This window comes from Scomber japonicus, chromosome 23 (genome assembly GCF_027409825.1).
Source record: "Scomber japonicus isolate fScoJap1 chromosome 23, fScoJap1.pri, whole genome shotgun sequence".
Lineage (NCBI taxonomy): Eukaryota > Metazoa > Chordata > Actinopteri > Scombriformes > Scombridae > Scomber > Scomber japonicus.
In genome coordinates, this window is record NC_070600.1 from 4,500,816 (window position 1) to 4,789,173 (window position 288,358).

Below are 288,358 nucleotides of genomic sequence, written 5' to 3' on the forward strand. Positions count from 1 at the left end.
CGTGTGCGTGTGTCTGTGTGTGTGTGTGTGTGTGTGTGTGTGTGTGTGTGTGTGTGTGTGTGTGTGTGTGTGTGTGTGTGTGTGTGTGTGTGTGTGTGTGTGTGTGTGTGTGTGTGTGTGTGTGTGTGTGTGTGTGTGTGTGTGTTTGTGTTTGTGACTCAGTTGTCAGACAGCAGCATAGCAGAGAGAAACTGTGTCAAATGTCGGACAACCACACTGGTGGTCACATGTCCAACAGCTGCTCGGGACACAACAGCTGGGATATAATATCTACTTTCTCCCTGAATTCTTTCCTTCCAGTGTAAATGACTCCATCACACTTTCTCCCCCCCTGCTTCCTGTGTGAACTACAGTCACACTATCGCTCTCAGTGAGTCAGAAATTGCTGCTTGTCGTGGAGCCGGGTTCATTCTAAATGGTTTTGAATGCCAGCGTCAGCACAATGCTTTACATGCAGAAATGGAAAAAATACCTCCTGAGAAATTGTTTAGAAAATTTAAATAGTGTTTCCCTTGGATATGTGATGACAGGAGCAATTTGTAAAGGGGGAATATGTAAGAGGGAGTAATAATAATTTAGGTGGAGTAACCCTTTAAAGCATTACACATATAATATAGTGATTTTTCTTAGCTTGCCTCCTTTGATAGTCAACTACAAATCAAGAAGAAGAAGAAGAAGAAGAAGAAGAAGAAGAAGAAGAAGAAGAAGAAGAAGAAGAAGAAGAAGAAGAAGAAGAAGAAGAAGAAGAAGAAGAAGAAGAAGAAGAAGAAGAAGAAGAAGAAGAAGAAGAAGAAGAAGAAGAAGAAGAAGAAGAAGAAGAAGAAGAAGAAGAAGAAGAAGAAGAAGAAGAAGAAGAAGAAGAAGAAGAAGAAGAAGAAGAAGAAGAAGAAGAAGAAGAAGAAGAAGAAGAAGAAGAAGAAGAAGAAGAAGAAGAATCTTGCTTAAGAGCTCCTTTAAAACTTGCTGACTCAGGACTCTCAGTGATGATCTGTGCTGATGGAGCTGTGGTACTGGGGGTCAAACCTGCACCTCTGTAATGACTCTCTGTGGACTATTAAATCTCACTGCTGATCCTCAAAACATTCGATTTCCCTCTCAGACACCAGACCAGCAACAGTTCTGCTGCTCATTTCTAGATAAGTGAAAGAGCTGAGGGATGCCACGCAGTTTTTTAATGACTGGAGCGAGGTCAGAGGGTTACTGGAGATAGGCGCTGAATAAAAGGGGGAGGGGCAGAGGGATCATTTTGAAAATGTAATCAATGATCACTCAGCGGTGGGTCCGGTCACATGATCAATAAAGGTTTTGTGTGAATAGAAAAGACACAATGTAATTCTCAATAATCTTCTAATTCTTTATTGAGCTGAACAGCAGAGTCTTTTTTTTTTTAAACAGGCTTATATTTGAAGCTGGATTTCTGTTTTTAATTGGATCATTTGGTCAGATGTTCTGAGTGACTGGGATGCTTCTGCTGGTTGTCTGGTTTCTGTTTGGAGTCCGTTTGTAAGTTCGAGTAGTGTTGACCAATCATATCTGAGCGGGCTTTGGTGTTGCATGCAGGTGAACAGTCCATGTGGTGATAAGCTGAAATACAATCTCTTCTGACCTGCTTCTGGTCAGGTGGGAGGTTCTCATCATGTACTGTATGTAAGTGAATCCTAGACCTGCTGCACCTTCCTCTTTCTATCATCTTCCTCCTCTTCACTGGCCTATCAGCAAGGTCTGAAAGTTGGAACCTCTGAATTTTTTGTCATTTAAAAACAACACAAGTGGGGGTGTATTTTTTTCCAGTTGAGAAGCTTAAACCAGAAATGTTTTCCTTATAAACTTACTCAAAACAGTAAATCAATATTATAATAATTGCTTAATTCATGAATCAATTTTCTGTTGACTCGTTTAATCAACTAATTGTTTCAGCTCTAACTGAGATATTGGTTTGTAAGTGTTTACCTGTCTCATCTTGTTCCAGGAAGGCTGAGCAAATTGTATGCATTGATATAGACTGTCAGATGTCTTTTAAAGCTCTGGAAAAAGCCAGTAAGTGGACCCTAACCCTAACCCATTCATCAAACTACTGTTTCAAAGGCAAAGAACGACCAAAAACCAGTGTTGGCAATACTGTTCTCAATTATAGTCTTGCCAGTAAAACAAAGAAAGAGAGAGGGAGGGAGAGAGAGAGAGAGAGAGAGAGAGAGAGGGAGAGAGAGAGAGGGAGAGAGAGAGAGAGAGAGAGAGAGAGAGGGAGGGAGAGAGGGAGAGAGAGAGAGAGAGAGAGAGAGAGAGAGAGAGAGAGAGAGAGAGAGAGAGAGAGAGAGAGAGAGAGAGAGAGAGAGAGAGAGAAAAAAAATCTTGAGAGGCACCAGATGAATAATGAAAAAGCCAGCTGACATTTCAGGAGGTTCAGAGAACAAGAGAAAGCAAAACAATGTTTCATAGACCAGCTGAACTAGCTGAACCCCCTCCGAGCTTCTCCTCTGCACCTGCACACATCACATCTTACTGTACATGAGGGACCAGAGAGTATCTGTGTTTCAGTGACATTTACATGATCTGATAAAGCTCTTTCTGATTTTGTTTAAGCAGTTGCTATTACAGTGTGAAAATAACAGCAGGCTTCAAGAGGACTTCCTGTGAGCATTTACTGGAACTGTGTGTGTGTGTGTGTGTGTGTGTGTGTGTGTGTGTGTGTGTATCTGTTTCTTTGTCTCTTGCTCACACACACACACACATAATGTATTCTTGGCTATGTGTCTCAGGAGGTCCACGACTTTGCGTCTACTGTCCAGGTATGATAAGGATGACTGAAACCTCCCCTGAGTGCCTTTACCATGACAAACAAAAGATGACAGGTAAAGGATAAAAGAGCAAAGAAAAAGGAGAGAGGAGGCTTGCTTTGTTTAAGCCATCCGTCCCCTACTTTTATTAACTCCACGAGCAAACATGGACAAAACAAACAACAAGCATGGAGGCAGAGAAACAGGACAGCTGGACGTCTTTCATCAGTCGAGGAGAGGGGTGAAGGTAAAAATAGTCGGCTATGGCCGGGGAGCAAGAGGGGGGACTGATTTGGATAACAAGCTCAGAGAAAGTTGACCTAAATACTGTACAGTGGCTGGACAGGAGAGAGAGGGGCTAAGGAAATGAAATGGATTGAAGGGTATAATCCAGGTGGAGGTGGTGAAGGTGGAGTAATACAGGGGGATCTATAGAGCATAAAAGTGCACATACATAGGATGAAATGACTTCTCTATGGGTTCACTGTAAGCTTAGCAAGATATGAAATGGAATTAGTACGAGTTTAATCCCATCAGGCACACTAGCATTTTTATCTAGTATATCAAGTTTATATAGAACATGAACCTTAAACTGTGAAAACACTATCAGCTGGCTGTAGTAAGCTGCTTCTGTGAGGTTGGTTTTTGTGTTAACTCAGTTACAAAAACAGTTTTAGGGTTGGGTTCTGACCTAAAATTGCTGAGCTCCATGGTAATGAACATTTAACAAGGCTTTTGTTTCTTCTCCATCTTCTTTATGAGAATAGAACAATGTAAAAGAAAGGTTGGTGGTGTACCACAAGGGTCTATACTTGGGCCACTTTTGTTCTGTATAAACACGCTGCTTCTTGGTCACATCTTCAAATATTCAACATAGCTACGCTGACGATATACACATCTATCTTCATGTAACAGCCAATAAATCCTCCCAGTTTTTAAAACAGGAGAAATGCTTGTTGGATGTACATGTTGGATGAGTAAAAACGTTCTATATTTGAATGCCAAAACTAAAATGATATGTGGTCTCTCTTGTTTTCGTGTTTACAACAAGACTAACAGAGTACTGAGTCTTCTCTAGTGAAATGATTTTGCTAATCAATCATAAGGCACCAGAATCTCCTAGGATAACTTTCACTCATATCAATAATGTTAGATTATTGGCTGATTCGGCAGTATTTCAAGTAACTCGTGAAAAATCAGACGTGTATACAAGCTACACATTTTATTGACCTATTGTATTACATACTGCACATCTCATTTTCAAACTGTAGCTTAATGTGGACATTAATTAAGCTACCACTAATCCGTCGGATTTGAGTGACCAAGCCTTTTCTGTCAAGGCCCAGATCACTCCAGACACTGGAGTGATCTGCTTAGCTCAGTAAGTGACCTGGCCTGTCCTTAAATCACACGTTTACTGTAAAGTTTACCCCAATTTTAGGTCATTGGACTCCCTGTTTTATCCAATTTTGCCTGCTCATTTATATTCATTTATGCTGCTTCCTTAAAACCTTCTGTCTTGTGTCTTGTTTGAGAGTTCTGTTTTTGCTTCTCAGCTTTTATGTTGTAAAGCACTAAATAACTTTTTTGCTTAAGTTTGCTTTTATGTTATAAAAACACTTGCATAGCATTTGCTTGGAAAAGGTGCAGGATTCAGATGTAATCAGTGGATTCCATGCTAAGATCAAATCCTATCCCAACCCAACTGTTTTCATGGTAATAAATGCAGTGTGTGTGTATGGAATTGTTAATTATGTCAAATCACATTAATGTTCTCCATAGGGAATTCACATTCAATCCATACAGGCTGACATGTATTTGATCATGCAGTTAATGAGGTACGTCTGGAGAAGGGAGCAGCTGACTGTGGACAGAGCAGGCGGGCATGGCAGACAGTGTGAGGGGGGTAGAGATGATGATGGTGTTTTTACCTGTGGCTGCAGTATCTGGATCTCTGCCTTGGCGGTCTGCTTCTAGCCACTGGTACAAAGCTACGGACGAGCCACATGCAGAAAAACATGGAGCGAAAAAACAAAGAAAAAAAACAGCGCAATGTCAAAAGAAATGCACACAGAAAAGCAAATTAATGAATGCATGAGAATGAGTACAGCATGAACATGACACATACAGTATCAATATCAGAACACAGCATGGCATGGCATTAAGACATAGTACACATGGGCTTTAAATGGGAGGATTAGCATTTGGAAACAGCACTTTTGACTCTTAACCGGTGTTTTCATTGGAACCACCAACAGCCAATAAAGTTATGGAGGGCAAATGTCCAATAAGAATGAAAAAGCACAATGCAGACACATGCAGTGCGTTAAATACATTCATTTCTGTCTCTTTCTGAGACTTTTCAGTAAATATTTGTTTTTTTGGGGAGTAAAAAGTGCCATTTCAGAGTTGCAAGACTGGATGAAAATGTTTTGATGCTTTCAGCGTTTTTGTGATGGAGGCGGTGGGTGCAGTAGTAGCTTGTGGTTTAGTGTTAGTGAGCAGCCGGCTCTTTGGAGTAAACCAAGCAGCAGAATTTGCACAGCAGCAAACACATGCTGACACATTACAGATGGTCTCCAACCAAATAGAGACCACAGAGAGAACAGCTTGTGTATTTAATGTGAAAGTGAAGGTGGGCATTGTTATTAGTGTGTACTGTGTGTCTGAGCTTCATCTCTTTAACCCCACGGGCCCACAGTTAGTACAAACTCATGTTGTGTAGCCAAATACTATGTATCAGGCTGAATTGTGGGTAAATGTGTAGGTTATTTCCACTGAATAGAATAAAACAGCATTAAAAAAGCTATGAAACTTGATTTTGAATATTTCACTCAGTGTAACCATACATTTTCAATATAGAACTTGAACAAGATGATACACAATAAATATGTAACTGTCAGAAAATATTTCCAACCTATAAGGTGCTTAAAATAAAATGGAACAATCTGGTCTTGAAGAGGTTAAAGTTGGTGGACTTATACTAGACATACCGATAAACTGACTTTTAATTCATAATATGGGTCTACACTGAATCCTACATTTCCCATGATGCAACTGGATCTGCATCTTCTCATTAAAGCCTCCTTGCCTGGTGACAGCCCATTTCTGTCATACTAACACACAGGCTCTCTATAAAATACACTAGTGATCTCCAAACCCAAGCTTAGCCATAATGACATCACTATGACATCATTAGGGTTATTGTCTCACACTTGGAAAACTCCTGCAGAGCCAAAGAGGATATTACACAACTGCTTTTCCAGGGTAAACACTACTTAGACATTATATTGGTTGTACTCATGTGTGTCAAACTGGTGGCATTCCCCTTGAAGACACTGTCACCATATTTAGAGTAAATAGACTTAAATTGTGTACTGTACTGTCTACATCAGAATGCAAACAAGTTAATCTATGTGTTGATGGAGGGAGAAGGGGGGGGGGGTGCTACAGATAGTAGGCTAATCCCTGAGGCAGTGCCCCGGCTGTTGTGATCAGAGTCACCAGGCCGAAGATTAGAAGTCTTAATCAGCTCTCTCCTACCACAGTCTCCACAGGGAGGCAGGCCGCAGCACCACTCTGAACACTGCCTGGTATATTTTTATCCAGAGTGCTTGGATTGAGCTTTGAGAACATTTTTAAACACAGCCCAGAACTTCTATCTTTCCATTTCACTGTGATGAGAATGATGAGGAGACGTTAAACTAATACCGTTAAAATTAATGTAGTATGCCACAATGATACTGCAGATACTGACAGAAAAATGGATAGTGTAATATATATGTGTGTGTGTGTGTGTGTGTGTGTGTGTGTGTGTGTGTGTGTGAGTGAGAGCGCTCCTCAGCAGGGGGTTGAATTTCAATGCCATTACAATGACAAATATTCTCTGTGGCTGCTTAAAATTCCTAAAATAGATTCAGAAGTGCACACTCTGTCCATGTGTGTGTGAACATAAACACAACACAGGGACAGTCCTCTTAGGTTTTTTGCTGATCTTTATGACACACACACACACACACACACACACACACACACACACACACACACACACACACACACACACACACACACACACACACACACACACACACACACACACACACACACACACACACACACACACACACACACACACACACACCTTCCTATCAGTATTATGTAACAATACAACATTTATCAAGTGCTATCTCTGCAGTTTCCTAGTGTCTCTTGCTGCGCTGCTCTTCCTGTCAGTTTCTCCTCTATTACTCTATAACACCTCACTCTGCACACACACACACACACACACACACACACACACACACACACACACACACACACACACCTACATCTACAGAGAGTAGAGACGTGACCTGGCTCATCAATGCACACTGAGAGGTCCAAATGAGGTGATATGTTCGTGTGATGTCCATCCTTTTCATTTCTGTTCCGCTTGCAGAGGTTTCAAGCTTGAAATCTGTTGTATCAGCAAATATTAGTCTAGTACAAATGATCAGCGTTGGCGTATATGGAGGCCTGAAAGTGACAAGAAATGTCAGTGCAGAAATGTTCTTTTTTGAGGTGGTTTTGAAACGGAATGTTTGTGACATAGTCTGTCCACCACACGCTTATCTTTAAACTGTAAAACGTTGCACTCACTACATATCTTGTGTGCAGCTACTTTGAGGAATCTTTATCAATAATGTTTACGTGTCTGTATACATTTTTTTTAAAAGAACAACATTTCAAATATGGATATCAGTATCAGCTTATGGATATCAGGTCAGTTTAAACTGCAATGCAATACTTCACAAATGTTTAATGTTGCCTTAACACCAGCAGCTGTAAAACTAAATACTGTCCAAGACTGAATTCTGGTTTAAATCAGTGAGTATCTCATGAAAAAATAAAAAACAGTTAACGAAACTATAAATCTAAAGTTGGTTATTCAGCCTCTAAAAAACAACTAAAAAAGTCTTCAAGATCACATAAGATGTTGCCACCAAGTGTTTGTAGAGATATTGATATTGAATCTATGTTATAAAATAGGAAGTCTATGAATGTTTTATGTGATGGACTATTAGATGTAAATCCAGGTATATTCTTCTTTCATATTTGGGCTGCTAATAAAATGCCCTGAGCTCTAAAGAGGTAAATATTGACATGGATAATCTCCATCAGGGTCATGGTTCTCTAAAGGATCTAACGGTTATTTGTCTCTCTCTGGTGTGCTGACGCCACAGAGCCTGAACTGAAAGTCCCAGCAGTCATTCTGTGAAATGAGGTGTCGGCTCGGTTCAATCGGTGGATAAGTCAGAAGGGAGAGAAACTGTTCCGCTGCTTTGTGACAGGAAAACCACATACACAGACACACACACACACACAGAGCTGCTGGCATTATCTATTTCTTACATCACTGCACCTCTGCCGCTCTGTTTGCCCTGGCTCTGCTCACACTATTTTATAATCGTGCATTTCTACAACGTCCACTGATAAAACTCACTGCCAACACACTCACACACACGTGGTAGCATGAAAGATTACACTTTGGACATACAATATTCTAAACAACCTTTCTTCTTTAAATGAGATCTCTCTCACACACACACACACACACACACACACACACCTATTGATCGTTGCTTACATGGATTGCACACTGGCTAGTGAAGCAGTTTTGTGTAATAATGATGGGGAATGGCCTGAGATCAATAAGTTGCAGTATTAAGCTGATTAGTTATTGGTCTGTGTGATTTACTGCTACTTAAGATGATAGATTCATTATAAATGCTGCTTAAATGTTACAGATGTTCTATCTACACAGAGACTAAAGCTATTCTTATAATAAAATATTGGCACATTTATACTTCAGTACATACGTGCATATGTATATTTCATTATCGATGATATATTGATAATATTGATTATTTTCTTGATTAATAAAGTAGTTTTGTCTATAAAATGTCAGAAAATAGTCACTCAATGTTTCCTAGAGCCTAACGTCTATAACATATTCAGTTTACTGTCATACAACGCTAAAGAATCCAGAAAATACTGGAGATGCATCGATATATCAGCTAGATAACGGTACTGACCGATATTCCCCTTGTTGACTAACATCGGCCTATTGGTAATAATTTGCTGATGTCAATGGCCGACGTTGCTGATGTTGGTTATATTTGGTTGGACAGTCAGGCTCAGACAGTAGTAGCAACAAGAGCTATGGAAGTACAGAAAAATCTTGTTATTAAGGAGGTAATTGTAGAGCAGGCTAAAGGGATTTTGAAGCAGTTGATTTTTGGAAAAAGAAAAAAACAAAGTTATTAAAGATTGTTTCATGAATTTGTGCTCATTTAAAGATAGTGTAATCAAAAAAAGCATATCAACAAAAATCTTTTTTCTTTTTTTTTTTAAATCGGTATCAGGAGAATAAGGTTTTTTTCTGTCTTAAAAAGATGAATGAATGAATAGATTATCAAAATAGTTGGTAATTAATTGAATAGTTGGCAACAAATCCATTAACTGACTAATCGTTGTAGCTCTAATACAATTATAAGCCAAACAAAACTAAATTCAAAAGAGTAATACACAAATCCTATTCTTCAACACACTAATTCTTGTTATTGTGGTTTAAGCAGACATAACTTTATGACCTGGAGTCAGAGTGACTTTGACATTGACATCGTGACCTTTTATCTCAGCCTGTTGGTTAACTTTATTTAAATACAGTGGACATGTTATGATGAACAGCAGCTCATCTGTTTATGAGTATCAGTTTGAAATGTATTTTATGTTTGGTTGGTTTTTGTTATGTGAGGCATTGGAAGTAACTTCTTTCTGTTTTTGTATTGTTTCAAACTGCTTCCAGACCGTATGCTAAGCTAGGCTAACTGCCCCCTAGCGTGGTGTCAATCTTCTCATTAAACTCTCAGCAAAACAGCAAATAATGACTAGAGTGGAGTTTTGTGAAGTTTGGACATATTAAATCTCATTGCTGCTTCGACACAACTAGCTGGTCTCAGTTAAATCTGAAATGAATCAACAACAGTATATTTTTTTTAGTTTTTTATGCCTCAGATTTAAAATCAGTGTCATACTTCATTCAACTATACTCCAAACTTAAGTGGTAAATGCTACAAGGTTTTAAGTACAGCGGGTATGGGTGGGTGCTGGTTTTCAAAATGGGACCCGTGCTGGACTTTGGGTCACTTAACGATATTTTTAAAAAAGCATGAAGATGACATGAGAAACAATAAAGATGTAATTCTCTACTGCAGAGGGAAAAGCTGCTGTATCAGAGCTCAGTGAGCAGAGCAGTTACAGTATATTGTTGAACCAGTGTTGAGTCATCAAGGACTCTGCACTGATGGAGAGGATTGACTGTTTCCAGCACAGCTTTCATATTTATGAACAGACATTAACACACTCAATACCCAGTATGATTGCCCCCACCCCCCCACCCCTCCACGAGCTGGAGCCCACTCAATTGAAATATGACTTACTAGTTTCATTTTGAAGGGTTCTGTTTATAATCTCATTCATTAGCTTTAGCTCTGTGCTTGTTGAGGGTCTTTGTCTGTTGGAGTGTTGTTGAGAAAATCTACCTGCACACATTCTGCACGTCATAAATAATAATCATAAACCACACTGGACTGAAATAAATACGGTCAGGCTTCATATCATTAATATAATGAGGTTGACTGTGAATAAAAATGTAGTACACATTAAATGCTGCTCATAATGAATGATGATGATGATATGAGCATTTGTTGGATGTGTAATACTCGTATACATGTTTATTTACATACGTATGCGTGTGTGTGATACATTTCCCCCGTGAGGTCTCGATTTGTGACCTGTGAAACAACCCTATATCTCCATAGCTAAATTAGTGACACAAACAATATTTACATTGATAATAAAATACAATAGGAAGGGACAAAAAAATGATGGAGAAAAAAAGAGGGAAAATAGGAATATATCAGAAATGAGAAAAGTGATAGATGTAATGTTGTGACTATTACTTTCTAATGAGATTATGGCACAGCCACATCCACCAGGCAACATCTGCAACACATATACACACACACCCTATATAAATTCATAGATGTTACCAAAAAAAGAAAAAAGCCCTGCAACACGAACAGATATTCTTCACCAAAACCCCAAACTTGACTTAATTTGAAGTAAGAGCAGATTGTTCCCTTGTTCCTCTCGTCTCCTTTCATCAAGGTGCAATTGTCTGGTTTCCATGGGATACCCTGGGCCTAAGGAAGCAGCCACCAAGAGCAGAGCCCCCCCCCCCCTTATTAAAAGTGGATGAGAGTGTGTTGAATACAAGGGTCGATCAGCCCCTCTGGATAGCCCTCTCTACTGCCTCCCAACTTGAATTGCAAAGCAGCAGCCACGCAACAGTTCAGCAACTAACCAAATCAATATAGGTTGAGTGTGTGTGTGTGTGTGTGTGTATGTCTCTACCTGACTGGTTCTCTGCTTTTCTCTCACACTCTCCTTATAAAGCGTCACAAATCTGTTCTCAGCACATTTTGTGGTTCCACGGCAAACCACTTCAGACAATGATTACACTGCTGTGAACACATTCACAGAAGGTTTGACATCAGCACTCACTGAACACCAAAACTGGCTAAAGAGGCAACAGCAGCACTAATCTGGAATACAAAGAAACAATGATGTTGTTTATGTTGTACTTAATTGGACATCTCAAAGAACATCTTTTTTTCATAAGAGGCAAACAAAAACAGCTATGAAATATAAAAAAATATATATGAACATTCTTTGTATACAGGTCTATATTTGAGTTGAGTTTTAAGATTCTTTAGATTCTTTAGATTCACAGAAGCAGATTCATAATCAAGAGGAAGAATTACAAACAGAGATCTATTTGAATAAATAACTTATACTAAAATAAACAGGATGTTTGTAGCTGGGAAGTCATCTCATGACCAGTCTCAGTCCTTTCATTTACAGCTGTATCATCCAGCGCTTCAACTTAATTAACATGTGATACACTTCATCTGTGGTGTTTGTGGTCTTTAATGTCAGGTTTTGGCACAGTTAACAATATAAACAGAGTAGTTCATCTGTTTCCTGTCCAGAGCCCGACCGATATATATCGGTCAATCGATATTGGCCTATCACTGATTTATCTGTATCATATCTGTTTATACTAGGCATGGGCCGTTACCGGTTTCAAGGTATACCCCGGTCTGAAAAAGTCACGGTTTCAAAACCACTAAAATTTTCCGTCACACCGTTCTTGCGGTATGAGCAGGGTTTTTTTTTAATGTGATGTCAAACAGGGTTTTAAGTAGCTAAAGTATCACCACACCACCAATGTATTGTTAGCTACTGTATGATTGGTTAAAAATGGCTTTGCTTTTGTGATGTGATTGGATGTTAGAATGCTACATTCTTTTTCTTATCAACACTGTATGAAAGTTTAACGTTTTCTTGTCAAAAAAATATCTTTACTGCAATAAATGTTGTCTGCATATGATGCTAAGCTAATGCTCGTTGTTTGTTGCTCCCACGTGGCACAAATGTTTAAACTGATGATTACACCTGCTGCACATTGAGTTCCATTCCTTATCGACAGTCAATACTGAGTATGTTTAAACACACACACGCACCCACACACACCCTGAGAAGAACTTGACCTTTGCATCAGAATGAAAGGGAATAATACAAGTCTGATTAATCAAGCACCAGACCCTCTCTTCTGGGGGTTAAAGTCTCCATTCTCTATAAAACCACTTTTTAAAAACAGTGAATTCATGAATTTCACCATGTTTTTTATGTGTTTTAATGCAGCAGTCAGTGCTATACTCTCTCAGGCTGAAGCTGACGGTTCACTGCAAAAAATCTAAGCTTTCTTCACCTCTCTTCCTCAGTGTTTCTGGTGCCAATCAACACAATAATGGGGTCATTTCCATCAATAGACAGCGACATACTGAGCTCAGCTTTACAGGAGGGCCCCCCTCCAACCGCCCCAATGAATGTCAGGGGTGGGGGTATTATATGACACACGCTGCATCATTAGAGACACAAATCACTTAATGCACCTCTAATTACATGCAATAGGCCCCAGGAGGATGTCCCCACAATGCATCTATATACTAGAGTGTGAATGCACACACACACACACACATTTGTACACAAAGAGGAGAATGTGAGGCAGTCTCCCATTAGACGGGACACGTTTAAGAACACACTGGAGGAAAAATGCCCAATTATTAGAGCAGTTAATAAGTGCAGTGAAGCTCACACACATGCATATAAATGTAAGAAACAGAGAAACTAATCACATGTTGGCTCCAGACTGATGCATAATGCATGTGGAGCCTGTTGACCGGGTGATCAGACGCTTTGCTCTAGGAGTGTGTGTGAGGATCAATGTGTGTGTGTGTGTGTGTGTGGACTCCAGAGTCAGGGAGCATGACTGACTGACTGACTGACAGACAGACAGGCTTTGTTGTCTCAGCAGTTTCAGGAGGGTTGTAACTGTCCTCTACAAGCAACTGGAGCAGACAGACTCTGTCAGTCTTTCACCTGCAGCATAAAGAGGTAGAGACGTGTTTGAAAAAGCGGGGCTGCGGTCGTCGTTATTCACGGTCCCTGGGGCTCGCGTGTCTTGTGCTGCTTCAAAAGCATGTGTCTGTGCATATCCCCGAATATCTGCTGAATACATTAAATCTTCCCCTTCGACGCGCAGTCAGTCGTGTGTGAAAGCAAGGACGCATCCTGCAGCCTGCAGAGTACACACAACAACTACTAGAGCTGACACGGCTCAAACAAGCTCGCTCCAACAAACAAACAAACAAACAACAGCTTCATAAAGCACTCAGCTCTGGTGTTGAATCAGCAGGCAACCTGCATCTTTACAGCCTCACAAGGAGTGCATGTGATTTATGAGCGTTTGGTTTTCTCTTCCTTCTTCTGGCTGGAGTCTGAACAAAAGAGATGAAGTCAGTGACACACAATGCAGGGAATTTATAACTGGGTCTTTATTGATCCATTTATCATCAATATTTGGTGTTCCTTAATCATCTGAGCAAAGGCAATTTTACACCAGCGTGAACAAGAAGTCTTGAAAGTGCTTGGAAAAATGGAAAATGGAATGCCTCCAACTGCAGATGAAGACTGTAATTTGATGAGTATTGAAATTCAATACATGTGGGGGAACAACAGAATGGACAAAGTTCCAGCAGGGCATTAGATCCTACATTTCTCATAATGCAAGGTGATAGCTAGATCAATCTTTTAGAAATATGGGCGTGTATGAAGGGATTAGGGCGTTTACGCTTTCAAACTTCACACCCAGCAATTTATAACCCATCGGTTGTAAATGTGACCTCAGAGATAAATCTGATGACATCATTATGACATCACCAGGGGGATATTTTCTCAGACCTCTCCTCCAGAGACAAAGACTGTGTTCAACAGCTGAAGAGTATACTCTTCATAACAACAAAAACAATAAAGACAACATAAAATTAATAAATTACCATTATTTACAACTATGAAGATATATTAATATATTACATTAAAGACAATAAAAATTACATAAGAATATACCCACTAAATATTATGTTAGTCATAGCATTCATTCAATGTGAAGCATCTGAAAAAAGTGTTGAGTTTAACTGACAGTAGCTGAACAATGAATACAAAAAAAACAAAACAACAACAAGCCATTATAACACACAGACACACACACAAGCACACAGGCACACACACACACAGTGCCCATTCAGCAGCACTTATGAAAAGAAAAAATCTTCTTCATGGCCACTGCCTCAGTACAAGTCAACAGGAGTTGATCTACTACTCTCATAATGCTTATCCATTTGGCCTCATCGCACATTCCACCACACAGTGCTCCACCAGCAGCACCTGCTACAACCGGGCACCCGGCCTGACCACACACACACACACACACACACACACACACACACACACACACACACACACACACACACACACACACACACACACACAAAGCATCCAGACAGCTCCTATGTGCACAAAACACACACTCAACCTTCTCCTGCTCATAAACGGAGCCAGCGCCCACTGCGCTGAGCTCGGCTGCCAATGCCTGGCACTGGCTGTGTGAGAGCAGTGCCCATCTGTCTCCTTGGCGACGGGACAACTAGAGATGGGGGGGTTGTCATTGATGGAGCGCTGGGGAGGCGGGGGTTAACACCTTCTAATCTCTTAATCATTATGAATTATCCTTACATGATGGGTATCAGAGCTGCAGGGGGGCCAGGCTGAGTCAGAATGACAATACGGGGCAAGTGTGTAGGTGTGGGTGTGTGGGTGTGTGTGTTTTTGTTACCTCATCAGGACCCTGGTATAAACACCAAACTTATGGGGAACCAAGCCTGGTCATAATGAGGCAAAACCTCATTTCTGAGGTTTGGCATGAGTGTTTATAGTTATGGTTAGGCTGTCCACACTGAAAGGAAATCAATGCAATGTCCTAATAAGGATAGCAGTACAAACTGGTGTGTGTGTTACAATGGTCCAGTGTCTCAGTGCCTGGGTTAAGCTGGCTCCACCGGCCCTATTCAGTCCTCTATTGGCCGGCCGCAGGACGCTACCGTGGTGATGTCATCACTCTGTCATGCTGTCAAACTCCTCTTTGTTCTTTTATTCACTTTAAGACAGAAAGGAGAGAGAGAAGAAGGGAGAAGAAAGAAAGGGGAGGGAGAAGGAGGCTGGGCCAGGAGGTGTTGGGGGTGACTGACTCATTTTCATTCAGGCACATGCTGTAGTTGCTCCCTAGGGTCCTTCCATCACCACAGGCCTTTTGTGTCCTTGCTTCATGACTCGTTGTCACTGCAGTGTATTAGCAGATTAGCAGCTGCTCATTATCTACACCTTTGCTATGAGCTGGCTGATGAAAGGAGAGAACAGCCAGACAGGAGCGCAGGTAACCTTCACTTTACCAGTCATGAAGATTGAATCGCATTGTCATGTCCGTGCGCAAAGGGGATTTGGAGGGGAAAACGCGTCCCCCAAAAGTTCTTTTATCCCTGCTAAGCTGTGGTCACCACAGTGGCACGAGTCCAGCATTCTTTACTCATGACACAACGGTGTTGGGAGCTGCCAGCCGCTTGCCTGCTACATGAGAAAGAGACAAGCTTTGCTGCAATTTCACACAACAACCAAAACAGTGAATGTAAAACACTCCTTTGACCTGTTGCAGCCTGATTTTTCCTTTAAATACCTCCTTACATACTATATACCTGACACTTATGAGTTAAATATACCATGTTTGTATCCAATGAGTGAAAATATTCCAGGTGCATCTGAGCATCATCTTCTTAATTGTCTTTGGAAATACATTTTTGGATCTTAACTGTAATTGTAACTCCATTTGTCGGTTTCTCATGCCTTAGGACAAACACATGCTTTGCTCATAATGTACAGTACCCAATGGTGGTGGGGGGGGGCAAAGACACTTCTTCAATCAATATAATTCAGTGAGAAAAGAAAAGGGACTTCATTTAAAATCATCCAACAGTAGATAAATAAGAGTGAACAGCACCTCTTTAACTGGTGACAATAATCATATGATAGAAAAAAGCATGACATTATATAAGCAATACGAAACCCAACAAAGTTTACGTTAAAACCATTTGCATCAAAAATGTTAGTAGAAATAGATTGATATGTATTCTGACTTTAATGTTTTTTCTGTACTTGATACATCATCTATTCATTTCTATTACCTACACTTACCTATTCCTACACTTCCCATGGTGCAACTAGACAGCATCTTTTGTTTTGAGTCTCTGCCTGGAGTCTTTCAATGTCAAGTCCTCCAAAGTGGAACTCTGGCTTTCTTTTTTTAATCTGATGTCTTCCAACCCAAACTGAGTTAACCCTGATTATATCATCAGGACACTACTAATACTACATACACTAATTTTCTGTCTTGTTTCTGACATTCTAATCAGCTGTTGCCGTAAAATCTAACCTATCCTGTATGAATAAAAGTTAAGCAAATAAACTAAAAGACAATCCTTTAGAAACACATATTTATCTTATTATGAAGAATAAGTTAGTTAAACAGGGAGGATGTAGTTGTCTGACTTGTTGGTTGAATTTGCGTCAGCTGATGGCAGCTGTTCTCACAGCAGCTGTGTGGCAGTAACCAGCTGGTGTTGGTGATGTGCCCTGATGTGAATGACTCACGCTTTACAAAGAGAAAAGGTTTAAGTTGTGCATTGAGGCAGTCAGGTGTGTGTCAGGCCTCATCTGCCTAGAGTGCCTTGATGATGGTTTCTAAAAGTTCATATTGGTTCATCCAGGTGCTCACTAAGGAGGGCAGGCTAATATGCTACTACTTTTTTTAAAGCTGCAGCCTCTTTTTTGGGTTATGACCATTCAAACAAAGTCAAGCTCTTTATTGGAAACAGGCTCATATTGAAACAGAAGAACCTAAAATTGCATCCCGAAGTTGTTCCTCTTTATTTCTACATGGTCGTATTACTGTTCCCCAGCAACTGTAAAACATGTATGTGCATGTGCCTTCTGGTAATTGCCTTATATTAAATACAGGCTGTTTTGTGATCTACTTCCATTCTACTTTACCATTCTTTTGTTCTTTTTGCTCATGATAATGAAATGTCATATTAAAGAAACGCCCAACAGGAATAACCTTAATTCTTTACTTTAGAGGCTTTTACTGCATTTGATCAACAAGACAGCAAAGCAAAAGCAATAGAAATTAATTTAAAAAGATGACAACAGTATTTCAGCAGTTGAATTATTGAAGAATTTATGGTAAAAGAAGTTCCCAGTCAATGTTGCATTATAGCTAAAGTACAATTTAAATGATCTGTAAATTGTGGACGTCCTGCTAACAAAGACAGGCAGCCAGGAGTGAAAACAACAACTTTTTTGGCAGTTGCAAGAAAAGCAGCATCGACCAAGCAGAGAAGATGAAGAGAGAGCGTAAACAGGAAAAAAAGATGCAACAATGCGCAGCAAAGGAAGACAAGCGGAGACAGATAGACAGATCCTGTGAAAGATTGCGAAACGGCCTCGAGGCGATGCTGAGAAACAAGGAGACGTGACAGAGAGGTGTGGGAGGTGAACGCTGAGAAGAGGGCACGAGAGAGATGTGGAGAATACAAACGAGACTGTCAGGAAAGTGCAGGAGAGTGGAGAGTGGACGGAGGCGGAAACAACACTGCTCCCTTACAGCTGACGTGATGACACAGTAACCAAATCCAGCTGGGAAAGAACCCTACAGTCTGGATGTCTTCACCTTCACCTTTAGTCTAGATAGAATAAAAGCTATCATATTTTAAGGCTTTCCTTTTTTTATGGGCCTTTTAAGTTAATGACAGCTAGCTTGTTAAAAGCCTTAATGTCTGTTGTACAAAGTTGAGCAGACATCATCATGACATGGTAGAATATAGCTGCTGCTCAGAGTTTCTGTTTTTATGCTTCTAGGAATGAAACTAAACAGTGGAAACTTACATTTATATCTTAATTAGACCTGTCATGATAACTACTATTGTTGGACGATATATTGTCTCAGAAATAATCGCGATAAATGATATTATTGTCAATTGACAGTGAGGTAGATTTCTCACTGAGGATAATGTCACTCATCATGTGATCACATGGGCATTATTCCTACACTTGATCAATTCTCTACTTCAAGCAACATTTTTCCCTCCTAAACTAGCTCTCTGTAGCATAATTAGAGGGTCCCGGTCTGGTGTAAAAGTCTAGGTGCTTCCACTCCCTTTGCAGCCCAACAATTACACAACCTCAAACCAACTCAAATCCTAACATTCTACCACACTCTAAAACATATATCCATTTTTAGTGCAAAATGCTTTCCGGGTTTCTCAGGGCAATGCTACTGAAGATCCTCTTAGAAAGTTCACTATTCACTGTGATGTGGTTATTTTGATGTACTTGAGAGAGAGAGAGAGAGAGAGAGAGAGAGAGAGAGAGAGAGAGAGAGAGAGAGAGAGAGAGAGAGAGAGAGAGAGAGAGAGAGAGAGAGAGAGAGAGAGAGAGAGAGAGAGAGAGAGAGAGAGAGAGAGAGAGAGAGGTGAGGTTTGACTCAGCTTCCTCTTATATGTATCATCAAAGCTGAAGAGGTAGAGAGGGCTTTCCCAGCTCTGCTCGGCAAGGTGCACACACAGATTTGACTCAAATATATTCAGTTGGATATACAAATCAGGCTCGACACGCACAGACATATTTGTCATTCACAGTCAGACTTGTAGAAGCCTGAAGGGCCTGTTCAAATGCTGCAAAGAAGAACGATTGCTCCTGCTGGGCAGTCTCCAAGAGGCCTGCAGTGGACATGTTTGATCTTTAGGGAACATGACTTTACAGGGCAGTTTCAGGAGGCAACAGGGAAACCAAGTAGTTGCCTATGACTAGAAAAGGATTTCTTCCCATTTAGTTAATGGCAGTAGACTTATCACAGGTTAGATCTTGATGTTAGGACTGTACCTAACAATGGTTTTCATTATCTGATGATTCAATGGATCAGTCCAAAACCCAAACACATTCATTCTACCATGACCTAAAAACACCTTTCTCACAATTTTTGCTGAATAAACAACTTTCAGTATCAGTCTATCAGTCTTTCATATTTTCCTTATTGACTAATCTCTTGTGAAGACCCAAACCAACAATGAACTGATCTACTAATAAGTATTGTATATGTGTGTGTGTGTGTGTGTGTGTGTGTGTGTGTGTGTGTGTGTGTGTAGCAAAGTCCCAAATGTGGATTCATCCCCCATCTGAAAATAGATGGTAAGACTGCATGACAGTAAAAATGTAATTTTCTGACCTTAACTGATTCTGTTATATTATCTGCCTTTATCCACTTAGTCATTACATCCACATTACTGATGATTATTTATCAAAAATCTCATTGCATAAATATTGTGTGAAAGCATTGATAGTCATCCCTACAATATTTTTCGCGATATCGATACAGGTGTTTAGTCAAAAATAACATGATATTTGATTCTGCCCTTGTAACATTTGATAAAAATCACAGTGACTAGCTGATTTAGGGAATTAGTGAGCCTTTTAAAAGAATAAACTATATACTTATGAGTTCCTTTTAAAGATTTGCATCTTAAGTAGGAATCAATGGTCTTGGGACTGAACACCACAGAGAGAGAAGGAAAACCAGAAAGTACTGACAGACAATAACATATTATTGGTTTGGATTGGTTTATTTTTAATCAATGAATACATTTATAAAATTGACCTTTCTGTCAATCATCTAATCAATTGAGATTAGCTGAAAGGATGCCAACAATGACCATCCTGGCTTGTTAAAGGATTATCCAATCATCTCTGAACTAAATTAGAGCTGCAACTTGTCAATGAATCTATTAGTAGCTAACTATTCAATTAATCACCATCTATGTGTTAATCAGAGCTGTAATATCTGATATCTGTTGTCAAACTGTCCACTGAACAAAGAGAAAATATGATAAACATGATGTTATGCTTGTATGATTCATGTGCGCAGATCATTTTTAAGTGTGTGTGTGTGTGTGCGCGCGTGTGTGTGTGTAAGGAGAGATGCTGGAATACATAATAAAGCTATATCCTTTCAAGCCCTGCCAGCTGACAGCCAACATAAATTACAGCATATAATCAGAATGAGAAAAGATGAGGGGAAGTCAGAGAGGGAGGGGGTGGGGGTGGGGTGGGGGTGCAGAATTGTTGGGTGTTCTCTTTAGCCCATCAACCCCCCTTCAGATAAATAATTTGTCTTGTTTAAATGCGCTCTTGTTGCCATGGCAACCCCATTACATCCTGTAGCGCGCAGGAAAAAAAAAGGCTAAAGGGTTCTTGTTAATGGAGGTTGCGTCATCCCGTTTGAACTCAGGCGCATGTTAATTGCATTGCCTCTGAGCAGGCCTCACCACTGCTCGTCACCTGAGTGGAGGGGGGGGGGGGGGCAGACCACACTAGTGATGTTTTATAATCATAATAATATTAATAGGTACAACCCCTGTGGCTCCTGCAAAGACCCAGAGAACAGCAAATGGGTCTGATGTTGAGGCTGAGTAAAAAAAGAGTAAAAAAAAAAAAAAAAACATAGAGAGAGACTGACAGAGGCATGTTTCTTAAAAATGACCCTTAGGATGAACAGGACAATGAGCACAGTTGCATAAGCTACTTCAGCCGTACATCCCATACTGCAGCCTTCAAGCAGGAGGCTTGAATGTAATGTGATTGAACAAGATGAAAAGAAAAAAAAAGAAGACACTGGGAGGAGAGGATGTCCTTTTCTTTTAGAGACTCACAGGAGAAGTAAGTCAAGTAAAAGTTGAAAATGACATTAAGTTCTGGACAGATTAGAGTGAAAAGTTTGAGGATTTGACATGTTTTACCCCTTTAGTACAAACTGTGTGCTTTACATTACGACAATGTATTGGTGCTGATCATATTGACTGCTGATGATTGGAGAGCTCTTCCACAGGCTGTGATGTCATATGGTTACATTGTTCTTATTGCATCTTGTATAAACATGTATAGTGAGTGTGCTGAGACTACAGGTGAGCTCTATCACCACCACTGTGATCATATCAGGTATCTGGACAATCTGAAAATACAGATGATTGTGCAAGTTTAGTGGGAGGCACCAACACCCAAGATCAGACTTTGATGCAGCTTTGATTGACAATAAATGATCACAGTCTACTGAAAATGTAGATAAATACACTCATGTATTGAAAAAAAAAACGATGGTGTGATTTGAAAATGGTTGGCAGTGATGCAAAACATACATGCAAAACGTGGAACAACTTCTCTGTGTTCCTTTCATGATGCGCTGATGCACTTCATGCAAATATTCAATGTGTGTGAATCTCATCTGTGAGCGATCTCTCTGTTTTACATTAGAGCAGATCACAGTTATGATAGCAGCAGCTGGGAGCACTGGACCAGCACAGAGGCAATAGTTTCTATCTAAAATTAGACCAGAGACTACTGTTAGAAAACGTCAAAGCACAGATAGTTTCATTTCGTTTCTGTTTCAGTTCAACTATAAATACCAATTCTCAACTTTAAAGAGGATAACATATAAATCATAAGAAAAAGAAGAGGATGAATGAAAATAGATGTTGCTGCTTTTTTTAAAATTATGATACAATACGATGTGCTATGATACGTTATGAAATGTTACGTAACGGTACGATACAGTACGATGGGATACAGTAATACTTTATTTTTCCCATATAGAAATTTGTCTAAAAAAGCCTCCACAGTTTCAGTAAAACAAACTGCATATGAATAAAACACCAGCCGTTTCAATCACAATAATATATTGCACATAACAAAACATTCATTCACCCCATGATAGTGAGATGAAGAGTTCAACACAGGACTATATGATCTGACAGGGTTCTAAAACCTTAACAAGGCAACCTCACAAAAATCAGTGTTTCAGTGGATCTAGTCTAGTCTCCTACTGTGAGTCAATGACATGAGGAGATGTTCAAAGTTATACTGATGGAGACACTGAGTGCAATCTTAAAGGACAATGACTGTTTGCTTTGTTAGACTGTGGCAACACTTTCTTGACTATATCCCTCTTTATATCTTAGATATTACACAAAGAGGAAGTCATATCCTAGTCTGGAGCCCTCCATGTAACCCTCAGGGTGGAGAAGACTGCTGAAGTCTGTTTTCTTTTGTCTTTACTTTGCTCTTTTCCCCCCTACCCCCCCATGTCATATATTCTTTAATAGTGCTGCTCTGCTATTTGTGTTTTGTATCTATGTAAAACTCAATTAAATATTCAATTAAACAGCTGCTGAATGAAGAACAATAAGAGAAAAAAGGAGAGGAAACAACTGCTGCAGCAGTTTGAAGACCTTCAAACCAAAACAATGAGTTACATATAAAGAGTGTAAAAGAACAGCTCCCATCACATAACACATGGGTGAATCTGGATCACTTATATCTTTACATGTATATACTTCCATTTCTAGCAATCAACATGAGGTATTTTTTAAAATACCCCAAAAATTTTGGGATTCGGTGAACTGGGTGTGTTTGAAGAAGAGTCATCTATCCTGTGTTTAATATGTGTCTTTTTTCTTAAACTATTTAGAATAGTATCACATGAGGGGCTACGGTGTTAAAATTTAATTTAAAAAGATGCAGAATATTCATCCTTGTTATTTGATCCAAACACACCAGCTTTTCCTGTCTAATTCTACACCGATCAAGTCCATCATAACAGATCACTCCTTCCTCCACCACTCCACTCTTCCCATCAGTCTTCTTCTCCTCTCACATTTCTGATTTCTGCTGTCCTGTTACGTTTGACCCCTCACTCCGCGGGGATAAACGATCCGAGCCGCTGCTACTGATCTGCTTTGACGAGTCCACCGATGGCCCACTACATAACCTGATGATGTTTTTTGGGAGTAAGGGGGAAGAGGTATTCTCCTGTGCAAATGTGACCGGAGCTTGATCACACTCACAGAAACAGAGCCATCTAATTGGTGGTGACGGTGTGTTGGAGGAGATTTCAGCCATTTGTCAAACACATTCTGCGGAATTCGAGCTGAGCTCCCGTCAATAACGCTAATTGACTTCATCTGGAGCTCATTACTTCGTCATTTCAATTTGATGCAACATGTCAGTGGGAAAACTGGATGTGGATTGTATCGAGATATAAGCTGCTATCTTCTTAGCTGTTCTGGGGTTGCTGGCAGCAGCCTCTCCAGACTCTAACTGTCAACAGACACCATCTGTCAGGTTTGCAGGTTATTAAGCCCATGAGTTGTTCCGTGGGTCAACTTCAGGTTCAGCTGCAGTCTGGACTAATAACATGAGTGCTGCACAACCTGCTGCCAGGGTCCATATGATACTGATGATGCAGGATGACATCACTGACACTGTCCAATCAATGAGTTTCCTATTAGTCCATGTGACTTCAGGTTTACAGCTCTTGCTTTGTTTCTACCAATATTAGCCTTCATCATTTGTATACCTTTTCTTTACATTGTTTGTATTCTGTCTTATTATCAGCTGGTCAATCAGCTGTGAAGCACTTTGAACTACATGAACCTGTATGAAAGCTGCTATATAAATACAGTTTGATTGATTGATTGATGAGCTTCAGCAGACTATGATGAGCCTTTTTTTCAGACATTTTGTGGACTAAAACTTTAATCCAAAAGTACTGGTCACATTAAACAACAGTCAATCTACAGGTATTAAATGAATGAAGTGTAGCAGCATGTACTGACAGGCTGCTGCTCTGTGAGAGGTACAGGTTGTGTATTTAGTTGTTCTCAGGTCTTATTCTTGTTCCATTTCGCTCACCCAGAATGCACCAGTCACCCAATCAAAGACTCCTTTGGATTTTGCAGAAGCTCATGAATGAATGTTCTATGAGATGAAGGTGAAAAGCAGAAACTGGGGTTGAGGCTATAGTCCTCGTTGCAGGTGACCCCGGTTCGAATCCCGAGCCGAGCGGTCTTATCCTGCCTGTCATTCCCCCTCTCTCTCTGCCTCCTGTCTATCTCTACTGTCCTGTACATTAAAGGCAAAAAAGCCCAAAAAAATATTAAAAAGAAAAGCAGAAACTGCACTTCAAAACTGAATAAAGGTGATTTTTTTTACTTCATATTTTGGATTTCTAGACGTTTCAGGATCGTGTCGACTGTTTGTTTTTCAGAAATGAACCGATCACATGGAGACTATGTCGCCTGTACATCAGTTCCCCTCACATTATTACACTCTGGACAGATATGTCTGTGAGTGCTGCCTCTCATCTCTGCTGAGTGAGTGTGTGTGTGTGTGTGTGTGTGTGACTGACATCCTGCAGGGCCGCTCCATCCTCTACTGCAGCAGAGAGAGAGAGAGAGAGAGAGAGAGAGAGAGAGAGAGAGAGAGAGAGAGAGAGAGAGAGAGAGAGAGAGAGAGAGAGAGAGAGAGAGAGAGAGAGAGAGAGATCACGACTAGATGGCTTCATTACACACCACACTGGTTAGATTGTCTACATTCAGAGCTTTAATGCTGTGTAGTGCCGGAGGGGCGGAGAACGTGACGGAGGACGAGAGAATGAGTTGAGACATTAAGAGGCTGAAACAAAAGCAGAAAGGAGATTGTTCCATTTGTTCGCTGCTTTAAAATCTCCAGGATCAGTTTTTATAATGTGTGCTCCCTTTTCTGATAGCGGCCACGCTTTGTTTGCGCAGCCTTATCACACACGGGGGGGGGGGGGGGGGGGGGGGGCGGAGGTCAGTGGATGAGTTGGAGCTCAATCAGTGGGAGATCAAAGTCGATTTAACTTGCAGACAAAAGCACATAACAGAGATACACTATTCTAGAACAAAGAAAACAGCCAATCAAATGTCTTGTTACATACGAGCACACCCCTCACTTATTTTCTAGTACAGAAACACACAGCGACAATACATGTGCACTGTTTGTCTGTCTGTTATGTATATTAATGAATCAAAACCTGCTGACCTGTCAAAGTATTTATGAGTAAAAAGACAGGATAAAAAGCTTCTTATGTGAATTGAGGACTACAGAAAAAGATAGATATGTGTTAAATGTTTGAATTCATTATCACTTTACAGCCGAGCTCACTACTGACATCCTCACAAATCAGCTGTTTGTTACGACTTCACAAAATGATTCAAATGAGTGTTTTCTGAGCCCCCCACCTCTGTGTTTAAAACTGTTATAATCAATTTATCAATAAAAAACAGGGTCAGTATGTTATATTGTGACCTGCAGAGAATTATCACTGACTCAGCAGTTCCTCTCACTCTGCAAAGCGTTTGGGCCTCTTTCAGCTCATTTGGTTTCACAGCATTGTGAGTCAGTGCCTTCATCAGGAGCAGCTAAATCAGCTGACACTCATAGATGTCATGTCATATACAGATGTATAAACTAATATCCTCCTCACAAACACATGCACACACTCTCACACATTTTGTTTTATTTTGTTATTGTTGTATATTGTTAACCCTTCCATACTGTTCATATTCTGACTCATAATTCATCTCTACACCTATTCACATCTATAAATTCCCCATTAATAAAAATAACAACATGTTTGAATGGTGATTTAAGGTCAAATCTGTACATTTTGTCCAAAATGTGTATCAGCTGCACAAAAATCATGCATTTTATTCACACATTGGGAAAAGTCTGGCTAAAAGAAATGTTTTATAGTGTTTTTACCTGTACAGCCTGTAAGGGTTAATATTTAGTCTGCTGTTTCTGTAACGGTGTGAGATTGGAATTTGAATATATATATATATTTTACGTGGAGGCCATTCAGGTTTTCTACCTCTCCCTGCACTCTATTTTATTTGTTTTTGTAGTTTTTCTGTGTCATTTTCAGTTCGTGCAAAATAAACTAAAATAAGTTAATAATAAAGAGCTGATTGATTGTGTTTGAGTTTAAAGTTGATCATGCTTGTTTCCGCTGGCCCAAAGTAGATAAATAAATGTGTTCATGTAGGTTTAGGACTTAGTTAAGGTCAAAGAAATGGTTAAAAGAAACCTGTGGAAACAATTGGTTAGAAACTGAATGTAAAATATAATGACCAGTGTGAGATATCCTACTAATGAAGCAGTTTCAGTAACACTATGAAAGCTCATCTGACAGAAAGCAGTTATTATTTGCACAGTCTCAACAGGTCACTGGTCAGGGACAAGTAAACAGAAGTCGTTTAAAGGAGACAACAGTGCTAACATATATTTGTTGCTGTGTACAATGAGTCTGGTAACTCCATGTGCCATAACTGAGCCTCTGAATGCTTATATAAAGCACACGTGCATGAGAGGAGGCGGCTCAGACGTCCCAAACACACAGTTACATGACTGTGATAAATGACGACGCCTATTATCAGCCTGCAGAGCAATTATATAATAAATAAATGCATATCCGCTGTGCTATTCTCAACCTGTGTTTATGAATCCTAATCCAGTGTGTGCATGTGTGCGTGTGTCTGTGTGTGTGTGGTCTCAGTGGAGGTGACGGACTGTCAGCAGGGAGCGGGGCTACTGTAATCTCTCATAAGTTGCCTTAGTTACCGCTGTGCAGCCTATCAGGGTTATGTAAGGAGATTTACGGCATGCCTGACATAACTCTCCACGCTGTTAGGATGATGAGGTTTGTTCACTGTGATGTCACACTGTGTGTCACCAGAGAATCGGGGGGTATTATATTGTGGCTTAGGTTAGGTTGTTACATTGAGAGATCAATGAAGAATAAATGCAGACTGTTTGTGTGGAGGTTAGAATTTGTCTCTCTGGTTCTCTCCAACCTTCTTGTTCTTGATCAGTTTCATATAAACACACAGCACGGCGTGTCCCGTCACTCTCACACACACATACACACTATCTATTGATTTCTCAGAGTAAACAAAGCAGCTGAAACATCAGTCGATCTTTGCACTGAGGGCAGGATCCAGCTTTCGAAACATTCCAAAAACATCCTAGTCTTATCTGAGAATACAGAGAAATGCATCAGGATAATATAACATGGAAGCACTGCGAATAAAACACATATTGAGAACTAGTAAAATCTGACTTTTTTCACAACAAATGAAGTTAAGTAAGGCTGGGTGTCAAACATTTGTGGTCTTTAGCACCAGCTGAAATATGCCTTTACTATATCTTTAAGTATCAAACCCCTGCTCCAATATTAAGTCTTGAGTTCCAGGTAAAATTTAGGAGGCAGGAACATGACAGGAACGTCCTCCTACTTGGTCCTCTCAGCCGTTGTGTCTCCATTGCAGAGTAGGACCTTGATAAGACCCACTGGACTCTGGAGGTGACCTAATCATTCTACAACAGTTTCAATCGTCGCGTAATCCTTTTATTTTGGCCCTTTCTGTCGACCTCACATCCCGCTTTGGGGGATGTTCCTGCTATGGACACGCGCCAACGGTTACGGGCTCGTAAAATTACCCCGAAGTCAGTGAAGGAGGTTAGAGACACAGGATTATTTGTTAGTCTGTCCACGGCAGCAGACAACACGCATGTATTATTGTTGTTTCTGGTGATGATGTCAGAGAAGAAGGACCACCTTGCATTTCTCAGTCTGACCGTTGTATTTCTTACCAGAGACATCCTTCAACTTACTGGGTGTATAACATCTGTGACTTTAGAATTGAAACATGACGCACAGCTGCACTGAGAACTACACTAGTGAAAAAAACGGACTGTTCTGATAATGATACTGAAACTCCCACATCCTACTGGCACCTACTGAAAAAAGTCAAATCACATCTAGCCATATACAAAAGAGTCAGAGAGGTTATTATCAGTAACATAATGCACTGCAACCATGACATTTTCTGGATATAACCCGGAGGTGCTGAACAAATGTCAGTCAGAGTGGACATTAACCAGACTATACCCTGCCAGCTCTCACAATACAAAGTAATGTCATGTCCCATTGAGCTCATGTGTGAATACAACAGTGAATTCTGCGAGCAAGTGGGTGTGTTGATGACGTTTCTATCACGCTGCTGTTAAGTTAATCGTTTTGACTGGACCTGTACTCTCCGTTTTGAAGCTAGCATTAATGTAAGAGAGGATATACTGTGATTCCTGGTAAAATATAAGCTGTTTTATTCCTGGTGAAAAAAAAAGTCATAAAATCATAGAGGTGTGTCCACTCTGCAGAGACTGAGCGCTGGTCTTTTGTTCAGCATAGAGGAGGAAGCAAGACAGCCAACACTCCGAGACTCCACAGGTAGTCGACCGTGGTACAAAGAAGCCCTGATGAAGGGGAACCATTATGTTTCATGTACGGCTGCCTTTCAATACATCGCCAAGGTAACTGGGCGAGCTGCAAATGATAAGCGACACACATGAGCTCTGAGCTGAACGCTGTGGAAGCCCCCCCCGAACAATCCTGGAGAGCAAGGACGTAGTACATGAGCAGCTTTTAGAAGGGAACATGATGGAGTGTCAGAGATGGACTTGCAGGTGCACCAAGAAACACCAAGACGCAATTCAAAGGTTTTCCTAGTGTTATAAGCTGCATTACAGAAACATCATTATGAGCTTATTACACTGTTTTAAGCTGAGAAACGCTGAACAAAACAAGCCACAAGCTACAAGCCAAAGTCAGTGACATTTCCATATAAAGCATAAAGTGTCTGGAGGACAGGATGTGACATTCTGCAGCAGCACCAGAGGCCTGGTTCACACAGTGGCCATGTGTCAACATCGTGACTGCCAATAGCACTGCCAGAAACGGACTTTCTATCCACTTCTAAGCCACATTTTTATGAATCACTTTTTAGACCTTGGTTGCTTTTAAATGTTTTAAACTGGATGATTTTAGTTGTTGTATGTGTTAAATTTTAAGATTTCAGAGAGACGAACTGAGCAATAGAATGAGCAAAACACTTGATTTTTATGAGAAATGTAGTGTTTTTACTGGTTTTAATCACTGGGTTGGTTCGGTTTGGTATTGCACACTTGAGTGACACATTCTGTGTTGTATGGAGCATCTGTGGGAAGTGTGGGAAGAGAAAAATACTTGTGATTGTACTTTTGGGATCATTACACCAAATACAATTGAATTATCTCTGTCAACTGTTTTAGTCAGAAAATCACCAAACTAAAACAAAGAATATCCACCTTTTATCAGATTTTCACATTTACTTTTACTTTTCACATTTACTGTTTTTATGTCTGTAAACTCATTCTAGAAAAGTGCTGTACATATGAAGTGAACTATTAAGTTTTATCATGATGTCAGATGTGTCCAATCTGCAGATAGCGACAGACACAGACTTGTAGCTTCTGATTTGGACTTGTGCAGAGGTGAGACAGCAGGCAGGAGCTCTCTCTTTTCATTCCTCCATCACATTTCTGTCCTTTTCCTTTGAGCAGACAGAAAAGAGACAGAGCAGATAATTCCAATTTGAAGGATTATCAGGTCTGACCCGTCTCTGTGACAGCAGATTTTAAAGTGTGACTGTTCAGTACAGATATAAACACTTGTGTCTTTAGACATAGTCAGATGACATGTCAAACCCGACCTTCAGCAGCTTCCAATATACACAGTGAAGGAGAGCCTGAACCTCTTTAAATAGAAGAAAGAAAAAAACAAGCTAAAGACGAGTGAAGTTGAGTTTCCATGGTCATGGTCCTCTAAGAATCCACAACAACAAACCTACCCCCCAATCTTGCCCCTGCTTCCTTTTGTCCCTCTCACTCTCCCACACATACAGAGAGAGAGAACATATGGAGCTCAGGGTCAGGGGTCGCTCTGAGGGAGGAGCTGCGAAACGGCATCTCACGCCTCCCGGCATCCACCGCTCACTTTGCCGTTACAGACAGGGGGGGAAAACGACGTCAGCAGCGCCGGGATGCGATCGCTCGGTAACAGCCGGCAGCGCCATCTGAGGTCGTCGGGTTCCCGTTGACTCCCAGGGGCAGATCATCCATCATCGCCCGCCATCACTGCTCCCTCTTTGACCTTTGACTTAGCAGCACATGGCAACTTCAGCTAAACTGTATAGATCTAAGGATGAGGCTGCACCTATTTGACACTTGAAATGTTGTCAGGCAGGCAGACGGTGGGCAGCTTCGGGGCTCTGTCAAGAACTTCAACTTAAACCTACAATGTGCACTTGAAGCAACAAAAGGTCTTTTGTTAGTTCTGAATTCTTCTCTCACAGTTGATGCTCCCTAACTACAACGCATAGCTTCAAACTGCTTCTAGCCTGTAGCTCAGTTCACCAGAGCGCACAGAGCTACCACACGCGTTTCAGAGGCTGTTTTTCCTCTTGTCTCCTGTTCTTTCCTCCATTGTTTCTGCAGCAATGGCCTGTGTTCACTGCTGGTCACACCCACATTATTTAAATGCCAATTATAGTCCAATGAGGATGGACTTACGACCTCAGACACTCCTTCCCTTCACAACTCTGAATCCAGCTATTTTATAACTTTCTGAAACAGACATTGGACCTCATGGAGCTACATTTTTCTTCAATTTCTGTTAAATAAATTACATTTCACATTGTTTGTTATTAACATAGGTAATGCCCCCTAAACACCATATAAGGTAACGGGAATAATAATGTGAATGATTTCTGGTAAGTGTGCAATGGCTGTGTTCGATTCGAGACAACATTAACCTGTCGAAATCTGCGTGTACATCTTGACTCATCCAGTGAGGACGAAAAGCTTTACAAGAAAGTGAAGAGGAGAGTGGAGTCATGGTTATCAACTTGCGTGTGCGTGTGTGTGTGTAGACAGTGTGCGAGGCCCCGGCCGTGTGTTACATTACAGCGATGCATTCAGTGTAGCCTGGAGGAACTGTCCGAATGGATTACTCTAACAGGCTTAACAGCAGCCCGGCTGGACTAACAGAGCGCAGGGAGACGAAGAACCACGGAGATGGACAGAATGACTGCGGGGAGGAGGAGGGGGAGGAGAGGAGGAAGGAAGGAACTGATGAGCCATAAAAGAAAAGGAAGAGTAAGAGAGAAAGATGCTGGAGTGTGCGGAGGCGACTGAATCCATTGTGCGTAAAAATAAGAAAAAGAAAAATATATTTTGACCATGAATGCAGAATGAGGCAACAATAAACAGTACATTGTTTTATTGAGCTAACATTACACTGCCATATATTATTATTATGTGACCACTGCTCAGACATAGCAGGCATAAGTCAACGGGGGCATGCGTCAGTGATGTTATCCCCTGTCATCATTAGCATACATCAGTGGGCAGTGTTAGCGTGCAGCCTTTGTGCTGACTGACTCCCAGGCTGGTGTGTGTATATATATGCGTGTGTGCGTGTGTGCGTGTGTGTGTGTGTGTGGACAGATGGCCCGGGCCAGAAGGGAGCTTTAGCGGCTCAAATCTCTTTGTGTCCTGCCGTGGCTCGAGGACACTCCCACCTCTGCCTCAGCCCGTCCTGCAAGCACACACACACACACACGCACACCTCTGTAGTCCCGACGTGTTCAAAGCTGCGAGTAAAGGAGGCGGCGAGGGAGCTCTTTGAGGAGACCGGTGGATTAATCAGGCAGGAACGGGGCTTAGAATGGCCCAGTGGAGTGGTGAGTTCACCCAGAGGATCCTGCTTGGTGTACATTGAGCCGGCCTGCCAGCTGCATACAGGTGTGCTCTATGAGGTCATCACAGTGGGTCAAGAGTGGTCACAATTATTTATGCTTCTTTACATGTCCCACATTTCAACTATATGCTGTCACTGGCATCAGGCTGCCTTCAGTTACCTCATAAATATAAAAAAAACTGAGCACCTAGAGTGGAGTCTGATTGAATCTTTTAAGAGGTGAGTTTTAGTTTGGAAGTTTTGTCTGGAGACTTGGCGACTGCCTTGAAACGGCCGTGTTGCAACCTGTAGACGGAGAGGAAAACCTTCACTGTTCTAATGAGGTTGATTGCACCTGGCTGGGAGACAGGAGGTGGTTGTTAAATACAGGTGGTGTTAATGTGCTCACACACACACACACACACACACACACACACCAGGCTGTCTGATGCAGTGTGTGAGATCGCCACTGTGGTGACACTCGGGTGTGAGGAGAGGGTACGTGTGAAGGATGGAGACACGGGAGAGGACATGAAAGGAGAGGGAGTATGTAGGAGAGGAGAGGGAGTATGAAAAAAGGAGGGAGAGGAGGAGGAGGTGTGGTGCTGTGGGAGCCAAAAGCGCTCTCAGTCTTGATTTCTTGAGCAAGTTTTACAGAGAGAGTCAAACACCTGAGAACAGAAACTGAACATCTGCAGGTCATCACCACAGCCTCTATTGTGTGTGTGCACTCGTGTGTATGTCAGTAACGACACATGCAAAAGAACAAGCATCAGCTCTCTCACTTGGCCCCGCCCTATCACAGTCACTGCCACACATCTGCAGGGATTTCAGTGTCTGTGCGTGTGTGTGTGTGTGTGTGTAGATAAATCTACACTATTATATAATCTTCAAGAGATTTAGGATTGTACTTCCATAAAGTTGTGGGAGTTACGAGAGATTTTTTCAATGGATGCAGGGGAAGGCAGGGATCTTAAGAGAGCCACATCTCCACAGCCACAGAAGATATTATACAACTGTATACAAGAGCTTGTGATGGACCGTGTGTAAAATTGGTGAAGTGTCCCTTTAAGCATGACATTTTTTTACCAGGAATAAAGTCCACAATTACAAGAATGGAAACTAAATCATCTTAAAGAGCTATAGCTGATGCTGCGTTCCATTTAGATTGGAAGTTGTTTGAAAACCACATATGAGAGATCATTATGAATAAATGTGAGTTTATGTATGTCTACTGTATATTACTGGCCAATACCGATATCACAATCTTTTTTACTCCATAATATTGGTGTCAGTATCAGCCCCAAAAGTCCAGTATCTGTCAGGCTCTACAAATAAGACAAAACTGCTAATAACCAGGATATTACTAACTTTCACACTGCCTTTTTTGAGGACAGGGGCTGGTGAGGTTCTTCTGGAACACACCATAACTTAGTGATGTAATGTAATATAAAGATACCTACAATACATAAGTCATACAGTATGATGTGAAAATGTCAATCATCTCCGGCTATGTATTAAACTGACATTTATAGTGAGCTCCTTCTTCAGCTGATGACTGTGAACATCTAACAGAAGCAACAAGAAGACAAACACATTTTTAGGTGTGTGTGTGGGGGGGGGGGGGGGCTTTAATCACAGCTTTGTCATACATATAATAATAAAGCCTGGCTGAAGCTACATTTGACACCATGCTGAAGCAACAGCCGGCGTAGAAAGATGGAGAAGCTCCACACATGTCACGCCAAGGCAGCTCTGACCTCACAAGATTGGCACGCCTCACCGCCCCCCCACCCAAAATTAGCTCTTCTCTCCTCTTACCTTTCAACTCCACAATACTGCCGACCCAAAACGCATCTGGTGATAGAATGCGGTGAGGGTGGGTGGGGGGGGGGGGGGCTATTTCAGGCTGTGTCTGCCAGCCAGGGTGTATTTATACCTCCTGACACTCACTGGCATGATACGGGACGGCTGTCTTGACTGGAATTAAACTAACTAATTAGCATTCCGACCCAGACCGAAGAGTTCAGAATTGAAATAAAGGATGATCTTATAGGGAGTACAGTAAACATACACACGCACGCACACACACACACACACACACACACACACACACATATAGAAGATGTTGTAAACTATGACGGAGCCTGAGGCAGGTCTACAGGAAGTCTGGCCCTCAGACTAGAACAATGGGCTGAAGGGAAATAAGGCCAGTGCCACACAAAGACTAGGGAGGAGGGGAATCACAAACCTAAAATAAGCAAAGGCATGGAACACTGCCTAATGTGGGTCACTGCAATTAAAGCTGCTTCCAACTCAGGGTACAAGATCATGAGGAAGGGTAGGGAGGGAATGCTTGACAAAAAAGAAGGGAGGTTTACGGAGTGCCAAAGGCAACATGTTGACATCAATCATGGCTGCGTTAGTGTCGTCCGGATGATGGCACGTCAAGGGAGGGAGGGAGGGAGGCAACAGGCCTGATCAGAATTGTAAATGATCTCCGGTGAAGTGAAGGGTGGAGGAGAATGGGACGGGGATGGGTGGTTTTGGGGATGAATGAAAGCAGAGGGGGATGCAATGCTCTGTTAATGCTTAATTTATGAGGCACATTTGAGGCTAAAACTTCTAGAGGTGTAAGTATCCAAACTTCACCTTTTAGTACACTTGTGATATATACTGTTATGTTCTGTAGTGTTGCTGCTGGAGTGTAACACACACACACACACACCAGCATCATTCTATTGCATCAGCTGACCTCCATAACAAACACATACAGGCCTCTTTAATGCCATAGAAGCAGGAACGGGAGAGAGGCGTCTTCACACAGCTGTCCATTGGTAGACTTGCATAGAAAAACAATGGAACAGTCTTCTCCAGACTGCAACCAAAGTGTAAAAAGAAAGCAAGAAAGCAAATAAACATATTTCCAGAATCCACATTAACCCTTACATACTGTTCAGGATCAATTAGATTATTTAAGCCTGAAATTTTATGATTTTCTTTCCTACAATGGCCTAAAATGTCCAAAAATGGAAATATTTTTAAAATGATTACAGGTATATATTTTCTGCACATAGAGGGTGTTAAAGGTTATCATGAAGGCTGCCATCCTTATCTTTCAATAAATGAACAGAAATAATTATAGTTGTTATGTTCTCTTTTTTGACAACAGGAGATAGAATAGAATAGAATAGAATAGACTAGAATAAAATAAAGTATAAAATAATATAGTGTATTCTCACAAAAATAGTGTCATATTTAAAGAAATCATGAACACAATACATTTATGGTTCAAGCTGTGCTAGCCCTTGTTATAAAGGAATACTTAAGCCGGGTGAGAATGTGAACAGTATGTAAGGGTTAATCAAATCTCACCTTCCAGTTGAACCTCATCCAGTGGATGGATTTGAAACAAACAACTCAGGATGGACGACTCAGGTTAACGATTCTGAGTTTGTGTCCAACCATCAAAAGACAAACAGGATGGAAGCTTTGCAGTATGAAACAATATGAACAGCTAATCACATCTGGGGAAACGAGACGAGTTGCCAACCCTCTAGAAGATATGATGTCATTAGTTATAAACGTAATGACATCATTAACCCCAGCTCCCTCATCATTTACTTGATGGTTACTGAATGTTATTTGGATGTTTCAATCACCAGCAGTACTATCTGATGCTGAATTATAAAAGAAAAGATGTTGGTTCAACCCTGTTAACCTGACTGGTAAACTACGTGCACACACACACACACACACACACACACACACACACACACACACACACACCAGATGCTACAAGATTTGGGCTGAGTGGTGTTAGCAGACCAGACAGCAGGGCATATGGACTCAGTATGGTGGAGGCTTATCAGTGTAACCACAGACTTGCTGTAGCCTGAGGGCAACAGACACACACACACCACACACACCACACACACCTACATTTCCCATCACACCACCAGGATACCAATAAAGTCTCACACACAAAATGACCAACTCAAAAACTTTTTTTAAAAACAAGTCACTATTTGTGGGTTCCAGTGAGTTTTCTTTTGTCTTCTGTGATGGTTAACTCAATATATTTGAGTTCTGGATTGATGGTCCAAAGATCTCATGGCATTTTTCACGATTTTCGTACATTTTACAGCCAAAGCAATTCATCAGCAAATCATCCAGCAGATATAATCAACAATGAATATGATAGTTAGTTGCACACAGAGTCTCATGATATTGCAGCTGGCACATTTTGGAACAAAAGTCCACCTGATTATCAGTCAGGAGCTCTGACAGGGACAAGAAATGTGCTCACCTCACACACACACACACACACACACACACACACACACACACACACACTTTACAGTTCTGAACTTTGGTCCAGAGACTCCACTAGACACACACACATTACCAATGTGACTGTGATGCAATAACTCCACAACACGCTGATTTAACCACAGCCAGAAGCTCCCCTCCAACAAGAATGACTGCGCTCTGTGATAATATGTGAACATGTGTTACTGGATGTGAACACAGAGTCCAAGCAAGTAGCTGAGGAACCAATGAAACATCACACTGCTTCACCCTTAAACCACTCGTATTAACAAGACTACAACTAACCACAACATACATAGTAAATGTGTGACATACGCATGCATGGTTGATATAATAAAATACTGCTCAATGTGAAATACACACATAGAAAACTGTCTACTAATATAACTCATGACTGTTTAATCTGCTCTCAAAATCTATGATAAGTGATTGTGAAACAGTTGAATTTTTCCACAGAAGGCTGTTATGTGACACATTGACTGCGTGTTTGGAAAACACAGTGAGTAAAAATCTATAGTGCAGTGATGAATTACAGTTTGAGTTTGATGAGTAGAGCACAGCAAAGGAAGCGTCAACCTGATAATACCTTGTGGAAATGATGCTGGTGATGTTCCAACACACAAGAGGCTCTTCTACCTTAAATGACTGCAGCTTCTGGGTAGAAGTGCAGCCCAGACTCCACTAATGTCAACAAACGGGCTGACACTGAGCTGCATCCCGTTATTACACTCCATATGGTCTGTACACTGGTTATTTACTGTAGCTGAAGGAAACCACAAGCCATTTTGAAGCTGTAAGGGGGTTTATCCTGTGTATGCGCCACTTATAGTTGAAATAAAATGACTAGAAGCTGTCAGTTTATGTACTGTACTCAATGTGTTATGTGTATCACTATAACGCCCTATATCGCTCAATAGAACTAGTGAGAAAGAGGATGTTTTCAGTATACAGTAGCTACTCTTAAAAGTGTGAACTAAGTGAGTGTTATGATGCATTTTACTTTAAATAACGCGAAGAGTCCAACAAAATACAACAAAATAGGCAAAAAAAAGCTCTTACCTGCTAACTCGTCTGGTTCCAGTCCAGTTTCTGTGTCTATCCCACAAATAACAAAGTAGTGAGCGAAGCGGCACGGCGCCGCGCCGGACACCGAGGAGCTGCCACTCATCCCGGCGTCGGTGTGCAACGCTGTTCGCTCCTAGTTCTCCAAGCGACACATCTCCAGGGGGAAAAAGAAGGGGAAAACGCGGGATAAAATACTCGAATCCGGTGGGGAAAACTGTGTTTCTTGCTCTGCGTCGGTTCTAAATATACGTAAAAAGCGTCGTGATTTTACAGAAGTTGTTTTTAGTAGAAGCTCCTGTCGTAGTTCGCGCTCCGTGGACTGTGTGTGTGTGCGAGGAGCTTCCCAACACACTGCTGACTGCTGGAGGGAGAGCTGTGTGTGTGTGTGTGTGTGTGTGTGTGTGTGTGTGTGTGTGTGTGTGTGTGTGTGTGTGTGTGTGTGTGCCTACGCCTCGGCGCAGCTCGGCAGGGCGGGACATTCAAAATGTAGTTCTTCATTCACTCCATTCAGTGTGTTCACTAACAAAAGAGAAGGACAACAACCGCTGCCCATTCTCTTCATAAAGTAACCGGATCTAGTTTCACGTAAATCAAAGCGCTTCAATGTTTTACGTGGTTGCAAATAGAACTTTATAGTTTTTTTCAATGGGGTTCTGTATTTTTTTTAAACAAAACTTCATATAAGATTTGTATTTCAAAATAACAATATGTAGCCCTGCAAATCGCTTTATTTTGTTAGGTACATTTTATATCCACAAGGCAAAAATATATTTTAAAACACACAAAAAAACATAATTTAAATTATTTTGAATCTTTATATTGTAGAAAAAATAAGACACGTTGATCTATTTTCTAATAGAAGAAGTATGTCTTTACTTTTATTTATTCATATTTCTTTCTATTGGAATGACTATGTTGTCTTTATATCTTCTTTCACTTATTTTTTACTCATAAATTGGAATGACTGGTTGTTTGTATATTCTTTATTTATACTGCTATATAGGGGAGACTGGGGACAGTTGCAACAGGGGACGGTTGCAACAAGTCAGAAGCATGCAAGAGTGATGACACACTGCACATGCTCAGTTAGAACATCTGCCCACCAAGAAGAAAGAGGTCATATTGAGCATCTGGTCCTGCTTTTATCAAGAAAAGTTGTTTTGGAGGTATGAAAGTAGCTTTTTTCATGAGCTGAATTTTTGTCATACTGTCCTGACCTTTTGTATGAGTGAATCCAAACTTACCTCATTTGAATCATTGTTTTGTAGAGTATTCAGTGACATGGTTAGCATGTGTCAATGTCAGTGTGGCTAGCTAGCACATGATGTTTTGTCATGACTGATACCATGAACAAAAACCAAAAACAGTATTTCTTAAGATTTTAATTTCAAAATAGGCACAATTCATGTATTTTATTGTGAAAACAGGAGAAAAGTCCATTTATTTGTTGTCCTATAGTGAATAAATCATCTAAAAGTAGAAATTGTATTCTGTTTGTTTTCAGTACGCCAAGAGTGAGGAAGAGAGTCAGATCTCAGAGTCAGAGCCTCAGATATTGTAAGTGATTAGGGCAAATCAGTCAGGGCAGTAGCCAAGGCCTTTGACATATGCCACACCACATTATTAAGGTTCCACAAAAAAGACTTGTAAGCGGGACATCAAATAAGATACCGCCTGCAGGGTACTGGACCAGCAAAACAGTATTCTCAGAGGACCAAGCAAATTATTCAAATTTTCTTGTCTCACACTGAAATATTGAGTTTTAACGGCTTCAGTAACATTTGCACATTGACACGAGGTAGGCCTATGATAGATATTACTAAATGAATTATAATTAATTAGTTAAATTGAATGTGTTTTTAAAATGTTGCAACCGTCCCTGATCCATGTTGCAACTGTCCCCATGCTTGGGGTCAGTTGCAACATCTCAATTTTTCTATTCAAATCAATATTGTGATTGTTATGTTATATGTAACCATCTTTAAATGGTATGGGTAATAAGCAGTAATAATACCATGGAGTCTCAGGTCACATAATAAGGTCAGTGGCAGTGGAGTGTATCATGAGGAGCAAATGTAAGTGCAATGTCTCCCTCTAGTGGTGAAATAGAAGTTAATACGTTTCTTATGTTTCTTATTGACACCAAAATATTCAGTATTCATATAGAGTATACATATGTACACAGAAACAGTTGAAATACAGACTGTTCAGATTTACATATAAACTTCTATGAAATTGAGGAAGACAGTATCGTGTATCAGATAATGTGTTCCACACTTCCTAATGTCCAAAGCTGTGTTTATGTGCCTTAAGGAAAATGATGTGGATGTTGTCTGCTACATTGCTACATCAGTCTTCCTTCAAACCGAAGCTGTTTAGCTCCAGCTCAGAAAAAGATGTGGACGCGGGAGTCTTTGAGATCTTCTGCTGTTGTCTTTTGAGAGGGACACTCCCAACTGACCATAATGGGGTCATTAACATTTAGAAAGTCATGGCTGAAAGAATTCTCCATTTATTTCAATGAACCCACTTCTTGCTACCTTGACAGGTCAACTAATCAGTCAAATAATTCTCAAAATCATAATAGTTCCAAGATATTATCCATTCCTTGTTTGCAAAATAAATGTTTAAATAGAGAGGTGTTGCTTTCCTCATATTCTAAACACACATATTCTAAACATGAACCATTGTTCTCTGCTGAGAACAATGGTTCCCCCCCCCCCCACACACACACACACACACTGCAACTACTGCATTCCTTCATCTATTGATTATAACCTAATAAGGGGTGTAGCAAGTCCTTATTGATTAAAATCTTAATTATATTTATCTTATCAATATTAATATATGAATCCACTATATAATAAAAGAAAAATATGCGGTTGATGGGGATGTTACAACTTAAAACAGAAATATATGGATTAAATTTAGAAAATATATACATTAATCCTAATCCTAATGAGTCTCAGATAATTGAATTATTCTTTAATATTCTCTAACACCTAAAAATACTGATTGACCATATGCACAGAGATGTTACTGAAAGTTATATTCCTGGCCACCTAATAAGTAGGGAACATAACAAGCAGCCAAAATATTCTATTGAAGATACAGACGGCAAAAGATCTAAATATCTAACAGTATTCCAAGAATAGGTGGCTTTTCACTCTGATCATAAAAGAGAAAGTGCCATCAATCCATTCTCTCTTTACAGGTCAGTAAACGGACCATTTGGCAGCAGGCAAATTAGCATTTCTGTCAGCTCTCACAGCCAACCAGAACAGTGTCTATTTGCAACTACAGTACAATAAATCTCAGATATAAACTCAACTGGGTCATGAGTATAGTTGATTACAGGATATTCTGGCCTCAAGGCTGACTGTTCTGCACACAGTTCTTAATGTGCTGATGAATTAGCAATTTTATTAACTGTAGAATGTATTTGGGTTGATGTTATAATGTTTACAGAGACAGACTCATGTCCTACAAGCTGAAGAGTAAATGTTATCTGCTGCCCATCATCCACACAGCTGAAATACTCCACACCACCAACCAGCTTCAGACTACCCATGACCTTTGAGCTCTCCGACAAGGGACATTCCCTCAGACTAATGTACAAGGCATACTGAAAACAAACAGAATACAATTTCTACTTTTAGATGATTTATTCACTATAGGACAACACATAAATTGACATTTCATAAATTTCCAGATACTCTACCTTTTTGGTAGAAACCATGGGATGTCTTGCTCTCCAAGATGCATCTGGACGGCTTCAGCTCCCCCAAACTCTGTTGACCCTCCAAGGAACACTTTATTTATAAACTTCATAAAAGGTGAATTTGTCCCTAGATGCTTAACCATGTTGTATTGTCATCTTAATTGTCCTGTTATCCTTTTCACTATGTAGAGGCAGATATGTGTGCATCATAAGTGAAATGTGAAAACAGCAAGAAAAGGCAAAAGGTCAATAATTGTTTTTGCTGTGTTGTTTTTACCAACTCCTTGTAGGGAGTTGGGTGGGGACAGCGTGGTGGACGCGGCTCCTTGTAAGGAGTTGTTTTTACCATGTTGATATTCCCAAGGGAGTTCAGGACGCCAACACTTACGAGTAGAATTCCAGGAAACCGAATCTTGGCTGGAACCAAAGTGCACCCGATTGTCCAAATATTGTCAAATGACGTGTTACAGCTCCACTGACAAGACACTAGTATCTGATATCACAGCTATTAAAATGTATCACTGGGTCAATACCGTGGAGTCACAACTTTAGAAGCTGCCAATTTAATTACATGTAACTTTGACTGAAGTGGTAATATACTGTCACTGCCCCAGACGAAAACAGGTCACAAAAGTGGTTCATCACATGCAGTAGCGTGTATCATAAGGAGCAAATGTAAGTGCAATGTATCACTCTAGTGGTGAAATAGAAGTACATACAAGTCACACAGGAATTTATCAATTTAAGAGATTTTATAGTTTTATATGAACATTTTTTAAAAGGAATGCAACCTCAGACTGCACCTTAGGAAACATGTAATCAGAGCTGAGTTTTCAAAGCACAAAATTATTCAACTTAAAGCATATGATGATGCTTCAAATTTAGACAGCATTCTGAGGAAAAAAAAAAAAAAAGAATTTTTGCTGGATTTATACATTCTGAGGTAGCTGGTAAAAAGAACATTTGTTTCTTATGGACACCAAAATATTCAAACTTCTAGATATTATCATAAACACCGTATGAATATACAGTACACACTAAATACAAAAAAAAAGTTAAAATCCATAATATACAGATTTACAACATTTATCAACTAGACTGTTGTGTTATACACATATGCTTTGAAAAATCAAAGATAGAATTAGTTACAACAGGTATGATTGCATTGACCAACCGACAATTTGTCCCTTTGGTGCTGAAACAAACTGGATACAGAGACACTGGCATCCTTTTCTCACTAATGAGGTCTTGGAGAATATCTGCACTGCTGCCTTCTAGCAGAACCTATAAAACACAAGTGGAAAAAAAGAGGATTACATCAGTGTCTTAGTACCAGACAACACTGAGAAGTTAGTGTACTGGTAACCCACCACGTTAGAGTCAATTATCACCTTTTGTTGGCTTCTCTGACCACTTGTAACCTTCATGGACTCTTCCTATGGTAAAAATGAGGATTAGCGGGAGGGTTATTCAATTGAAATGCATTTAAAAATCCCTTTTTGATAGTGATATAAATTTATTAAAAGATTATTGAAAATACATTTCAAACATTTCAAAAGTACACACTTGGTTCCATTGGTGCTTTCCGATGTATGTGATTTGTCCACTCTGTGGCCTCACAAATAGACTTCTTCATCAGGGCTTTTTGAGGGTTGTGGTATCTGTGCCCCTGTCTGGGTGTCCTTTCATATCGACTAGGTCCTGGTCTAGCTTCCCTCTGAAAATCATTATTTGCGGTTCTGGAGTTATCCTCTATCCTCATGCTATGCTTTCGGTCTCTCCTGGTTGGGAAAAAGCCATTGTTCCAGTCTTCAGTCACTTGTTGCCTTGCCTTCTTTGCTGAGGAGTATGTACTTGCAGAGGACGGGGGGCTTTTAGTAGATGTTGAGGGGCAGCTATAAGAGTGAGACCGCTTTATTTTGGATGAAGGTAGATGTCTGGGAATAGGCTGACTCTGCTTAGATTTAGGAGAAGCGGAGGAGGCGGACATTACTTCAGACTGAGACGAACCTCTTGAGACTGAGCTTCTTCTGGCCTCAGAAAAGTTTCCACTTGTGGATGACAATCTACTGGTGGAGGTGGATGGGCCTTGGTTAGGTAATGAGAGTTGCCTTGAAACTAACTTGGGTTTTGTTACGATTCCTTGACCCTGATTTTCATGGTGTCTCTGATTTTCTTTTCTATTTCTATATAAACCTTGTGTATTTGTGTCACAGGAGTCATTCTTCTTGCTGGTTTCAGTGGGGGTCTTTGAAACCTGAGCTTCATATTTCTTCTTGTGGTGGCCTCTTGATTCTTTTACCAGTTTCAAGCGCTTACTGGCTGGAGAAGATGGCCGAACAATAAGGCGAACAAGCCCAGGATTAGGAACCAATCTAGAGTCCTCCTCCTTGTCTACTGACCAGGGCTGCTTCTCTGGTGACGATGCATATGACTGTTGGTCCACAGTTTCAGGTCCACTTTGTGTAGCAGACAAGTCCTTAACATTGTTCTTCTTTACCTTCTTTTTGCAGAAATCGTCATTTTTAGCCATTCTCTCAGAACCATGGAAAACCTTGGTCTCTTTTGAGTTTTTTTGTCTGATGGTCTCTGCAGGTGACAGTCTAGGTTCTTGAAGTGGCTCACTTGCAGTTCCACACTGAGTGTCCACAGGTTCATGTGCGTGGCTGTTTTGTTGAAGACAAGTGGCATCACCACTATCAGCTGACCCTGGCAAATGTAATCTTTTCCTCTTTGCCTTTTTATTGTTATGTTCATTTTCACTGTCCTCTGTGTCAGAGCTCAGGGTTATTGCAGAATTGGCCTCAATCAGCTGTCCACTCTTTTCTGTGCTGGGTGACTGTCCAGGGCATGCATCCTCTATCACATCTTTAACATGTGATTTATTAATTTTAGACCGGTGTTGTGGTGCTGGTGAGTCTGCAGATGATCTGTATTTATTTAAACTTTCTTTAACAGCTTCACATTCCTCAATTTCAGGTGAATCTCTTTGTTGACTGCATATTGTGTCTCCACTGTTCACTAATCTTGATCCTGAAAACAATCTCTTCCTTTTTGTCTTCTCGTCATAGTTTTGGTCACAATCATCTTCTGTGTCAGAATCAAGAGATATTATATATTCCTTTTTAGACCTCCTTTTGGTGTTTGTTGTGGGTTGAACATGCTTAGAGTAAACCTTGGCTGTTACCAGCTGTTTAAGTTTTTCCATACAGTCTGACTTGACAGAGTTGCTAGTCTGACTTTTTTGCTCAATTTTAACTTTATCACTGTTGCTCTCTTTTTCAGACACAGAATGAGATCTCTTTGGGGGAAGACGGGCTGACCTCTCCAACAAGTGCCTGGACACAGTCATATAGTTCTGTTCTGATCCAGATGAGTAATCACAACTGTCTTCAGTTGTACTGCTGTCTTCAGATTCAGAATAGGATTCTCTCCTCCTCCGAGATGCATGTGGTTCTCCCTCAGTGTCCTTTTCATACTCTGCTGTGCACCCGCCTGGTGACACTTCAAAACAATTCCTAACCCGTACAGCTTTTGCTAGTTGAAAGCTCTCAATTGTGTCAAAGACCTCTAACTGGGAAAAAGTAGAAACTGGTACTGGTTTTGGAGGTGGGCAAGGTAAGACAGTGTGTGTTGGACTTGTGCCACCCTGTCTTCCATTGTCTCCATTTTTACCATTTAGCACAACTTCTTCAGAGCCATTCTGGTCTTCATCTTTTGGTCCAAATGTAATGTCTGACATGCTTATTGGTATGACTAGCCAGTCGTCATCATCATCCTCATCCTCAGTCTGATCTTCATCCTGATCCTCAGTTGGATCTTCACATGTTGAAGCATTGGAAAGACTATATGAAACTGAGTGCTTTGGTTGCCTTGCCAGAAGTCCCTCACTGTCACATTTAGGACATAATAGACCTTCAAAACCATCAACAGTCTCACCAAAATATGGATAACAGCAATACTGGGCGGCATCAGCAAGTACTGCTGTCTTGGGTGAAACTTGTTTCTTTGGAATTGCTGTCTCAGCTGAAATTATGTCTGTCTTCATGTGAGCCTGACTCTGTTTGTAGCCTTCATTTTCAAATAGTGACTGTTTATCATTAGGTTCAGGTACTTGTGCAAGTGAAGGATTCTCAACTTGTGATCTTTCATCTTCACTTACATCTTCATAGTGTGGGTGTTCAAAACATGTTTGAAAGTTTAATTCCTCATGCTCCTCATTTTTTGGAAGTTCTATGGACAACTGTGGCACATCATCATCTGAAATGTCTTCATATTGTGGATTGGATTGGGGCGAAATTTTCCGACCCAGTACTTCTTCACCCTCACTTTCAGATGGAATTACCTGTTTTTTGGCTTTGTTTTCAGAAAGAGTTGTGCTTAAATCCTTTGTTGAACACACAGAACCTGCTTTCTCTCTTGCACCTTTACAAATGTGTTCACTTTGTTGTGTAGGATGAATCTGATCAATTAATGAATTTGGATTGGAAAGTTCAATTATGTCCTTAGAAGTAACACTGCAATGTTGTGAATCTTCAATGCTTTTCAGTTTTTTTGTATTTGCATCGTGATTGTCATTGGGTGATGTGAGTTCCAATGTTTTGTTTTCACATACCACTGAACCTGACACTAGTGTAGGATCCTCTGAGACACCTTGCACACTGTCCAACCATACTGTCTCCATTGGTTTCTGGCCTATAAATCCTCTATCCTTCACGGTCATGCATTTGAGAGCCCCAAAAACATCAGGTTCTTGGTCTAGGTCATCCACGTTCTTGTTAATATTTAAACAAGCAGGCTTCCACTCTTTTTGTGATGAGCTGCAGTTGACCCTTGAACTGGGGTACCTTTCAGTCAGTTCATTCAAGGGAATTCCAGACAATGCGGTAAGAACCACTGGACTCTCAACTTCATTCTTCGTGCAATTGGCAGCAACATTCATCATAATATGAGGATATTCTGTGGATGCAAAGAGACGAATGTTATCTTTATCCCCATTCCAATACTGTTGTAGTATGACTTCAGAAAAGTTGTCCATTTCTGCAATAGTCTCTACATTTGCCAGACTAGTAACCAGCTCATTCAGTGCAGTTAACGTATAATGAATAGTGGTCACTTTCTGTAAGGACTTATCACACCACCACTTACTATAGAAACTGTCATCATTGCTACTGACAAAAGTTTTATCTTCACAGCAGCCACCTGAATAAACAAGTCTGACATTACCATATGCTGTCGAAGTTACATCCAAGTGTTTCTTTACCGGTAAATCACAAGTTACAGATGCACTCTTCTCAACAAAATCACTTTTAGGAGCATTTTTTGAGCTTTTTATGGCAGAGAGTAGAGTACCTGTTGAATTGTTCTCTGATGTCAATGTTGTACAATCACCCATCTCTTTAGACTTGGGAGAACAGTCAGCCATTGCTTTGTTGTCCTTTGAGCGATCCTCTTCAAGTTCTTGTCCAACTGCAGCAGCACTCTGCTCTTCCACAACACAGTTAGGACTTTGCTTCTCCACATTTTTGTCAGAGACTGTGGAGAGAAGGGCAGCACTGTTTGAGCCAGACTGGAGTCTGGAGTCCTGCTCATTGGTGCTAAAAGTCCCCCTCTTATTTGAGAGTGGGAGTCTCTTACTAACCCCTACAGTCGTATAATACTTCACCTTTTCTAAAATATATTCTATTATTTGGTCATCAGTAGGTGGTTCAGTTTGTCCAATTGGCAAGAACTTGCATCTTGGTGGGCCACTCAGAGGAGGTGAGCAGCCTTGCTGCTGATGGAGCGTAGGAGAAGTTTCTTTTAATTGATCTGGGTTTTGTGTTCTAGCCTGCACGCAATTTAGAGCATCTGGTGAACTTCTTATGTGCTGACTCTTGCAGTGCTTTTCTTTTGATAAACGAGCAGCACTGAGTTCAGTGTTGGAATTACTTTTCTCTGATGAGAGGGTGGTGAAAAAGGAGTTGGAATCTATAGGCTTTGCTCCTAGTAAGGCTCGCAGCATTGGGCAGTTCTGCTTTTTTCTTTGAGGCACCAAAGAACACTGTTGTGAAGGAGATGCTGGGACTCTAAGACTGTATCCCTGGGGTACTGCAGAACTTCTGCTGGCCAAGAAGGCACCATTTCTCTGCTGCAGTTCATTATTTTTGCTCAAATTTGACTCTTTCAGGGAATGTCTACTAAAATTGTGATTGGAACGTTCATTTCCTTGTCCACTATTATGAATGGATTGTCTTGCATTGTTTGCATTAGCAGATGTTCCAAAATAACTGTTGTGCTGCGCAGAGACATGCGCTGATGAATGAAAGTCTTTAACTTTTCTGTTTATTTGGCCATCACGGACTTGAGTACATGCATTCTTCCTGGGTACTAGTTGCTGGAATCCCATGTATTCTATATTTGCATGTGATCCTTGATGAAGTGATGGTGCATAGCCTTGCTTCCGCCGAGGTGGACTGTAAGCCACTCCAGGCTCCGTAGAATCTGGAACGGCCACCATTATGTTTAGTTTTTCATTTGATAGGCGAGTTGATTTAAGAGCACCAGTGTTACTCCACTTCTGGAACTCGGGATGGGCCCCTCCTTGGCTGTGTGGACATCCGGATTGCATTGCATGGGGAGCAATCATTCAAGTGATGACTTCAGTTAAATGCTTTTTATGTCTAGGAAACAAAAAAAGAGAACAATTAGTGGGTGGCCGGTTTCACATTTGATTAAATATAGTTGCTTGGGGATGGACGCACATTATTGTCTCCTCTAGTCCACACACACACACAAGCTCGCCAGCAGAGAGCATAAGAGAGGAGAAACTGCAACCAAGCTGAGAAATAAGGCAGCCACCAGTGGGGATACAGGACTCCTCCCCTAACCCAACTAGGTTATATTTGGGGTTCAGGTCTGATGATACAGGTGAAAGGTGAAGTGAAAGAGCTAATTCTAAAATTAGTTTGGGCTGATGAGTATTGGAGTGAAATCAGTTCTTACAGTATCCCCCTGTTTTTTTATGTATACTGTCAAGTCATGAAGGTTTCAAGGTAAGAAAAAAATAGATACTGTTCAAGTCTCTGGATCACTGCAAAGGTGAGCCAATGGGAACATTAAAAGTAGCTCTATGTAACAAATATATTCCAAGTAATCATAAAATGGCCCTAAATATCCCCAGACATTAAGGAATCATGTTAATTTCAAACACTGATATGACTGACAGTAGTAGTCCAGCCAGAATATTCATATTTGAAAAGCTCAGTTGCAGCCCTCAAGTAATGTTTATGTTGTCATTCTGTGTTTTGGCCTGATGCTCCACCCACCACCTAGCTACCAATCATCAAGTCAGTACTGATGCTCCACCCACCACCTAGCTACCAATCACAAAGTCAGTAGTGTTTCAGCATCCAGGTTGCCAGGTGCCACTGAGCTGCAGCTAGGAACACTGCAGATGTCTGATGTTACAAAACCTTAACAGCCTCGTTATGACTCAAATATGTCGTGACAATTTGAGAAACAAAACAAGGGTATGTATAGGAGATGCCTTTGAAACATGGAGACGGTTACAGCGTCATACAGCACTCAGCTGCACCCGCTGATACGGAGGAGGATATGCAGGATCACGTCCAACAACTAGCAACCCGCGTGAAGTAGACTCTGGCAGGGAGGGGGCGAGGAGTAACAGCTCTCTCCAGTGTTTTGAACATGGGCCACAGTACCATTTCTAAACGCTTGGTGTCAGAGTTACATACTTCAACTATAAGACTTTCAATTAATTATTTATAAAAATCACATTTTAAAAAAACAGTATCACAGACATGAAAAGTCTTAAAGTCCGTGTAAAGTAAGAATACATGTGTTCTGAGTTTGACATACCACAGAAAAGTGTGTTGTTTAACCACCCTGCCAAATTTGAATGATTAAATTTTTTTTTTTTTAAATCGCCAAATATATGAAATTAGGTTTCAAAGTTGTGTAAAAATCAACCTCTTTCTCTGCTCCCAAACGCTGTGGGCGTGGCCGCCAATATCACTGAAACCCCACCCCCTACCAAGGGTCACCTGTCAATCAAAGTCACCACCTCTACCAGAAACATGGACGCTACTTCTGAGAGCTTTCTGCTACTAACTTAGCTGCTAGCTCGGCGGCTAACTCAGCGACTAACTCAGCTAACTGGCTAACTGTAGACTGTAGTAGTAGTGTGTGCTGAATGTATTTATACAGCTACAGCAGCAGGGGCGGGTTTATGCCAATCATCGCCGCGTTACGTAACACACTAGACCACTAAATCCTGAACACAGTTTGTGAAGCCTAGCTCCACAATTCACATCTAAATGGTTGAAATGCTTTTTACATCTCTTTTAGAAATACATTTATGACCTATTTAATGTGTTTAGAAGAAAATGTCTGAATTCACTTTACACAGTCTTTAAGCATTAAGTGAATGATTTGCCATCCATGCATGACAACTGTCAGAACTGAGTTAAGAGTTAAATAGTGTTCCTACTGTAACTGAGACCCCCCCCCGAATGTAGACCTGCTCAGCCATCCAATGGAAAAGATTAGCCTCCCCTAGAGCATTAAAGCAGAGAAGACTAGTCTCTTATTCCTTTCCCTAAACCATTCCCATGAGATCTTTGGTCCTCACTTAGTCAGTGGCACTTTTATGAAAATGAATACACTAGAAGAGACAAAAAAAAAATAATCTAGGAAACTTCTTCAAATGCAGATAATCGAATTTAAGATTTGCCAACAGCAATCACAATTTCAGCATACACATTATTCTGTCACAATTTTCTCTATCTTGCTGTTCTTGGAGTTGGGGTGATACAGCAGAAGCGCAGACTAGTGTCGTAGTCAAGACCACCTAACCCAAGACCGAGTCAAGACCAAGACCAGAGCATACCAAGACCAAGACAGAGGGGGCGCTAGACAAGAGTCAAGACCGAGACCAAACCAATGCAAGACAATTTTCGATTTTTTCACTATTGCTGTAATCATAAGCATGTGGCTCAAAATTTGCATTATTCCTCAGCTAAAAAGAAAAGCTTTATGTAGGAATGTTAGTAAAATACAAATGGAACCACCTCATCTGGCTCCTCTCGACGCGGAGTAGCAGCGGGTCTACTCCGAGCTCCCTCCGGATGACTGAGCTTCTCACCCTATCTCTAAGGGAGAGCCCAGCCACCCTACGGAGGAAGCTCATTTCGCCCGCTTGTACCCGCGATCTTGTTCTTTCGGTCACTACCCAAAGCTCATGACCATAGGTGAAGGTAGGAACGAAGATCGACTGGTAAATCGAGAGCTTCGCCTTTCGGCTCAGCTCCCTCTTCACCACGACGGATCTGTGCAGAGTCCGCATTACTGCAGACGCCGCACTGACCCGCCTGTCGATCTCCCGTTCCATCCTTCCCTCACTCGTGAACAAGACCCCGAGGTACTTGAACTCCTCCACTTGAGGCAGAATCTCATCCCCGACCCGAAGAGTGCACTCCACCCTTTTCCGGTTTAGGACCATGGCCTCGGATTTGGAGGTGCTGATTCTCATCCCGGCCGCTTCGCACTCGGCTGCGAACCGATCCAGTGAGAGTTGGAGGTCACGGTCTGATGAAGCCAACAGGACCACATCATCTGCAAAAAGCAGTGACCCAATCCTGAGGTCACCAAACCGGACCCCCTCCACACCCTGGCTGCGCCTAGAAATCCCGTCCATAAAAATTATGAACAGGATCGGTGACAAAGGGCAGCCCTGGTGGAGTCCAACCCTCACTGGAAACAAGTCCGACTTACTACCGGCGATGCGGACCAAGCTCTGACACCGGTCGTACAGGGAACGGACGGCCCTTATCAGGGGGTCCGATACCCCGTACTCCCGGAGAACCCCCCACAGGATCCCCCGAGGGACACGGTCGAATGCCTTCTCCAAGTCCACAAAACACATGTGGACTGGTTGGGCAAACTCCCATGCACCCTCAAAGATCCTGCAGAGGGTGTAGAGCTGGTCCACTGTTCCACGGCCCGGACGAAAACCACACTGCTCCTCCTGAATCCGAGGTTCAACTACCCGACGGACCCTCCTCTCCAGCACCCCCGAATAGACCTTACCAGGGAGGCTGAGGAGTGTGATTCCCCTGTAATTGGAACACACCCTCCGGTCCCCTTTCTTAAAAAGGGGGACCACCACCCCAGTCTGCCAATCCAGAGGCACTGCCCCCGATGTCCACGCGATGCTGCAGAGTCGTGTCAACCATGACAGCCCCACAACATCCAGGGCCTTGAGGAACTCGGGCCGGATCTCATCCACCCCCGGGGCCCTGCCACCGAGGAGCTTTTTAACCACCTCGGCAACCTCAGCCCCAGAGATAGGAGAGCCCACACCCGAGTCCCCCGGCCCTGCTTCCTTACCGGAAGGCGTGTTGGTGGGAGTCGAGGTCAGCAGCGCACCGTCCCCACTGTACACAGTGTTTACGGCGCACTGCTTCCCCCTCCTGAGACGCCGGATGGTGGTCCAGAATCTCTTCGAAGCCGTCCGGAAGTCTTTTTCCATGGCCTCACCGAACTCCTCCCATGTCCAGGTTTTTGCCTCAGCGACCGCCCTAGCTGCGCTCCGCTTGGTCTGCCGGTACCTGTCTGCTGCCTCCGGAGTCCTACAGGCCAAAAAGGACCCATAGGACTCCTTCTTCAGCTTGACGGCGTCCCTCACCGCCGGTGTCCACCAGCGGGTTCGGGGATTGCCGCCCCGACAGGCACCGACCTCCAGGGGGTACATGAGATTTGTAAAAATAGACACAAAACAATTCAAAAAGTCTTTTAACATGAAATGAACAATTGAGTTCATGTATTCAGTTTAAAAACATATCTTCATTATTAAAAAAATATATCTTTTTTAAATGCACAAAACTTTATAACTAAGTTAATTTTTTTTCTTCTTTAGTTATTTATTTATTTATATTTCCAAATAGTTCAAGAGAATGCAATGTTTTAACCCTAACCCACAAAGATGGAATATGTAAATAAATATGTCACACTATCAGTGCAGTTGGTTAACAACTTGACCCTTGTGACTTATTTTTCCATCTTCACAAAGATGTACATCATTTATGCATTTGGTCTCCGATTCAAGAATTAACAGGATATCTGCCTGTCAGTCAAACAATTTTCACCACAAGGGAACATCAAATGAGATGCCAGTGCACACCTCACAGGGGTGCTACTGCATGTTCAGTACTTATTCATAGATTACAGTGTATACTGAAATAGGACTGTGAAAATTTGCCAAAAAAAATGACCGTAAATTCCGGACTACAGAGCGCACCTGATTAAAAGCTGCGTGCTCTAATTTTAGAAAGAAAATCAATTTTGTACTTGTACAAGCCGCACCAGATTTTAAGCCGCAAGTGTCCCACGTTGTGAGATATTAGCCTAGATATTAGCTAGGGTTGGTCCCCGATGTGGGGAGAAACGAGGGCGGCGGAGCAGCTGTTAGATATGTGCCAAACAGGATATGCGGGTCTTCAGCATAAGCAGTTGAATAAGGTAAGAGTTGAAACAGCAAAATAACTCCTAATAAAGGAAAGGGAAGTATAGAAATTGGAACCAATTCAGGATAGTACAAAAGGGGGAGCAAAAGAGGAAGAGACCAGATCTCTCTGGGTGAAGGGCTTGAATACATGTATTCGATGTAAGAGTGATCTCCGCTTTTTGCAAACAGCGTTAAATAAAAAGGTGGTTGGACCAACTCTTGTCTTCTAAGTGCTCTCTTCTGCATCAACCAACTCGGGGAGGCAAAACCAGTTTGCTTCAACAATAAACTAGCGAGGACTTCCGGGTTGATGGCTGGCTGAGCGGACGCATGGAGGAGAGCTCCCGCATGGAGGAGAGCTCCCGAGTAAAGTTTGTTTCAACTTCTTAAAATACGCCATAAAGACGCTATAACCGAACGTCAGCGACCTTCTCAGGTTGAACTCTCGCCAAAATGTCAGAAGGAGGCAAAAAAGACCGGCCGGTGACTAGAAGTACCGAGGCAGCAGCGGCGGCGGAGCAACAGCAGCTAACGCTAGCCACATTGGTAACTGAACTCGAGAAAGCCCGGAGTGATATAACGGCCGCACTACAAACAGCGCTCCTGCCGATTCAGACAACATTGGATGCCGTTAAACTCCAGGTGGAATCGTTTGAGGCTCGCTTTACCGGCACGGAGGGCGTACTCTCTGACCACAGTGACCGGATCACCACGGTGGAAACAACTGTTGAGGAGCTACAAGCCACGGTGCTGGACCTTGCTAAGGAAAACGAAGAGTTAAAAGATACGCTGGATGGATATGAAAACAGGCAGAGACGGTCGAACCTGAGGGTCCTTGGCATCCCCGAGGACAGCGAGCGAGGTCAGTGCCCCCTGAAATTCATGTCCGAGCTCTTGGTGAAAGTGCTGAACGACAGCAGCTTCACAAAACCACCGGAGCTGGAGAGATGCCACAGAGCTGGGGCCAAGCCGGGCGCCGACGCACGTCCCCGACCATTTGTCATGTGTTTTCACCGATACCCAGAGAAAGAACAGGTGCTCCAGCTGGCGATACAGAAACGCCAACTTTCCTACGAGGGTAAGAAAATCCTCATTTTCCCTGACTATAGTACCCGGCTGGCGACCAAGCGCGGCGCCTACAAGAAGGTGAAAACACGGCTGTACGAGAGGGGCATTAAGTTCAGCCTGCGATACCCGGCGACGCTCGTGGTGTACTTTAAGGGGACCCGCCACTCATTCAGCACCGCTGAGGCTGCGGAGGCATTTTTCAACCAACACCTCGGCCAAGATGATGGAGCCCAGTCCAGCTCTGACCATTAAAGGCATGGTCTGATCTTGGATGGATAGACTTTCAACCAGGCCAGCGAGCTACTGTCTATCAGTCAACATGTTTTTCCCGTTACTGAACGAACGGTTACCATGGCAACTGAACACTAAAAGTCTCTTTGATCTGACCATTGTACTGTACGGCACGGTATGGTACTGTAATGCACAGGACAATTTAAGGTTAAGCATTGGCAGCTCTTAGTTAATTACACTTTTAAATTTATTTACTGTTATTATTATTATTTTTTTTTAAATTATTTTATTATTATTATTATTATTATTATTATTATTACTACTATTATTTATTTATTTATTTATTTATTTTTTCACATGAACAATATAATAAGTGCCTTATTTTCAGAAGTTACAGTATTTAAAAGAAACTCAATCAGTGGGGATATTTTCTGCAGAAGTGTTCTTACTTTATTTTTGTATTATTTATTTCCCCCTCTTGGAAAGGCACCTTAATACGCAATATTAATTTGATTTAATCTTGACGACTCAGCTTTTCATCTCATTATGCTTTATGGCTGGGTATTTTTGGTTCATTCAGTGCATGTTGATTTTGGCGTTATATATGTTTGAAATTAATACTCGGGAGCTCTACCAGGTTGGGTAGGTAGGTAGCTCAAGATGGTTACAAGGAAGTTATGTGTTTATCACAGAAAAGAGGGGGGGGTGGGAGAACACACAGGGTTGTTACATTAATCATATGTCAGGATTACATTCCATTCTGATCAGAAAACACCTGGATGGCTAATTACACTATACTATCCCTTAATGTTAGGGGATTAAATTCCGCATTTAAGCGTTCAAAAGTTCTGGAGTTATTAAAAAGAAAGAATGTTGATGTGGCACTTCTGTCCGAGACTCATCTAAAACCGACCGATGTCCGTCGTATGCAGAACAAACATTACAGATTAGTAGCTTCTTCTGGGGACGGATCCAAGACCAAGGGGGTAATGATCCTAATGAAACGCAGACTAAATCTGGCAATTGAGAAAATTAGCTCTAATAATTCAGGGAGGTTGGCCTATTGTGGGGTTTCTATCCAGGGGAAAAAAGTAGCATTTGCAAGTATATACGCGCCCACATCCTTTGACCCATCTTATTTCCCTTGGTTAACTAAAGAGTTACTTTGTCTATCGAATTACTCACTTATTGTAGGTTCAGACATGAATACATTTTTCGATCATAATCTAGACAGATCTAATCCATCCGTTACACATTCACAAGCTTTATCCTCCAATGCTTTAAAAAACTTTGCGAAGGATATCAATTTGGTGGATATTTGGAGGGTTCAGAACCCTACGGCTAGAGATTACACATACTTCTCCCCTTATCATAAAATGTTTTCAAAGGATAGACTATATCCTAGCCACACCTAACCTGATACCAACTGTAGACGAAGTTGTGTTCCTACCTCGTATCATTTCTTATCACAACCCAATAATAACCTCATTTAATCTGGATTTCCTACAGGGTACTTCGTCCAGGTGGAGATTTAACACAACCCTTCTCAAAAATGAAAAATACCTCTCACAACTTAAAACCAGATTAGTAGAATTTATTAACATTAACAAAGATTCAGTCTCAGATAATGCAATGGTATGGTCAGCGATCAAAGGCTTTCTACGTCACAATGCGATTGGTTTCTCATTGTATCTTAAAAAATGTAGATTGCAAAAGATTTCCCAATTAGAACAGACTTGCAGTAACTTAGAGAGAGAACTTAAGGACAAATATAGTAATGAGGTGGAGACAAAACTTAAGTCAGTAAAAACAGAACTAGATGATATACTCAGGCAGCGGGTTGAATTTTTGATGCATACTACCAAACATAGATATTACACTGACAGCAGTAAACCAAGCCGTCTCCTAGCTTTAACATTGAAACGGCAGGAAAACCAGTTCAATATTCCATCTATTAACTGCCCGGTAAAGGGTCTGGTTACGAAAACAGCTGATATTAACAGTGCATTTAAGTCATTTTTTGAAAATCTGTACTCTTCAGAGGATAGACTTTCACCAGAATTATTCGATTCTTTCTTTGATAAGCTGAACCTGCCCGCATTATCTGACAATGAATCTGAGGAACTGGATGCCCCATTAACGTTACATGAACTACATACAGCAGTTAAATTAACCAACAGGGGGCGCTCCCCAGGAATTGACGGAATTCCTGCTGAACTCTATCTAGAACTATGGAATATTATTGGTCCGATTTGGTTAGACACTATTAACGCTGCTATAGGTAAAGGCTGTTTTCATAAAGACCTTAACACAGCACTTATTTCAGTACTTCCTAAGCCCGGCAAGGATCCCCAGAATTGTGCAAGTTACCGCCCTATTTCACTAATAAACGCAGATATCAAAATTTATTCTAAAGTTATTGCTATGCGGCTGGACAAAGTTATGGGAAAGTTAATCAACCCAGACCAAACTGGTTTCCTTAAAGGACGGTTTGCATCAGACAATGTACGTCGGCTTTTGCATGTCATTGCTGATGCCAAAAAGATAGGCTTGCCAGGTGGACTCCTATTTCTGGATGCAGAAAAAGCGTTTGATCGCTTGGAGTGGGGATACCTGTGGAGAGTCTTAGAAAAATTCAATTTTGGTCCAAATTTTATTAAAATGATTCAAGTTCTATACTCTAATCCTTCTGCCAGGGTTGTTACGGCTGGACAACTTTCTGCTCTTTTTAATATAGGTCGCGGTTCTAGACAGGGGTGCCCAGCATCTCCTGCCATTTTTAACCTATCAATAGAACCGTTAGCCCAATATATACGACAAAGCACGCTGGTTACTCCAATTAAAATAGGGTCCACATCACATTCTATTTCAATGTATGCGGACGACACACTTGTTTACCTCTCCAACATACAACAGTCCCTCCCGAATGTACTGAAAATTATTGAACACTTTGGTGCACTTTCTGGTTATAAGCTTAACTACTCCAAATCGATCCTACTACTGTTGAACACTGATCTGAAGAAGTTGAACATCCAACCCCGAATACCGGTGGCACAAAAGGCAGTATATTTAGGTATAGAAATCAGCCCATGTACCCAGTCAATTGCAAAAAATAATTACTCGTCCATTTTGAAGAAACTTGAGGATGACATTAATAGATGGGCAGCTCTCCCTTCGTCATTGCCTGCCCGGGTAGCTACAATCAAAATGAATGTACTTCCGCGCATAAACTTTGTAAGCTCTATGCTCCCTCTGCCAACCCCTGCGGGGTTCTGGCAGAAACTTGACACAAAGCTTAGAAAGTTTATCTGGAATGGAAAAAAGTCTCGCATTAAATGGTCAACTTTACAACGAGACAAACCCCAGGGTGGATGGGCCTGCCCGAACTTTAAACTATATCATTGGGCCTTCGTGCTGCGTTCCTTGAAACAATGGTTTGATGCAGAACCTGCTTCACCCTGGAAGACAATAGAACAAGAGCTGGTCCATCCTTTAAGACTTAAAGATGTAGCTTTCGCTGGACTCAAACATAAAAAATTTTATTCCCAATTTGGCCCAATAATATCATATGTAATACAGACCATGGCAAATGTAGAAAAATATATGGGTTTTAAATCAAAATGGCACAAACAATCCCCTATTTGGCATAACGCCAACTTATTGACGGGTGGCGAACCATTTATCTCTCAATCCTGGGCCGAACATGGCATTTTGACATTGGGGGATATCTCGGGTCAAAACGCAATTTTGGACCTTCCCAACCTAATATCCCACTTTGGTATTTCAAAAATCTCACAATTCCTCTATTTTAGAGTAAGGTCAGCCCTTAATTCACTCAAGATCCCATGGGGGGTTGAATTGAGGATTCACCCCTTAGTATCACTGATAGAAAAATCTCCCCGAAAGAAAACAGTCTCTTATATTTATAACAATCTGCTTTCATACATCCCTACAGAATCACCTGAGTGCAGATCTTGGGAGGCAGATATACACCTAGGAACTGAGTCAATTAATTGGGATACTGTGTGGGAAAATGTATTTCAATCATCTAAAAACCCAAACCACCAATTAATCCATTATAAAATCTGTCACAGGATTTACTTAACACCACGTAAAAGACATATGATGGGTCTGGCTCCCAATCCTGACTGTACGTTCTGTAGTCAAGGTGTTATGGGTACATTAATGCATGTCTTGTGGGAATGCCCAGAGGTACAAAGTTTCTGGGTTCAAGTAGTGGATAAGGTATCTGGTCTGATAGGAAGAAAACTCCCGCTAGAACCAGCTTTTCTACTTTTAAACGATGACTCCAGATTTAAGATCGCTGAGGTGGAGCGTAAACTCTGGCTAGCTGGCATGACCGCAGCCAAGAAAATTATAGTTTTAAGGTGGCTTCCACCATACCAGTTATCAATTACACACTGGCTACATGCCCTACTGGAGGTGATCTATCTGGAGTGGTCGTCAGCTCGCATTAATAATTCCAAGCTACAAACGTTGGATATGTGGAAAAAAGCTGCAGAGGACGTTAAAACTTTTTTACTGTGACCTTTGATATTCTCTTGTCCGAACTGATGCGGTTTGTAATCCTGTATTCGGTGTCATCCTAGTCGATTTTCCTGACTCTGATTTTGTATTATATATACAACTGTGTGTCCAGTAAAAGGGGGGGGGTATTTGTTTTGTGGGGAAGGGGTTGTAGAGGGGAGGGATGGGTGGGGGTGTTCTGTGCGTTGTGTGTGTATTTGACTCTTGTATGTGTCAATATTTAATGTTAAATTCAATAAAAAAGTTGATTGCAAAAAAAAGTAAGTCATTTGGCGACTTCTAAGTCATTAAACTAAGTCTTACTTTTACTGGAGTAATCTACCTCGTTCGCACCTGTCATTGTACATCTTGTATTGGAAAACTTTGAATTAAAACTTACCCACTGAGCAAACTCTCCTATGAACGACTCGGACAACAACGTGTATCAAACATGAAGCAAAGTGAAAAAATAAGTACGTAACAACAACACCCACGAAAAAAAACATGCATTAGCCGCACCGTAGTAAAAGCCGCAGTGTTCAAAGTGTGGGAAAAAAGTAGCGGCTTGTAGTCCGGAATTTACGGTACATTAAAAAAAAATTAAACCCAGAACAAACAAAACAAAAATAATCTTTGTGCATCATGTCCACAAGAGGGCAAACCGACATGAGACATAACTACTTGTATGTAACTTTTTTACTTTTATTTTATTTTTTTTAATTGGAAATTGATTGTTTATCAATAGCCTAATTTTTATACAGCTTTGGCAATAGTCATACTGGCTACCAGACTCCAAAATATTGGAGGGATTGATTTACCAACAGGATTCAGTGTGTTTGTTCCATGGAACAGCCCTCGGTTTGCTTGTTTTACATTTTTGATGCACCTTAAATACTATCACATTAACCTCTGCTTGACTCAGTGCTTTTTTGAAGTTTTTTTTTCCTCCATCAATTGAAAATACATGTTGTGGTGAACTATAAGTTTGAGCTAGCCTAGCTCAAGGATTTTCCTGCAACAACGCCCCCATGAGTAATTTTGATTTTAGGTAATAATGCATATTATCTCATCAATATGTTTAAGGGCGCTTTCACACCACTAGTTTGATTATTGGTCCGCACCAGGCAGTAAAATTGTTACTATGTAGCATACAGTCTGCGGAGTGGTCCGCGTTCACACCTGCAAACAAATCAAAATTGGTCTGATTGACATTCCCTCATCTTCTGGTAGGTCGGCATTTGGTGTGGAGTCAAGCGGAGCGAGACTTCCAAAAACAGGTGGTCTCGCTCTGCTTGAGCGCCCTCAGTCCACTTGATTTAGTGCGCACCCAAGTGCTTTCACCCCAACGAAAACAAACCGAACTAGGAGCTTTTGGTCTAAACAGATGGTTCCTGAAGAAAGCCATCTTTGTTTACATTAATGGTAAACAAAGAGAGTAATTGCTCACTAGGCTCCAGGCATGCATCCAAATAAAGACTTGGAATAGGCAGGGGCACATTAACATCACTGGAGGCCCCTGGGCTACAGGACTTTATGAGGCCCCCCATTCCTAAGTGGTTGACACACTATATTTTGCCTATAAAAACTCAATACAAGGTTATCTTTGGCTCTGTGCCATTTAGTTGTACCATTGTATGTACCATTAACTATTTGCAATTCACAAATGAGCCAACATATAATCACCGACACACACAATTACATCAGCATAATACTTCACTTAGGCTAATAATAATTGTTCCATAGGCTGGGCTATTGTTACGCAGATGATACTCAATTATATCTCTCAATAAAGCCAAATGAAACTAACCAATTATCTAAACTACAAACATGCATTAAGGACATAAAGGCCTGGATGACCTGCAACTTCCTGTTACTAAACTCAGAAAAAACTGAAGTTATTGTGCTTGGCCCTAAACACCTTAGAAATTCATTGACATAATTCAAATGACATAATTACTCTGGATGGCATTACTCTGGCCTCCAGCTCCACTGTAAGGAACCTAGCAGTTATATTTGATCAGGACCTGTCCTTTAATTCCCACATAAAACAAATTTCAAGGACTGCCTTCTTTCATCTGCGTAATATTGTAAGAATTAGACATATCCTGTCTCAAAATGATGCTGAAAAACTAGTCCATGCATTTGTTACTTCTAGGCTGGACTACTGTAGTTCATTATTATCAGGCAGTTGTCTGTGCTTTCTCGTCTCACAGGTAATCTGGGCCTGTAGACGTCCGGATGACGGATTCCAGTCTCGGACCTCCTAGCTTCATTGTCGATTTTCATTGTGCTTCTCTCCTCTATCCTTCCTTTCTCTCCTCTCAACCCCAACCAGTCGAGGCAGATGTCCGCCCACTCTGAGTCTGGTTCTGAGGTTTCTTCCTGTTAAAAGGGAGTTTTTTTTTCTCGCCACTGTTGCTCATGTGGGAATGTTGGGTCTCTTTAAAGTTAAAACCTGAAGAGTTCGGTTTATAACCTGCTCTATGTGTAAAGTGCCTTGAGATAACTGTTGTGATTTGGCGCTATACAAATAAAAATTGATTGATGCAACAAATCAAACATATTGAAAGCAAATAACTGATTCGCCTTTGTGCCATTTATTTATTTATTTAATGTATATAAGCCTAACATTAACTATGTGCATTTCATTTTTGCAAATCAGCCAACATGCACTCACACACAATTACAACGCCCCTTGAGTGCAAAGGCTTCATTTCTGTTAACTATTAGGCTATGTGTCATCTTGCATGTTGTCTACGAAGCTGCGTGTTGGATATATATGGTGTGATTTTGTTACCATGTATCAATATGAAAGACATGGGAGGGGGGCCTCTCGATGTCGCACCATCCCCATTACTTTTACCACCAGATGTCACTGTAGTGCAGTGTCATGTGCCTTATGGTCAAGTGTTCATTAGCCTATATAATTATTCTCAATTTGTAGAGGCCCCCTCCATGGTGGAGGCCCTGGGGCTGTAGCCCAGGTTAGCCTGTTCATTAATGTGCCCCTGGGAATGGGCATGGGGAAGCGTCATAAAAAAAATGTATGGCCAAGGTCCCAAATTCTTGTGTCCTGGTTATAAATATATGAATGTTAATGTCTGTCTTGTGGCAGGATGATATGTTTCACCAATCACTAATAGTTTCTTTCCTGTGCCCAGTGTTTTCAGACAATTTCCACACGCATTGGTTTATATGAATTTCTTTTATATTGAGTAAAACATCTAGTGCTGAAACTATTACAAAAAATTATCTAGACAATTTTTCTTGAATCAAAGCTTTGTTTAATTCATTTCATTCGCATTATATGATATGCTCTGCTTGTGCTTACCATAGACGGTTATTACTGACGCACATGGTGTCACTCGCTATGTCGCAGAGCAGTTTACTAGATAGCGAAAACTAAAAAACAATTGGTTTTCTATCCCTTATTTGCAGGTCAGGTCTTCTCTTTATAACGTCACTGTGTGGATCATTAACCTTGTTGTTCTAGTTTGTGAACGAACAGCTTCTACCTGCTGAGGACATTTCACAGTCAGAAGTAGGAGATAAGGAGAGGAGGAGGTTGACCTCAGGTCTCTACACTGAAAGCCTGAGGTAGGAGGAGCGGGGGAAACTCATGCACCTAATTTGTACTGTAGCCTAATGATGCAAATATTAAAAAGCGATTCATTGATGAAATACATCGATAGAATAATCCATTTCAAAAATAATTGATCGTTTCAGCCCTAAAAACATCTTTGAAAGTAGGGCTGGGCAAAACGATTATTTTTTAAACGATTAATCTAGCAATTATTTTTTCAATTACTCAATTCATCTAACGAGTAATTTTTTGATTAGATTATTTTCCCATTATTTGATTACTATAGCAATTTACACACTATGAATATCAAAAAACATTGATTTCATATAACATTTCAATATTTATTTAACATTTCTTTAATACATCCCTTCAGAGTATTGCTCCCAAAATCTCTCCAGATAGATGAGACAAACCGAACTAAGAGCTTTTGGTCTAAACAGGCGTTTCCTGAAGAAAGCCTTCTTCGTTTACATTAATGGTAAACAAAGAGAGTAATGCTCACCAGGCTCCAGGCATGCATCCAAATAAAGACTTGGAATGGGCAGCATGGGGAAATGGGAAGCATTTCCATCATTGCTTAAGCCTGATTTATGCTTCTGCATCGGACCGACGGCGTAGTTACGTGTAGCCCTCGGCGTCGACGCGGACCCCCACGCCGTAGCCTGACGTGCATACAGACAGAGACTCCTCTGAAACTGCACACACACACACACACACGCACACGCACACACACACGCACACACACACACGCACGCAACAAGTCCCCTTGACGTAGAACTTCGCGGTCGCTCCGATGCAGAAGCATAAATCAGGCTTAAGATACAGTCATTGTGTTTTGGGCTCTGAGCACTTCCAAAACGTGGGTGGACCTACACTTAACCATGTACCTGAACGCCTCCTTTGTAGACACTCACTGTTAATCTCAGGGCCTGAAATTCATTTTTTAAAATAGGGAGGAATTCCCCCCTTAAATGCTTCATATAGGGGGATTTTACTTTGTAGCCACACACATTGGTGGCTCAAATATCAGGGAATTGGAATTAATTTGCCGTTGTACTAGGGCTGGGCGATATAAAAAAATATATCGATATATTTTTTAATGAGATATGGAATTGGACCATATCGCATATATCGATATACGTATATATTTCAAATTTGCGCTGTGATCCTTGCTCCAAACAAGCTGCTGACCCGGAGCTCTCTGCACTGCACTGCTCCCCGCGCCCCCGCCCCTCCTCTTTCACCCACAGAGGGGGAGGGGCTGGAGCACACACTCCGGCACTTTTCAACAAACTAGGAGGAAGCAACACCGTCTGTGGAGCGTACGAAGGACGAATTGGTTGTTAAAAGAAAAAGTAGTGGCTCAGTAATATGGAGATGGTTCGGATTTCAAGTATCAGATGAGCAACAAAATCACGTTATATGTAGGCAGTGCCATAAACAAGTTACAGCCAGGGGTGGAAGCACTGCAAATCTTTTTCACCACCTAAAACAGTGGCACAAACTGCAGTACGAAGGGTGTGTGAAACTGCGCGCTGCAGAAGCCCCAGCTGCAAGCCATCCACAACCTGCAAAAGCTCCATCCCCGAAACAAAGCTCACTGCAAGCTTCATTTTCCCGCAGTGTACCATATGAAAAGAAAAGTGACAAGTGGTGTACTATAACTAAAGCGGTCACTTATCACATTGCTAAAGATGTGGTCCCTGTTGCAACTGTGGAACAAGTCAGATTTAAAAAGTCGCAACTACTTTTAATAAAATACAATTTTAATAAGCCATTTATAGTTGTCAAAATGTTGATGCTTTTCTCATATAAATATTTATTTTATTTTATGGGCTATTTTTATTTAAGATGGGCTATATTTTTCATTTAAATGTGCACCTTATGGAGCTTTGATTTCAAAGAACGTACTCCTGTGGTAATACAGTATTTATGTTTACATTTTATTGTTCTTTGAACAGCTGAGCATTATTTCATCCTGCTGGTTTCAATCAAATTAATTGTGACATGTCATATTTGGCTTTGACTGCAGGGATTAAAGCAAAAAAAAAACCTGAGCCTGAACTTTTTTTAGACTTGTGCACTTGACTCTATACGCCACTACGTTGGTTGATCGATTGGAAACCGGTTTACTTTTTGGAGTGTTTGCACACGACACAGGCCTTGTTTTTGATGTTGGTGGTAATCTGTGGCGTGTACACATTCGCAAGGTCAAAATGATTGCAGACTAAGGTTTGACTAAACTGCAACACCAAGAAAGGCCAATAGGTGGCAATAGTAGTCCAACACACTACAATATGCTACATGTAGCATTTAGGATTTCTTTTGATATCAAGTTTCGCTGCTAATCTTTGTCTTTGACAGGTTACAAAATGGCCTACAATCACAAGGTGACATGTTATAAGGATATGTGAAATTGGAAGGCAGGCATTTGAAGAATAAGATTTATTTGCAACCATTTAATTTAAGGTATTCAAAAAAGGACAATGATTCTCTTTTAAAGAGTTTTAATTCAACAGTTTCAACATATTTGAACTTTCTTTAAAATAAATAGTTGCAAATTAAGAAATTATAGACGTTTGAAAATCAAGTCTATAAATAACATAAAAAATATCAACTTCTACATGAAGTAGTAACAAATCAGGTACAATTTCCGTAAATTCCGGACTACAGAGCGCACCTGATTAAAAGCCGCATGCTCTAATTTTAGAAAGAAAATCAATTTTGTACTTGTACAAGCCGCACCGGATTTTAAGCCGCAGGTGTCCCACGTTGTAACATGAGATATTAGCGAGGGTTGGTCCGATCGGCGATGCCTGACAGCCATCACGGAACCCCCCCCCCCCCCATACCATGCCCAAGCACGTTTGCCCCCTAAAATCCGGATTATTTGGCTTGTGTGTTGTGAGTGCAAGTGTACCCTGCTTGAGGGAGGCAATTTTCCCGGGAATCCCGGGAAATCAACGATGTTTCAAAAGGCAACATTAGCTGAGCCCTGGTCATTTCAAGCAACACTAAATGCAATGTGGAGACATTATGCATATGGGTTCCCAATCCGACCATTTATTGTGTATTATTTTGTCATTATATGTCCATGGACATTATAATGAATAGGCTATAGGCTTAATATTAGTTTGCATCCAGCGTGCTGCGTGGACTTCATTACATCTGCTGCACCGCTGCTACCACAATGATCAAACGCTAAGTTTATTGTCTGTGACTGTGATCCTCATAAAAGTAATATTTTACTAATCTGCATTATATAAACTAACGAAATTCGTTAAAGTAAGTCATTTGACGACTTCTAAGTCATAAAACTTACTTTTACTATCTTACTTTTACTGGAGTAATCTACCTCGTTCTGTCATTGTACAGTTTATAGTCCGGAATTTACGGTAGTTAAATCAGATAGTTAGATTTAAAACGGTTTCACCATTTCAACAACTTTGAACTTTCTTTAAAATAAATAGTAATAATAAAACAATGTTGCCGCTGGATGCGTTTAATCTTTCTGGAGCACAGCGTGCAGAAACAGGCACCTGGCTCTCATCTTTTTGCACCAACTACTAAACGGCTTGCCGTGCTTCCCTAGCTCATCTAGCCATGCCCAACGCCATTTATTTTTCAACCCTTGGTCGATTATCAGGGCATTTTCCCCTGGAGTCATGAACTGAGCCATCTTTCCACTCCATGCAACGTCTCTCTCTCTCTCTACTCTGGCGATTAGGCTTCATACGTAACTTAGTGGAGGCACGTTTCCTCAAGACCCGCCTTATCTCACCTCTGATTGGATAATAATGTTAGTTTCAGAGCGGGAGAGTTGTGCTTCTCTCATATCATTGGCAGACGAACGATTACGCTCTCTTTCACATTTGAAAAATATATTATTTTATTTATTTTGTTCGCCCGCAGTCAAGCGCCGCACGCCGGAATTCCGGCACGGGGCCGGAAAACTTTAATCCCTGTGACTGTGACTAAACATTTGCTCTCACTTTGCGATAAAAATATCGGGATATATATCGTATATCGATATTCAGCCTAAATATATCGGGATATGACTTTTGGTCCATATCGCCCAGCCCTACGTTGTACCCATGTTGTGCCCTGCATTCTGGTGGTTTGTAGGGCCCAAAGCCATTGATAGGGCGGCATACTGGAGATGGACAACATTGGAAATTTTGAATAAAGTAGATGTGATTTCCTGCATTCAAGTGGATTTTTGGGTGGTATAATAAAGATGTGCAATACCTGAACTAACTGTGATTCATGTTCATCTGATCACTTGTAGGGCCTTCTAGACTTGAAATGTTTTAACAATCATCTTGTAATGAATCACTTTAGTTCTACTGGATCATTTTGGTATTTATGGAAATAACAACCATAAATACGAAAGTTAGATACAATCATTAATACTAAAAAGTAACTTACAGGGTAGAAACAATTCTAATATATAAATGTAAAGTAAATAAAGAATCTAATCACAAATTATAACAAAATAAAATATAAAATAAATAAAAAAACAAATAAAAGTAAATTGCACAAATCCTGTATCACATAAATACACAAGTAGAACAAAATATAAATAGTTATAATTTTGTAGTGCGACTCATTTTACTTTTGGCATCATTAGGCTTCCATAGCTGCGCTAGATGATCTGCTCCTCCTATCTCAGCCTCTCAGTGTAGAGACCATACAGTCTATGGAGACCTGAGGCCCCCCCCAGAGACCTGAAGGTAACCTGCTGCTCTCCTCATCTCATACTTCAGACTGAGATCTCCTCAGCAGGTAGAAACTGCTGACGTGACATTATAAAAAAGAAGACATGACGTGCAAATGAGCGATAGAAAGCCGATCATCTTTTGTTTTGCGTGAGAAAATGGATGTATGGCGTGAGTGCGTGTAAAAACAGGCAAAATCGTGTGTCACACGCCGAAAGCGTGAGAGTTGGCAGCTCTGTATTTAACTGACAGTTTGTGTTTTGCTTGCGTTTTCTGTTTTAGATGCCCTGACACTACAAATGGGGACTGCAAACGAATTAGACTTTTCTCAGGTAGATCAGAAAAGGCTGCATTACACCCCAGACCAGTCAGGAGGGATTGGACCCTCTTAGAAGCTTTGCAATTTGGTGACATTTATTGATTAAATAAATGACTGTTTAAAAAAAAAAAAACATTGTGTGGATTTGTCATTTGCTATTAGATAAAAACCTGTTTTTCATTAGTTTTGCGGGCTCTGCTGTTTTTTTCTGAGTAGGCTATAGGTTCTGCCTCAGATGATGTAGATTTATGTTTTAACCAGCGGCCTATGTTTGTTTCCTTAAACTTAATATCACTGTTAGCTTGTCTGTGTTTGTTTCCTTAAACTTAATATCACTGTTAGCTTGTCTGTGTTTGTTTCCTTAAACTTAATATCACTGTTAGCGTGTCTGTGTTATGCTAGCGGGAGGTACAGAGTTACAGGTGTGTTCAGGGTCGAAGTCAGACAGTCCTGCAGTAAGCACTGCTGCAGACGTTGGTTGAACATTAATATACATCGCTGTAAATGTGTGCGGGAATTTCCCGCATTATAAAAGTGTGGATTTGCGGGAATCAATTAAATTGTGCGCAATACCCGCAATCCCGTACTGAAATTCAGGCCCTGAATCTTCTAAACATGTTACTAACGCTACGCTTTCTGTCTAAACACAGGCTCAGAGTGTCCATTCTTGATTAAAAGCTCTGTTTTTGCTGTCTACTTTTCTCTCTGTAGAGCACTTTTCTCAGACGGTCTACTATTGTAGATTTGTGGTTATCTTTAGTTTTTGTTTGAAAACTAATTTTAGTTACACTAGGTTTTGCTCAAAGCAAATCAGTGTTGTTTCATTAATTTTCACACGGCAAAAAGAAAAAAAAGAAAAAAAAAGAGCCTGCACCAAAAATAAAAGGGTGAGTGAAAACGATTCCAAGGACATCCACTAAGGGGTATCTTGCTCTAAGTGATTTACTTTTCCAAAATCAATTTTACATTTCCTGTTTGTGTGCCAATTTATTTAGGTACATATAAAAGCTGTAAAATGTCAGGCTTGGGGATCACAGACTTTGGCAAAATAACAAAGCCTGCAGTGACCCAAGTCTTACTGTTTGACATCTTTTATACATTCATTTTACAAAACCAATATTGAAAGTGAGAGTACTTGGCAGGCAACAGGTACACATTTATCAGTGAGTAAGAGTCCATCTGTCCAATGCAAACAAACAATGATAGGAAGTTCAAAGTTCACCTTCACTCTTTAGTTAATACAACACATTTAGTGAATATAAGAGTATTTCTATTATCACTACACACACAATTATGGGGTCATTTCATATGTTGTTTTGACAAAAGATGTTGATGGCAACCAAAAAATAAAAATAAATAAAATTAAAATTAAATTAAAATAGTCATTCATATGTGATATCCTTCCTCCTCTCTTCCTCACTCCTTATGTCTTGTTTCCTCTTCTCCTCCTTCGTCATTGCCTCCACACGCCCATCTTGTCTCCTGCGTTTGTTTTTAATTTCCTTTCCTTCCTTCCTTCCTCATCAAGGACTTAAAGACGCCACCAGAGCCATTTCCTTCAGGCTGAAGAGTGTGTCGCAGAAAAAGACACAGGATGGCCAATATGTCTACAGATCTCCCTCAACATATTTCTCAAAAAATAAATAACTAAACTTAAAAAGTTGACAGTGATTTGATTTTGAAGAAAAAAAAAGGGTTTTCTTTCACTTATTTGCAAATCACATCTTCTTATTATAATGTCACCATGTGGATCAATTAACCTTGTTGCAGTGGTTGCCCTTCTTCTAGTTTGAGATAAGGAAGATCTCACAGTCAGAAGTAGGAGATGGGGAGTGGGGCAGGGGTAGGAGCAGGTCTGTCTCAGGTCAACTGTATATAATTTTGGTATTTATTAGGGCTGAACGATTTTAGGAAAAGATCTAATTGCGATTTTTCTGGCAGATATTGCGATTTCGATTTGATTCACGATTTCCTTCAAATCAAGCTTCAGTGCAATATTCACAATGTACAGTAACATTAAAACATTAAATGCTATTACTCCAATGCAAGGATAAAAACTAAAGACCAATGGCAGTTATTACAAATGAAGAACTAAAAGAGTACTTAAAAAAAGTATGGCAAAAAATCCTTAATTGTATTAATTTAAAAAAAAAAGAAAAGCTAAATAGAATACAAAACAATTCCAAAAAAACTAAACAATGTTAAATAAGTAATAAGAAAAACTAAATTCAACAACTCTTTACTTTATTCAACCCTACTGTATATTAAGAAACCTGGACTATCTTTTTAAGTGAATTTGACAAGTAATGGTAATAAAATAAAACTCAAATATCTTTTTTTAAACAAAGGCTGACACCACACGTCAGGGTGAAGTGCAGAACAAATAAAATCCCAAAAATACTTAAATCAACAATAATACTCTCTTCCCTGACATCTTTACATCACTCAGCATTTACACTCTGCGTACAGCTGTGGGATGGCAACCTGGTTGAAGTAGGTGCGGGAGGGAATCATATATCTTCTGTCCAGCGTGCGGAGGAGGTTTTTAAATCTCTCGGTGTCTCCGCTGCTCTTATCATACGGAGTTACACTGGCAGAACATGCTGTAATTGTAGTCTGTTTGCTACAGTGGGCCTGAGTATCATTTTCACCGGACTTTTCACCGGACTTTTTCGTCATGCAAATGCTTGTGTTGATTTTTCAAGTGCCGGTACAAATTGGTTGTATTTCCGCTGGATGTTGCAACTTTAGCGCGACAGATTTTGCACAGTACCTGTTTTAGGTGCACGTCTGCAGCCTCAAACCCGAAACACTCCCAACTGACCGACGTGCTGGTTTTCTTGGGGGTTATATCCCCTAACTCCACTTCAGGTCCAGCTGAAGCTATTTCTGAATAATTATAATTAAGGAGCCGGTTAATACTGATTGGTTAGCGTGACCTGTCCACGAGTAGCATGCCGCTTCTGATTGGTGAGCTTGGCAGGATGGTAGGGAGACGGCATGTATGTGTAAAATAGTTGACACAACAGATCCTGAGTCAGTCAGGAGCGCTGCAAAAACCGCAGCTTTGGCGATCACATGATCGCGCTGTCTGAAATCGCAATTTCGATCAGAAAACGATAAATCGTTCAGCCCTAGTATTTATGATTGTTATTTTATTGTTTATATGGAGAGGATGGGGGGCACCGAAAGGAGGTTCATCCAGGACGCCATACAAACTAGAACCCCCACTGAGAGTGGATAAATGTATTTCAAAAGAAAAGCTCAGACACACGCTTAGTCCAGCAGATAATGTGCAGTACAATAATAGATTTACAGTAAGATACAAGTAAACCGAGGCTGATCCATGGATGCAAACACTGAAACTCAACTCAGCTAAACTCACTTTTATACCCCACTCAGCACCACCACCAATTGTGGAGCTTATTTCTGGGGTGGCATCCTCATTTTCAAAAAGCCAGGCATATTCCACCATGAGTTACAATGTCTTCATATAACTGGCAATGCACCCGTGATTGTCATTAATACTGCTTTTCCCTCAGGGTTCATTAACCATCTCATGGTCCTCTCTGTAGAAATATGTGATTGTTTATTCTGAACTATTGTTGTTGTTGTTGTTGTTGTTGTTATTATTAAAAAAACTCTACTATGTATTAATAATCATTGTAATTTCCGTTATTTAGTGAAATGATTAATTGCAGGTTTGTGAAATTGTCATTAGGAGCTGAGCCCAGCTGAGCCCAGCTAGTCTAGCGCCCCAAATCCATGTAGGGACCGGGAAAGGAAGATGAAGTCGGGTTTAAACACTCACGGCATGCGGGAAAAAAACGCCTAAGAACTACTTCACAAATTAAACTTAATCTGCGTCATAGGCTACTGTAAACTATTGCAACGTTATGCAACACTTAATAATATTTTAACATGCTCACTGTTTGTTACAAATACTACCTAACTGGCGGGAAAGAAAACAGACGCGGAAGTTCCTCTAACGCCCAATATTACTCACCAAATATTAGTATATCCATTTATTTAACGCTTCGCTCATGACTCCCAGCTTCCTCCACACCGCTGTGTGCCACGATGCTGTTTTCAACTTGAAGGTGAGTAATTTCCTCCTCATCTGACAGTTTTCTCACAGCAAAGGTTGTTGTTATCCTTAATATCTCTGAAGCAGAAGAGCCGTACTTGAAATGCGTCGAGGTTATTCCTGCTGAAGCCGTATGCCCAGGCCACTGAGCTCCTCTTGTAGTAGCCGCCTGTCTGGATGTTCCAATGTGCTGTGAGGACCGTAGACAAAGTCTGCCGACTACCGTGGACCTCGGATCCTCTATATACTGTCCAGCGAGCGCTCTGATTGGTGGGGTTTTTTTTTAGAGTGGGTGGGGTGTGTCTCATTGGATGGAGCGTAGTATAGCAACAAGTGATGTGTCTCAACATGATTAGAACTTTGTTGTTTTGTTTGTTGTTCAAAAATGTCTCCAGAGTCTTAAAAATCACCAGGAGTCTTCTGTGTTAAGTGAAGTAGTATATAATATCATGCAAAATACCAATCTCAATTCAACTGTGCACTATATATATACATATATATATATATATATATATATATATATATATATATATATATATATTGTTAAGGTTTTTTATGCTATAAGCTTGCACTAAGGCCAGTATAAAAGGCAATTCTTAAATAACAAGCAAGTAAAGACACACGTGGAAGACATGTGCATCCTGACTCAACAGATAAACGCAGTTTCAGCAAACGCAGTTTCAGCAAACGCAGTTTCAGCAAAATATATGTCAAAAACAGGATATGGCAGGGTGTTATTGAAGCTGCAAATAGCTGGACTTGCATAGATTAGGCAATAGCAAAGGTCACAGGAGAATCAACAGGACAAGGGAAAGGATAAGTGTATAAAAAGGGAAATAAGGAACTGCTCAGCAGATCACTTGGGGTATAGGGAAGTGCTGCTTCACTGTATGAGTGTTCTCCGCTTTTTGCAAACAGCGTTATTAAAAGGGCACGTCATGCTTCAATATATATATATATATACTTTTTTTCTTATTCTCTTCACTTTAATCTGTGCAATAACAATATAATCTCTGGTACATTATCACTAAATACTAATATGACTGTAAATAATGTGCATTATATCACAATTACTATTGTTTTTTTATTATATACTCTTCTATTATTGTTATTGTACTTTATTTTTTCTTATTGATGCTCTTCTATTTTTAATGTCCATTTGCTGCTGTAATAATGCAAATTTCTCCATTGTGGGACTAATAAAGGAATATCTTTTATTGCTGGCAGCAGAACCCGAGATCCACACTCAGACAAGGTTCATGACTTATGATCTAACTTTCAGTATTAGGTGCCCTTTTTATACCTACAAACTTGTTGATGTTTGCTGGAAAGTACATAGATCTCCTCCCATGATATTATCCCCACCTACTAACTTTTTGATGACACAACTATTTCACTAACATGCCCATCCTGGTTTTTATTTTTTTACACATACAAGTTTTCTGCTGACCCACAAATTTATACATTTTCCCAAGAGCACTCTGCTTTTCATCCTTAAAAGGACACAATCTATACTTGTTTATATTCCAAATTCCAATGCCTTTACTGTTTGACAACCTCCAAAGATAAATGGCCATAACATAGGATGAGACCAGTTTCCATAGGAAGACTCTGGCTGTTGTGAACAAAGGTTCATACTAACGTATTAGAAATACATAAATCTGTAGCAGAAAATACACTACAAACCCCTCAGCATTGGTTTAAAAACAAGCAAACAAAAACAATGTTCCTTTCTCAGAATACACTATTATGTTCGGGCTTTCTCTAACTGCATTTTTTTATGATGTAAATTGATCCATGTTGTAAATATATGCTATGAATGAATATGATAAATGCTAAAGTATCAGCTAATGGGATGAAGTATCTTATTATTTGCTTCATATGACAATGTGGTGCTGTGTGTGATATTATGAGAACAATAAGGGTGTTGTTGAGTGGAAAAGCATAGAAGATAGTTGAACTTTTGCAAAGACATGTGAAAGACATGTGATTATCAGTATGTATTAACGATGACAAAGAACTACTTGTCTCTGAATGCAAAGAATATATGAAAGCAACAAAGGGGGGCTATCGCTCTGAAGGCATAGATACAGGATGCTTTGTGTTCTATAATAAGAAAGTAATAATAAATATTACTTTCTTAATCAGTTCAGTGTTTGGAAGCAACAAATGCTCACTTTTTGTCACAGGATCATCTATTAAGGACTGTTTTTGTTTATTCTCTGTTCATCAGCTTTTTTTTTACTGACTCTCCTTTCATTGCAGATCTTGTGACCCCTTGTCCTGACCAGAGCTTCACCCCTCTCCCCCACAACTGGCTCTCATCATCCTCATTAGCCCCCCATTGAGTCTCCCTTTCCCATAAAACCCCCCTCAACTCTTTGTCAGATTGTAAAACCACATTTCTGCTCTCATCCTGCCTGCTCAGCTCTGCCTGAAACTCTTTTAGTTTAGTTAGCTACTTTAGTTTGAAACGTGGTTTAGTTCTTTTTGTGATTTAAATACATTTGTTTGTGTAAGATTACTTAACTTCAGTAAACCTAGAAGTAAGAGACTGAGAACAGAAACAGTCAACAGCCCACTAGGACTTTATTGATGATACAGCAAACACTGCAGACACCAATGAACCGGTGACAACAGCACCCTGACCCTGACCCTAACCCTAACCCTGTTTGTTATTGTGTGTGTGCCAGGTCCACTTGACCTGATGTGTTCAGCGAACATTCGATTTCCAGGAGGTCTAAACAACTTTTCTCGTAAGTGCTGGCTCCGTGATCTCCTTTTTGGGATATCGCTATGGTAAAAACAACTCCTTAAAAAACTTGTTGGGGTAGATCATAGCTGAGTGGATAGAGCTGCCCCATGTGTTAAGGCTATAGTCCTCGCTGCAGGCAACCCTGGTTCAAATCCCGCACCCAGCGGCCCTATCCTGCATGTCACCCCCCACTGCCTCCAGTTTCCTGTCTCTCTCTACGAACCTGTACATTAAAGGCAAAAAACCCCCAAAAATATACTAAAAAAAAAAAAAGACTTGTTGTGACATCTCCATCTGGTCTTGAGTAAGTTTTTGAAAAAAATATACTTCTAGGAGTAGTTTTAAATAACTATACTTTTTACTTTTACTTTAGTAGATTTGTGAAGAAGAAACTGTATCCTTACTCCGCTACATTAGGCTACATTGAGCTTGTTACTTTTCTTTTGACCTCTTTGGTATTCTACGCGTCATTACTTTTATCTTCCCCGCGTACGCCTTATTTTAATGTTTTATTTTGTCAGAGAGAGAGACTTCTGCCAAAGACTCTACCACTTGTGTTTCACCAATCAAACATAGCCGTGCAGTCTCGTCCCGTGACCATACTCAATCTCAGCAGTGGGACAGGTTAGCAAACAAAAAAGAGAAACGGATGAAAAATGTCAGAATCAACGCTCGGCAATGCAAACACAGACGAGGAGGAACTGAGGGGTATTGCACAAAAGTAGAATAAAGAAATCCAGGATAACTGAGCAAGTGCAGCTTGATCTAGTCTGACCGGCGCATCTTGGCTTATTCGGTTGCATGTTTGCTAAGCCAGGATGAAAAGGCAGGTCATGTCAAGCCAGGTGTAGATAGTTGGGATAAATGCGTGTTCACGGCATTCTCAAATAGACCCATGGCATCGATCACAGAATCACAGATTGGAAAATGGAAAAGTGTTGCGTGTCATTCTTCACGGCCGCTGAACAACAGTTCCTGATGGAGTTTCATGATGAGGTTAAAGAAATTACAAGAAAAAAAGGCAACACAAGCAAAAATCACTTTAATCAAGGAAAGGGAGAAAGCCTGGCAGACAATCGCGGACCGGCTCAATGCGTAAGTAGTGCAATTAATGTACAATTAATGGGTTAATGAGTCCTCTACCCACTGATTGTGGGTAGAGGACTCATTAACCCATTAATCGCCCCATGTGTTGAGGTTACAGTACTCGCTGCAGGCGACTCCGGTTCGAATCCTGCACTAAGCGGTCCTATCCTGCATGTCATTCCCCCCTCTCTGTCTCCAGTTTTCCTGTCTCTCTCCACTTACCTGTATATCAAAAGCAAAAAGCCCAAAAATATACTTTAAAAAAAAAAGTACAATTAATACAATAGTGCTCCACTAGAACTGTCAAAATTACAATTAAAGGACTAAAGAAGTTACTGTCCAAGCCCACTAATCAACAGTTGTACACTTTGATTTAAATGTGGCAAGTAAAAGTGCATGCTACTCAGGAAATATAATTAAGTGCAAACAATTATTATAATTAGGTGTAGGGCAGGGGGAAGGCACATCTGCAGCTGCAGGATGCACTTCTGCAGATGAGGAGACAGTGTTGCTGGACTCCAGGCTTGAGGTATCATGTCAATTTTGTGGAAATGTCTTGCTCATTTAGCCCACAATGGATATGAAGTCAGTGATTTGGTGCTAATATAATAACGTGTAACAGGACCCAGATGCTGCTCAGCCTCAGAAGCAGCCAAGTAACATTGTGAGTATCGGCTAGTGAGAGAATAAGATAGTCTCAGGTTTTTGATATTATAAGCTTGCATTAATGCCACTATACAAGGCAGCGCTTACATAACTAGCTAGTACAGACACGTGTACAAAACATGTGCAACCTGACTCAGCATATAAGTGCAGTTCTCGGGAAAACATATATCAGGGTGCGCAACACTAGTAAATAGTACAAAGTAAATCTACTGTACATTATACACAATAATGATACCACATGAATGACTATAAAATGACTGTTGCAATTAAACAGTCAACAGACTTTAATGAAACGACAATATAGTCTATCTGTAATATTTTAATGCAGGATAATTAAAATGATGCAACATATTTAGAAAGACCATGGAAATGCTGTAAAACCCATTAATTTGTCACACGATTGACAGTAGAACTGCCAGATGAATCCCTGGGAATAATCTTAGCCTGGTTGCAGAGAATAAATCACCATAGTAACTGGGCCGGCTTAAATTTAACCTGCTTTCATGCAACCGACTTGAGGCTAAATTCAGCCAGGATAACATATCCCGGCTTAATCCCTTATCCTAGTTTCGTGCAATACCCTCATACTGAAAGCATGTTTAGCTTACAATAAGTGTCAAACAGAAGCTACATTATGCAGTGTTTTGTCACAGACACACACACACATACACGTACACACACACACACGCACACACGCACACACACAGTTCATGAGCCTGCAGAGCCTGGTGAAAAAGTACAAAGTTTTGGAAATTTGTGTTACTTGTTCTTCATTTATTTTTAATTTTTTTTATTGATTTATTTTTTAATTGAAGTACTTGAATTTACCTGGATTATTTTAATTTAAGCTATTTTGTAATTAATTAATACATTCTAATTTATTTTATTATTATATTGATTGGATGAACTCTAATTTGCCTTAAGATGATTATTTTGCATTTTTGTCTGTCTGATTGAATGCTTGTGTTAAATAGGAAAATCAGACGTTACTCAACAGTTACTCAGTACTTGAGTAGTTTTTTCACCAAGTAATTATTTGGATGACTACTTTTTACTTTTACTTCAGTCATATTATTCTGAAGTAACAGTTCTTTTACTTGAGTACAAATTTTGGCTACTCTGTTGAATTCATGCTTTTGGGCAGAGCACCTTCTCAGTCATTACACTTTTGGGAAGGTAGTAACTGAGAACAGTGTGCAAACTGCAAACTGTCTTTTGGGGGAGCTCACATTCTTACGGTGGGATGGGGGAGGGGCAAGAAAGGAATGACATGGTATATGAGAATCAATTAATCAACACCTAAAAGGATATTGTGGTTGTGGAGTAAAATTTGGATGACAATTATTGACACTGAATAATGTTGTATCTGCTAAAAGGGAACTTGATTGTTAGCTATTATCTGCTGATGATAATCAAAACTGAGGGCATTATATTAAAGGAAGAGATGTATAGCACTTTGACAAGTGTTACAAGGTGTTTAAGTGTTCAAGAATCATCTGAAGACTAGAGATAATTCCTCCTTTACACAGCACGCAGCCAACGAGCTCATTCATGTGTTCTGAGTAATAGGGCACACAATTAACCCTCCTGTTGTCTTCGGGTCTATTTGACCCGAAGACAACAGTTAATATGTCATAACTTTGGTTTTCTTATATATAATTGCCTCAAAATGATATGGATGGTTCCAGACTATGCTCTTTGCAAGTAAAATTAATTATGACTATTTTCGTTAAATTATGTGTGTTGTATTAAAATTTATAGCACCTACGGTCTTCCCGGGTCAATTTGACCCGGTCACATTTAGTGGTGTAATTGGTCACGCTATTGCGCTTTCCAGCACAATGAACATATACACACACACACCCACACACCCACACACACACAAAAATTACCTCTAACACCCCCCCGACACACACACACACAAACACACACACACACAACTCCAAAACTACAGATGTGTAAACCTGATTTCATTACAACTTCTGATCTACCTACATGGGGCTACACACACACACACACACACCCACACACATGCACACAATTTCAAAGCGACAGGTGTGTAAACCTGATTTCATCACAATTCTGATCTATCTACATGGGGCTACACACACTCAAACACACTTCAAAGCACTGGGCTTTTACATTGGGCCAAAACACAAGCTACACCTTTGATATGCCTTTCCCCAATTGGGGACAAGAAAACAATAAACAAAAGACAGAGTGTATAGCATCCTTGGGACATTTCACATTTCACTCTGAGACAGCATGATGAAGATGACCTACACTATATCACAGCCTCTTGACCTCATTTTGACCCCTTTGGAGTGTCAGTGGTTACCCAGAAATAGGTAATAATTTCTGCTTATTTTATTCAAAAGCATGGTATAATTTCATGTAAATGAGGTTTACTGCTCATAAATTAAGCATAATAAAAAGAATAAGAGGTGTAAAATAAGTTTAAAATATGTGGTAATGAGTTGGAATGAAGTTGGCTAAAACTATGCAACAGAATGGTGTGATCATCAGTTTATATAGTGATAATATAAATGAGTTGATCTCAGTCCTGTCAAGTGGTTTAGCTGATGATGTGAGTATAGTCTTAACCTTCTCTATGCATGTACTCTCATCTACTGTAATCAATCAATCAATCAATCAATCAATCTTTATTTGTATAGCGCCAAATCACAACAAAGTTATCTCAAGGCACTTTACACATAGAGCAGGTTCTAAACCAAACTCTTCAGGTTTTAACTTTAAAGAGACCCAACATTCCCACATGAGCAACAGTGGCGAGAAAAAAACTCCCTTTTAACAGGAAGAACCCTCAGGCAGAACCAGAGAAAGGAAGGATAGAGGAGAGAAAGGAAGGATAGAGGAGAGAAAGGAAGGATAGAGGACAGAAGCACAATGAAAATCAACAATGAAGCAAGAAGGTCCGGGACTGGAATCCGTCATCCGGACGTCTACAGGCCCAGATTACCTGTGAGACCAGAAAGCACAGACAACTCCGGGGAAGAAGTTTAGGTTATTGAATGCATTAATAGAACATGAATGTTAATGGAAATAGATGGATGGATAGAGAGAGAGAGAGAGAGGGAGGGAGGAGGAGAGAGGAGCTCAGTGCATCATGGGAGTCCCCCGGCAATCTAAGCCTATACCTACTGTACTGCTATAAAACAAGGCACTAAAGGTGAAATCATCCAACTTCAAAGTCCTTGAAGTGTGTGTGACCACCTTTGACCAACTTGTGACCCTGATCAGGAAATCAACTTGTGACCCTGATCAGGAAATCTTTGAAGTGTGTGTGACTGACTTGTGACCCCCACCCTTTAGAGCAGCAACACTATGTAAATTAGGAAGCACCTGAACCAAATAAACACCAAGGGTTCGGCAAGGTTTGCTCAGAGCGGGTTGGAGATTGTAACTGAGCTGATCTCTGTCCGTTCTCCTTGCAAGTAGAAACTCTAATCCTGTTGTCTTGTCTTCCTTTGTCTGATATTTGAAGTGTTTTAGGTTGCCTGAACCTGACAAATCCCCAAATCAAGGCCGACCAGCTTTTTCCCAAAGCTTTCAACCATAACACAGCTTTGCAGTTTGCTTTTGTAGATACATAGATCCTTTACTGACATTGTTACAAATACAACAAAATTTAAAAGGCTCACCAGAGTGGGCATGAATTGAAGAATGAGTGTGCATAAAACCAGCTGTTTAAACACCTTTTTTGCACCCTCATAGGTGGTGTAAAGAATGTGCTGTATTTCACATTGTAACATGGCAATTTGAAACACTGTTTATCAATTTATTGATTGTGTCACCAGAAGGACCATTCAGTCATTAGGTTCCTCAGCAAAAAACACACACACACACACACACACATGCATGCACGCACGCACGCACGCACACACACACACACACACACAGACAGTCTGAATTCACTGTTCCACATCCACAAACTTCAGCCTGGATTTATATTCTGTTTGGAGTGCTTAAAATACTTTTATTAGTATTGATAAGAAAAGCACTTCACTTGTTACTTTAAACTTAGTCACTACAGTGTTTAAAAGTCTGGGAATTTTGTTCACACTGTTTTATTTATTTTATTTTATTTACTTATGTCAGTATGTATATTCTCTTACCATACCATACTCAGCAGGGCACCATAAAGTCTGAAGAAACATGTCAAAGAATGATTGGTAATAGTCAGGAATAACTTGAGGTGCCTCACAAAGGATATCACATTCTGCTCAAACTGTGTACTGAAGATATTTGACCCTACTCTGTGACAGTATAAGACTCCTGTGCTCTGGAGTGAATCTTCCTCAGTGTCTCAGGCATGCAGACATGAACCAAACTCGTAACTTCTGATTTGATTCATCTTTGCTATCAACTTACCTATTTTATCTACTTCTCCACTGATGTCTTAAAATGTTTAATCCATCTAAGATGCATCTATGGTGTGATCATTTATAGAATTTGAGTGTGGCAAATGTAATGTCTCTAAATATGTTAATTTAAATGCACAAAATACACAAGCATATGTCTAATTAGTACAGTTGAGATTGTTCAAATTAATGCAGTCAAAACATTTTCTATTTTTTTCTTTTTATAGTGAGTTATCCCAGTGACATATAGACCAGTGGGGATGAAATACTTTTCTAAGTCTCTCTTTTGACTGGATGCCTCTCCAGCCTGACTGAGGCAGACACAAGTTTTGTCATTCATTTACTTGACAGCCTGTACAAGTTTCCTCCTGAGTACAGAGGTATGTGTGTGGGAGACTCAGATTTGCCATGAGATACAAGTTCAGAGTCAGCACAGCAGACTGAAATGCTAGTCACAATAATCCGGTTCAGGGCATTCACATTCAAGGTTGATGTTGGTGGTTGATGGCTGGTTTTGTTTTCCAGGCCTCAGTGTTGTCAATAGTGCCCCCATTCATTTTGCTGATGAATATTCCTTTATTAACACGTCTAATAGACCATAAAGCCATTGATTTATAGATAGAAAATGCTAGAGACATTTATGATAGGGTCATGTAACAAAGAAGTCATTGATACACTGCATCAGTTGTGGATTGAAAGTTAACTGACAGCCAGTCACACCAGAGAGAAAAGTGAATGCCTGTCAACCTGCCTGCCTGTTATCTCTTCAGCCACCCTCACTGCCAGACATTTCCTCTCCAACCACACCTGCCCCCTGCCATCAACCTTCTCCCCTTGCTCTCTGTAGTGTATTTTCTGCTACAGATTTATATGCCTTAGTATGAACTTCTGTTCCTAACAGCCATAGTCCCATCCAGTATAATGGTCATTAATATCCGGAGGTTGTCAAACAGTAAAGGCATTGGAACTTGGAATATAAACAAGTATAGATTGTGTCCTTTTAAGGTTAAAAAGTAGGGTTAGCAGCGTGCTCGTGCCCGGGAAAACGTACACATGTATGGGAATGTAACATTTGTAGAAATGATCTTACACACAGACAGAGAGGGGAGACAGAACTGAAGGCTCCATTGGACTAGGGACACCTTTCAGAAACAGCCTCGAATTGATAAAGTTCTGTCTCTTCTGACCTAGGCAGGGTTCTGATTGATTGATAATAAAGAAAACTAAAAAGAACTTCGACTTGGTTTTTAATCCACTTTTCTCAATCAGAGGGGTGGTAAATATTCACCACATCTCCGTCACCTAGACTTCCCTCTTGACCAATATTCATTGTTCTGGCAATAAAAACCCCAATTCCTACCACTCTGTGTCCTGCATTTGGATTCACCTGTTATTCATCCATCAATTATTCCATCAAGCCAAAATATTTTTTACTAACCTAGACCATGTCAACAAAAACATAGATTTAACATAATCTAATTGAGAATGAAGAAAGAGGAAGAGAACTTGGATGTTGATGATGTTTTCTGTGTTTACAGTATAGTGTTTTTTTCTATTATTTTTTATTTTATTCATTTATTTATTTATGTATTTGCTTTATCTGAATTCATGTTACTGCAATGTACAGTGCTGCAATGTACACTATTGAGTAGGCCTATTTGCTTTTTTGGTTGTTTGAAAATGTGCCTTCTGAATAAAATTTTGGCACAATGAGCGAAGTTTTGCAAAATGTGTTCAAGCAACGGGCAAACACTGTAAATGATTAACCTCACTGGTTTTTACAGGTCTTAGTTATGTCTGACTTCACTGGTTGTTACAGGTCTTAGTTATGTCTGACTTCACTGGTTGTTACAGGTCTTAGTTATGTCTGACTTCACTGGTTGTTACAGGTCTTAGTTATCATTTTTCTCTCTTCTTTAAATGATTAACCTCACTGGTTTTACAGGTCTTAGTTATTTCTAACTTTACTGGTTTTACAGGTCTTGGTTATCATTTTTCTCTTCCCAAAACTTTTTCTTACCTCGTTTCCAATGATTCTGTGTCTCTCGGCTTCTACAATCCCGTCACCTTTCCCTCCTCCAGTGGTGGCTGACCTCTGGGAAACAGCAATTTAGCTGGAGGTCTTTGTTCAGCCCCAACTCTGGACAGTGGAAAGGATGTTCGGATCCGGCTCGAAGGCCCAAGTTGTTACGAAAATTCTGTCAAAGAGGCACATGAAGCAATAGCTCATTTATAGTATTAATACATGAAGCTGTGACAGGCGTCCCTTTGATAATACAATGCTACTATAATTTATGATAAAGCATCAAGATGCAGTCATATGATGTTAAATAACAGGAAACACTAGCTGCTTCTGTGATTAAAAGTACATTTCGGGACTTTTCCAGTCCTGATAAGCGGGAGTTCATATAGAGGTCACACAGTCCCTTCATATACAGAGTACAGACTGTTAAGCAGGAGTTCATAGAAAACTCACACAGTCCCTTCATATTCTGAGTACAGACTGCTTTCTTAAGTTTAACAGACATATTAAACATAATAATAGCAACATTTTTCTAACAGTGTCCATTGATTAATCTCTTCCAGATAGAAAAGGTGGCAAGGGGTTGTAGAGATTAGATAGACTGTTAAAAAAAGGGGGGGGGGGTAGTGAAGAGTTGCTCACACTGTGGCTTCATTGTATGGAGAGAAACACTGACAGACTGAGTGTCTGCTGCAGGCTGGTGGAGGTGGTGATTTTTTCACACTTTATAACAGAGGTCATACATAACAAGAATTGAGTTTGTTTGAGTTGTCCAGAAGGCCTTGGTGCAGAGGTGCAAAGTCAGTTTTATAACAGCAAGATAAAAGACAGGATTTGACACACATGGACACTGTATGAACATAGGTGAAAACTGATCAGTAAAAGTCAATTGCAATGTAACCACAATGTGTACAGAATGCATAAATGTGTGGGATAATCACACCTCAGACATTTGCATTTGGTCTTTGAAACCAAATCAAGGAGGAGCAGTACACCTCCCATTCATGTGGGAGGCTGGTGGGGGCTGCTGGGAGGTGTCACAGCAGCCGTCAGCAAGAAAACTGCACCAAAGTGAACCTTCAGAAAATGCAACCCAATGCCAGGCTGCAGTGGCCAATCACAGCCAGTGATCCAACTGATCAGAGCTGTAAAAGCCATGAGGGGGGACAAAGATGTTACTAGGAGAAGGGAAGGACATCATTCTTCATTTGATAACAGTAAAAGTAAAGTCTGCAGCTGAAGCTCAGCTCACCCTCTAAGGCCATTGTTTATTGGGCTATTTTATGTATTTGATTGGCTGTAAGTTAAACCTCCTATTATATATATTTATAATCATATTATTCATAGATTTACATACATCCATTGCTGTTGATTAAGAACTGAATTGTTTTTTTTTGTATTTTTATTGTATTTTTATGCTTTAAATTGTTTTAATCTACTTTATGTTGCATTGTTTTATTATTATCATTTTATAGTTTTATCTTCCTGTTTTATTATATTCGTCTGTTTCTTGTTTTTTTTTTCACCCAGTTTTAGTCCAGACACCATGAGATTGGGATCTGTTGACCTCCTGTTATCAACAGGACTAAAGCCTGGAAGCCCTGTTTTAGCCCACCCCCACCACCCATCTACTGAGGCTGAAACAGCAGGCCAACTATTAAGATCAAATACAGCAGACGACCTGAGAAAGACAGTATGAACTTATCTAACGACCTAATCAACAAAATAAGGTTCTAATAGCCCTTGAACGCTCCCCTCCTCCCCCTGTTGGTTGGATATTTCTATTGTCAGCTGGGATCTTCTGATCCTGATCCTGATCCTTATCAAATACACTTCACACTTTCATCATTTGGCCCTTAGGGAATGGGTTGTTTTCCTGAGTCACCCCTCCTCTCAAAGTGTAGGAGATACACAGGAATATTTTCTGCTGAGTTGTTGCAAATAGTTTGGTGAGGTTGTGTCTTCCTGTTCATACTGACTATTAAAAGATCTCCTTCAAATGTGCTTTCAATGGAAGTGATGGAGGACTAAATCCACAGTGTGTCCACACAGTCATATAAAGTAGATGATCAGCTTCTATTCAGCTTCAGCAGTGTGAATTAGTCATATCAAGTGATATCTGACACATTTACAGTCTTTTTACTATCAAATTCCCTCTTAGTGTTTCCTGTTGAGCTGTGGTGGAAGTATAGTAACAAAAAGACTTTGGCACAAAAATCTTATCTACTTGATTTGACTCATTTGGACGCTGAAGCTTCATAATACCTTCAGATCAACTTTAAATACATTTTTGCATTTTTACACAGAAGGAAGGCTGTGGATTTAGTCCTCCATCACTTACACTGTAAGTCCATTATGAAGGGATCTTCTAATGGTCAGTATGAACTGGAGGAATGATTACAGCAGGAAAAACATGTGGGAATCTGACTTGAAAAATTGTCAACTAGTCCTTTAAAATGGTTCAACTTGGAAATGTGAGGTTTTCTGCTGATTTAAAAATGTAAATTAACATAACTTCAATACTTGGTTTAAAGTTATCTCATGAGTTTTGAGCAGACATAAGGTTTTTAAGTTGAATCAACTAAGATTCAGTCATACTGACTAACATTATAGCCACATGTGCTTTACATTTACAGCTTGAAGAGTCATAAATACCTTACAGCTGTATGTGGCAGTTGGGGTCGTCTTGCTCAAGAATCAGCACACAGACAATATGCATGGCTGCCCTCAGTGACCTTATGAGATTAAGATTAAGATACTGGTTTATTACTTGAGATTTTGTCACAGAGAGTTTAAATCCCCATTTATCTATTCAATCACTTTTTCTATTATACTTTGCATTTTTTTTTTTTTAAAAACAACAAAAAACTAAATTCCTTCCATTTCCCGAACAGCGTCATTATCAGCATAAAGTGACTTTCATATCGTTCTGCTTATTCATAGATTAATCATTATGTAGCGGACACAGCATCAGTACGGCTCAGAACTTCATCTGGTCAGAGTCACCTTTGACCCTCAGATGAGTAAATTGGACCAGGTTTGATATAAAGACTGATATGGTCTCTCTCTTGAACAGACAAAGATCCATTAACATTCCTTGGAGCAATGGAGAGACTCTCCACTCCCCCTTTATACCATCAGATTAGAGTCACACAGACCATGACACAGTCATAAATTAAATGACACATTCCTGGCTTACCCCCCTCTGTGCCTCCTGAAACCACACAGAGCATGAAAGTCAGAAAATTAGTGTTAAAAACTTAAACAAGAACATCTTAGTAAATAGTATGGTTTAAACAATACCAATTACTTATATGATTATCAATTACCTAAAGAAACCTCCACTGTAACAGCTATTACAGCGATCATAGATAAATGTGTATTTGAAGAACTCTGATTATACTTTCTCCTTTCATAAAAACAAATTTTGGTATGAAAATGTTTGTTTAATGTGAGAAAGTGTTACACTGATGTTATGCTTACATTTTGGTGATAATCAATTATCTATCATAGGATAAGTAGAATAACAATGTGTTATGCTTGATCATATTAATCCTCTTCAGGTTTTGATGAATGGCAGCTTGATGAATCAAGCTGATGTCATATTAATAACAGAATAATACATCCTGTGTACTGTGTCAATAAATTATAGTATGCATTTTATAATCAGGATTAAATACTGAATGAATGATGATGATGAAAAGTTTCATGGTAAAAAGCTGGAAATTAGATTAGTAGCTGTGATGAATCTGATTAGCTGACACACCAGCCCTCCCCAGGGACATAAACCAAGCTGCACCCATCTGAACAGGCTTTGCTAACCTGAATGGACTTTGCATTGTTTTCAGGTTTTGCTCTGTCCATCTTTTCTTTTCTTCACCTCACACATTCTTAACTTAGTCACCTTATCTTATTCTTTATCTAAGTTTTAGTTAAATTGGACTTTTCCTCCATCTTTCATCAACCTGAGAGAACTTTTTGGGCAGACAAATGTCTGTCAACCCTACGACTCATCATAACTGAGAGGAACAAAGTCTGCCAGAAGACAACTACCGGAACCAGGCAGTCTGACGGAAGGCCAGCCGACCCAGACCATCCTCACCCCGCCCGGACCCGCGACGCTCTCTGAGATCTTCCACTTGGTGTGGTGAAGGACGGACAGCTGAGGCCCTCCATCGATGAAAGTAGGATCCAAATATTGCATTAATCAAGGGTTGATGTCAGATCGAGTAATTCAAATTTTCTTTAAAAGTAAGACTCAGTAAAACTTACAAGTTTTCTTAATTTCCACATAATTACATATCCTTCATTTAAATTCATCATTCACCATCATCTTTCATTCATGTCGCTATATCGAGTAACCTCTGGAATTCATATTGCATTGTATCATTACATTTACTTATACATAATTTATTAGTAGTTAGTAGTTAATAAAATCCATAAAACTCAATCAATGGTGTATGTCTATTCTTTGAAGTGATACAGGGGATCTACTGAACCTTAGAGCCATGAACTTCAGATATTTGACAGATTCAGAAATGTATTTATTTATTAATTATTATGATTTATTGATTTATTAATTGGCTAATCAAACAACCAATTAAGTACAAATCTTTTCCTTCTTACAAAGGTGGTGCCCCTGATTACGAGAGCTATTTTCGATATCTTTTAAGATCCATAATTCGCTACAATTATACTAAATAATATTGTGAAGTTCCACTGGATATACAGTGTAAACAAGAAGAAGGATCAATGATTGGTTTGGCCACTTTCATTTAAGATTGTTGATGTAGGATCACTGCTTTTGCCTCTTCACTGTGTGTCTTCTGGAATGTGTATGTTATCATGAGGGGGCCAACTGCTCCTCTTCTGTCTGGGCTTCTATCCAAATGAGTGTTGGGTGCAGGAACCACAATAAAGCGTCAAATGATGCTCTGGTTACGGCTGTGTGACCAGTGTAAAATGTGCATATGCATATACATTCTTCTACATGGTCATCTTCTATATTGGGTACAATGATATAGGCTGATATGCTTGACCAACTACAGATGATTTTGTTGTTCTCTTAACAGTTCTTCGTAAACTATAATAGTTTAGTGTTAGAAAAATATGCTTATTCACTGCCATGAAAGGGTTTTTACTATGAGAAGGGCTTGCTAAACGCCCATTTGACAACACTGAATAGGAACAGAGTGCAACTTGAGATAAGATCTGTGAGGTTTTGTATCCTTTTATTAATCAATTTCTATCAGACATAATGTAACACCAATAAGTTTTTGTTTATCTCATCAAATAATGTAGAGCCAGACTGAGTGGTCAAGACCTTAAATTCAACTTAAAGAGACAGAAGTGAGAGTATATCCTTCTCCTTCTCTGAAAGTACAAAAGGTCAAGACAGCCACAAGAAGGAAGAAAACAAAACAATACGAGACAAGAACGGGACAATTTATGACCTCAGCTGTTCCATAGAAAGACTGAGGGAGCTGTGGGCCCATTGAGAGGAAGCGGGCGCCATATACATTATCTATCTTGACAGATCACAGACCTGAAGCAGCAATAAACTTAAAGCATATGACATGACCACATATGATATGGAAAACCCCCAAAGAAGAACAAAAGCATCCAGAGTGGGCCAATGGGGATGTAGCACATACTGTAGCATCACCCAAACTGCAAAATAAGGCATTAAAAATGCATATTCAGGGATCAAATCTGAAGGCAGTATTTTAAACGAAGAGGTGTATGTGATTCTGCAACTACTGAGTGAATAAGTACTTTATGATTGAATAAGTATAGAAAACCACAATATATGTGATTATATATACCGCACTTTTATTAGGGCCCGAGCGCTGACCAGTGTGAAGCCCTATTGTATCTGTAAACCAACATGCATGGGGGGCGAGGGCCCGTTCACCGCTGCTTGCAGCTTTAATTATTATTATCATTATTATTATTATTATTACTATAGAAAAAGAATGCAGTAAGAAAAGTAATTGGGTAATATTGAGATTGAAGTAACCTCTGATAAACACTGCTGAGACAGCTGAACAGCTGTGGGGAGTATTAGGTTACACTGGGTGAAAAAAACAGAACTCAAGGCCGAGAATGATGTAATCCAAAAGACTCCTAAAGACCCGATGCACCTGCAAGCGATGAAGCAAATAGAGCAACCGTTAAGGATGTAGTTGGGGGCATTTTAGGAATAGGTGCCAAGAGAATGAGATCATGTTGTTTTGAAAGAAAGTTGATTGGTTGAAATTCACTCTGCAATGGAGGGGGGTTGAAACTTTTTGCAGGGGTAAGCAATATTGACAGACCTGAGGCCTGTACTACGAAGCTGGATTAACATACCCGGGATATCTATCCGTTACCTGGGTTGACCCAGACATTCGCAATCCTGATAAGCGGTACTACGAAGCTGGATATCAACTTGGTAATTGAACCCAGGGTTTTCCAATCTGGATCACTGCGCTCACATAAAGGGGTGGTGTTTGCAGCGTCTGACCAATCACAAACATGCAGAAACTCTGCAGAGCAGACTACTTTACCATGGAGGAGCAGACAATTATTCTTCAAAAATATGAAGAATTCAAACATCATCCAGGCCAAAAGCAACACTGTTGATGCAAAAGCCAGGAAGGAATGCTGGCAGAAAATAGCTGACTCTGTTTAAGTGTAAATTCTGAGATTATACAATATTAATAAATTGGACAATATAAACAGACAGCACTGTGATCACACAATGTCACTTTATTACAGCACAGACGTTTGGGGCAGAGCGCTTCCTCGGTGCCCTTCCTTTCATAGAGACATTAAGTTAGTTTAATATTCAAAATTCAAAATACAAACCTATTATGCCCTTCAACCATTTGAGTGAATGATGTCAAACCAACTGTACAACAGACTAATATCCCTCATGTGCCACAAGGCTTATTTTAGAAATATATCTTTTCGTCAATTTTTTACAATTACAATAAATAAATACAGTTATTATGCTCCCTGACCCTTTGATCTCAGGATGACAAACCAACTGTATAACAGGCAGAATAATATCCCTCATGTGCCTCAAGGATTATTTTTTAAATATGTATTTTGGTCAATTAAAAAATTGCATTTATCCCTAAAAACTCTTTCTCTCCTAAGCGCTCCACTCACGATCCGCGCACCAGTGTTGACAGCCAGGATCTTTTAAGAATGGGCAGGCCATTTTCTAAGAGAACTGATTGGTCAGGAGGTGGTGCTTTTATACTCATTGATCTCTTATCCAGAACATAACCTGCTCCGGAGCAGGTTAGCCGTTCAGCATAAGTCACCGTGGTGATTTACCCCGGTAAGAAGTGAACCAGCTTCGTAGTACGGAAAACCCAGAGTTAACCCTGAAGTTACCTCGATAAGACAAAATCCAGCTTCGTAGACGACATACTTATCGATAATTTCAGACGACACCTACTTGAAACAGTGGGATATAAGTATGAAAAAACAAAGGCTGAAAAAGAAATGAAAAGGAGGATGTGTTGGAATTATTGTACATAAAGTTATCTCATATTTACTCCTTTCTATAATCATTACCCGTTATGGTCATAGTATGCAAGCTTGTTGTTTTAAAGTTGTTTTTCAGGAAGCCTCCGAAGAGTTCTTTGAAATGTGAGTGCGACCGGCTTGTGATCCTGCTGAGCTTCTGACGAAAAACAGGAACCGAATCAAGAGGCAGAGGCAGCTGAAACCAGACAGGCTAATTTCTGCCACCATTTCTAAGAGAAAGAGGAACCAGCGAAGAGCTGTCTGACGAGAAAGAAGCTGATACATATTTTTATGCATAGATGTTAAGTTTTGATTACGTTGCTGCTGTGTGACCCCCACCCTTTAGAGCAGCGACGACGATGTAAATTAGGGACGTCCTCTGAATGAAATAAATAGTGAGGTTATTGGCAGACATGCTCAGAGCGGAAGGAGATGTGTACTGAGCATATCTCTCCGTGTCTCCTTGCAAGTAAAAACTCTAACGCTGTGTCTTGTCTTCCTTTGTTTGATATTTGAATGTTTTAGGTTGCCTGAACCTGACAGGATGCCTCCATAAGTACCAGTGCCAACAAACAAGTTGTCACACACCCCTCTCTCCTGTGATTTCCTGTCACTTTGTCAATAAAGGTGTCTATGCCAGAAAAGTCTTTAAAAGGCATCCTGTGACATTTGAATACATGTTGGGTTTTTCTTTGGTTAAAGGTTAGCTTATTTTGGCCCTTTGACTATACCTAATCATCATCGAGTCAACGTCAAGCCACACCCAGGAGTTTTTCGGGGCCAAACAGACTACATGCCCCAAGGCAAGGACTCACTTAGCCCCCGTAAATGTTCCGGGAGATTGTCCTTCGGGGGAGGTTCCTGCTATGGACACACGCATCAACGGCAGGGGACTCTTCAAGAAGGACACCACAAGAGCTAGATGCAGCACATCCATACTACAGCAACACTACTGACATAAACTCACACACACCCCATACTGGGTAGCCATACAGGCTTTCCAATGAAATCTTATAGCTCTTAGGATTCAAGTAGGCTAGGGTATATAAATCCAAATAGGGCCCTAGAGATGGAGAGACCCTGTACAGGTTTCCAAATTAGTTGTCTTTTCGTTTTTCTGAATGCCCTGTTCATTCTTTTAAAAGCTACTCTTCCTATTACTCTGTCCTGCACTCTTTGGTATTGTTCCTGCCTGGATAATAACTCATTTTTGATTTAACTCCTTCACAGCAGTTGTTGGCTCTATATATAGTTCCTCACATCTGATCTTACTCTTAGCTGGGAATACCTCCCAGTCACCTTTCCCCAATTTCCATCTTGGGATCCTCAATCTTTTATTATTGTGCATCTCAAGGCCAACTTTGATTACTATTGGATAGTGATCACTAGCAAGTGGTGATTGGTTCATTACTTCCCACATACACCTGCACCTGCTGCATCACTGAATAATAATGCATGACCAATCACACTTTCTGTTTTGCATACTATTATAACTCATTCCTTTTCCATCATTAATACATATCAGAACATTATTATCAATGAATTCCACTACCAACCAATTTGCATCCAGATTGACCATAAGCGGCTAGACGATGCAGTAAAGAGCAGTCACAGGTGCATTTTATACCCCATCACTAGTCTACCTAATTGGAGGCATCCACTCACGGGTTTCTTTTAACAATATGATTTCACAGCTAACCCCACAAACAATACCATTACATCACATCGATCCCTACTGCTCTACTGCTATTCTGGTATTTATACCCCCCAGAATAAACAAACCCACTACAATAAATATACATATATATATACACACACCAACTACCAAAACCCCCTCTTCCTATCCTCACTTGGTCTCTCCCGGAACCTTTAAATGTGTGTTTGTATGCCTGGGGACTCTTTTGGTTGAACACTCTGGAGGAGACATCAAAAGGACAGGTAAGAATATACAAACAACTTAAACACAGGCCGCAACTTTAACACCCTAAAACACTATGAACTATGAAATACTCAAGCACATTTATGTCTTCATTTCCACTGTTTATCAATTATTATACACTGGAGGTGCGCACACAGTATTATCTAATCCAACTCCCTCTTTCCCTCAAGTGAAGCCGATTATATCCACACCCCCAACTGGCAGACGACAACACACATCAATCACACTTCAATAAAAGATCAATGTGCAAATATGCAATGTGCAAACTGCTAATAAAGTGCAAATATCACAATGAAAGTGCCATGTGCTATTATTAAAGTGCCTAATTAAGTTGTCTGTTTAAAAGTGCTATTAACCACTTAATACACGCCCCCATTTTTTATGTTGTTAGCCTAAACGACATGCCCAAGTTGTGAGCAGCACAGATCCCACATAGTTTGAGACTCAGAGATGTGTCTGGTGTCATTGGAAAGGAAACACTCAGGATTCTTGTAAATGTGTCTGTGTGATTCTGTGACTTACTGACAAAGAGTGGCAGAGGTTACAATGATGGGGTTGTTTACTCGCCCATTGGTTTGCCTTTACAATGACGTGTACAGACATTCAGGGACCTCTCAGCAGGACATAGACACAATGAGGCCAGAGCCACAGGTCTTGGCTTCATGCAGTCCAAATTTGAAGTCAAAAGACCAAAAGATGAATTTTTCAGAGTTATTTTTCAACAGGTATGTCCATGCGTTTTCCTTAGGTCCTTTTTGGAGACTCCAAATGGACACTTGGTTACCAAAGCTGTATAACCACAATCAAACACCTATGACTTCACAACCCCTTTGCCTACAATCAAAATCTTGGTCTCTAATGAAAGCTGACACCATAATATTATTATTATTATTATTAAATATTATATTATTATATATAACCATTTTTTTTTGTTTGGCTCTATCTATCGATCAATCGTCAAGTTGAAGAAGAACCAACCGTGTACCAAAATGCCGAGTGCGTAATGATATATGGTTCAACTCTTTTACACACCGGGCGCACGCTGGTTACGCTTGGAGTTTGTTTATGGACAGCCAAACTTCATAGCTTAGTGTCATACACCGTTGGAAACCTCAGACTATTGGCTAAAAGGTTATCTACTTCATTTCACCGAATATTTCCATAGGCTGGAACAGCTGTCAATCAAAGCCATGTCGTCATTGTCGTCGGTCACATGTCCTCATTGGCTTTGGAGACATGTACTGCCTAATCCTCAGCACTGATTGGCTTGTGTGGTGTCGTCAGAAGCAGAAGAGGCTCACGGTCGTAAACATCTGAGATGGACGTGCAGGTCAGGAAATGACGTAAATGGACCGTATATGGTTTGTCATTTGTGTTATTACGTTACATGTTGGACTAAATACATGGACATATTGAGGAAAGTATTCCGGTTTTATGGAAACGGATTTCATATTTCACAAGAATGGATATTTGGCGAGCTGTACAGAAAGTCCTGAGTCATAAGATGATCGTTGTGGATAAAGGGAAGACTTTGAAGGTATGTAGGCATTATAGCTTTTCTCACTTAGCTGAGTGGCTAGCCGAGCTAATCGCCAATACTATTACGGCTGTGAGCAACCATATAAGTCGTGAGTGGTCTATGTTTAAAGGTTGGTGTTTAAAACATTCAGAAGAACGTGTGGCTACCTCCTAACATCCGTCCCGTCCTGTAGACGGAACAACGTACGTTAAGAGGTTAAAACACAGACCCAGTTGTGCCATATTCCTAAGGCCAAAGCCACCAGTCACTTGTAATGAAGGGCTCTTCGTTAAATATATCCAGACTTAATCTTTTACAAGAGTTATAATAGTTGATTGTTAGGGAATTTTTCCAAACGTAGGTATCATACATCGGTATACACTGGGTCTAACTAAGACCTTGAGGTCATTGTGAGGCCAGCACCAAATCTTGATCATGAGAAAACCTGTCTTCTCTTGAGACAGTAGATGCAGCTGTCCATTGGTTTAGTGTGCATGTGCCAGGTCAACCTGACCCGACATGCTCAGCCAATATTGGATTTCTTGGAAGCCTCAACAACTTTCTTGTAAGATTTGGCATCCTGATCTCCTTTGGGGATATCAATATGGTAAAAACAACTCCTTAAAAAGGCTTGTTGCGACATCCCCAACTGGTTCAGCTGTTGACTTTTCGTCTCTCTCATTATTCTCATATTTTACTATGATACACACAGATATACCTCTACAGTATTTCATAATAAAGATTTTAAACTTGGACCTCTTTTCCTTGACATCTCATTTTGACACTACAACAGCAAAGGCGAGGAAAGTGGAAAAAAACCCTGACAATAAACCTACCATCCTATTAATGAGGTCCTCTGGAAGCAGTCCTTCACCTCCTCCCTGTGTGCTCCCAGCATCAACAGAAGAGGAGGCTGGAGGAGGGGGCAAGAACAAGACAGAGGTGGAAGGAGGGGCTTCTATCTTTACACCAGAAACTGAAGGAACTGTTGGATATCCGTGTGATTGTATCTTATATGATTCCAATTTGATTGACTGGTTGATTGATATTAAAGGCTCCACAAGGCTCCATCTTATCTGGATGTATGAAGTTTATTCTTTATCCTGAGTAGTCTTTATTACAGTGCATGCATTGACACACAAACACCAAAAACTTAAAGACTACAGGATACTACAGGACTACGGGGACACTAAATTAGGAGGAACAACTGGTGGTGTCACAGGTCAGGATGCTCTCTGATCAAGAAATTAAAGCCAGCTGTTGTTTTTAGATACATGATTTCAGAACAGTGACTAAGCCAGGGAACAAAATGCTCTCTGTCTATTAAATCATTAGTGCAGGCACTAAAAACTGACATACCAATTCTCTCTCCATCTTACCATCTCTAGTAGAAGGGGAAGGCTGCAGGTTGTAAATTGAACAGATGAAGTCCCACAGGTGTACTATTTTACTTTTCTCCCACAGATTTATGGGTTTTTTTTGTACTTTGTTCTCCCCTAGGTGGCTCTATCTCTTAGTTGTCTTATGTGGCCTGTTTCACCTTTCCAGCTAAAAAAAAGAAAAGAAAAAAAAAGAAAGTATACTTAACCTCATAAACAACCAGTGGGTATTTATGTGGCATATAATGCAAATCTGCAGATTGCAACAAACTGAATATCCTCTTTAGCTGCAATAACAATTATGAATACAGTACCATGAAAAGCCACATTCATCAATCTGTGACAATATAAGTTAGAATTACTTTGCCAACTTTAATGCCTGGTGAATGAGCCATCTCGTGTGGTGTATAAATTATACTCATAATGATAAGTACATTTAATAATGGCTATACTAGAGATTAAGATGAAGGGTTAAGGATGAAATATGTTCACTCCACACCTGCTGATTTAAAATGTACTTACTGATGCCATATTGTAACCCACAGATGTGAAATGTAAACAAAAAAAGATGTGGGAAACATGTAACCAAATATACTCATTTTTACATTATTCTTTAAACAAATTGCAGTAAGACAAAAGACAAAACACAATGGTATATTTTGAGGTTGAAACTGTGGTATCTGTTCTGTCTGATGTCTTGTGACCTTTTGTTTGTATTGTCCTGTGACATCCTGTGACATCTTGTGACATGCGAACACGTTTTTCTTAGGTTAAAGGTTAAAGGCCAGCCATAGATAAAGGGACAGAGGCTGTTTTATCCTGATTTACAATGTTTTGTTATATTCTACAAAACATTGTCTTAAAGAATCCATTTCTGAAAGATTGAAACAATGGTGTATTTTGAAGAAGGGACTGTGTCTTTAAAGGAGAAGAACTGAGGCAGTGGTGTGGGCAGAAAGTTTGTTTGTGAGCAGGGGACCAGGTGCAGGTGTCACTGGGACGCCTTGGCTGAATGCTGGGACTTTCCAAGTAGCCCAGCTGCAAGCGTTTATATGAAAAAATAAAAACCCAGGATGCCCATATTTGGGCACATGACCCGAATATGAACCGAGTCAAATGTGCGGGAGGGGTCGAGTACATTTCCACAAAAAACCACAGACCTCAGCAGTTTTTCGGGCATAAAAAGGGGACACTGACATTGTATGTTAGATAATTTCTCAGACTTTATAGTGTGTGATCCTGGGTTTTGCTGCCGACAATAAAACTCTACTGCGTTCAAATTTGAAGACTCTTGGTGATTTTTGGGAGTCTGAAAAACGTTTTGAACAACTGATAAGAGTCCAATTGACCAATTTAACCCTATATTAGCTTTCAGATTACCTAATGTTAGGTTAATGTTATTAACAATAAATAATTTCCCAGAGTTTGGCGGATCTGCATTATGTTAACTTAATTCACAATTTCAACTTTCCACCTTCACCGCAATCCATTTATCTATACAAAGGAGTTAAAACTATTGTCCTCACTTGAGGAACCAGCTAGCTGGACTGCGAAGAGTGAACGAGATGCATGAAAATGTTGTGTTGCTGTCAGTGGATTTTAGTATACTTTGTTGTCTTGAGATTAATTGTAAGTATCTTTAGTGGAAATGAAATATCCTATTAATTTACAAAATACTTAAAAAAATATTTTTTATTATACTTTCAGTACAATTTTAATTAAACATGCAATTTCTGGAGACATTAAACATAATAGCTCATCAATAGCTACCACCTGCCTCAAGGATGGCAACAAGATGGAAGGCTACACACAGACATCTTAAGCAAAAAGTAATTTATTTAACTCAAAATGTTAACTAATTAGTACGATGTGTAAAATAGGAAAGGTATCAGTGGTGTTAGCAGTGTGTGGATGAAAATATGGTGCAGCTGCTTGCAGCAGGGCCTGCAGCAGGCCCAGGTGAGAGAGGGAGCCACGTCCCTAAAGGCAGTTCTTTTATATGTTCTCGAAGCCCAGCCCAGAAAGGCAGACGACCCTCCCAGCTCCACCTATATTTGCAAAAACAGTCAGAGCATGTCAGACCTCCAGGCAGAGTGGGAGGGGTCGTCACAAATAGTTTATCACCAGTAAACTTATTCAAGATTTTATGCGCACAGCACATCTAGAGATCTGTGGAACTGAGGAATCTCGTACAACCACACGGTATTTCAGTGGTAGCGCGAGATGTTTACAGCTTTAGCAGTAGCGGCAGAGTAAAAGCCATCAGGTAAGTGTTTATTTTAATAAACTCCTGGTGTACTTACAAACTTTCCAATGCATCGATTTATGAGTAAAGACCCTATTTTGTACTGCTGTAGAAGTTTGATAACAATCAAGGCATTATTAGTGGGGTAACTTGCGAGATACACTAGTGGCCCCGTTAGCACCTGTACTAAGCCATTCGGCTGATAATTCTAACTCCACTATTTTGCGACCAAATGAAAATAAAAGACTGAGGTGGTGATTAGATAGATCTCATGGTGCATATGACGCTAGGTCAAAATTACGCCGAACCATCGCTTTAAGCACACTGCCTGGTATCTTGTCAGGACCTGCAGCCTTCATAGATTCATTCTCCTCAGGGTCCGGAGAACGTCATCTGGGTCAAGACGCAGCACCTGCTCACCATGATGTGGGGCGACCTTCATTACAAGTGTGGTGCTGAGTGCCTCAAATCGTCCAAAGTAATGATGCAGGAAGTCCGTGCTGTAACCACAGGACTAACTCCTAAATTCCACCGGATCCAGATCTGGTCCGGAACGGCTGCGCTGCGTTCCGGCTCTGACCTCCGCCATCCGTCAACACTCACCACCTCTGCCTGTGTTGTGGCTTTGCCTGGCTCTGGCGGGCAGCAGGAGCCGTCAGGACCCACGAGATCTCCTGAATTCACAAATAATTTCGAGATACAACCCCATTTCCAATGAAGTTGGGACGTTGTTTAAAACATAAATAAAAACAGAATACAATGATTTGCAAATCCTTTTCAACCTATATTCAATTGAATACACTACAAAGACAAGATATTTAATGTTCAAACTGATAAACTGTGTTGTTTTTTTCAAATATTCACTCATTTTGAATTTGATGCCTGCAACATGCCTCTCTAAACACAGACCAGTCAGTACAGTAAAAGCAGCTTTGCAATGTTGTCATGGCTCCCTCTGGCCAAACCCTCACCTGCTTTGAGAAGGGTTTGGTTCTGGTGAGCAGAGTTCTGTTTGCCGGGATTATCATTGCAGAGATGTGATCTGATATGATCAGGAGGAATTTAAACAGAGGTGATGACAATGACAGAAAATTCTCTAGGTAGATAGAAGGGGCAGCATTTAACTGTCAAAGCCTCAATGTCTGGTACCCACTTCCCCGCTGGCACACGCTAATGGTGGAAGGTTATGAGAGGTAAATGCAAAGAGAGGAAGTGGGTGTAAGAACAGGAAGTTATGTAATGGAGTTCTTCTGGTTTTACAAGAAACAGATGTCTGCAGATACCAAAGTGTGATGCAGGCTTCCGACCTCACCACAGTACAGAAACGGTGTCAGTTCTGGTCTTATTGGATTTCAGTGCTGTGTTTGACACAGTGGATCACAGTATACTTTTGAATAGGTTGGAATCATAAGCAAGACTCAGCGGAGCAGTCCTAGACTGGTTCAGGTCCTACTTGGAGGAGCGAAGTTATTTTGTGGCCGTTGGAAGTTACGAATCCGATCGAGTGGCTATGACGTGGAGTTCCTCAGGGGTCAGTTCTTGGACCCCTTCTGTTGAGCCTATATATGCTGCCTTTGGGTCAAATTCTGCAGAACTCTAATGCTGACTATCATAGTTATGCAGATGACACTCAGATATATCTAGCACTGTACCCAAATGACTCCAGTCCAATACAGTCATTGTGTCACTGTTTAGAGCAAGTAAAAAGTTGGACAAACCAACATTTCCTCCAATTAAATCAGGACAAAACTGAGGTATTTCTTTTTGGCAATAAAGAGAAGAGGATTGCTGTCAGTAAAGACCTCGAGTCACTGTCTCTAAAAACTAAAGACCAAGTCTGAAAACTTGGCATGCTGATAGACTCAGACCTGACCTTCAGCAGTCATATAAAATCAATCACCAAAACAGTCTTCTATCAGCTTAAAAATGCATGTTCAGCCAGGCAGATTGGGTCCAAGACTTTTGTAAGTGAAAAGGGCGGTGGGCTGCTGGTAGGCTGTGGACCGCCCCTTCTGTATCCACTTCCCCACTGGCACACGCTAATGGTGGAAGGTTATGAGAGGTAAATGCAAAGAGAGGAAGTGGGTGTAAGAACAGGAAGTTATGTAATGGAGTTCTTCTGGTTTTACAGGAAACAGATGTCTGCAGATACCAAAGTGTGATGCAGGCTTCCGACCTCACCACAGTACAGAAATGGCTCTCATTAGAGTGTTAAATGACGTACGGTTGAACACTGACTCAGGTAAGGTGTCATTTCTGGTCTTATTGGATTTCAGTGCTGTGTTTGACACAGTGGATAACAGTATACTGTTGAACAGGTTGGAAACTTGGGCAGGACTCAGCGGAACAGTCCTAGACTGGTTCAGGTCCTACTTGGAAGAGTTATTTTGTGACCGTTGGAAGTTATGAAGCCGATCGAGTGGCTATGACATGTGGAGTTCCTCAGGGGTCAGTTCTTGGACCCCTTCTGTTGAGCCTATATATGCTGCCTTTAGGTCATATTCTGCAGAACTCTAATGCTAACTATCATAGTTATGCAGATGACACTCAGATATATCTAGCACTGTCCCCAGACTACTACAGGCCAATAGAGTCATTGTGTCACTGTTTAGAGCAAGTAAAAAGTTGGACAAACCAACATTTCCTTCCATTAAATCAGGACAAAACTGAGGTATTTGTTTTTGGCAATAAAGAGAAGAGGATTGCTGTCAGTAAAGACCTTGAGTCACTGTCTCTAAAAACTAAAGACCAAGTCTGAAACCTTGGCATGCTGATAGACTCAGACCTGACCTTCAGCAGTCATATAAAATCAATCACCAAAACAGTCTTCTATCAGCTTAAAAATGCATGTTCAGCCAGGCAGATTGGGTCCAAGACTTTTGTAAGTGAAAAAGGCGGTGGGCTGCTGGTAGGCTGTGGACCGCCCCTTCTGTACCCACTTCCCCACTGGCACACACTAATGGTGGAAGGTTATGAAAGGTAAATGCAAAGAGAGGAAGTGGGTGCAAGAACAGGAAGTTATGTAATGGAGTTCTTGTGGTTTTACAGGAAACAGATGTCTGCAGATACCAAAGTGTGACCCAGGCTTCCGAGCAAACACCTCGAGTCACTGTCTCTAAAAAATAAAGTCTTAAAAGTCTGAAACCTCGGCTCAGATTTGACCTTTGTAGTGTATGGATTGCCTTTATTCTGTGATAATTTGAGACAACCTGTTCTTGCCCTTTGATAATGAAACCTGGGGACATCTCTCGATGCCCTGATGGATTGGAAACAGATGCTGCGCTTAGGTCAAAAGTGAAAAATCAGGTCAGGGTCTGTTTTTTTCTGAACCAACCAGTTATTTAGAAGGTGGTTATTTTAGATAGAAGAAACTATATAAGGGGAAGCTACAGCTCAAGAGAAAGAGGCTCAGATCGGCACAAGAGACTCTCTCGATTGGATGTTTGGCACTGTTCCCTTTTATAATAAAACCTTAATATATACAAGTGAGATGTGTCAGCGGTGGTTTCCTTCTTCATCAACGCATCAAGAATCTACCTGCTGAAATTTGAAGTACTAGTGAAAACTCTGCAGTCCATGCTGTCTGTGTGCAAATGTTTTATGAATAAGTTTTAATTTTTGATTATTTTATTGTCACTATGTTGCTGCTAGGTCTCCTTTGTAAAACAGATCATTGATCTCAATGGGACTAACCTGGTTAAATAAAGGCTAAATAAAAATAAATAAATGCATAAAACATTAACCTTAAAACATAAAACATTAAACCTATAAAACAAGGAGAGATACACTGTGATTGCAGGCAGGTAGGTGGAACAATATATTAATTTGTGACAGAATTCAATGTAAATGGACAACAAATCACCAGTTCAGGAAGTTTTACAAACATGGTCACCCCAATATCTCACCCCGCCTAATCACGATAATTCACAAATTTGTACAAGTTGCAGCGATAACATTATCAGGACACAGTCATTCCCTCATCCTAAAACCAGTTTACCCCCCACACCCTTTCAAAATGTAAATATTATATATTTGGTGAGTATGTGACAGTGGTGGTTTTGACATGGTTTTTGTCATGGATCTTGAGGGCACTTTTTTATATAATGGTTCAAGTGGTCTTACAGCTGTTTTACATCCCTGAAACCAACTTGTCATGCAATACAAAAAATGTGGAAGAATCATTGCATTTAAATAGATATTTGGTGCCTCAACTGTTAAAGAGTTTCTTATGTGTTCAAAGTTAGTAAGGTTAAATTTCAGTGTTACTGAGCTTTTACATCAAGGGTAACACCTAAATATTTGAATTCAACCAAATTTTTATGTTTTTGCTCATTTACTAAAACGACAGGACAAATTTGCACCTGTTGTAAAAAAAAAAAACAAACCCAACAACACATGGTCGGTGTTGAAATATATCTATTATTATGTTGGATATATCTGTTACACTTAAGAAAACACAGCTTTCACTCTTTATATGACGCGACTGTGTTAACTCTATATGAACCCTCGCTTAACAATCTATACTCTGTTTTGACTGATTAACCTCTGTATGAACTTATCAACTCTCATTGATCAGGACTGAAGAAGTACCAAAGTGTCAGTCTTCTCACAGAACCAGCTGGTGTTTCCCCTTATCTAATCACGATACTATGTCGTAAATTATAGTAGCACTACATTATCAAAGGGGCGCCTGTCACATTACTGCTTCATGTATTTAGTCAGAAAACTCTGTACTGCTGTATATGACTTGTCTCCTTGCTGCAAGACGAATAAACACTTGAAACTTCAACGAGTCTGTGCCTCTTTGAGAGAATTTTCGTAATAGTTACACAAGCATGCTTACACTCTTCTTTTAACTAATCAACCACACAATTTTCCATTTCTGGCAGCCAGTCCAAGCATCCCTTTTCTGAAGCTTTGCTTCCTCTTTGGTCATCCACACCTCATGCACACCCCCATCTGGACTGGCCAATGAATCTATTGAGCAAACAGTCAACTCTGATAAGAAGAAGCTCCAGCATAGGTGTCAATATATATATGTTGCTATGAGACATTAAATGTCCTTGTCAACTGTTTGGTTATGGAACCAGACAGTTGAACAAGTCAGCCACTTCAAAGACCTTGGACTCACCGTAGACAATAAACTGACATTTAACCAACACACCACCAACATTCACAAAAGGTCCCAACAGAGACTCCATGTCATTCGAAAACTCTGTGCCCTCTCTGTTGCCACCCACCTTCTGTCACTACTGTACACCAGCATCATTCAACTCATCCTCTTGTACTGCTCACCATGTTTTTACAACATGCTGTCCACCACTAATAGAAACAAACTCACAAAAATAACACACACCACATCAAAGATCATTAACCATGCCACACCCAACCTCACCGAGCTCAACTACAGTTCTCAATGTTGGTGGTGTTTGTATGTATATTATTTAATGTTTGGCAGTGTTTCTGACAGATTGTGAAAACAAATTTCCCCATGGGACAATAAAGGCTATCTATCTCTTTGGACTAGCTCACTTAACAGTAGGTCATTGTCTGGTTTTCTTGCCAGCAGGATGTAAAATTCAGCACAATCCTAGAGTCTCCTCCACAGACTGCAACAGAGGTGTGTAGCAAAAATAAGGGAGAAGCAGACAGGAAGGGGGTCAGAGGGGAAAAAAACCTGTGGTTATTGTTAGAACAATATATCTATTATTATCTTGGATATATCTGTTACACTTACACCACAGACTATTTAAGCCAATGGAAACATATATGTAAAACAAGCCGAACTCCAGTTTATCCAAATATGACTTTATTTATGCTCATTTGTACATTAATGTTCTGGTTTTAAACACTCGGTTTTGAAAGCAACTTTGAAACCATTTAGTCTCAAATGAAAAATAAACTTGCTAGAGAGGAATGTTGATTGAAAATTCAAATCAAAAGTTGATGGTAAAAGTAGAAAATGGCATCAAAGTGGCATCATACTGGCTACAGAGGAAGTGATTTTCTCTCTGTACGTATGATAGAGTTGAGTGGGATCATGCGATCTGAGTGACGGGGCATTGCTCGGGCTGGTCCAGGAACAGCGTCTGAAACATGTCGTTATAGAAGGAGGGGTGGTAGAGGCAGGCCCGGGCACAGTCTGGACTGAAGTTCAACTCCAGGATCTGAGGTTGCATGAGCCGCTCACCTGACACAGGGTCAGAACGCACACAAATTAGATGATTTGGACGATGAAGCACAACAGAGACTAGCGCTATTAAAAGGTGTTATAAGGTACTATTTATATACATGGTTGGATTTGTGGCAGGTTTGGGTTAGGACTTTTAGGTAACCCTAACCCAACTGAGCCATATGGAGTCCACTTTATACATCCAAAGTATAACTTGCAGCTATCAGACTGAAGATTAGATGTGGCGGTGTCGTGTTATATTTTTAACTTTGGCAGCTTAAAACTGTTATCGCTCAACTGGGACACATGTGGCTGGATTCTCAGGAAACAGGATCTTGCTTGCTCTGGTCTGTGCATGCATAATTTGTGCACCTTTTTACATTTTTTTATCTGTTTACAATATAACCAATGAAATGCTTTGATGTTGTGTGATTGGTGATAGGACCCTAGCAAATTTCTATGAGAGGAGACCACTTTGACAGATACTTAGTACTGACTGATAATAATAGGCTACTGTGTCATTATTATTTTCTTAACAGGTTATTAGAGACACTGGTGCGCTAATACATAACCTAAATCCTTGACAAATCTGACAAAGTAGCTGATAGGCATGAGGTAGCGTAGTAGTCCTAACTTGAGCAGCATGGCTGTACTTATGAAAAGTTAAATAGCACCAAACAAATAAGATTGGGACTTCATTGGACCGGATGCCGATGTTCTCCGCTCTTCTGATGAATTAAGTATAGAACTAATACTTACCATTTCCCCCCCTGCGCCACTTGAGCATGAGGTCTACGGCATAGATTGCCCGGGATGATGGGTAGGCACAAACACCGTATGGAGCCGGTCGAGATGAGGCTGCCTCGAAGAGCTCCTTGAACGCTTTAAATACCTCTGCCTGTGAGAACGAAGGAAAAGAAAGAACATAACAAGAAAGTTAATCGGAGAGAAAGGAATGATTGAAATGAGGATCTGAATGAGGAAAAAGCTGAAATAAAGACAATGTTCAGTGGTTAAAGCTCTGAGATACTGGATTCCTCTGGTGTTGTGGTTGTGGTGATGACATGGATCTGACCCAGACTAACAATGGCAAGAAGTACATGCCAGGAACTAAAATGGGAATGATGGCACCCATAGTTCTTTAATTCCCCTGGAAGTTCCAAGAAAAGCTCCTGCAGTCATAAAGGGTTAATGTTCACACTTACTTCCACCTCCTTCCATGGATACTGGGGGTACTGCTTCTCAAACATAGGGATGAACTCATCATAGTGCACCTACAGACAGAGAGACAGTGATCCTTCAATGAATACTAATCCAAGTTTTGCAGACTTTGGAAAAGTAAAAAAGCAATACCTGTTTGAGTTAATCATTTAAGTGTATGATTGTGATTGTGCAATGATATGCCACAAAGGTGTCCAACCAGAGTGGAACCAGAAATGTTATGGAGGCCATCATAGAACATGAGGCCAATTAATCTATTGAGCAAACAGTCAACTCTAATAAGAAGAAGCTGTGTCAATATATACGTTGCTATGAGACATTAACTGTCCTTATCATTTCAGTCAACCAATAATGAATGAAGACAGACTGGGAGCTAATTGAAAAGTACCTGCTTGAGCTGCACACCTTCTGCATAGTTCATGACAGTGAAGTGCTTTTGGTAATCGTCAAAATGGTCCAAGGAGAAAGGTCTAGAGAGGAGAAAACAAAGTCCAGGCATGAGAAAGGGATGAGAACAGTTACACTTACATTATGTGTTTAGCCAATTGTCAAGTTGCGTTGCAGCAAAATTTGAACCAGATTCAGTTTAATTTTGCCAGATTTATCTGCTTTGATACACCCACTGCATCAATGCACTACCCTGATTCAAATGAATAAGAGAGGTGCATTTTTTCACATAAGGCTCAAGTCAGTCTGAACACTGCCTTAGTCTTTTTGTCCTGAATGCAAAACCTATATCTGTATGTATATATTTTAAAAGTTCTTGCCATAATGATTATATTTTTACATGTAGTAAGGAAACGGCTTAGTTAAAAAATAACTAGAGAACCATGCTCTGAGGTCACTACCAAGTTCTGCTTTTGTAAATTCCACAACAACCAGTGGCAACATGTTCATCTCCACAAACAGAGAAGTTTAGCAACTGTGGTATAACCATTATAGAAAGAACCTTACTAATGAGATGTTACACAACTCCTGATCTTGAGGAAAATGCTGAATATCAACCCATTTTGAATAGCATTTGTGAGTTTAGTCAGCTTAATGTGGATTTGACCTTAATCAAGCTGGACCACAATACTGAAGACCAGTGATTTAATCCTGCATTAAGGATGCAACACATAAACTCATAACTGTAACAAAGCATGCCACGAATAAAGCACTCTGGCACTTTGGCACAGGATGTTTTCTTCACACTTCTGATTTTAAACTGGTACAGAAAGGTGTAATGTAGTCACCAACACAGATATTGCTATTTGACTGTCATGGTAACAGTAGTTTGCACAGGATGTGGTCTACATGTCTCTCATGCGATAATTAACCCACAATGCTCTGAGGTCACAACTGAAGTTCTGCTTTTGTAGATTCCACAACAACCAGTGGTAACATCTCGTCTCCACGAACAAAGAAGTTTAGCAACTGTGGTATAACTGTTATGGAAAGAACCATACTAATGAGATGTTACATAACTCCTGATCTTGAGGAAAATGTTGAACATCAACGCATTTTGAATAGCATTTGTGAGATTAGTCAGCTTAATGTGGATTTGACGATAGTCAAGCTGGCATCATGATTAGGGATGTGTCATTAAAAACAAATTATCGTCGGTCGCAGGGTCTAAAGTCGACCTTTTCATTGAAAAACTTTAATCAAGAGTTGAGGTGTATAGTCTAGTATGAAGGGTTCATTATAAAACTACTCCAGAGCAATTTTCACTTTCAGCCACTAGGGGGATGTCTACATTTTTGTAAACAATCTCCACCTTATTTTGAAGTAGAACTTGACACGGAGTGAATTTTTACTGCTGCCCTCTGATGCTTTGACTCGGTGGTAAGTTGGCCTGCTAGCTAGCTGACTGGAGAGAACAGCTGACTCATATGAAAAGGCATCCATCTGCTGTGACGGTTACCGAGGGAGATGGACCTGACGCTAATCACCAAACTAGTACGTCAACATTTGGAACAGCTGAAGGAAAGTGTGACAAAAGTCTCAGAGAGAAAAGTAACGTTACGTCTCTCATTGCTAACATGATTGTGAAGGATATGCTCAGCAATGTTTATGATGGGGAGAAAAAATCCACGCTGTTATATTTTAAGTCTATAAGCTCCTCTGAAGGCTCTACACTTCCTGTGAGGGCATTAATGATCTTGCTTTGAAACAAGAAAGGAGAAAGGAGATTAAGCTTTGGCAAAAAAAAGGAAAACGATTTGTAATAGGATGAAGAACTAAAGCAGGTGTTACACCCACGACTAGAAAGAGAGGTCAGAATGATGAAAAGTGAGGAGAAGTAAGAAGAAGCTGGTCTGCTGAGTCATGTTGGTATGTTTATGCATGTACATTATATATGTAATACCTATTAGCAAAGCGCAACCAGAAGACATTGTAGGCATAGAGACGTAGAGGCTGCACAGAGTGTAACATCAGCATGTAGCGGATGTCAAACTTCACGTCCCCCACCTCTTCCCTATGGAACAGCACTGGATCTTCAAGGTACTTACACACCACCTGGAAGACAAATAACACATACAAAGTGTGTGGCCACAACACAATAAAATGATCCATATTGAAATTAAACTGGAATAACTTTTCAGCACATAAAGCTTTATTTACATGAGCATAATTTGGTAATAATAACTTCATTTGTAGAGCAAATACAACAAAAGAAATTACATACACCAATTGCTTCACATTAAAATGACCTAAAAAACTGCATAAAGCAATGAAAAAAAGAAAAAGAATGTAACACAAAATGGAAAATAAAAATGGTAATAGTGTTACATTGTTAAAGTAGATAAAAAAAAGAATAAATATATACAAAATCAACTAAAATATAACATTTTAAAAGAAGTTCAGTAGGCTAATACATCAGTGTGACGATGACTATCTTCCCTGTTATAAAAATTAGGATTATACTATAACTCAGATGTCTTAAATCATACAATGTGTGTGTGCTCCTGTTTCTACATGACTGATTTAATACTTCCTGTCTCAATGGTCTGCTGAAACTGGCAGAAAGAGAGTTCAATTGTACGTGTGATGGAGGGTCAGAGAACTTCTGCTTGTCTGCTGATTAAGGGAATATGTTTGCCAACTGTTAGAAACCGTTATGATGGTATCTATGGAAATATCTGTCAGTTATGGGAGGTCTGACAACACTCCACGATAGGGCTGAACGATTTATCGTTTTCTGATCGAAATTGCGATTTCAGACAGCGCGATCATGTGATCGCCAAAGCTGCGGTTTTTGCAGCGCTCCTGACTGACTCAGGATCTGTTGTGTCAACTATTTTACACATACATGCCGTCTCCCTACCATCCTGCCAAGCTCACCAATCAGAAGCGGCATGCTACTCGTGGACAGGTCACGCTAACCAATCAGTATTAACCGGCTCCTTAATTATAATTATTCAGAAATAGCTTCAGCTGGACCTGAAGTGGAGTTAGGGGATATAACCCCCAAGAAAACCAGCACGTCGGTCATTTGGGAGTGTTTCGGGTTTGAGGCTGCAGACGTGCACCTGAAACAGGTACTGTGCAAAACCTGTCGCGGTAAAGTTGCAACATCCAGCGGAAATACAACCAATTTGTACCGGCACTTGAAAAATCAACACAAGCATTTGCATGACGAAAAAGTCCGGTGAAAAGTCCGGTGAAAATGATACTCAGGCCCACTGTAGCAAACAGACTACAATTACAGCATGTTCTGCCAGTGTAACTCCGTATGATAAGAGCAGCGGAGACACCGAGAGATTTAAAAACCTCCTCCGCACGCTGGACAGAAGATATATGATTCCCTCCCGCACCTACTTCAACCAGGTTGCCATCCCACAGCTGTACGCAGAGTGTAAATGCTGAGTGATGTAAAGATGTCAGGGAAGAGAGTATTATTGTTGATTTAAGTATTTTTGGGATTTTATTTGTTCTGCACTTCACCCTGACGTGTGGTGTCAGCCTTTGTTTAAAAAAAGATATTTGAGTTTTATTTTATTACCATTACTTGTCAAATTCACTTAAAAAGATAGTCCAGGTTTCTTAATATACAGTAGGGTTGAATAAAGTAAAGAGTTGTTGAATTTAGTTTTTCTTATTACTTATTTAACATTGTTTAGTTTTTTTGGAATTGTTTTGTATTCTATTTAGCTTTTCTTTTTTTTTTAAATTAATACAATTAAGGATTTTTTGCCATACTTTTTTTAAGTACTCTTTTAGTTCTTCATTTGTAATAACTGCCATTGGTCTTTAGTTTTTATCCTTGCATTGGAGTAATAGCATTTAATGTTTTAATGTTACTGTACATTGTGAATATTGCACTGAAGCTTGATTTGAAGGAAATCGTGAATCAAATCGAAATCGCAATATCTGCCAGAAAAATCGCAATTAGATCTTTTCCTAAAATCGTTCAGCCCTACTCCACGAGGAGTCTTTTCTATTGTAACTCTGTCTGTTGCATTGGTAAAATGCTCCACTCTTGTACAAGTTTAATAAATTCAACTTAAACTTTGATATTTTGAATCCGGTCTCCTTCATTAATTTCCTATAACTCTCCCCATTTAAATTCATTTTACATCTCACCTTTCTCTATAATTACAGCCTTACCTTATTAAAGAAATTAATGCCCACATTAAGTCAGCTAAATCCATAAATGCATCTTTTTCCTCTATATTTTGGTCCTCTGTCCAGACTAAATCTGCAACCTTCTACTGTGAAAACTGATCTTGTAATCAGGTTAATATATTTTAGTCATATTTAACCATTCTGTGATCTTAGAAAAGTGTGTAAGACATAAAAGTAAGTTGTTGTACATGGGAAAACAGAGAGTATAATGTACAGATCTGACATAAGAAGGGTCTGGATTCACAATGCAGGACCAAGAACTCTTTCCTGGCATATTCCTTTAAACCTTGTAGACTATGCTTCTTCTGGAATGATGGGATGATACTGATTGGTCAATATCCCAGGACTATCTGATTAATTTAACACTATTAATTTCTTCCTATGATGCTCTTCTTCCCCTTCTGCCTTTAAGTGAGGCCATAAGTAACAGCTTTAATAATAAACACATTTTTGATGTCAGTTCAATAAGCTGAATGTCATTACTGTCAAGATTTGGCTCTTTAATACACTACAATACTGAAGACCAGTGATTTAATCCTGCATTGAGGATATAACACATAAACACATAACTGTAACAAAGCATGCCACGAATAAAGCACCCTGTATTTTGGCACAGGATGTTTTCTTCACACTTCTGATTTTAAACTGGTACAGAAAGGTGTAATGTAGTCACCAACACAGATATTGCTATTTGACTGTCATGGTAACAGTAGTTTGTAAAGGATGTGCTCTACATGTCTCTCATGCGATAATACACCCACAATGCTCTGAGGTCACAACTGAAGATCTGCTTTTGTAGATTCCACAACAACCAGTGATAACATCTGTGGTTTCACTGTTATGGCAAGAAACTGACTAATGTAATGAGATATTAAGTAACTCCTGATCTTGAGGAAAATGCTGAACTTCAACCCATTTTGCATAGCATTTGTGAGTTTAGTCAGCAGTGGTGCTTCTATTGTGGGCAGATAAAGCTTGTTTGGTATGAATATTGAAAGTTATTTTTGACGCATCATCTATTTAGCCCCTGTGAATGTCGGCACGCAGCAAATATTCGATTCGTTGTCGGTTATACCCACTTACTAGTCGACCCTGAAAAAATGGGCTCATGCACAACCCTAATCGTGATGTCTGCCTATGTGTGTGTTGGTACCTTTGGTGTGCTCTCTCTCTGTCTGATTATGTAGTCCAGGTTGTTGGTGATGTGTGTGTCCAGTCCACGAGCCAAGTTCCATGGCTTACAGATCCAGTGGTTATCCTCCCCCCTGAAACATACACCGAGACACGTTTAGAGAAGCTGTCAAATGTTGAATGCCAGGGACCATCCAACACACAATATGTTGTTGTGCTTATCAGACCAGCAACACATCCTTGGTTATATTCTAATATTCAGAATCAGTAAAATACCAATGTAGTAGTCTTACGATTACTAAAAAAAAACATGATTCCAACCTCTGTCGTCTCAGTTGGTAATTCTTGACGAACTGTGGCAGCTCTGTCTGGAGGTTAAAGGTCTCTGGTAGCCAATCAGGTGATGGGCCTCCTTTCACTCTCCGGGAAATAGCAGCCAGGCAGTCCTTCACAGTGACCAGGCTCTCACAGGGAAACTGGTTGAGCATGACATGAGGTCGCTCCTCGCTCAGCTTCCTGTCAGATAAGAAGAAGGTTGGAGTTTCAGAAAACTGATAACTGTATCAACAAAAAAGGGCCAGGGTCTCCTTTTTTGAAAGTGGAGCGAATTTAAAGCATGATGTGGTTACATATTGATGCAAATATGCAAAAAAAAGGTGTGTATAGATGAATTCATTAATGTAATGAATGAATGAGTTCTGAGTTCAGTCAGAAACTGAACTGGACACAAACACACTTCAATACACACGATTGGTGCAACTGATAAGGCAGAAATTACTGGTCCATTGTAAATTATTACAATAATACACCATTCACCCAGATCAGTGTTGAAATGAAAAGATATCAGTGCATGTCTATGTTTGGTTTGTAGTGGAACAAAACAAAAACGTAGTCATAACAACTGAACTCTTGCTTATTCTACAAACATATGCTAAAATAAACTAGATACAATTATTGGTACCCTTTAGAAGTTGTAAGAAATAATTGATTTGCAGTGATATTTAAAGCAGACTATTGTGTTTTAAGTTATATCACAGGTGTTTCCTTATAATCATACAGCCGGTTAAAATAAAGGGTACTAAATTGCAGTCCAATAGATTGTGCATTTGGTTAGCGTGTGTTTTGTGGATGAGCTAGTAAGAATAACTGTGGAAATGACAACAGGTGCAGACACCAGTATTTCAATTATGCTTTTGTGTCTTTATGGAGAGTTTAGATGAGCAGAAAGCCCATAAGTGCAAAATGAAATCGGATGCCACGGAATTAGAGATTCTAGTGGAAGAAAAAATTATTTGGAATATTACCAGAAAAAATGCTATATGGGAGAGTATTTGCGTCAAGTATTTGCTGTTGGTAAAACCAAAAATATTTAATTCCAAAAACATTAACATCACTGTGCCTCCGTCTCCTCCCCAGCAACAGCAACAGCAGTCATCTGCATGTAGCACGCAGCAGGTTAATACCTTCCAGCTAAAGAATGTGAGGAGAAAGCTCTAGTGTATTGTAGTGTAAATGTACTATTCAATCATGATAATTGCATTTGGTAAAGGCTATACTGAAGATTGAGATGTATGGTTAAGAATGAACTGTGTTAACACCTGCTGAGTTCATGTGATTTAATATGCTCTTACTGATTGAATTCACTACACTGTAACCCATAGATGAGAAATGTAAAAGGACCAAAAAAAGATCTGTGAAACATGCAACCAAATATACTCATTTCACATTATTCTTTAAAAATGCAGTAAAAGGAAAAACAAAAACGTAAAATTTTTTATGGTTTAAACATGGTCAATATCAGAAAGACTGAAACATGATGGTGTATTTTAAAGAAGGCACTTTGTTTTAAAAAGGAAAAAAACAAGGTTTGACAATGGCGGTGTTGCAGAGAGTTTGTGTGCAAAAGAAAAAAGGAGGCCAGTGTGAGCCAGGATCACTATGGAGGAGAATAGAGAGGGCCAGTATAGACCAATTAGGGGATGATTTGTTGAGAAGCAGAGAGAATGAGGGACTAGTGTCAAGGACAGGCCTTGAGATAAGCAGCAGATGCAGAGCGCTATTACAAGATGAAGAGTAGACTGTGATGGAGGGGCAGAGAAGACAAGTGTGTCTGCAGAGAAAACCAGTGTGTGTTGTATGAAAAAATAAAAAGCCAGGATGATGTCGTGTTCAAAATTTGAAGAAAGCGATGCAGTCGATGTTTGAGAGTTCAAAAGACAAAGTGTTTATTTGACAAAGCAGAGAATTATACGCAGCTGCTGACTTGTTCTACTTCGCTTGAGAGTTCTGTAGAAGAAGTCCTGAATATGTATTTTTAATTCCTTTTATACCTTGCAGTTTTGGGTAATGCTGTGCGCCACACTATCTCATTGGCTCACACTGGTTGCTTTTGTTCTACTTCAGGGACTTTCCATACCATATGTGTACGTGACATCTCTTTTAATTTAGTTGTTGGCTCAGATCTGGATCTGCCAAATTAGATGATGTATTTGGTTCTACTTCACTTTTAACTAGCCCACAGGAATCATAAATTCTGCAGTGGAGGAGTGGAGATGCATAAATTGTCCTGGTACTGTCTCACATTTTGCTTCCTTCCTCCTTATCATCAGCTGCTATGGCCTTCTGTGCTTTCGTAGGAATGTCATACATACTCTCACGTCTATATTTTGGGTTGAATTAAAGGTCTTAGTCTTTTATGGTGAACATTTAGAATCAGCAACCCACAGCATCACTTCAAACCATAACTGTCAACTGTCTGACTCTACATTTTAATAAGAAAAGCAAATGTTTATTAGTATTATGTTGTCTGATTGAAGTTGATTAGCAAAAGAATTTAAAACCTCACAGTGTGCAGTTAGAAAGAAGTGAGTTTAGCTGTTCCTCATCTCTGCTGGAGGCTAGGAACTCCTGTTCAAATCTGAACAGTTGATACAGTTGAGTAAATAAAGTCACATTGCGTAGCCAGTAATGAACACACCAAAAAAGAAAATATTTCTGATTCTGCCGTATGACTTTTTTTTTTTTTTTTTTTTTTTAAACCATGTCACGATGCACATTGTGTCACTGCTATAGCTATGCTAAAATAGTGAGGGGGGGGGGGGGGGGGGGGGGGCATGTTTTAAGAATCTGTGTCTGACATGGTGTTTTTTCCAAAGTAAGTTCAGTTATTTTGTGAAAAATGCATAAAATTGCCTTAATGACGGGTTTACTTTAAAGGCCTTTTCTCTGTACGTTTGCTGACAAAAATTACAAGATAAAAAAAAACTTAAGGAAACTAATATAAAGAATAACTAAAGATTAAAAGAATAAGATAAGGTGACAAAAATAAGAATGTATGAGGTGAAGGAAAGAAAAGATGGGCAGAGCAAAACCTGAAGTCAAGCAAAGCCGGTTTCAGAGGGGTGTAACTGTTTTTTCTCCTGGGGTTAGGGTTAGGGTTTTTAAGGTGAAACTTTTCATCATCATCATTCATTCAGTATTTAAAATATGATTATAAAATGCATACTATAACCTATTAAGACAGAACATATCAATTATGATCAAGTATAACACGTTGTTATTCTACTTATTCCATAATAGATAATTGATTTCTTTCTTTCTCATATTAAGTAAACATTCTCATATGAAAGGAGAATAATGACAGTTCTTCAAATACACATTTATCTATGATCACTGTAATAGCTGTTACCATGGAGGTTTCTTTAGGTAATTAATACTGATATAAGTAATTGGTATTGTTTAAACCATACTATTTCCTAAGATGTTCTTGTTTAAGTTCTTAACACTAATTTTCTCACTTTCATGCTCTGTGTGGTTTCAGGAGACACAGAGGGGGGAAAGTCAGGAATGTGTTTTTTAATCTATGAAAGTGGTCTGTGTGACTCTAATCTGATGGTATAGAGGGGGAGTGGAGAGTCTTTCCATTGCTCCAAGGAATGTTAATGAATCTTTGTTTGTCCAAGAGACTGCCAGTCTTTATATCAAACCTGGTCCAATTTACTCCTCTCAGGGTCAAAGGTGACTCTGGCCAGATGATGTTCTGAGCCGTACTGATGCTGTGTCGGCTACAGTAGTGATGTCACCAACGAGCCGGCTCCAGTAAACAAGCATTTATTTATTTTTTGGTAAAGTAATACAAAGCAGAATGAATGGGTGCTCCATGTATGCAGTCAGTGATTGAATGTCATGTGTGCTGAACAGGAGGGAGAGAGCAGTAGCGAGGGAGGGAGAGGAATGTGGTACAAAGATGGGTGAGAAGAAGCAGCATTTGGCTACATTTTAACAGCTGGCGATGTCAATGTCAATAGCTGTCCTTTTTAATTTTATTTCTATGCTTAAGTTTTTATATGTGTTTCTATCTGCTTTGTCTAGTAGAATTTATAGTAGAGAGAATTTATGTTCTCTCTGCTTGACTTTTTTTTTTTTTTTTTTTTACTTTTTATTTAATTTTTACATATACAAAGAACATGAGATCATCATGGGTGTTACAGTTAAAATCAAAGTATTCTGTTACGCATACATCATGGTTTAATGTCATACTATTCGAGGTGCATACACAATCCATTTTTCCAGGGCCGCTGCTAAGCTTTTGGGGGCCCTAAGCATAAATGGTCCCCCCCCCCCCCCCCCCAAATTTATTTTAAAATTGACATGAAATATACATATAATTATGAAAATGGGTATATTAAGCAAAATATATAAAACAAAATGTCAAAAACTTTCTTAACAGCAGCATTACAATATAATATGTAGCTGTTATAATGTATCACTGTTTATACTATTATTGTCATTTTGTACATGTTTCAGGTGTCTTTGTGTTTCTGTGTTGCTTAAGAGGGCTGTCAACTTTTATTTTGAAAATACCGCTTTTATTTTGACATTCTATGTTTTTGCTGCACTGTGGCAGAGAGTGAGAGGTAAACAGGAGAAGGTGAAGATGCACATTTGCTGTAGTTAAGCTAAACTGTAAAGTTAAGGACCAGTTTCCATGGTTACAAGGTGTTTAAGTGTTCAAGAATCATCTGAAAACCAGAGATAATTCCTCCTTTACACGGCACGCAGCCAACGAGCTCATTCATGTGTTTTGAGTAATAGGGCACACAATTAAGAAAAACAACGGTGGGCCTGTTCATAACTCATTTATATCATTTCTTTAATGTAATAATATAATAACTATCATGACTTTTTTTTTAGCAACCTTGATTTTGGGGGCCGCCGCCAGGTACTTAAGGACCTACGCGCTGTGCGTACTCTGCGTATGGGGAGCGGCGGGCCTGCATTTTTCCCAGCGTTCAGTACATTTCTCCAACTGGAGTCTTAAAACAAAAGTAAGTCGCTCCATACAGGAAGTTTCTTGAATGATCCCACGCCACTGGTCCAATGTTGGAGGATCTGGTTGCAGCCATTTCCTAGTTATAGCTTTCCTACTACATGCCAAAAGTATCTTCAATAAGTATTTATCTTTCTGTAGGACTATTTCCGGTATTATACCGAGATACAAAGTAACAAAAGAGAAATCTAAATCCACCCCAATTATCTTATTTATCTCGGTAGCCACCTCCCCCCAGTATGACTGGATTTTCGGATAGGCCCAAAAGACATGAAAGTGATTAGCCATAGAGGTTCCACATTGTCTCCAACAGAAGCCTCGGCTCTGTGTGCCTGTTTGCAGCGCTGTTATTTTAGGAGTTATAAAAAATCTCACTACATTCTTCCAGCCGAACTCTCTCAACGATCTTGAGTTTGCAGTGGTGGCTTGTGTCTCGCATATGTCCATCCAGTTCTCTTCTGATATTTGTATTTCTTCTCCCATTTTTGTTTAATGTATATTGTAGAATGATTTTTAGAGGCTTGCATAGCTGGTTGTTTCTAAGAGACATTACACTTGATGTAACTTGATGTTTATTGAGGGGTGGTAATTAATGTTGTATAGTTTAGCTACTCAACATGATTAAGATATCCTCTCCCAAGAATCATAACTTAAGTTTACTTTGCATTACAGCTAAAAACTTATCACTTTGCACTTTACTATTTCTTATTTTCTTTATGTTGGAGGCTCGACGGGAGCCCAAGTGCTTAGCTTTACAGTCCCCACCCACAAACACTTAATGTGAGGATTTTTTCTTGAGGGATGTTGTAATCACCTTGTTCGTGTTGGTGATAGGGGGTGGGTGGGTACTGGACCTAATTACGAACTGAAGCTATTCCGCCAGATTTTTACTTTTGTTTGTGTTTGTTATTGTGTCTTAGTGTCTTTGGGTTTCATATATGGTGCTCATTTCCCTGTATACACATTATGGCCAATATAAACAACACAAGAGGTTATGATGGTTGCCCTGTTAACTTCATAAGTTGGAATGTCAAAACACTTAATCATCCAGTGAAATTTAAAGTAGCTGTATGTAACAAATATATTCCAAATAATCCTAAAATGGCCCTAAATATCCCCAGACATTAAGGAATCATGTTCATTTCAAACACTGATATGACTGACAGTAGTAGTCCAGCCAGAATATTCACATTTGAAAAGCTCAGTTGCAGCCCTCAAGTAATGTTTATGTTGTCATTCTGTGTTTTGGCCTGATACTCCACCCACCACCTAGCTACCAATCACCAAGTCAGTACTGATGCTCCACCCACCACCTAGCTACCAATCACCAAGTCAGTAGCGTTTCAGCATCCAGGTTGCCAGGTACCACTGAGCTGCAGTCTGATGTTACAAAACCAAAAAAACCTCATATGACTCTCAAATATGTTGTGACAATTTGAGAAACAAAACAAGGGTATGTATAGGAGAAGCCTTTGAAACATGGAGACGGCTGGAGACGGTTACAGCGTCATACAGCACTCAGCTGCACCCGCTGATACGGAGGAGGATATGCAGGATCATGTCCAACAACTGGCAACCCGCGTGAAGTAGACTCTGGCAGGGAGGGGTGAGGAGAGACAGCTCTCTCCAGTGTTTTGAACGTGGGCCGCAGTACCATTTCTAAACGCTTGGTGTCAGAGTTACATACTTCAACTTTAAAAAGATTTTCTCGCACTTAAAACAGCTCAATGTAGATATTGCATTGCAAGAGACCCAAATACGTTCTTGTGATAGCTCTCGCCTTGTTAGGGGCTGGGCTGGCCAGGTGTATTAATCCAAGTTATGCTCTAAGACGAGGGGCGTTGCTATTATGATTAGTAAAAATGTACAGTTCACGGTATCTCATGTGCAAACTGACTCTGCAGGGCGATATGTCATCGTGGTAGGAAAATTATACACGCTCTCAGTTATTTTAGCCTGTATTTATGCCCCGAACTGGGATGACCCTTCATTCTTCACCAATGATTTTTACGAAAGAGTGTGACTATGGAGCTATGGTCGTTTCGGATCACGGTCCCTTAATTATGAAAATGTATATTCCTAATCCACAATCAATATAAAGTCCATGGCGGTTTAACCCCTTGCTTCTTTCAGATGATGAGTTTACCAAGTTCAGTGCAGATAATGAAAATAGATAGTCTATTGATGAGCTGTTACTGCTGTATGTTGTTCAGAAAAATATAAAAAATAAAACCAGGCGGGTTTATCGTCAGGTGCTGATTCAGCGTGTTTCAGTATTTACAGAACAAACAGAGCCGACTCACAGCAGCAGATGTTGAAGCTCGGTGCATGAACACACACAGACGATCAGCTATTGCACTGTGGCAGAGACACACAGTATGAACACAGATATCTGATGAATAAAAGATTCACTAACTTTGTTGTTTTTCCACTGAATGGAACAAAGGATGATGCTTTGTTTGACTCTGGGACTGACAGTCTGAGGAGAGTGAGCTTGGTGAGACTTACAGCGCACAGTGACGATGATGAAGAGTTTTTGGGAATCTAGTAAGCACACAGCTACACACTGTATTAAATATGTAAAGACACTGTGTTCTTTTAAAAGGTTTAGTTAAAACTAACCTGAACCTAGTCTTAGTTAATCTACCGGTCCAGTTCAGTTAAGGACCATTAACCAATAACCTAACACACTGTTTCAGGTGTAATATGTGTGTTTTGATTGTGTTTCTAATAAAAGTAAATTGAAAAAGTTTTGGAGTATAAACATATGTGTTAATAAATGAATAGCTACTGATGCATTCAAATAAACCAGTCTTTAATAAAAAAGCGTTTCCCCTCACATCCCCCAAAATAGACTTATACACTGTTTTTTTTAAAAAGGTATCCCCTTTTTATACCCCAAAAACTGCTGAGGTCTGTGGTTTTGTGGAAAAGAACCCGAATCCCTCTTTATACATTTGACACAGGTAGTTCCTATCTCATGCCTGAAATATGATCATCCTGGCTTTTTATTTTCATACAAGACACACTTGTCTTCTCTGCCCCTCCATCACAGTCTACTCTTCATCTTGTAGTAGCGCTCTGAATCTGCTGCTTATCTCAAGGCCTGTCCTTGACACTAGTCCCTCATTCTCTCTGCTACACAACATATCATCCCCTTATTTGTCTATATTGGCCCTCTCTATTCTCCTCCACAGTGATCCTGGCTCACACTGGCCTCCTTTTTTCCTTTTTTATCCTCCTTTAAGCTCCTTCTAGTTACTTTTCTTGTAGTGAGTGTGTGTTACTGACCTGTAGTCTTTGATGTGATTGTAGCCCCAGATGACGTCCGCCTCCTCCTCGTCCTCTGTGAGCTGGAAGCGTGGATGCGTCAGGTTGTTGGTTACTTGTGACATTTCAGAGTAAACCCTGGAAGCAAAAAATGCACGATAACGGAGAGGTAATGATAATCCACTACAGATGATAGATGATGTAGTGGAGCAATATTGATTATACTTGATTACATTAAAAAGAGAAAAAAAGAAATACATATATTTAGACTTTTTTTTTTGGATCATCAGTTTTGGATTTCAATGATTAAAGTTAGTTTGATTAATGTTAATTTGTGAGTGTAATATGCTCAAATGGCAATGAGAATTCTTATTATTCATCTTCATCATAAGCATTCACTGTCTTAAAGATTACCTTGTTCCAAATGAGTAACTATGTCATATGATTAGGTGTGTGTGTGTCATAATCTGCTGACCATGACACCACTTGCATTCAAATGTCCTGATAAACCCATGTCCTGATTGTACAACACATTATGACGTGCCTATTGTGCTGACATTGTTCTGATAGAGAACAAGATCATCCTTTTTACAAGATAATAAATATTGTATACGATCTGACAGCTTCCCCTGCTCTCTCACACTCCATACGGCAAAGAGTCACTCACTTTTAATTACTTCCTGTCTTCCTGTCTGGGAAGTGTTTGAACATCACAAAGCACTTTTCAAATCTGTTGAATTTTGCCTTTTTAAGTCTGCTATAAAATCCTGCTGTGGGTTCATATGTGGATGTATGATGCTGGATTCATGTCAGAGGTGTATTTTATTAAAAAAAAAAAAAAAAGATAATGTTGCCTCAGTATCTTATACAGCGGCTGTGTGCTTACTTGAGGATTTTGTCTTGGGGCACAGTGTGAGGTTGGATTTCTGTGGGAAACTGCTCCTTGTTTTCTTGTGCGATGGCCTGGAGAAACATACAGAGATTTTTTTATCCATCCATCCATCCATCCATTCATCCTCCTCCGCTTATCCGGGGTCGGGTCACGGGGGCAGCAGCCTAAGCAGGGAAGCCCAGACTTCCCTCTCCCCAGCCACTTCGTCCAGCTCTTCCCGAGGGATCCCGAGGCGTTCCCAGGTGTTTTTATTAGTCTTTTAAATAGATCCTTACGTACATAACATGCACAAGGCATTTATAATAATATATACATAATGCACATATAACAACATACATATTTCCTTTAGTATGTATGGGTTATATATGCCCAAAAGTACCAAGGTTCATATACATAATGAAATTCAATATAGGAATGTGATAATATTTAAATATCACTGCAGCATTTCAATGAGGTGATCTGCTCTTTAAGGGTAGCTGTGGAGCTTTTAAAACATGAATATCACTATGGAGCAATGTCCTGATGTGTGGGTTTGAAATTCAAGTAGTTTTTTTTTTTTTGTGGTGACACTTGAACAGGATCTTGAAATTCCAGCCAAAATAAATGTTAACATTGTGTTCTTAGTCTGATCGGCAGAGGTTACAAAGTCCCTTCAAGGTTTTTCTCATGCATATTTCAGCTCACTCTAAACACTAGTTGTGACTATTTGTTTATCTGTTTATAAAACATATTGTTCCTCAAGTTGCCATAAAGTACATTTGTCTACATCACGTAGGACAAATAAAAAAAAGCCAGGATGATCATATCTGGGCATGAGACAGGAACGATTTGCGTCAAAACTCAAGGCCAAGGCCAGCTGTGTCCTGGATGATGGTTAAGCTTTCATCTCTAGTGAATAACAACTCCCACCTCATGAAAGACCCTCTGACTGCAGTGCAGAGCTCCTTCAAAGAAAGACTCCTCCATCCAAAATATGTGAAGGAGCGATATCGCAGGTCCTTCCTCCCTGAAGCTGTCAGACTGTAAACCTCAACCCCCCCCTACCTGGCATGAAGAAGCATCTACACTTCGTCCTTCCCCTATCCCACAAATAAAAGTAATTATAAAACATTAAATAGATCACTACAGAGATACATTTAGATAATTACATGTGGTGAATCTTTTTGACAGATTTTCTACTGTCACAGCTATGAGAACAGTAAACGGTGATATGGATATTCCAGATGAGGTAGTTGACCATTAGATTTGCTACAATAAATAATGTGGAGCCCATATTCATATCTTACCTATCAATTAACACTAAGCACTTGTATGTATTCATGTATTCATGAAGATGCATTAGACACTGAATGAGAAAATAAAGCATGACTTTTGAGTAATGCTGGATGATTGTCAATGCAAGAATAATTTAATTTAAAATGGATCAGTGAATAGGTTTTTACCTATTGTAATACCTCTAGCTAAAGTGGTAATTTTGCTTTAGTTTTTGAACCTGCACATTAATATAGGTTAATTAATGCGTTATTCAATATTTTGTGAAATTGTGTAAGAATTGACATTGATTATGAGTTACAGGTTTGGCATATCAACATCACTAATGGTTAACCAAATAATGAACATTTCTACCTTTGAGTGAGAGATAATGCAAATCATTCTAAATTAACTAAAACATCCCTGCAGGGAGAGCAAGGAATGGCAGTGTACAAACTAAACAATTAAATAAGAAAAAAGTCTGCATCACATTAAGTTTAACATCAAACATAAAGTTATTGTTACAGTGCCATGTTACTTCTTAATCAACTTTAACTTAAAAACGTGTAATATATGACTGCAAATGTTAACTGTTAAGCACTAAAAATAAAAAAACATAAAAATAAAACATCCATGTTCATCTAAGCAACACTGTGTACTTGTAAAACGGATGCAAGATTTGCTACAGCTGTGTATCCACCTGAAAAATGAATAATGGGAATAATCCTATATTCTGAAATGTCCTGAGGTATTAGGGATAATGCACACCAAGGTGTCCCCGTAGAGCAGTATAATGGATGAGCCAGTGAAATCCATGAAACAAAACATGGACTTCTCTCCATCAAGTAAACCAGGCAAAACATTTAATGCATCTTTGACCTTAACCCTCTGTGTAGTAATATGAAATGGCATCAGCCTGAGCTGTGGTATGGCTACTCAAAAACAGAACGATCTCAAGGAAGTGGCTGCCTCCAAGACAAAAAACTTTTAATCAATTTTTAAAATAACTGCAAATACCCAATAGCGTGGTTTTAGAATTGCAGGGTTTGGGCCATAACACACTACAAACTTTAGTCATCACAGTTTTCTTATCTTTAGTCTTTTAAAAGTCTGCGCTTGTCTGTATCTGCTGCAGAAAAGGTCATTTGAACCAATAAAGGTTGACTCAATCAAACCTAAGTGGACTATCAAATGCAATGTAGACTGAGATAAATATATTCAAGTATGCAAGCCATTTCTCTTGAAAGTACAAATACTACTGCCAGAAGGTAGCCATCACTTTCCTCTCCACAGGAAGAGACATTTATTTTCATTGAATGTTTTGCCTTAATAGCTTGACATATAGCTGGGTCTGGACTGTGGCATGATTGTAACGGTAGCTAACAAGTTAGCTATCATAGCTAGATAAAACAGAAAACAGGCAGCCTGTAAGTTAGGCTCTTTATACTAATATAAAGAACTTTTGTATTTTTTTTTTAACTTTAATTTGTAGAATGTCTAACCCAGTGGCGAGCTGTGACCTTTTACTGTGGTCATGCTGAAGTGTCAATACCATGCGCGCCTGTAAGGGGGGTATTTATTTATTAATAAAAAATATAATATGGTTTTTAACTACTATATCAACTCTCTCACACTAACCTATGGACAGCCAGCCAGCCATGTATGTTTATCATACGTACTGGCTTGAAAGTGACCGAAGAAATTCTTTGCAGTTTTTGTTATATTTACTTCAGGAGTAGGCCGTCCACTTGAAATTATAGTTTTCTTTTCCTCAAAAGTTCTCCGCGAAAACGGCACTGAACCCAAAGACTGAATAGAATTAATATTTTCACTCATTTTTACCTACACGATGAAATGAACCACTGACAGTTTCCCGCTGAACAATTCAAACAAGTCAGTTTTACGCGTGCGCGTTGGCAGATAAGCTGCTTCATCAACAGCTTTTTTGCCATTCAAAAGGATCGCACGGATTTAAGACCAAAACAGTAGAACTAAGGTATTGTATAATTGAACACACTGCCAGATTAATATTTATTTTATTTTTATTATTTTCATGGAAGGGCTTGGGCATGCACTGCATTTATAGCTTACTATGACCGCTCGCCCATGGTCTAACCCCATATCAATCACGGTAACTCTTATGTCAATGACCCTGTTGACTTCAGGAAGTCACATGTAGAATTCCCGCCACTATCCCCTACACACACATTTCCTGTATACATCCTCATCCATCTTCCAATATATACAATAACACCCCTGTTTCTTATTATCACACATCATTATCTCTCTGGACAGAGAATAACTACGTCATCCAGGTCAAAGGTTAATCACTCATATCAATCACAGTAACCCTTACGTCAATGACCCCTTTGACTTCAGGAAGTCAAGGGATGTATTGTCCCCTTTGTTGAATTTGCGCCTTTGCCTCTCACATGACCGGAAGGGAGGGGGGCGGGACATCGATGAGGTAATTTTTTTGTATTATTTTTTTATGATTAAATTTATGTGACGTCATCACATTCTGACAGAAAGTTAGTTCCATATTCTCTTGTATTCTGCTGTTGTTATTTTAATTAGCCCTGTCTTTTTGTCTGGAAGTGTGTGTGCCTGAGACTGAATGTCTGTTTTAGTCTGTGTATGTAATTTGATGTGTGATGATAATAAAATGCCTTGGACAAATGGTTGAGATTGTATGTATTCAGTTGCTACATGGACCAGTTCAGTTTATTTACACTCTGTTTTGAATTTTTAGTAAACCAATTTCATTTGTCTGAGTGATTTAATTTATAGTAATATTATAATTAGTTATTTTTAATTACCTGTGGGTGTAAATGTGAGTGTGAATGGTTCTCTGTCTCTACACGTGATTGGCTAACAACCTGTCTGTCCATGCCCAGCCTCTCATCCAATAGTTCAGCTTGACTGACTCCAGCACCCCTGCCCCACAACCCTCTATAGGATAAGATGAATAAGAAATGGATGTTCTCTCTAAATGTTGAATATCATATCCTTCTGTTGCTGAATAGTGTGTGTTGTTGGCGGTGTTTTACTCACACACACTTCTAAGATACTCTATTTGCAAGATATTAAACTTGCATTATCATTCTGTGTATTTCAGTGTAAGCATGTGTGGGACTGTCTGATATATGGTGTCTGAACTGGAGTTTAATTCTTTACCTCTTTAAAGCTGCAACATGGTAACACTAACTGAACAGGAGCAGTGATTCTCCTCACCTCATAGTATGAGTCTGTGGGCTCCGCGGTGACACTGCTGACCCCATCTAGATCAGTTGGTTTCCACGGTAACAGGCGGCATTGCCTCACCAGGGGGTTCGTCTCTCCGTATGTATAATCACGAGTTACTTCATCTGTGGAAATAATGATACACAGCAAATGTAGATGTGCTTTATCTGACTGCAGCAAAGGAAACTGTCATGATTACTATCTATGTGTATGTGTGTGTGTGTGTGTGTGTGTGTGTGTGTGTTGTAGAGGCAGATATGTATATCATAAGGGAAATGTGAAAACAACAAGAAGAGGCGAAGGGTCAGTTTGGGGATGTTGCAACAGGCCTTATAAGGAGTTGTTTTTACCATGTTGATTTCACCAACTCCTTGTAAGGAGTTGTTTTCACCATGTTTAATATTCCCAAGAAGATCTGGTCGCCATCACTTGAATAGAGTTCCATGAAACCGAACATTAGCCGGAACGTGCCAGGTCAAGTTGACCTGATGCGCACACAATGATGTATGACACCCATACGTCTAAGACAGTATAAAAGTCTGGAGAGGTGTGAGGGTGGGGCTGTTTTGCTGTGTTACCATTCTGAATGAAGATGTTTCATTGATGTGTACAGTATTTGACTCTGTCATCAATAAAGATCCCAGTTGGCTGTTCGACGACTTTTGTTCTCAGTCTCATACTTTAAAGATTACTGAAGTTATCGAGTAATTCTATAGTGTGTGTGTGTGTGTGTGTGTGTGTGTGTGTGAGTGTCTGCTCTCACCTCCTTCTCGCAGGTTCTGCAGAGGCCACAGCACAGTGTAGGCCAGCTGGTCTTGTACATAGAAGAATGGAGCCATGCCACAGCTGGGCTGATCAGAGTGCTGTACCTGGGAGCCAAACTCATCCATGATGTACCACACAGGAACCTTCTCCTCAGCTGACTGCACATGACAACACGACAGAGAGAGAGAGCAGTGAAGCCGCAGACAGATGATGTCCCCACTGATCTGAAACGTCTGCATTCTTTTCCTGCTTTGTCCATTTGTGCATGACATCAGTGATATTATGATGTATGTAGTGATTGATTGTTTGTTATTTGCCATATATTCCAACATCTGTTACATATATTACACCTGACACATGTATATACATATAAATACATGTCTTAGACTTCTACAAATTGTGATATGTTCTGGTTGTTAACCATATAAGGATGTGTAATGGAAAAAAGATATAGCTAATTATTTTTTGTATTTTTTTTAATGGGGTTGTCAGAAGTTTTAGAATAGAGCCACAAGAGTTTTGCTTCTTGACACAGTCAAAAACAGAGACAAGTAAATGAATAAGTAAAAAATATAGAAATACGTGAAAATGATTAACCAATTTAAAAATAAAAAAATAATAACGTCTACATAAAACATAGACCAAAATTAGATAGCTCCCAGGTTTAAATCAGGTGTCTCCATTATCATTATTACTTTTCCTGTCCTTTACAGTCTCAGAGCTTCTTGGCTGCTTGTATGGCAAAAAATAATAGAAGAAGTAAAACAATAAATGGAAGAAATATTCTGTAATTCCTTGGCCTTTCAAGATGACTGCTAATATATGAAGAAGAAAAATATGAAGAACTGTTCCATCTGATGACCCGACCTTCTAACCATGTCTGGTCCAAACCAACCTTGTTCCTCTTTTATTCAAAGAAGGAAGGTGCATCGTGTTTTCTTACGTACCCCCTGGGAGATGTGATAAGTCTGGTTGTACTTCCACATCAGCTCCATCACCTGCTCGACCGTGTCAGGATCGGGCGCCTCACCGTGGAAGTCCAGCCCCATGAGAGCGGCCATTCTGGACAGCAGGCCGGGGATCTGCTCCAGCTGCTCACGGGCATGATCCACGCGGTACGTCCAGGCGTGATCCACCAGGAAAACACTGCAGGCAGCACAGGAGTACAGAGAGGTTTGAAATTCATTGAAAATAAATCACATTCATTTCTGAAAATGAAGTTGACTGCAGGCAAGATGATTATAGGTGATTAAAATGACCAGCTGTGACTATTACTGGTGTCATTACTGTCTCTATAAGTGACAAATGTCCTCTCACAGATTCTAGTCATGAAATATTTCTATGACACCTCGACAGCTATCTGTTCCTAGGACTGCATTCTTCTGGACAAAGACCTCCGATGTTGTACTTGGAGCCACTCACCCAGTTTGTGGGTCACAACCCCCAATGCTCTGACCACACTAGCACTAGGCATGGGATGATAACCGTGTTCAAGGTATACCGCGATATGAAAAGTCATGATAACCGAAACCGCCAAATTTTCTGTCATATCGTTCCTAAGGTATGAGCTGTTTTTTGTCTGGTCAAAGACAGGAAGTGCAGGTCAGAAATCCCTCAGGTGGTGCAGCTGCAGCGTAGAGTATCACAACCCGTGATATTTTTTATTATGGTTATCATACCGCCAGAATCTCATACCAGCCCATGCCTAACTAGCACCACTGGTACCTTTACTCCTCACATCTTGCCTAGCTTCTCTTTCAGCCCTTGGTATTTTTTGTGAGCTTCTTGTGTTCCTTCTCCCTGATGTTGCTTTCAGTCAGGATCTCTACGTCTATAACCACTGCCTTCTTCTGTTGTTTGTCCATCAACATGATGTCCGGTTGGTTTGCTATCAGCAGTTTGTCAGTCTGGATCTAGAAGTCCAACAGGATCTTAGCTCTGTCATTCTCAACCACTTTAAGAGGTGCCTTCCATTCTGACCAAACCCTAACCCTAACCCTTCCAGTCCATACTCAGCGCAGATGTTTCGGTACACTATGCCAACCACTTGGTTATATCGTTCCATGTGCGCTGTTCCTGCCTACATCGTACACCCCACAATTATGTGCTGTCTCAGTAACATCTTTGCACATCCTAGAGTCCTATCTGCTTTGTGTAGTGTAACATTTTGGTGATAATTACTAATAATGAACAATGTTGTATCTGTTAAAAGGGTACTTGATTGTTGACTATTATTTGCTAAAGATGATCAAATCTGAAGGCATTATGTTAAACGAAGAGGTGTATGTGATTCTGCAACTACTGAGTGAATAAGTACTTTATGATTGAATAAGTATAGAAAACCACAATATATATGAGTATAATCTGCACTTTTATTATTATTATTATTATCATTATTGAAAAAGAATGCAGTAAGAAAACTGGGCAATATTGAACTTGAAGTGGCCTGTGGTAGATCTGCTGAGTTAGCTGAACAGCAGCTGTGGAGAGCATTGAGTTACACAAGGTAGAAAAAAACAAAAACTCAAGGCCGAGAATGACGAAAGCCAAAAGGCTCCTCAGGACCCGATGCACCTGCAAACCATGGAGTGAATACAGCAGCCAATAGGGCATGTTTGGAGGCATCTTAGGCAGAGGCGGACAGAGTACAAAGCTTCCTTACTTGAGTAAAAGTACAGATACCCCTTGCTAAATTTTACTCAAGTACAAGTAAAAGTACTACGGTCAGATGTCTACTTAAGTAAAAGTACTGAAGTACTTGTTTTTAAAAGTACTTGAGTATTATATAGTAACTTTACTCGATTACTCAACTTCAGTAATCTTTAAATATGAGACGGAGAACAGAAGTCGTCGAACAGCCAGCTGGGATCTTTATTGCAGATATTCAATACAACAGCAGCGATAGATCAACGGATGGCAAAACAGCCCTGAGGCACGCCCTTACAGACCCTTTATACCACTGATTGCGTGTGGTGTCGTGCGTCATTATGTTCGTGCATCAGGTCAAGTTGACCTGGCATGTTCAGGCTAATATTCAGTTCCTGGAATTCTATTCTCAAGTGGTGGTGGCCAGATTTCCCTGAAAATGCTAGACATGGTGAAAAACAACTCCTTACAAGGAGTTGATGTAATAAACATGGTAAGGCCTGTTGAGCAATCTACTAACCTTTCGCCTCTACTGGTGTTTTCCTTATTCTCACTTCTGATACACATACATGTGGGTATCTGCTTCTACAGTATCAAGAGTACAAGAGTACATTTTCTAAATATTGCATTACTACTGCCACAGTGCTTACATTTATGTATAGAAATGTCCAAGATGGAGTTATGACAAATGTTAATGTTAATACCTTGGAGAATGTAAAAGGAATTGAAAGTAAAATCAAGTCATTTTCATCCCGGCCGAGATGGACCTGCTGCGTCTTCTTCCATTGTTTCCTCCATGGTTTCGTCTCTCATCTAACCTGACCATGGAGTTGACTTTGGCTGAAGGTGATTGCTGATAGGCTGTCCCAATCAGTGGTGCCTGCACAATCCAATCACGTTTGAGAGGGAAACGACAAATTGAGTTTTTTTTGTTTATTTTTAGTAGAAGTAACGGGTACTCACGTTTATGGATAGAAATGTAGTGGAGTAAAGAGTACAATATTTGCCTCTCAAATGTACTTGAGTAAAGTCATGAGTACTCCCCAAAAATGATACTCGAGTAAAGTACAGATCTCTCAAAATTGTACTTAAGTACTGTACTCAAGTAAATGTACTCCGTTACTGTCCGGCTCTGATCTTAGGAACGGGTGCCAAGGGAATGAGATCATGGGTTCTGAAAGAAAGCTGATTGGTTGAAAGTACACCATGCAATGGAGGGGGGGGGGGGGGGGGTGAATCTTTTTGCAAGGGTCAGCAATATTGACAGTATAAAAAATGCCCCAAATTTTAGTTCTTTGTGTCATTTATGCATAGATTCTGTCTGTGTCTGTCCGACAATAAAACTCTAAATGCATTCAGCTGGACGACTCCTGGTGATTCCTGATTTAATCTTTTTGGACTTCAACATTTTTTGAACAACGAGAAACGTATTGATATTTGAGACAACATTTGTTAGACCCCCGCCTCTATTGATCTTGTACTTAGTGCCTGTTCTTGCACTGCCATGATTAGTGCTTCTGTGCTGTCTTTTCAGTTCACCTGCTAGGATTTCTTGATATCAGCCACTTCTTCTATCTGTCCGTGGTACAGGGGCTTGTACCTTTATGATGGTTAGGTACACTTGTGCAATCTAATTCAGTCCAATACAACAGCTCTGCTATACATTCTACATTTATTAATACATTTTCAGTTTTTTGTTGACAAGAAGGTGATAATTCTACTTTTTGTTTATCATTGAGGTCATAGTGGGCATACATGACAGGGGTGAAATATTAGGAACACCAGTTAATATAATGCACCTCAGTACTCCAGCATCAACCACTGTGACCTCAATGATGTCATATGTCAGAAAGGATGAATTATATGTCAGGCAGATGAATTAAACCTGACTCCCTGGAGATAGCTGAGACCTCTCGAGATAACAGAACTTTCTTTCATACATATCAAAAGGAATACAAAGGTGTGGATTAATCCTTCAATCCACACAAACTCAGAATCTTCCCCTCCTCTGGACTCCAAATGGCATAGGATCAAAGTAACTGGACACATCCCACATTCCTTTTCCCTAACATGCTTTTGTTTCTGTGTCTGTATTTAGTGTTTTAGCAGCAAATCAACAGCTATGAGAAAAGTCTAACATTTTTTCTGTGACTTGTTATTATTATTATTATTAGATCATTGAAACAAGAGAGAGTTGTGAATGTTCATAAGGTTGATACCACTACATAGCTTGTGTGGAGTATAATTTCTGAGGATAGTTATTAACAATGCATAAAGTTGCGTTAGATATAAGGGTATATGTTGGTTGATTATGATTTGCTAATGATAATCAAAACCAATGATGTGTTAAATTAAGAAGATGTGTGTGATTCTGCATATACTGAGTGAATAAGTATTTCATGATTGAATAAGCATATAAACCACAATATATGTGATTATATATACCATACTTTTATTATCATTATTATTATAGAAAAACAATGCAGTAAGAAAAATAATTGGGTAATATTGAGATTGAAGTAACCTGTGGTAAACACTGCTGAGACGGCTGAACAGCAGCTGTGGGGAATTGGGTTACACTGAGTGAAAGGGGGTCAGCAATATTGACAGTATAAAAGGGACCCCAATTTTTAGTTCTGTGTGTCATTTATTCATAGATTCTGTCTGTGTATGGCGATTCCGGGTTTTGCTGCCTACAATAAAACTAACTGCATTCAGCTGGACGACTCCTGGTGATTGGACTTCAACATTTTTTGAACAAAGAAATACTTATCGATAATTTGAGACAACACTTGACTATTACCAGCCCTTTGCATTTAAAGTTGAGGTATGTAACTCTGACACCAAGTGTTTAGAAATGGTACTGCGGCTCACACTCAAAACACTGGAGAGCGATCTTACTCCTCGCCCCCTCCCGCACGCGGGTTGCCAGTTGTTGGATGTGATCCTGCAAAGGCAGTTCCTATACATACCCTGGTTTTGTTTCTCAAATTGTCCTTCCTCCTTTCCTTCCTTCCTTCCTCCCTCCCTACTCCTTTCCTTTCTTCCTTCCTCCTTTCCTTCCTTCCTCCCTCCCTCCCTCGCCTCTCCTTCCTCCCTTCCTTGCATTTCTCCTAAATTCCTTCCTCTTTTCGTCCTTACTCCTTACTCCTTTCCTTCCCTTCCTCCCTTCCTTCCTCCCTCCCTACTCCTTTCCTTCCTTCCGACGTATTTGAGAGTCATAACGAGGCTGTTTTGGTTTTGTAACATCAGACATTATCTGCAGTGTTCCTAGCTGCAGCTCAGTGGCAACTGGCAACCTGGATGCTGAAATGCTACTGGCTTGGTGATTGGTAGCTAGGTGGTGGGTGGAGCATCAGTACTGACTTGGTGATTGGTAGCTAGGTGGTGGGTTGGAGCATCAGTACTGACTTGGTGATTGGTAGCTAGGTGGTGGGTGGGGCATCAGTACTGACTTGGTGATTGGTAGCTAGGTGGTGGGTGGAGCATTAGTACTGGCTTGGTGATTGGTAGCTAGGTGGTGGGTTGGAGCATCAGTACTGACTTGGTGATTGGTAGCTAGGTGGTGGGTGGAGCATCAGTACTGACTTGGTGATTGGTAGCTAGGTGGTGGGTTGGAGCATCAGTACTGACTTGGTGATTGGTAGCTAGGTGGTGGGTGGAGCATCAGTACTGACTTGGTGATTGATAGCTAGGTAGTGGGTGGAGCATCAGGCCAAAACACAAATGACAACATAAACATTATTTGAGGGCTACAACTGAGCTTTTCAAATGTGAATATTCTGGCTGGACTACTACTGTCAGTGATATCAGTGTTTGAAATGAACATGATTCCTTAATGTCTGGTGACATTTAGGGCCATTTTATGATTATTTGGAATATATTTGTTACATACAGCTACTTTAATATTGGCAGGTATATGCTGCCCTCACCTGGAAAACACTGAACTGAACTACAACTCTTTTTTTATGGTTGTGATTTGATTTTAATGGTGTAGAAAACTAATAAGAATGACAAACAATGTATTCACTTATTAAAGACTAAAAACCCAATTGTCATCATTTTAAAATGCTTTTTATCAAATTTTGACACAGTAAATACACTGTCACACTATTTCACGTAAAGCTACTAAGTAGAACAGCGACTGTAGCTGTTCATAAGTACTGAATTTAGAATGCAGCCATAAATTTGCTAGTTGTTTTTTCCCCCCTCCACACCAAACTTCACTTCCAAATCCCTCCATTTAAGGGGCTCTCTTGTGTCTCTAGCGCCCTCACCTGGTCGGGTCTGATGCTTGCAGTCCACTGTCCCGGGTCACAACCACTTTACAGCCAATCACTGCTCCAGGATTGTCCTTCTTCTTCTCCTCCTCCTCCTCATTCTCTGCTTCGTCATCTTGTTGGATTTGCATGATTCCGAAAACCTCGCCAGCATCATAAATCTATAGCATGTAAAAAAAAGTGAATACATAATAAAAAAAAAGAAAGAATATGAGTTCTCTTGTGGCATTACCAGAGTCCATTGGAGAATGTCTGAATTTAAGGTTTGCTTGCGTGTCATCTTCAGCACATGCCACTAACGAAGCTGCTTTATCACGTTTAATATATTAGACGTAATGACCAATTATATACTTAATAACTTATTCAATTGCATGCCGAATTTACCACAGAGGTATATATTCTGAGTTCATAGCTGTGCTCTATCCAATGTACTTATTTGAAAACAATGAACGGAAAATTTAACCATCGCATTTTTAACGGAGTTTGCCCAGATCAGAACAGGATGCGCCAGAATGCAAAAATCGCAGGTTTTAACAGGATATTAAGTTGTAACATATAAATAGTGGCGTTAATCTGACATAAAGCGCAAGTTATTCCTCATGACTTTATAATAACTTAATTTTAAAGTAACGTTACACACCTCGCTGGTGATTTTGTGATGGAGGCTCCTCCAGTAGGTTTCTGGTATTCCTGAGGACTGTAGGGCTCCAGCGTGCAGGGCCAAAAAAGCTCTGAACTCCTCATTCTCATCTCCATTCATCATTATAGTGTTTGTTGACATGGATAGAGAAAAATGTTCCTCACGTGGAGGCTGCCAGGGCAAACCCGGAAAAGGGAGTGTGACAGCTGAGTAAGCAGTGCATTGTGGGAGAGATTTAAAGGGCGCCATCTATTTTCAACTTGTGCTACTGTGCTTCATTCTTATAAACATGGAATCAGATGGCAGAGAATAAAAGTACAAATTGGATGACAATTATTGACAATGAATGAGGTTATTCTGCACTTACTGAGTGAACAAGCACATTTGTGATCTAATGAATATGAACTGAAATGTATGCAATGAAATACACCACACGTATATTATTTTAAGAAAAGCAACTGAACAGTATTGAAATGACCTGTGGTGAACTCTGTTTAAAAAACTGAGGTCTGAGTTTCTAAAAATTATGATGTATGAAGAATCTCACACTCAGAATAGCCCCAAAGATTAGAAGCCAAAAGGAGATAAGGATGTTTTGACAGAAAGATGATTGGATGAATCTACCTGGCAGTGGGAGGGGTGGCTCCTTCCCATGGACCTCAGCAGTATTTTGGGTATGAAACTTATCATAAATCATTGTATCATTTCTGCATAGACGCTGTCTGTGTGTTTTGCTGCCGGCAATAAAACTCTACTGCATTCAGCTGAATGACTTCTGGTGCCCTTTTATGATGCTGTGTTCACTAAATAAACACAAACATACAGTCAGCTGTGTGACACATTTTTATTCAAATAATTAAAGAGCTACATCCAAATTGAGCATTAAAATGAAATGTGAAAGAAGACTTTATAAATACACTCAGAAAGCTTATTGCTGGCAAACCTCCAGAACAACAAGAACTAGACAAAATATTTTGGATCAATAAAATAAATAAGGTTAAATTGAACTAATAAAATCATCAGTATAATGAATGTTATGTGCAGCTTATTGTACATTAGTACAACACATTGCTCTGGACACATGTTGTATCCTCTTCATGTTGATTCATTCACATAAAGCACAAATGTAAGTAATTAGCTTACAGCAGAGGAAACTGGAAGAAATGTTACATCACTTAGATTATGTTTGATTCATCCTGATTTGATTTGACTACAATATAAACTCCTGGCATTTTAAGCATGGCATGATGTTGCTTAGATGCTTTAGATAATAAAGTTATAACAGCATCTCAGGGTGCTTTCACACCTGTAGTTCAGTTCATTTGGTTCAGATCCAGAGAAAACAATTAAATATCATTACCTTTTAGTTTGTGCTACATTTTAGGTTCACACTGAGTTTTTATATAACAAGAGGAATGTCAGAAGTCAGATCAAATCTAATTCTGGTGACTGACAAGAGATCACTTTACTGGGCCAGATGTGTTCATTTATCTTGTACCATAATATTACATTAGAACAGCTAATACACGCCTTTTCAGTCTGCTCATACTGGAGTTTGATTGACAGCTTTCACATCTGTATAAATGAACTGAACTGAACTAAACAGGCTAATGCACCTACACCAAACAGCTACCACGGGTGTTAAAAGCATCCTCACTACACTTTTGGAGCACTCAAGCAATTTAATATTGCACTTCTATAAAGTTGGGAGTCTGATAAGATACAGATTTTTAAAAAGAACAATGTCAAAGAGTGATTTTTAACATGTTCAATTGGTGGAATGCTTCTTTAAGGGTAAAGAAAAAAAAGGGGTCTTGGTTATATATTGCAAAATTCAACCCTGTCAATTCTGATCTCCAGTGTCCAACTTGTGTGCTTTGTGTGCTCCACCACTCATTCCTAAAGCTTTTTCGCTCCACAATAAGGTTAACAGTGAGTTTGAATCACTATTGCAAATTAGTTGCATACAAAAAGCATTTTGTGTAAATGCTTGAAAAATGACATTATCTTTACACACTTTGTTACTTTACTGCTTTTCAAAACTTCAACCAGCAGCAGAGAGAGAGAGAGAGAGAGAGAGAGAGAGAGAGAGAGAGAGAGAGAGAGTGAGAGAGAGAGAGAGAGAGAGACAGAGAGGATGCTGGCATCATTTCCCAGCATCCACACAGGGTGCAAATCATCCGAGTATGGCTTTCACTTTTACATCTTGAGGAAACATTCTTTGGCATTGCTCCACACTTGTATTCCCTGCAGAGAAAGAGAAGAAATAGAACACATTTAATCATAAACAAAGATGCAAAAGTTTTCCTGTAACTTTCATATGTTGATGCGTTGCACCTTCTTGCACATGCTGATCTGCATGACGGCATAGTTGATGAGAGCTTCCCGCAGGTCTTTGTCTTTCTGCTCCTTAAAGCGCTGCATGTCTACCCACGCCTTTTCAACATGCTCCCTGCAGTAACAACACACACACATAAAGAAAACAGGCAATATATTATCTTTAAAGACCGTGTAATGTGAATTCAGACATTTTCTCCTAAACACATTAAATAGGTCGTAACGCGGCGGTGATTAGCATAAACCCACCCCTGCTGCTGTAAAGGTATAAATACATTGAGCGCACACTACTACTACTACAGTCTACAGTTAGCCAGTTAGCTGAGTTAACTGCCAAGCTAGCCGCCGAGTTAGTAGCTGAGCTAGCCGCTGAGTTAGCCGTCGATCCTAGCCGCCGAGCTAGCACCTGAGTTAGCAGCATAAAGCTCTGAAACATTGTGTCCATGTTTCTGGTAGAGGTGGTGACTTTGATTGACAGGTGACACTTGGTAGGGGGTGTTTGGGAGCAGAGAAAGAGGCTGATTTTTACACAACTTTGAAGCCTAATTTCATATATTTGGTGATTTTTTTATCATTCAAATTTGGCAGAATGGGTAACAACACACTTTTCTGTGGTATGTCAAACTCAGAACACATATTTATTCTTACTTTATACAGACTTTAAATTGCACCTAAATGTCTGATTTGAGTGTGTGAGCTTTAATTTTGGTCAGAAACACTCACTCGCACTCCACTGTTTTCTCCTTGACGGTGTCTTCTGCCTCTGCTATCAGCTCCTCCAGCAGCTTCAGCCTAGCTTCCCTCTGCTCGGGAGCCTCCTGGCCGAAAAGCTTGTTGGTCATGCCTTTGAAGGAGAACGTCCGCACAATCTGAGGAGGTGAAGAGGAAGATGTGAGCACAGGCGGCTGCAGGAGGAGTAAAGGAATGCAGGTGTTAGTGTAGCAGCGTTACCCCTGTCGCCAGCTCCTCACGCTGCTGCTTTTTGGAGATGAGATCCTGAGAAGCCATCTCCAGCTCAAACTGGGCCAGCTCATGTTTCCTGCACACTGCCCTGCAAACACAAGCACAACATAAAACCATCACCTGCTTCTTCACCAATTCACCAAAAACAACTGATTCAAGCTTCAAATGACAACTAGATATTTGTAATTGTATTTAAATAATAGTCTTGGGTCATTGGGTGTAAATGTCTTACCTTAGAGCTTCAGCATAGAAGAGATACTCTTTTATTTGGTCTGCATAATGCTCCTCTTCTTCTAGGATGTCATCTATTGAGGCAGCGTATCTACAGGTGTGTGACAAATAGCAGCAAACACTTTATTTCTATAGCAGCTTTCACACAGGCTAGTGTAATATAAAGTGCTTTACAGTTAGCTGATTGACAAAAGCTGATAATAAGACAGAACAAGTGACAATAGAAAGAAAAAAAATTAAAACACACAAAAGTAAAATAAGAATGATAAAAATGTTTAGAAATATAAATGAAATAAGCAAAAAATACAGAAAAAATATAAGTAATAAAATATAAAAATTAAATAGATCAAATATTGAATATTAAAAAATATTGCAGACTTAAAGGCAGCACTCCCTAAACTCCATCAGCATGTCAAGTGTGCGACTAGGGGAGTGAACACCCTGGACAAGGTCTATTCAAACATCAAACTGGGCTACAGGGCTAAACCATTACCACACCTGGGCCAGTCTGACCATCTGTCCATGCTATTAATTCCTGCATATGCCCCCCTCAGGAAAACTGCTCCCATCATTTCTAAGACTGTTGCCACATGCCCGGAGGATGCCTCCCAGTAGCTGCAGGACTGTTTCGACAAGACCAACTGGGAAGTCTTGGAACATCAGGACCTGGAGCTGTTCACAGATAGTGTACTATGTTACATTAAAAACTGCATAGACACTATCACTGTGGACAAACAGATCTGCATCTACCCTAACCAGAAACCCTGGATGAACCGGGAGGTGCAGCAGCTGCTGAAGCAGAGAAACACCGCCTTCAGGTCTGGTGACAGCGAACTTTACAGCACAGCTCCAGCCAACCTGAAGAGAGGCATCAGAGAGGCTAAGGCGGACTACAGGAGGAGGATTGAGGACCACCTGGACAGCAACAACAAGGTGTGGCAGGGTATCCAGCACCTGACCAGCCCGGGTCACTGCACCTGATAGGGCCAACTCACACCAGGCCCACAGCAGCACCACCCTCACCCTGGAGGAACATGGTCAAGCCGGGGGACCTGTGGATTCCAGACAACACCTGCATGTGGATCAGCAGTTTCCTCTCTGACTGCAGACAGAGAGTCAGGGTGGGCCATCACACGTCCTAAGCCTCAGTACCGGCTCCCCCCAGGGCTGTGTGCTGAGTCCCCTGCTCTACTCCCTGTACACACACGACTGCACCCCCGCCCATCACAACAACACCATAGTGAAGTTTGCTGACGACCCACCATAGTGGTGGGGCCCATCTCGGGGGGGGGGGTCTGCATACAGAGGTGAGGTGGTGCGGCTGTCATCATAGTGCAGAGACAATAACCTCCTCCTGAACACCTCCAAGACCAAAGAACTGGTAATTGACTACAGAAGGAAAAAGACAGAGATTCCTCCGCTCATCATCAGCGGGGATTGTGTAGAGAGGGTAGCCAACTTCCAGTACCTGGGAGTCCACATCGAGGAGAACCTGACCTGGAGTGTGAACACCTCTGAGCTGCTGAAAAAGGCCCAGCAGAGACTGTACTTCCTCAGGATCCTCAGGAAGGAGAACATCACAAGAGACTGCTGGTGTCCTTCTACCGAGCCTCCATCGAAAGTATTCTGACATACTGTATCTGCATCTGGTACACCAGCTGTACAGCAGCTCAGAGGAAATCACTCCAGAGGGTCATCACCACCATCCAGAAGATCATCGGCTGCCCTCTCTCCACACTGGAAGACCTCCACCACTCCCGTTGCCAGAAAAAAAGCCCAAAATATCATAAAAGACACTTCACACCCCGGACACTCACTGTTTGAACTGCTGCCATCTGGGAAACGATACAAACTCATGAACACAAGGACACACAGACTCAAACACAGCTTTTACCCAACAGCAATGACCATTCTCAACAAAAAAACAGGAGCTAATGTGCAATAACAAAAATGATATGTATGTTGATGAATGTTCTTGTAATGTCCGTGTGTTGATGTATGTGTGGAGGGGGGAATGTTGTGAATTCCCTGCTGTGGGGAGTGCATGTCACGGCAGGCTGCTTCACGCATGGACTGGTGGACTGTTTGCGCATGCACATTGTGTTAATAACTTCCAGTGCAGTTACCTTGTTGAGTTAATCCTCTGCCGATCGTCATTGCTTCTCTTCATTCCCTTTGTACTGTACAACAGTGTGCGTCGGTGATGATGTAAGTTACGTAATGAATGAACGTTGTTTATATTTCATGGGTGACGAGAGCTAATAATATTAGCAGGGTAGCATGCTCGTTTGCTTAGCGTTTAGCATGTGTTACTGAGCCCCATAGAATACGGATGGCCCGTCCGACATGTAACTCAGTTAATTATCATACATTTTATTTCCTGCTGTGAATGTTTATTTAGCGGTGTAGCTGTTGTTTATTGAAACTGCTATAACAGTGACCTGCCTGTTGCGTCAGGCCATTGTGTTCATGAATGATCCTACAGTGCCTCCTGCTGGCGATTTGCAATATGACACGTTACTCACGTCTGTTGTAATTTGTGTTATTCTATCATTAATGCTACTGCATAGTAAGTTAATTAATACTGTTTATTATTGTTGTCTTCTGCAGACATCACAAACCACACACACACCTACACATATACTACAGTGTCCTGTTCAGTTGGATAGAGGTCAATAAAGTCATCAAAAGGAGAGAAGTTACTTCTCTGACCGGAGGATTAAGCCAGTATATACACAGCCAGCTTATCATCACCGAAGCTGATCCGTTACAGTGAATGTGTCTATATATATATTTATTTTATTTTATTTTAAATTTATTTTATTTATTATGTTTTAGTTATTTTATTTTATATATGATACACTGACTGGAGAGCACTTTTAATTTCGTTGTACCTGGTGACAATGACAATAAAGATCTATTCTATTCTATTCTATTCTAAATAAATAAGTAAAGTAAAGAGAGAATAAGAGAAAATGTTTATTAAAAGTTAGAGTAAAAAACTAGGTTAAAATAAATTAAAAAGATAAAAGAAAAGTCAAATTAAGTAACAGATGAATTAAGCTTCATATTAAAAGGTGGAATAGAATAAAAACTGGACTAAAACTACTAGAAGATAATCCATAAAAAGATAAAACTGAGAAGAATGATAATAATAAAATAATGTAAAACAAGTAGAAAAAATAAAAAGATGCACATTTTAAAATAATAAATACTCACGCATCCATGTGATGACCAGCACTCTGCAGTCCATCCCCCATCTCTCTCTCTATGGCGCTCCATTCACTGCAGTGAACACATGGATGCGCACGCACACACACACACACACACACACACACACACACACACACACACACATAAAACACACACACACAGTGATACATTTTCATCTTGACAATTCTTCTGTGTATTTTGTTTTGTTTTGTCTAATTTGGATCGAGGGTGGAAAATTGCGAGTTGTGATTTTGGCCTTTGTAAAGTTGACAATGGACACACACACACACACATCATGATATGCTTGTTGTCAAACCTGAAGACTCTCCCGTAGTTTCCATGGACCTTGTACACACCATAGAGTCGATCTGCAACCCTCTACCAGACATACAGAACATACATGAAGGTTAATAATCAAACAATAATGATAATGAAAATGAACATTCTAAACATTTCTATGCATGAATGAGTCATTTATGCTCTATAATTAGCACCAAGTTAGCCATGTTTTGGTGATAGGGCTACAAATACTCAAGCCATTCCTTCATATGAATATAATATTAAATTATTATATCAACCCTTAAGTATACGTTGTCATGTCATGGAGAGTCTTCACTATGAGCAGCTGGAGAGCTTTTTGGGCGGAGATACTACTCTGAAAATAGTATGTTAAAATATGAACAACATACTGTAGCTTCATTCTGTTCATTCACACATATAACTGACACATATGTAAAGGCACACATGAATTCCTATTGATCTTGCAATGAGGAGGATTGCAATGAGGATTGACACTCTGTTTTTTAAGATTTAAAGCTTTAGTAGAAATTTGGGTCTTGAAATCAAAGAGGGAAATCATGAATTCAAACTGTGTGTGTGTGTGTGTGAGAGAGACAGGTAGAAAGGGAGACTTACTGCTCGTGCTCGGAGCAGCTGAGATGTGTGTGACTGCAGCTCATCGCTGTAATGCTTCATCTCCAAGAAGCGTCTGAATAGAGAGAAAATGGTAAATGGTAAATGGACTGTACTTATATAGCGCCTTTCTAGTCTGTGCGACCACTCAAAGCGCTTTACATGACACGTCATTCACCCTTTCACACACATTCATACACTGATGGCAGGGGCTACCACGCAGGGCGCCAACCTGCTCATCAGGAGGATCTAACCATTCATTCACATTCACACACCGTTGGCACAGCAACGGGAGCAATTTGGGGTTAAGTGTCTTGCCCAAGGACACATCGACATGTGGACTGGAGGAGCTGGGAATCGAACCACCAATCTTCCAATTGGAGGACGACCGCTCTACCTCCTGCCCACAGCCGCCCCTAAAGACATAAAGACACACATACAGAAGACACATATTAAAATTAGCTCTTTAAAGGCAGATACATTCATCATTTAATTATTTTTCTTTTTTAACTTTTTCTTTTCATCAGATGGATCAACACATCCGCTACAATTAATATACAGCTTAAACTACAGTGTGTTTAGGAAGCAGTAACTTACTTATCAGGATTTCTCACCCTGAAGGTGGCGCTCAAAGCTCTCAGTCTGGAGTCCGCCTGCATCAGGAGGAACAGGAAGTGCTCAAGCTTAGCAAACATTGAATTATTATAGTATGAACTGGCTGTAAGAATAAAGACATGGAAGCTCCACAAATGTTCTTTACCTTTGCTTGGAATCCTGTCTCATACACCACCTCCTTCCAGCCATGCTCCTGCCACACACACACACACACACACACACACACACACACACACACACACACACACAGTATTAGATTATTACTGATAGTTACATGATCACTATGACTGCTACACTGAGTGAGAGCTGTGCTGTGTACCTCAGTGAGGAAGTGGTAGAGGATCTTTTCATTGGAGAGGACTGGATGTGAGGCCACACGGAGCAGAAAGTTCTCCAATCCGACCCTGCGACGCTCCACAAAGTCTGGATCCATGTTGTCTGCAGACAGCTTGTGCCACACGAACTCTGCCTGTAAGCAAGAGAAGAATGCATTCAGCTTTACATCGTCTTCAACTCCATTTTCATAAAATCACAGGCGAGGGATGATTTAACTTGTTCAGGTCTCTTCTCATCAGCCTGATGATCCTGCTACTGTCTGCAGGAATCCAGTTAAACAACTCACAACACACAAAGGAGCCTGCATTAAAAGATGAAATGTCAAGTTCTGAGTGCTGTACAGACTGCACTGGTGTATAACACAGTCTATTTTTGGGGGGGTGTCATGCAGGGAAAAATGCTTTTATATCAAAGACTGGTTTATTTGAATGAACCAGTAGCTATTCATCTATAAGTTACTCCAAAACCTTTTTTCTTTGTAATTAACTCAGAGTTAGTATAACTAAAAATGACTACTACTATTTATTTTTAAATCATTGATTAATTGCTTAGTCAGTAAAACTCCACATATATTCGATTCATAAACTGTAGGACTATAACAAGCTAACTTATAACTTATCACTATAGTTACTGATTCATTTTCTTTATATCAGTCAAGTTAATAATTGCCTAATGGTTACAGCTCTGCAGTAGTGACACTCCTTTCACTACAGCTGTCTATAAGTAAAGATGGTTTTACTGAACAAAGTGGTGATATAGAGTGGAAGTCAACACTAATCACTGCATTAGTTAGTAACTAACTTAGTAGTTAGTGTCTCTGTCATTTTTAGAAGATCTGGTTGGCCATATTAAGCCATCAGGCTCTCCCTGTGATGCTGTCTCTCCTAGCTTCTTTAAAGAGGTTTTCCCTAGTATAGGGCAGTCAGTTCTGGCTATCATAAACAGCAGCCTGTCTTCTGGTGTCGTTCCCCTAAGTTGTAAACATGCAGTGGTGCAGCCGCTACTTAAAAAACCTGGCCTTGACCGCAGCATGCTGGCCAATTTTAGGCCCATCTCCAAGCTGCTGTTTAGCTCAAAAATATTGGAGAAAGTTGTTAATGCCCTGCTAAAGTCATTTCTGGATGAGCATGATGTCCTGGAGGTCTTTCAGTCAGGCTTCAAAACCCTGCACAGCACCGAGTCAGCCTTACAACAGGTTTTTAATGATATCTTATTAACAAATGACTCTGGTGATCATGTCATTCTTGTCCTGTTGGATCTAACTGCAGCTTTTGATACCGTGGACCACAACACCCTAGTGGCTCGGCTACACCACCTAGTGGGCATCTGTGGTACTGCACTGGAGTGGCTCAGCTCTTATCTGGCTGACAGAAGCATGAGTGTGAGCCTTGGAACTTCAAAATCCAGCTCTGCTCCACTGCCGTATGGGGTTTCACAGGGGTCGATTTTAGGGCCCCTGCTCTTCTCACTGTATTTACTGCCACTGGGCTCCATCCTGAGAAAGCATGGCATCTCTTTTCACTTTTATGCTGACGACAGTCAGATATATGTGCCGCTGAAAAAGAAAAACGCTTTCTCCCTAACACCACTTCTGGCATGTCTTGAAGACATCAATCATGGCCTTGAACTTCCTTAACTTCAACGAGAAAAAAACAGAAGTGATGGTGTTTGGTCCCAGTGGCCTTTGTGAACCCCCCCCCCTTCATTTGACTTGGGTCCTTTGGCAGATTATTTTAAGCCAACAGTCTCAAATTTGGGTTTTAAGATGGACAGTGATTTTAAATTGGATCGGCAAATTAGTGCTGTGGTGAAGTCCAGCTTTTTTCACATTAGACAGCTGGCAAAAGTAAAGCCCTTCCTCACACTACAGCACTTTGAAACAGTAATCCATGCCTTCATCACATCCCGGCTGGATTACTGCAATGCACTTTATTTTGGAGTCAGTCAGTCCTCCCTCACACGTCTCCAGTTGGGACAAAATGCAGCCGCTCGCCTCTTAACTGGAGTACGTAAGAGGGAGCACATAATGCCCATCCTATTTTAAGATTCTTTTATTTGTTTTTAAATCTTTAAATGGTCTGGCCCCACTCTACCTCTCTGAGCTCCTTCACCCCCACGCTCCTGCTCGGTGCCTCAGGTCAGCTGACCTGCTGCTCCTGGAGGTACTGAGGTCAAAGGGGAAGCTCAGAGGGGATAGAGCCTTTTCTGTAGCTGCTCCTAAATTATGGAATGAGCTTCCTTTAAATATTAGACAAGCCTCCTCACTCTCCATTTTTAAAACTCGTCTTAAAACCCATTTTTATTCCTTGGCTTTCAACCGTTCATGAGACTCTGCTCCTGTTTTAGTGTTTTATGTTTTTTTTAATTATTGTTTTATTGTTTTTAATTTGTTTTAAAAACAATAAACAATTATTTTAGTATTTATTTCCTGTTAATTGTTTTATGTTCCTGTGTTCCTTTGTTTCAGCTGTGGTTGTTTTAAAGTGCTATATAAATAAAGTTGAGTTGAGAGTTGAGTTAGTGTAAAGCTCACACTCAGACATGTGTTGAGCTGTTGCAGCAGGGACAGTCACTGTGACAGCCCCAAAGCCTCTGACCTACTTTCCTTTTGGTTGCTTAGCATCTGGAAAGTGGCTACGAGAGACGGTCAACACCTTAATGGGTGAGAATGGTCTTTTATAAATAGACGGCTGAACATTTAGTCTCTCTCTCCTCTGAGATGTTTGTTTGATCTTGGGTTATTTAAGGTTTTTTTGTCTTATACCTACACACATTCATACGCCCATACACTACATTACATTACTGATGAATTGACATACATATTTAAGTTTGTTTATTTTAATAAATGTATTTTTCCTAGTTTAAAAAGTCATGTGTCGTCTCCATATTTTGTCCTACAGGTTGTGACATCACAGACACAGAGAGTATTATTACTGGTCATTATGATCAATTTATATGTTACACAGTTTTATACATACAGCAACTTTTTCAGATTTTTGTTTGATGTGGAGAAAATAAAAAATAAATACATCTCTATAGAGGCAGATTTGGTGACTTCATTGACCTGAAATTGCCTGGAAATTAGTGAAATTAATTATGCTTATCCTGTCATACTAATAAAAAAACACAGACAGGAACATAGGGTTTGGAAACTCACCCTCTTCTCTGGCAGAGGGGGCACCACGATGTATGGATAGGTAACTATCAAGTAGTTCCGCAGCAGCTCAAATTCACTGTATCTCCTCCACAGAGAGTCGGGGGCTGGGTTACGACCTTCAGCCAACGCGTCCATGGGCCTGTGTAGATTGAGCAACAGTGACCGAAAAAAAACAACAACAACAACAGTAAATTTAAGGAACACGAGCAGAAGAGAGGAAGTACAGATAAACATACATCACACCATCTCAGCTCAAAGCGACGGCGCTTCCTCACCGGGTTTCGATGAGGTAAACGGTGAACGTCTCCTGCATGTTTACTGAGTTTTTGCCGCTCCTTTTCTCAGCCTCGGCCACACAGATCTCCATCCTACGCAGGAGTGTGGAGCCTTCATCCACCATCTGAAAAACATCACATCATTCACCAGTACACAGTTACTCCTTTTTTTATTTATTGTTTTATTTTAAGAGCATTGCAAACAGTACTGTCATTGACAATGGTTGCTGTGGGTCCAAATAATATATAGTATATTATAGTGTATTGTCGATACACTTTTAAACCAACTTAACATCAATTAAAAAAAAAACAAAAAAACTTCACCTTTTCGTCACTCCTTTTCTATCTAAAAATTGTTATGTTGTCATTTTTTGTAGATATAAGTACATTAAGAGCTACTAAATCTGTCAAATTCCATGTAAGGACACATCATTGACTAATAAAGATGATTGTAATAGTAAATCATTATTAACAAACTGTGGACAGAGCTCTGTGTGAGACTTATGGATGTTTATATGAGCTTCACTTGTTTCCTTGTTAAGGCTACGAGCGAACAGCTGTTTAATGTGACATATGCAATATTATATATGAAGCAAATGAATATTAGCATGACACTGACAGTAGACTGGGTTGGTTAAACGTGACCCACAGTGGCTAAAGCTATTTGAAGTGGCAAAAAATATCACCGGAAATATGCTAAAAATAACACGAATTAGATGAACCAACGTAAAGCTAGCTTCATATTTAAACAGCAACGTAGCGATATACATTTAGTTACAGTTATGTCTACAGTCACACTCATTTTAACACAACACCAAAAGAGAAAGCTTATATTTTTACCGTGTTGTTTAAACTACCCGTCCCGTCTGCGGCTGTGAGCTCTGAATCGTCGTCAGTAGCCACCGACTCTTCTTTCCCATCCTCCGCCATCCTCCTCTCTCCTGATGCTGCTGCTGGAGAGCCAGGACGCATGCGCAAAGCGTCACAGCATCCAACGCATAATACAGATGATCAGAGACAAGTATTAAAAAGTTAATATATATTAACTCACACTTTAAGGCTCTTTATTCCTGTGGATTTTTTACGCAAAGAGCTGCGTAAGTTAGACACTAAAATATATTTTTTATTGTTTTGGAATATGTACAAGTTACATTTGTATTGATCAAATGCATCAAAAACTTTTAGGACTCCAGAACTATTGCTAATGTTTGTTGACTACAATTTATGCAATCATTAGTGATGTTGATTAGTGTACATGAATCCATTGTATAATATCTAATCTACTATAATTTGCCCCTAATATATAGGCCTAGGCAAAGTATATAATGTGATAACAAATAATATATATATATATACAAATAATAAACCAGCTCTATGATGATAATACTTAGATTCATGTGGTGCTTTTATATACAATATAGTACAGCAATCTGGAATATAATAACACTGATCTTTCAATAAAAGCAGGATGGGGACTGGTGTTTCAACACTAAATCATCACCCTTTGTTAAACAGCCTTCATCATAGTCACGAACAAGTTTCAAAATGTGTTTCTTTTGAAACTACATAACTTTTGCTCCTTAAAAGTTACTTAAGTTACTTATTAGTGACAATTACAGGATAATGATTACATGATTCACAGGGAGCTCATTTCATAGTGAGCATACAGTAGACTACAGATAGCATCCTACCAGAAAAGTGTTGCGGTTGTTTCCGATAAGTGTCGCTTGTGATTGTTGCTTTATCAAATTAATTTTAAGTAAACAAACTGTACCTTATCCCCTCTTTCAGTACCAGACTAGGACAGCTGTAGTTAACCTGTACTGAGACATAAAGATAAAGCTGCAGTTGCACCTCACCCACATGACAGGACAGCTAGAGGTTAAAGAGCAGGTTACAGGTTAATGTTGGAGGAAAATAATTGATGTTACACAATTATAAAAAGGTGGACCTGTTTTTATCCTAGCTGTCCAGGCACAGCCCAAGATGGTCAGTCAACATCAACTCCACTGCCCAGTCCTGTGCACAGCGATGATGAATCATCCTCTGTTTTTCATGGATGAAGCCAGTGATGTCATGGATCCCAGAGAAAGTGACTCATCTGATGAGGAACTTTCAAATCCACCACTGCAGGGATTCCACCCAGACCTCAAGTAAGACTTCTTTTAATTTTAGATTATATGTATGACCAAATTGTGTCATTGTGCAAAATAATTGGTGATTTTCTTTTTTTCAGTGTTGCTGACAAGTTCATTATGTGCCAAAGCCAGCTGGTGCCTGTTGTGGGGGGACCCAAGGAAACAATGAGAAGCAGGAGGTAACTTTTGTAAAAATGAAGCAAGTAAGATTTCTGATGGAAAAATTAAGTTGTATCATAACTTGCGTGTCAATATGTATGGTTTGTTTTATTTATATATTTTATTATTGTTCAAGGCATTGATTGGCCTTTCACATACATCTCTCAGGTCTGTGCAGCATGAGCGTATTTGGCAGAACCAGCCAAAAAGTTATCCATGCTTTTATTACATCTTGCTAAGACTACTGTAGCTCCCTGTATGTCGGCATTGACCAGTCAGAGCTTAACCGCCTGCAGGTTGTTCAGAATGCAGCAGCTCTATTTGAATTTATGCATATTCACTCAAGTACTGTACATTAATACAGTTTTGAAACACTAGTACCTCTCATTCATTTATTCATTTTCTATACCGTTTATCCTCTAGAGGGCACTATACAACTTTAATGTTTTCATTTTCTTCCTCTTCTAAAGGTTGAATTGGCTGTACTGTGTAAAGAAAGTGGCTTACACATAAAGTATTAGTTGTGTACCTTTTTCAGTGATATGTCATCAGCCTTGTGTGTAATGTGTGCATATGTGCAACTCTTAACGAGAGCCCCTGCAATGGGAACAGGACCGCCCTGACACATGTCTCAGGTCAGTTAAAAAAGGTACCAAAGAAACATGATGACACCAATGCTGGAGGAGGCATTCTCCCCTTTGTATGGAATTACAAGTCTCATAGAATAAAAAAGGACCATCTTTGTAAACACAAAACCAATGGGGGGCTGGCACTGCCTAATTTTATTTCATATTACTGGGCCTCTGTGATACGCTCTATGGTTTACTGGTTAGTTGACAATCCAATACCCTATGATGGGCTACAGATGGAACGGGAAGACTGTCTGCCTTATTCTATTAGAGCTGTTGTACTATCTCCCATCCCAGTCATAGATGTTGTTTTAAACATAACCCTGTAATTAATGCTTTAATTAAGATTTGGAAACAACTAAGGAATCATCTCAAACTTAAAGCAGTTTCTTTTCTGCCATATAACTGCAAACCCCTCTTTCACTCCCTCAGCTCTAGATGAGGCCTTTTCCACCTGGAAGCGATTGGGGATCTGTGTTGTTGGTAACCTATACATAGAGTGGACTTTTGCCTCTTTCCAGCAACTCCAAGAAAGGTTTAATTTACCGAGGAATCAGTTTTTCAGATATCTTCAGATTAGGAATTATGTCAGAACACACCTCCCTAATTTCGAGAAGGCAAACCCAGACAAAATAGAGAGTTTATTTAATCTGTTCCCCAATCCACGCTACATAATCTCGCATCTATATGAGATACTACAAAACATGTGCCTTCCCAAGATGGACAGGATAAAAGAGGAATGGGAAAGAGAGCTCGGAGCCCTGATACCTCCCAATGTGTGGGAGGAGAGTTTAGAGCACATCCATGAATGTTCTATAAACGCCCGACACTGTTTGATTCAATTTAAAATATTGCACAGACTACATTACTACAAAACGGAGCTGCATAAAATATTTCCTGAAGTCTCTCCATTGTGTGAGAAATGTGAGTCCATGGAGGCTACCCTATCTCATAGTTTCGCTCTCTGTCCCAAACTTCAAAACTATTGGCATGAAATATTTGATTACTTTTCGATGATTTTGGGAACTCAACTAGGCCCAGATCTTATTTGAATAATTCTGGGAACATCTGAGGGGCTAAGGAAGCTAAATAGTGCACAACAGCACCTTCTGGCAAATGGCCTTATAACAGCTAAAAAACCGATCCTACTTAACTGGAAGAAGAGGGAGGTCCCCTCATTTAAGCATTGGTTGACTGATTTGACAGACACCTTACATTTGGAGAGAATTCGATTTATTCTGAAAGACAAATTGAGGGACTTTGATAAAATCTGGCAACCTTTGGTCTCTCATCTCGAAAGAGGATCTGACTGAGTTTTTAGCTGGATGCACTCCTAAGGGGGGTTAGGGATGGGGGGGATGTTGGGAGGGGTTTTTTATTTTATTTTTATTTATTTATTTTTTTTGTCTTTTGTCCTGTCCTTTTTGTTTCATCTGCTTGTTTATGCAGGGCTCTGTTTGTTTACTTGCTAATCATTTTTGTCATTAGTCTTTTTTGTCAGGAATTACTTTTTCTCACCTTCTGTAAAAAACAAGGAAACATAACTGTCTACTGTTCATTTCTCTGTTATGTGATTAGTTTCCCAATAAACATATTTGAAACCAATGCTGGAGGAGGAAAAGGAAGAAAACCAAGAACAACCACCACAGGAAAGTACACTGAAATACACACACCCACACACACGCACACACACACACACACACAATGTCCATATATTTCTCATCCCAACCGATCGGTCGGTCATGATATATGTTGTTTGCCAAGAGCTTTAGAGCAATTTTGCTACCTAGGAAGTAATGTACAGTGGACTGCTGGTTGCTTCCAACTAGCAAAACTGCTCTGAAGCTATGTGTATCTGACACTGTAGTTTCACCTGAGAAAATTCAGGACTGTATTTGGACTCTAAAGGCAAATTATGGGTCACACTTGCAGCTAACCACAACATTTTGGTTAGCGGTCAAATGATGGACAAACTTGTACTGAGACATGTTCATAAAGACAGTTGTAAATGTGTTAGCTGCAGTGGAGTATATGCTGTATGTGCTTCCTCATGAGCTGGTGCTTCTGCCAAATATACATTTAGAAGGAATAATGAGCGGGATCTGTGTTCAGCCATGACTGGATGTAATTATTGAATGCAGACATAATGACAGGTGAGTCCTGGCAGTCGGGCACTAAAGAAGAAAAAACAAACAAACGAGCGACCAACTTTTTAAATAGTTTAATCTCAAGAGAAAACTCAAGCACATTAATGTAATAATAATTAAAGTGACATGAAAACAGATTTACAAGTTGAAGGTTAGACCATACATTGGTAACACTGATATTAAAATATATATACTTTTATATTACAACACTGTTTGCACTCAGCACAGTCGGGTTCAGTGTTTCATTTTGGCAAATGACCGCTACATAAACTTTACTGTGTCAGAAAAAAGCTGACCAGAATGTTTTTAATTTGTGCTGTCTAAAAATACGATTGTTCAGATTTGTGGAGGATAATAATGCTGCCAGTATTTGCATAGTAAAGGCTGTCTGATAGTGCCTTGAGATATGAAAGGGACAGACAGATATAGAGACAAAGCACTCTTGATTCAATTAACTGTATTAGAATGAGGATTGAATGCTACATTTGGGTACATTTAAAATAAACAGGTAGTTGAAGTTGTAGTTAGACTGTTTAAGTAGACACATTTCTGTGCTGTTCATTAAATCAGGCCATAAAACACATCCATGTTCCTGAGTGATTTGCAACACTGTCTTCCAGAGCACTCATTAAAATATAATACAGGTAGTGCTGCCTGGAGTGTTCAGTCCTTAAAATATTAGTTTAATTTTTTTTACTACCACTCACAGAAAGAGTGTAAATCTGACCACATCATTGTTAAAGTGCAGATCCCCCAATCATTCTACTGCTGTACATTGCTGTGTGGTTCATCCTCCGAGCCTACGAAGAAACAAACTTGTTGTGGAGAGGAGGGGGCGATGTGAGGATAGTTGGAGGAACAGGAGGTAGATTTTGGGATCTCCCAGTAGTTGCCGTGGAGATCTAGGGAGGATAGAGCAGGCATGTTGTCTCCGCCCATGGGTCTGTAGCGCTCCGTCGATAGAGGCGGCTCACTCATGCATGTCCTCAGGCACGGCTCACTGCGGAGTCAGTTACACGTGTAAGTGTTTGTTTCATTTATTTCAAATGACATTTATGCTTAGACGTACTGAGCAGCAAAGTTTAATATAGTAATTTGATCCCCTTAAAATCACTGTTGGCCATCATCTGAACAGCTGTGGCACAGAGAGGCTTAAGGGCTCAGGATGCTCACACTGAACTAGGTTGTGCATACATAGTACAGGCAAACCTGTTTATACCTGTTCCCAATGGCAACACATGAATGTCTGAGCAATTGCTGTAAAGTGGGCATGATTTACAGATTGTCTGTTTCGTAAACCCACAAAAACTGTCCACACCCTCCTCCCGATTTCACCCTTAGAAAGGGACAAGTGCTTTTTTAAAAGCATATTGACGCCCTTACTATCCAGTTTTGTTATATGTCAACTGGTTTGAGTCAGTTTAATCAAAAATTGTTTTTTGACTATGCACATAAAGCACAGTATCAGCTGACTTGCTATGGGGATAAAGGCTGTCTTGCTTTAGGAACTTATTTTAACATAATTCATTTTGTTGACTCTTAAAATCCCACACATTATGTATGTTATGCATTTCCTTCATAAAAAGGTAGGTGGAGCTGTATCTTACAAACTCATTGGCACAATGAGTTATCATGTTGTCAAGACATCAAGTTGCTGCTCTAAGGCTTTTTTGACTCCGACTTGACAAAAGATAAGCACCCTTTCAGTGCACATATTGAGTATATGAGTCATCTAGCTTTGTTGAAAAGTACATTGTAAAACCATCACCTAACGGAGCCAGAGGGTGATCCTTTCCAGGTCTGTCGGTACACATCACCTGCCACCCCAAACAGCCAGCGCACATCAGCTGGTACCTCTGGAATCCACTCCACAAACCTGGTGCACAGCAGAAATGACAGAGTAGGAAAACACACCGTGTTAAAAAGGAAACTTGCTCAGATTCCTGACTCTGTGAGAGGTGAAATACTGTCACTGATGAGATTACTCACCTCTGGGCAACTGAATAGGCTGACTGCACAGGAAGTGTGTAAGGCATGAGCATATAGGAGGCCACTCTCACTGGCAGCATCTCAGACACTGTGGCATACAGGCCAGGTTTGCCTTGGCAGGCCTCACAGAACACTGACAGACACACAGCGAATAGAAAAAACTAGTCAACAAAACGGCACATTACACCATTATTTAATCACCAGTTTAAAGAGGAATTAAGGGAGAAACACACCTTTCTTGATGGGTGTAGGCAGAGCGATCTGCTCATCCAGCCACCAGTGCTCTTTACGCAGTAGACGGAGCCTCCGGAGCACCCAGTCTTTGGTGGTTTCCGTCTGCTTACAGCAGCAGTTGGGCGGGCTCTCTTGCAGGGTGGGGCCGGAGGTCGGATGCTCCAACCTCAGCAGGTCTGACACCACAAAACATGATATCAGTGACATGTTTCAGAGGTTAAAGGTAGAGGCTGATAGGAATACATTGTTATTGGGTAAGCTTATCTGAGAGTCACCATGGTAGTAGTAGTAGAATACTCACTGTTTTCTTCGAGGAAGCGTAGAGCATCCTTATATCCGCTCTGACACATCTCAGCTAATACCTTTTGAGAAGAAGACAGTACATTTTATATATGGTATAAACAAAACAAAGGTGTTTACACACATTTTATTGACTTCACATTATTGTTTCATGACATGAATGGTCTGTGTAATGCTCATCAGTTTAAATTCTTGTTTCAATAATGGCAAAAGAGAAGATAAAAACTAGAAAATTGAATCCAGGTATTTTTTTGGATGGATGTCATTCTTGCCCAATGACAGCTGGGATTGGCAACCCTCTAGAGAGGATGAGCGGTTTGGAAAATGAATAAATGAATGTAAAATTAACATATTGGACAAAATGTTGATTGGTTAGTAAGGCTGTAATTTTCCTCTTCTCTATTTTATATAAACATAATAATAAACTTTACAAAACAAAGTGCTTAACATGGTTGAACCAGTTCAATCGAATTTGTATTCTTGACCAATGAAAAGTTAACTAAGAAGATTACACAGACCATGACTCAACAAAACATACTAAAAAGTAACTTTTAAAATAAAGGGGCATTTCAAAGGAATGGATATATATTTTACATAAAACACTTGGACAGGCCATGGTTAGCCTAGCCTGCAAGCAGGGGGAAACTGTGTCCAAACGTTAAAAATACATCAACCAAATCCTCTAAAACTAATAAATAATGAATACTAATACCAAATCTGTTAATTCCACACGCCAACAGAGATGTTAAAATATCAAATTGTGGTTTTAAAGAGAGTTATGGGATGCAACTAATATGCAAAGCTAATCGCCTCCTGGCTGTAGCTCCATATTTGACGGACAAGCAATGGTAGTATTGTATCAACTTCTGATGTAACTGTCTTTCATAAAATGCTGAACCATTCATTTAAAAGGATATTAACAAAAAGAGGGACTTCTGCAGTAAAAAGACTTTAACGTTGAAAGAGATCTACTAGATATGATTCATTTGGGCAGCTGAAGCTTCATATTAGCTTCAGATCCATTTTCAAATATATTGAAGGGATCTTCTGATGGTCTGTGTGAATAGAAATATCTCTTTTTTAAACCTACTCTTGTACTTATAATATTTTTTTTGGGTATATACACTGAATAATTGACCAGCCTGGTTATATTTCCTAAAAAAGCAGCAAGCCCAAAAGGTAATACAAAGACCTTCCATGTGTTCATCATCAGATATTCTTATCTGTTAAAAAGCCAACAAGGCTCTAGCTCTAGTAGATCCTCTAAGAACATTTCCTATCACTGTCATAATGATGCAGCCATATCACTATGGTCAGTTTGTCATATTGCATAAGAGCAGTGTTTTAAGTCAAAGAAGCTGCTCAGCAGAGGTGCTCACAGCCAATCCACTGGCTAGAATGGTCAGGCCAGAAGGTCATGGGTCAAAACACACAAAGTTCTCAGTGTTCTATCAGTACAGCACCTGCCAAATGTGTCAAATAAAGTTCAAATTGAGTCACTGGCTCAAGCATGTCTGTGTAGAATAGTATTTCAGGTAGCATGGTACAGGGAGGTAAGTCCTCCCCTTAGGAATGCCCCCGTCATAGAGATTTGTGAAGTCAGTTACATAATCATGGGATCCAGGCATAGCACACACTCACACGTGAGGGGAGTGGTGAGGGACCAGGGAATATAAAAACAACTACACAAGAGACAGCTTTGCCTTGACAAGGTCAAAGCTCACTTCATCTTAAAGGTTACCTAATAATCATCCCAGTGACTATGAATAATAAGGAGAAACATGGCATAGAAAGGCAGAAATTACAATAAAATAGTACTTTCTGTCAATGACGGGTAAAGGGAGCTGACCAGTTCCAAAAATATTTGTCCCTACCAGTTACCTAGAACCAAAGTAATGGGAAAATAGGTTCCAGGTTGAAAAATACCAGAATTTGGCTTTAAGGGAGGTTTTCTGCTTGTGTCAGTGAGGCTTAAATCTTAAAAGTTCAGCAGGGTGGAATTATCTCAATTAATCCTGGTGTGTCCCGGGTGTGTTTCCAATGTTATTACCACGTCTGCCAGCCTCTGAGAGTTTGGCTCCTCACTCTGAACGATAGTGTAGCAGATGTTTGTAGATTAAAGTTAATGTCGCATTTAGCTTGGGCAGGAATATGGGGATCTGGGGCTGCTTTGACACAATCAAGGAGTGTAATTTACCTTTAAATAGGAACATGAAAGCAGCTGAAAAGCCTCTTGTCTGATGGCTCAGTGTTTTAATGAGGCGTCTGTACTTTAAATACAATCAGCTGTTTAAGAAACCACTTTAGGGGGAACTAGGAGAGGATATTATGAGTGTTATCTCTTTGGTCACAGTTCTTATTTGGTGGAGGTCATGTTGTCCATAAAGCTACATTTGTATTACTATTATTATTAGTACAGTCTAGACCTGCTCAATGTGAAAAGTGCTTTGAGATAAACTTTTGCTGTGATTTAACCCTAACCCTAACCCTAACCCTATCGCTAATGTTAGCCAGAACTAGCCACCATAAGCTAACAGTCGTATCAGACCAAAATTAAATAATAATAAATTGAATAATGTATTTTAATGCATGCTATGTTTGGCTAATGTAGAACACAAGCATATCTTGCCAAAATTGGATTAGTTTGACTAAATGTGATGCAATAACAGTTATATAAAGACAATATGTTCGCTAACTAGATAGAATTAGCCATCATAAGTGAATGGTCATACCAGACCAAATAAGACTGCAGCAGTAAAACCTCTCAGGTTTTTGAACTAGGTATGTTTTGTTGTCAATACATTAAAAGTTTTTTTATTTGGGTTTTTATTTTCACCAGGTGAATATCTTGGTTGTAAATAATACATAATTATATAATATATGAGTTAATAGAGGAGTAGTGAAAAAGGGGGTTGGGATCTGTAAGTATATACTTATTCCTACTCCTTTTTATTCTTGTTTTGTTTGTTTATCTCTTTATTAAAAAAATAAATCAATTTTGAAGTTTAATTTATAAGAGGAAGGATGTGTTGAAAACAAGAAAATAGGTTCATTTCAAAGCTGCCCTTTTATTATCACTTGGGGGCAGCAGAACGGGATTGATATTATCATCTCATGAAGTTCTACTATCCAATTAATTAGCTGTTGAGTGTTCCACCAGCTACTTTCTGATTCACTAAGCAGTTTCACAGGTATGAAAACCAAAATAAATCACTTAAAAGAGGCTAAAAAGCGGAGTGAAACAGCAGATTTGAATGTTTTACTGTGGATTCTTCACTACAAGCCACTCCCGTCATCTACACACTCAATTTTACCATTGTTAATATAACAATATTAATTTGTGCCGCTAACTTAAGGGCATGTGGAGTGCAACTGTGATTTGAATGAAAACATATCTGATATCTGCGGATTGAGTTCGTAGAATTAAATTACAAAGAAATTTGAGCCTTAGATGGATTAAAGTGCTTTCAGCCTGATAATCCACACCTAATTTTGAAATTCTCTCCAGGAAGTGGGCTACAATAACAATTTTTCATCATATTTTGCTCTATATTTTTTGTCACACATCATTAAGTGTCCTACCTTAGGCTCAGGTGGGAACAGGGCCCTGCTGAGGCGGTACATGTTGCCCAGGTTCATCTGGATGCTGGTGTTGGTGAAGCGCAGCTCATGGAAGCTGGTGGAGTTGTCACGGGGACAGATGTCGCTCTCACCGGAGAAAGGAGAGATGGTGATGGTGTTCTTCAGCTCCGACTGGGGGAGGTTGTCACTGATCCCGCCATCTACGTAACGCTAAAGAGACATTTTACCACATTAAATTCATGTGGAAGTAGGTGAATGTTGTTTGAACTAGACTGCAACATTGTCACAAACTGCAATCTTATCAATCTGTGTCATCAGTAACATAACCAGTCTCATTAAAACACACAAGATTTTGTTCTTAGCTGCACTACTAGCAGCGTGATAATAGTACCAGACTCTACACAAAGCCTTATTTGTATGTTTTCATTACATATTATGAGGCATTGCATTGCGGCCTGCGACTGCTCTGACCTACACTTACTTAAAACAAGAACCAACTTCACATCATCATTCACATCTCTCTTTGCCTGCGTGACTGACACTTTTTTTTCCTTCATAGAATGAATCCACTTATTTATGCAGTGAAACGCTCGGGTTCAGTGTCTGGTTCGACCTCTCCAACATTACTAAATTAAAGGAGGGCTTTCTCATTTAAAGCGCTTATAATGTCATGTAGAAGGAATTAACCTTATTGTAAGTGCCAGCTTGGCAGAGATACTGCCAGCTGACTGATCGCGTGAAAAATGTGCCTCTGTGATAGGAACTGTCAGCCTGATAGAATGTAGGTCAGTGAGGAAATAGAGGTCAGAATCATTCAATGTGCAGACAGAGCATATAAACCTGTATTGGTACTTTAATCTATTTTTATTAGACTTCTTAATATTGGAATTACTACATTAGGTTTTGACCTCTATTAATATTTCTTTTAACAGGTACAATTTTATCTTTATCATTCATTGTAGATTTCATTATTTTGGCACACCTGGCTGCTTGAGATCTCTTGTGCAATTATTGACACACATGTTGGCTGATGAGTAACAGGAAGTTGAAACACAAATATATGATTGAGGTAATTTAAAACAGCACTTATTATTTAGTTAATCCCTCTCAGTACATATTTTGGTGACAAATCTTAAAGGCCAGTCTTTGAATAGTGAATGTTAATTGTACTCTTTACTCTACGATATGCCTGCACTTTAATGTTTATGTATTTGTACAGAGGGCTTCATGCCTGAAGTGAAGACACACTCATGCACAGAGTTTGTGAGTCACACCCCAACTAGGCTCTGAGCCAGCAAACTCTCCAGGCAGCAGAAAGTACACAATGTACAAAATCTACAGATGAAGCCTGCAGACACAATATATATAATATATATACATATATAACTGAATCTTGTACTGTATTTGTTTCCTGTCTTGTTTTAATCCTAAACTTTGACACCAAGACTGAGAGTGAAGTGTAGCAGCATAGCCACAGAGAGGAGGATTGTGAAGGAAGTCCTGTGATTTACTGTGTGACTAGAATTCACTGTCTGAACACTGCTCCTACTATGTTCAGTTCTCTGTATCTACTCTACTGTTGTATTATCTGTTATTATATTTTACACTGTTTGCCCTATTAACTACATTCATTCACGTGTTGAAACTAGTCTATATTTTTTTATGACTTTAATCTTATCTGAGCAATTGAACTTTGTATTTTGGCATTTCAACTACTTTCATTCTTAAGCTTCAACTGACATTTCAACTTTTTAAAATAAGACTTCAGCTGCTTTCAATGGATACACTTCCAACTGATTTCAACATTTTCAGTCCAAGTGAAACGCTCATGACAGTGAACTCCCACTTCAACTGCTTTCAATACTTACAATTCAAAATGATACTTCAAACACTTTTAATGCTTCAACTTTAAGCGTAACTATTGTAAAACATCACACAAGCAGAGGATTAATACTAACATTTGATCGTCTTTACATTTCATATATATTCTTTCAAATAGCTCAACAAATGTGGCCTTTCATTCATTCATTTAATTATTTCAATGTTTCCTACTGTGTTATTTCATCTGACACTGCCTATTCTGTTCATGACATTCATTCAATGCTCCAGTTTGAGACCAGAACTTCCTTCCTTGTATTTTTATTTAATCTCATCTAGTTTATTATTTTTACTCATCCCACACTTAAACTTTATGTTTTGTTCCTCCTATATAACTGGATGTGTAAGCAGTCTAAATGCCATGTCATGTATGTGTATGACCTGGAAATAGAGGATCGAAGGTAGCGTGATAACTGTTTGCACACAGTGACTTCACCTCTGTCTATCTGAATGAGATCACTGTCAAAGTCCCCCCCCCTCCTCCCAACAGCTGATAAGTCAAAACTCAAGTCAATATTAGTAACAAAAATTCACCATGTAATCTAATCTATGCATGATGACACTGGAAAGCAAAAAATATGATATCATGCTAGTCTTGCAACGTGACCTCTTGTTTCCCATGGTGCAATTTTAGTGTGATATTTCACTCAGTAGCAGCAACTATAATGACCTGATTTCAGTTTTTGGTCTTCACAAGATTTTCATCTCTATTATCGGCTTTTAAACATTTGTTGTTATTGTGCATTATCTAACCATTTCTGTTCAACTGAAGCTTCCTTCTCCTTTTTTAACTTCTTCACTTATGGTCACATGGTTGCTTCCCATTGAACAGTGATTATGTGACCTGAAGCAAACAGTGGGACTATTCTAGGAATGTGGAAATGTGATTTTCTGCAAAGCTAAACATAGATAGGTAGTAATGAACAACAGATACGTACCACTCCTCTGAAACAGGGAGGGATCAGCCCACAGTAGATAGGAATGAAACAGCTACAGACCAGCGCCTGTGGATACATTACACAATAATGTCACTTTCGTTTTTGAAACAAAAGCCTTAAAGACTTCTCTAGATTTAAAATATCACCATGTACCTGTATGAGTTCCTCTTTGGAGCTAAACTCTGACACTAGCACATTCTCCCCGTCACACACTCTGGTGAGGGAAACGCACAGCCGTCCTGAGGCCAGGACATGAGCGTCAGAGGGCAGGTCACGATTCAGACCAGACTTCAGCACTTTGACCAGGTTGAAGGTCGGGTGAAGAGGCCCCAGGTTCCTCTTCCTGGCTTCTTTTGCTACTTCGATCACATCTTCACAGCATTTAGCTGGAAAAGAGAGAGAGTACAAGTTTAGGCTCAGGAGATGGAACTCTGAAGCTGAAATATAGACCAGTAACTAACCCTACACTCCTGCTGTGAAGACTCTCTAAGATCAATTAACTGCAGACAAAAACACATATCATCAATCAACATTGACTAAATCAGTGACCAGCAGTGACCTGGGCAAACCCTCTTCTCAGCCCATACCCAGGTCATGAAAGTTTCTTACTGGTCGATACTCATATAGATCGTTCTAGAGCCACACGTGTCTACTGATATGAGCTATATGATTGCTTATTTCCAGAGAAAGTCACCTTGTATATACATAACAAGAACTGGCATGTCGCCTTGTGATCCAGTGGTTTCACCCCCCCGTGATTTTACATACTGAACATAGTGTATGCATGGAGGCCAGTATCAACTTGATCTACATACTCTAGACTTCTAACTATGCAGTTTTTGAATTCTCATGTTATCTTTAACTGTTCTTTAAATCGGATTACACCCAGTTACATCTTAGACATGAAAATGGAACTATGACAATGTTATTTAGCTTAATAATTACAAATCATTCACTTATACTGCATGGAATGAACTTTAATTGGAGTAAGTACATGTACTGTATATTTACATAGCCTATATATATAAATATATGTAGGCTATGTACTCTCACATTATTCATTTTGACTTCCTGTACATTTTTTTTAGCAGACATGTAAATGACGGTGTTTAAGTATATTATGGACAGCAAGACAAAGAGTTTCCCTAAATTTCATATATGAAAAGTATAAAATATTGAAAAACATTTGTGATTTACGTTTTTTTTTTTTTTTGGTGTTTTTTAATGTACAAATATAGGCTACTTTATGGTCATTTTTGTTCAGAAATTCTAACTAAATTTAACATCAAAAACACGTTTATCACTCAGTAGCCTCCAACCAAAAACTTAACTGAAAGACCACATATTTAAAATGACTATTATTTCAATAAATATTATCAATAATAATGATAATAGAGTACTTCCTGTGTACTCCATTTCCTTCTATGAGTGCGCATAAAGCAGCAGCTATTACATGAGTAACAGCGGGCCGTCGTACCTATGCATGCCTGGCTGGCGAGCACTGAGGCGGTCAGAGCACCGGCGGAGGCTCCGTAGAACTTGGTGGCTCCCTTGATGAGGTAAGGCGCTTTCTCTAGCAGACAGCTGGCTACTCCAATGTGATAAATCCCCAGGAACCCGCATCCTGCAAAGGACAAGTTCCAGCCGCTGTTAAGGTCGAACATGGCCGGGCATTCCCAAGCTGAGGAGTCCTCAGAGCGGACAGATGACGGTGTGCGCGACGGCTGCGGGGAAGCCCTGTCAGCGCTGTCCCTGCTGCCGGCCGGAGAGTAGCAGACTGGGGGAGCCGGCTGGTACACAGCTGGATGTATGGAGGAGGGAGGTGACTCTAATGATGCCTTCAGGTGATGTCAGAAACTTCACAACTCCCATAAGAGTGGCCCAATAGTGCGTCTCTCGGGAAATGCGCACCTATTTTCATGAAAGGAACATAGTATTAAATAAATTACATAATAAAAACGCTATATTCCAGTTACTTGTCTTAACTACATATATCTGAAGCGTTAGTCTGGTGCTAAGCTTCTGGTGTTTAGCTGAATATTTTTATGAATTTTGATAGGTCATCAGGAGACAGAAAGATGTAGTGTGACAGGGTGTCATAATCATGTTTATTGTATCTGTAGAGCTAGACTATATCCAATAGAAATATGAATGTGAAGCCACTTCAATGCGTCTCTACGGTGACACACACTGTTATCACATCCAACGTACATAAAACATACGAGGAGCAGTAAAGGCAACACATGTTATTTAGAGCACGATTGGTTAAATACATGTCAGTCAGCTCTTATTTCTCCACCAGAGCCAATCAGCAACAAGTGGGAAAGACAACACGCCGTGACGTCACGCTCCTTAAAAGCAAAACAAAACCTTCCTACTCAAAAAACAAACAAACAAATAAAACAAAACAAAAAACCACAAGGCCAAAAATCCTCAACCCTATCATTTAAGTTATTTTTAATTGAAATAAAATATTATTTTTATATAACAAATAAAAAAGTAGGCTATATCTGTCATTGAATTCTATTCAAAATGTTTTAAAACAGTAGCTGCAATCTTGACTACTAAAATACTGCAACAATGGAGAACAACTGAGGATACTAATATCACAAAAAACATGAACTTATAAACATCTTAACTCAATGACTATTTACCTGTAAGAATATTATAGTGACCAAAATCCAAACCAACCAAATCCACCATTAAGGAAATAATAGGGATAATGCATTCAAATATACTATACTACTATGCTATAGGCTAGTATATACTATACTACTATGCTATAATACTACTACTACACCTTATTAACCTGTTGTAGGGTTGTATCTGCGGGTGGATGACATAATAACCATTAGTTAGAGAGAGCTAACAGTTACAGCAGCTTATGTTCATACTCATCTGGCTAAACCTATTTATAAGCATAAACATACATGAGATTAGTAATTAGTAATTGATGACCTGTGTCATTTATGCTTGAAACAAACTTTTATGTACCTGAGCCTACATTGTTATCTACTGTAGACATTTAAAAGATTTGACATAGTCTATGAAAGAACTTATATTAAATATTTTGTTTGGAGGGCAGATCTGCAGCAGTGGTGCTATTTGCTTACTGCATGTCTCAGGATCTCCTGCTTAAGGACTGTTTTACTTTATTCTCTCTGTTCATCTGCTTCAACACTAACTCTCCTGTCAGTACAGATCCTGCCACCCTCTGCACTAAAATCACCTCATTCTCCTCACCTGAGCTCCCCGAACCAGCTCTTGCCACTACCTGCCCTGCAATCCCATCACTGTCCTCACCTGAGCTTCCCCAACCTCTTCCACAGCTGGCTCTCATCATCTTCATCAGCCTCCTACTCAGTCTCCCTTTCATATACAACCCTTTGTCATTTACTCTCTGTCAGATTGTAAAGCCACATGCCTGCTCTCATTCTGTCTGAAACTTCCCAGTATTTTGTTAGAGGTTTTGTTTTGGACCTCTCTCTTTTAGTTTAGTAAGCTTCTTTAGTTTGAAGCCTGGTTTATTTTTTTTATGTGTGATTTAGATACATTTTGTTTGGACCCTTGATTTTTGACTCTGAATTCATGGTTTTATAGGTTTATTATAGTATTATTATAGCAACATTTGGGCAATTATTTACTATTAAGTGTCAGATTCAGTCAAGTATTTATTTAGTGTGCAGTCTGCACACAAGACACTATAAAGCCTGTAAGACTATTATAGTTTATTCAATGGTATTCATAATTGAGTGAGCTAGTAGATTCATAATACACTATAGGAGTATCATTATTTAAATTATTTTAGCAGAGTTATACCAGCATCATAGGTTGCTGTCATTAACTCACTCTGGACTATATGTATATTATAACATACTATAAGAGAATAGGATTAGTATTATTACACCAGTCTTGGTCAATTGTTTACGTGTAGGTGTGTTTGGATACATCTTTCAGCAGGCACGCGCATCCTCGGCCCCAGCAAAAGTGGTCCTGATGCTGGCAGTTGGGCACGCGCATTACATCACCTCTCTCCGGCGTGATTGGCTGCAGACCAGCTCCTCCGCCTGCCGTGCAGCATCCACCACCAGCCTCAGCATCCCGAAGTCAGCGTCAGCGGCGTTTCAAACCAGCAACCTCATCATCACCATCATCATCCTCCTCATCACCTCTGATTACTGAGACATTTAAACCCTGTTCGCGTAGTTGTGCGCGTTTTCTTTCTCTTGCACTGGCGGCTCGTTTCGAGGATGGCCGAGAGCGAGGCAGACACGCCGAGCACGCCGATTGAGTTTGAGAGCAAATACTTCGAGTTTGATGGAGTGCGGCTGCCGCCCTTCTGCAGAGGGAAGATGGAGGAGATCGCCAACTTCTCCCTCAGAAGTAGCGACATATGGATTGTCACCTACCCGAAGTCAGGTAAACACGGCTCTGCGTCACCTCCTGCACGGTGCTGGCTGGCTGTGGTGCTCTGCTGTCTGCTGCAGCTTCCTCTTTGGATATCAAAGTTGCATGATATAAAACACATTTACAGCCAGATGAGTCATACAGTAGGTTTCATTTTGCAAAACAAACAGGTCACACAGCCATCATCAAAGTTGTAAGTCGTTTATTAGCACAGTGGCTGGGTCATAGTCCTGTAACAGTTATATAATATCTCTCTACAGTATTTTATAGGCCCGTGTTAAGCTTTAATAATCAGCCCGTGTCTCCCAATCAGAGACCAACAAAATGAGTCAAAGTAACGTGATTAATGTGTCTGTTGATCATCAGTAAGCCTGCGCATCACAGTCATCTATCGTCATCACATGCGCTCTTGGACGCAGATGGAAGTTGATGTTTACATCCAGTATCTGTGTGGTTGCGCAGCGCTGCTGCAGGCCGGCGGCCGCCGCGGTGCCCCTCTGTGTGCGCTGGGTGGGTCTGGTCATGTGACGGCTGGTGGGGGCAGTTAGAGCTCTCTGTTATTTTATGCTGAAGGGCAGACTGACTTTTATTATTTGACATGGGAATGATCTTTTCTCAGTGTGGTTCAGTGTTTTAGCAGCATGCATGTGACAACACCTGTTTATAATGGAGGAAAGTAAAGTCTGTATATAGTTTGATGTCATTAAATAGGAACATTTATCAAGAGGGAACTTTAACTGATGTTGCTTTGTTCTCAAAATAATCTATTACTTTAATATGTCTTAATTTATATAATTATACCCTGAAGAGTATTGAATTGGTGCATCTGCATCCATTTCAACATATATTTTAATGTAGTCATTGCACATTAAGAAAAAGAAACATTATACAAGAAAAGTAATACATGCTGAATTTTTTGAGATTAAGAAAATAAATCAATAGTGTAAAAAAAGAGAAATGCAGAAGGAGCCAATAAAACCCATAAGAGCTTGTCAGGTGGCCCTCCTATTGTGAGACATAAAAACAGACAAAAGCTAAACAAAAACATAAACAACTGAGGTGATACAAGCATAACAAGAAAGGTGAGCATTTACAGCTGCATAGAACATATACAGTCTATATGCATCAGAGAATTCCTGAATCATAATTATACCACAGATTGCTGTTTACCAGATTTAGTGTACATTCATCAGCTTGGTCATCATGTTGTGCAGTTGAAATTTATGAGTCACTACCTTGAAAAACAGACAGACTGATAAATATGTTGTGACAATGCCAGAAGCATATGGGCTTTGAAAACTGTGCCAAAAATAAAAGAGGGGGTCAAAGGGTTTAATTGAGTTAAAGCAGCACATGATTAAGTTAAAGCTCACTGTGAAAGGGTTCTACTAGAACAATATATAACCGTGTATGGGCTCAGATGCATGAAAACGTTGTATATGTGTATTCAGACGTGAGTGAGTGAATGAATTGTGTAGTGTTGCTGCACCATACTGCAGTACACACTCTGTTATATGACACTGTGAGAGAGAAACTCTCCTGTGTGTAGTGGACCGTGTTACTTCCTGTTGAAGTTTCGCCCTGCAAGCATAGATTTGTGCTGCATCTTGGCATTTTATCTGGAGAGGCCTGGTGCTAGCTGTACACGGTCATGATTAATTTAGACTCTCCTGTAACTCGCTACTTTTCATGCTGACTGTGGTGGGACATCAATAAACTGCAGAAAACCGAATTTTTTTGTCAAAAATCACACCATCCATGTGGCAAGGCCATTGGCTGTCTCCCATGGGATAGTGTGTCACAAGTTGCAAGATTCATGGAAGTTCTTCCAAATCAGTGGAACATATCCTCTCTGTGGTTTCATTTGATATCCTGCAAATGTACAAAGAATTATTAATTTAGTTGTAACAGTTTGGAGCTCTGTATTTTTCCTGATGCTGATATTGGACAATGCTGCAATTATGTTCAATAATTACAGCATAACACTATGGCATTTATAGTGTTATTAAAGTTAGAAAGACTGTGCTGGTGAAGACAGTGGATCATTTATAGTGGCTAAAGAGTCTGATATTTTGCTGGTGGAAACCAAAAACAGAGCTAAAAGGAGTGGATGTTGGATTTGCGTTCATCAGGCGGACAGAAACACAACTCCATGACAACCTTATGTCAATGATGTGTTTTTAGCTTGTTGTGCTGCCCATAAGTGGCTAAGAAAACAACTAATGCAGCTTTAAGGGAAGGGACGGTAAATGGACTGTACTTATAGCGCTTTTCTAGTCTTTTGACCACAAGTCACATTCACATGCACATTCATACACTGTTGAGCCATTGGAAGCAATTTAGGGTTCAGTATCTTGCTCAAGGACACTTTGACGTTTGGACCAATCTTCTGATTAGTAGATGACACACTCTACCTCCTGAGCCAATGCTGAAGGTTAATAAAAATGAAACACTAACTTTTGATTTATGACTAGACACAAAATACAGACCTCACAAAAGGGTACACTACTTGCGTTTCCACCTAACATTGGCTCTGGATGTAAATTTTGTCTTGCGGAATGGTCCAATATGTAAATTCTTGGGATACTTAAAGGAAAACGTCAAAGATTTTACAGTGTCTTTCCAGGTGTTGGGAGAGCACTACTGCATCCATGTAAAAAATAGTATATGCCGTTTATGTCTCCATAGGGAGCTGTGTGAAATCTCAAGTGATGTCTTCAAGTCAGCATTGTTTGTGGGTGAAGACTACACAAAAAGACGATGTCTCTGGTTCTGCTGCATTGATTTTCATCCTTTAAAAGAACAGTCTGACACTGTTATTGGACTGCAATGCTAAAGTGGTCCAGTGTTCTTTAAAGGTAGCATAAAATCTTATGGATAAGGTTTAATACATTTTGCTGATGTTTCAGTGTGATGTGAATTATGGGTTTCTAAAAGACACCTGATACCTAATAGACTAAGGCCAGTGAGAAACATGTTTCAGCTTTAACTCCATGTTCTCCTCACTTTTTTGGTAATACATTTGAAGTCATCTATCTTTAATTGAGCTTGGATAGAAATAGCTTGGTCCAAATTTCAGAGAACATACCCAAGATTCAGATTCTGCTATTCCAATGACCACAGATTCCATATAAAGGCTGTTTTTTTCAGTGTTCCTGTTTGGATCACAAGGATTTAAAGTATGAAACTCATCGCTCTGAGCTTTCATAAGTTGCTCACAGCAGGATCTGGAACATTGCCTCACATTTGTAGACAAAAACAATCGATGCTTGATATGAACTTAATGTCCTTTTCTGACTTCAGAACCAGCATGGAAGTGGCCTCTGCTCTGTTTTGCAAGGTGTGTGCACACACCACATTAATGCTGCCATGTTAATCCTCATGACCTTTATGTTTGATCTTTAAAGAACCTTATTAGATGGAGACAAATGTTCCTTGTGTGTTGGATACCTTTCAAAGAAACAATGCACCTAGCTGTTAACAGAGCAGTTTGTCTTAATTTATGACAAGGTGACATTTTAAGCACAAGGCAAAGTCAGAGGCAACCTGAATTTTTAATTTTGTCCACCCTCTCATTTCCTTCCTCTCTCTCTGTGTTGGGCCCCTGGTGCAGGGGGAAAGAAAGCACATGGCAGGCCACATGGTAGGGATGCTGCATAGCTGTGATGCCATTGGTTCACATGTGCTATTCTTGGCCAATGGGAGCAGCATAGATTCTATAAACCATGGGGTTGAGAAATGTTGGGTTCTATAGCTCTGTTGACTGTTGTGACATCAACCATGCGTTCAATCACGTTTCCCTGCAGGCTCTACACCTCTGCACCGCACCGCACTGCACTGCACTGCACTGCACAGCACTGCACACACATTCACACACATATAGAAATCACCATAGGTCGCTGTAATCAGTAGCAATGACAGAGAAGAGAGCATCCTCTGCTCAGACTGCATGCTGTGTGCTGGCTGTTTCTACTTTGTTAACTGAAATAGGGCTCGTTTAAAGGGGCATGCCATTGATTTAATATGTCTAACTCAATTTCTAGTGTGGAAGCAGCTATATAATGTCTGATGTGGCTCTGGAGAACCTTTATCTAGTCTGAGAAAAGGTGTGGTCTTCATCAGACTGCTGGGTTCTAATTCAATATGCTATCAAGTTGCATGAAAGGAATTGTTGGAGCCAATATTTTTAGAATTCGACCCATACTAATGACTAAATGTAAGGATATCTCTCTTTTGCTACTTCGATTCTTTTTTAAATTATGTATAATGTATAGCTCTATATCACAGCTCATACATTTCACTCAGGGTGCTTTACAATCTGCACAGTAATATAACATCATCTATCTTCAGAACATTGATTCAAAAAGGAAAAAGGAAATAACTCTATTGAGGTAATACAAATATTGTAAGATAAAGACAAACTCCATACAAGGAAAGGGAAATATTATCAGGCATTTTGGAAAAGTCAAGTCAATTAAAATTAAGCAGTACCTCGTCTTTTATCAAAATTTAAGAAAATGTTTCCATAAAAATTCAAATAATTTAAAAGTAAAGACGATTGGGAAAGTTGAACAGTCCTATTAGGCATGTACACAATATGTACAAAGTATGTTACTGCTTATGTGTGACACTCAAACTATCTTAATACAAAACCACAAGCATTGAAATGCTGCAATATAACCTTCTACAGCTGGAACAGGGAATTGCTTCCATTCAGCCACAAGAGTATTAGTGACGTGCAACAGTGATGTTGGGTAATGAGGCTCAGCTTATAGTTGGATGAGGATGACGTCAGGCCAGTCAAGCAAGAATGTTTTATTCTTACTCCAGCAACTCTGCATACATGCAGGTAGCTTTGACCTGCCAGCCACCTGATGCAGGTAACAATTTAAGGTGCTTCACGCAAGTATTTCTATTTTAAGCTACTTTATACTTCCACTCCTGAACTAAACTAGCTAACTGTATATAAAGTAGTGTAATGTACTTTTACTGTAATACTGCATACTACATCACTCATAATACTGCAGTACTTTTACTGTAATACTGCATACTACATCACTCATAATACTGCAGTACTTTTATTATAATACTTGCTTGCTTGTGTGCCACCACTTTAGTAAAGGATCTCAATATTTCTTTAACCACTACTGCAGATAACACGTTTCACTCCAATGGCAGCTTTCTACCACTCAAGTCTGCACTTTGCATAATGATGTTTGGCCTGTGTGCCATATCATGAAGTTGATGAACAGTTGTACTGTACTTACAGAGGCAGTTTGGAACTTGGTGGTGAGTGTTACAACAGCATAAAGCTGTTCAGCACTCCCTTTGTGCAGCCTCCCACCTCACAGCTGAGCTGTGATGTTGCACCTACAAATTTCCACTTCACAATAAACAATTCAATGAAATGGGGAAGAAATTAGACAAATGGGCAGATGGTATTCTATGAGAGTGTATGTCTCTGATGTCTTTAGTGCAATCTATTCTACTGCAGATGTTTGTCAGTGGAGAATGCATGGCTTCATTTTGTGCACTTTGCACTGTTTGCAAACGGTGTGTCTGAGATTCATTAGAAAGGCTGTGCACTTTAGAGACTGTGTCCAAAATCACTCCCTTGTTCACTCATTCACTATGCTTTCTATAATAGACACTCAATAGTTAACTTAATGGTGAGCAATACATTTAGCATCATCACTGTCACATGTAGCATCTATAAAATGTGGCATTGCATTGTAGAATTGTTAGGAGGAAGTATACAACATGCTGTAGTCATTGTTCCATCATCAAGTTTCTGAGAGCACTATATGATGAATTCATGAACATGGTCAAATAAATTGGCACAGGGTAAAAAATAGTGCTCTATATAGAAAATAGGGAGTGATTTTGGACACAGCCATGATGTAGGAGTAGTCCATTTTGGATGGAAACTCTTTAAGGGTTGATTGGTTGATATCTTGGCTGTGCACTCAGTGTCCTCTCTTTTTTTTATCCCTGGCCTCAATATTTTGGGATTTTATTTGGAATTGTAAGCCACAGCTGATGTTTTTGATGTGTTAAAACACAATTGGACTCTTTCATGAATGCAAACTGGTACTAATAGAGAATAAAAGTTTAGCTTATTCAGGAAAGTCCTTGATACATGATTTATTTGGCTTCAGTGACAGCATGTGGCCAGCCTGAGGCCAGAAAGACACACATCCTCTTCCTTCAATGTTTTTCACCTCACAGATTTCTGCAGAACACTGGCAAGCTTTCAGGTTGATAGCTTATTAAAAAGCCAGCACGGCTGCGCTGATCAGGCTCTGATAAAATCCTGTGCTGCTACCTTTCTCTCAGCTTAATTCAGCAGTGTCCTTCAGGTGTCACATGGATTGGATCTGATAGCAGCCTTATTAGACTCCTGTTTTTTTCCAAAAGAAGCATAGTGCATGTTAAATTGGACTGGCACATTCAAGCATATCTGCAAACCAAAATGAGTCACAGGGCCACCACAGAGAACATTGGCATGGCAACAAATAACCCATTATTATGATGAGAAAGATTCTGCTTTCATGCAGGAATTACTGAGGTTGATAAGTGATTGTTGCAAGAAGCCACAGGCATGGTATTGAAAGGTTGCAAGACTGACTGGCTGGATTAAGACCTCAATAGACCACATTAGTCTCCAGGGGCCACAACCTGTAACAATACATGTTATTATGTGTGTTTTGTAGCCTTGTTTGTTTGACATTTCCCTCTTTTACCTTTACAGCAATTGTAAATCAATTTATTTTTTGGGTCACTTGTTGTCAGGGACCAAGCAGTAAGGCTCGAGAATACAAGGTGTGCAAAGCAAAAAATATTACTTTATGTACACAATTTAAATTGTAAATATTATTCAAAAATATATATTATAAATAATAAATATATTTTAAAAGCGATTCCAAAACAAGGGCCCTTTAGCTCAAAACTGAAGTCAACTATAAAAAACAGCAACCTAAACTGAACATAACTGACCTGACAAATGACAAACAAGGGAACAGGAATAAACTATTGACTATAAATCCCAACCTTTAAATCAAGAAACTATTTACAACCAAGCCCAACAACTGTCAAACTGTGAAAACCAAAACTTAAAGTCCCAAAATATGTAAAATGAACTGGATCTGACACACCATGTTGGCCTCTACCACTTCCAGTCTGCCACAGTATAAGAGGCCATCTTTACTGGTGACGCCTCCTTTGGCCAGGAGAGGACTTGCAGGATCCATGAAAAACAAAACAAAACAGGGTAACAGAGGTCAAACAAAATTTAATGAAAACAAAACAAAAATTCATGCACTCAAATTAGCAAATTGTGTGCTGTATGAAAACAAAAAGCAATGTGTACTGTCATTATTTGAAATGTTTGTATGGTAACTGTGAAAGAAAACTACCAAACTTTGGTATGACATGTGATGTGGCCACCACAGAAAACATGTGATATACAGTATTATCACCAGCTTATCTCAGTCAATGCTGAGCAACATAACCAATTAGAAGTCAATGTTTTGGATTTAGATTTATCAGGTGGACATACACCTGATAAATCTAAATCCAATAGCCACTCTACTTTTAGTTCTGGATTGGTCTCCACCAACTCCTGTGTCTTTAGATACTAAGTGCTCCACTGTGTTTACAAGTTAGTTGCTAACTTTATGTCACTGCTGTTTGTTGCTGGGTAGGTAGCTTGCAGTAGCTTTAACAGAGCTTTTTTGGTGCTGGAACTTAGGCTAATGAGAGTGAAACAATGAGCTAACGGAGGCTAAAAGGCTCTATAAAGCTGTGTAAGACAGGCAGAGTTAGGTGGTAATTCTCTGTAGATTTGTCAATGAAAGTGAAACCATTTGAATCACAGTAATTTTATCACATTTTCATGTAAAAATACTTATTAGTGCAGTTTAAAACATAGTTTAATTAATATTTAAAACCTCTACAGTTGACTAGAGAGCAAATACTGACCTTTGTATTTCATAAAATAACACAGGAAAGTGCTCTTAATTATTGTGATTGGCTTGTTAAATGGTATGTTTTTGTATCAATTTGTATCAATTTCAATAAAATGCCTATTCTACTAGATTTCTCTTTGTACCCACAAAACTTGGTAACATATCTCTCACAAGGTTTATAGTCTCTTTGTTATTATGTTCATTACTTGTGTGTGCAGTTACATATTCTTTATTCTCTTTCTGCATTCCCCAATTTCATGATAGTCTTCTGGTTCTCTCCTCTCTGTCCTATTAGGCACGAGTCTACTTCAGGAGGTCGTGTATCTCGTGAGTCAGGGAGCAGACCCAGATGAGATCGGCCTTATGAACATTGATGAACAGCTGCCTGTCTTGGAGTACCCCCAACCTGGCCTGGACATCATACAGGTAATGTAACCAATGTCAGGTACCGTTAGAAATCATTAGAATAGTTTTTCAATGGACATAATCATTTCAGAACTATTAAATGTCTGCATTGCTGTGGGTGTAACTGTTGCTGGGTGCAGCAGAATTACAACAAACCAACACTTTGTTTAGATGTGAAACATGAGAGGATGCTAGTAGCTGACTCTTACAGCACCACAATTAAAACAAGGCGAGCCTTGCTTGAATTTTAAAAAAGGGTAGCAATGTATTTTTTGGAAAAAGTATAATACATGTCAACTTTTTAAAATAAAATTTAACTGCTTTGTTTACTTTAAGTTGCCCCTTCACTCTGCTAATGTTGAGGCTCTGTTTTTGGAAAATATTAGTTTTTTTCTCAATAGCTAGTGGTAATCTGGAAGTTCCCTTTCGCACAACAAATCAGATCAACTCTGCTGATTTTCTGCTGTGCTAGGAGACAAATTTATAACAGGAAGTCTAAATTATGAACAGGAGGTTTGAGGTTTGAACGATATGGGCTTTTACCAGCCCAGGAGGGTATTACTGTATTAAAAGATGCTATGGGAAATGCGGAATCCAGGGTTTTTAATGTGTGACCCATAGGAACTAAAAGTCAGGATATTTGAGTTTCTGCTGGTTCATGTCCCCCAACATCCAGCCCAGGTTTCCTCTGAATTACAGTCATACTGGATTTATGTCCTATGCAGTCGCCGATGACCCTGATGAAGGCCACAAGCCGAAACATGTTGGTCTATTAATACTTGTTCTATACTACAAGTGATGCTGGAGCTTTGACTTTTTAAAAACTTTTTTCCCTTCTCCATTTCCCTTGGAAGTAAGTGAAGTTGTGCCAGAAACCTCCATCCTGTTTCAACACCCTGCAGTACCCCTGCAATTGATTTCATATCATGGGGATCCACCCATAAAGTTTAAGATATACCTCTGACAGTCGCATAAGGCTAGCGTTGAAAAACTTCACTGCATTTTCCAAGAAACTGAGCGACAGATTATGTGGATATGGGTTTCTTGAGCAGATAAGACACCTCCAGCACACCAGAGCATTCTCTAGACTCCTTTGTTTCCGCAGGAGCTGACGTCCCCCCGTCTGATTAAAAGCCATCTTCCCTACCGATTCCTCCCCACAGCCATGCACAATGGAGAGGCCAAGGTCAGTCATGGCTTTTTTATTGTGTCAAAAAACTGATTTTGAAGTTTTCAGGTGATTGTTGTTAGCATTATTTTGAGGAAAGTGTCACATATTTACAATACGTTAAATTGTGTCTCATGTTTTGTTAAATCTAGTGGGTCTGAGATGTTAATAATGACACATCATACAGTATAAATGTGATTAGTTGATGTATGTTGGTTATGTTCAGTCCAACTCTTTAGGAACTTTAAAAAAGTCCTTATTTTCAGAGTTTTGCAAAAAATGTTCATGATTAGGAATATCTTGGAAAAACACTGAATCTTGAAACAGAAAGACTTGTTGTATTCTGAAATGTTATTATTGTAGTCAAGAAGGTTTTACTTAGTTCAGTAACCAACCAAACAAACAGAAAACAGGCCAGTCACTGTTTAATTATAGATGACATTCTCAGTCCTGGTCTAATTTCAAACTAGCCATACCACAAACTAGCGAGGAAGGTGTTCAAGTCTCCAAAATGAAATCTTAGACCACATCAACTATCAGTTCAGATCAATAACCAAAGGCCCTTTTCTAGGTGATCTACATGGCTCGTAACCCTAAGGACCTGGTGGTGTCCTACTACCAGTTCCACCGCTCTCTCAGGACCATGAGCTACCGGGGAACCTTCCAAGAGTTCTGCCGGCGCTTCATGAATGATAAGCGTACGTATGTAGGTTACTGGAGTAATGCTGTGGTCTCTTATCCAGTTCAGTTCACTGAACTCCTGTACTGCACTGCCTTGTTTATGTCTGTAGACTATAAGTTCATCCAGGTCACCTCCTCTTCTTTGTCTGTCTCTCTGTCTTTTGTAGTGGGATATGGTTCCTGGTTTGAACATGTTCAGGAATTTTGGGAACATCGTATGGATTCTAACGTCCTGTTTTTGAAGTATGAGGACATGTACAAGGTAACACAGATATAGATGATCACTGTCTCCTGTGCTCCTCTGCAAGCTGTTATCTTAACATTGTGTAACTGCAAGTCATAATCCATTAGTCTGGGCCCTGTAAAGATTGAGACAGTTTGGTGTAATTTAGATAGGAAAAGTAAGTGAAGCTGCTGTATTGATGGATGTGACTATGTGTATAGTACAGCTCTCTGCTGGGAAGTTCTGAATTATAGTGTAATATAATATTCATTGTCATATTGTTTACCATGTAGCCTTCAGTGAACCAGTGTCCTGGCAGACAGATGGCAGCTGAATTATTATAGATGCAAACCAGCTAACATGGGCTCCACAGAAAGTGCCACAGCTACTTGCAACAGTCACTCTGTGCACTCGCTGTCCATATCTATATGCAGAGTTACATTAAATTGTTGTAATATAAGGAAAGGTGCTTGTAGCTGCCACACATTAGCAGCTCACACGACAGCTTTGTGTCTGAACTAAAATGAAAAAATTCAGCAATGAAATCGGAAAAAGAGAAGAAATGTTGAGAATATTGTTATTAAATGCAACACTCTTGTATTTATTGTACTTTTATTGCAGGTTTTGCCTCCAAGGTAATTTTTTGGTTTTAAAATTTTCATTTTAAATTGAACTTTTTCTGGTTTTACTCTTAGAAGATTTAATTCAATTGCTAAGAAAGAAAACAAATCCTGCTTTTTTAAACCTGTATTTATACACAGTAAGGCCTAGAGATGGCAGTAATATATTATTTACTGTTCCAATCACATTTGTTTTCCAAGCTTTTCTGAAGGACTTCATTATTTTAGTTAAATTTCAATTGACTCTCACTCAAAACAAAAGTATGTTACATGGAAAAATCAAATGTGATGATTTAGAAGCATAACTTCATCAAGATCAACCAGAGAGCAAAGATCTGTTTTTTTGATACCAACAGTTGGAGGAAACATTATCCATGAACATTTGAGACTTGATTGTTAAACAAGATGTAACTTGGAAAAGACAGTTATTGAATTAGGACTCAGTTTTGACTGAGATGTAAAACTACTAGTTGGTCTTCAGCATTTTTTAATATATGATTCTCTTGGAACATCTCAACATCTCACTTGCAAAACAGTTGTTATGATTATGCAAAAAATCATTTTATCATTATCATGTCTGATCAGCAGGTTGACATTCAACTTTCTGAGGACAATTGTACTCCAAGTGATGAATACCTTATTCATAATATTAACAAGACACACTAAGTTTCTTAGAGCTCAAAATACTTTCTTAGAAATTGTTAGATTTTCACTTGACAACAAACTATTTTTTTCTTGACCACATCTATACTAGTTCTATACGAGACTAGGACTGAGACAACATGAGGAAGACATTACATGCGTTTCCTCTATGGTTCTCTGTAAAAGTTAAATAGACAATATATTCAAATGTAGGTACTGTACATAACAGCCATAGTCTTTTGTGATGAAGCATTTTGCTTCAGGGCAACTTGACAGGGTTTCTCATTCAGTATTTCTTCTCATTTTCCCAGATTCTAGGAAACAATAAGATCATGGCTGACCACAAGTGCCAAAGAACCTTGTCTATTTAACCTTTTCATAGCAGAGCAAACACATTTCCTACCAAATTGAACCCCCTTCTTCATTGTTTTAACTACAGCTATAACCTAATTTTAACCTTTTGGTTGGTCTTCTGTACCCGTTTCCATATGACGTGGCAGCCACATGCATCCTATCTTTTGTTCACAACATTCTTGTGTAAAACTCCAATCAATGAAAAATCAATGCTAAATCTGTATTTGCTCTTTGCTTTGCCAAAGGTCCTTTTCTTTTTTCTTTTTTTTCGACATTATCTGGTCTTATCACATTTACAGGGCACAGACTCACATGTCCTCATTTCTGCAGTCATGCAACAGAATTCTTAGAACTGAAGTGAGATCCTCAAAAAATGAACATGTTCTTAAAAAATGGTTTTGACCATTGGTTTTAGAATTTTTCATATGAAACCTCCCTGGTCAAGTTTGTTCTATCCAGTTTATGTACATGCAAATAAATATAATTTCCACAATTTTTACCAGTATGACTCAGGTCTTTTACACTGACCTGGGTGGTTCTGTTATAATGTAGTAATCACTTTTAGGTTATAGGTCAATGACAATCTGTTATAACATGCTCAAAGAACATAGACGTCTAACTAACACTGCAAAAAAAATATTGTATGGTATTTATCGTTCTTTTTTGAAACATACTCATATATGTTTTATTTGTTATGAACTGATATAAGTGAAGTACTTACAGGGACTGATTCACAGGATCTAAGAAATTAAAATTAAGATTCTACTTATTACAAGTAAATGTATTGTTTTTGAAGCTTTGTACATTGTAAGAAATGACAGTAGGCTAGCTTACAAGTACAGTGCTGAAAGGAGCATGTTAGATAACAGCGGTGGTCATATGTCAAAAACACTGAAATGAAATAGACATTTAATGGATTTAAATGTAATTTAAAGATGCACTAATCAATACTGTATATTAATAATAGCTAATGGAAATGATGTGCGATATGAAAGGAGTCACTCAAAGTAATAAAACTCCATTGAGAATTTCCATCTGACTGCAGTTCTCCTCAGCTGTGCAAAACTTTTTAGCTTCATTTAGCTCATTATTTTGGTTTTCAGGCCCATGACTTTACTGTCATTGTTCAGTCTCACTTCTGTCAATGCCAGCATTGTTGGGTACAGCAGAAGTATGCCACCAAATCTCTGAGAAACACAACTGCACACAACCTGCTCTGAACATGTGGATCACTGAGCAGCTAAAGAACCAGATATTCCCCTCAGGAGTGGATGCAGACAAAACCAGAGCAAAATGAAGAGAGAATATTTGACTTAATTTCATCAGGTCATCAGCCATAACAACTTTATAAGGGCCCTATTTAAGAAATTTGGAACTACAGCCAGTTAGCAAAGGGGTAACAGCTAGCCTGGTTCTGTCCAAAGATAATAAAATGTCCAGCTACTAGCACGTATAAAAACATTCCTGTCAGCCTCAAGTGTATTTTGTGTTTGGTGCTAATAAGCTTATCTTAGCATCCTAACATTCTAAACTAAGATGGTGAAGCTGTCGAACATTGCTAAACACTGAGTATGTTAGCATGCATGTTAGCATTTAACTCAAAGTACTGCTGTGTAAAAAGCCTCACAGAGCTGCTGGAGGGGCTGTGGTTTTCTTGTTGATGCACTAATAACTAATCGAAAAGTTAACTAACTGAACCTGCCAACTTTTACAGACACATAATCTACACCCCCCCCCCCCCCCCCCCCCCCCCATATGCAAACACAGCATGTGTACTGTATGTAGGGCTGTAAACTGATAGCCTTTATGTTAAACTGTTGCTAAATGACGTATAGTACATACAGAACTGTACATTTTGTTCTTAAAGCTTGTCATGTCTGAAGTGTTTTTCAACTTTATGCCATATATTGTGTAAGAAGAGGAAACAGTGTGTTCCTCTACAGCTGTGGGTGGATGCTGTTTGGGGAACAGAATCACGCACTTGAAATTATTTAAGCATTCAGAGGGAAGGCAGATTTATCTGTATTTCTTGTTATTGTGACACTGCTGTAATTAATTCCCAGTTTTTAAACACAGAAACAATTCATGCATTTTTTTCCTCATATGCCATATACTCTCCTCTCCTCTCCTCTCCTCTCCAGGATCTGGGGACGCTGGTGGAGCAGTTAGCCCGGTTCCTGGGGGTTTCTTGTGACAAGGCTCAGTTGGAGGGCATGGTAGAGAGCTGCAACCAGCTCATCGAGCAGTGCTGCAACTCAGAGGCGCTGTCTATCTGCAGGGGTGAGTGGGAGAGGGAACATGAAGAGGGAAGTAGAAATGGAGACGAAAAACACTGCTTGGTTTCTCTTGTCTGCTAATCGAGCAAAGTCTGGAATTTCTGGCTCCCTGAGGATCAGCTTGATACTTGTGGGAAACCAGGCTTTTATTGTTGTTCTTACACCCACACTGTGAAGAGGAACCGCCAAAGCATAAGATCGGAATGCATCTTAAAACCATTTTTATTACACTTTCACTGCATCTAACATGTTCTTTTTTAACAACCGACCCCGAGTCAAGACACATCACCTGAGCCCCTGTAATGGCTAAATTCTGAGTGGTACAACAGCACTGTGAATGCCAAACAGTGTGGAGGGAAGTGTGTCTAAAATATAAGTTTGAAGGGAAAATGTATCTTTAGTTTCTGTGTGCATTACACAAACAGTAAGTTCATTGTTAAATATAGTAAACAAGAAGCAGTTCAAGGAAAAAGCACAAGTTTTCAGGACATAGCCCGGTTGTATTTCCATGAAAAAGAGAACTGGGATTCCCAATAGAAGACTGGATGAATTCATCACTGTTATGCCAAGCTGAATACATTTGAGGAAAAATATACAGCAAGCAGAGCAGGCAACGAGCAGGATACTAAGAGGAGAGAGCCCAAATGCGGTTAACGTTCCACTTTTAGTGCCAGTGGATCAGCCCTGATTCATATCGGTGATCTCATGATATCGATTCAGACGACCAGAGCTCCTCTTACAAAGCTATTTAAAGATGAGGGAGGTAGAGAGTTAGATCAGGGCTTTTAATACCAAAAAGCTATTACCAAGACACTTTGGTTTTATTTTTGATGGTCACAAACTGGCTGAAAGACACTCGTTGGGATATTAACAGTACAATAAAATGCAGCCTGAAAAATGTCAAGCATGTTGAATCAAAACCTGAAGTTTCAGAGTCCCATGTAAAATTCAAATATTCCAACCAAACTGATAATGAAGGTATGGTACTGTGTTGTACATACAGCACTGTTATATCAGAGGTGCTGTAGCCCCAGCACCTCTGATATATAAATGAATGAATAAAAAACTGAAGACTCCGAGTAAGAAAGAAGTCGGTGAATTCACTTGCTGCTGTGACTATCCTATTTATTTCAAGATTTTACTGACCATCCTTCAAAGGAAGACAACAGCATCTCATGTGTCAGTAAATGCTCAAAAACAACACAATTATGTTCGTGTGACAAAGCACTCTAACAGCCCTCTAGGAATTATGACTACTGGAGGAAGAAGTGTGGCATTGTTACAGAGCCACAAAGTCTAAAGAGGGAGGAGGTAGCAGTGGTTGTAGGGGTGAACAAAATATTGTACTTTGACATGGGAGTCAACTGTTCACCTTCTGTATGTTACCAACAGTTAATGTTTCTTTTAATGACTTCCCTGGGATTATGTAACAGGCATGTAATTAAAAAAAGAAAACAAAAAATAGAAACAAAATAGCATTGCAGCATTTTCCCACAAAACTCTACCTTCAGCAATGAGGGTAAAGACAGGTATCTCAAAACCTGGATCAATGAAACCAAAGCTATCTGCTCTGCAAACACCCCTAGTGATGAAATTTGTTTTAAATATTTTATACAGTATATAAATAGATATGAGAGTGGTATATCAATCTTCACATCTACCTCTTTTCAGGAGAGTGAGTAAGCATATTTCCCAAAATGTCGAACTGATTTGGTTCTGTTTAGATGGTTCTTATTCTCTGGAACAGCTGAAGGGATCGATGACGGTGTTATGGAGAGCTTACTTAGGTCATTGACCCATAGTGAACAGTGGGATTGCAGGCTTCAAGTAGGATGGGATACTATATTGAAACTACATACTGCATAGCAGGTGTGGTCATCAGATATAGTCTAAATACATTCATACACCATCTGCTCACCCTCATACTGTACACTATAATGAGATTATAATCAGACCAGGATTAGACAGATGGACATACAGTAGAGAGAGGAGTCTTGACACTCCTTTCACCTAGACTTCCTGGAGTATTCTATATATTTCAGCACACACATAGGCACAATGTCCGATACAGTCAGGCCATGTCAAATTCAGCACTTTAAACCTGGAGGCCCTGCCCTGAGCTGGGCATTTGACTTTGAAAGCAGGACAAATATGTATGGAGAAACCATTTATACATTGAACCCTTACACTGTTACACTGGGAAACACAGGCTTTGCATTACTTTCTTGTCAATTCAACCCAACATTGATGTTGTCATACAGCGCTGGAGTGATAGTTCACATTTTGCCAGGATATATTAACATAGATCTGATCTAGAGCTGTTGAAAGACTTCAGTTGTAGTAATGTATTAATATTGTAGTGTATACTGTATTTACATGCATGATAATAATATCTGCACAAATTATGGCAACTTTAATTTTCTTTATGGATGAGTGTTTTCTCACATTCACTCACTCAGTTTGAGGTGATTGTAGCACCACCACATGGACAAATTGTCACACTACACCACATATTGCATTTCACCGTGCAGGCCCAGCCTGTTTTGATTTAAACCTCTTTGAGTTTCATTTAGAAGCTATTCACTAATAGCTTCCCTAATTTTTCATAACCCAATTTTTTTTATTCTCATTTACGTTACCATTACTGTTCTGATTTTGATGTTTATTTATGGTTTCTGTCATCAGTTTTTCCTCTGTTTTCCCATCCAATTTTGTTTTCTTTTAGTGCATGGAAGTCTGGTGTCTGGTCAGCTATAGGCTTTACACACAGCTGTCAGTCTGATCTGTGTCACACATGCCACAGCAGGTGAGTCATTGCCACATCAGGCTGTATTCACTCTGCAGCTGAAAAAAGTCAAATAAGATGAAGTTGTATTTTTAGTGCAGAAAAAAAACCCATCCATCAGAATTGGTCAAATCAGGTTTTTTAAAAAATAATCTGAGACTTTTTTTGTCTTAATTAACCATGTATGTGAAATGGTGTTGCCAGCCTCTTTCCTAACATTACTGTGAATGAGGGAAAAAAATATATAGATTAGCAGTTCACCTGCATTTCTTGAGGGATGACTGTCAGTAGAAATATGGCATATATTCTCCCATATTCTAAACATTAACCTACTTTGATATTGTGAAATCAAATATTGCAGGAATATCCATGCTCTATGGAATCCATATAAGGTACTTTATATTTAGCTGACATCTATGAATTTATTACACTTCAAACTGTAATATTGTGTTCACATTAATGCTGTTTACTTCATTTTGTATTTTGGCAATTTCTGTAAATGTTTGTTTTAATGTGCTGAAATGCATTGCAGTATTCAAATGTTATACTGAATGATCTCAAGATAACCAGAGGTAACTAACTTAAAGCAGGTATAGGTTGAATATAGGCCACATTTTCAAATGGTATTACAGCCCTCAAAATATGGCTATACTAGCTGCACTGCTAATTAATAGTTTTGTGCTGTTTCATGCCTATACAATTTCACTTACGTAAATAGTAAAGTAAGGAAAAACCCAGTCACCAGTTAAAAAGGCTAGTTGTTGTTTTGAAACACAGTCATGCAACCGTACCTCATGTGGTATATTTGCCTGCATTTTTCCCTCCACGATCCCCTTCAACCCTCCTGTGCTCTTCTGGGCAGTCTATTGTCAAAATTCACGTTTTTCTTTAACATCTTAACTCCAGAGCTCCCCTCTCCCTGTGTGTCCTCGCTGCAGGTCGTGTGGGTCTGTGGAAGGACGTCTTCACAGTGTCTATGAATGATAAGTTTGATGCGGTGTATAGACAGAAGATGGGCAAGTCCGACCTGACCTTTGACTTCGGCCTGTGAGGAGTGCCTCAGCCCACCCTCCTCCCACTGATCTACTTGAGTACAGTCAACAAGTGCACACCTCCTGCCAAAACAACCGCCCCTACGTCTCCATTCAATCAACCAGTCTGAAGTTTAATGGTACAGTCTGACAGTGGGATTACACTACAAGACATTTTCCAGAATTCAATCTGTCTCAAGTCATCAAAAATAACACCCTTGTGGATTGATCAAAATTAATCCAGATTTATTAGCAATTTATTGAAAGTTCTCAATCAATAGTAAAACCAAACCTCCCTCAACCCCTACCTCCACAGTGTGTTCCCATTGCTGTGTATGTATATGTGTATATAATGACCAGGGTTTGACCAATATAGGACCAATACTTTTAAGATAAAGTATTGGTCAACATTTACACCAATATTAAAAATACTCTATGTCCACATTCATAATGGGGACTCAAACTACGTGCAGATATTTGTGACTGAAACACACGTCCGCAATCCCAGTTCAGCCATTCAATTCTTTCATGTCACAATTGTCCCTCCAACAGGTGAAGTTGCTCTGTCTATAATTGGCCGATATATAAACCAGTTTGTGTTGTCCAACTACTTCTGATGGCAAAAGGGTTTATAACTGTTCTAAAACGCCACATTCAAAGGCGGACTAAAAGCCTGCTGTCATACGGTTTAGATGCAATAGTTCTTCAAATAGGGATAGTGGAGCAAACCTGTTTTCCTGCACTCAAAAAGAAGGGTAAAAAGAAGTAGTTGCGTGAAGAATGAAAAAGAGATAATGGTCGGATTGTCGGTTTTGGAAAGTTACAAAATTTAGTACGTAGCCACCCTAATTCAGATGTCAGAAAGGTTTTAGGGTAGGGGTTTCAGAAGCTGTTTGAGGATCCAACAAGCACTTTGTTCAAAGCATACCGATGCCTTAAGAATTCTTGAATCGATGTTGGTCTGGCCCCTTGACTGAGACCAATTTGGCTTTGGGGACCCTTACAGAACATAGCATCACCTCCCATAAATATCTGAGGGGTTGGTAGGGTGTTTGGGCTTGCCCTTAGTGAGTAAAGGGAGCTTGGAGATTCAGAAAGCCCTTTTTGATGGACTGAAAGGAGCTGGTTGAGGTGGTTCAAGCCCTGTGGATGTACTCCATGTCCACCTGGGAGAGAACCAGGACATGTTGGGGCATTTTACTTCCCATTTGGAGATGCATTAAGATGAGCCATTAGGAACAACAGGAAATAGCCAGGCTCACAGACCTATGGCCTACTTTGCCTAGCCTGCTACTTCTGTGACCAGGTTACATTGTAATGTGTGTACTGTCCATAAGAACATGACAACACCCATATGACATATCATAAGCTACCACCAAATAGCGAACCTTTTGTGTTCAAATGACAAATGTTTTATTTTTCTTTAATGTTTTTGCCCTAATATGTAGAAGGGTACTTGCGCTTAGGCTGCTCAAGCTCACCATCTAATATAATATATCCTGATTAAAAAAGATTTCCAACAAAAGGGAACTTTTGCTCAAAATGATGTAGTGGCTAGCACTTTGACTTGTGGTTTTCAAAGCATATCAGCCACAAATATCTGTACGTAGGCTCAGTATTTCTCTCAGATGTTTCTGGTTGTCACATAGATAAACCCTCTGAAACACTGACACACTAAAACTCTTCAGGGAAGCCCAGACTAATGAAATAGTTTTACAGTTAGGAGCTCTGTAGTTCATGCCACTCACACCTATTTCTTGGTGGGTAAACTGGAATACATACTGCCTGCAAGTGAGACTCACCCAGCGACACCTTGGTAATGGTGGCCGTTGAATATCTTTCAACGGCTGAGAAAACATAATTGAGCAGTAACAAGGAGAAAACAAAATGCCCAAAGAGAATTGCAGTTTTTACAGACAACACCAATATCAGGCCATTATTCTGTCAAACCAATATCGGTTTCACCCTTATACTGAGTGCGTTAGCAGTTGTATTGATGCAGCAGTGGCTCTGAGCCAGATAGAGGCATGAAAGGTTAACTGTAGGAGTCAAAGCCAAACCTGTGGAGAAGGAGTTTATCATGCCTAAATCATCCCAGCAGCTCAGTGCCACAGATGGGAGAGTGATGTGTTGGATAAAGATTTTTTTTTTTTGTGCTGCAGGATTTTCAGCCACCAGCACTGATTGTCACTGTACACTTATGTATGAGCTTTATGTGTATTTGGGTTTTACTGTAGATGCAAGAGTTCTTCCTTGTTAATGCTCAGTCATACCACCAGAGTGCATTAGACTTCCTACATTGACTTCAAATTCAAGGACTTGTCCATTATCCCTAAAGCCACTAATTTGCAAATGTTAAACTTTGATGCACCCTAGTGGTAGTATTAAATTACACAGTAACTCAGTTGAATAGGCTGAATGCAACACAAAGATGTCACCACTTGGCACTAGGATTTTTAGAATTTCCCTTACTCTACAATCAAAAGGTTAAGCCATCAGAATAATTTGAAACATGCTATAACCACATAACTATCTACGCAAGTGGCTTTAAGGAGTAACAGACTCAAGTCTTGACTGGTATTTTGTCCAGTATCCAAATATGGTGGTAGTTAATTAATATTAAGTTTGATGACATTCAAGGACTTTTCAATGACTTTAATGTCTTTGTGAAGTACATTTAAGACTAGGGCCATGTCATTAGGTAGCTCTGATATACAAATAATATTTTTGTGTGTTTTTGTTTAGATTACTAAAATACTTTCAATGCCCCTATATTAAAAAGTCTGACTGTGGAATTCTAATGATCCCACTGGCCACATGTTTTTTTCTGTCAGTCAGTTAGGGCAATTTGATTAAACACTATTTTGGGAAATCTTACCACATGAGCACAATATACTGTATGTAACATCTTAAAGGCTCTCTACATCCACTGCCTTTATTTGGTATTGTATTTTAGTGGTAGTAACAAATAGCATTGAGTCAAATTATGTACAAAAGTGAACCTGTGCTTTTGGAAATTCCTAGGAGGCCGGGACCTGTTTGGTAATCCAGCGTTGGTCCACACACTGTTTTCAAGGCCTGTGTACACCATGCTACACATCACCACTGATGAGAGTCTGTGTCGAATCTCTCCATTTCTCACTTTTGCCACAAATGTCAGGTTTTGGCTGGAAAGGATAGAGTGTGGAGAGTGTTAACCCATAACCAGCCACTGTATTCTACAACTCACTGTAGTGTCACAACAACAGCAGTATCTGGAATCAGACTATTAACCTGAAGCATCACTTACACATGAGAACCTCCTCCTCTTCCTCCTCCTCCTCCTCCTCCTCCTCCTCCGTCTGCCGTTGCCACAGTAGTTTCCAGACTAACAGACCAGCCCCTGCTCTCTAACAGACACTTGTGAATGTCTTTATTGTATGGATGTAAATGACAACCTCAGCACACACTCGTCATGCCACCTCTTTTACGGCTGCTCATTCTTTCTTTTCATTGTTATTTCTTCTCTCTGTCACTCTGTTTACAGCCGTTGGCAAGGCTTCAGCTGCCCATCTCTACTTTTATGGTTTGTTTGGGTTTTTATACATGCCTGTCTCTGTTTCCTGGGCATCTTTTGTTGTATTTTACATGCTTTGCTTGCTGGTTTATTAATAAAGATGTGTCTTCAGGCAATATCTGATGAATGTGTTTTCTTTCTTTTAACTCTTCAGTGTCTAAAGTCTTGTTTCAAACTTGGAAAATGAGAGCCAGCAACATAAAGTGATGCTAGCAAAATAAATTACATGCAGTACAAACCAAGAATATATAGGAGACACATCTATAAATTCTTTGCAGGTGCTGAGTAACAGTAATCTACACCAAAACTGTAAAACATTGTTTTTGACCACAAATGGTACTCAAGTAGGGGTGAGTATGTGAGCAGTGTTGGAAGCCTTACTAAGTACACATACACAAGTACTGTACATTATAATTACAATTTTGATGTACTTCTTTGTACTTTTACTTCTCTAGGCTACATCTTGGAGGGAAATATTGTACTTTTGTCACTACAATTTTTCGCAGCTACTGTAACAGTAACCTACTTACTACTTTTTAGATAAATATTCTATACGTAAAATGACCAATTTATAAAAATATACATTGTTACAGATTATCCCTTTATAGGGCACTCATTGAAATACTTGGAAATTCAATATTTCAACCCCTAGAGAATTATTGGGGGACATTACATGACCTTTGTGACATTTTTATGTTTCAAAAATCCACATGGTTCTACAACCGCACAGAGAGGCATGGGGAGGCTATTTTGGATATTTAGGGAAGTTACCAGATAAAGCTAGTTATTCGCCCAATAAATGGTTAAACCACCCAACAGTATACAATATTAAAAGTATGGTACAGTAAACAGTACTTAATTTTGGTAGTTTAAGCACACTTTACTGTGGCAATACTTTCGCTTTGGTAGGATTTTGAATGCAGGATTTTAACTCTAATTGTACTTTTTACTACAAATACTAATGGAGTATTTTTTCATTGTGGTAAGGGAAAATCTCAGCACATATTTGCTGATTTTGAAATTATGGTGTTAAGATCTCTTCTAGCATATAGATTTCTTGCATGGATGTAGCTTATTATAACCCTCAGCCTATCAGATGATTTCCCCAGTGGTCACTCGCGGTTTTATAGCGAAAAAACCAAAGCGCCCATTGATCACCACTGTAAAAGACACTTCTGGAGCAGGGCAGGACACCTCGAACTACAGGCAAGGTAATTTATGCTTCTTTCCATTATAAAGTTTTCTATATGTAAAACCTTCCCCGAGCATTACAATACATTTTAATATATGATGTCATCACAATGACAATCACAATCTATGTGCAGAGTGGGAACTTATGGTCAGGGCCAGCGGGAGAAATACTACTGCGCAATCATAAATATGAACTTTTTTTTGGCGTTTGACTTGCTAGCCGCCAGCAGAGTTTTAGCAAAGTCCTTCTAAGGCTCTTATTATAATGTCTCTGGTTTTAGGACTGAATAGGCGCCATTTCGGGTCTGGTACCTAGCACTTATAATGCACACGTGAGCTGTTGTGACTATATGACTAAAATAAATACTAAAATCTCACGCAACTTACACTCAACTTACCAGTAGAATATGACAGCTAATGTTAAATGTAAGTAAACTTTAGATATTCCTGAGTCAGTTTGTTGTGCTACGACTCTTCCTACCCTGCAGTTGTCCTTCTTGTGACAAGTAGCGCATGGTGGCTAATGTTGGCAAACTATAAATAGATGTTGCTGTGTAAGTGACCTTCACTTACTCAGTTTGTTGGACTATGGCTGTTCTTTATTGGGCTACATTTTACTTAACCTTTTACCGTTAACATGTAATTGTCACTTGTGGTCACAACACACATTATTTAAAGTAAAAACAGGAAACCACAATAAAATACTCAATTACAACTGCACATGAAATGCTAACCTGCAATATGTATTTTCTGGCCACTTGGGGGCAGCAGAAACACATTATCTTCTTTTAAAATTGTTCATGGCAAACTTGTTAACACACTGTTGCCTGTTTACACTTCCAGCCATACTAAACAAACATTAGCATTCATTAGAAGTCCTGCTTGTGTCCACCTGATGAATGTAAGTCTAATATTCTCTCTTCGCAGTTATTTACCTGCTATTTGGTACAGGGTTTGTAGGGTACAGTGAGTTTTTAGAGCCTAGGAAATAACATCCATCCATCCATCCATCTTCTTGCCGCTTATCCGGGGTCGGGTCGCGGGGGCAGCAGCTTAAGCAGGGAAGCCCAGACTTCCCTCTCCCCAGCCACTTCGTCCAGCTCTTCCAGGGGGACCCCGAGGCGTTCCCAGGCCAGCCGAGAGACATAGTCTTTCCAGCGTGTCCTGGGTCTTCCCCGGGGTCTCCTACCGGTGGGACGTGCCCTGAACACCTCACCAGGGAGGCGTCCGGGAGGCATCCTGATTAGATGCCCGAACCACCTCATCTGGCTCCTCTCGACGTGGAGGAGCAGCGGGTCTACTCCGAGCTCCCTCCGGATAACTGAGCTTCTCACCCTATCTCTAAGGGAGAGCCCAGCCACCCTACGGAGGAAGCTCATTTTGGCCGCTTGTACCCGCGATCTTGTTCTTTCGGTCACTACCCAAAGCTCATGACCATAGGTGAGGGTAGGAACGAAGATCGACTGGTAAATCGAGAGCTTCGCCTTTCGGCTCAGCTCTCTCTTCCCCCTGACGGATCTGTGCAGAGTCCGCATTACTGCAGACGCCGCACCGATCCGCCTGTCGATCTCCCGTTCCATCCTTCCCTCACTCGTGAACAAGACCCCGAGGTACTTGAACTCCTCCACTTGAGGCAGAATCTCATCCCCGACCCGAAGAGTGCACTCCACCCTTTTCCGGTTGAGGACCATGGCCTCGGATTTGGAGGTGCTGATTCTCATCCCGGCCGCTTCACACTCGGCTGCGAACCGATCCAGTGAGAGTTGGAGGTCACGGACTGATGAAGCCAACAGGACCACATCATCTGCAAAAAGCAGTGACCCAATCCTGAGGTCACCAAACCGGACCCCCTCTACACCCTGGCTGCGCCTAGAAATCCTGTCCATAAAAATTATGAACAGGATCGGTGACAAAGGGCAGCCCTGGCGGAGTCCAACCCTCACTGGAAACAAGTCCGACTTATTGCCGGAAATGCGGACCAAGCTTTGACACCGGTCATACAGGGAACGGACGGCCCTTATCAGGGAGTCCGATACCCCATACTCCCGGAGAACCCCCTACAGGATCCCCCGAGGGACACGGTCGAATGCCTTCTCCAAGTCCACAAAACACATGTGGACTGGTTGGGCAAACTCCCATGCACCCTCAAAGATCCTGCAGAGGGTGTAGAGCTGGTCCACTGTTCCACGGCCCGGACGAAAACCACACTGCTCCTCCTGAATCCGAGATTCGACTATCCGACGGACCCTCCTCTCCAGCACCCCCGAATAGACCTTACCAGGGAGGCTGAGGAGTGTGATTCCCCTGTAATTGGAACACACCCTCCGGTCCCCCTTCTTAAAAAGGGGGACCACCACCCCAGTCTGCCAATCCAGAGGCACTGCCCCCGATGTCCACACGATGCTGCAGAGTCGTGTCAACCATGACAGCCCCACAACATCCAGGGCCTTGAGGAACTCGGGCCGGATCTCATCCACCCCCGGGGCCCTGCCACCGAGGAGCTTTTTAACCACCTCGGCAACCTCAGCCCCAGAGATAGGAGAGCCCACACCCGAGTCCCTCGGTCCTGCTTCCTTACCGGAAGGCGTGTTGGTGGGATTGAGGAGGTCTTCGAAGTATTCCTTCCACCGATCCACAACGTCCCGAGTCGAGGTCAGCAGCGCACCGTCCCCACCGTACACAGTGTTTACGGCGCACTGCTTCCCCCTCCTGAAACGCCGGATGGTGGTCCAGAATCTCTTCGAAGCCGTCCGGAAGTCTTTTTCCATGGCCTCACCGAACTCCTCCCATGTCCGGGTTTTTGCCTCAGCGACCGCCCTAGCTGCGCTCCGCTTGGTCTGCCGGTACCTGTCTGCTGCCTCCGGAGTCCTACAGGCCAAAAAGGACCTATAGGACTCCTTCTTCAGCTTGACGGCATCCCTCACCGCCGGTGTCCACCAGCGGGTTCGGGGCACCGACCACCTTGCGGCCACAGCTCCGGTCAGCCGCCTTAACAATGGAGGCACGGAACATGGCCCACTCGGACTCAATGTCCCCCGCCTCCCCCGGTACATGGTTGAAGCTCTCCCGGAGGTGTGAGTTGAAACTCTCTCTGACAGGAGACTCTGCCAGACGTTCCCAGCAGACCCTCACAATGCGTTTCGGCCTGCCAGGTCTGACCGGCATCCTCCCCCACCATCGGAAATAACAATGGAGCTATATTTGTGTCTATTTTGTATACTGTTTTGTATACCATTTTGCATTGTATTTTAACTATAAATGTGTCAATGATGTAGTGGAGTAGAAAATGGAAATACTATTCTTCAGTCTTCTACTTGGTACTTTCTATTACTGCCTTTCATTAACTAAATGTTTGTGCAACATTTAGAGGAAAAATATACATTCTGTTTTTTGCATCCATGGAGACAGGGTTGGTTTGACAACAAAACAACAAAACCAGACTGGATGGTTGAATACAGTATGGTCTACTTAGAAGTGCCACTGCTGATTCAACTCTCTCATACACACACACACACACACACACACACACACACACACACAGAAAGAGAAAGAGAGAGAGAGAGATCATGTTCATGTGTTAACTAGCAACAGCAGTCCACTATCCCAGTCTTGTTTATCACCCTCCTGCCTCCTGCCTCCTCTCTCCTCAGACACAAACACACATACACACATCAGTTTCACCCAGTATGTCCAAGCTGCTGCCTCTTCAACCTGGACTGGGACAACTAGACGATGGCCTGCGTCCTAACACTGTCCCGAGCACCACACATTCCTCCACAGGCAGACAGACAGGTGGGAGATCCTGGCAGACATGGATCCACACAGACAGAGGTAAGTAGCTTTTTCAATCTGAAGTTTGCATTTGCTTCAAAATAAAAACCAGTGTCACTTTAATATCATGTCATAGTAAAAAATAATAATGAGGTAAAGCATTTGACTGAACCAGCCCTTCTTTGATGTAATTCGGATCTCTTGCAGATAGTTGTTAATTTGTGTATTTTGGTCCATATCCTCTGCAGCTCTTTTACAGACAATAATTAATTATAATAATTATTTGATAACACATTGTCTCATGAGTTTTTATGAATTTCTTAAAGCAATTTATTAATAAACAATGTGTGGAATGCACACAGATATTTTTTTTTACCAGGTCCATAGTTCCCAAAAAATAGACACTTTCTGTTTTTCAAAAGACAAATATTCTATTATATCGATAGAGTAAAACAATAGGTTTTGAGCCAAGTCTATAGTGTTGCGAATCGTTTAAAGAACACAACTATAACCATTAATAAAGCCATGAATTATACTTATATAAGTATAAGACAAACAAGAATATATAAACCCAAACATGTTTTCAGCCCCACAACCAGTGGTATTATTTCAGCATATATTTCAACCACATGTTCTCAAAATAATTTTTCCCTAAAGTAACTTTAAAGTGACATAAAACATTTCACCCCTCATCAATATCTCACCCTTCCAGCCCGCCCAGTGACCCCTCATCCAGGCCAGCAGCTCACTCTGGCCTCAGTGGAGTCCCTGATCCGTGGCAGACTGCCAAACATCAAGTCAGCCTTCATGGCTTTGGACCATGATGGAACAGGTCTGGTGAAAAAAGAGGAGTTCAGACGTGTCCTGAAGAGGTGTCTGTCTGTCAGCCAGAACCAGTTGGACACCCTCCTCAATGAGGTGAGACAGAGATTAATGTTTAGGTTTAGGTCAGTTTTATATGGACATTTTTATTGGACCTTAATAGTTGTAATCCAGAATTGTGTACAAACACATATTTTAATTCAACATAAAAATGACATTATGTTTTACACATGTAAAAAGTGCCACCATAAAAATACATGTTTAGTCATATTTATGCAGTTGTGTGTACATTTGAAATGGGTTTTGCACATTTGTGGGCCGTGTGACATTTGTAACATCCCTCCTATTTGTTTGTGGATTTTTGTGCAATTTGTACTGCAGCTGATTTGTAGGGAGAAAAAAAATCCACAAATTTGAGGTGCAGTGAGTAATTACACCAGCAGGTGGCGACATTTCACCACGTGAGCTTATGGAATTACGAAGGGTAAAACAAGAGTCTACCTAGCATCCACATTATTACAACAGGAGAGAACAAAGAGAAGGATAGTGGCCTGGCTACAATAATAAAAACAATAAAAAAAGGTGTGTGTATGTGCTCACATGCACTCTTATCATGCACACATACACCCACCTGCCTCTTTAACCAGATTGGACTCTTCGCTTTTCCCTGATACAAATTAAAATGCAGTTAAGTATACTTGCAACAGAAAGTGCATTTAAAGCACATAACTACTTTTGTATTACATTTAGATATGAACAAACTGTATTGACTTTGTGTTTTAATGTACCGTCTTAAAGTGTACTTTAGGTGGCAGAAGCTCTTACAATAAGTACCTTTATAGTTGTACTTTAATATATTCATAAAAAGTGTATTACTCTTTACTCTAAAAAGTGTGCAAGTACAATACCTTTAAGCATGCTTAGGTGTACTGTAAGTGTCATATTGATAAGTGCATGTTGCTCCCAACTCAAGATGCCTTTGAGCAGATGCCTCCTGATTAAACTCCCTGGAGACTTCTTGCATCATCTTCTGAACAAACACACTGATTTTTGTTAACATCAGATGAAGGATGGGACAAATGGTGGAACTTTTACTGTGCAATTCATAAAATGCTGTAGGCTTTATGATGATGAAACAAGTGTGTGATTGGTCAAGCCGGAAACCTGCTCGTTGCTGCTCACAGTTTTAATTTTGGCTAATTGAGCTACTCCCATGTATATCATTTGAGCCTGACATTAAAATGTGATTTGTATCTGGTAGAAAACATATGTTAATGAAGGTATAAATGCACTTAGTATGCATTGTGATCCTAATGCGATCGGATCAACCAGACTACATTTGGAGGTGGTCATTGTGATTGGATCTGAGCCAGGTGTAAATGCAGGTGGGCTGCTCTGCTAGAGAACTGCAATGGTCAGAGTGTGGTGTATGATTGATTTGGTTTGATATACCAATTAATATACCTTTTTAAAATCATGTTTGTCTCTTTAGAATAGTTTTTTGTATTGCAGTGTTTTATTTATTTATTCATTGTCTGTATGGTACTGACCTGAGCAAATTTAATTTCCCTTTGCGGACAATAAAAAGAATACCTGTCTGTCTGTCTGTCCGCATCAAGATCTGATGACAAAGCAGCTCAGAAAACGAGAAGGCATTCTGACACCAGATGTAGATACAAATACCTATTGATCGGATGTCATTACCCAGATAATGTATCCAGATACAGATCACATGTTAGTACCAGGGCCTTAGTAATTAGGCTTTGGAGTCGTTGAATTACTAAAAAAAACACAAAAAACATGGTGCAACCAAATGAAGGTATGTAACTTCAAAGAAAAATGGTTGGTGCAGCTTGTAAGAAATACTATAATAATGCACATGGGACAAATGGTGTGTTCTCACCCGCTTGTCTATTGTGTAAAGCAGGTACAGCAACAGATTTTCTGTAGGCGTCTACATGATAAGTCTATGTTTCAAGTTTTAGATTCTAGTACACACAGTGCCCAGTATTAAAACAATGTCCCTAAGCAACAGCACTCACAGCACTCGTGTGTGTAACAAATGTAAAAATGTCTATGCTAATTAAGTGATAATAGTTCAAATACCGTCTCCACTGATTGTTATGTAATTTACCAATGCTTGTACATTTTTCAACATTACTAACTACTTTCAATATGTACAGATCTTTTGCCAGGATTTTCTGCCTCATTGTTGTTATGAGAGCAATTAACCAGAAGATGGCAGTAGAATACTCCTTTTTAAATCCCATCCAGTCTGCTGACATTGACAAATGAGGCTCTGTGGCCGTGGAGACTGGTCAGAGGAGAAGTGAAGCTGGCAGCTGGCAAAGCAGACGTTATTTGTTTGCACTTGTGTTGCGTTTGGCTGGCATCAGTTCCTCCTCTTGGTCCAGCTGACTGACTTATTCTTTGTTTAATTTTGTACATTCCTCAGTAGCCTGCAGATGTTTACCAAAAAAAATGAAGGAATCAATAAAAGAAAAGCCTCAAGCAGTAATAAACGGTGGATGATTCAGGAAGTGGAGTTTTTTAAGTCATCACTCTGCATCCGTGAGGCCTAAATGAGTAGTGTCGAGGCCCTGCAACCGGGATGTCTCTGCTCCAGCGTTGATCAGTGGAGCGTGCGTGTTGTGCATTCAGTGTCCATGCACGGCGGCAGTGGCGTAATTCCCCCCTCTCCCTTCATCTTCATCTGTGTGCACACGACGCCTCTGTCACTCCGCTACGCCACTGTAATCGTCTCCACTGTTCCTCTTTGTTCCGTCTCAGCGCTCACGCCTGACAGTTTGACTGCCTGTCTTTCCCACACAGATTTCCTCCCATAATATCAGCACTTTGTGTCTTACACCCCCCCTGAACACAACCCCACTTCCCTGCATTCCCTACCCACCTCTCCCACTCAGTCTTATTCATTAAAGGCACTGTGTGGGTTAGTGTGTATGTGTGTGTGTGTGTGTGTGTGTGTGTGCTTTTTTCCAGGAGACTTGTGGAAAGTTTACTTTAAAGGACTATCACCGGAGTAGCAGCTGTTGTTCTGGTGACATTTTGATGTAGGAAGAGATGCCACAAGCAGCCCGACAACCCCCCCCCCCCCCCTCTATTCTTCTTCTCTTGTTTATTTATCTAGCCGGTCTCATCGGTGCCACATTTTCAAAAGAAGAGATCAAGATCTCTTTTGTGTTAAATGTTGATCAATTATTAAATGTGCTCCGGTTGCTGTATCTGTAAAAAGAGAAGTTCCTTGAATAATAGAGAGGGAGAAGGGGGCTGGTAGGAAAAAGAAAGACAATCACAATCACAGCTGACAAATCAGATGATTAATAGGGAGTCAGTGGTACTGACAGACAGGCAGACAGAGAGACAGACTCATGCTGACAACAAGAGAGAAAATCCACTGCATCATCCTCCCCTTTACTGAATGTATTTTTTCTGTGGTTAGTCAATGTGATTAAAATGGATTTGGATTCATTGTAAATGTTGCAGCATCCTACATTCTCCGCAATGTGAAATCAGATTTTGGTAAGACGACTGATTTCATTTTTTTTTTTTTTTTTAAGATCAAAGAAAATCTGAGACTGTCCTCACGTCATCATATTATCTTCTAGTGAGTGAGGATTTGTGATTCAAATCTTTCACCTACTGTATACAGAGCGTCACGAATGAGGTGAAATTAAATGAAAGTGATCTTGCAATTTGGGGCTAATTATTGAATCTGTATCTGAATCTTTCCAAACATAGCAGGATCAGGACTCAGAGACCCAAGATGTCTTTCTTGTTGAAAGTGACAGGGCTCAGTTAAAGTTGAAGTATGTAACTCTGACACCAAGTGTTTAGAAATGGTACTGTGGCCCACGTTCAAAACACTGGAGAGAGCTGTTACTCCTCGCCCCCTCCCTGCCAGAGTGTACTTCACGCGGGTTGCCAGTTGTTGGACGTGATCCTGCATATCCTCCTCCGTATCAGCGGGTGCAGCTCAGTGCTGTATGATGCTGTAACCGTCTCCATGTTTCAAAGGCATCTCCTATACATACCCTGGTTTTGTTTCTCAAATTGTCACAACGTATTTGAGAGTCATAACAAGACTTTTTTGGTTTTGTAACATCAGACATTATCTGCAGTGTTCCTAGCTGCAGCTCAGTGGCACCTGGCAACCTGGCTGCTGAAACACTACTGGCTTGGTGATTGGTAGCTAGGTGGTGGGTGGCGCATCAGGCCAAAACACAGAATGACAACATAAACATTACTTGTGGGCTGCAACTGAGCTTTTCAAATGTGAATATTCTGGCTGGACTACTACTGTCAGTGATATCAGTGCTTGAAATGAACATGATTCCTTAATGTCTGGTTACATTTTAGGTCCATTTTATGATTATTTGGAATATATTTGTTACATACAGCTACTTTAAAGGTGTGAATGTGATCATGTTATCTTTGTTCTTGATAACCATCAAGGATAAGTCTGGTGATACTGGTATCCTGCAACTATTAGAAACTTGTCAACGAGCCACACTGTTGGATTGGGTGACATGTTCCTTCAATACCTTGAACACATTCACTGTAGTTTATTTTGTATCATTCCCTTACACACCGTTCAGAAAAAAGTCCCTATCAAATGACAAACTTTCTGTTTGTAGGCTACAGGTGTCTTCCCCTTTTCTCATGGATTTAAATCATAGATAGATGATGTGTGCACAAAACTGGTAACCCCTTAAACAGGATCATGTGATCATACCTCTTCCCTCTTCTACTGATGGATAAGAAGACCTGATGAGGTGGCCTCAGATAATGAAGGGTTGCATATGACATTGAAATGGTGAATAATCTGAAAAGCTTGGAGACTACTTAGTACTTCCATAGTCATGAAGCACACATGACAGAACCAACTGAGAGCCTCAAAGTCCCATATTACACACCTTAGCTAACACTAAGCTAATTTACTGTACTTTGTTTCTGGTGTCCAGCTTGCCCTCCCATTCTTAATAGTGAGTAGTAGTAGAGGGCAGAGCAATGATCACATTATTCTCTGTAAAGACCAAGTTTGATGGGAAATATGCTAATTCACTTTCTTGCAGTAAATATTAAGCTATTACTAGCAGCCGACTAGAGAACAGCTAGTTTTGTCCCAATCGAACAGATTAGTTATAACATTTAACATGAGATTGATAGGCAAAAAGTATCGAAACGGACTAACACATAAGTGTTTTTGATCAATCCTGTAGTTTGAACCAACAGATTGTTGCAGGCATTTAGAATAACAGGGATTAGCAAATTAAACACTATTCAAACAGGGTGTGGACCATTTTTCATTACGTTGGTATTTATTGCAATGAAACTGATATGTCATATTCTTTGTCTCAGTATTAGTAAGCATTTTTAAATGACGTGGAAGTTCACTACAGTTAGTATTTTTTTGATTTAAGAGGAGATTATTCTACAGAGATATCAATAATCATGGTTAAGCCTTTTGTTGCTTTTTTCTGGAGAAAAAAAAGTACTGATATTTACAGAGGATTTTATCCATCTTCTCAATATGTGTGTTATGGCCCCTGCCCTCCATCCCATCAGCCACTGACCTCCTTCTCACCTTCAAGGTGAACTGCAGGTATAACCGTGCCTTCATAGGTATATAGAGCATGGAGATCCTCCCTCCCTGCATCCCCTGAAGGGTGGTTGTGGTGGTGGTGGTGGTGGGGGCTGCTGATAACAGTGATAATTGGACGGTGTGGTGTCTATAATAAGATTCAATGCCAGGAGCTCCACTGGGGATCGCTGCACTGGATTACACAATGGAAGGATGTAGGGCAGGGCAGCAGGGACTGTACTTTGATTATGAGCCACCAAAATAGGTATACGTGTGCTTGTGTGAGCGTGTGTGCCAAGTATTTGTCTGCTTGATTCAGTGTATGTGTGTATTTGTGTGTGTAGGCTTTGTTTTGTGTGTGTTTTTTTAGGTTTGTGCCAACTTTTTACAAGTTTGCCTTTAAATGTGTGTATCTGTGCATGTGTGTGTAAAGGCACAAGGTCAGAACAAAAGCATATGAGCGCATTCCCCAGGTGTGCCCAGTTGCAGAGAACAGCACCTAGTGTATTCCCCTACCAGCTTCCTCTTGAAATTACAGTTCAACCCACCTGACGCCAGCCAGACACATCACCATGCTGCTCTTCCTGTCCCCTTGGGGACGCCATTACACGTGCTATTATCACAAATGCCTATATTGAAATGTTTGAAAAGTTTGGAGTGGGTTTGAGAGCAGGATTATGTTTCCTCCACACCATCATCTTCATCCTCTTCTGGCTTTTTATCATCATCAATCTCGCAGTAGTGTTTTCTGTGTCTACATGTCTTTTTTGTTTGTGACTGTCGTAGGTGTGCAAGCAGAGCGGCGCGACGGTGAACTACATGTGGTTTCTGAGGAGGTTTAGCCGAGCTCCCACAGCCCACAGAGCCTGCAGCAGCCTCAGCGTGAGGTACAGACGCTCCTCTGGATTAGATTTCTGCTAAACAAAGAAATGCCATGCTGCATTTGCATTTTCATGCATTTGGTGGCAGCAGCTGAATATGCTTAAACTCTTATCTGTCTGTCTCTGTGTTTCTCTCTCACAGACGTGGTCCACAGAACAGTTCCATGTCCCTGTCTGAGATACAGAAGCATCTCAAAGATAAGGTGTGTACCCTCTGATTTGTGCTCCAGTCGGGGTCAGATGCACCATGTCATAGTGAGTCTGTCAGCCTCAGGCTTCAGTAGCATTACATGTTCAGCATCAGTGACTGGCAAAATAACTGTTTGAATCAGATATACCCTGTGGAATACTTGCCCACTAGGGGTAGTATGGAGAAATGGTTTGAGGCCCCCAATGTCTCTACTTGCAAACAAGTCTGATTTCTGACAGAAAATACAACCTTGACTTAGCTATAAAACAAAACCGAGCACATTAACCAACAATGAGAAACAAATGAACCTTATTACTGTACCTTGAATGTGTTATATTCAAACCACATTTATATTTTTCATATACTGTTTTTTGTGATGTTTATCTTATAAATTAAAGGCAAGTTAATTTGATCGTACCTTTCAACGAGGCAATTTAACTGTTTTACATAACGCATAAAAATGCATAAATAAACGATCTTTCAGTTTTTTTCACAGCCTTTTGAAAACATTTCCCATGAGCACTAGACCATAGCAGGTAAATGACTCAGCTCGACAGATGAGACGAGGGGATGCGGTTAGTTAGTTCAGACTTTTCTTTAATAAAAGGCAGAACAGATGACTGAACACTGTAGATGTTTTAGACAGCAGAGATTACAGCTAAAAAGTTAAAAACAATGATATATCAGGAGATAGTGTTGGTGAATTTTATGGATATGGAAAAAACAAAGTTATAAGGATTTAAATTGCACTGCCACGTTTGTGAATTTTCATGGGAGCTGTAGCTTTTTTTATGCTCACAACGTTCTTGTTTAGCTTTGTTAAACTGGAAGCTGCTTTGACCTCGGGAACACTTCATTTTTTACTAAGACTGATGAAAAAAAAGGTGAATGACAGATTGGAATGGATTACAGATGCGAGTGGAACAAAGGCTAGCCTGGATGTGTCGTCATGACTTCGTCTCTCTACGAGGGAATGAAGAACTTGTAAGAAGTTACCACACAGTGTGTCTCATATCACACACTTCTGTTAGTACACTGTTTACACTCTGTACTTACTTACATAGTGCATACAGCTCGACAGGTTAGCGTTGTCTCAGATCAAACACAGCCATTGCGTTCTTACCGGAAATGACGATTAGCTAGTTAGCAAGCTAGCGTTAGTATGATTATTATCGTTCGCAGCACCAAATCATCACAGACTGCTAAATGAACCCAATAAATCTATTGATGGATTATATGTGACAACAGTATAGTTGTGCTTACTTCTCAGTGTGAACACATTTATGCACTCAAAATTGTAAGTGTAAATACAGAAGAAGATTTGAGACACAGCAACTGATTGACAGGAAGCAAGCTTGTTAGCTGAATGACTATCTGCTAGCTTTCTCCCCCAGGATACGTTTTAGAGGTTTACTTGCTAGTTACAGTAGTCCAACATCTAGCCCTGTGATTTGTCTCTACATCTCTAAGCTTCTTGCAAGCCTATTTCTCAAGAGCAGTCGGATCAGTTTTACTGTGCCACTTTCTAGTGTAACCACGGCATTATAACATACTAATTATACACAGTACATTCCCTATTCTAACTCTTAAATATATACTATAAATCAATGTACTTTACAGGTGTGCAAATGCATCCCTGCAGCTTTATGCTGGTGGTTTTTGAGTTTTACAAGATCTACCTGTCACCACCATCTGCTATTTGTGTTCACATTTGGCAGTGAATAGCTCCTCCATTTCCTTTGTGAATTGCATTGTGGGATAACAGTGTACCCTGGAAGCACAATGCACACTTACTGCTTTGAGTGCACTTAATTTTGTCACTTCTCCAGTGTGAACACACGACATACCCGCAGCCTACTTACAATTAGTGTGTAATATGGAATTGGGACACAGCTCTATTTGACAAAAGTGTTATTAGCAGTGCAGACCGTGAGCGTTATCTACACAGGAACTTATAAATGACCAAAAAATGTGTGCCAAACTGATATTGTCATCTTGGCGTACAATGCTTTCAGAAAACAGGGTGATAACGTAGAACAAAGTGAGAACTTCCACTTGCTTCCACTCGCTTTCTTGCTTTAACATCCATTAATGCTGCAAAGTCACAGTAACATGACTCATACAGCATCCTCAGAGAGCGTGTGTGTGTGTTTGTGTGATTCGTACGGAGGCAGCTGTGTGTTTTGTGTGTCTAGCTCTGGCAGAATTCAGGCTCTCCGTAGGAAGCATGACGGAATTCACTCCGGATTTGTGCTGCTTGTGTTCCACATGTTAAACTCAGGCCGTCGATGTTGTTGCAAAACGCAGGAAATGTACCAAATCCTATGTGTGGATAAATGAAGGCCTGAGGGTGATCAGGGCTGTCCTTATCCTAACGACAGACGTACATGTCTATGTGTGTATTTAAGTGTTATGCTTATGTGTGGGCTGTATTCTCTGACAGCTCGCATCCTTCAGTCAACACAATACATTTATTTCTAGCACACCCATGTCCTCCTCTTTCTACATCAGACCATTCTTTCTGAGCATTTGCTTTTTTTGCTACTTATGAATGCTTTGACTTCAAACTTCTAAAAATAAAATGTCATAGTCAACGAGTCTACAAAACTAGACATGACAGAAACAAATCAGGCTTTATAAATACTCAAACCCTAATTATATTTTTCAGATGTCTTTTGTGGTATTTTTTACATACTGATGGAAAATGTATGCATTTATAGCATCCTTTCAACGCTAAGGCAATTCAGAGTGCATAAAAAAAATCACATAATAGGATTTAAAGCGAGTGAAATAGAATAGATCAAGATAAGCTGAATTAGAGTAAAACTGAATAAATACAATAATGAAAAATCACATTTTCTCAGTGAGAGAGAAATAAATATTCCCAAATTTACTTGAACATAAGGCAGCAGAAAACTTTGATTTTAAAAGAGAGTTGAAGCTGATCTGAAGTTTTCTGGGATTTTGTCCAAATACGTGAGCAATGCTTCTCAGGGTTTTTATTGTAACATGGGGGACAGTTAGAATGGGGTAATTCAAGTGTTTACCTCGCTATAATTGCAATGGAGGAATAAAATATGTGTTGCTGTGATAACTTGAGTTGTAAAATCCTGTCTCACAGTGTTATAAACTGCTGTGTAGTGTTTTGGTGTCTCCTCCTTTGGCCTTCCTGGATCTGTATTTTATCAGCCCTCTGGTATCTAAAGCAGCACAGCCACACAAACACAGCCCCATGTGTTGTTTTAACACAACGCTGTTCTCATTCTAACTGCCTTGTAAACAAGGTTGTTACAGCTGATTTTATAGTTATGTGCACTGCCTTAAAAAGTAACTGAATGTCTAGTGTTGCGGTCATGCCATCGATGGGAGAAATCATTAATCTGAGGTTTAAGTCACTGCAGGAAAATGTTGATCATCTATTCCCTGTGCATTTGTTCACTATGAACAATCTGATGTGGTCTTTTTTGCATGACATACAGTACCAGTCAAATGTTTGGACACACTTTTCCATTCATTTGAAAGAGAAAGTATGTCCAAACTTTTGACTGGTATTGTAATTGAAAACTGAATAGATTCAAGATTTGGACATTGGTTTTATAACGTCTGACAGCTGGTTTACCATTCACAAACATTTGACAGACAAAAGGATTAATCAGTAGATTACTTGATAATGAACAAATTGCAGAAATTGCATGGGGCAGTCGTAATTGCCTTAAATGTAAAATGTTGTGTATGTAATAAGGTCTGACCGAAACTGGATTCTTGGAGCAGATGTGGATTTTGATATTGAGGAGTAAAAAAATCTAATATCGATAGATTGACCGATATTCTTACGTATACTGCGTGTACACACATAAACACACATTTATTGTTATAGTCCCTCAAATGTGGTTAGCAAACACTTATGACTAAGATATGTAATGGAGGCCATGATATTTAACTGTTTAACAATAAACTTTACTGTAAAAAATGACATCAGTGCACTGAAATAGTCCCTGGGAAGCTAATAATTATAAGTATAAATAAAAAACAATCAAAAGATATCTGTATGTATATATTAACTTATGTGAATATAAGTGTATAACTGGACTAAAGAAAAAGGATCAAATATGCAGAAAATGCTACGTAAATAGGTTAAAAATTACATATACATATTGGACAACATAAAGGCTGATACAGATATATCAGCTGATAATATCGGTTGGGCTCTAGTATGTAACATCAGGAGATCGTCTGGCCAGCAGCATGGTGTGGCCACTAGGCTTGTGTCCAACACCTTGACATGACACAGCAGAAAAAGCAGATATAAATAAAAAAAAAAGAATAATGGCTGAATTCCATGTAGCTGCTTCAGTTTAAGACTCCATGTTTAGTAGTTTGTAGTCTTTCTTTCCTTTGCTAGTGCATTGCAGCATTTCTTACAGCCACCTGTAGATGGCATTGGCAGGTCTATTGTATATCACATCACGTAGTGTCCTTGTGCATGTGCATGAACTAAACGGTGACCTAGTGCTTTAAAGTGCCAGTACAGGCCAGAACTTGTACAGGGTACCTTTAATGTCTTTAGGAATTAAATTATGTCAAAACCCACAGATTCAGAGACTCATTGGCTCTAATGGCCAGAGGTTGCAAACAGCAGCTTCAATAGGTCAAATAAAGTAGAGCAGGATGACTGCTGTTAATTATCACTACCGTTACTGTGACTCTCTCCTGTTGGAGAAAGTTGTGATGAACGAATTGTGCAGCCTGTTTAGTGAACAAAAAAGCAAAGCCACAGGGGAATCCCTCTCTTCAGTGTTCAGTTTTGGTGACTTTGATCTCTGTCAAAATTGTTTTTCAATTACTGTAATAAGCGTGTGTTTGTGTGTGTGTGTGCGGTCACCGTCTGATGACTCGTCTCTGAGGAGCATCTGGTCCTGATAATGAGTGATGCGCACACATATGATGAAGTACCAGTCACAGCTGTTTACCCCATGAGCTCGCCTCACTTATCAATATTCAATTAGGATCACTGCAACGCAACAACCCCCCCCCAACCCCCCACGAAACCCTAACACACACACACACACCTTCCCTGAAGTAGGCCTCTCAGGTTGAATGAAGGATGTTCAACTGTTTAACTCCATCTGTGTTGTGATCTCTGTTTTAAAATGACTTGTGGCGTTGTGGTGCTTGTGTCGACTTACAACCTGATATTTAATGCACACACATTAAACCGGAATATATTCAACAAAACCTCAAACGGACCTCTGAATTCATTTCCTAATTTAATACCTCTAAACAAGTGATGCTGGAAATATGAAGCACAGTCTCACAAAAAACAATTTACCAGCACTTTCACAAGTTCCGGCAAAGTTCCAGGCACCGTTTTTTCTGCATATTGTGTGATCTGTTGTCTTTTCAGTTCACAAGGTGAAGAAGAATGTTGAGTCTTTACACTGTATGAAATCACAACAAAATGGTTAAATATTGGAGTCCTCTGAATTAAAAACAAAATACGTCACTGATTCATGTGCCTTTGAAAACCATTACAAAAATACATTTTATGATGTGACAACACTATGGTTATGGTTAGGTTTAGGGACAGAGATGACTTGGTTAGGTTATAGGAAACATTGTTGAGTTGGGTAAACTGACTACTTTCTTAAGGTAAGGGCACCTTTGTCTTCATGGTTACAATAACACCCAGGTCAAGGTTACGGGAAAGTCATGATTAAAGAAAAACAACAATGACTTGCAGTTGGAAACAGAAACAGAACTGCTGTTTATGGTATGGTTGATGTTTTGACCGACTTCCTCCCTTACATGGACCTCATCGAAGTCGTAACGTTACCATATTTCCTCCTTTGCTTCCATCATTATTACTTGGGTCACTAGTGGGGTTCCGTCACTTGAATGTTAACATATGTCGTCTTGGGTTGTTTGCTTACATGACTGATCCTGTCCTTTTTCTTGGGAGGACAGTCTTGTCCAACCCTGTATTAATCTTTATTTGACATGTTCCCAATGTGGTCGCTCCACTTTGATGATTTCCCAGTGGGTGTTCATCATTACTTTGGGTGACCGTGTTCCCAAACACCCACCAACTTGGAACCTATGGCTCTGGCAGAATTCCTACAATAGCAAAATTAACAATGACAGGATCACCTTGAGGTAAATATATCCTATCAGGTTAGAGTTAATTCCTGTTTGGGGGCCTGATTGGGTTCTTTTTAGTCGTCCACATTTTAGTGTCCACATACAAAAAAAAAAAAAAAATGACAAATGAAAGTGGTTCTCCTAATGGTTTCACTCTAACACAACAGCAAAAATCTTCATCAAATGGGGGTCTTTGGTCTAATCTGCATCTATTTCAGAAACCCCAGCACAAGTATTTCTGGGAACCCCTCTTGTAGACCCTCCATGTTGTTCAAGTTATGTAGTGCCTTTGTAATACCAATGTTTGGATAGGGAGCGACAGCAGCAGAATGGTCCCACAGCCCCTTATTATCCCTCTGAGCTCCACTTTAATGCCGCCTGTCTCTGGCACTCTGGAGCCCAACCAGAGAGAAATTAGCCCTCTAATTGACAGACAAAAGAAAGTTCATCTCTGCGCTCTCTGATGATCGCTGTCTGATCTCCTCTCGCTTTTTTTCCTTCTCTTTCCTCCTCTCTTCACGCTCCCTCTGTCACTTAGCGGTTTTCTGATCTGACTGTCTCCCTTCATTCCCCTCCAACTCTCTGTCTCTTTTCTCTCTCCCCCGTCACCCTCTTTCATCCCTCCTCTTCAGACAGTCGTCCTATCCCTCTGCTTGTCTCCTTCCCATAATTCATAGTGACAGGAAAGGTTAGAGCGTGCATGGTGGAGCTCTGGCTGACAGAGAGAGAAGAGTTGAGTGTCTTTTAAAGCCTTGTCGTTACACACTGTTTACAAGTCGACAGTCTGACTGAAAACACAGGATAATAATGTCAGAATTTTATCACTTGAACTTCCCAAGTACCTAAATCTGAAGAGTACAGAGATGACATGTGAGGATTATTGCCACACTTAAATATTTATCATAACACTGATATCCCCGTCATATTCTGTGGTGCATGTTTCTCCTTTCATTAGTTTCATTTAATGGTTTTAGCTCGATTTTTTTCTTTATATTTACTGGTAAACAATCACATTTTCATCATTACAGGAAAAGAAAGTTGTTGTTGGAACTAAAATTTTGACACTTTTTACCTTCCGTACTTCTTGCCAAGTCAAACTGACCGAGACAGTATACAAACACGCAGGTGAGGTGGGGAATGGAGGCACAATCACGTTTCATTAGTCATTAATCATTACACTAATTAAGGCCAACTGCAAAGGTTTCATGCTTAACAAATCATTAAAGATATTTTCCCATGTTTAAACGGGTCAGCTAAATTAAGAAAAAACAATTTAAAGAGCCGCTAATGCCAAACAGGAACACATTTTGTTTTATTTCACTTACTTTGCTCATTGATTTATCAATTTAGCCCCACCTAACTCTGTGCTACAACGGTATTTGGAGGTGTTTTCTGATCCGATGCTGCTAGCAGCAGTATATCCTGAAATCACTGCTGAAACATAAATATGTTTTATAAAGTAGCTGTTTTGGTCTTTTGCGTCAATTGAAACCCAGTCAGGACTGATGCTACTTTGTTGAAAGAAATTAGTCACAGTAAAGTAGTTTTAGTTTTATTTGTCCAGGTTACAAACTAATGCAGTGGTAAATGGAATTTTCTATGTGGCACTCACTGCAATGAAAATCTATATTTTAAGATATCTTTCCAGAACTATTTTGCGTCCTACTCTGGATAATCCACAGACCTTAGTGTGAACTGTTCTCTTCAACAGGGCCTGCAATCTAAATGACACAATTTGTCATTTGTACCGACCTGCCACAACAACCTATTAAGCGTTTTCCGATTTGGTGGCAGCAGGACAAGATCATTTGTCAGGGCCTTCGGAAATGGTTGCAACTTACTGTTACAAAAAGAATTCATAATAGATTTCCTGCCACTGCTAATCCTGAGGTTTAGTTGGGTTTAGGCCAAAAAATGCTAAAGATTATCATGGTTGTAAATGGACATACTTGGTTAAGGTATCATGGTAAAAAAGAGAGTAACACTGACTTTACTCAGTCTTTTGTCACACACTGTCAACTCATCCATCCGCAGACCTTCTTCTACCTTTACAGATTTAGTTCTTTGGTCCAGCACCTCGTTTTTTGTTCCAAATGTGCATGACACATTGTTTTTTAACTCCTCCATCCACCCAATGTAAACTTTGGTGGTAGTGTAATGTCTCACTAGTTCTGCCTTTGCTGTTTGACAGACAAGAGTCTAAACTCCCGAGGTCTTTTGAGTGAGATGTAAACGTGTCATTTTTAGGCTTTTGAGCAACAGGACTGATACTGTACTACCCTTTTCCTTGGGGAGTATAGTGTACTTACCTCTTTCCAAAGAAATAGTCCCTGTAAAAACTTCTGATAGTGTGTTTTCATGGACTTGGTTTATCTAAGATACCACAAACAAATTCTATTCAACTCTACTGTATTGGGTTGGAGGCATAAATCTCAATTTCAAACCTGGACAAATAATACCAAAAGTATTTACATGATTACGTACCTCTAGAGGTAATTTTTGTCTTTCATAATTTGGGTGACTTGACCCTTTAAAGTGTTTAAATACTGACTCATTACAAGGAGAAAGGGTTAAGATGCACAGTGATCAAATGGCTATCAAATGTGACTTTGGGTCATGGCTGTTGAGATCATACTAATCAGCTGAGAGGGTAACAAACAGACAGAAGAAGGACAGGCACCGGATCGCTGGATTAGCATATAACAGGCCGGTAAACAAAAACAACAGAGCTTTCATTAATTAAGGACCATGGGGCTGGGCGGGCAGACGGATGGGCGAGGGCTGCTGAGACACTCTGAGCGCGGCACAGCGCCAGGCCTCCAACCACGCCAACCAGAACACAGCTGCCTAATGGAGCGCTGGCACCCACCGAAGGACGGGGGAGTGGAGGGGGGGGGGGGGAGAGATAAAATACTAAATAATCAAGGAATTTGTAGGAGAAAAAAAGGCAGAGGGAGGCATGGGCTGAAAGACAAAAGGGGGAAGAAAGAAAGGGAAACAAAGTTTGCGAGGGAATTGAGAGAGGGAAGAAACAAAGGCAGATAAAAGGAGAGGGGGAGTGTGTGTGTGTGTGTGCGCGTGTGTGTGTGGGGAGGAAGAGATGAGATGGAGATAGAGCTGGAGATTGGATGATATCCCTCTGTCTCTGTTCATTAATACCGTATGATCTCCTCTCTCCCTCCTTTGTGATTTTAACACATTTCTAATTAGCACAGAATCCTCTAAGTTGGAGAGGGAGGGAGGGATGAGGAGGATAAGGTGGGGTGGGGGGGGGAATCATATTTATATCTGTCTTTAATAAATTCACTTTCATTTGATCTTTTTTTAAACGCACGGGCTGCTGTGGAGCTGCCTCTTCCCTCTTTCCCCCTGACTCTGGCAAAATGAAAGGTGGTGTAAAAGCAGGGCTAATTGTTATGCTTGTAAGGAAGCTTGCGTGCTAGCTGAAGTTGTTAGATTACAAAAAGTGGAGATTTTCAAAGTTTTACTGCTGTGCAAAAAAAAAAAAACCCTTTGTGATTAAGAAAAGAAACAAAAGCCCTAGAAATCTGGAATCATACAAAACAACCTAGTCCAGTGCATCGCAGGGAATACTGAACTTTACAGTTTTAGAGGTCAACGCATCTATATTTTGAATCCCTCTTACTCCATCTGCTCAATTTTGTGTCTTCATACAGACAATGTCAGTGTATCGGCACATGAGGGAGGCTCCCTCCACGCTTTTTTTCGCTGAGAGACTTGGCAGCTCGTCTAATCAGAGTGCAATTAGACGTAGACTTCTCTGGGCGACAGAGGACTCTGATTACCCAAGAGTCACTGGGGGTATATTTAGTATCTCTGCTCCTGTTCCCTTCGTGGTGAAGCTCTGCACCCCCGGAGCTACGGCAACGAGCCGGTGCATGGCAGAGACGTTTGGAAGGCGGGGCGGGTCGGTCTTGGCAGAGGCGAACGCCTAGAATGACTGACTTGAGTGCGACTCAGCCCTAACAGTGTTAACCTGATCCAAATCCTCATCATCCAGCCCCACAGTCTGAGGTTTGGGTTCCAAATTAAACATTTAACTTATCTATTTGTGCCTTTAGCTCCTCTGTGCTCTGCAGCTCTGGTCCTACACTGCTCATTGTGTTAGTCAGTCACATTGATATATTGTTTCTCTCATTAGCAAGGCCAACATTGTAAATGTTATTAAATGCAGGCTAGTGGTCATATGAATTATCTTCATTTTGCAGCTCATGATTTATGTTGAGTGCCAAAGCAGGAAGTAGTATTCCCTTTATGTAGTGTAAGGGTAAGGGTGTAGAGGTAGTGGAAGGGCATGAAGCCCCCCGGACTTTCAATGCAAGAGAACAATAATAATTATTATTATGATAAAATGTATTTATAAAGCATCTTTCATATAATGGATATAGCTCAAAGTGCTTTACAGAGAAAATTACAGTACAATAAAACAACAGCAAATAAACAAATAAAAAAATAAAATAATGAAATCAGTCAAAATAACACTAATTAAAAGCCAGATTAAATAAATATGTTTTCAACTATCATTTAGAAGTGTTCACAGAGTCCACATCTCTTATAGCTTTAGGTAGAGTATTCCATCATTTTGGAGTGTAATTAAAGAAAGCTGCTCTTCCTGCGCTTCATTTTCTTGTGCGCATAATTGTGTGTATTTAAAAACCCAGCAGTAGATGATCAGAGAGATCATGAAGGATTGTAAAATGACAGTGAGTTTGTGATGTAGGCCGGTCCCCAACCAATTAGAGCTTTAAAAACAAGTAAAAGAACCTTAACTCTACTCTAAAAGGTTCTGGAAGCCAATGAGATGTAGCTTAAAGGGGTAATATGCTCACTTTTCCTTGTTTTGTTTAAATATAATATTGTAATATATTTGCATTATTATTAACCATAAACACAATGCTTCCCTAACCAGAGCTTTTGCTGTTGGCCAGTCTTAACCATAACCATAGATTATTTTACCATAACCATAGATAGACGTTAAAAAATGTGAACCTGTCCTTTAAAATTAGTATAAACCAAATCAAGCTAACCCAAAACCACAGTCCTTACCTAACCTTATTGCAGATTAGTTTTATATGAGTGTAATTATTTTATGTGGATGTTTTTTTCTTATTATTTTGCTAAATTTATCAATCCATGTAAACAGATTCTAAGCTTAAAGGCATTAACTAAGTCTCATTTGTAGCAGTTTGAATGATTGAATGATGTCACATGATGATCTCTTTAAATGGTTTGTCAGCATTTTCTGGCTCTTGCACTTGTTTTTTTTTTTTGATCCCCCAAATCTCATTACCCCAGAAACTAATGAGCTGTCAAGCTGACACATGAATTTGATCATGACATACTTTGGTAATCTATTTTTAAACACAGAGATAAAGCTCCAAATAGTGTCTGTAGAAATAATACGTCAGACCTTTAACATTACAGATATATGTTGTGTATCTGATAAATACGCTTAATACAGTTGAAACGATATGGATTTGAGAAACTCTAGTAGTCTCATCTTTTGCCTCAGAGGGATTTAGAGAGGATTACCATTCTAGGTGGTTTCAATTTAAGTTTTGCAGATCAAAATATGTGTTGGCAACTACAGTCTGGTCTTCAGATCAGCTCAGACCTTTAAGTTAACGTCTCTTACATTTCCTGTCTAGAAACAAACTGCAGCTCTAAATCCTGAGCATTTACATCTGTGTTTCTTTTCTCTCCATTTCATCTGTCAAGTAAATGTCTCTCACAGTGAGCTTTATTGGCATGGAAAGACAAAGCTTCTATCACCAAAGCAAAGAAATATCATCAATAGTATTAGCTATGGTTGTTAGAAATTAGTGTTGTAGTACTCGAGATCGGTCATTTTTTGAGGTTCTTGGTCTTGTCTTGGAATCAAGGGCATTTTTACTTGGTCTTGTCTCGGTCTTGGACTGGGCGGACTCTGTTTTTTTTAACGAGACCGGTCAAGACCACCGCTGATAGGCTTTTTGTCCATGCCTTACTGATAATTGTGCTGCTCTGAAAACAACAGAGCAAAGATTGTTTTTGTTGTTGCATTTATTTAAAAGCAAACTTAAATTAAAAGAAAACTCACATTTTGATGTTTTGTTATGATTTTCCTTTGATATATATGGTCTTGGTCTTGTCTCGGTCTCGACCTCTGAAAGTCTTGGTCTTGTCTCGGTCTCAACCTCCAAATGTCTTGGTCTTGTCTCGGTCTCGGTACTCTCTGGTCTCGGTTGGTGCGGTCTTGACTACAACACTATTAGAAATAACTAACAATGTTATAGTAATAATGATAATGAGAATAATGATGATGACATAAATAGAAGTATATAGATAATCACAAACCTTAATAAATAGAGTGTTATAATTAGTGCTGGATATTCGGTACTCGATATGTTTAAGGTATTGACCGAAATCAATCGATACCAAGTATATTGAAACGTCTCCCAACAAATGATACCTGCAATCAATCTTTTTTGCACCCAGAGCTAGAAGATATGACTATTTGCATGAACTTGCTCACAGCCATTCAACACAAGCATTCTTTGGTTTAATATGACATGTGATTGTCCGAAAGTCTTACATCGAATGAAGTACTCAGTTGGTATCAGTATCCCTATATAAGTACTTTGATTGGTACTGATGCTGTGATTTTTTAAACGATACCCAGCCCTAATTATAATTCAAATATGACAATCAATCAACAAGCAGATCAACAATAACAATCATTTATATGAACAGTCAGCAGTATTTAATCACTAGATGTTCCTCAGGTTGTGGCAAGAGGTCAGATATTTAGCAGCCAATAAGGAGCAAATTAGTTTTTTTTTGTTTCAGTTTGTCCCTTTCTGATTGTGTTTCAAATTAGTGGTATTGGTGTAGAATTTGGGGGAAGAGTAATGCTCCAATTTTTGCATATTTGTTGCAGTGTGTCAAAAATAGTGTCCAATATTACAGAGTCAGTCTCAATGTCTGATCATTCACATTGGTCAAGTATAATGCCCTGTAGGGTTGGTAGAGTTTTAGGAACTGATTCTCAGGACTAGCTGACCAAGGGGATTCTTCTCCTGGTTCTTCTCTTGGTGTTTTTAGGGCTTTGTGTTTTGAAATGTTTGTAGAATTTGATGGCTCTTTGTTCATTTTTAATTTGGAGGAGGTATGGACATTATTTGGTGGTTTATCTGTGAAGATGTAATATACTTTTACAGAAAAATCCTCATCAGTTGTCAGCACTTTGGGGAACAGGCCCCAGCTTCCACAGATCAAGGCAGGCACGTCGATAACCATGTTCACGGAGATGAAAGCAGAGCCAGTCAGGTTCAGGAGTCCGTAGGCACCGCTGAGGTGTAAGTGTTGCTCTCGCTCTCAATCATTCTGCGTGAACCCCCACTTGCAGATCGGAGGCAACCTGAGGACCGTGATCAGAGTGTTCCGTCTGTTTGACTACAACCGAGGAGGACACATCCAGCAGCACGACTTCCGCCGCATCCTGGACAGCTACCTCATCCAGCTGACAGACAAGGAGTTTCACAGGTTTATAGTCTGATACAACAGGTTGCACATCAAATACAAAGGCAAACACAGCACAACACAACACACATCACAACTGGTTCACTGTTCTTTGAGGTGGGAGTTCAAACACACCTCCTGCTGAGATACCCCAAAGTCAAGTTAGGTTTTATATGATGGGTGAGAATAGTTAGTCACCATTAGTTATCAAAAATATCTAAAAAAAACACATTTGGCATGTGAGAAGAATTAATTAACATCAATGCAGGGGCACATAGAGCCTGTATTTATCAATATGCTGGATCTTTAATCCACACCTCCATGAAGGTAATTTAATATTTACACATGACACATATATCAATTTACTGAATCTTCTGTCAAAACATGAATGGATCCTACAGAGGGTTGAAGAAAATAACATCCATGCTCCTTTCACTAAACAGTTATTTGCACTATGGGATGTAAACTCTCCCTATGTAAACACACACACACACACACACACACACACACACACACACACACTATATTACAGTATTTCTAAGCTCCACAGCTGTAATATCTGCAATCCTAAAACATGTAAAATTGAACCCACTTATCTTTCTTTCCTATGCAGACACACACTCTCACACACGTATATATTTTCACTGTTCCCAGTGGCAGGAAGACGTCAGTCAGCTAGGACGAGATCACCAGCGCTGGCTTTGTGGTCAGCCTTTGTCTCAGGATGAGAAAGAGAGCTAATTGACTTCTAAAACTTAGGGCCCTGCAGTCAAATCCACTCCAGAAACACAGCTCAACTTTTCTGACGCGGCTCTAGAGGATTGTGAGCGACAGGTTCATTTTCGATGGCTTTAATTGGTTTTAGCGCTCAGGACTCTCTCTCTCATGCACACGCGCATACACACACTCCCTCTGTCTCCGTCTCTGGTTAGATAAAACCGAGCATAATTCATGACCTCTTTTCTCATCTCATCGTGACATTGACATAGATTTGTTGACATTAGTTCACTAGTAAAAGTATTTTTAGGCATAAATGTCCATAATCTGTTTGCTTTTTCTAGGCTGTGGAGTCATTACAGTCCCAATAACAAGGTCACCATTTCCTACGTTCTCTTCTTGGATAAACTTGGTTTTGGCAACAGCCACAACTTCAACATTGCACCAGTCTGCACTAAGCTAGGTATGAATACAGTGGATTAAACTTTGGATTTAAGCAATGTGATCGAGGGGGAGCAGCAGGGAACACAAAACCAAGAAGCAAACAAGACTTAGAGTCTACAGCCATGCTAGTGGCTCAGTGAGGCTGTACTGTAAGCACAGTGGTGCTTTGAGCTAAATGCTAATGTCAACATGCTAACATGCCACATTTTCCAATTTGCACAACACACAAAGTGTAGCTGAGGCTGATGGGAATGTCATTAGTTTTGCAGATATTTGGTCAAAAACCATTACAGAGTTAACCTGAGAGATCTGTTAGGAAAAGAGTTGGCACTTTCAAAAAAAAAAACAAAACAGGTGATTGGATGAACCATCTGTCTATCAACACCTATCACTTACTTCGTGAAGCAAAACTTTGACCTAATGATAAATGAAGTTGTTAGTTATTACAAGCTATTGCAATTCATCCTGAGGGTGAAATAATCGAACAAGACTTATTCTACATTTTGTATTTTATTTTATAGAGGTGTCCGGTCGACAGGCAACACCACCAGAGAAAGTCAAGCAGAGACCAGAATGCATTGCACCATCAGTCCTTCCACACAGGAAGCTGCAGACTCTCTTTTACAACAAGGTACAGAGTTGTCTGCATGACTTTGTGTGTTTTATTCATTGTGTTTGCATGTCACCATCTGGCCCTCTCCCCTGCATTATCCTCTTTAAAGATGGAGGGGTAAATTAGTTCTAAGTGGCGCGTCAGGATGCAAACGGCAGAGGGAACACTTCTAATTAAAATGTTTGCCCAGAAAATTCAGCTCCTGAGTTAGTGTGTTAATCACGGCTAATTTGCGGGAAAGGCGGCAGAGTTGGGGCTGGCTCTTCTTACGCGTTGGAGAGCCGCACTGGGATGTTCTCCATGGCAACCGAAACCAGAGATGACTCACTTCCTGTTCTTATTGAGGAGAGAAAGACAAAGCCTGGGAAGGTGTGTGTCTACAGTAATATATGACTGTGTGCATAACAGTGTGTGCTCCTACCTGTCAGATGTGTGTGAACTCGACCCCGGTGTGGCAAGCGCTGCAGGCCTTTGACACCACCCACTCTGGCCTGGTAAAACAGGAGGTCCTCAGGGCTGTTCTCAACAGCTTTATATTTCCCATGAACACTCACTCCTTCCAGAAGCTGACCAGCCGGTAGGGAAAACGATATTTTATTTATTTATCCTTTTTTATTTGGACTCTGCTCTGCCTCAGCCTCCATGCCCTTCACTCCTCAAATCTTAAAAATGGAGCAATCAGCTATTCTGTGGAATATATATTTAATGCATGTGTATGGATTGTGTGTGTGTGTGTGTGTGTGTGTGTGTGCGTGTGTGTGTGTGTGTGTGTGCGTGTGTGTGTGCAGGTATGGTGTGAAAGCAACAGGGTCAGTAAGGTGGAAACACTTCCTGGGATACTTCATGAGCCTGGGCAAAGAAGAGGCTGATACAGACCTTCACACAGACAGGTCAGTTTGAAATTACAGTTTTACCCACTTTAACACATGAAATATACACAAGTGGTATAGAGTGTTTTTTTTCTCATTCATATGTCAATCACATGTTGCGATTATATCACACACGCATTCCTTTATTTACTTTTGTACTATAGAGTGTGAGTATTTGCAAAAAATAAAATTTGAAAAAGAGTAGATAAATGAACTTTTCTTCAGCTTGTCTAATGTTGTCCTGACTTTCAGCAATCTCTACCAGTCGCAGACAGATGTAGGAGAAAAACACATGCATCCAAAGCTTCAACTTTATTTATACAGCACCTTAAACACAACATGGTTAATCCAAAGTGCTTCACACAGAGGAAGAACTCACAAAAAATAGAAAACACAATAAAAAAGAAATCAAGAAAAAAAAAGACATGGTCATTAAATGCATAGTGACAGTTAGACACAGTTAAAAGGGAGAGAGTTCCACAGTTTTGGGGGCAGTTATGGAGGCCTTGGATCTGTGAACAGACAGGAGTCCCTGGCCAGATGACCTTAGTTCTCTGCCAGTGTGGTTTGTGGACAAGAGTTGTGTTAAATACAGGGGAAAGAGTCCATTCAAAGCCTTATAAACAATTGTTAATAGTTCAAAATCAATTCTGTAGGGCGCGCAGGTGGTCGAGTGGTTAGGAGCACATGCCATATACGCAGCAGATCCCCGGTTCGAATCCCGGCCAGAGGATCTTTGCTGCATGTCACACCCCCTTCTCTCTCCCATTATTTCCTGTCTGTCAACTGTCAAATAAAGGTGTCTGTGCCTGGGGGGGGGGAAAAAAAATCAATTCTGTACACTATCTCCCCTCCTTGCAGTTACAGTTTTTTCACTTCATGCATCTTGGCTGGAGTGGACAGTATCCTATCTATAATAAGTTATGGGTAAATTCATTGCTCTAACAACCTCCGACATGTTGTAAATGCATCTATCATTCCAAGACGCAATGTGTACCCTCCTGACCTCAGGTCCATTTTGAACCACAGACGAAATGAGGCCTACTGACTATAATTTCCAAAAATATGTGTAAAACCTGTAATAAGTTGGAATGAAGTTGGCTAAAAAGGTCTCACAGAATCGGGTGATAATTTAATACCTTATGCTTTATAAAGAGTCAAACCAAAGTCTGGGACGACAAAAGTTGGTGTTTGACAGGAAGACAACAGGAAGGTTAAATCCTACCTGCAAAAAAGTCAGTTAGTGCTCAGTGGAAGTAGCCTGTGTAGTGTCTGTAACACTGAAAATTCACAGAAATGAACCAGCGGAGAGGAGCAGCTCCTACAATTTAAGCACAAACAGAAGAAACACTGGACTGTCTAATGAGAGACTATCAGTGATTTAATTACTTAATTATTTGTACTTTTGAAAGAGTGGCATGATGATAAAACTTCTAAAACCTACTTCATAAATACGATTCATCTCTGTGCTAGAGTTAGTTTATGAATAGTGAAGTAAAGACTTACTATTTTCTTTTATTTCTTCCACTTCCTTTCCTCACTTATCTTACTTCCTTTTGTTTTTTTTCACCCTCTGTAACCCCTAATTGTCCTGATGAAGTTCACCTGGTCCACTCAAGCCTCCCTCTCACTCATTTTGTCACCTTCATATGGGACAGCAGACATGACTGGGAAATCCATGTGTGTATTTTTTCCTCCATTTATTGCTGCACCAATAAAATTCCTCTGATTAATTGAACTAAACCTTTGTTAAGAGGACTGAAGTTTCCATGCATCCTGACCAATGCCCATGAACCTCCTACTTCACAAATAGTTACTAGTTTGCGTTACCTTGAGAAACAGCTGGAATCCATCTATGTCAGGTTTTAAGTTATGCGCTTGTGTCCGAACCATCACTGGTTCCTCACAAGGTAAGAACATGATAGATCAATGTATGATCCAGTTACCTGTGTGCCTGCCTTAACGCACAATTATTAATCAAGCATTAGATTAAGGTCAGCTTTAGGGGACGAACAAAAGTCGTGCATCTCACTTGCACACTCAGCAGAACAAATAAGTAAAGTTGGGCAATAAATCCATATTATATCTATCACGATTTTTTATAGATATCTGCTTAGATTTTGAATATTGTAATATTGTGATATGGAATAAGCTTTTAAAGGCTGCATTACAGTAAAAATGTAATATTCTGAGCTTAACTGACTGTTCTATTATCTGCCTTTATCCACTTAGTCATTACATCCACATTACTGATGATTATTTATCAAAAGCACCGATCATCCTTACAATATTGTCAAAATATTGATATTGAGATATTTGGTCAAAAATATCATGACATTGGATTGTGCTCATATCACCCAACCCTACAAATAGGCTTCTATCTTAATCCATAATAAGTCATGTTTCACTCACACAATTAAAAATATACACAAAGGATGTATAAGTTGGGAAAGAAAAGCCAAGCACATCACACAGGACCCCCCCCCCCCCCCCCCCCACCCCGCCCCCGCACAATTCCTGCCAGTTACTAACATAACGCTGTTGCTATAAAGCCCCCTTGCTCAAAAACAATACATACCAGAACTACTTCATTCCCACTGCCATAAGCTATTTAAACCAAAAAAAAAAAAAAAAAAGAAATGGTGTAATTTAACATACCCACCTTGTATGCACCCATTTCATGTATTATACTCTGCCTAAGTTACGTATGCTCTATATTTTATGAGATTGTATTGTTTGAATGGTGAGTCACGTCTAAGACAATTTTCTGTCGTGATAGACAAAGTTTCTCAATCTGAATGTAGTGACAGAATGTAGCACAATTGTCCAATATGAACACAATCCCAGTAATATTCTACATACTGTACTTTACCTTTTCATAATGTCCATGCTACCTTGTTGTCTGTCCTAACCTAAACCTTTTCTTTCCTCTCTCTCCTTCCCAGGACTTCTGAGCAGCCTCTCCAAGATAAAGACAACTTGGATCTCCAGGATTTTTACCCAAGACTGAAAGAGATCTTCCTTCAAGATAAGGTAGGAATCAGGAGTAAAAGCTATGAAACCTATAAAAGATCAACCAAAAAACAGAGTGAAGATCTTACTACTTGTAGAAAAGACACAACGAAATGCTTTCCCTTATTTGCACAGTCTTGCAAAAAAACAACAACCCTGTAGTAGGAGACGAGACAGAAGTGATTTTGAATGTTATTAGACAGGACACTAGGGAGTAATCTCAGCAGATTGCTAAGAGACAAAGGCACATGCTGAGGTGTACGCTTTAAATATAACTACCAGACAGCTTTACAGATGAGCCAATCATCATCTGCAGCTTTTTGATGGCCATAAACACGATTAGATGATTGCATATGGCCACTGGTTAGCCACTCAGTCACTAGCCATATGTTCGTCTGACAGCCATCGCCTTCAACACGCCTCCGCATCCAGTTCTGCCTCTTTAATTTCAAATCAGTCTACTTCAGCTGGATGAAAACTTTGGAGTTAGACTAACTTTGGGGGGAAAGGAGGGGTGGGGGTTGGGGGGGGGGGTGAATTTTTCCATTAATTCACTGTTATGTTTGATGTTGCTGCTGCCACTCACAAAACAACAGTCGGCTTCCAAGTTTAAGGAAACGTGCGTGTGTGTGTGTGTGTGTTTGCGTGTGTACATGTGTGTGTGAAGCCTCTCCCAGATACGAATCACACATATCTATCTGCCAGGATCTCCTCCTTTTAATGGCATGGGGAGGGGGAAAAAAAATTCCTCCATCAACTGTTTTAATAATCTATTCAGCGGGTGGGAGATCAAACAAGAGTGTCCTTACACCGCCAGCCAATAATGAGGTTTTTCACTCAGGCAGGTTCTAAGCCAACTATGGTTTTTAGACTATCTCTGGGGAAGAATTCAAGAGCGCAGGCAAGTTGCAATGATTCACAGTGTTTTTGTATAATGTATAATCTCAGCTCATCAGACGAATGCTTTGTTGTGCCAGGCCATAGATGGTACATAGTGCATAATCATGTAAAGCACACAACATTAACATGGGGGAACACACTCATCATTAAAACATGTACATTTTAGTGTAATGTGATATAATCGTCCTGGATATTTGAGGCTGATTACATTCATGTAGATGTAAAGTAGGCAACTTAGCCCCATATATTGAATTTCTGTCATTCCACCAGAGATCATCATGTAAATCCCCACGCTCCCGTTTTGTCTGTTTGAAACTTGTATACTGAGCAGACAAACACAATGATGTCATTGTCTATATTCAGAGCTAAGAGACTGGCATCTCAGCTTGTCCAAGTAAAAAAAAAAAAAAAAAAAAAAAAGGAATAAACACAGGGACGGAAAAGAGAACAATTAGAGTGAAGGAAAGCGGAAAATTAGTAAAGAGGATTTTCTATTGTTTTGAATTGCATTTAATATCACATTTCTGATCTGTCAGTGAAAATCTTACATATTTTTGTTCATAGATTTAAATTCATGCAGATAATTCATCTTACTTAAACGTTTGTGTAAAGCTTTAGTGGAATATACTTACTGTAATTAGGCCTGTCACAATAATTACGTTATCAACTTATACAGTAACGTAAGTATCAACATCATCATGTCTATATATGGATTTATCATATGATAACTTCACATTAGCAGCTAAGTATTCATGTCACATTGGTTAAACAAGTAGTGTCCTCCATTCCTCACTATGTACGTCCTGAGTGGAGACTGTAGAAGAATTAAAGGTAAATAACTCTGTCCCCAACCATAATGACAGTCTGTGTTTTTACACAAGTAGCACCCACTCTCCTAGTACAGTATTATATTACATATTGGTCCTTTTAAATAATGCAACATTAACATTGGCTAACAAAGTACATATAAGTAGCACAAAATGGAGAGAAAACTATTGAGACAACTGTTGAATGGGGAAACTTTTTATTTGAAAATCAGGTTTGCCACTAAGACCTTTCAAACAGTGCAAAGCTGCACTCATTCTAGAAGCAGTTGCAATTAAAAGTTTATTTCTGGCAGCATCAGCTCATAGTTTCCCATTCCAAACAAATCCTTGTTGCCAACAGGAACAAAACACTCTAAGACTGTGATATAGTTCAACCAGGAGAGACCTCACCACAGGAATATGACATCAACATGATTTATTAAGGCCTAGTTTTGGCGCAGGCTCATGATGGCATGACCGAAACTGGTGCAGATCCTGGCAGAGCCCTCTTCACAAGTCTGATCTACAATCCAAAAGATAACCTATTATTAAAATTGTTAGCTTAAGAGAAAATGTTGTTTTACATCGAGGTCTGCTAAGCTAACATCACCTCTTCATTAGCAACACGTTAGCAGGATTCCTTTATGCAACTCTCAAGGCCTCAGTATGCTTCAAAGTACTCATCATATCATTTAAATCCGACCCCCCCCCCTTTTCACACAGATACAATATACCATGTCTAACACATTTGGACTTGTTAACAGATGATTGATGATAATTCCTGCTTCATGCAGTGATTGGACAGGTTTGCAAAATATTTAAGTATGCATGATTTGAACTGTTCTTCAGCTTTTTTATTACTCTTCACACAGATTTCCTGTTAATTTTTTTGCCTGAGGGCGACACCATGAATATCTTCGAGGAGAAACTGAAAGTGTACACCATTATATTAATTTGACAAGACAAAGGCAAAAGAGTTCTGGGAAAGAGATCAAGCTTTTTGCCCTTCCTTTGGCACATTGTTTTTCATTTTACGCATACTGAGACCTTTTACTTGACTTATCTTAAAAATCTCTGTCTTTTTACTTTATTTAGCCTTTAGTTCAGGAAACCTTTCTTCCTGAGTTAACAATGCTTACTTATTTAGTCTATGACATGGTGATCAGTTCCAACTTTGGTACCACATTTGTGCTCACAACATCCCTGTGAAATGAATGCTCCTGTCTTTCCAGAAGGAGGTAGGTTGGATCTCCAGGGCAGACCTGCAACACTTGTTAAAGAGACCAGGTGGGAGCCAGCCCAGGAACCCCCAGCCCCACCTTCACAATACACAGATCACAGAGCTGCTCAACATACTGGACTCAGAACACAGCGGAGTCATCCAGCTGAGCAGCCTGGAGAGACTCAACCCCATCATCCCCTCTGCTCCCTCCCCTTGTAACACCCCTGAGCCACTGGACGAGGAGACAGAGACTGTACGCTGGTTTAATCTGCTAGTGTTTGTGTATTTTCTAGTTCAATATGTTCATGCAAGGCCATAAATGTGTACTGTAGTATAAATTTTTTGATTTGTTTTTTTAGGTGCAGCAGAAAACACCAGATGAGAGGCAGACCACACAGTGGGCTGATAAGGTGTCTCTAGCATCTGCTTCATGGATAACAGTGAGTGTTTGAGCATACTCTTGTCAAATATAATGCATACACTATATACTATAGCATAGCTACACTATGAGATCAAACAGAAAGAAAACAAAATGAGATCAAAAGGGAAAAAAAGGAGTTAATTATTCATTCAGTGTTTGACTGTGCTGAATATGTGTGTGTGTGTATGTGTGTGTGTGTGTGTGTGTGTCTGTGTGTGTGTGTGTATATATATATATGTTAAGGTGGAGAGTTTGCTGCTGGAGAAGCTGTGTGAGCAGCTCAGTTCAGTCCTGGCAGCTCTGAAGCTATGTGACCCTCAGTGCACTGGATATGTCAAACAGGAGGATCTGAAGAGGGTTTTAAGCCACTATGGTTTTCCCATCTCTGACACACACTTCAACAAGTAAGAAACACATCCAGACCCACACACAGCATAGTGTAATTTACAGAGACCTAAAAAAAATGACCGTGGGAGACAACGGTAGCACCTGGCTGGCTGGGTGAGCTTTAAACTAGGGACTGTATTGCTGTTTCTCACTATGATACAAACTAATGAGCCATTATGCCAACCTGTGAGGTCATTCACTATATCTGCAACATAAGAATTCCGCAGTTGAGAGGTAGTGTTTATTAACTTTAAAGTCTGTGTAAAGTGGATTCAGACATTTTCTTTTAAACACATTAAATAGGTCATATGTATTAATGTGTAAAAAGCATTTCAACCATTTAGATGTGAATTGTGGAGCCAGACTTCACAAACTGTGTTTCAAGATTTCTGTGTTCAGGATTTAGTGGGCGGGTCTGAAAATTAGCATAAACCCGCCCCTGCTGCTGTAGAGGTATAAATACATACAGCACACACTACTGCTACTACAGTCTACAGTTAGCCGCTGAGTTAGCCGACATGCTAGCCGCCGAGCTAGCAGCTGAGTTAGCAGCAGAAAGCTCTCAGACCTAGCATCAGGGTGGTTAACAACACACTTTTCTGTGGTATGTCAAACTTAGAACACATATTTATTCTTACTTCACAGGCTTTAAGGGAATAGTTTGAAATTTTGGGAAAGCATATAATCATCTTCTTTCTGAGAGATGGATGAGAATATTGATACCATCATGTTTGTTTCTAAAGTATAGAGCTACAGCATATCTTAGTATAAAGAAAAAAAAGTATCTCTTTGTTGTGGTTGTAGAGTTTATCCATCCAATCAGCTTATAAAGCACATAAACACTTAAAAAAAAAAATGAACAGTTTAGATCAGTTTTAAGTTGCATCCTTCAATTTTATCTCATGCTAAGCTAATAATGTTCTACATAGCCTCATACTAATGCACAACCACGAGTGGGATTTGTATTCTCATGTAGCTCTGGTCAAGAAAATGAATCAGCATATTTCCCAAAATGTTGAAATATTCCCTTTTCTTTAACAAAAAAATAAAAATAAAAATTGTTCATGTTGCTAAAAATATTTCAAAGCCTCACCCTACATACAGATAAGATGGCTGAAACGCAGTTTAAAACCACATAAAAACCAATGCTTGACTTGCCGTTTGCAGGATGGTTTCAATGCAAATGTCTGGCATGTACTGTAAGATATGCCTTTGCTTATTTAGACAATTTAAGTAGACCATGACCCCCTTTTTTCTAGAAAATACATATTCATGAACCTCATTATGCCAATATCTATAATATTACACCCACCACATTGAATTGATTAAGTCGCTTATCCTTCTATCATGTTTATTTATTGATTAGGTAGCTTCATTGACTCTTCTTCAACCCTATGTATCTTAGCTGTTAATTGCCTGAAGGCAGAGGTTTGTACTCTTAAAGCACATGTTGGAGGTACTTATAGTATGTAAGCTGTATGAAAAAAACTGCTCCACTGACTTTCCTACAGTCCCCATTTTAATTTCCCCATTTTCCATTGTAGACTCATGTAGCTGTTATATCAGTTTAGTGTGGGGCGATTGCTCTTCAGGTGCGCTTGATTTGAGAGAGATAAGCCTCCTGAATTTGCACCTAAAATGCTGTCAAAATCAACAGGGGAAAAGGTACATAGAGGCATGAGGGAGAGTGCACTATCACTCTGACAAAACATTCACTACAAAGTGAAAAAACGAGAGTGAAACAGATGAAAGAGCAGGGGGAGTTACCAGATAATTAGAATGGCTCTAATTAAAATAAGTTCTCTTTCAAATCAAGCCTCTTAAGATATTAGTGGAAAGTATTGTTCTTGCCTTGTTCTTCTTTTTCTTTTCTTTTTTGGCTCAGATGTTGCTTAACCATCTCATGTGATGCTACTTCAGTACACTTTAACAATACATATTAGTGGGACCACAACAGAAATGACATTCTTTAATATCCAGGAATTCACATTATACACACCAATAATTATCCCTGTAATAAATTAGCCACTCCAAAGCCCATATATACCTATTTACTAGGTTTGACCCAGTCTTGACCATCAGCCTTTTACTTCTGCCAGTACCAGAAACTCTGAATGCTTAAACTGTAAAATAGAACATCTTACAAATATGATATGTAGAATGTTAGACCTGCTAATAAAAGATAAAACTGGTCATATGGGGTTTTCTCTTTGTGTTTCCAGGCTCTGTGGGTCCTTCTCTAGCTCTACACCTGGCAGCTCTTCCAGGTTGGTTTCCTACATAGACCTGTTCAGATACCTGGGAGCACCACTAACAGATGAAAGCACACCCTCCTCCTGCTACTCCCATACTGAGAGGTGAGTGTAGAGAGAGTGATGGAAACATGCTGTACTGACTGTACCATTAACTCCCATCAATGTGTCTTATTCACTGTATCTGATTGTTCTACTCTCAAACTGTAACCTGGCACCTGTACTCTGAAGCTTTAGCCTTCATTGAGTCATAACCAGTATTTCTATGTTGTGCTTGGGATGGTTTTTCAGTTGAAGGAGTGAATGTCACCCCAAATCAAAGGCTGGTTTGAAAAGTTACATTATTGTCTTTCCAGAAGGAAAATAGCACGTCTAATTGGGCATGATAACAGCCAAGACATGTCAGTGCCACAAGTAGAGAGGTTTTGGTATAGACGAATGCAGGTTGAACAAGCCTGACTTGTATAACCTGCATTAAACACTGTAATGTGAGAATCCATGAAAGCAGTTATATGTTTAAAATAGCATCAGCATATCATTAATATAAAGGTTAAAAATGTTTCTGTTTAATTTGTTTCAGTAACATAAACTTAAACTTTGTAAAACATTAAATCAATCATAAATCCTTACGATCCAATCACATTCTGAGCTGTCACCTTGGATATCTCTGGCTAGCTTGATACTAGCATTGCGTTTCCTGGCAAAAATTCCACTTAACACAATTATGTGTTTCTGATTTTTTTTTTTTTGAATAAGTGATGCATTTCTTATAATTATAATACAAGAAATGAAGTTTGCGGATTTGACTCGAAAGGTAGCCAGTAATTCTTATTAGGTTTAGTTAACTACTCCACACAGAGATTTAACATCCAGACTGTGGAGAAAACAATTGTGTCAGAAACTAAATGTTATGATTATAACTCCTGTTCCCTGAAAGTAAATGAGGTAACACACATAGTATGTAGTATGTTTCATATATAAATATATGGTTATTTATTTAGCTTATTTATTCTAGGTATTCCTTTTCATATATAAGGCATTCTTAGCCTTAGGTTTGATTACAGCATGATTCTCTGGTCTCACTCTGGACTTGGAACTGGTTTTAACTCTAGTTCTTTTGATCAATGGGACATGTGCAAGCAGACTCTTTACCACAACTACATCATCTCTTATTTATAGTCCCTTTCACAACAGGTGTGTTAATACTCATCAATCTCCCCCACAGGTCAAGCACATCACCTCAGTGTACCCTGCAGTCAGTCAGGGCACAGCGGGGCAGTCGAGACACCTGCAGTATCTTGGACATTGTTTTCAAGAGGATGCGATCAAGGTTAGAGCAACGTCACACAAGCCTCATCCATCGCATCCAGGCCATCATCTACAGCTGTGACGGGACACTGTCAGAGGCAGATATACGGAAGGTGAGGAGGGTTCAAATAAAAACTACATAAGTATCTCCACAGCATGGTCAACATACTAAACCCTACCAATGTGCATGCAGATTTTAACATAGTATATATACATTTGTTTTTTTTACTGAAGTGTATAGTTGAATTTCATCCTACTGTGTCTACTGTATATGCAGTCTGACTCATGGGATGTCTTCGGCTGGTTTTTAGCCAGCAGGAGGGCTGGCTTGCGTTCTGCTTTTCCTAGTCAGCAGCCAGCCAAGCGGATAAGCTACATGCTAATGAATATGAAACATTTCATGCAACAGGCAGCTTGGACCATGGATTTTGAAGTAATAAATTAACAGAAAAGGAGAGGAATTATTTTAAAGGTGCGTGTGTGTGTGTGTGTGTGTGGGGTGGGGGGGGGGGGGTACCAACACCAACACCAACTCCAACTGTTCCCAGACTATGAATCCTACTGACTTTGCTCTTGATTTTTCTTATACTGTCACCATGAGTCAAAATGAACCGCCGTGGCCATGTTTTAATAGGTTTTGGACAACAACAGAACTCTGGGCTCACTTTGTTGACAAGAAGAAATATACTAGAATATCAATTTTAGTGGCAACTGCTGATCCATAAATGTTGGAAATACTCCAACTGTTTCAGCAACACAAAAGCAGTTTTCATTTGTTCCTCAGTTACATCATGTGGAGCCAAACCACATGTGCTTCAGAAGTATACAGCAGCTCCTTTTATATTGCAATCTCTTGCTTTTTCCTTTAGGATATTGACTGATCAACAGGTTTAGAGTCTAGGTCTAGTTTGCCAGAGTCTGATAATTGTTTCAGGGAGTTTTGGGGGGGGGGGGACATATTGTTTATGAACCTTCATACAAGCAGAGAAAAGTAGGGCGTGTAGAGAGTGAAGACTCTTGGTAGAAAACAAGCAAAAACACACACAGTAGGAGAAGCTGCAATAGCAATAATTAGATTCTAAAAATAAAAGATACACCTGTTGCTTGATAAAAGCTGTCAGCATCAATGTTTCTGCTTGTTAAACGGAAAGCAAAGGTTGGATCTGTGAATCATCACACACTCCAACATGCAGGTTCTTATTGTGTTTCACTCACTCATCATTCTGTCTAAAGTTTACTGCCACTGCTACTCTGAATTGGGACAAGTACGCTCATTATTTTGCTGTCATTTATTACTATAGAAAACAAATCTGGCTGTCAGTGTGTAGTTCCATACTCTTCACTGATAAATGAATGGGATGAAATTACAAAGTAAAGTTTCAGTTTTCACTCCTCTCTTTCTTTCTTTCTCTCTCTTTATGTCTACTTACTTTTAAACACCAGCATCATTAAATCAATCAAACATTGCATGTGTGTGATATGTTGGTTTGTAAAGCAGTGCAACTACTTTGTTGTCTCTTGCAGCAGCAGTTTGACAGAGTGGAGCAGCCTGAACTTATTCCCAATCATTTTCTACAATGATGCACATTTACAGGTTTATATTTTGCATGATTTACAGTTTAAAACAGAGCTATAATACAGTGTGCAGTGCAGATATATTAGATATATATATTAGACATATATAGAAAATGAGCAACCGCACTGTGATCATCCAGGACTAACAGAGCTACAGATGATATATGGTGTAAACGCTGGCTGTGTTCTTCACCTACTCATACAGCCACATGTACACATTTTACATTTCATATCAAAAGTATCAGAGTCACCCAACCAAAGCTCACTGTTATTGTGGAAAGAAAGCACCTTTGTTAAGTAGAAAGTCTTGTCTCATTGTGTTCCTCAGAATGTCAGATAGCTCTGAGCTGTTGACCTTATTCTTTAGAGTGAGAGAATACAACTGCAGATGGAATCAGCAGTGAATTACTGACCTGCCTGCTGAAACGAGGCCTTCCTGATGCTTTTCTTAAACACTGTCTGGTGGCTTTCTGCTCAGACAGAGCCTCTATTAATGGTAGCCACTCAAAACTGAAAAGTAAGTTCCCAGGCCTGGGACTTGCACACAGATCAACCACTTCACAGCTATTCTTGACAAGCTCTACTGTCTGTATGATCAACAAAGAACCTAACCTGAAGGTATGTGTATGTTTGAGAGGGATTGGTTGAGTGTTAGGGATGAGGTGGGTGGCTTCATCTTTAAGAACAGTAAGTAACCAAGTAAAGATGTGAACCAAATCAAATGAAAGATTTATTTATGAGGGGCTAGCAGCAAGGTTGAGTCCACTTGCCTTTATTAGAAACCTCTGGCTGATGGTGGACGCACTTCAGGAGCTTAAATACTTGTCTGAGGCTGTACAGTCCAGAGACATTTACACTGTCCTAATCAGTCAATCTGATAAAAAGGCAGCTAGTTTTAATAGCATGAGCAGGAACCCAGGCAGTGATCCATTCTACAACACTACACATGAGGCAAGGTGCTTTTAAAGGCATAGCACTGCTAGAAGAGGTATCACTCCTTACCAAAGTCAATATGTTCGATAATAAAAACACTTAGGTCAAGCCCTCTATTAGGTATGTATCTATGTATGTGGGGGAATGAAGAATGCTGTATTTTAAAAACAGGATTCTCTGGAGTTGAGCAGAGTTATTGGGATTTTAAGGAGGCTGGCAGTGTATATTAATGTCCTGAAAGTTAAACATGCAGTGGAAACCATTACTGTGAGCAGTGCAGTGTGTCAGAGAGGTATCTTGAAAATGAATACAGTTGTGCTCTGTCTGACCTGTGGAGTCAGTGGAAGAAGCCTTTCCTGTCACCTCACCACATACAGTACATTGACTGCAACGCCACATTAAGAGTCTTCAGATATGAACATGATGATATGGTTGTTTGGCTTTTTCCATACCATGATATACTTGTTTGCTTGCTTCCGTGGATGCAACATGCCGATTTATTATGTCCTAAGTATTTAAATAAGTTTGTTTACAACCTGCTTGTGTACCACGTAATTTTTTTTTGTTTCCACTTTCACATATGAACAGGATGAGAAATAATGGCCAAAACCATGAAAATAAGTTCCAAATTGTATTTAATATATTTGTATCAAATATATGTTTTAGTGTATAAGCACAGTGAGGTGTGCTGTTATATTTTGTCCTCGCCGTGCAGCAGTTGGTTAATCAAAGAAACAGGTCAAATTTCTTCATGCACCTGTTGTACACGGAGAGTGATTCTGTGAAAAGTAGATGCAAACCGGCTTGAAGCAAAGCGCAGGAGGCTGCTCACATTTTCTAATGTGTTCTGCTTTCTCTCCTGCTGCCCCCCCTCCAGATATTAGAGGACAGCTGGATCATCTTGGACAATGAGAATTTCAACAAATTCATCGAACTGCTTGGCCTCATAGACGGACGGATTGAGTGCCAGGCGTTCCAGAGGAAGTACGAGGGTGAGGAAAGACGTGAAGACGACAGCCAGAACATCTTGACCAGCAGCAGCAGCAGCGTCAGCAATCCCATCAGTTCTGCATGGCAGGGTTTTCAATGCTTAAATAGAGATTTCAAAAATCCCTTCCTACTCCCCACCAGGCTCCCGTCCCCCTCCTCTCCATCTTGCCATGCATCCCAACTTCTACCCCACCCACAGCGATCAAACATAAGCCCCCTGCTTCCTGTAAAATGATGTCTTTCTTAGCACATGAGCCATTGGAGAAATCATTGTGGATTATAAATAGAGTAAGAGTGAGCCTCTTCGTCTCTCATTAGCAGAGGGGGGAAGCATGCAGATTCAGAATCACACTCATTTCTGCTTGTTTGGGCTAATTATGTGCTTTGGAAGCAGAAAACAGAGCAGCAGGGCATCACTCTAATTTGTATCCTCTATAAAAAAGAAACAGTAGAAAGAATAACAAAAAAAAGAAGAATCATTAAACAAAGCCAGAACATAAAGTTAGTCATGTTTGCAAGGCATAAAGATGTATTTCCTAGATTTAGAGGACAAGTGTGTTTGTAATTAATGTAACACCTAATGTAAATTAGGTCAGGCTGTTAAATGCCCAGTGTGCTTGCCACACATGAAGAGCACTCAAATAATCCACCAAATGGAACAGAAATGCCAATTTGTTTCATAATTCCCTCACAAAGTAGGAATTGGAGGGAAGCAGTTGGTTGTGTGGCTGATTAAAAGGACAGAAATGACAGCACTAGTTTCTCTGTGGTGTGTGCAGAGGCCACAGCTAGAGATGGACAGCAGGACTCTGAGGGTTCTGGTGAAAAAGAGGTTTTCACACTGCTCACTTCTGCTGAGCAGTGCCTGGCGGCCATGAAGACCAGGATCAAGATCATCCACAAGGTGAGCAAGATGTTCTCCTGCTCACAGACAGAAAAAGACTGAAAAGGATGATGGTTCTTTCCCCTTAGATTTATTTACAGGAAATGTTGCATCGACATGATGCTAAAGACAGAAAGCCTGTGCTGGGCATCTGTAATGTCATTTCATAATGACCTCATTATTACAGATGTGCATCACATCTACATTGTCCTTTTCAGGGTGCTTTATCATTCTCACACTGGTCTTGGTACTCTCACACATTTATCTGCAAACCTCCTCAAATATACAGTTGTGGCTGGTGCACAGAGCCAACATGAAATATGAAACATTACAGTTTCCAGCTGCACTGACCTCAGCTGCTTCGTGTTGATGATTGCTTCTTTATCCTTTTCGTACCTCCAAACCAAACACTTCCCATATACATGTCACTGTATGCAGTGACATCCCCAATGGGTTGGAAAGTAAGTGAAACTTCCTGAAGGATCAAAGTGCTGGTACATATTAACAGATGTAAAGAGTGCACATGTGGCTGTAGAAGATGACAGAGACCAGACTAAACCCCTTTTTATTTTTGTAATTTGAAACAAAAACTATGTCTGACTGGTCTGTAAGAAGATGCCCATGTTGCTCTTCAACTGTTGCATTTCCCACAGAGCAGCTGTTCAAGCCACTGACCAATAGATGTGTGAGCTGTGGTAAAAACACACTCGCCATTGCCATTACCAGTAACCACAAATGTCGCCAAATCAACCAGAACCGAAATCCTGAGGATTATGACCTTAATTTCTTGAGATGTGAAATAATGTTTTAGGATCTAATAGCATATATTTGCAAACGACCACCACAGTACAAACAACCTTTCAAGCGCTGTCTCTCTCCATTAGGACAACCTGACAGCCTTTCGCCTGATGGACAGGAAGCGTAAAGGCGTGGTGGACTGCCATGATTTCAGAGTGTTGTACAACAGTCTGGGATTTATGTGCCAGGAGGGAGAGTACCAGAGGCTGCTGCATCTGATTGGTCTGCAGCCTGGAGGCAACCTCAATTACGCAGAGTTTGTCAGTGTTGTAGAAAATAAAGGCAAGCATGGGACACAAACTGCTACTATGTGAGTGTGATTTGATCATTTCTGATATTTTACTAAGAGGAAAAGTGAGTCTTTAGTGTGCATACGTTTTACTTTTCTGTCTCTCCTGACAGACAAGGGCAGCTCCATGATCTGCTGGCCTGTGAGGCACATTACAAGTGGGCAGACATGTGTAAGGTCAGTATGAACTCACATAGAGCACTCATAGAAAGATCCTCTGAAAGAACAAACCTACCTCTACCTCTCTCTTTCTCATCAGATGTTGTGTCACTGTGACACCGACGGCCAGGGTTGGATAGATAAAACGAGCTTGAGGGAGCTTCTCTACACCTATTCTCTGCCTTTAACATCCAACGAGTTTGAACAGCTTTGGTTGAGGTAAGAGCATCACAATCACAATATTACACATCATACAGTAGTGCTCATTCAGTGCCTGTGACTGTTTTTAACTTCATTTCAACAGGTATGATCCAGAGGGGAAGGGGTCTGTGGCGGTTTGTGACTTCCTGGAAAGACTGGGCTTTAATCATGATGTGAGACAAGGCCAGATACTGAAAGAGACTGTTGTCCTAAAGGATGCCAGCAGACCAGATGTCTCTGATACTACCTCACCGCAATGTATCGAGTAAGAGAAAGAGAAGCAGAGCATTGTGTGCCATTTAGGATGATTTAGCCCACATTATTAATGGAGGAAACAAGTTGTTTTTTTTAATTGCCTAACAACAAAAACTAGGCCTTTGTAAAAGGCAGCTGAGCCCAGGTTATTTGTGATGAGTGATCAGAACTAAATAGCTGACCCTTCAGAGTCTCAGATCAGACACCCATGAGATTAGTTTTGTTAGTGTTAAGTTTAATGTTTGTTGTGATCCAGTTTTTGTAATGTCATCACGGCAATTGGTGAGTGTAGAAAGGAGGAGCCAGGAGGAAGGTTTAGGGTCAAGGTACAGTCAGGTGTCATCTGCATAGAGGTGTAACAAAGTCCTGAACAGCAGATTATCTGAGCCAGAGGAAGCATGGAGATGATGAATAAAAGGACTCAGCAGGGTTAAGTATAGAACCCTCAATGGTAACTAATTACTTCAGGTCAGTGAGGTAAGGCTAGAACCAGGAAAGGGGGGGTACCAGTAAAGCCTACGTACTTAGTCTTCAAAGTAGAGAAGCGTAAAGGTTTATAGTTAATGCATCTGAAACACACAAGTTTTAATATGATGACAAAGTACATACATCCAGCTATAACAGTAAATACTAACTTGAATTAACATTGATTCTCTTTTGCAACCTATAAAACATAATGCTAAAAGAAACCACACACACACACACACACACACACACACACACACACACTCGGTCTTGTTTCTGTACTGACTCAGGCAGAACATTTGCACTAAAAATTAAACCACACAGACTTTAAAAGACAAACCATTATGTATTTTATGGAATGATGGATATTTACATATTTTAGTTTTCAGGCTTTGGTCTGAATCTCGGAGCGTCAATACATTTCAATTTTTCATATCCTGGTATATTACTCTCCTGAATGGGCTTCTTTTCCCCGGGGGGTTTGGATAAACAAACATTTAAGCCAGTGTAGAAACATTTTGCACATGCTGTGAGTATAATTGAGCCTTGATAGATATTGCAAATGCACCGTGCCTCATTAATTCACCCTAACACTCATGTGTAGCTACAGTATAGGTTTGGTGATTTATTGGTGTAAACAGACTTTAGGAAAGCAGAGAGAGAGGCTTGAGTAGTGGAGAGGCCTTTTCAGAACACACTCAACAGAAATGTCTCACTGATAAAAGCAGTGGATGTTAAAAAAGGGAACATAAGCAGTTCTATAAAATCTATGTTGTGCTGTCCACAGACAGGTTTTACAGGATAACTACAAGGAGCTGAGTGATGCTCTGATTGGTCTAGAAAGAAGAGGAGACGGCACAGTGACGGTAGAGGAGCTGCTCAACCTGTTCCACTCCTGCAGGTGCTTCATCCAGAGAGAGCAGCTCATAAATCACCTCCACAGGTCAAACACAGCTTTCACTTCCTGCATAGAGACACACTGTATCTGTATCTGTATCTTATGAAAGGCTTTGATAGATGCTTCAGGCCTCTTAAAAAATACTGTAACATTTGACTTTATGCCTTCCCTCAGATTCAATAAATATGTGACTACTTATGTGCTAATACTTGAAAAAAACATTCATAAACAGTTTTGTAGCTCTTTTCCACTGTAGTGGTGACCTGTAACCATGGAGATTCCCATATCTTGATCTTGTAAGAACCTGTAGGGATCTACCTAGTGTTTCCACTGTGTGTTTCAAACCAGAACATTTTAGATAAACATTTTTTCACATTTTCGGTGACAAACAGTATAAGTAAAAGGAATAACGACATTGAGTCTAAAGTCATGCTATGCTGTGCTATACTGTATACAGCTGAGGCTGATGGAACTGTTTTCAGCTATTTGGTCTTAAATCAAAAGTGTTAGCTTTTGTAGTTTTTATTTATTTACATGTGAAAATATGTAAGTAAAATATATACAAATACAAACGGTAGAACTTTACTAGTCCTACCCCTTTTAAACACTTACAATCAAAACAAAGAAACCATTCAAATCAACATGAGAGAATAAAGAAACAGTAACAGACATCACTAGTTATGACAATATGGAGACCTTGAATATCCATAGCAATTTATTATTAGTTATTAAGATATCACCCAAAACCAGAAATGTGAACCTCAAGGAGGTGCTGGAGAAAATTTTTAGGGATTCATTCTCTGGGTATTATTACTATCTGTTCAACATATAACAGCCTCACTGTTTGCATGGCTTAAAGCTGAGCAGCTCCTCTTTCATTTCCCTTTTAGGTTCAAGGTTTCCATGACCGATAACAACAGGAGGATTTCTTACATGGACTTACTGTCTGTGTTGAACCATAAAGCAGAGAAGAAGAATGAGCCTTCTCCTTCTACCCCTGAAGCTATTGGACAGATAGAATCTCTGAACGGCCTCAGTCCAGACACGGCTCTGGTGAGGATGCAGGAACTGGTCACTGCCTCAGCACCTAACCTGTCTAAGGTGAAGCTTTACACCCACATGCTGCATGCCCCTTTGATATCAGTCTGTCTTTGAAACTCTGTAGGCTTCAATGCATCTCCAATACACACACACACACACACACACACACACACACACACACACACACACACACACACACACACACACACACACACACACACACAGCAGTGAGGAAGACTTTGTTTTCAGCAGTGTGTACTACACATTTCTTCGGGGCAAGCTCCGAGTAGCTTCCACTATCTGTTTTACTACCCAGTTACTACATTCTAAAAGAAATCACTACACATTCTAAAAAAAGTGTATGTTTGACTTTGTTTACACAGAAAACTGGCTTTGTAACAAATTGCAAATTGTGCTGTTCTACTTGTAATTGTCAATCAATGATGTGAGACACACAAGCAGTAAGATGATCAGTAGCCAATAGATTAGCCAGATGTAAATAATCCCTCATTGCATAAGAAAACTGTGTATTACAGTTTGTGTGTGTGTGTGTGTGTGTGTGTGTGTGTGTGTGTGTGTGTGAGATCATCATCCTGTGTCTTCTCCTCTCCTGCAGGCATTCTCTGCCTTCGATCAGAGCAGCACAGGGACGGTCCGAGCTCTGGACTTTCGTCAGGTCCTGGAGAATTTTTGTGCCCGTCTGTCAGACAAACAGTTCAGACACATGCTGACCAGACTGGAGTTAAACAGTGAGAACTGCACCGTTAACTGGAAGGACTTCCTCAGCAAGTTTCAGTCACAGAGCCCCGTGGTAAGAGAGGCAGACACCACAGATTAAAGTTGAGATCTACACTTAGTCACTGTTTGTTAGTGATGATTTTTTACATGTATTGCACAAAACACATAACATGGGGATGATCTGAGTGTCAGAGTCAACCCTTACATATCCCAGCACCTCAGACAGTATACACATACAGTAGTACACATATAAACATACTCATATTCACATATATACCCACTGCTACTTAAACAGCATGCTTATTTGTATACTACATATTTGCTTTTACTTGGGCACATAAGTCTAAACAATAAAAACATACCTTTATATAAAGATACTTTTATTGTACTTTTTTTTAAAGTATAACAATGAAGAAAATAGGGAATTTGGGGAAATATCAGCCAATGGAAGTGTGTGTTGATGTCTGTGTTTGATTGAGAGCATCTGGCAGGCTGCCAATGATTCATACAAAACTCAGGAGCGCCATCATCAAACCAAAAAGTGTCAAATATAAATTCATACCTTTTTTAGTGTGTGGTTTTACAGTGCAGGTTTGAATGCTGTGACAGTTTAAAAGCAGTTAGATTTAAAGCACCCAACTCTAGTTAAATCACAGGTTAGATTCATGTTGATAATGTCTCACTATTTTATTAATTTTTTTATTTAGCGAATGCAAAGTCTTTAAGCCAAGCAGTTGCCTCCTGGTCTGCTGTATGGAGGGTGACTAATCCTCCTTTCAGTCTTTGGAGAGGACAAACTTCTATGATGTGCTCCATAGTCTGCTCCTCTCCACAAGCACACAGTGGGCTTGGGCTACTACCCCATTTGTGAAGGCTGGCCAAGCAGGGGCCATGTCCAGTCCTGAAACGACTTAGCGTAGACCACTGTCTCCTTGGGAGGAACCTGTTGGTTGGGGTCTGACACCAGATGTTTGTTTGGGACCTCCTTGGACTCCCATTCGTTTCTCCAAGCTGATTGGATGGTGAAGTCAGCTGGTAGGGTGTTCTTCCAAATTGGCCGCCTGGATGGAAGTCGAGCAGTGGGTGGGTTGTAGATGTCTTTATGGATTGGTAGATGGGGAGAGTCTTTGGACTTTTGAAGCATCCTTTGAGTGAGTGCTGCTCGCCGGATATGTGGAGGGGGTATGTTTGATAAGACAGGGAGCCAGGGGAGTGGTGTTGAGCGAATGGTCCCGGTTATGGTTCTCATGGTTGTGTTGAGCTGGGTGTCCACGTAGTGGGTATGGGATGACCTGGACCAGGCAGGGGCACAATATTCTGCTGCAGAATATGCAAGGGCCAGTGCTGAGGTGCGCAGTGTGGAGGCTGCCGCCCCCCATTTTGCACCAGTGAGCTTGCAGAGCAGGTTATTCCTTGACTTCACCTTAGCTGCCGTCCCTTTTAGATGTTCCTTGAAGGATAGGGTCCTGTCAAGGATCACTCCAAGGTAGGTTGGATTAGAGGCATGCTCCAGCTTGAGTCCGCTCAGATGGATGTTAAGTTCTCTGGCAGCTTTTGCATTGTGCAGATGGAATACACTGGAGACCGTTTTTCCTGGGCTTGGTTTTAGGCGCCAGGTTTTGCAGAACTGGTCCAGTTTAGCAAGGTGAGCACCTGCTCCAGTGGGTCAAAATCTGGTGCTTGGAATGCCAGACAGATTTGCGGGATTTGGTGGTGGGTAGGTCGTTTGTGTAGAGGTTGAACAGAGTTGGAGCTAGGACTGAGCCTTGCAGGAGACCATTTGTCTGTGTTCTCCATGCGCTCGTGTTCTCTCCGAGGTGGACTCTGAACCTCCGGTTGGTCAGCAGAGTTTTTATTATTGCTGTTGCCCAGGCAGGGAGCACCTTTGTGAGTTTCATTAGGAGGCCTTTGTGCCAGACAGTATCATAGTGATAATGTCTCACTCAAATAAATGATTTCCCTAAATGTGGAGCCACCCTTCTAATTGTAGGTCGTCCATACCTTAAACGTGTGTGTGTGTTGTGTTTGTTTCTGCTGTAGATGTCAGAGAGGTGTCTGAGCAGGACCAGGGAAAGGCCTAAAACCACATCTGTAGTCCAGAGCGACACCTCTGGAGTCACTGTGGTTCTCCAGCAGATCCAGGAAGTCTTCTCAGGCCACTTGTATGAACTCACCAAAGATGTGCTGGATTTGGACTCCTCCAACAGCAGCACCATCACTAAAGAGCACTTCAGACAGCTTTGTACTGGCCACTGCCCGACACTCACACATGATCAGGTGAAGCCAGAAAAATGTGTTTATTATTATTTCTGCTAATTATTTCACAACTTTCTAATCCAGAGAATCCCAAGTGGAGACATTGAAGACAACAAGAACATTTCCAACATATCTGCCTGTGCTTTCAAGCTGAAACAACACACACTGGCATCAGTCCATGCTTACAAATGAGAAGATGAATCTACATTTTTGCTACATTTGCCAGTTCGGTTCTTTTTTAGTCTGATATGTTTTCTTTAATTATTCTAATCAAAATCTAATTTATCTTTGCTGATAATTACTGACTGCGTGAGAGAGTAGTCGTCTGGAAAGCCAATTTACGTGTTGTGTGCAACTTGCTTTGGGGGTATCAGTCCCCCCCTCAGTGAGGATGATTATTTGCATGTGTGCTTTTTTTTTCTTCTTTTTTTTTGCTTCTCAGTTTGAGTGTGTGTGGAGTCAGATGGCTGTGCAGGACCAGGGGAAGCTGCAGTTCAGAGAGTTTGTGAAGCGTTTTGGTGCACTGGGTAGGACCGCCCACACGGAAGCACAGAGTCCCAACAACAGGGTCCCGTCTCTTTCCCCCGAGCTCCCAGCCTCAACACGATATCATTACACAAACACTGCAGGTGCCACTCTGCATCGCTCTAAGGTACAGCTCATTATATAAATACTGTAGATTAAAAACACTAGTGAAATTTTGTATTAAACTTCCAAATGTCTCAGCAATGAATCATGTGAGTTTTAATTTGAGCTGCTGACAAAACATGATTTAATTCATGTTTTAGCTGAATGCTGCAGTTTAAACGAGCAGCTTCACACTCAGTTTGGAAAAGAAAAAACATTCAAATACTGCAGTATGTGACTGATACAAATAAGAATGTGATTCTCCAGCTTTCAGACATGTCTTGCACTCACGGACATTTTTGAGGTTTTTTTTATCAATCAGTCAATCTTTATTTATATAGCGCCAAATCACAACAAAAGCCATCTCAAGGCACTTTATACACAGAGCAGGTCTAGACCGTACTGTTTAAATGTAAATTAAAGAGATTCAACATTCCTTCATGAGCAGCACTTAGTGACAGTGGCAAGGAAAAACTAACCTTAAATAGAAAGAAACCTCAGGGAGAACCAAGCTCTTATGTCTATTTATACTTCCACTCCTCTACATTCCAGAAGGAAATATTGTATTTTTTACTCCAATACATTTATTTCAAAGCTATAGTTACTAATTAGCTTTCAGATCAACAAAGTACTGTAGGGATGAAATGTCATTTTTTGGGGCCACTGATGCCACATTTAACATTTAAACAGTGAAACAGATTTTACATGTTAAACAGGTAATGTGTTCTATAATCTATATGTTCCTATACTGTTAGTCAAAATGTAAGATAATTAAATATGAAAAATTCCAGGAGTGATGAAGCGTTTACTGCTGCTGTACATCTGTACTATACTTTTACTTTTGGTACTTTAAATATATTTTACAGCCAATGCTTATGTACTGTAAGATTTCTATTGCTGTGGCGTAGCTACATTTAGTCAAGTAAAAGATGGCAATAATTCTTCCACCACTGCAGATGAACTCAGTGCAGCACATTAATGTGTTCATGCAAGTTGAAAATGTTTCAACTTGGTTGGAAAAATGTGCGCTCACCTCGAGGTTAAAAACTCCAAATCATGAATGCACACAGAGGCAAATAATCTTCTGCACACAGTCTGTGTTTAAGTACATGTACAGTTATTTCATCATATGTGTAACCTACTGGACTATTTCTCACCTCACGTTTGTTTAGCAGCTGATCTGAACAGTGTAGGAGATATTTGACATTCATAGAACAGCCAGCATATTTTCTGTTACCTAAAATTCTAAAGTAAAAACCAGATACAGTCCAGTGAGGTGTGATGTTTAACTCAAATTATACAAATGATCGATGCAACACAGGATTTATGACCGTGCAGATGTATACATGGAACCATGAGTGCATCCACTGTATATTTTGTAGAAAGTCTTTATTGTCCATCATAGGAAATTAGTCTTGCAGCAAAACAGACAGAACACAGCAGACTCATTGTCAGTGAACCAGATTCCTATAGATATCACAGATTAAAGAGAATAAGACACAATAACAGTAAAACAATAAGAAACACTCATTAAAACAGGTCAGACTGATTAATGGAGACTTAGTGTTTGTAGAAGTGTTAGAAGATGATGATGTCATGAGCTGACACATGTTTAATTTTGTCTGAAGAACTCATTTAAATTTCTGGGCTGATGTTTTGAGGCTGCAGATATAACACAAAGCACATTTCAGCTTAGAACCTGAGTTAATAAGGAGTGTGGTGGCCAATATATGTAAATCATAAACTGTCTTGATTTCATAGCAGAGGATTCATCTTTCAGTTCTGTGTGAGTTTGGTGTTAGACACTGTAGAACATTCAGCTGGCTGATCAGATTGAATAAAGATGCACTCTAGGGTTAGAATCAGCTGTTTTCTCCTCACTGCCCTTTAACAACCTGAGATGACACGTGTCTTTATAGTAGCTGTGCTGCTCTCTCCTGACCCTCCTCCTTTCTCTCCCAGTCTGCTTCCCAGTGTAGCTCCAAGCATGGTGCCTCAGCAGGGAGGCCTGGAACAGGAAGCCTGCCGGGCATCACAGAGAGGAGGCTGCGTGGGGAGGTGCAGCGCTGCTGGAAGGACATCCACAAGAACTGCAGCCAGGAAGATCCTCAGCAAGAGGGACACATCAGTGCTGTGTCCTTCCTGGGTGAGCTGCAAACTAAACACACTGAGCTGTTCCTCCTTCATCATCATGTAGACAACATAACAGCTCTGACTCTGTGTGTGTGTGTTGCAGAGATCCTCCAATCTCTCAATATAAATGTGAGTCAGGTGCAGTTTGAGCGTCTGGCTGTGAAGTTGAACATCATGAATGCAGGTGCTGTTTCATATCACAACTTCCTTCGTCACTTCCTCCTCAACCTCAGACCAGCAGAGACCAGGAGGATGTTTGATCGTTGTAAACTTCCTCTTCCTGTTACACCGGTAAAAAATGAACTGTTCTACATTTCAGTGTGTGTTAAATTAATTAAACTAGCTCTCACAGACAGTGAGTCAAATCCATGTGCCAGCAGACATAATATTTGTAATAAAGATTTGTGATTCAAGTCAAACCTGAATCCCAAATCTTTCAAAGACTTTGAACTCAACTTGACTTTAACACCAATGACTTCACTTGAACTCCTCTTTAGACCTGGAATGACATCATATCCTCACAAAGCCCAAAGATAAAAAATATAATTTTTTTTCAGTTAAACTTTGACTCATTTAACAGCCTGTAATGTGAAAGGGAAAGATGCATTTGACAGTCGTTACTCTTTATTAATGACTTAACATTCACAACCCCTCTTGACATCCAGAGACATTTTTCACAATCTGGCAACTCAGCTGTTGTTCTTATAAATGGATCATAACCGATTTATAAAGTATTACAGCTTTCCCACGTTCCATGAGAACTCACTGACCCATGACTGTCTTCAGTTCTGTTTTTGTTTCCTGTCCTCCGCTCACTTTGGAGCCAAGTTCTGAGAGCTAAATTTCGGCACCCTTCAAGTCGCGGTACTAAATCAGGTTCCAGGTACTGGTGGGGGGCTCACAGGGCTGTCAGGACAGAATCCACCCTACCCTTCAAGTTCTCAAAGGATCAGGTTCTAGAAAGTTCCAGGTTACACTGAGCTATTACTGAACAATGAATATTAATTAACCATTGAGCCATTAGTTACAACATATAAGTGACTCATTATAAAGTGCTACCAAATAACAGTAAATTAGCACACATGTTGGTGTTTATCATTGTAGCTCTGCTCATATATCCAGTCAGTAAACACTCACTACATTTACTGTTTACTTCCATTCTCATGCTGAGCAGCTCCTGTTTAACCACTGATCTATTGGACTTTTTTTGGCTGCAAGTTTGAATTAGGTTACAGTAAAGTGTATTTGGGGGTGGGGATGGGGTGTCTGGAGTGTGAGGGGGTGGTAATGTAATGGGCGACGGCAGGTTGCCAGATTGTGTAAACTCAGCAGGGACCTCCCACCCTCAGGCTCTCCACTATTCGCCTCCCATGACAGGAGAATTTGGGCGAGTGCGTTGGTTAGCAGCGCTGTGTTGGCATGGTGAGGTGTATATGAAGCTTTAAACAATGACACGCGGGTGGGCATGTTCTTAAAGGACCCCCCACACCCCCCCGCTGAGTGACGGAGCCAAGCCCCAAGCTTCAGTAGAGCGTGTGGGTGAGGGCCTAATCTGGCAACCTGCAAGCTGCAACCTTCCAAAGTAACTTTTAGAATCACAAAGACGCGCTTTGTTTCAACTGAACCCACCATCTGTGGAAGATTGGAGAGACCCCCCCACCACCCCCCACCCTCCCCCCCGCATCTTATCTGATTCGATGGTGTGTCTGTACACGAGTTTACAGGCGAAACGTCTGATAACAGAACAAAAAGCACTTTGTTCTGAGTCTCAACTTGTGAAGAAGTGAAATATTAGAGACAATGTGTGTTCATGCTTCACTGTTTGTGTTTCCTCTGCATGGTCCGGTTCAGATGATCCACGGCGTCTTGAGTAAAGACTGCGTGGAGGTCATGCTGAGGATCTACGAGGCAGTTCGCTCCTCCTGGTCCTCCATCAGACGCAGCTTCCTGACGTCCGACCGCACCCGCACAGGAAGCGTCTCCGTGCAGGACTTCAGGAAGGTGAGTCCACAGCTGCAACGCTCCACCCTGCAGAGCTCCACCTGCTCCGCTGGATGTGAGCCACGTCAAACACTCCATGATAAACTGGAGCTTCATGAATTATTGATAAAACGGTTTGAGCTCCACTTTTGTCTCTCCTATCAAAACGTCTGGAGGGAGAATGATGGAGGGTGACTGGAAATCCATAAATCTCCAGTGCGCAAGCTTGCAGAGATACACACACACATACACACACACCTGTTCACTTGACAGCCAATCAGTAATTTTAATTGTTCAATTATGCTGAAGGTTGAAACAAGACCACAGTGACATTTTGGCCCAGGAGAACAGCAGCTGACACTCCTGTTTTATTGTCCCTGCCATTTATCTCATGTACAATTTAGTGAAGACCAGGCTTCCTGAGCTAATCGATAGAAACAATTAGCAATCTGGTTAAGGATGACATCTCCTAATCCCCCCCCACCCACCCACCCACCCACCCACACACACACACACACACACACACACACACACACACACACACTCAGCAGCCAACTCTTCTTGTTGTTGCCCTGCAGGTGCTGCGCCAGTTCAGTGTGAGTCTGTCAGAAGAGGAGTTCTTCCACCTCAGCTCTTATTATGATGCTAACACTGCAGGGGAAATCTGCTACAATCACTTCCTGTGGGCCTTCCTGCACTGACCCTCTACATCAGTTGGCTGACCAACCTGGAAAAGCAGGGCCCAGATCCTCAAGAGCCTCAGAGAACCCAGGTTTACTATGTGACTACTACTCTGTGTAATCTGATTATTAACTGCAGATTAGTTTATTAATATGCACAACAAAGGAGTAATACAAACTAAAATGAAGAGTTTAGGTTGGTTTTTGTAGGTATTTGAAGTACTTAAAGCCTTTATGCTAAGCTAAGTGAATCATTATCTTCATATTTAGGGTACAGACATGAAAGTGGTGTCAAAACTCTCCTCTAATTCTCAGCAAAGAAAATAAATAAACCAATCAGAGGGATTTGATTAATTCCTTTAGATCTGATTGGATCACTCCAAAGTGGGCATGGTTTACCTGTACCAAACTACCTCCCCTCGTGTTAGTCCAGGAACAGATACATTAGCTACTATATAAACCTTTTCAAGTGCACGTTTATATGATGGCTGAGGTAAACTACATTTGATTGGATATATTTATGTTGAACTAACCAAGTTGGCCCCATGTAACATTAAACATTTATGACTAAGTAAGTAAGTTAACCCTTCCATACTGTTGATATTCTCACTCATAAATAGTCTCTACACCAATTCACATTCATAAATTCCACATTAGTTATGAATAAATGAATTAGATGAATCCTTAATGAAGCTGTCAGAGAGCGAGAGAGTGTTTATTTATGGGAAAACAATCACTATATTATAATCCAGGGGAACACCTTTATACAATATGAAGAGTATAAAGGGTCTAATTTGTACATTTGCATATACAAAATGTGTATCAGCTACACAAAAATAAAAATGGGTTATGGTCAGGGTGTTTTTTTTTCTGTTTAAAAAAAGTGTTCAAAAGTGTCAAAGTTGACCCTGAACAGTGTGTAAGGGTTAAATGGAAAACTAAAACCACTGCAATAGCCAGTGATCCTTATGGTTTTGTGTGGCTGTAAACAAACCCACAGTTAGCGTCATCACATTTTGATTCAAATGTTATTAAACTCTTACTAATTCTCTAATATATGACATTTCCTTTTTCAAACAGAGCTGCACTGAGCAGAGGTTAAACAAAGTCACATTCATCTCCTTTAACTGTTTGAACCAAAACTTCAAATAGTGTGTTCATGTAGGATCCTGTTACTGAAAACCACTAAACTAAAGGTTTTTATATATCATTTAAATACCTTCATCAGTAAATAATATGGTGCATATTCCTAAAGTCTCCTTACACTCAAAAATGTTTCTACTGTTGAATGTTTGAGCTTCTTTGTACAGAATGATGTCAGTTTAGCTCTGGAACTGGCTGCAAGAGTTAATAATATGACAAATAGATCCATCAAAGGAAGTGAAGAGAGAAACATGGAAAAAATAAAGATGTACAAGCAGAGATTGATAAATGATTCTTCCCTATGTATTATTCCAGCCTCTAACTGCTGCCTGGCTATTTGACACTGATTTGTGTTCCAAAGCCAGTCAAATAAAGTGTCTTTTTAATGAACGCAGACGCCCAGAAGCATGGAGCCATCTTTTTGTTCAGATGGGAGGTGTGAAGTGAGATAGATGACAGAGAGATAGAGAGGATGCCTGTCATTCACTGGAAAGGAAATGCCACTGCAGAAAGAGAGAAAGAGAGAGAGAGAACTTGGAATCATTATCTGAGGAGGCTAAGAGAACGACTAGCAGATGGAAATGAAAAAGAGAATATTAGAAGTGAGAGAAAGAGCTCAGTATTGTGGTTTGGAGAAGCAGAAGGAGGAAGAGAGAGAGAGAGAGAGCTGCAGGAAGACAAGAGTATATGAAAGCTAGTTGTATTAATGGCAAAGTAAAAAAAAAAAAAAAAAAAAAAAGCAGCCTGCGAATAAATTACCCGCTCTCCCCCGGGATTACTAATGTAATTATTTGAACGAGGGTTCTCATTAGAATGTGCAGAGGTGTGGAAGACCTGCGGAACAAAATGGGAGACAGAGACGGAGCGGAGAGGGTTTAGCTACTGGAAATTAACTCTGTGCTCTGGGCTCTATAATTGATACGAGACACAGATACCTTTGATCGGAACAAAAGAGAAGAACCAGAAAAAAAAAAGTTTCCTCACCGCCTCTAATTTTTTCTTTTTTTTCTTCTAGAAATAAAGGACAGGACAGACAAAAGAGAAGAGCGATGATGGGAATAAGGAAACATGATCCACCCGTCACAGATAAGCTTTTTATTCAATTGGTGAATAATCTCTTACGGGTTTTTAAGAAAGAGGTACTTTACACGTTAGAGTTGTCTCCAGGGGCAACACACGCTCATTGCTTTGCAGCTGTTGAGGTTTTTTATTTTCTGTTTTTACAGTTAAAAAAAAAAAAAAAAGTCCCCAACAACGATGGCAAAACACAATACCATATGAACACTTTCATTTCAAAATGCTATACATCCATTTAAAAAAACAAAAAACAAAAAAAAGAGCTGAAGTGAATCAAAAATAGACGATCCAGACAGTAAAAGTTAGTCAGTATTCCTTAAAAAGTACCAACACAGTCTGCTTTCATCTTTCAGCTGTCAATCACTCTGCATCCCCTTTTCTACATTTTCTTTTAAATGGTTAATATCTCATTTTGGAACAAAACTCTTCATATACAGATTGTCTGAGTAAGAAGTCATTAACTCCTTTTTAAGCATGCCTCAAGAAAGAAATCAAGAAATAGTACAGCACTTTTTTTTTTTTTTTTTTTTTTTTAGTCTTGGAAAGAAACAGGAAACACATAAAACAGCTAGTGAAGCAGAAGAGCATCAAAGTGAGAGACGTCTAAATGAGGACTGGAACTGGAGAGTCACACCAAACACAGCTTTTCATCAAACTTAACAGATGAAAGTTCCTCCCATCTTTTTTTTTTTTGGTTTTAATAGTTCCCTTTATTTCCTTTCTCTGAACTTTTTTTTTCTTCCTTCGGAGATGCTAATTAAGTTTGTTTCAAATGACGAGGCTGAGAACTCCCTTTACTTTAAAAAAAGTATTAAATACACTCATACAGACACACGCGTCCTAAATTGTGCTAGTATGGAGCTTTCATTGGCTACATTCAAACTATGAATTGTGTTTAAATCATTATGATACATTGTGGCAGCATTTTAACAGAGAACCTGGAATTCTCAAACACTTTCTAGTGCCTCAAACAGTACAATCCAGTCCTCTTTTTTTTAAAGCATACTTTTAATATGAAAAGCAGGAAATAATGAGATTAATTGACAGTAGTTTATCAGCGATCAAAAATATCCAAATAAATTAGAGAGTTTGGTTAAATACACTAATTTGGTGCCGTGGAGTATGATATGACTATTAGTTTTAAACCTGTTTTATATTAATGACTGGCCTTTATGTTTGTGCTGGCCACACAAGTACCATTTGAATACTTTTATTTTGAATGCCACCACAGTTGTGAGTTAGAGCAGACAGCTGCACTCAGTCAGGTTTTGTAGGTTGTTTATTTTCCTCGTTTGCCAAAAGAAAATCTTAATCTGAAGATGAATTACCTGCTTTGCATATCTAAAAAACCCTACTTTTTTTAGTCTGGGTTTTACTGATGCTTCCATCTGGCTACCTGCTGAGAGCTGTGCCAACTAGACTGTGGAGCTGCACTGAGTCAGGCTAACAAACTAGATCTCAAATAGAATCACTGTTAGTAGCACAGTTAGAGGAGGGCTGCATATGTGTCAAGTTTTGAAGACAATAGGAAAAAAAAATGTTGTTGAAAAGTGAGTTTATGAGTTAATTTAGTTTTATTATATTATTTTTATCATTCTGATTGCATGACTGATTATTATAACTCAATAATCCAGGCTGTAGTTTAGACAGTTGAATTGAAATTCCTGAACTAGAGTTAAACTAAAACTTCAAACTATGGTTTAGAAGGTTGAGTCTTGATTGTCACACAAGATGCAACAATAAACTTGCTTTTATAGTAGTTCTGTTTATCATTGCATAGTTTAGACCGTGGTTTTGAACTATTCCTTTACTTTCCTCCTCAACTCAACAAATGTGCAAATTAAGCATCAAATGTGTATATTATCAAATTGGTGAATTTCTCATTTTTCAGTTAAACAGACTTTCATGGATGGAAGCATAAAGTCACTGCTGTTCCTGATGTTTTATTTGATTGTGTTTCTATAAGCTGTGCTGCCTGTTGTCTATTCTCTACACCTAACCTTGATTCTAAACTTAATCCTAACTCTAAACCTGCCTGATGAAGAAGTAAATAAGTTCAGTTTCAGTGCCTTAAAGTCAGATTGTAGCTTTAGTCTAATGTGCAGCTCAGACGTGACTCTCTCAGTAAGCAGCTCTGCTTTTCCTCCTCAGCCTGTTAGGAAACATTAAGACATCAGAACACACACACTGCATGCTGATGTGCTGAAGAAGCTGGAGTCACTGCAGCCTCCAGGGAACGTTCATACATAATGTCTGAGAGCAGGGAGATCAAAGTGTGACGTGCTCCTGTTATGCTCAGTACATTCACACTCTCGCTGGGAACGGCCTTCACAAAATAGAACAAAGAAACTAAAATTAATTCTCTCTCTCTCTCTTTTTTTTTCTTTTTAAACACAGACATGAAAGAGTTAATAATCACCAAATGTGGCTGATAAGCTTCACAGAGAGGAAACTACCATAATAAGCATTTACATTACCAAGAAATAGACCAAATGAAATGTAACAACCACACACTTCTGGACACAAATATTTCACTTTTTTATGTGTGTGTGTTGAAAAGCAGAGCAACAACTTGGAAATCTTTGAGAAAAAACTTCAAGTTTCATTTTCTTTACATGGACAAGAGAACATTTACATAGAGCGGTTACAGTACATGTAGTTACAGCATGGTGCTTCCTGCAAAAAAAAAAGCATTAAAAAGGTTCCATCTCTCCCCTCCCAAATACACCAGGGAGTATCTGTGAAGCAACCACTGCTGTTCACAAGTCCAGTTAGCATGTAGCACCTTTACATTGTCTCAAATCTGTCATAGCTAACAACGCTGTGCTAGTAGTTCACAGCGTGAAGGGTGAGCATGGAGAGAAAGGGAGGGAAGAAAGGAGGTTTGCTACATGGTGGGAGAGGAGGGGAAAGAAAAAAAAGAAGCTGGAGTGCTGCATGTGGTTTCCTCTGTCCTCTCCTCGGACGGTTAAGAGGCTTACTGAGGGCTGTAATGAGGCCCAGGGGAGAGGTGTCAACATGTTTGACACTCCGACTCTCACGCAGCCCTGTGGCCGAGACCTCTCGCTGCCCTCACACGCTCGCTTTGATCTCACATTCATGCACTCACACACTCCAGGCCTGAGGAGGGGCGAGAAACAGGAGGCTGGTAGTAAAACACAGGGGGGAAATATGAATATTTAAATGTAGAAAGAGGAAGAAAAGTTGTGTGAAGATCCTCCTGGCAAATGTTCCTGTTTCAGGGTTAGTCCAGATGTTTCCATGTGGTGAAGGGAAAAGGGTGAGCAGGGCGGTGGAGGTGTCTTTCAGAGAGACACATCAGATTGTCAGTGGAGTAAAAGAAGACACAGAAGTGTCTGCATGAGAAAGCGTCTCTCCGCTCGTCTGTTAATGTGCGTTTAGACTCAATGTCAGGATGAAGAAATGTAAAACAGTAACAGACAGCAGGCAGAGGCAGCAGCAGCAGAGTGCGTCCATCCGTCTGTGGGTCAGTCTGCTCCACGCGCTCAAAGACCCGTCGCGTCCGCTTATTTACACTAACCAGTCCGTTTCCTGCCCGCCGACCTCACCTACCTTTCTTGGCTCCTTTCTCCTGATTGGTGGTTGGGGATTTGGGGCGAGCCTCCTCTAGTCATGTGGTCCGGGGGTTGGGCAGGTCGAAGACGATGGGGGCGTTCATGGGCAGGAAGTTGACGGTGCAGGCCGAGGCGTTGACGAATGTGGTGGTGCCGTCGGTCATCATGCCGTAACCTGAAGATCACACACAGTCACCATGACACACTCAGACATGATTCACAACAACCATGGAGTCAGTCATGTGACAGTTTGTTGAGTCAAATGCTAATGTTTTATATATCTTTTCTGGTGTTATATAATATCTATGCATGCATGATATGAATGTGGTCATGTCAAATACACTATTGTTATGGTATAGTTAGTTAGGCCACACCACCTTGTTACAGTTAGGTAGAGTTGGGATTAAAGGAGAAATACACTAATGTAACAAATCATTGTGTTTCCAGGTGTTGAGGAGAACTACTGCATATGTGTAAAAAGTAGTATAGTCTAGAACAGGCATGTGGAGCTGTGTGTAATCTGATAAATTGCATCATGATGTGACTTGTGTCAGCATCAATTGGGGTTGAAGACTAAAAATCTGTGGGTGCAGAGTTAGACAGAAGTGAGGTTAGCACACCTCATTTCTGCTACTACTACTGCTAGCATAGCACAACCAAATCCATACAGTTACTTGAATTGAGTCATGTTGCATTGTGGGTAATGCATGTATCAGGCTTTAATCAGGACGAAGGAGGTGTGGAGTGTAAAAATAAAGGTGAAAACTGAATGTCGTTAAACTGTCCATCATGAATGTGACAGTGTGATACATCAGTTTACTCTTAAACAACTAAAACACTTGAAAACATTAAAGATGAATAAACATGAATTTCATATTAATGACGCTGCCCTCTTTACTTTCCTCATCACTGCATCACTTCCTGCTCTGTCAGTGAGTGCTGGCATCTGGACAGAAATCATGAGGCGTGTAATAAAATCATGAAATATGGATGTAGGTCTTTGGGTTACTGGGCAGATAATATGCTCTCATTTCTGTTCTCACTTGATCAGCTTGTTTTGGAAATGTACATGACTTTTTATTTTAGAAGCTTGAGAGGGTCTTTCTCACAATACACAACCATAACCTTTAACCTGTGTGTGACTCTTCTTAAATCCTGTGAAGTTTGATTGTGCTGCTCTCTGTGAGCTACTGATAAAACACAATGGAGACATTTCTCCTTCTCTGTTCTGACTGTAGTGTCTCTCTGTCTGTGTGTTTCTGATAAAGCAGAGCTGCAGATTTTACACCTGCTTTAGATCAATGTTTAGATGCAGTTTTGTGTGAAGCAGCGGCATTCATCAATCACAAATCACTATGTATAACTTTCCATTTTCTCCTCCCATGTTTAGTGTCTCTAAATAGGAGATTTTGCTCGTGCTAATCTTTAGTGCACCAGTAAAATGTAAAGAAAAGTTATTTATTGTGTCCAAAAGGGCAAATCCTTATTACATTTTCCTCTATACATGATGAAGTGCTGCTCCCTCTTTGACTGACAATGGACGAGGACAAAATAGTCCCACAATTAACAAAGAGGTAACAAGTGCAGCAGCAGAGGAAGAAGTGTTTCATATCAGCGCTGGAGGAATAAATCTTCATCATTTCTAAAATAAAATGGAGAATACAGTTTAAGCAAATGTATGCATGAGTGTGACACTGCAGCTAAAAATCCGTGCTTCAAAGCCACTTTGGATCGGCGCGCTCGCCAAATGGCAGATGTAAGTGTTACCGTTTTGTCAAGCATAAGTTAACAACCATCTCTCAAAAAGTAGTACAATTTAGCTTTGCTCTATCAGTGATTTTTTAAGTGTAGGTGTCACTTTCAGCGTTCTCTTGGAACAGAGCTCGCTGTGTGTGTGTCGAGCCCTTTCACAATTGGAATACATGAATACAAAAACAGCGAGGGTTGGTTTGTGTCTTTCTGAATCTCTCTCGGAGTCCTCGCATTAATGGAGTGAACCGCTTTCAGCCATTTCTCCTCTTCTAAAAATCTGATCTAGTTTCTAATCTGGTTTTCTCTGATGGGGGACCGCTGCTCCAGAGGCTCTGCACTGACCTGATAACCCTGAAATAAAAAAGTGTCTCTCCTCAGTCCAGGGGGAGAGTCTCTGTGCCCTCGCTGGCCTGGATGAAATGCTGATAAGGATGTGGCAGCTCAGCTTTAATCAGCTATTGTACAGTAGATCCATATTCTCTAAGGTTACATGTCTGGATTACCATTTCCACACTCATTTACACTTAAAATCATTCAGTTCATTGAAAAGATAACAGTGTGATCTAGATGACACTGAATTTTACCCATTTCTGCTACATGGGAATGAGAACATGTGTCCCTGCTTCTGACCTGAGCTCACAGGCAGAGTGAAGATATGTGAGAAAAATGTACAATCTGTGTGTAAACTGAAACATTCAGAACACAATAAGACAAACGGCTATACAGTAGATGCTGTAATTTAGATGTGTCTCTGCTTTGCTGCGCTGTACTCATCATTTATCAGTTTGATGCTAGATATTCTAATACATCCTGTGAATTTAGGCCATTAAGATTTATTGTGAGCCTGAAGAAAATGCGTAAACTCCTTTCTGTAAATAAAAACAGGAGAAATGAGCATAGATCTACATGGCATCCCTGTGTAGAAAGCATCATATTTTAAGTGTGTGCGTGTGTGTGTGTGTGTGTGTGTGTGTGTGTGTGTGTGCGCGCCCCAGGCTGTAGCCAAACCTATTAAAATTGAGTGTAGGAAAAGACAGTCCAAGCAGTCCAAGTGAAGACCGAGACCATCAAAACATAAAGGGTACTGCTGCTGTTTTCTACATATTTTAGCCAAATAACAATGAACTCATCCTACTAACAAGTATTGTTGTGTATCTAAAGCCTGATATATGTTATTCCTGTGTGTTGTAAAGCTCTGTTGTTATCCAAAAACTATTAAAAAGCCGTCAGAGAGTCACACACAAACAGCTTGGGTAACTCCTCTCTGCAGGGAAGAAGGAACATGTCACCCTGTGCAGCCGCGTGAATCACTGATGTGTTTTTAATAGTTTTTAGACTACAGCACAGAGGAATAAGATATATCAAGTTTTATATACACACACACACAATACTTGTAAGCATGACGAGTTCACTATTAGTTTGGCTCTGTGCATTAGCTTTTTTTTGATAATGAGAAAAATATAGAAAATCACCAGAATGATCCTTTAAAAGTGCCCATTTAATATTGTTCAACCAGCTGTGATATGATGTCATCACTCAGTTGAGGTCTTAAACTATGATTACAAGCTAATTTTATTCTAATGTGGGCATAACACAACAAGTCTATATTGAGATATGACATAAAGAAGCTAACTGGATCTGGTCCATACTGAACACTGTAAATAATGACACTGATCATGTTCAAGTGAAAACACACACGACCAATCACACTCAAGTACCAGACTGGTCTAATACATATAACCAGCACCATGTGAATATATGTGAAAATGATAAATGATCAACTTTTAATCTTCTGTCTGACCTAAAAACTCAGTCAGAACATACAATATCAGAGTGTGTGTGTGTGTGTGTCTCTGCACGCACCTTCATGAATATGTCCAAACACGTGTAATTTGGGCTGGACTCTCCTCTGGACTGTGTTGAGCAGCTCCATGCACCCTACACGCTGCATCTTCTTCGGGACCCAGTCCAGGAAACCTGCACGCACGCACGCACACACACACACACACACACACAGTGACAGTGATGGTAAGTCCTTTGCAGCTGCAATGCATTTTGTTATATTGAGTCCACAAGCACAAATTGACTATGAAACACAACCAATTTTAAGCTTTTTAAGCTTGAATTCTTTTAAAAGTTGATTTTCTCACCTATGAATAAAATGAAGTAAAATCAATGGCTGCCAGGAAAAGCAGAACATCAGTCTGATAACTTGTAGTACACTGTGCAGTAATGTGTCTGTGTGTGTGTGCAGTAATGTGTTTAATGGACAGTGGTGTGCTGTTTGAAAGTGTTGGCTTATTTAAAATAAAGGTTATAAATTTCCTCTCCTTTCAAAAAGCGATATATCACATTTTAGAACAAAGCTCTTCATTTTCAGGCTCCTTGTTTAATGGCACACACACACTCTCACACACACACACAGGCTGTTAGATAGAAAATAAAGATCAATCACAGCCACACAGATGCAGACTGTACATTGTGTGTGACAAGGATGAAGCGTGGAGTGTACATGATTTAGTGTCTGCTCTGTGAGGAGGGATGCTGCTGATGCTGAGTCAATAAAAGCATCAAGACGCAGAAAGAAAATGAGCGAGGAGCTCCTGCCTCCATCTTCCACGCCTTCTGTCGCTCAGCTCGCACACAAAAAGTCAATATAAAAGAAAGAGTGGAGAGAACAAAGGAGCAAATGAGGACAGGAAGTGAGAAACACTAAAAGTCTTAGCTATGGTGCAGTTTAGAAGCTAAAACTCCTCTGTTACTCCTCCTGAGGTTCTCACACTTTCTCACTGTTAGAGGAGTTTTTCCTGATCTGAAGTCAGTTTTCATGGAAGCCAAGTCAAAGTAGACTTGTGTGAGCTGACTCACCAGCAGAGTCTCATGTTTTCTTCCAGCAGGGCAAAAGAAAGAAATAAAGGGAGTAAAGACTCTTCGGGGATGACTTTATACACTGTAATGTTTCTACTACCAAACAGAGTAATAAAAGCCTCTCTGAAGACAGCGCTGATAGACTCTCATACTCTACACACAAATAAAAACTCCCATCGTCTCAGCTGGCAGTGAATCAGTCACACTGGTAAAGTGATACAGTCTAAACTTCTGTGTCCTCCAAATGTATCAACTTCTAGTATGAGTGAAGGTATAAAACGCCTTAAAAGTGTTAGTGTGTTTCTTTTACAAGCCTTGGGAGACAGTGGAAGTGAAGTGAGAAGTTACGAGGGCTTTTTGTGTCTCGGGGTATTTCGCTCTAATGTGCCGCTTGTTTCAAAGCAGCTGCTGCTTTGGGCGTCGAGCCTGTTTTTCCTCCTTTTTTTTGGTCTCTCTTTCTCTCTGCCGTTAAGTTCATCCTCACAACCAGATAAAGAGGCCATATTTCTCTCTCTCTCTGTCTCTCTAGCTGCTGATCTGATGCTTTATCAGCCTCATAAATTACGCTTTTTTGTCGCAGTGCTCGCACTACTTTTTTTTTTCTCCATCGTCTTCACGTCAGTCGTCCACTTCTCCATCTCTTGGCTTCTGGTGCTTTAAAAAGCCACTTTTTCTTTGTGTTGTTCTGACTGTGTGTGTGTGTGTGTGTGTGTGTGTGTGTGTGTGTGTGTGTCTCATGCATTAGTAGCCTGCTGTAGCTGCTCCATATGCTGGTGGCTTATGAGCAGATAGCTGGAGACACTTGGCTAAGCTGAATGGAAAATAAACGGCCGTGTGTTTGCAGCCGAGACGCAGACACAGAAATCAATCACACACACTCGTCTGAACACCACAGCTGCAGCGGGAGATGAGGTGTGAAAGTGTGTGTGTGTGAGAGAGAGAGAGTGAGGAGTGTGTGTGCGTGTGTGTGTGAGAGAGAGACGGAGGAGTGTTTACAGGATGCCAGTCAGTTTGTGCGCCGGCATCTGTGTTTGCTCAGACTTTTGTAACGTGTGTGTGTGTGTGTGTGTGTGTGTGTGTGTGTGTGTGTGTGTGTGTGTGTAGAAGCTGAAAGGTGATCAGTAAGAAGGTTAATAATCTCCTCTAAAGAGAGAGTGAAGGTGTGACCCGACTGTGTGAGTCACCGCTTTGATTATGTTCAACCTTTATTCATCCAATCAAACCAACGATGACTCACCAGCCACACTTTCACTGATCTCTTTCATTTGACAATAAAATAAACATTCAATCAGTGGCGGCTGGCCCATAGGGGGCGCTGGGGCTCCGCCCCACCAGCTGTTTAGGGGAAAAAATATCTTTTACATTTAAAAAAAATAATCAATGCCAGTTTTACTTAATAGTGTGTGCGCCAACATGCAATTTAAATCATTTAAAGAACATTTCCACCAACTGACACTCATTAAACAGTGAATTTCCACTGACAGACAGTGTATCATTCTCTCATGGGGCGCTCGGCAAAGCGCCCCTGACCTGCAGCTAAACAGCCAATCCGTATGGCCTATCAACGTCACCAAATTTAACGCCGGTGGGGCGCTGGAAATTTCAGCCCAACTGCTACGTAAAATGCGTGAAGGTTTAGGATTGCTAAAACTACATGAGGAGCCAGCGATAGTTTTTTTCGTATTGCGACTCCCAGACTCTGTCCTACGCTACGGCGGGGAAAAAAATACGTGCTACGACGATGGCGGTGACAACCGGAGTTCAAGAGCAGCTTCCACCAAATTCGGTTAAATCATTATTAATCTACCCTTTTGCAAGACGGACGACGGAGGAAAAACTTCTCGTTAAGGAGCTGGAACTGAAACTGAAACATCGATGCTGTCTACATCGCAGGAATCACCCAGGCATTCATTAACCGCATGCAGGCTATCAGGTATGTTAAATGCATTATTAGGTAGCCTAGCCTAATTGTTAATTCTCTGCATAAATTATGTGTAGCCTTAAATGCTTATGTCATCTTATTCAAATTATTAATTTATCTGTGAAGTTTAGATGAAATAATTATAACAACCTTGGGTTTGGTTAATATATCCCTAACCAGTTTTCACAACTGACTCATAAAACTTATGTATTGGATCAGGGAAGCTGTTCCTAATCTGACTGAGGATGAGGAGTACAGGGGACCTGTTCAGGAGCCACCCACAAAGAAACGGAGAATATTGGGAGAAGACATGCAGAGGAACAGACACACAGAGGACCAGAGACATTCTTGTGTCTTTTAAGTTGTGTATATATAGCTATATGTTGTCAATATGTAATATTATGTAATTGTAATATAGTTGTGGAGAATGCTGTGACAGGCTGTTACAAATGTATGACACTGATGCTGTTTTTTGTCTTGATTAGAGAGGGTATTAAAATCATCTGTTTTATGTTTAATTTTTGAAAATAACTTGATTCTAAATTCTTTGTATATGTTACATTTTAATAGGAAAAGTTCTGTTTCATTCTCTCTTCTCAACCCACACTCACCTTAGACACTCCCCCCTCCACTCACTCACTCATTCACTCACTCACTATTGATTTGTATAGATTCAGATGAAATCATACCCTTGTTGTGAATTTATCCCTTGATTGCATTGTATAGTATTTGATAGCATAAAGTCTAATTATAGCTGTAAATTGTTACTTTTTCTATGAAATTAAATTATTATTGTGGAACTGTAGTCATTTTCCGACTGTTCATTTGAATGCTTATGCTAGATTAGGCAGGGAAATCTGTTGGCACACCAGCCCCACCAAAAAAAGATTTCACCAGCCGCCACTGCATTCAATGTGTGTGAAGTGTGTGTGTGTGTAAACTGTAAGTAGACATACACACACCTGAATACTGTTTGTGTGTTATTTATGCATATGTACATGAGTGTGTGTCAGTATATTTGTAGAATGATAGCTGCCACTGATGATGTCATCACCTCAGATGCTTTAAACATCTTAACAGATTACATTTAACTATTTAAATAAACATGTTGGATATTATACACACTGATTCCACTATTTTTGACTCAATATATTTAAATTTAATCACTTTTCAGCCAGTAAATAAATAAATCATTAGAAAAAACCTAAAACCATAAAGAATGTAATTTAGATACACACATATTGTCTGTGTGTGTGTGTGTGTGTATAAACTGTTAACATACATCCACACTTCTCCTGTCTGTTTACAGTCTTACATGTGCATTTATGCAAATCATGTTATTTGTATTCATGTGCACAAGTGTGTGTTCTTACATATTTTTGTGGAATGGCTGTATGTGTGTGTGTGTGTGTGTGTGTGTGTGTGTGTGTACTTGTATGCTTAGAGGAGTTTGTATGCGTGTTTGATTATGTATGTGTGTGTGTGTGTGTGTATTTGGGGACTCTCTTTCCTCTTGAAGACACAAATCAAATCCCCATAATGTATATCAATAGTTACTGTCAGGGTTGGTATAAGGAAATGAAAGTTAATGGAATATTCTCTGAAGTGATAGAAACACAACACTATGTGTGTGTGTGTGTGTGTGTGTGTGTGTGTGTGTGTGTGAACAAGTGCATACTTACATGTGTACACATACTGAGCTTATATGCATGTTGTATTAAGAGAGTGTGTGTATGTATATGCATATAAATATCAGGCTTTGCATGTATGTTTATTGTGTATGTAACTTTATGTCCGTGTGTGTGTGTGTGTCTGCTCATTCATATAAATGTGCCGTATTCACTGTGTGTGTGTGTGTGTGTGTTGTAATGTGTCTCTCACCCAGTGGGGGGCAGTGTGTGACCAGGATGTCTGTGTTGTCAGGGATCTGGTTCCACTTGTCCAGCAGAGCCTGACCTCGTGGCAGGTTGAAGCCCCAGCCGTAGTACCAGGGCTGCCTGCACACACACACACACACACACACACACACACACACACACACACACACACACACACAAACAGAGAGACAGGTTGTTTGGTTAATACACTCAGGCAGAAGCACAGACATCATCATGTAGGACGTTTAGTCTTAAAGTCATTGTAAGTCTCCTGCCTGTCATCCTCATACTCCAGCTTATTAACAGTAACTGATGAGAACCATAGAGTAGAACATATCACACCACCTGCATCAGTCCTAACTACACACAGCATTCCTCACCTTCAGCACACTGCACATAATATCAAACAACTGGAAATGTGATCACAAAATCAATCTCAAACCAAAACAAAAACTCGGAGGCACAAATGTAATAAAATACAATATTGATGACAATAAAAATGATCCTCGTATAATAATAATAAAAAACACAAATGAAACAAAGCAGCAAAAATAAAAGAGAAGAGCACACAAGGCGACGGAGAGTGATAAACACGACCAAAAAAACCCAAAACGCTGAGATTCATTTGAATGACGTAATGCTCCAAAATGTGTCAGAGTTGCCTGGATGTTGGATAAAGAGGATGGTATGTGATGAAGAGGATGGTATGTGAGGAAGAGGATGATATGTGATGAAGAGGATGGTATGTGAGGAAGATGAGTGTATCCATGTGAGAGACAACCAGTTCTTTGGAAACAGTTTGGTGTGTCGTGAATATTTAACAGATGTTATAAAGTCACATTTGCTGACACTTGGTTCAGCTGTGCGGTCGTGATGAGTCAGCACTTATTTTCTCAATCCACTTATTGATTAGTCGATGGAAAGATAATTGATTGGTGACTGTTTTCATGATTGCTTTATCATTTAAGTAATTTTTAAAAATAGTTTTTGATGGTTTTCTTCCCAAATGTGAGACTTTAGACCATGAATCATGACTGATAATAAAACTAATCAATAGTTGCAGCTCTATGTGTTATTATCAAACCTTAAAAAGTTCTTAAAAACACTCAGTTGTGTTTTTTTTTTCAAACTGCGACTTCCTGTAGTTGAGGATTTTTTAAAAAGCTGTAAGAACCACAGAGAGAGCAAAGATCCAAATACAGCATGACCTCTCACTCCTCTCCTCTTTGCCTCACACCAGCTGTCAAGCTTCTTTTGCTTTTACTATCTCAACATGTGGTTTGACCTTTCAGCTGAGGAGCTTCCCCCGAGGGCCTGATGAGGAGCAGTCATCACCTGGAGGAGGAGGAGGAGGAAAGAGGGGGGAATCAAACATTAAACATCTCCTTGATCACAGTCAGCTCTGGAACACTTGAGGACGGGGAAAAAGGGGGGGAAGAAATGAGAGAAAAGGAGAAGGAGAAGCAGAGGGAGGAGAGGTTGGGCCTTGATGGCTGGGGCTCGTGTCCCTTTTACTTTGATAGCGGACGCCTCGGCCGTGAGTGACGGAGAAGAAATTAACATGTCACTTACAATCTGTGCTCCGATCCATCTTCCTCCACCACACGCACTCCTTCCTCTGTGTGTGTGTGTGTGTGTGTGTGTGTGTGTGTGTGTAACCGCAGGCGACGACGTCCGCCACAGCCATGCAACCGGCTCTTCTTCTTTTTTTTAAATTGCCGAGAGCAGTCACTCGAAACGCCAACTTTATCGCTGCAGACGCTCCTCGACGCGTCTGTGCTCAGTGGAACATCAGATGATTTTTTTTTTTAGAATAATTTCCGGATTTTGTGTGTGTGTGTGTGTGTGTGTGTGTGTGTTTGTGTGTGTGTGCGTGTGTGTGTTTGTGTGACATGCTCAGGGACTTCACAGACAGATGGGGAGACAGAAAGACAGGCCTGAAGATAGGAAGTAAGAAGGAAATACCTGTCACACACACACACACACACACACACACACCCACACCCACAATCTGACTGTCTCACCCTTTCTTTCTCTCTTTCTCTAATTAAGAAAGCTAAAAACAGTGATTCTAGGGTCACCAGCCCAGGGAGGAGGAGGAGGAGGAAGGAGGGATGGGATGGGATGGGGGGTCAAGCATCATGTGGCAATGCATCAGGGGAAATCATGTCCTATTTCAGCTGGACCGGCACGCCATTTAAATTCCATCTCTTCCCCCGAAACATCAGAGACTAAACATTTCTGACGAAAAGATCCGCCGCTGCCCATGAACACAGTTTCAATAATTTACACAGCGAATATTAAAACATTTAGATCGGCCTCAGCATATTAATAGGACCTGTGAAATGTAATATTCATGTCCATACTAACATGGACGTCTCAATTAAAATGAAATGAGCTCGGCGGCTGCTGGGTTGGATGCTCCCGTTTCTCTTTCTCTATGTGTGAATGGAGGGATGAGGAGGAGGAAGGGGAGATGGTGAAGAGCTTGAAGAGCGGAGGGAGATTTATCCGAACGGAGCGACAGACAGAAGCAAAGAGAAAGATTGATGAGGATGGAGAGAAGAACACGTGATGATGGAGGAGAGTTCAAGTCAACTTTACAGGAGCGTATTGTACTTTGACATGTTTTATTCACTACAATCATGTACACTTTATTTATTATGTATCAAAGCACAGTCACTGTTTAGACTGATGGCCTTTCATAGAAGCAGCAGATGCTCCTTCACTTATTTTACACATGTTGAAAATCTGATTGTGAGAGGATTCAGGATTTTGACTTGAATCCTGGTTTAGATCAAATTCAGGATATGTTGTTTTAACCTTCATGTCGTCCTCCCGGGTCAAATTGACCCCGTCTGTTTTGACTGTTCCTTCTTTCCTCCCTTCCATCCTTCTTTCCTTCCTTCCTTCTGTCCTTCCTCCCTCACTTCCTCCTTCCTTCTTTCCTCCCTCCTTCCTTCTGTCCTTCCTCCCTCCCTCTCTCCTTCCTTCTTTCATCCCTCCATCCTACTTTCCTTCCTTCCTTCTTTCCTCTGTCCTTCCTTCCTTTCCTTCCTCCTTCCTTCTTTCTTTCCTCCCTCTATCCTACCTTCCTTCCTTCCTCCTTTCCTCCATCTTTCCTTCCTTTTTTTCCTCCCTTCCTTCTTTCCTTTCCTCCTTTCCTACCTTCCTTCCTTTACTCAAGGACAACAGGAGGGTTAAACCTGGTTATACACATCCAAACTTTTAAGTACTGTGTGACTCAAGCTGGTAATGAAGCACAAGTTGCATATTCAGGTTATTTTGGGTTAAATATGAAGGAACATCTGTATGGTCTGCATGAGTCCCAGTGTACTATTAAAGTCTTAGCCAAGATATTAGTGTGTATCATGTGTTATCTTTGCACCAATTAGAGAGTTTTCTAGAAAACAGTGTTGAAATGAATAAGAATATAATAATAATAATAAACCTTATTTATATAGCACTACATTACAGAAGGAATAAAACCAAACAAGGCAGATAAAAGTAAGAGATAAAGACAGAGGCACAGAAGTAATAGTTCATAGTGAATCAAATAATAAAATGCTCAAAAGTAAAACAGTAAAAGAATAAAATCAATTAAAAGTTGTAAAACTATATAAAAAAAGAACAATTCAAACATTTCCCAAAAGCTTTCACAAAGAAAAAAGTTTTAGGAAGAGTTTTAAAAGGAAGATAAAGATTTAGCATGTGTGAGTTCGGAGGGCAGAGAGTTCAAGAGTGTGGGGGATAATTAAAAATTAACAATGCTCCAACATCCCATAATAGACATCTGAAGTCAAGTAGCTCAAAATCCTGTAGTAAGGAAATGTAAGGTCAGAGCAGGAACATGTCGAGGTTCAAGTTTAAAAGATGATATGAAAGTGTGAATTGTGGTTCTGTGAATTTTAGAGCATGTTGAATAGCAGCACTGAAGACATTATCAGGCAGAGTAACTGTTATACAGCACAATGAAAACAAGTGTGACAACTGGCAGTATGTTCATAGTGGACTGGAAGTAACTGACGATTGCAGCCAGGAAGTAGCAACATTTGAAACGGGATAAATTTGAAGTAATATGTAATATGAAGTGTTTGTCGGTCGAGGTGTAGAAAACATGATGCAGATATGATGAATTCATGTTCATGTATTAACCTGAGGAACGTTACACAGTCCTCGTGGTTTTGTCTCTTTAGTGGACATTTAACTAAACACAGGCAAAGTGAAAATATGCATGATAACAGATGATGTAAAAGCACTAGTGGTGTTCTTTGGTCAGTGTTTGACAGTAATGTAAAGTATATAGTAGTTCATTTGAAACAGTGAGAAACTTCAGTATGTTCCTGCATGTAAAAGCAGTCTATCATTTTTATTCTCTGTCAAAACGTCTTAGAAACATTCTTCCTCAAATGAAAAACTTTTTTCCTTTTAAGACGCTCTATATGAAATTTTTTGGGGAAAAAAAGAACATTACCTAAAGTTTGTCATCGTGTAATCCTAAAAGCCTGATGATCAAGTCAATCATGTTGTCATGTGAGGATTACAGTATCCTTCATAAAGTAGCCCCGCTTGTTTTAATTTGGTGCTATCAATCACTGTGGAATAGAAGGCGTTACTTTCCTTCATGCGTTTTATATCTCATTTTGCAGCCAACCTCTTCCATGGTGTCCGCCGTGCCAGCAAAGCGTCTCCATGCCGACCGTAGGCGTCTCCATCACAGTTACTAAAAAGAGATTATCTGTCGCGAGGAATTGACCGCAGCTTGTTTCTGAGAGAGAAGCACTCCTGTGTTTGCTGAGCAAACCCGAGACTAACTGAATGTAATTCCACGGATAATATCCCTGCTTCAGAATGATGATGTTTTCATCAGGTGAGGGATTACAATGGTACAAGTGATTTGTGTTAACTTAGAGGAGGAGAAGCGGGCGAAGCGTGGAGCATATTAAAGATTGTGTTAATGTGGTGGGCTGCTATTTGTTATGGGCTTTAAAAAAAAAAGTGAGAAAACAGATGTTTGTGTTAGAATGCTCAATCCCCAGACACATCTTCAGGGAGCACACTGGGAGGAAAACAACAGTGTTCAAACCATTACTTTCATTACACACACACACACACACACACACACAGGCTCAGAGTTACAGGCTTCACCTCTCGTAAGGACAAGAGGAAAAGTCAAATTTAACACTTAATCTAAAATGCTTTTAAGAGTTTAACACGAGCAGAGAAATATGCAGCACTTTGCTTACGTATATGAGCTCACATGCATCAGTTTGTGTGTGTGTGTGTGCGCGTGTGTGAGGCCCGCTGATATCACTGGAGTCAGTCTATGAATCATTAAATGTCTCTGCCGAGGGCTGTGGAGCACCCGTGCCTGCCTCCCCCCCCCCCCCCCTTCTCTCATTCTTTCTCTTCTTCATCTCTCTCCCTCATCCCATCTCTGTCCGTTCCTCCTGCTCTGCCTCTTCTTGACACATTACTCCATCCTCCATGCCTGTCTCTCCTCCTTCATTTCCCCCACCCCCTCGCTCTCCTCGTTAGCAGGGGAAAGCGACCCGCTGCCAGGAGAGCTGCCTTCAGAGTTTAAGAGGGAATTTTTGATAAGCAAATCAACAGTGAAGGTATTCTGAGGTCCAGTGAGGAAGAGAGTGAGAGGCAGAGTTTGGAGGCAGGTCAGGAGGAAGTGCTGCAGGACTGGAGATCATTACTTCAGGACTCTTTCTGTACTGAACAAAATGTGTGTGTGGCAAGTATAAAACTGCAAAAAAAATTTTTTTTGGCCACTTGAAGGCAGCACAACAAGCTGCAACCACAACAATGACATATTTGTTACCTACTAAGTATGGCTAACATGTTAGCAAACATCATTCACTCACCCAGTCCACACAAAGCAATATTACTGTTAATATGAAGTCCACCTGATGAATGGTTGTCCAATATTTACTCTCGTTTAGCTCTGGTTTGGCCTCCACCACGCTCTTTGTCTGTTACAGCGTGTTCATGCTATTTCTGTCAGTCATTGGCTTCATGGTGTGTACAGTAGGTTTATCAGAGTTTTTGGGCTAGAGGAACGTGGTGAGACTCAGAAAACAATTAAGTTGTAAAACCAAAACAACAAACTAAAAGATACTAAAAAGCTTTGTAGAGCTGAGAGGAACAACAGAGCTGGGAGATTATTCTGTAAGGGTTCACCACAGTGAGAGAGCCCTTTCATATTACACACTTTTTTGTCTTGTGTGAAGAAGTAGGCTTGTCTTATATTCAGAGTGTGGACAATTACATGTCAACATCACATCTTCTTTTTGAATGGACAAAGTGCTCGGTGTCTTAAAGTCTGTTTATTCTACCACAGAGGAAATCTGCTGCACAAACAGAACATGTCAAGTTTCCAAATATCACGGTCACTGATGATTAGAAGCTCAAAAAGACAAACAGGCAGTTGTAAAAAATGCTAACTGCTGGAGAAAATATGTTTGATCTAATAGGAAGGTGTGTGGGTATTTAACTATACTGTAAGTTAAAGTAAAAAAATATTTGACCAAATATAGATGCTAGAAAACAGGGGGTGGTCTTATAATGTGGGGGCTGCCTTATATTTCAGCCTTATACTGCAGCTTTAAATGATAATTGAGCTGGAATGCACACACTAAAGTTTTGACTGGACCCCCCCCCCCCCCCCACACACACACACACACACGGCCAGAAATACTCACTAGAACACCAAATGTGTTTTAATCCACTGATGAAAAAAAAGTATAATTTCCTCCTGTTTGGGTACTGCTTGTTTAAAACTATGGTGACCAGCTGACAGAACTGGCAGGGATATCAATCATGTTCAAATGTGATCCAGAAATAGGAGGAAGGGGAAAAAAATCCAGCATACACATGTACACACACACACACACACACACACACACACACACACAGAGTGATCATGTAAGTGTTAAAAAAGAGATGAGGACGTGAGGTGAAAAAGTGCTGTGTTTTTTAGGGAATGAAATGAGAATTAAAGAGGATTACTGTAACGAGGTCCAGCTTCATGTGTAGAACGGGCTCCGTGCTAATCACTACATGCACCAACGCAGTGAAAACACCCAACCGTGATCACCTCTGCTAGATTTAATTAACTACTCCTGACTTAACGACCCTAATAACAGGCTGGGAGGCATGGGGGGGGGGGGGGGGGGGTGGAGCGCCCCTGCTTTGCTTACACACATAAAGCTCAGGCATGTTGGTGAAGCCGGAGGTGTGTGTTAGTGAATGTGCTCTTGTCTGTTTATCAAAGTGTGTTACCTTCCTGCCTCCTCTTGCCCAACATGTATCTTTTTTACATCGCGGGACCTGCTTGCCCCCCCTCATTAGGAAACCTCATTAGGGAACTGTTTCAATTAAAAAGTGTGTGGAGGGAGGCTGCTGTTCCTCCTGGGACTTCCCTGCTCTGGCAGAGGTTGCCTGTGAAGCCTTTGTTAACCGGTCCACCTCGGAACAGACTCGGCCTCTATTGTTCGGTCGAGTGAGGCTTGGAGCCAGGATTTCATCACTGCTTCTATGTGCCTTTCCTGCCATTGTCAGTGGAATATGGTACGTGGGTCAACTCCACAAAACTAAGGTAGGATGTCTGAAAATGTCTGGCAGCAGAGCCTTTTTCACCTACTCTAACTCTATAACTTCAGATTAAGTTTAATGACAGTGTTTTATTACATCCACTGTCTGTGTCTCTATCACTTAATGATGTTTGGGTCCTTAGCATCCTGCTTGATGAAAGTCTGAGCACTGAAACATTGTTAATCAAGTGAGTACAAGTGACAGTGTGCTGGAATTTTTGGTCCTATCACAGTCAGAGTTTAAGAACTTTGTAGTAGTTATTATGTCCATGTTTGTGCAGCAGATAAACTCAGGTTAAGGTACTGTATAGTTAGGATTAGGCAACTACAATACTTGGTGGTCACAGTTAAGGAAAGACTGTGGTTTCCTGACCTCCACATCCTCACTTCCCCCTCTTTCTACAGGCACACTACTTCCTGCATTGTCATTGAATGTTGATAAGTAAATCATGAGGTGTACTGTAGAATCTTCCAATTGAAGCTTATTCAGCGAGGTTTCAGGATTTCAGGAGCAGGACTACATCATGAGTGCTCTGCCTCCAGCCTTTCTTCTTCTCTTTCGTACGGTCCTTAGAGGGTCAGCACTAACCGGGCGCTATGGCAGACTCCCTATAACAGAGGTTACTAATAACTGACTAGACTGTCAGTGAGAAAAAAAGGACAGAAAGGTGGCAGATAAGAGGATGCTATTGTTTTGTTATAAAGTTAGTAGATGTGAGATGAAGTTTATGGATGAAGTTTAAGTTAAGTTTAAAAGTAAAAAGAGATTATTTTATTTTTCTAAAACTGAACACTTTATTTAAGAATCTGAATACTAATAAATTAATTCTACTGTATTTATTTGACAGTCTACAATCTAGCCACTAGACACAGATGCTGAACTACAATGCTACTTCAAGCTACTGAAAAATAACACGGACATTATGATGTTCCACACTTTCACCGGAGGAAATCTTCACAAATTGGACCTCAGTGAAATTAAATTGAATACATCTGCTCTATAAGCTTCCACGTAATGCAGTCAGCAAGCAGAGGAACCATGCTCATCAATTGTTGTTCTTAATGAATTGTTTAAACACATCTTGTTGATGGCGTGGTCCTTGCTAGTGAAAGTATTAAATGGTTGGATACTGGACTGAAGAGGTGGACAGGTGGGACATGGTTTGACTGGATGGGACACTCAAAAACTGTCTCTCTGCCTTGTCTTCTTTGACCCAGCACCTTTACAACCCCATATGTAATTACAGCTACAAGGCTGCTGTGTTAATGCAAACACAAAGTAATTATACAGTCCTGCCTTTAGAAAAGCTAACTTCAACATTCCTTTCCTAAGCTTGCTGAGAGCTGCAGGTATTCAGCATTGGAAACTTTTTACTGCTGCTCTTAACCGTTGCTACTTGACATTGAATCGAACAATAGAAGAGGCTTGAATGCCGACCAGCAACAAACAGTGAGGCGTGTGAGCACCGGAGCCATTGTTCCCCTTAAAACATTCCTCTGACCCCATGACGTCAAAGGTGGCAATTCAAAGAGAAGACAAGGAATCAAAGCGAGAAGACAAACAAGACATCAAAAGACAAGGCGAAATTAAAAAAAGTTCCTCTTTGGCAGTTTCCACGGAAGCGATGTGTGAAAGCAGCATGTTTGAAAAGCAGATACTCCTACAAGCCTTGCTTCCTCCCATCATCCACTCTTCCCTCCCACACAATGGGATTAGCGATGCTTGTTCAGGCAAACTTGACAGTTATAACTCAATAGACAATGTGGCGCGCCTGCGGACACGAATCGGACGCGCGTATGTGGATGCAAAAAAAATGATGCGCACACACGCTGTGGCGCTCGCGTAGCCCTCAGTGGTACATGGCAAGCATGTGAGAGTTTGACTCGGCGGGGCCCACTCAGCACAGCGGGGGGCCGAGTTAGAGAGACACAGTCAGAGAACAAGTTGTTTCATACGTTGCGAGGAGACAGTTCTTCAATTTAATTATTTATCGTGACTCGAAAACCACTGCAGACGCACGCCAGTTGATTCCCGCCTCGCATACTGACTTTGATGTTTAATCGTGGGCTAGCACATATGTGAGTAGGCCCGCCATGGTGGGCTCATCCTCACAGCGGGAACGTAGAGATCCAAGAGAAGGAGAAGGAGGGGACGTGAGAGAGAGAGAGGAAGTAAAGAGGGTAAAGAAGACAAACTGCAAAATGTGATGTGGATGATAAGACAAGATAGACAGAATAAGGAGCATACTGGAGGTAGGAGTGATGGTGTGATGAGGGAGAGATGAGTTAAGAATGAGTGAGAGGAAAGGATGGGGAGAAGGAGGGATGGAGGGAGGAAGGCATCGCTGCAAGGCAAGAGTATATCTGACTCTGACAATGAGGAGGATTAGAGATGTGACAGAGACTAGCCTGCAGCACCCTTCTCACTGTCACTCTCTGTGTGTGTGTGTGTGTGTGTGTGTGTGTGTGTGTGTGTGTGTGTGTGTGTATTGTGTTGTCCCACCACCTCACTCCAGCCAGTCCTCCCTCCCTGTGTGAGTCTTTCCTCCACAGACACACACACTACCACACACACCTTTAGCCAAACATGTGACAAAATTCCCTCTCTGGTTCTTAGGTTGATATTAATGCATTTACATACCAAATATGATGTGTGCAATGTATGAAGTAAAGTCATTGTTTATGTGACATGCTTTCAATTTTAAAGATGCATTTACTCACATATTCAGAACTTTTAATTACATCTCAGGGTCAAGTGATTCACTACAGTGTGTTGATCTTTGCTGGAACTAAAGTAAAGCAGATGTTTTTACTCGTTAAAACAGGTGTAGCATTATTATAGCATTATTAATTACTGCTGGAATGAAGCCATTGTTGATAGTTATTTAGTTCCACCTGTCACAATGTCTGCCGTGAAAAATAAAGCCTTTCATTGAGACTTCTTTGGGAGAGATGCAGATATTCGTCACATAAGCAGGATGTACTGTATTCAGAAAGTCAATTTAAAGAATGGACAGAAAAAAAGAAAAGAAACCAAATCCAAAATTCTGATCTTTTTTTCTATTTTCATTTGAAAAACTTAAACTAATGAGAAATGTGCCTGAAAATAAATTTCCATTTAATCAACAAATTTAATGAGCAGCATCACTTGTTTCTGCACTGAAGTAACTGCTGAGTAAACATCATTAATAGCCTTTAATCCAGGACATCATCCATATTTATTGATACTTGATAACTGAACTGAATTTGGCTAACCCCCAAACTTGAAAATAAATTGATAACAATACCTTTCAAGTTTAAAAAAAGATGAAGATGATGTAGTAAATGAGGAGACAGATGAGGAGGAGATAAAGAAAGAGGTGAACTGCTCCTTTAATCTGCCCTTCCTGTGGCCTTTGGTTCCACCTGTGTGGTGGTGACTGTGTCTTCACCCCCACACCTCTCTGCAGAGAGGCAGATTGGAGACATGTTGGCCCTCAGCATGACTTATGTAACTCGCAGCAAGTCCCAGGACGGACACACACACACACACACACACACACACACACGCACGCACACACACACACACACAAGCACACACACATTATACCCGCAGATGCAAAGGTACACACACGGTCAGTTCTCTTCAGAGATAGTGGCTATTATGGACTTCTTTTACCTTAAGTACCTGTGCGTGTGTGTGTGTGTGTGTGTGTGTGTGTGAGAGAGAGACTGAAAAATTTCCATAATAGTGTAATTGCAGGTGAGCAGTGAGTGCAGTGGGGGTCTCAACAGAAAGTGGTGAAAGGATTAAAAGATTGCCAGAGCTGTGATCTACACACACTGTTATACTGTAGGCTACCAGACACAGTCTCTTCTCTACGCTGATACACTAGCAACACATTCACACACGCGCACGCACACACTCAGCAGTGGGCCCAGTTGGGTTCAGTTTGGTTGTGTGTGTCCAAGCATCCTGTGAATCCTGGACAAGGACACTGTGGCATCACAGAGCCCATCTGTGGGACAGAGAGTGGGGACATCTGTCCATTTGACACACACACATACACTCTCCCACACACACACACACACTACTGGGGATGTAAACATTCCCAGTGTGCGCTGAATGCTGAATGCTCACTAGTGTCTCACTGTTCATGATGAAGTGAAGATGTTCTGTGATGAGCCTCACTTATACATACGAGTGTGTGTATGTGTGTGTGTGTTATATTAGTTATTTGCCTGATATTGGGAATTTCTTCATTAGCATTATTGATTCATCTAAGCTTGTAATTTTTTGGGAGGTATTTTTGCCTTTATAAGTTAGTGGCAGAGAGGCCAACAGGAAAGAAGGGGAGACATGCAACAGAGGTCCCTTGCCTGATTCAAAGCAGGCACTTTGTTTATATATGGTATGCACTGTAAGCACTCAATTAACTGATTAAATGTTTAGTGTGTAAAATGTCAGTACATAGTGAGAGAAATCCTCATCACAATCTCAAGAAAATAAGAAAATAGTACATCCTCAAGTTTGGAAAGGTAGAACCAGCAAATGTTTGGCATTTCTACTTAATACATCTCTTTAATTAAGTGGTAATTAACGTTGTGTCAATAGGCTAATTGATTGATCAACTTCACTTACTCTCAACTAATCCCGACATAAGTCTTAAACCTACATCCAAAGCTCATGAGCAACTGAGATCCAGATTCACACACATTTCAACAAGATGCAGGTTTGAGGCGGGTGTGTGTGTGTGGGGGGGGGGGTGTATGGACCAGATTTCTGCACTGAGAGACATCATAGATCAGTGCCTAGAATGATCACAGTCCTATTTATCAACTGTGTTGTCTTCCAGAAAGCCTTCAGTAGTTGTGTACAGGAATATGCTGGAAGTATGTTTGTACTATTGGAGCGTTCTTTACACTCTTAGTATCCAGGTCTATTAGTCAGGATCCTCACCATCAGTTGGATCAAGTCCCAAAACCACAGCAGACATACACAGAGGCTATCACTGGACCTTATTCAGGTAGAATGAAGATTTGGACTTGATGATCTCTGCTGAGGATAGGGAATGATGGAGGGGAGAGAGCTCATTGTAGACTAATCGATTTTTTGGGGGGGGGGATTTTTTGTTCTCGGACATTAACATGATGAGAACAAAGTTATAGGAGGGTTGAGACTCAGGAGGTAGAGCGGATCATCCACTAATCAGAATGTCGGTGGTTTGATACCTGAACCAGAATTGATAAGCAGAATCTGCATTGAGGAAATTCAAATGATACCCGATCCTAACTAACCCATTCTGAGAGGGAAAGAAAAATACAGCAATATTTCTCTCAGTTGGAAAAGTCCATCCTGAGAGACAGAAGCATAAATTCTGACAAATTCATGAAAAATCTGCCTTCTACGTCTCAAACTGTGCAGGTTCTATACTCTCCATCCATTCTCTAGTGAGCGGTCAGTGGCAGCTGCTGTCTTCCAAAAACTGCACTGTTTTCCCACTTATCCTGTCTGTCCATCCATCTATACTACACTCATCCATCCATCCATCCATCCATCCATCCATCCCCAAGGCTGTAAATTCTGCTTTTTTTGCTGAAGCGCTGAAATATCACACCTCAAGGCCTGCGTCAATTACACACACTCAGAAAGAAAGAAAGGAACACACACACACACACACACACACACACACACACACACACACACACACACACACACACACACACACACACACACACACACACAGTCACAAATAAACACACACACACACACACACACACACCTGGCAGGTCTCAGTCTCCCTGATGTTTCTTGTTTTTAATAAATGAAAGTCTGCTGTCGTAGAGGGATGGAAGGAGAAGGGGGGCGGGATGTGTTGTGGTAGAAAAGAAGAAGAAAAAGGAGGAGAGAGGAAGGCTTTTGGGATGAAGAACGACAAATAGTCAGACAAAGAGGAAAAAAGCAGAGCAAGCAGCGTGGAGGGGAAAAATGAAATGAAAGGAAATACAACACTGCCACACAAAGACTTGAAGAGTGAGAGCAAGACAGACACAGAGAGGGGGGAGAGGGGGGGGGGGGGGAGGGGGATGGTGCTGGACAAGCAGAGGGAAGGAATCATACGCAGGATTAGTGACAGATGAATAGTCGAGTCCCTTGTTGCTGCTCTTCCTCTCCTTCTCTGACACTCACTCACTCCTCTTCATCCTCTTCTTCATCCTCCTCTCTCACCAGCCGCTTTTTGCTCTCTAATCAAGTCAGATGTCAGGAGAGCCAAAACTGATTCCAGCCCTCCTGAGGAAGAGGGTTTCATGTAACACATCCTCAGTTCAGCAGATTGAGTCCTGCTCGGGGACTGTGATCCAACTATTTGTTGATTTAGTACTGAACTGTAGACAGAGCCGTCCCTCAGTGAAGGTACATCACACGTACATGGAATAAAATATTAAAAAACATCGTTCAACATTTTCGTGTCTGCAGCATCGCGTCAGACTGAAGATTCTGCATATCTCATGCATCATTTTAAACACATCTTTGCAACCCAACCTGGTATATTTCTATATTTAGGACGTTGGGTTATTGAGTGGAATAAAAAAATAAAATACAAGAATTCAATTCGGCAAATTTGAACAAAGCTTGTCTGCAAAATGCTCACTTTGCCATGACGGATGTGTCAAAAGCTTTGTAGGGTTGAAGAGGTTGTTAAAAGCACAAAGGGCCACAAATTGTCACCTTTTTTTTTTTTTAGCTGATTTCTGTTTTAGAGCCTTAAAATGATTCACATTCATACAGTGCTGTGACTAGATTACCCCAAATTAGCTGCTAGTATCTGTTACCTTTGTACCCTTAGTTGAAAGTACGTGCAATAGAAAATGTGACAGGCCAAAATATTAACAATTGACGGTATATTAAAGAGATACCAAAGATAATGGAGTGGGATTGTCTAACTGGCAACATTTAAAGTATTTATATGTAAAATGCACACAAACCTGCATTAAACCCAAGCAGCTAATTTAAAATGTCCTAAAACTACAGGTTGTTGTTAGCATGTAGCATCTAGAGCATAAGTGACACACTAGCAGCTGTTTTAGCATTGAGGCACAAAAAATCATATTAATGTTGTTTGGTTATCAGATGAGTTACATTTCCCCTGTCCCCCCAAAACACTTTTTTAAATGGCAGTTATGGTCTTACACACATTTGAAAAGCAAGTTGGACTTATTTTGAATTAATTTTGTTAAACATTTGTTAATGTGTTCTATTAAGGTACGCAGAAGAATAAAGTAACCTAATTCAACAACATTAAATAGTAGATTTAGGTAGAATTGGATTATGATGCTCTACAACACCAGGCAATCAAACACTGATTGATATTATGTTTTAACACATTCCCAAATTTCCAATTAAATGAGCAAAACCAGCTAACACACAGTATCTTTTTTTATTTTCTTGCATTTCATTTATTCAATAAACTTAAATTTGGTGCATCCAACCTTTTTCATGTTACCGCTCCTCCAGCCAGGCTTGTAACAGCCAGGTTGGGATTTCAACCTTCTTATTTATCGCTGCAGTATATCGCTGACTGTAGGACTAGTCTACAGTTTTATTCCTCCAGTCAGCAAAAGGAGATAATAGCAGATACACTTGTAATTATAACACTGATTCATATAATCCTCTAATTGGGATCAACTGGCCATTTAAATCAAATTAAATTATCCCTGATTTGATTGGGTCCCTGTACCCCACTTTGAGGACCACTAATATGTAATTAGGTCCAAACCTGCCTGTGAGGCTAGAGAAAAGACTTCACAGTGTTCAGTAAAAAACTGTTTCAGTAGATCATTGGACCACAGAGGCTATAAATATTACCTATGATCTTGTCATCTTGATTTATTGATTTTAAAACTGCAGCTGTATTGAAGCACACTTCTATCCTGGGGTGTAGAAGATGTGAGGCCTTGATGTTTGGTGAAGCCTACTGATGAATTACACCTGAATGTATTTTAGTCGAGCACCTTGAAGGCCGTCCTTTCACTCATCCATTCGTTTAATTTAAAGGCTTCGTTTAATTTGTCAAATCCAGCAACTTTTAAGGATTTGAACTTTAAAGATCTGCAGAAGCTGTACAATGCCAAACTCATGCCATAGCCTTAATATGTGGCTATGTTCAGAGTACTTACACAATACTTCACTACAACTGTTACTGTATCAGGCTTCTGGATGAATGGATCTGTAGACCTTGATAAAGCTGAATGCTGAAACCTTTAGAGCTTTTAACGAACTTTCTCCACTGTTCTCCCAGAACTGTCCCGAAGTACAATCTAAACCATCCTGAATGAATGTGGAACATCCAGAATGTTACATTTCCTTTGAAGTTTATATTGTCATTAGTTAACATCATTTTAAGTGTTGTTTAAACCTACAGTCCATAACGTCCATAACAGTCAAACCTTTGCCAAACAAGTTCACACAATGCTGTTTAAGACTATCAGCGCCAGATAAATCTCTCTGTATTTCAGTAACTTCAATAGGGATAAAATAATGTAATTGTGCAGCTCTTCTCAACTTTCCAAATGTTATCAGACCAAATGGATCAAATTCTGATAGTGAAACGAGTCATTATGTGGGAGTTGTATGATGCTCACAAACAAAAAATTGAAATTAAACTCATCTGAAAAGATTATATTAGAGACTAAAAGTTCGTCAATCGCACCACAAAAAAGTGAGGAAAACTGATGACATAAAACCTGCTTTCAAGGAGGAGAAAATGCTTAAACTTGAACTTTTAAATTAGACTGTGTAATGTTGTCACTGTTGGGCACAAACCTTGTATGTCCAAAATCGTAACTTTTCAGAAAATTAAAAATGTATCCATTGGAGTAACAAGATCTGATGACAAGCTCTTTTTAAATATTTTTTACAAGGTTTGTGCCTGACAGTGATGATATATCAAATAGATTCTTTCAATGGAGCTTGACAAGCTGCTACTGAGCTAACAACAGGGCAGGTCAACGCCTGATTAGTGTTGGAATTGGTGTCTTCTGGTCTAGGTGACTGCCTTCTCTGCAGTGGACTGGGATGTGCAGGAGGAAGCTCAGCATCTTGTTAGACAAGCAAGACCTCCAGTCACACTTCATTTTCATCATGCTGGAGAATCCACACTCGCGGCAAGATGAACTCATGGGGAACACCTGTGTGAACTCCACCTTGACCTTAATGTGCTCATACTGGGACTGGGACCTGTGTTCAGCAGCTCTCTCACAGCAGCAGCAGCAGCAGCAGCAACAGCAGCTCCTGACCTGCTTTCACCAGGCTGACTGACAGCAGACATTTCCTGAACCAAAACCTGTCTGCATGTCGGCTCCACTGGAAGAAATCGACCGTGTTCTATTTAGTGATTTATTAATCTTATTTCTCTACTCACCGCGGCAAGACAGGCAGTTCATAGACAGACTGGAAGGCTTGATCAATCAATGTAGACAACATTAGTAAGATCAAAACACATGTATGTGAATTAAACAGCTGTCTGTGCAGATTACTGTCCACTAAACGCAACAGAAATAGACTTATAACGCTAGTGTGTCAGATTCAGTGTGGACTGATACATTCAGTAAAATTGGAAGCATATCTGTTCTATGCGTGATAAATGTCAAAAATGCTTGAAAAACACTTTCCTTGTTGATTTCGTTGGCAGGTTTTTACATTTTTTTCAACTCTCGTCCAAAATTCATCCCAAAATGTATTTACATCCATCCCCATCCTATTTTTATCAGCCGTGGGACGATGGGAGGTCCTTAAACTTGAGGCCTGAAAGCTGTCAGTTTGAGTCATAAATCTTTCCTCCTTCCACTCATTCCAGTCCATCTCATGCATCTTGTTAAGAGGATGAAGTTCTGCCGGGGCGCTGCTTCTGCTGTACGATACAAAAGCCATAAACAAAACTGCATGAATCACTGTAAACGATAGCGGCGACATGACAAACGCCACATGGAAAGGCTCTAGCCACGCGCCACACGACTCGCCGCCGACAAGAGTTACTGTCATGAAACAAGACAGTAACAAGCGCGGGCAACAGAAAAAAAAAAGCTTTGCGATGTTCCCCAGAGCAGGCGGTTCTAGACAGTACCCTCCACCACCAAGCCCCAACACCCTCACACACACACACACACACACACACACACACACACACACACACACACACACACACACACACACATATATATACACACAGCACTCAACAACACTCCCAATCTGCTGGGTTCGACTGCGGGAAGATACTGGGATGTGACAAATCAGCCGGGACCCTGGCAGTCAACTTCATGCCCGGCGATAATGAGCTCCCGCCGGAGACGACTCTCGCGGGGAGGCAACGTTGAAAAAACGTTAGTGACGCGCTAATCGGCCGAAGTGGAGTGTGTAAAGAAGAGAGGAGAGAAAAGAAAGGAAGGAAGGAGAAAAAAAATACACAACAGAACACAAATTAGTTATCAGCTCAGAGAGAGGAGTGTGGGAGGAGGAGGAGGAGAGAGTGATTTGAAGACAGGCAGATGGGCGGACAAACATAAAGCAGGGATGAGGGGATGAGCGCAGGAGTCTCTGAGGAGGCACGGAGTGTGAGCTGGATGTGTTTGGGATGAGGACGGGAAGGATCAGAGCACATGGTTTCTACGCTGTGTAAGCCTCCCTTAAGAGGTGAAGAGGCAGGGAGTTGTTTGGGTTGGGGGTGGTGTAGCAACTCCTGGGATAGCCAAAGCACCTCCAAGAAATTTCTGGGGTTTATGTGGAATTTTTTTAAATAGTCATTTTTTGAAAAACTGGCTTTCATTTTAGAATTTATTTTAAGATTTCACTGATCACTTGACTCCAAATGAGCCGGCCCGCAGTCTTAGATCGTCAGGTGGGGCCCTTCTGACTGTTCCAAAGTCGAGGTTGGAATTTAGAGGGGATCGTGCTTTCGCCATTAGGGCCCCTCAGCTTTTGGAACAACCTGCCTGAAGAAATAAGACTCACAGAATCAGTCATTTCTTTTAAATCACTTCTCAAAACTCATTTCTACAGACTAGCTTTTAAGTGATGTCGTTTGTTTATTATTACTGTCTTTTATTTCATTTTAGTTTATCTCATTGTATTTTATTATATACACATTTTTATATTATATTTTCATCATCTTACTGCATTCCATTGTCCTCTACCTTCATCTTGTCAATGTCAGTCTGGTTACTGCTCTGTGTGTTGTGTGTCTTGCTTTGTATTGTACTGCTTTTGCCTTGTCTGTCAAAACAAACTCCTTTTTTAAAAGGTGCTATATACATAAAGATATTATTACTGTTATTATTATCATTATATTTAAATTCAGCAGTAGTGAAGTGGGTCCATCATAATGGATCTTTGACATGAAACACATATTTTCTCTTTCACACACTCTCACACACACACACACACACACACACACACACACACACACACACACACACAGTCCATGAATCATCATTGTGGAATCATAGTTAAACTAGTCTGTAGAGCTCTACCAGGCACAAACCCTATCACCAGCAGTCAGGAGGTCCTATCCCTCATGATATCTATATCTCTGACACTTCTTGTCACATCAGTAAGCTGTGAGCTCACTTTTTATGTTCAGTAATGTTTGAAAACCTACTAGAAGAAGAGCAATGGCTCCTCTTGAACAAGTGACCTGTCACTGTTGGCTATAAACACTTAGAGAACTACAGTCCTGTGCGGCAACACAATCACTGCTGATTCACACTCAACCACAACAGACACATTGTTTCATTATGAAGATGTCTAATGTCTAATGGTGAGTGCATGATTTAATGCATAAGGTTTCAGGCACAAATTCCAAATTCTGACTCCCTATAATTCCGATTCTCATTCATATAAAATGAGATGTATGGAACAGAATACTGCTGATTCATGAGCTGAGGTGTAGGTAACTGGCAGCATGAGTGTGCATAAACTTGTGTCTGTTGCTTGCTGTGTGTGCAGATCTTGTCTGTAGCATAACTAAACATATATATTCAGAGGTGTGGTTACATCTATATTTAATGAGCCTTTAGTGTTTAGTGTTTAATACAGCATTGTACAGACATTGTAACTGTTGAGGAGTGGGTACTGCAGATGTGTGTATGTGTATTAGGGGGTATTACAGTAGAAATTAAACTGTGCTGACTGTCACATTCATGTGAAACCCTAAATTTCAGAGCAACCTTGCTGAAAAGTCAAGCAACTCCATAACAGCAGCAAAAGAAAATCTCCTGCGCCACTGTTGGCCTCCCTGTATGTGGTAGGTGGAGGCTGCAGTGTGTGATAATGAGTGTGTGTGTGTGTGTGTGTGCGCTCACAGAGCAGGTGGGTGAATTGCTGTGTCATTTTGCGCCGCACAGGCGACAATGGAGGTCTAATTCGAGTGTGTGTGTGGGGACTGGGAGGTGGTAGAATGAGGTGTGTGGGAGGGGGCAGTGATTGAATTGGGCTTGCAGCAAACTTCACTGTATACAGTACTTATTGCTCAGTGCTGCTACTGTGTAATGATTGGAGCTACACATGACAGGCTTTTCTCTCACATAGAAGTCCAACTGAACTTTAAACTTTAAAACAAGCTGTGTGTTCTGAGCATGAAATGAATTTTAGATGTGGAGCAATTACATACAAAGTCAATGGAAGATGTGATTAGATGTGAGTTGAGAATGTTTCAACTGACTAGCTCATTATGTACAGAGACAAGAGGAAAGAGGAGACTGGAGCAATATAACACAAAGAAGTTAGGTCAGAGGCTGTTCTGAATACAAACATACACACACACTCACACACACTCACACAATAGACATGGTCAGTGTGTGTCGCTCTGGTGTCACGAACAGCTCACCAAGAAATAACATTAATGTGTACATTATTGGCTGAAACTTTAACTGGAATTCATACATAGTTCGTAGTGTGTCATAGATCACATGACAAATTAACTGCACCATAATTCGGTACATTCCAGGTGGTTGACAGATGTTTATTCACAACAGTTTGATTGAGAGCTTTTTTGTAGTTGTGTATGGATGTATCTAAGCCTATAGCATCCTGCTGCTTTGCAGGTGTATGATTTTAGTACATCATAGTACAAGTACATCATAATCTTCAAAGTCCAAAGTGCTGATCCATACATCCTGGAGCTGAAGATAAACATCAATATAATGTTAACCAGCATATTCCTCACGTACTGTGCTGCTTGGAGGTACCAATCAGGCGATTTCTTTCTCTCTGCTGATATCAAGTTATGGTTCTGTCATCAGGTTTTGATTTGATTAGAAATCAGCCAGCTGTCAGCTGGATGAAAACAGGGCTTTTTTTAAAAGTTTAACATTGTGGACCTGATTCTGACAAAATTGAGACAACTGCTCCCAGTACTGGCACCTTTTATTACTGACCCAATTCAAACACCGTTTTGGGGGAAAGCAGCTCAATTTGACTGCATAAAACCTGCCGGAGTGTTTTGAGAGGCAACCGGTAGATTGTTATCCCAAAACGCTGCTGTTGCTGCCAATCGATTTTTTAACAATATCAAGAGTGATTAAGACAATTTGTGCTCTGCTGCTGTTAGCAGAAAACATTTTTCTCTCTTCTTCACTAAACCTAATTTCGCTCCCTCTCGGCCGGTCCCTCAGGTTGTGCACGCAGCAGATTTTGACGCACAGACTTGGTGCTGCTTCGCCCGTTTTCCAAGCGGCAGTCGACTTTCTGCCTTCAAACGAACCTCAATGAAATGTCACTGGAAGGAAGAGGAAGAAACTCTTCCACACTTGGCCTTGCATCGTGTCTGGACTGCAGCGTGTGACATTTTACATGACCGCCAAGACCCCCACCACCACCGCTGCTGTTCCTTACTGTTAGCGCAGGCATAATGATGGGCCGTTTAATATGCGTTAGAAGCGCTGGGGGAAGCACATTTGTCCCTTCCTGTTCTAAATAATGACCAATTACCAGTAAGTGTGAGGTGGGCTTCAACACTGTGGATGAGACGTTTCAGACAGCGGAAAAGCTGTCATGGGTGGGCGACTGGGGGTTGGATGGGGAGGAGGGGGGGTTTAGGCCTTTAATTGGAGGCAGATTTCACACTGATATTTCTGATGATGCTGCAGCATGAGGGATAGAGAAAGAGAGAAAAGAGGGGGAAGGAAGGGAAACAAGGGGATAAGGGGAGGTGAATATGAGGGCGTGAGCAAGAAAAGAAGCCATAAAGAGAGAAAGAGAGGGGGACAGATACAGTAGATGAGGAAAGTGGAATGAGAGATGAGAGAAAGACTGAGAGGGAGGATGACATGAAGAAATATGGCAGGAAGAAAAGAGAAAACAGGCTCCGCTGCTGTTTGTCTTGCAGGGATAATATTCCACCAAAGTCTAATTCTGTCCATAAAAGCTGTTGGACCTCTTTTTCTTCCTTCTTTTTCCTCCCGCAACCTGCCCCCCCCACCCTCCACCCGCCACCCCCTTCTTTCAGAGTGATAGTTGCCTTGGCAACCGTGGCAAATCTTCCTTTTCTCAAACAGATGTCCCATTTAGTTGGAAATTAGAATGTGTAAAAAAACCCACGAGACGCAAATTATTTCAAAGTTCTCTGGTGGAGAGACGGAAATGAGGGGCGGGGGGGGGGGGAGAAGAAAGGAAGGGAGAACATAAAGAAAATAGAGAGAGGAGAGAAAAAGAAAGGGTGGGAGCAGCCCCCCCCTCTCCTCTCGGTCTCCTGCGCTTCAGCGTGTGAATCGTGGAGATTAGCCAGATCATCCAGGGCTTCTGGCTTGTTTGGGGGGAAGTGGAGGAGGAGGAGGAGGAGGGTGTCGCGGGTGGTTGGGTGGGCAGCGGGGTGAAAGGAAGGGGTGGCGGGGTGGCTCCCTCTCCCGCATCCGGGATGGGATGGGGGGCAAGTGGCAAGAACTGTAAGCCCTGTGCCAGCGTGGCAGAAGGGACACACTGCGGTGAGGAGCACTGAGCTGCCCTCCAGGGAAGTATGGAGCCAGTCCTGTGGTCCCTCCACACTGCAAGAAATATCTTTACAATCACTCTTGTTTTCAATGCAAGAATCTGCACCTTAACAAGTATTTCTTATTGTATTAAGTCACAATTAAAAGAATCAATAATCATTCTCTTAAAACGAGTCAAATTCTTGCCATTTGGGTGAGTTAATTGTTCTTGTTTCAAATGCAAATCAGTTCTTGGAAAAATACCCATTTCAACAGATTATTTGATCAGATTTAAAGGAAAAATCCACTCCGAACCACTTAAAGCACTTCAAGAAAAAAAGAAAGAAAGAAACTGGCTGGGGTAACCTTTTTTCTATGGTGGTGTGTTTTTTCTGTTTCAAGTGATTAACTGGCAGAATGCAAACGTGACGCTCCTCTGAGACGCTTCCAGCACGGCGACACAAGAAAATACAAGAGCAGCCATTTTGCGCTAATGTTCGGCGATCAAGCAGGGAAGGAATGCATCATAGAAGACACACGCAGAGAGACCAGTTGCACCACAGACAGTAGTCTTCATAGACCACAGTGTGCAATGCAGCCTCAGGACTTCTTAGATCTCTCTCAAGGCCAAAGAAGCTTTCTGTCTAGATCATATGTTTACACAGGATTTTTTTTTAGGCAGGACACATACTGTAATAAGCTTTCTTTAAGGTTGATTTTGGAGTAAATGTTACAGACGACAGAGCAGCTTTCTGCAATGTCAGCACATATGATGAACATGAACAAATACCTTCTCCTGCTATCTGCTGAGGAAAAAGTCCTCATGCTGGGAAAAGGATTCTACCGACTATAGTTAAAACACACATTTTCAATTTATTTTTCTATGAATAATAATCACATTGTCTTATTCAAGTAAAATCATTTGTTTGTGGTTAGCTGCTGAGGTGACTTTTATAGACGGAGCATCCTGGTGCTGCTTTGCTAGCGATTGTTATGATTGCTGCACTTCTGTACTTACACTTAATATTTTGAGTGCATAAGTGCGTTCACACTGAGAAGTATGGAAACATGCACTATGAGTACCTGGATGCTGCACTCAAAACAGTCAAAAAGTTGAGTGTGGAACTATAGACACTTCTCACCCTCAACGGTGGCCATCTTGGCTACATAGTGGAAATATTGTCAGAGGATGTTGTAACTACAGTGAACATCCCAGCGTTATACACATGTATTATATATGTTTTTTTTTTTTTTTACATTAAGCACCACTATACTGTTGTCAGACATAAGCTATCAGTAGGTTTCTTGAGTTAAGTGCAAGTGAGTATATAGTGTACACAGTGTACTAACAGAAGTGTACTAACAGAAGAGTACTAATGTTAGTTTGGTAGGTCACAGTTTGTGTGAGACGGTCATAATAATTTCAAACCAGTTAGAACTAACATATTTTGTTTCAAGAAACCCTTGTAACCTAATAACATACTTAACTAGCTTGTAAAATTAATTGTAGAAATTGATTTGTGGTGTCTCCGCTGCCTCACTTGACTGACAAGCTAATGTTAACGCAGCTACATTTTACAACATCAGCAAATAGTCCATGCTTATTAAATGTGAATTTTGCACTTATACAAATAATTACAAGTTGAATGTTTAATTTTAAGAGTTCAAATTTTAACTAACAAGTGAGAGGTGTCCCAGGGAAGGGGACTGACTTGTTATCTACAGCTACAAAACAGCTGGGACATACCAGCAGAGCAACAGTGGAAACATTGAGTTTTGCCATGGCGACACATTGCTTCATTTATCATTTTTCTTAGTAAAGAAGTTGGGAACTTTGCCATACACACTTTTTACTCATGAAACAGAATCTGTGATGCCTTCATCAAGAGAAGAGCAGGCTGGTTGAAGCCAGATAACGCCTACCAACTGAACAGCTACTATCACCCCCCACCATAGGATGGACGCTAGTAGAGATAAGGAACATTCCCATGTGTAGAACTTAAAGAAAACTAAAGAGGGTTAAAAATACAGTGCATTGACAATATGACACAAAATCAAGTAAAAGTGTGTTTTTATCTGCTTGAATGATGTGAGGCAGCCATTTTTACTTGACCTTCAGGCACTTCTATATAATGAAGCGCCAAGTCGAATATAGCACCGCAGCTCTCAGAGAAACATCAGAAATTGGAATAATAACTTGAATACTGACGTGAAAGCTATTTTCGTCTGAATCTCATAATTATGATAACTCAGATCTGACATGAATCTGGCGTTAAACCTGTTCCCCCCCACAGCATGGACACATAACACACCCACAAGTGTCAAACACATGGACCATCCTTACATCAAATTAGCAACACACAGACTTTTTCATTAGTCCCCTTATGTTTTGTCACATATCACTAATCTTACCTTCATCATTGCAAAAAAACTGTGAAAGCTTTTACAGTCAGTTATTATGTGACCAGTTCACCGTGAATCAAATCTGATCACACACACACAAACCTGATGAAGCAGATTAGATTTTTAAAAAATTAATACCTAAGAGTTTTCTTTTTTAAATAATGACAATTTAATCTATTTTATAGAGTAATACTTTCTATATTATAGAGTAATGATTTGAGTCAATTTTTCAATGGCTTCAGACTGTGCAGCATATGTCCATAATATGTAAGACTGTCATGATAACTGCTTTTATTGGACGATATATTGTCTCAGAAATAATCGCGATAAACAATATTATTGTCATTTGAAGATCATTTTATACCACTGATATAATGATCATATTATAGTATAATAATGCAAGGGGTTGGGATTGGAGAGTGGGGGCTAGTCTTCAATAAAAACACAGACTGTCATTATGGTTGGGGACATAGTTATTTACCTTTAATTCTTCTGCAGCCTCCACTCAGGACGTACACAGTGAGGAATGGAGGACACTACTTGTTTAACCAATGTGACATGAATAGTCTCTTAGCTGCTAATGTGAAGTGTGGCAATACTGAGGTCAAAAAGTCATGTTCATGTATCATACGATAAGTTCATATATAGAGATGATGATGTTGATAATTACGTTATTGTATGATAATGTAATTACTGTGACAGACCTAGGTATGTCACTTATTTCCATCCAACAATCAGGTTTTGCAATATTCATAACACATATTTGCTTATGTGCCCAGGCCACTGTTAATCAAATCTGATAAAACACAGTCCTGATGAAGCAGATTAGTTTTTGAACAATATCTAACAATGTTTAAATATATATATATATATATATATATATATATATATATATATATATATATATATATATATAATGAATATTTAATCTTATAGATTATTATAGAGTAATACTTAAGATTTTAATCAGTGGCTTCAGACTGTGCAGCATATGTGCATAATATTAACAAATATAATAAAGGTATTTAAACTACATTTTGACTCAGGGCCCCCCAACCAACCAGTGAATGCAATTGATTTCAGCTGTTAGGCAGGTAAATGTAGCAGTAATGTGAACATTTACACAATAGGTTTAGGAATGTGAATATATTGAAAAAAGAGCAAATTGCAGCATTTCATCATAAAATAACACATAGATAGGTCACATGTTTTAGATTACAGAAGATTTTCAGTGCTCTCCTTTAAAGAAAATGAGAAAAATGTGCTTTAATTTCAATAAATCAACATGTTTATCTTGCAGGAATAAAATCGCATTTTAATGCGAGTGGATCAATCTGAGCTAATCTGCCTTGTTTCACAGCGCACACATTTGTCTGGGAGAAAATTGCTGCAGTAAATGAGCATTCGTTTGTTCAGAGGAGGAGGAGAAGGAGAAGGCGGAGGCGGTGGTGGCGGCCGAGGAATCGTCTCATTTGCTGGCTACAGCCGCGTGAAAGGGAAGGACATTTTTTACAGTGTCCGTGCCATCCTGACTCCACCGACTCTGTGGTCAAACACCGAACGTAACCCACTCGCTGATGAACTGGCGAGACGGAAAAAGAAGAGGTGGGGGAGAGCGATTTGTGTGTGGAGGAAGAAGATGAGAGAGAGAGAGAGAGAGAGAGAGAGACTGAGGCGAGGAGGAACATAAGGACAGAATCACTTTAATTCCGTTTTTTTTCTCTCTTTCTACAATGCCACATGCCTTGGGGAGGGAAGGCATGTGTGAAATGGAGGAAAAATGCCCCATAGCGTGCCATAACACACAAGCACACACAAATGCTGACGCGCACACAGACACTCACACACACACACACACCCACGCACGTTGAAGTCCTGCCCCTGGAGGCCATTTAACAGGTAATTTAAAGAGAAATCCCTCCAGGGAAACGACACAGTAAATGTCCTCTCGTCTGCTCCTCCTCGCTACGTAACTGTTTATTCAGCTACGGGGCTGCAGACTGGCAGCGCTTAGGAGGGAGGAAAAAGATGAAATCAGAAAAGAGTAAGAAGAAGGAAAAAAAAAAGAGGAGGGGAGGGGAGAAGATGCGCGAGAGGGGTGGGAAAGTGACAAGTGTTAAAAGTAGGCCAATTCTTTTTCTTTTTTTTTCGTCTTCTTTCCTCTACCAACCCCCTTAAGTACCCGTTTATTAATGTTCAGTGTTCGTAGGCTACTTTATTTGGATCCTGTGGGAATTGAAGTGCTACGGGGATGGAGGTGGGAGATGGAGGAATGAAGGGATGGAGGAGAAAAAGGAAGATGGGTAAGGGAGAGGAGAGGACAGGGCTCAGGGGAGGTTTGGGAGTCTCAGAGTGAATCAGATGTTAATTTAGTATGGGCTCTGGTGAGGAGGCCCAGAAAAAAAAAAAAGCCTGAACTCCCGACTGCACGTCTCGCTGTCTTCTTCTACATCTTTAAAAAAAAAGGAGGAGTGCTGGGTGCTGCTTGCATGTTATAGCTCATTGACTACAAACTGTGCATGCATTACATTACTGCCCACAATATTCCAAAAGCACGCCACATGTTTTTAGATTGATTTCCTCCCTGCTAGGCTTAGTATTTGCTTTGAGTTCATTTCAGTGCGCTATGGAAATCAGCTTAGAAAAAAAACAACTTGTGAGGAGTATTCTATCAGTCTGAACATTGTGTCAGCTGTACTCAAGTTGTTTAGTTGGAGGTGAATTCACCCCTCCGCTCCAACCTTCCTCCCCTGGTGCGATTTGTTTGGGTTGATCTGAACACAGCAGTCATACTCAGGTGTGGACCAAAACAAGCACACGGGGATCCTTAAGAGGAGATGTTCTCAGTCCAGTCACAGCTTAAACACTGCAACGGTTCATTTGTGGTGGGAACATGATCTGACTTCATTGTGACCCAACTACAAGGTCTGCAAGAGTGGAAAAAACAGCTCCTGAAGCCAGTTGTGCTTTGGAAACAGCCCTCAAAAATGAACACAACGGGTTGTAGGTAGTCACCCCCAAAATGACCTACTGTATAGTTACCTTTGAGTGACAGATGCCATTTAGCACTATCAGCTGTAGAAGGAGGGATGGATGGAAGTTACCAATCATGAGTTGTGACAGTTTATTAAAATCAGCACTACAATCATTCCCTAACCTTAACTCTGTGATTATTATTGTAACCATGACGATGAAGGTGGCCTAACTTTAACAAAGTATTAATTTTGACTCAACTGCTTATTATAGCGTGTGGATGCTTCACTGCCTGTGGACTTTGGAGATACTCACTGCTGCAGTTTGGTTGGTAGGAAATACTTTAACTCAGGTTAATAACTGTTTTGCATTTTGATTAAAATGTCTTTATATTCTCATTTTGTCACGATACAACATACAAATGAGTTCAAAAAGTTACCAGCTTTATTAAGCATACAGCCTAATGTTTTGGGAGGATAAACACACATTAGAGTGTCATGAATTATAGTAGATGAATGTTGAGTTATGTTGAGTTATGTTTGCTGTAGCTTAGGAGGGGTGCAGCCAGACCTCTCTCAGGTAACACAACGTTTGGCTATGTGAGACTAGCCTGCTACTGTTGAGTCCTTTTGTTTGAACGCTTCCATTTCGAGAGAGAATGATTTTTATTAGCAAAAGCCGTTGGAGGTCTCGTCACACTAAAGATTTTAATTTTAAGCATGTGAACAAATGACTAATGCTGTCATATTGCCGGTTAGCAGTAGGAAATTGCAACCTTTTCAGTGAGGAATGATCTATATTTGCTTATTGGGGTTAAATTCCAATTAAATTTCTATATTAAAGATTGTTGAATTTGCTGACAGGGTCTGTTCTTCGTTTGAACCCACATTACCACACAATGACTGTGTAAAACAAAGAGCACCTAAATGTTCTCTGTGATGGATTTCTCATCCTGCCTAACTTTCTACAAGTTGATTTTCATTGCGTCCTGAAATGAAGTGAAACCAATGGCTGCCTGGTAGGAAGGGAATCAGTCTCAGAGCTGATAGAAGGCTTCACACAACGGTCGGCAGTCATGTAAACTCAACACAATTTGTAGTTAATGGGCTAACGCGTGCTAACGCCGGCGCTACAGTCCTTTTAAAGCAGTTGTATTTGTCACTCATTCCTTCTTTCTCTCTCCGTCGTTCAAACTTCTCTTCTTCTCTGGAGTGTCTCTTCATCAATGGGAGAACAAAGCAAACTCTGACGGCTCCGAAAAGAGAAAGAAGGTCAAATTACCTTCATGCCATCTCCGCCATCATTAGACTCATTATCATTAAAGGAACGGCTTTGCGTGCCGCCACCGCCGCATTTTAAAATCTTTACCTCTCCTTCTCCACCCCTCTGCTCTCCCTCCTTTTTCTCCTTTACTTTCACCGGGGCCGCAAAAACAAGCAAGTTAATTAAAGTCGACGAGAGTCCCTTTCCGTTTTTTCCCCACTCATCAGCGAGGACAAGCCATCAAACGGAGCGCAGGTAGTCCGTTTCTGTCAAATGAGAGAGAGCGGAGGAAGAGGAGATGGAGGAAGAGGAGATGGGGGTGGTGGTGGGGGGGTGGTGGGAAGAAAAAGAAAACGGCCTCTCTTCATCTCTTTAGTTTTTGATGAGCTTTCTTAATTGGGCCACTATAGAAGGAGAAGTGAATCCTCAATAATTAAAAAATCTAATTAAGGAGTCTTTTGCATCTCTGTCCTTAATTATTCCACGCGGAGCAGTGGGGAGCGATACATTTCTGCCGTTTTTCATTTAAGAAAGAAAAAAGGGGGTCTCTCGCTTTCTCTCCCCCGTTGCTCCACGCAAATCCCCCGTCAACAAACACAAGACTTTGTCTGTTTGTGTGCGTCTGAACAAGCCGTCCGTCTCTCCTGCCTGTCTTACTCTCCTCAGAGACTCTTATTATAAACATTTTAAGTGATTTAACCCTTTAGTGGCAACACTTTTCCTTCACTCTCCTCATCTGTCCCCTGCCACGGTTCTACCTGTCTCTTTTTCGACCTCTCCTCCCGACCAAAGCTTGGACAAATGGAGTCAAAGGTAAAAAAAAGGAGTAGAGGATTAGAGATGGCACTTTGAAGAGTGCCGCTGTGAACTATAACAGTGAACACTTCTCGCTGAGTCGGGCTTACATCTTGACCCTGCAAACATCCCCGAAGGATTTGGAATCAAGTCTCTTACCCCATTAGTTTCAAAGTTATTAGGGCTGCCCCTTAAAATTCAATTATTCTTAGCATCTGTCAGAGAGCCTGGAGCAAAATAGTCTCTTGTCAAGGTTTTACAAGTCTGCTGTCGTCTGGAAAATAGGCTAAATATTTAAAGGATTAGCTTTTATATTCAATATTTTTTCATATTGTCAACAAATCTCATGTAGACACCAACCAACAATGCATTGCTCTTAATAACTAGTACTGTGTGTGTATAAAAGCCTGATATATATATCTTATTCTTCTGTGCCATTGTCCAAAATATATAAAAACACATCAATGAGCCATACTGTTATACTGGGTGAAATGTGTTTAAGTCAATTCCACACATGCTTTCCTGCTGCCAGAAATACTCACCAGAGCACCAAATGTGGATTAATCCGCAGCTTAAAGTAGTCCTTAACTAACACAATATTTCCTTCTATTTGATTAACGCCTGCAAGAAACTACAAAGAAGCTGTTTTTACCGAGACTTAAAAAAATGAAACTATATATTTGTGAGCTGTTTATAAGATTGATGTTTTCATTAGGAACCAATGAGTCAGGGCTGAAAGACACAGACTGTAGAGGGATCAGGTCCTCCTTTCTGATAAAACCCCATCTGAAACATAACTAATAATGATATGTGTCTTGTGCAAATAAAAAAAAGTTGGCCAGTGAAGCTTTTGTCTCTTTTTAAATTCACTAATTGTTGTCATGATGAGCACTATTCCTGAATCTAACCATTTTGGTCTCTAAGTCAAAGTCAAAGGACAGAAAATCCATAAAGCATATGGGATCCCACACCACAAGGGTCCCAAAAGTTCAAGGTTGACTTCATTTGCACCATTTATAAATAGAATATCAGCTACTGAGTTTATAGATTATTGTGCTCATGAAGTGTAAGATGGAATTTATAAACTGCTTGAAAGTAAGAGTGAAAACCTCAGGAGAGGTGCTAATGATTATTTTCATTGTAGATTAGTCAGCCAATTATTTAAAGATCCCCTCCAGGTATGTACCAAGACATATAAACACACTCTGCTTGGAACAACAGTGTGTGTGTGACATGGTTTGTCCATAATAAAGTATAATTACCACTTTAAAGTTACATCTGCTCTTTCTTCCTCATCAAAAATTCCATACAAATGCAGGACACAAGATGTCTCCTCCTAAACTGTGAACTTCATTCTCAGGCTTCAAGTTTCCACATCACACTTGTGTCAGTTGAATACTGAACCAGGATTGGCTCCAAATCAGTTGTGATGTCACATACATCATTCTGCACAGTGACACTTAAAAAAATCCAATGAAGGAACAAGCTGAGTTGTTGAAATGAGTTAAATATTCAGAGTTCTGCAGTGTATCTTATTATAACCTGTAAAATGTTCAAACTCATGGAAGAATACTTAGCTGAGCTGATTTCAACAACTAATCAACTCTCGAGAGATTTCAGAACAAGACTCATTCTTGAGCGAGACTTGCTAAGACACAACATCGAACAACAAAAACATTTCATTTCTCTGGATGGTCCTTTCCATTATGTTTCAGACACTTAAACTACCAATGTAGTTTAAGTGTCTGTGGCCAGAAAGCACAACTTTTATTAACATTCATTGATGGAGCACAATTGCCCCGTTGGATTACAATGCAGCCTGTTTCACAGCGCTCTCACTCAATACTGGACCAATTTCAAAAATTATTGCAGCCATTAGTCACTTAGACACAAAAAGATGGAAAATAGGGTCCAGGTTGAAAAAACAGCAATACCAATCACTTCAACATTAAAGGCAGAAACAAGTGAAGTTGACATATTTGCTTAAGAAAATTTACTTAAAGGAATTCTTGATTATTAATGAATCCAGCCAGGCCATGTAGGTGAACTTTTGAGCATATTAAACACAATCAAATATAACAAGTGTGAAGAATTCTACACATGATGGGACATACATCCCTTCAATTTCAAACCTGCATGAGTGAATCACTGAGATGGAGTCTTTTGTTAAAGAAGATGTTTTCACTCCTCTGCCTATCAGACGCAGGTTTCTTGTTAATTGGCCGCTGATGAAAAAAATTGCAGGGAGCGAGAAGCGCATACTCATGACTGTGTTTGAGCTGGTTGGAGGAGCAGATCCGTGAATGTGCAGAGCTGCTGCTTCGTCGCGGCCGTGCGGCTCATTATTAATAATGACTCAGATGTCATCTGCCCGAGGTTGCCAGATTGGTTCTGCTGCCGAGAATCTTAGTTGCTAAATTATGAGTAGAGAGTAGTTCAGAGATATTGAGCATCCAAGATCTGTGATACCAGCTGGTGGAACTATTATGTGCTTTCTTTGTGGACATTTCTTCTCAAAAGTTGATTTTTTAAAAAGCAATATTCAATCCAATATGAAGACGTAGTGAAATTTTAATTAATAAACAGAGGACAGATAATACCTTATAATTCTGTGCTTATAAAATGATCTGGAAATGCTGGCATGCTCCCATTTATTTTGAATTCAATCTTGTCACTTTTGATAGAGTCCTGTTTGACTGTATACTGGAACTAATTATTTCAACTGGTTCCAACACAAGTTAAGAACAAAAGGTCATTTTCTTTGTTGTTTCATTACTGCAGAGAGATGCTGCTTTTGTTTTTGGCACTTTGCCTGTTTAGAAAGTTACTTAAATAAAAGCAGTGGAATCTACTGGAGACATCCCACCACACAGGCATCGCAGTTGTTCTCATTTTAAGGAACATTGTGAGCGTAAATGCAAGGTGCTTTGTTTTGTGGAGGAAGTTGACATCTCATAAAAAAAAAAGATACCTAAATATAACCACAGAACATATTTCCTGAGCTTAATTGTGTAGCTTTATTTTAGGAAAAGAGTGAGAGAGTTGTTGTAAATGTTAAGCAAATAAATCAAAGCTGCACACTTGTCTCCATTCCATACAACTAATTGATTTTCTTTTCTAAATGTGTATACGAAGCACACAGAGAATATGGGAGCTTTTATTTATTATCAAGGACTATTTTGCATCTGCCACATATAAAAGCCTTGCAAAGTATGTAGTAGTTAAGAAATGTGCATGTGTACGTTAACAAATGTAAAAGTCTTATTATGCAGAGTGAAATAGTAAGTACCACTGGTGTCACATACAGTCGATATGATGTGATTAAATGTGTCACATATACTAGAAATCTTCAAATATAAACTGCGATACTTTTCACATATTAAATGAATACAGTAGTGAAGTAGTGAAGAGTGAATACTGAAGAAAAGATGGGGGGGGGGGTGTAATTACCCATGATCATTTCTGCATAATATACATTTCACTACATTATTTCTATCAGTAACATAAGTCATGCAGTGCTGGAGTTACCATGACACCAGGAGAAACTATGGAGCCATTTAAACAGGGTTAACAAGAGCAGATGAGAAAACAGGCAAGACGTCTCACAAATGATAACATGTATTTTAAAGGAGAGGAAAATAGAATAATTACAAATCAAAAGCTCGCCTGCTTCTAGAGATTTGACTCATGGAACAACGATTTCCATAAGTCTGGTATTTTGCTCTTTGATAGTTGTTTTCCTGCTCTGGGAAATCAGTCAGGAGCAATCTGACATGTATCAATATGCAGCGATGGAAATTCTATACTCCATTATTCTTATTTCCTCATTTTTTTAGTATCTGTTTTTTGCATTTGAAGAGAATTATATAATATGTGTGCCACTGAACTGAAATCAAACTTCCACTTTGGGATGACATTGCCAGTTAAACTTCATCAAAAGGCAAAATGGTTTCAAAAGTTTGTTTTTTCCTTTCTGAGGTGCAGTTTTGTTTTGTACCACTTTGGTAACTACAGATGACTCTCTCACTTTTTTTTCTCCCGTTTTATAAAAGCCAGAACTGCTAACACCCACATCAC

At 40.2% G+C, this 288,358-nt stretch overlaps 8 protein-coding genes across 9 annotated transcripts in view; 2 read left to right on the forward strand and 6 right to left on the reverse strand.

Annotated features, from left to right (window-relative positions):
* The window catches only part of dennd5b (DENN/MADD domain containing 5B), a 79,141-nt gene extending 41,540 nt beyond the window's left edge, over positions 1-37,601 (reverse strand). The window contains 2 exon segments of the mRNA XM_053314131.1: positions 4,706-4,765; positions 37,246-37,601. Of these exon segments, the coding sequence (XP_053170106.1) occupies positions 4,706-4,765; positions 37,246-37,354 (169 nt within the window). The 5' untranslated portion in view covers positions 37,355-37,601.
* Positions 37,602-41,108: 3,507 nt separating this feature from the next.
* LOC128353507 (uncharacterized) lies at positions 41,109-46,976 on the reverse strand. Its single transcript, XM_053314204.1, has 4 exons — positions 46,325-46,976; positions 42,539-45,931; positions 42,364-42,408; positions 41,109-42,256 (listed from the first exon to the last, which is right to left on the reverse strand). Exons 1-4 carry the CDS (start codon positions 46,974-46,976, stop codon positions 42,210-42,212), a joined length of 4,137 nt encoding a protein of 1,378 aa, XP_053170179.1. The 3' UTR covers positions 41,109-42,209.
* A 55,337-nt stretch (positions 46,977-102,313) lies between these two features.
* On the reverse strand, positions 102,314-132,152 carry ttll12 (tubulin tyrosine ligase-like family, member 12). 2 transcript variants are annotated; one of them, XM_053344222.1, is made up of 15 exons: positions 131,978-132,152; positions 131,335-131,498; positions 125,359-125,557; positions 124,410-124,569; positions 123,638-123,771; positions 119,147-119,223; positions 118,282-118,398; positions 117,407-117,469; positions 109,983-110,177; positions 109,684-109,795; positions 106,270-106,421; positions 104,308-104,389; positions 103,904-103,972; positions 103,458-103,596; positions 102,314-102,716 (listed from the first exon to the last, which is right to left on the reverse strand). In XM_053344222.1, exons 1-15 carry the CDS (start codon positions 132,116-132,118, stop codon positions 102,565-102,567), a joined length of 1,956 nt encoding a protein of 651 aa, XP_053200197.1. In that variant the 5' UTR covers positions 132,119-132,152; the 3' UTR covers positions 102,314-102,564. The 2 variants fall into 2 exon arrangements, with proteins under 2 accessions (XP_053200197.1, XP_053200198.1); XM_053344223.1 differs by lacking the exon at positions 117,407-117,469.
* A 1,916-nt stretch (positions 132,153-134,068) lies between these two features.
* On the reverse strand, positions 134,069-144,988 carry LOC128353317 (sorting nexin-4-like). The gene is made up of 14 exons (XM_053314008.1): positions 144,857-144,988; positions 144,017-144,141; positions 143,742-143,880; positions 140,568-140,717; positions 140,394-140,441; positions 140,231-140,286; positions 139,637-139,709; positions 139,038-139,099; positions 138,728-138,793; positions 135,510-135,599; positions 135,266-135,365; positions 135,038-135,183; positions 134,315-134,429; positions 134,069-134,224 (listed from the first exon to the last, which is right to left on the reverse strand). Exons 1-14 carry the CDS (start codon positions 144,986-144,988, stop codon positions 134,177-134,179), a joined length of 1,350 nt encoding a protein of 449 aa, XP_053169983.1. The 3' UTR covers positions 134,069-134,176.
* A 4,171-nt stretch (positions 144,989-149,159) lies between these two features.
* On the reverse strand, positions 149,160-159,769 carry pnpla3 (patatin-like phospholipase domain containing 3). Its single transcript, XM_053344189.1, has 9 exons — positions 159,488-159,769; positions 158,164-158,396; positions 158,011-158,076; positions 155,195-155,404; positions 151,614-151,674; positions 151,312-151,488; positions 151,079-151,211; positions 150,858-150,965; positions 149,160-150,089 (listed from the first exon to the last, which is right to left on the reverse strand). The coding sequence occupies exons 1-9, from the start codon at positions 159,672-159,674 to the stop codon at positions 149,852-149,854; spliced, it is 1,413 nt and encodes a 470-aa protein (XP_053200164.1). The 5' UTR covers positions 159,675-159,769; the 3' UTR covers positions 149,160-149,851.
* A 2,491-nt stretch (positions 159,770-162,260) lies between these two features.
* Positions 162,261-180,589, forward strand: sult4a1 (sulfotransferase family 4A, member 1). The gene is made up of 7 exons (XM_053314020.1): positions 162,261-162,429; positions 170,680-170,810; positions 171,895-171,975; positions 172,529-172,655; positions 172,806-172,900; positions 176,619-176,757; positions 180,477-180,589. The coding sequence occupies exons 1-7, from the start codon at positions 162,261-162,263 to the stop codon at positions 180,587-180,589; spliced, it is 855 nt and encodes a 284-aa protein (XP_053169995.1).
* Positions 180,590-189,002: 8,413 nt separating this feature from the next.
* Positions 189,003-240,114, forward strand: efcab6 (EF-hand calcium binding domain 6). Its single transcript, XM_053314205.1, has 33 exons — positions 189,003-189,147; positions 189,800-190,005; positions 196,298-196,398; positions 196,535-196,595; positions 210,129-210,265; positions 211,303-211,421; positions 211,924-212,033; positions 212,444-212,592; positions 212,804-212,905; positions 215,830-215,917; positions 218,835-219,077; positions 219,184-219,264; positions 219,489-219,649; positions 221,855-221,989; positions 223,110-223,305; positions 226,578-226,764; positions 227,470-227,594; positions 228,458-228,681; positions 228,774-228,837; positions 228,920-229,038; positions 229,124-229,285; positions 230,528-230,683; positions 231,529-231,739; positions 232,296-232,490; positions 233,695-233,903; positions 233,985-234,062; positions 234,235-234,304; positions 234,458-234,694; positions 235,116-235,325; positions 237,263-237,446; positions 237,537-237,724; positions 239,285-239,434; positions 239,992-240,114. Exons 1-33 carry the CDS (start codon positions 189,003-189,005, stop codon positions 240,112-240,114), a joined length of 4,926 nt encoding a protein of 1,641 aa, XP_053170180.1.
* Positions 240,115-245,944: 5,830 nt separating this feature from the next.
* The window catches only part of mpped1 (metallophosphoesterase domain containing 1), a 79,427-nt gene continuing 37,013 nt past the window's right edge, over positions 245,945-288,358 (reverse strand). Inside the window, exons 4-6 of the mRNA XM_053313989.1 lie at positions 254,311-254,426; positions 249,504-249,617; positions 245,945-246,063 (exon numbers count right to left, since the gene is read on the reverse strand). Coding sequence (XP_053169964.1) covers positions 245,945-246,063; positions 249,504-249,617; positions 254,311-254,426 — 349 coding nt within the window. The remainder of the gene's footprint in view (positions 246,064-249,503; positions 249,618-254,310; positions 254,427-288,358) is intronic.

Excerpts from the sequence above, each read along its gene's own strand:
- LOC128353507 (XM_053314204.1), bottom strand. The coding sequence starts at position 46,976 with ATGCTGCGAGCCTTACTAGGAGCAAAGCCTATAGATTCCAACTCCTTT. Across the intron at positions 45,932-46,324 it reads ATCAGAGAACAATTCAACAG|AATATCCTCATATTATGATG; the intron begins GTACTCTACTCT and ends TTGCATCCACAG. Across the intron at positions 42,257-42,363 it reads GTCAGAGAAGCCAACAAAAG|GTTCTGCTAGAAGGCAGCAG; the intron begins GTGATAATTGAC and ends TGTGTTTTATAG.
- ttll12 (XM_053344222.1), bottom strand. The coding sequence starts at position 132,118 with ATGTCAACAAACACTATAATGATGAATGGAGATGAGAATGAGGAGTTC. Across the intron at positions 123,772-124,409 it reads GCAGAACCTGCGAGAAGGAG|ATGAAGTAACTCGTGATTAT; the intron begins GTGAGAGCAGAC and ends TTATTTCCACAG. Across the intron at positions 117,470-118,281 it reads AATCACATCAAAGACTACAG|ACTGTCAGTCCCAGAGTCAA; the intron begins GTCAGTAACACA and ends CACTCTCCTCAG.
- LOC128353317 (XM_053314008.1), bottom strand. The coding sequence starts at position 144,988 with ATGCGTCCTGGCTCTCCAGCAGCAGCATCAGGAGAGAGGAGGATGGCG. Across the intron at positions 143,881-144,016 it reads GTTTACCTCATCGAAACCCG|GCCCATGGACGCGTTGGCTG; the intron begins GTGAGGAAGCGC and ends CAATCTACACAG. Across the intron at positions 139,100-139,636 it reads AGCTGCTCCGAGCACGAGCA|AGGGTTGCAGATCGACTCTA; the intron begins GTAAGTCTCCCT and ends TATGTCTGGTAG.
- pnpla3 (XM_053344189.1), bottom strand. The coding sequence starts at position 159,674 with ATGTTCGACCTTAACAGCGGCTGGAACTTGTCCTTTGCAGGATGCGGG. Across the intron at positions 151,675-155,194 it reads TGTTCCCACCTGAGCCTAAG|GTATTAGCTGAGATGTGTCA; the intron begins GTAGGACACTTA and ends TCTTCTCAAAAG. Across the intron at positions 150,966-151,078 it reads GCCTATTCAGTTGCCCAGAG|GTTTGTGGAGTGGATTCCAG; the intron begins GTGAGTAATCTC and ends GCTGTGCACCAG.
- sult4a1 (XM_053314020.1), top strand. The coding sequence starts at position 162,261 with ATGGCCGAGAGCGAGGCAGACACGCCGAGCACGCCGATTGAGTTTGAG. Across the intron at positions 170,811-171,894 it reads CTGGCCTGGACATCATACAG|GAGCTGACGTCCCCCCGTCT; the intron begins GTAATGTAACCA and ends TTGTTTCCGCAG. Across the intron at positions 171,976-172,528 it reads TGCACAATGGAGAGGCCAAG|GTGATCTACATGGCTCGTAA; the intron begins GTCAGTCATGGC and ends GCCCTTTTCTAG.
- efcab6 (XM_053314205.1), top strand. The coding sequence starts at position 189,003 with ATGTCCAAGCTGCTGCCTCTTCAACCTGGACTGGGACAACTAGACGAT. Across the intron at positions 234,063-234,234 it reads AACTGGTCCAGTTTAGCAAG|GTGGACTCTGAACCTCCGGT; the intron begins GTGAGCACCTGC and ends GTTCTCTCCGAG. Across the intron at positions 234,305-234,457 it reads CCCAGGCAGGGAGCACCTTT|ATGTCAGAGAGGTGTCTGAG; the intron begins GTGAGTTTCATT and ends TTTCTGCTGTAG.